The 261,897-nt window shown below is 43.6% G+C and overlaps 5 protein-coding genes and 1 long non-coding RNA gene across 22 annotated transcripts; 4 read left to right on the forward strand and 2 right to left on the reverse strand.

Annotated features, from left to right (window-relative positions):
* Positions 1 to 12,543: 12,543 nt before the first annotated feature.
* Positions 12,544 to 137,780, reverse strand: CYFIP2 (cytoplasmic FMR1 interacting protein 2). 10 transcript variants are annotated; one of them, XM_023617328.2, is made up of 33 exons: positions 137,636 to 137,703; positions 137,222 to 137,388; positions 117,651 to 117,790; positions 116,061 to 116,150; positions 112,125 to 112,202; positions 110,495 to 110,596; positions 106,838 to 107,019; positions 104,958 to 105,054; positions 103,479 to 103,607; positions 100,742 to 100,846; positions 98,521 to 98,612; positions 96,604 to 96,721; positions 94,059 to 94,178; positions 93,407 to 93,532; positions 86,012 to 86,178; positions 85,103 to 85,250; positions 82,803 to 82,877; positions 81,716 to 81,869; positions 80,584 to 80,740; positions 79,932 to 80,028; positions 77,023 to 77,099; positions 74,058 to 74,166; positions 72,065 to 72,184; positions 66,737 to 66,936; positions 64,963 to 65,050; positions 49,935 to 50,078; positions 48,093 to 48,183; positions 46,821 to 46,951; positions 23,656 to 23,728; positions 23,097 to 23,191; positions 19,394 to 19,632; positions 17,697 to 17,844; positions 12,544 to 15,419 (listed from the first exon to the last, which is right to left on the reverse strand). In XM_023617328.2, the coding sequence occupies exons 3-33, from the start codon at positions 117,765 to 117,767 to the stop codon at positions 15,252 to 15,254; spliced, it is 3,837 nt and encodes a 1,278-aa protein (XP_023473096.1). In that variant the 5' UTR covers positions 117,768 to 117,790; positions 137,222 to 137,388; positions 137,636 to 137,703; the 3' UTR covers positions 12,544 to 15,251. The 10 variants fall into 10 exon arrangements, with proteins under 10 accessions (XP_023473096.1, XP_023473097.1, XP_023473099.1 ...); XM_023617329.2 differs by lacking the exon at positions 137,222 to 137,388 and having other exon boundaries at positions 137,636 to 137,780; XM_023617331.2 differs by lacking the exon at positions 137,222 to 137,388 and having other exon boundaries at positions 98,521 to 98,609; positions 137,636 to 137,773.
* FNDC9 (fibronectin type III domain containing 9) lies at positions 60,051 to 64,834 on the forward strand. The gene is made up of 2 exons (XM_014730549.3): positions 60,051 to 60,347; positions 62,359 to 64,834. The coding sequence occupies exon 2, from the start codon at positions 62,366 to 62,368 to the stop codon at positions 63,038 to 63,040; it is 675 nt and encodes a 224-aa protein (XP_014586035.1). The 5' UTR covers positions 60,051 to 60,347; positions 62,359 to 62,365; the 3' UTR covers positions 63,041 to 64,834.
* LOC138917446 (uncharacterized) lies at positions 136,520 to 152,104 on the forward strand. Of its 3 annotated transcripts, none has more exons than XR_011425480.1 (3): positions 136,520 to 136,654; positions 136,810 to 136,870; positions 151,978 to 152,104. It is a non-coding gene; the product is annotated as an uncharacterized lncRNA (long non-coding RNA). The 3 variants fall into 3 exon arrangements; XR_011425479.1 differs by lacking the exon at positions 151,978 to 152,104 and adding an exon at positions 138,384 to 144,822; XR_011425481.1 differs by lacking the exon at positions 151,978 to 152,104 and adding an exon at positions 138,351 to 138,483.
* Positions 145,539 to 213,088, reverse strand: ITK (IL2 inducible T cell kinase). 2 transcript variants are annotated; one of them, NM_001433492.1, is made up of 17 exons: positions 212,672 to 212,924; positions 190,631 to 190,735; positions 188,777 to 188,858; positions 186,872 to 187,000; positions 183,708 to 183,748; positions 179,558 to 179,709; positions 175,726 to 175,791; positions 171,864 to 171,918; positions 162,191 to 162,273; positions 160,176 to 160,309; positions 159,714 to 159,788; positions 157,606 to 157,777; positions 157,000 to 157,216; positions 155,679 to 155,743; positions 155,470 to 155,588; positions 152,538 to 152,695; positions 145,539 to 149,350 (listed from the first exon to the last, which is right to left on the reverse strand). In NM_001433492.1, exons 1-17 carry the CDS (start codon positions 212,807 to 212,809, stop codon positions 149,279 to 149,281), a joined length of 1,863 nt encoding a protein of 620 aa, NP_001420421.1. In that variant the 5' UTR covers positions 212,810 to 212,924; the 3' UTR covers positions 145,539 to 149,278. The 2 variants fall into 2 exon arrangements, with proteins under 2 accessions (NP_001420421.1, XP_014586036.1); XM_014730550.3 differs by having other exon boundaries at positions 146,713 to 149,350; positions 157,024 to 157,216; positions 212,672 to 213,088.
* Positions 213,089 to 224,937: 11,849 nt separating this feature from the next.
* Positions 224,938 to 227,719, forward strand: GARIN3 (golgi associated RAB2B interactor family member 3). The gene is made up of 2 exons (XM_001500948.6): positions 224,938 to 225,654; positions 226,457 to 227,719. Exons 1-2 carry the CDS (start codon positions 225,034 to 225,036, stop codon positions 227,609 to 227,611), a joined length of 1,776 nt encoding a protein of 591 aa, XP_001500998.3. The 5' UTR covers positions 224,938 to 225,033; the 3' UTR covers positions 227,612 to 227,719.
* A 15,439-nt stretch (positions 227,720 to 243,158) lies between these two features.
* MED7 (mediator complex subunit 7) lies at positions 243,159 to 248,860 on the forward strand. 5 transcript variants are annotated; one of them, XM_003362780.5, is made up of 2 exons: positions 243,159 to 243,295; positions 247,754 to 248,860. In XM_003362780.5, exons 1-2 carry the CDS (start codon positions 243,211 to 243,213, stop codon positions 248,470 to 248,472), a joined length of 804 nt encoding a protein of 267 aa, XP_003362828.2. In that variant the 5' UTR covers positions 243,159 to 243,210; the 3' UTR covers positions 248,473 to 248,860. The 5 variants fall into 5 exon arrangements, with proteins under 5 accessions (XP_003362828.2, XP_005599316.1, XP_023473104.1 ...); XM_005599259.4 differs by having other exon boundaries at positions 243,282 to 243,494; XM_023617336.2 differs by lacking the exon at positions 243,159 to 243,295 and adding an exon at positions 243,304 to 243,475.
* Positions 248,861 to 261,897: the final 13,037 nt, after the last annotated feature.

The following is a 261,897-nucleotide window of genomic DNA, read 5'->3' on the forward strand; positions in this document are numbered from 1 at the left end:
TTGCATAGTAGCATATTAAAGGCACCCAGTAGTCCTGTTGTAAAAATCCTGCTTAATTTAGTTAAACCTGGAGACTTCCAGACCTCATTCATCATGGAATCTCTCCCCACTCCCACCCCTGGCCACACACACAATGCTATTAACATCCTGTTCTAAAGAACAGGCTTGAGAGAGAAGCTGACTCTTGTCCATTTATGCAGATAATGCAACTAAGGGCCAGAGAGCTTCCGTGGGTTGTCCAAGGTCATACAGCTACCCGGTGGTAGCTTCTTTTGTAAATGAAGCCTTGTTCTCAAACTCACTACTGAGCTGCAGGGTAGAGAAGAGGTTAAGGGCAGGACCCTGGAGTTGGACAGGCTGGGCTTGTATCCTGCTTCCACCATTCTCTAGCCGCGTGCCCTTGAGCAGGTTACTTAATCTCCCTGGGCCTCGATTTCCTCATCAGTTATATGGGGACAATATGGCATACACCTCATCAGGCTAACTTGGGGGTTCCGTGAGTTAATATATGAAAAGTGTTTGGAACAGGAGCTGGAATGAAGTAAGAAGTTAGTTATCACTGTCTCTGCTGGAGTTTGCATAAAATGAAGCTCACCAGAGGGACGGTGGCACTGCAGGCGAGGTCTGCTACTTTGGAGTCTGTGGCCAGCCAGGCCTTGCCAGAGGGAGGCTGGCCATTGGCTGGTGCCTCTGGGGAGCCCCTTCTCCAGCCGAAGCTCCCAGGAGTAGGGTGCTCCTACCCACCTCCCCCTGGGGCCAGGCCTCTAGGTGCTGCCAGACCAGACAGTTTCCACGAGTCTGCCTCCTCTCCCTGTCTCTTCTCCAAGCTCCGGGAATCCTCACTGCAGTGGTCAGTTTGTGAGGCCAGACAGGTCCAGGAGCTGCGGTAAGCAGGAAGCCCTGTACAAGAGGCATGGGCTTTGGAGCCAGATGGCCCTGACACCAAACCCAGGCTCTGAGACTTCCCACTTGGGTGATTTCAGCCAAATCACTTAACTTCTCTGATTCTCAGTTCCTGCACTTCTAACATGGGGATAATAATGGCACCTACTTTCTAAGTTTGCTGTGAGGTACCAAGCAATAACAACCAATGTTTAGAAGGTGCTTACAACATGTCAGGCAGTGTTCTAGCAACCAGGGGTAGCTAATGTCATACGGATAAGACCCTGCTCTCATGGAGGTTACATTTTAGAAGCTTACGTTCTTATGCTACAAATAAGCAAATAAATAAAAAATAAATCAGAACATAAATAATAGATATAAAGAAAATAAAAAAGGATAAAGGGCAGAGAATGACTGATAAAATGGTCTGGGAAGGCCTCACTGAGGTGGTGATATTTAAACTGAGATCTGATTAACAAGGAGTGAACCATGGGAAAATCTGGGGGAAGAGCCTTCCAGACAAAGGGAACCACCAGTGCAAAGGCCCTGAGGTGTGAGCAAGCCTGGTTTGTTTGAGGGACAGAAGGAAGGGCCTTTTGACCAGGAAGGGGAGAGTGGTACAAGATAAAATCCTCCACTCCTAATATACACCCAAGAGAAGTGAGAATATGCATCCATACAAAAACTTGTACACAAATGTTCACAGCAGCATTATTCACAATAGCCCCAAAGTGGAAATACCCTAAATGTCCATCAGCTGATAAACGGATAAGGAAAGTGTAGTGCATCCATTCAATGGAATATTATTTGGTTGTAAAGAGGAATGAGGTCCTGATGCATGCTGCAACATGCACGAACTTTGAAAATCTTATGCTGAGAGGAAAAGGTCAGACACAAAAGGCCATGCATTATATGATCATATTTACATGAAAGGGGCAAAATAGGTAAATTCATAGAGACAAAAAGTAGATGAATGACTTCCAGGGGCTAGGAGGAGGGGGAAATGGGAAGGGATTGCTAATGGGCATGCGGTTTCTTTTCAGGATGATGAAAATGTCTGGCATTAGGTAGTGCCAACTGGTGCACAACTTTGAGAATATACAAAAAACCCACTGAGCTGTACACTTGAGAAGGATAAGCTCTATAGTAAGTGTATTGTATCTCAATTTTTTAAAAAATCAGAGAGCTAGGCAGGAGCCAGCTTAGAAGCTATGCTGAAGAGTTTAGGGTTGGTACTACTGTTACACCCATTTCTACAGAGGACGGTCGTAGCACACAGAGAGAGTAAGCAACTGGCCTGGGGCCACACAGCTACAAAGCGGCTGAGCTGGGATTCACCTAGGTTGTCTGGTTCAGAGCCCATTCTTTCACGCAAAGCTTTTAGATAGCACAGGGCCTGGTATATATCCAACCAGCACTCAATATACACAAGACACGAATACATTTTGGGGGTGAGGTTTCAGTTTCTGGATTCCCACCCCGTGGGGCTTTCACTCCCATTGCTAGCCTCCAATCTCTGAGCTGCCTTCCTCCCATCTGCCAAGAAGAGAGATGGAAGATGAGGCGCCTAGCCCTGCTCGCTTGGAAAGAGCCATTGCAGCTGGCGCCCTGGCCTCCTTGCTGCTGGTTAACTTTCTGCCAACATAGCCACACTGGAAATTCTGGTTTGCCAGCCGGGCCTGGATGAGAAGCGCCAAAGGAATCCAGAGCGTGGGTTAAGGTTTCTTCCCAGCTTGTCAGGTGGGGCAGGGGGCTAAGGAGGACCTCCGCCCCGATGGGGATGGGGACGCGGGGGAGGGGGCGCGGGCAGAGCCGCCCGCCTCGGGATTGGCTGCAGACCAAGGCGCTGGGCCAATAGAAAGACACACCTTTTTTTCAGTAGAGCTAAAGATCAACTAGTGATAATTATCTGCACTTTACTCCGCAAAGAAAAATGCAGTTGTTTATTTTACAGCCGGTCTGATAAAGATGTTTGTGCCTCTCCATCTCGCATCCCGCGTTCCCTGAAAGCCTGGTCTGCACAGAGTGGTCCGACCTTTAGTCAAATCCCAGCAGAACTACGAGTGAGTGTCCTTATTTTAGGAAAGCGCCTCACTGATAATTTTTAGAGGTCCCACCTCCCTTTAAGAATCTGATAAAAATTGTAAATGCTTTCCCCAGAAAGATGCACACACTTCCCTGCACACACCACTTTGCACTGAATTTCTGGGGTGTTTTGCTTAGTAAGCCTTGGTTTTTGGATAAAGAAAAAAATCCTAAAGTTTGCATGTACATTTCATAAAGAATAGTGCACAAATCTTGAAATGCTCAGCGTGATCAATGGATTTTTACGTATGTATACACCCTTGTAACTGCCATCCAGATAAGAGAGAGAACATTTCCAGCCCTCACGATGACAGAAGGAAATTTTTTTTTTTTTTAATAGAACCACTCTGAGCATTTTGATGTTTGGTGTCAGTTTCTTTCCCTTATGTGGTTGCTTTTTTAAATTTAATTTTTATTTATTTTCTTTTCTCCCCAAAGCCCCCCAGTACATAGTTGTATATTCTTCGTTGTGGGTCCTTCCAGTTGTGGCATGTGGGACGCCGTCTCAGCATGGTCTGATGAGCAGTGCCATGCCCGCACCCAGGATTCGCACCCAGGATTCGAACAGACGAAACACTGGGCCGCCTGCAGCGGAGCGCGCAAACTTAACCACTCGGCCACGGGGCCAGCCCCTGACCCAAGGAAATTTTGACAACACTTTTCTGAAGCCTTCATAACATCTACTCCTAACCCAGACAGAGATAATTGCTCTCCATATTAGCACCACCCCATACACACAAGACTGTTACACTCATTACTTTGTATGGGAGCTATTTATTTAGGTGACTACCTCTCCCACCACACTGGGGTGCTTTGGAAGCCCAATCTTGCCATATGAATCCTGGCGTCCCTAGTGCTGATGACACCAGGCACCAAGACACTCAAAATGTACGTGTTGATCTAACTGAAGTCCCTCCTCTGGAATTCTTATGGCCTGCTCTGATTCAGTCGATCTTATTGATGATAACAACCACAAGGCAGTGAGTGCTAAGCCCTGTGCGGGAGTAACCTGTCAACTTTAACTCTCACATCGACCCTAGGCGGTAAGTGGTATTATCACCATTTCACACTGAGGTTTACTGAGGTTAAGGGTCTTGCCCAAGACCACAAAGCTGTCAGTGGTAGCCCTGGGATGCAAACCCAGGCCTGTGTGACACCAAAGCTGCACAGTGGTGTACGAACTGTCTTCTTTTCTTAGCTCCTCTTGCAGTAGGGGGATGAGGGCAGGGGGAGTGGGGGCAGGAGGGGGCTGAGGCTGAAGTTACAGGAAGAGGAGACTGGTCCTCTCCCTCATGCAGCCAGATCCTAGCTTCCTGCAGATGACCGCAGAGCTGTGACCCCACCCCCACTCCTTTTTTGGTCAAAGTGCTGAATTTCAGTTGGAACATATATTCTTTAAATGATAAAAGTCATACACACTTTTAGTTTAAAAAAAATAAATTGCAGTTCAGAAGAGTATAAAATGAAGGCTAAAAGTCCCCTGGCTCCCCTCCAATCAAGACACAGGCATTGCCACTAACAGATTCTTTCGTCTCCATCCAAATATTACACGCATAGACCCAAAAGCGTGTATCCTTTTAAAAAATGGGATCACATTATACTGATTGTATTTCAATCTGTTTTTCTCATTTTAGAATGTATCTTGCAGACTTTTTAATGTTAGTATTTATGAATATACTTTATTTTTCAAATACTGCATCTTTTTAGAATATTCTAATGTATGAATATTCTATCGCTTATTTAATTACATTTCTACTGATTATCAATAGGACAGCTTGTTTCAGGTTTCATTATTATAAACTCTGCTGTAACGGACGTTCTTGAACATACATCTTTATACATGCGTACAGTTATACCTATAGGAGAAATTCCGAAAATGGATTTGCTGAGTTAAAGGGTATGATTATTCAAAATGTTGATTCCTCCCAAAGGGCTTGTGGTAGGCTGAATATCATCCCCTCCCCCAAGTACCCACATCCTAGTCCCTGCTTCTGAATTTGTTACCTTACACCATAAAAAGGACTTTGCAGAGGTGATTAAGTTAAGAATCTTGAGGTGGGGGGATTAGCTTGGATTACCTAGGTGGGTCTGACCTGATCACTAGGGTCCTTATAAGAGGCTGCAGGAGGTCAGAGTCAGAGAAGGCCCTGCGAGCATGAAGCAAGATTAAAGAGATGGGGCCCTGGGCTACAGCCTCCAGAAGCTGCAAGAGGCCAGGAGGACATTGTTCCCTGGAGCCTCAAGAAGGAACCAGCTCTGCTGACATCTTGATTCTTGGTTTTGGCCTAGTGACTAAGTCAGAAGACTTCCATGTGCTGATGTCCATAATTGTAAGATAATAAATTTATGTTGCTTTAAGCCCTTAAATTGGTGGTAATTTGTTAAAGCAGCAATAGAAGCCTGATATAGGGCTGCATCCTCTCTCATGTGCACCGAGAGAGGAGGAGGGTGTTTGATTCCCCAAATCTTTTCAAATACTGGAAATAGGCTCTAAACTTTGCCAGTTTAGAGCACAAGTTGTTAACCTGTTTGGATCCCATTGAGAATCTGAGGCAATCTATGAACCACTGTCTCTAAAGGAGAAAAGAATGCACATATATGTGTGTCTGCTGTTTTCAGAGAGACCATGGACCCCAGAAGCTTGTCCCTGGACCTCTTAAGGTTCAAGCTGTCCTTTTAGGACCTCAGACTCCCCTTCCCTTGCCAGCTCCTCCAAGGCAGGCTGAGATTCACATCCATCGTCTCAGTTTGGGAAATCTCAGACTGTTGGGGCAGGAAGAGTCCTTAGAGGTCACCTGGGATACCATGCTCATTTTAAAGATGCAGAAATTGAGGCCCAAGGTAGAAAAAGACTAGTCCTGGGCCTCAGGACTCGTGGTCCTGTGTATTCTTTGTCTGCACATGCTCTGTCTGTGGGGGAGGAGGAGGAATGGGGAAGCATTCCTGGGTGAAGCCGGGGCTTGGAAACAACTTGGCAGCCAAGACCAGCTTTCTTAACTGATCAACCCCAGGAGGGAAAGGCCTCCCATGGCCTGGCTTTGCCCACTGCTGGGGTGGGGAATGGGTACAAAGACCCAGCACGGACCCCTAGCCTCAGGCTCCAGGTCCTTCGAATGATTTCTGGGTTCCTCTTGGGAGCTAAAGAGCCTGCCAAGGAGGGGCTGGGATGGGGAAATAGGCCCTGCCTTCTCCCCTCCAGTGCATTTTCTCCCCTCTGGTTTTTAGGAACAACCCAATCTAACCTCCTGGCTTCCCGGGTTCTGTGACAGTCGTCTCCAACTGGTTTCTTCTTCCTCATCCAGGCTTTTTGGTTTTTGAATCTGTTGGAAGATAGCTTTGGACTGAATGGGGAGTGAGGATGACGAAATCTCCCAAGATGTACTTCGACCTTCCCTGTGGAGTCCTGAGTGGAAACCCAGGTGGGAGAGAAGGAAATGGCACCTGGCTGCAGAGGGAAACAATGAGGGACTCTGGCTGGCTGAACCCTCTTCTCTGAATCCGTCCCAGTTACTGAGCACCAACAACATGCCAGGCGCTGTGCTTAGGTGATTTTGTGCATGCTCTCATTCAGTCCTTGCAACAGCTGCAGAGTAGGTATTATCACTGTTACTATTCTTTTTTTTGGTGAGGAAGATTGGCCCTGAGCTAACATCTGTTGCCAATCTTCCTCTTTTTACTTGAGGAAGATTGTCGCTGAGCTAACATTCATGCCAATCTTCCTCTGTTGTGTATGTGGGATACTGCCACAGCATGGCTTGATGAGCAGTATGTAGGTTCGTGCCCGGAATCCAAACCTGCAAACCCCAGGCTGCCAAAGCAGAGCACAGGAACTTAACCACTACACCATCGGGCCAGCCCCTCACTTTTGCTATTCTTATCCATAAGAAACCTGATGTTCAGAGATTAAGAATTTACTAATTCCTGGCAGAGCTGGGTTTTCAACCCTGCTTTTAACCAGTTACTCTCTTTCACCCCCATTCTTGGCTGAGAAGGGTCCCAAAAGAGAGAAAATTCACAGCACCACAAACTCCTCCCAGTAGGCTCTGCCTCCACGCTATCCCCCCCAAATCATGCCCGTCCCTTACTCTGTTCCTTTATGGGGCTTGTCCCTGTCCTTCCTGCCTCCATCCCACCTCCACAGTCTTCCCAACCCCGTGTATAGTACAACCGTAAAGCTTGACGCCAGACAATTAGTCCTTTATTCTCTTCTCTTTCATGACAGCTGCTGCTGTAAGGCAGGCTAACTTGTTGACACCAATTACATGGCCAGCTTTTTTGAGGGGGTAGGGGATTGATTCGTTCAGCAGACATAGATGGAACACTTTCGGTGTGTCACCTGCTGTGAGAGGCACAGGCACTATGATGGGGAGCAAGACAGATGCAATCCCTGTACTCACGGACTGTATCCATTCAATGGTCACGCAATAAACATTGAATTATAACTCTGATACATGGCAAGAAGGTCAAGCACAGAATGCACGGAGAGTATTTTACGGAGCAATTGGGACCTAGGCTTCTGGGAGGAAGAGGCCTTTCAAGTGAGACTTGAAGGATGATGGAAGGCCTTAGTCTATGAAGACAGGGAGGTGAGTGGGGTTGGGGGGGCGAATGTTCCTGGCAGGTGTGAGCCTCTGGCGGTGCAAGGGGGAGCCTGGGGCCCCAGGATGAACTGAAATAAGCCAGTGGTATGGTTAACTTCTATTGTTTTCTGAGTCTGGGTCCTTAAGTATAAAAAGGGAATGCTGATGGTGGTGGAGTAAATTAAATGAGAATATGCGGTAGGCGTGGATGGGCTGACCCCAGGCTGCCCTGCTGAGAGTCAGCCCCTTGACCAATGCGGTCACGCATGAGCCCAGTGAGCTTTCTCCAGCTCAGGGCTGGGATCCTTGCCAAGAAGTGTTTAAGAAAAGCCCCAATCAGGCGCTCTTTGATTTCCCCTGTTCTTGTTGGTCTGAAACTCCAGAAGGCAGAAATCCCTGGGTTTTCTTCTGACTAATGAAGGTGGAGCTTAGGGGCCGCATATTTTTAGCTCTGATAGCATCTCACAGCATATTTTCCCAGGGAAACCCTCCTCTTTCCCCATTCTGCCGGAAGCTCCGGGCTAGCCAGACGGTGCAGCATCTGGGAATGGCGGGAATAGGCTGAGAAGGAGCTCAGACTGAGGAAATCAGAGTAAATCAAACCAGATGGGGAAGTGGGGGCTGGCTTTGGGGCTGGTTACTCTGCTTCTCGCCTAGAGGGAAGCAAACGCATCTTTGTCCCTTTCCCACCTCCAGCTTTATGCTTATTAGGGAAACTGAAGGCAGGATCAGAGCCAGCCCCCTCCCACCATCTGCAGGGTCTGGGACAAAAGTACCACATACCATATGCCTCTAAATAATTAAAAGTTCTAAATCACGCTACTAAACTGTTACAAAATGTGCTCTGTCTTCCTGACAACAAAATGTATCTTTATAACACAAAATAAGGCATACGTAAAGTCATGGGTTTTATATGACTGAAAGTTGGCAAAAATACCAAAGATCACTCAATTATCATTGCATATTTCTAGGTGTTCTGTTGTTGGGCCAGTGATGTTCAGACTGGATAAAATAAAGACATATGTAATTCATAAGTTAATATGTATTTATACCACAAATTTTACTTTCTTGACTTCATTTTAGCAACATTATGCTTCATAATCAAGACCTCCCCTGGCTTTATTGAGATACAATTGACAAATAAAAATTGTATATATTTAAGGTGTACAAAATGATGTTTTGATAGATGTATACATTGTGAAATGATCGCTACAATCAATTTAAGTAACACATCCATCAACTCACATGGTTACTGGGTTTTTTTGGTGTTGCAAGAACACTTAAGATCTGCTATGATCAAGATTTTATTTTATTATTTTTAAATTTTTTTAAATTTATTTTTTTATTTTTCGAGGAAGATGAGCCCTGAGCTAACATTTGCCAATCCTCCTCTTTTTTCTGAGGAAGACTGGCCCTGAGCTAACATCCAAGCCCATCTTCCTCTACTTTATATGTGGGATGCCTACCACAGCATGGCTTGCCACGAGGTGCCATGTCCGCACCCGGGATCCGAACCCGTGAACCCTGGGCCGCTGAAGCGGAACATGCACACTTAACCACTGAGCCTCCGGGCCAGCCCCTGATCAAGATTTTTATATAATTTGTGTTCTGTTGTCAGTAATGCCAAATTAGACAACCTTTCTTGAGTCATTGTAACTCTTAGTTTTTTTTTCATTAATTTCAATTTGAAGAAATTCTGCTAAGGGGTAGAATCTGAAACTATCAATAAGATTTTTAAAGCAACACTTAAATTCAGAAATGAACCATGTTACATTCAACCACTGTACTGGGGTCACATACAATTATTGTTATTACAGAAAATATTACAAATATTCATTTTATTATATAAATCATTTATATAAATATCCCTTATATGACAATTTTCACTGTCTCATAAAGCAGTATCTAGAGCATATGGTATTTCTTATTCTTTCAAATTCTTCAATTCTGGGATTTATAAGGAAACCTCCCTAAAAGCAGTATGTGGCTCAATTTGTTCTGAACTCCTCTAATCAAGATTTTACTTTGACCTATAATGGCCAAAAAGTAGTTTGTAAACATGTTACTTTGGAATTATTTGTATGTGACTCTTCTCCTCCTTAGTCATGTAAAATATTTTTGTTTTACTGTTTCAATTTCTTTATATTTTATTGGAAGTTCATTTTGTTGTATATTTCACATGCATTTTCATTTAGGAAAGTCAGTTTCTCTAAAATTTGTAAAAAAATATGTAAAAATTTGTAAAAATATATTTAATTATTCTTAAAATAAATTAGACAAACTTAAATGCCTTTGTTTGTAATGTGAATAGTAAACACTAGTTCCTACCAAATAGCTATAGTTAGTGTAAATTCAAAATTAATTTTATTTTCCCTCAGGACCACAACTCACTTTATTCGAGGATCTTCTGTGATTTTATTTAACTCTTTTAGTGCATCTTTTACTTTGTCTAAATTAAATCTAATTACTTTAACAGCATTTTGTCAGCAACTCCGCTGAGCGTCAGAAAGTGGTTATAATGTGAAATCTGATATGCATTCCATCAAATGCTCTTTGAACAGCTCCATATTACACATAATCTTTTATGTTCCAAAAATGGTGACATCATTAGAGACACTCTTGTAACCACATCTTCTAGTAACAAATTCAAGCTATATGCTGTACATGGCACAAAAAAGTCCTCCTGGAATTTTGGCTAAAAGTGCCATTATCATAGGCTTGCCCTTTTTCTCTTACCTACATCTTCCAAGCAGGGTTCATCCCAGGGATCAGTGGCAGCATCCACAAACCTTTATTGCACTTGGACTCTCCATCTGTGAGAGCTGTGCCTCAGTATCTTCATCTGCAAAATGGGGGTAAATAACAGCACCTACCTCCTACATGCTGCTGTGAAGCTTAAATGAATGAAGCATTTGAAGCACTTTTTCTGATGCCTGGCATGGAGAAAGCTCAGTAAATGCTAGTGATTATTACGATCACCATAGTCTCCTTCACACTCTAGTTCACTGCATGCATTTTTTACCCCTCCCATGATTTCATGAGTTCCTTTAGGTCTGTGCCATGACTAATTTTTAATCTTATATAGAATCTTGCAAGCGTGAAAATATTCAGTATTCAAGAAGTATTTCTCAAAGCAATGGCACCCCAGGGTCCCCAGAGACAGCATCTTTCTCAAATGTATCCTTCCTCTTCCCCAGTGTTATGGGCTGAATTGTGTTCCCCCCATTTCCAAATTCAGAAATTAAAGTCCTAAACCCCAGTACCTCAGAATGGACTGTATTTGGAGATAGAGGCTTTAACGAGGTAATTTAGGTAAAAAGAGGTCATATGAATGGGTCTTAATCCAACATGACTCAACTCTTTATAAGAGAAGATTAGGACACTGTCACACCCAGAAGACCAGGTGAAGACACAGGGAGGAGACAGCCATCTATCAGACAAGGAGAGAGGCCTGAGAAGAAACCAACCCTGCTGACACCTTGATCTTGGACTTCTAGCCTCCAGAATTGTTGAGACAATAAATTTCTGGTGTTTTAATCCACCTAGTCTGTAGTATTTCATTATGGCAGCCCTAGCAAACGAATACGCTCCCCTACCCTATTCTCTCCCATCATGAAAATGCTTCTCCTTTCCATCTGAAATCCTTCAGTACTTTGCCAGGTCCCTGCTTCCCTAACTGTGCCCAGGTGTCATGACTGCCTGCACGTCCAGTGGTCTTTCTGTAGGAATTTTTTTATTATCTTAAAATGGACTTCCATGTCCTTAGCCTAGTGCTTTTCAAAGCACATTCCAGGAGAGGGTCATTAGTGTTGCAGAGAAAGTGGTTTCTGAGGTCATGGCCACTAGGAGATGTGGTGTTATTCCAGGCTGATTAGGTTCCGCAGGGCTCCTCAAAGCCGCAGATCTCCAAGAGGGGAAAGCGCATGGTGTGTTCCCCAAATTTATTTGAGCACTGAGCATCTCTCAGGATTAACAGTCCTCCAACTACATTAGGTCAAATATATGACCTCTAATGATGAGAATCTTTGGAGGTGGTAACACGTGGCTGGAAAGATTTTGAGTTTGTAAAGCAGTCAGGCCCCTCGAAGAAAACGACTGAGAAATTACCTAGAATCAGGATATAAGGGCTGGAAGGGAGCTCGGATTACTTTGTCCAACTTGAAGATGAGGAAGCCGAGGGCCTGAGAGATGAGAGGGCTGCCCAGGCCACAGCAGTGGGGGAGTCACTAATGGCCTAGACTATCTCTGTGGATGGTCTTCAGGAAAGCTGATGCTGTGTGAAACGAGGCTCCAAGCACTGGAGCTGGTTTTAAACACACCCTTCTGGGTTCTTCTAGTGTCATCCTTTCTGACAAGGAACCGTCAGCCTGGGAACTCCCCAGCCACCATGCTGGGCCTCTCGGATACCAGGCTCCGCTCAATCTTATTGACCCAAAGACTGAAAAGTCCAGTGACCAAGTCCCTAAGTCTAGTTTTGGGGTCTAGGCTGGCTGATCAGTTCACTATAGTGTGAAAGCAACAGGCCAGGCTTTGGAACTGGGTTCAAATCCCAGCTGTCACCTACTAACTGTGAAAACAAACACACGGTACAGCCTCTCGTCAAAGTGAGGATATAACACATACAGTGACTGCGGTTGATGCAAAGGAATGGGTGAATAGGGTTTAGCATGTCTGCACACATCAGGCTTCATTAAATACTAGTTCCTATTCTTCCTCTTAAAACTGGAGACCTAGGGTGTTGAGTTACTCAGCGAGACTGTGAAATCCCTAAGCGCAGGAAGCATCTCCTAAATCTTGCCCAGTGCACATCAATTTGTAAAGAGGCAATTCCCTCAGTGAGAAAGCAAAACAAACCATTCATCTGGGATGCACTGATCTGCTCTATCTCCATCTCCTCCCATTCTCTTTCAGATTGTTTCCTTAGTCATTAGTCTTAACGTGGCCCACAGATCAGCTAGGACTGGAATACGACCGAGAATCAAGACCAAGACGCTGGTTTCACTAGTTTGGAAGCAGTTTTAATGGAGATGGAAATGTTTATCAACTCAACACAGGTACCCCAAAATACAAAGCAAAATATCATCTTCAGCTGCATAGCAAATACGATTTAAGAATTTAACATCATTATTTGATCACAAGCGTAAATATAAGTCACCATAAATAAATGTAAATTCATTGTACAAAAATCCCCAACTCTTAATACAAATATGGTACATTTGACAGTTTCTGAAACAGATTTTTTTTTTTTAACTTTTTAAAACCTAAGATTTTTTTTCCTGGTTCTTAAGACACACAAAAAATCAAAACTGGGGCAGTAATACCAAGAAGGAAAGAATATTAAATGTAGTCGGGGTTCCTAAATAAATGCTGCTGGCGAGTCAGGGAAATGAAACGTCTCCCTCCAGAAGGTGAAGACCTCAATTTATTGGGATTAAGCTTCTTGAGGATAATGGGATTCTACCCAGACGTCAAACTCAAGGTTTTGAATGCAGGGCGGGAGGGTGGGTTGTTCTTGAAATAGCAATCTCATCAAATGGATGATGCAAATCTCCACAAAAGCAATGGTCAAGGATTTGGAATGAACTCTAGGACTGAAGAGCTGGTCATCTATCTGAAAGAGCTACTGTTCCCAGACAGGACTGAAGATTTAGAAGGCTCTGGAGCTGAGAGGTTTTATGCGGGTTTTGAAGGCATTTTCTACTGTGCACTTCTATCATGTGCTGTAACTCTCCCTTTGGCCTTTGGGACACATCTATGGTCATCAACAGGGAAAAGATAAGAAGTCAGAATAGGAAGTGGCAGCTCCAGACAGGAGGATCTGCCAGCTTCCACTCCGAACCACTTTCCTTCCCTACAAATATTTTCTTTCATGGCTCAGAGGGAGCTCAAAGCCCAAGGTTAGCAGTGGAGAGAACCTCTATAGCTGTGGTCCTCAGACGTCCACGTGGAACAGAATAACTCTGATAGCTTGTGGAAAGTGATTTCCTGCCCCTACTCCAAGAGACGCACAATCAGTGAGTTTGAGGTGGGGCACGAGAATCTGCCTCAGATGTGCTAATCTCAGGAAGTCCTGATGTTGGTGGCCTTTGGACCACACTTGGTGATCCCCCTCTCTCTCCTCCCTGTTGTGCATGAATACATTACACAAATCTCTTACTACGGACACTTCCATGCTCTTTCCATGGGGTTAAAACGGGCCATCTGGTTAATAGCAACCATTTCCGTTCATCTTCCCTGAGGGAGGGGACCATTACTGCTCTATTTTCTTTTCCTCCCTTGGCTGGGGAGAAATATCAAATGTCTCATTTTATATGTTCTCACAAGCTCAGGGTCACAGACTCCCTTTGAAGATGAGATGCTCTGTAATAAGACATTCACTTCCCAAAGGCTTCCGTCCTAAGCTTAGTGGGAGATTCTGCAAGGAATTCTGGTTCAGTCTGGGAAATGGAAGTAGACTGTCCCTGTGAGATATGCTGCATACCTCAAAATCTAAGTTAAGGAACATTAAGGAAATTGAGAGCAAAAGATAAAACGTCCTCAGAATCTTTTAGGACAATGAAAGTCCTGATTCACTAAAACAGGACTCCTCTTTGGGGGAGTATCTTAGTATTAAGAACTCACTGACAAATATTATTTATACCCCTTACCTCTTTGATCCCAAGATATTTCTGGCTTCTACTAAAATAACTCCTTAATATTTTCTTTCTCATGGGAGTTTTCCTTGATGAGAGAGTCTGGGCAAAGAGGTGGTCCCTAATTTGGTCGCCAGCTAATGCTGTGGGCAACACATGCCTGACTTGTTCAATGCTGCATCCCCAGTGTCCATCACCCTATGTGGCTTGGTGCTCACTAAGTATTTGCTTAATGAATAAAGGACCATCGCACCATCAAGCTGATAAGACGGCTGAAGAGCTTTCTCTTTGGGGCCATGGAATTCCTGGCTGTGTTCATAAATACTGCTTCAACAGCAGGCCTGACCATCTTCCTACCCCAATTTCACTCGGTGAGATACAGTTGTGAATGCCTTTCGAAGTTCTCTAGGAGTGCCCTGTGGTTTTTGGGACTCTATGGAAGGCCAGAACCAACACATCTACCACGGCACCAATACCAGGAACCTCATTCTCTGTACACTATGGCTCAGTGTCTGGTCCAGGAGTACTCTTGGCAGTAGAATCTCTGGTATCCAGAGCAGGAGGAGATGCCACCTGGGGAACTGGAGGGAGGGAGCCACAGGAGGTGAAGAAGCCAGAAAGTGGACACATGCCCATCAGGCCAAGCTGACATTTTATGGCATGGCCACACCCTTTTCATGATCTCTGAGACTTCAGTCCTGGGGTTACATGTGGGCACCGGGCAGGAGGTCACATCTTGGGAAACAACCATGGATGTGGGGTGGGGCCATGAGATGAAGAAAGGGTGAAACTAGGGCTCTTAACACAGCTGAGGAAAAAAAGAAGAAAAAAGCACATACTGCCATTTCTTTTCTTTTTTTTTCATTTACACTATGGAAAAACCACCATGGAGATGTCATGGGAGAGCATGCACAGGCCCAGCCCTTGGGTGTAGATGTGTTTGGGGAGGTTCTTGTTTGCTTCTAGGTCCATCCCACACGCTGTCCAGTCGGACCCTGTTGCAGGCTGGCCGTGGCCTTCTCTCTCCTGCTTCTTCTCCCTCTCCAGGTTGAGGGTCTGCAGGACTTTCCGCCTAGCAGGTGGTGGCCAAGGACTGGTGGATGGGGGGCTGGAAGCAGCGCACATGCTCCACGGTGGAACTGTCTGTCTCCACGGACTTCATGTACTTATTCAGGATGGCAAAAACCTCATTGTTCAAAATCTGGTACTTCCTAATTCTGTCTGCCATCTTCTTCAGGGGCTGTAGCAGGACAGGGAGGAGCAGGTTAGGAGTGGGAGGAGGGGATAGAGAAATAAATCAAGAGCAAGAGAAGAATTCAGTGAGGGTGTGGTCCAGGGTGCTGATGCTTCAGTGATCATGTCACTCTCCTGCTTAAAGGCCTTCTATGGGTTCTCAGAGGTCAGCAATCAAATGTTAACTTGGTGATAAAACTCTTTGAGTTTGCAAACTTACTACAAAGCTACAGGAATCAAAACAGTGTGCTAGTGGCATGAAGACGGACATATAGACAATGGAATAGACAGCCCAGAAATAAACTCTTCCATATACGGTCAAATGATTTTTGACAAGGGTGCCTAGAACATTCAATGGAGAAAGGATGGTCTTTTCAACAAATGGTGCTGGGAAAACTGGATATCCATATGCAAAAGAATGAAGTTAGATCCTTATGTTACATCATATACAAAAAACTAGCTCAAAATAGTTTGGAGACCTAAACATAAGAGCTACAACTATAAAATTCTTAGAAGAAAACATCGAGGAAAAGGTTTATGATATTGAATTTGGCAATGACTTCTTGGATATGACACCAAAAGCACAGGTAATAAAAGAAAAAATAAATTGGACTACATCAAAATTAAAAACCTGTCTGCATCAAAGGACATCATCAACAGAGTGAAAGGACAAACCATGGAATGGGAGAAAATATTTACAAATCATACAACTGATAAGAGATTAATATCCAGAATATATAAAGAATTCCTACAATTCAACAACAACAAAAAACAAACAATCCAATTAAAAAGTCAGCAAAAGACTTGAATAGACATTTCTCCAAAGAAGATAAACAAACAGCCAGTAAGCACATAAAAAGATGCTAACATCACTAATCACTAAGGAAATGCAAATCAAAACCACAATGAGATACCACTTAACACCCATTAGGATAGCTATTATCAAAAAAACCCAGAAAATAATACATTCTGGGAAGGATATGGAGAAATTGGAACTCTTGTGCATTGCTGGTAGGAATGTAAAATGGTGCAGCCACTATGGAAAACAGTAGGTTGGTTCCTCAAAAATGAATAGAATTACCAAATAATCCAGCAATTCCAACTTCTAGGTATACACCCAAAAGAAATGAAAGCAGTGACTCGAACGGGTATTTGTACACTCATGATTATAGTAACATTATTCACAAGAGCCAAAAAGTGGAAGCAACTCAAGTGTTCATTAACGAATGAAGGGATAAACAGAGTGTAATATATCTACAATGGAATATTATTCAGCCTTGAGCAGGAAGGAAATTCTTACACATGCTACAACATGGTGAACCTTGAACACATTATGCTAAGTGAAATATGCCAGTCACAAAAAGACAATTATTATAGGATTCCACTTATCTGAAGTACATAGAGTAGTCAAATTCATAGAGACAGAAAGTAGAAGGGTGGTTACCGAAGGCTGGGAGGAGGGAATAATGGGGAGCTGTTTAACGGGTACAGAGTTTCAGACGTGGAAGATGCAGAAGTACTGGAGAAGGATGTTTGTGATGGCTGCACAACAATGTGAGTGCACCTAGCGACGCTGAACTGTATCCTTAAAATTGGTTAAAATGGCAAATTTTGTTATATATATTCCACCATAACGGAAAAAAAATCCTTTATGAGGTGGCTTCTGCCTCTTCCTCCTCTCAGCTGGTCCCGGAGACTCACCCTTTGTTCCAGCCATACATCTTCACGCCTCTGTGCCTTTGTTCTGGCTGTTCCTTTTGTCTGGAACATTCTCCCAACCTTCACCCCATATTCTGCCTGGCTATTTGCTCCTGGTCATTCTGGACTTAGCCCTGGCATCACCGCTACAGGAAGCCTTTCCTGGCCAACCTTCCCGGAGGCCTCAGCCAGGTTCAGACAGCCCTCTTGATGCTCCCACAGCAGCCCTGCTTACCCCATGACAGTGCTTCTCCCATCCTGGCGCCTGCACAACTTTCGCACTGAGTGAAAGTTTGTGCAGATGAGGAAGCAGCATCAGCAGACTGTGACTGGCACTGGGAGGGTGTATTTCAGGTCTGGAGCCCAGCCCTGCCCTGCAGGTGACCTGATTCATCCCAGTGGGTTATGAGCAAGTGACTCATGGCTTCCTATGAGAAGGTCCCCCTAGGAGAAGGCTGCTGAGTGTCATTGGACCTACCTGCAGTGTGGGGTGTTGGCCTCCATAAGCAGCTCACCCTCCTTTTCAGGTGAACGCCTGCTTTCAGGCCTGGCCCCATCTCCCAGGCCCCAGCCACGAGCTGCTTACCACATTCTTAATGATTTCATCCTTCCCGTCCTGCCTCTGTACTTTTAGCAGGTGGTAACAGAAGTCAAACAGGTCGAAGCGACGCTGCTGGCCCAGCAGGACGATGATGGAGCAGCCAGCCCAGTTCAAGCCATCACCGAAACACTGCCTGGGAGTGGGGAGAAGAAGCAGCTGGAGTGAGAGGCAGGGGAGGGAGGGAGCAGGGGCCCTCATCTTGGACCAGGAGTACAGCGAGTGAGCAGGGCCCATCTCTGGGCCAAGTCTCTTAATCCGTAAAATGGATACAAATGAAGCTGCAAGTGTGGATTCACTTGTTCCAGGGACTGTGGTTATATGATAAGCCCTTCTAACTGCAAAGGGGTGTCAGCCTGTCACCCCACTGATGTAAGAAAAACTACTTTTGAAGACAAATTTGCAAGGAAAAAATCCAACCAGCCCTTCAGATTTATGTGGCTGATTATTTTGGGCAAATCAAAGGAGAATCTGTCTTGGCTCCATAATGGAGCCAGAGGGACACCTGTGAGGGGAAGGGCCATTTCAAACCAGGAGACCAACTGGCCAGCGCACGCTGAGAGGACAGGGACGGGGCCTGGTGGGCGCAGGAGCCGATGCTGCTGGCGTGAGGGGTCTGTGAGTCTTCTTGGGCCTGGTAAAGCTCAGCCTGCAGGCCCCCAACCCTCACCAGCAATTTGGGAGGCTGTGGACTCATCTCTCGGCTGTTTCTTTCTCCTGAAGCAGCAGCCACAGCCTAGACTGGGCAGAGTTTCTGGCTTCCCCATTACTGGGGCTGAAAGGGCGGCCCCAGCAGCTGCTCTGGACACAGCCTCCCATCCCAGTCCCAGCGCCTTCCCTCCAAGAAGCCTTCTCTGGCCCTCATGTGCTTCCTCTCTAGAGCTCTGGGCTCCTGGAGGGCAGGCCGTGTGTGCCCCCTTTACCACTCTGTTCTTGAGGCGTAGCTGGGTGAGCGAAGGAAGAACTGGGCTCTGTGTCTGTCTTCTCTGGGGACAGGACTGGGTTACTCTTAAAGGCCTCCTGTTTATCAGGAGGAGAGGCCTCACGAGCCAGGCCACCATGGGCAAGTTAGGGCCTGACCTCCGCCAGGGAAGCCTTTATTGTTCTATGAAGCCTGGAGTCTTGTGGGGGGTGAGGTGGACAGTGAGGTTCCTACTGACAAACCCTCACCAGAGCTCCCTCCTGCCCTCTTAACCTGCTCAGCTTCCAGTCTCAGAAAGAGAGGCCCTGATGCACACACTCACAGGCACATGCTCCATCTCTGCCTCCAACGACTTGTTGCTTTTCCTGGAATGTCCCCTTCTCCCCTCTAGGATCTGAATTCCAGGCAATGTTCAAGCTCAATTCTAGTCTGTGAATTAAATTCCTTTAACCCACTCATCTCTCTTCTTGGGCATCGGTCGCCCTTCCTGCCCTTCCTGCAAAGCAGCCTCAAAGGGTGCACCTTACATCTGTTTTTTGTCTCCCCCTGGCCCCGTAAACCCCACAAAGTCAGAAACCGTCTACTTTTGCTCAGCATTGGTGCATGTCCAGCACCCAGCAGTGACCGACACGCAGTACATGCTCAATAAACAGTAGTTGGGCAGCCCACCCCGTCCACCTCTCTGGCTGAGCTCTGGTGGCCTGATGCCTCTTGGGGGAGAAGCAGGTTGAGGGGTGACCTTGCCTTCCCTGGGGGTACTCACTCAGCTGTGAACTCGTTGGTCCCCACGGGGATGCAGTAGACGAACTGCATGGCACTCCAGAGCCGGTGGAACTCCACGCACTCGTCAACGTGCATGACGCCGTTGGTGGGCGGTGGGCCCCGCCAGATGGGGTCCTGCAGGTAGCTCCGGATGCGGGTCAGGATGACCTCGAACATGGACAGGCCGCAGCATAGCCGCTCCTTGGTCAGCAGGTCACCCTCTCGAGCGATGGCGATTTGCTGGGAACGGAAGGGTGCGTAAACCTTCTATCCTCATCTCAGACCCCGTCTTCTACCCCTCACCAGAGATTCCTGAACCCTGGAGCTGGCTGCACCTGGAGTCCGTTCACCAGGACTGATGTCTGCCCAGAGCAGGGCGCTAACTTTACAAACCTGAGTGCAGCAGCAGTGAAGTCTTGTGCTAAGTAAAACCTAATGGGAAGTAAATACCATTCATGGAGGAATAGTTTAAAAAAATTTCAATCTATGCATGTAACGAAATACTAGAGGCCACTGAAAAGACTGAGATAGACTACTGCCAGGATTATTACTACTGTACTATTATTACTGCCCTAGCTCATACTCACTGAGTGTGTGTAATACACTAGGCTCTGTTCTCAGTACTCGATAAAAGTATTGACTCCATTTATTCCTCACATCAACCCCATGAAGTAGGGGTCATTATCATCCCCATTTTACAGATGAAGAAATTAAGGTTCAGAGGCAGCCAGCGGGTGGTAAAGCTGGGATTTGAATCCTGTTAGTCTAGATCTGTTGGCTAAACTGTTAAGCGAATAGAGTAAGCTGCAGAAAAGGATGTATACTGCAACCCTGTTAAAAGATATCAACAACACAGAATCCCACAAACAGACACACAAAACTGTCCATGGGGTGTGTGTGTAAACCATTTTAGAAGGACTAACAGCAGCTGTGGGAGCAGACGGGCTTGGAGAATCAGGTGGGACGCTCACCTTGTACTTTAAATACTTCTGTACAGTTGAATGTGCAACAGTGAGTGTATGTCACTCTTTCCAAATTTGCCATTGACTTACAGACTTATTTCCCTCCAATTAGAAGTCCTCTGACCTTTGTAAACGATCTCCACTAATAATTTACACTGGCTTCTCAACCGGCTTCTGGTTACTGCATCTCTAATAATCAGCTGGCTGGACGAGCACATCAGAACACATTACTGTCTGCCTTGTGAAGAAAAATGTCTAGGAGCAGAGGGCTCCAAAGCTATCTGCCACGTAAGATAGAGAGATAGACAGTCAAATCTAAGGTCAAAGTAAGGTCTCCAAATCTAAGGACAAAGCTAATGAGAGTTGCTTTCTGAGAATGGGAGGTCCCAAGGCACTCATGGGGTCAGCAGCCCAGACGGAGGTCTCCCAAGGGAGCTAATTTACAGAGCGACTTCTCCTCTATGAATTGTCTCTGTCCTTCTTCTCTGAGTTAACAAGGGAACAGAAAAAGCATCTGCGAAAATCAATTTCTGCCTGGAGGACTCGGATACAGGGAGTACCCTTTGGAGAAGGCTGGTATCTGGATACTCCTTCTTTATATAATTCCGTGTGTTTTCTGGAAGTCTTGTACTTATTTGTTCATCTTAACGACCATGTAAGGTACCCCAACTAAGGATGCAAAACAGTGATTAGCCCATTTTATAGATGAGAGAACTGAGATTGAGACATGAATTGTCTAGCACTAGATTATGTGACAATTCAGGGGTGAAGGGGGAACAAGGACCCCTGCCAGAATGTTCTTTCCATGACAGCACTGGAAAACAAAATTGGCCACCTCAATCTGTCCCAGAAACAAATGCAAACAATGCAATACTGCGAACGCCTCCTGGCTTTCAATGTGCAGCAGACTCACGCTGTCACTGACTGAGATGTTACGTTAGTCCACTGAACCCCAGCTAGCTTAGAAACCAATAATTTGTTAACTTTTCTTTGGTCTCTGGGACATCTACGTTTTAGACTAGTATTCCTTGAGGGCTGGGAGATTTACAAAAGTGGCATTTCCTCTCCGGCAGAATGTCTAGGCTTTTGTTTGTTAAATACTCAGCACTTGATAAATTGAGATTTCTATCAGTTCCAAGGAAAAATGGGGTTCACCAGAACAGGGGAGGAATTCAGTGTTCTAACTGGAAACACATGCCAAACCCTGGGTGCGAGAGGCCAGATTCTTGCAGGATGACACCAACCGTGGAGCAGACACATTTATATGTTGCTGGCTTGGGGGATTTCTCCCTAAAAGGAAATCTTTAGAGGACCTCCTCTGTTCAGCCCCTGAAGACCAAAAAAGAAAATGTGTGCACTCCACAGCATCTGAATTCTGTCTGCGGTGACTCAAAGAACCCAAATGCCACTCAACGTCTAGTCATCGTTTTCAGTAGGAAGTGGGTGGCACGCAGGGGGTCTGCTAGGGTTGGTCATCCGCTTGACACCTCGCAGATCGCGTTCTGCAATGTGCTCCAAATACTTGCCACGTTTTCCCAGAGAAGAGGCTGCCTTCTGCCCTCTGCTGAGGATGTGAGTCCTCAGACTCATACGCTTTTGTGATAACAGGAGAGAGGACGGCTGGAATGCAAGTCCAAGAATGGATTTGAATGCTAAACCTCTTATTTGGGGAACAAAACAAACCAGCTTGGCTTGTTTCACCACAGTGCCCTGTTTCTCTTCTTCCTGAATCCTTCCCCCGGTGCCCCCAAAATGTCAGCTTGCTTAAAGCAACTTACAGGAGAACCACATTCTTTTTGTTGTCTCTCTTTCTACCCATTTCTCTTCTTTCCTGACTCCCTGCAGAGTCTCTGAGTTCTCTGAAGACAGGGGTCCTGTCTTACTCATCTCCACGTTCACAGCGACTGGCACAGGTTTGTAAAAATTAGCTTTAATTACAGAATTAACACATGAGCTCATTCACCTTTGAAAACATTAAACATTACAGATAAAGCTGAAGTCTCCTTTGATCCCCCCAACTCTGTCTCTTTCATCTCTCTTCAGAGGTCGCCACCATTATGAATGAGGCGTGTATGATTTTCTAGGAAAAGTTTTACTTATGTGGTTTTGTTGCGTGTGTTTTAAAAAAATAAAAATGGCACCATCCTCTATGAATTGGAGGGCAACTTGCTTTATTTACCTACCCACGTGTTATGATTTATCCACAGGGATGCATCAAGATCTAATTTTTCCTTTTCATTATTATATGGCGAGTACTTAGCATTTAGATGACTTTACCACATTTTATTTAGTCGATCCTTTACTGGTTGACATTTAGGTCGTTTCCAGTTTTTGCTTTAACAAACAATGCTACAGTAAACATCTTGTCTTCCTGTAAGTGTTTTTCTAGCAAAGATATCCAGAAGTGAACTGCTGGCTCACAGGATGTGGAGTTGTAATTCTGAGAGATAACTTAGCGGAATTCTTGATACCTAACAGGGAAATAATAGATACTTGTCTGACTTCCTCCTTTCGTGGCAAGAAGGATGATACAGTGGGTAGAAGAAACAACTCAGGCCTGAGAGTCAGCAAATCTCATTCTAGACCTGCCCCTGCCACTGACAGACTTTGTGGTGTCAGACATTCTTTGTCTACCTCTCCCTGGGCCTCAGTTTCCCCACCTGTAAAATGAGGGTGTTGGACCAAATGCTCTCCCTCTGAAGTTCCCTTTGGCTCTCAGAGTCCACAGTAGAAGGATCCTACCTGAGGGGTCCCCAGCCGCTCGATCAGAGGGACCAGGTGAAGCGGGGCGTACTTGGCTTCCAGGCGTTTCATCCGGACCTCCAGACGCTCCCCCTCTGCAAAAGTAGTAGGAGGCAGAAAATGAGATTCAGGTCACACCAGGGCAGCTGCGGGAGGAAACGCTCTCAGAGGACCTGGTGATGGATTATTCTAAAACTTGGAGGAAGTGTGTAGAACCTTCTCTTGGAGCTGGCAAGTGTGATCAAGACTCACTTCAAGGAAAAAATGTTCTATTATCTCTGTCCAACAATGGAATCATCTACCTCATGGGGTGGTGAGTTCCCCATCACTCAAAGGACTTAAACCAAGGCTAGACAGAAACAAACTAGGGATGTTCTAGAAGGAGCAAGGAACAAGGCTGGGAGTATCATTTCCAATTCTACCATTCTCTGACTATTCAATGGCTGCCCAAAGTTTTAACCTTCCCCCTTTTTGACTGGAGATCTGAGTTTACCGGGACTAAGTGAGCATGAGGTTCAAACTCAAGTTGGCTACTGAGCTGCTGTTAGCGCTTTCTTACCTTTGATGTAGACTCGAGGCAGGATGTTCTGGAAGGGTGCAGCATGGAGCAAATCACAGACTTCCTCCTGAGACTGCAAACAGAGATGGGGGGAAACAAAGAGAAAATCAATTTCATTTTAAACCAGGAAGAATTTTCATTCCTAAAAACTTGAGCACTGGAATCAGCCAGACCTGGGTTCAAATCCTGGCTCTTTCACTCACTGGCTGAAGGATCTTAGGCAAGTTGCTTAACCTCTCTGAGTCTATTTATTTATGTGCAAAATGAGGATGAGAATAGTACCTATTTTAATGGGTTGTTGTGAGGATTAAGTGAGAGAATGCCTAGCCTCCTAGGGTAGTCCCTGGCACATAATGAGTATAATACATTTTCATTATAATCTTACAAGAAATTTGTTGAAGAATTCAAATGAGTGGCAGTGGGATCAAAGAGAGATGATGGGCCCCAGACTGTGTTTATCTGGTTGACTGTGAGGCCTGTGGGTTCAAAGCAGGTAGCTGGGCCAATCCTCCAGCCCACTAATCCGGGATGATTCTGTGAAAAGGCTCATGTCTAGTTGGTTTTCTCCACACAAGACTCCAACTAGTGAGAGAATAGGGACTAAAACCCAGGACAGACAGGTTTTGATGGTGACTTGTCATGCATAAAAGCAAGCTTAAAAGCAAACATAGATCACAAGGTTGGAGGGAAAAGTCTGGGGGAGGACAGGCCTAGAGGCTATGGTCTAATGGGCTTAGTGCCCCAGGACCAGCTCATGATCACTGGATTTCAGAATAGAGGGTTAGGGACAGGGACCCAGAGAAGCCACCCTCTACTGGGTTTCGGTTTTTCTTCTTTAAATTGTTGGGATTTGTATTAGGTAAGATCCAGGCTTCATTCAACTCTGACACTCTTGGATCCTAAGCATCTGAGAAAAATCAGGATTGTGAGTGTCCTTGGCTTTCTTTACCCAGGCATGGGTGGAACATGGATCATCCTAGAAATCTATAGGCCAGCTGCTCAAGAAGGGAACCCCCAACCTCCTTTCTGTAGTAAAGATCAGTCCTTGAAGTGAGGACAGCAGAGGGAGGACAAGCGAACTCTTCAGAGGGACCTGCCTAATCTGACTGACTGTAATTCTCAGTCTCTTAGCTAGAGGGGAAATTTTCCCTTTCTTAATTAAGCTGTTTCTCTCCTAACCAGTGAATCAAATAACCTGTTGCTCATTGCTCTAAGTTAGATCCTTTGACGCATCACATGACTTGAGGACTTGGCTTATTAATCATTCAGGCTATTCTTTATTAATATGGTGAGTTCTACTGATTGAGTTTTGAATGTTGAACCAGGCTTGCATTCTTCGGATAAACCTCACTTGGTTGTGAGGTGTTATCCTTTTTAAGTACCGCTGGATTTTATTTGCCATTTTTTTGTTGTTGTTGAGGATTTTTACTCTATCTTCATTAGAGACATTGATTTGCAGTTTACAAATGTTTTTGGTTTTGGTATTAACATAATGCTGACCTCATAAAATAAGCTGGGAAGAGTTTCCCTCTTTCCTATTTTCTGAAGAGATTGTGCAGAATTGGCATTATTTCTTCCTTAAAGGTTTGGTAGAATTCACAAGTGAAATCATCTGCCTCTAGAATTTTCTTTGTGGGAAGTTTTTTTTCCTTAACTAGGTATAAAATTTCTTTAGTACCATTAGGTACTAATGGTACTGAATTAGGACCATTCAGGTCATTGATTCTTTTCCTGAGTGAGTTTTGAGGGTTTGTGTGTCTCAAGGACTTGGCTCCTTTCATCCAATTTATGGGCAGAGTTGTCTGTCGTACATCTTTATTATCCTTTTGATGCCTGTGGGATCTATAGTGATGTCCCTATTTCATTCCTGATATTGGTAATTTGTGTCTTCTCTTTTTGTTCTTGGTCAGTCTGGCTAGAGGTTTATCAATTTTGCTGATTTTTTCCAAAGAACTAGCTTTTAGTTTCATTCATATTTCTCTGTAGTTTTTCTGTTTTCAATGTTACTGATTTCTGTTCTTATCTTTATTATGTCCTTCCTTCTGCCTGCTTTGTGTGTAATTTACTTTTCTTTCTCTAGATTCTTATGGTAGAAGCCAAGATTACTGATTTAACATCTTATTCTTTTCTTAATCTAACATTCAGGCTATTCTTTGATACCTCCAGTAGTCAAGAGCTCAGCACAGAACTGGAGGCAGCGCAATCCATTTTTGAACAATGATAATGGTTAGAAAGTTTGATTTTGTATTACACCAAGGCTGCCTCCCAGTAGTTTCCTTTCATGATCTTTATTCTGCTCCAGAGCATCAATGAATGTGTTTCTCTAGCCAGTATCTTCAGGCACTCCTCTCTCCTCCTTTCAGCGATGAGCTCCTTACAAGAGTTTTCTACATCTTTCTCCATTTCCCAGTCTTTACTTCTCTCCACAGCAAACAGAAATACCATTCTAGCTATATTGCATCATGGCAACGGCAATGGCCAACATTACCAAGGACTGCTCTGTCACCAAGTTCAATGGACACCTTCCAGTCCTCATCTTATTATGGCATCTCTACTCTATTAGGCACTGTCCTTCCTCAGCTACTATGACAATGAGTTCTGCTGTTTTCCATCATTTTAGTTTCTCCTTTTTAGACTCTTCAGCAGGTTTGACTTCTAACTAGCCCTTAAATGTTGGTTTTCACCAAGGTCTCACTTTGTTTCCTTTTTCTCCTCACTTTATTCTACCTGGTTTGTCTTACCTGCTCCCAAGACTACAAGCATTGCCTTTGATTCATCAACTTTGTATTTCCAGCCAGACTTCTCTCAAGCTCCAGACTTGGACATCCACCTCCTTGCTAGATTATCTCCACTTGGATATTCCACAGCTCGACATTTCTAAAGCTGACCTTCTTCCCTTCTCACCTGTGGTTCCTTTGCTCAGAGAATGGCACAATCACCTCCTCATCTGCCCAAGCCTAAAACCTGGGGCTCATTTTCTCTCTCTTCTTCACTTCCCATGACCAATTAGTCCTCATGTCTCTTGATTCTCTCCACCTTGACCACAATGCTATGATGTTCTTAGGGGTAGGGACGCCTTCTCTATTTTTGCCTCTTAGTCCCAGTGCCTAGAATATAATAGTTTCTCAATAATTACTTATTAAATGAACAACTATTTGTTATCCCATATGTTTCTTAGATGAATAAATGAATTTATTTATCCACATGACTATCCTCCAAGTATGAGAATGCTATTACATCCATTCATCCAACAAATATTTATTGAGCACCAGGCCCTGCTCTAGGCTTTGCAGATATGATGTTGAACAAGTTAGACTAGATCTTTGCACTCATGGAATTTACATTCTAGTTGACAGAGACAAACAAAAACATGTAAACAAATCAGAAAATTTCAGATTGTGATAAAACACAACAGACAAGCTAGAGAGTGACTGGGAGTGGGGAAAGCTCTACTTGAGACAGTGGTTAGGGAAAATATTTTTGAGGGGGAGATTCTTGCGCAGAGAATGGAATGAAGTGAGGGAGCCAGCCATGTAGACATGAGGTAAGAGCATTCCAGTGCACAAACTCTGGGTGGACAGTAAACTGAACTATAACGATGCAGGGAGTCATAGCACAGTCTGAAGCCCCAACGGCAGGGAGGGACTAGATCAGAGGGGGCCTCACAGGCACGGGATGAAGTCTGGCTTTTCTTTTGAGTTAATGAGGAACTACAGAAGCATCCCACGCAGAGGATTGGTACACAAGGCTCCACTGCCAAGTTTTCTTATCTTTCCTTCAAAAATTCAGTTGCTCCTAGAAATGTCTTCTTACTAGAAAAGTTGACCATTGCATGAACTATCAACTTTCTATTTTGTTAATGTGAGTAAAATCGATCTTGGGAGCCACTTAGGGGACGGAGGAAGGGGATGAAGGCTCCAGTCCTCTCCAAGGAGAGCAATGCTGCTGCTTTATTCATTTTACGCGATGAGCTTCCACTTCAGATTTCTTTGGGGGAGACAAGAGTGGTCCATTTATCCCCCTCTGCACTGCCCCCTCCACCCTCTTACCGCAGTTTTGCAAACTGCAGGACCAGAGGCTCGGGTGGGGGTGGGGCGGGGGAGGGGTGTCTCTTCCTGTTGGCATGCTTCCTATGTGTTCCCTACCTTGTAATGCCACTTGTTGATGAAGGTGAGGAAAGAGAGAAGAACGTGGTTTCCCAATAGAGGTGGGACAGCATTTGCCTGGAAGGTCTCAGAGGATGAACTATGTGGCCATTTGCATAATGAGGTGGCTGTACACTCTGCAACACCTTTTGTGGAAGGTATTCGTTTGGCATTCGTTAGTTAGATGAGGCCATTGTGACTGACAAAAATGTCCAGTTTGGAGCACACAAAGGCTTCTGTTGGGGATCCACATAAGCTTCCATTGTGGGCACCCATGCCAATAGCTGACCTCCCTCTTGTCTAATCTCTATCTTAAAGGATCCACACTTGGCCTTCCACTCTGCCCAGGAACCTATCTAGCCGTGAAGTGCACTGAGAGTAGGTTTGTCCCCTACTTGCCCCCTGGCTCTTTCTGCTCTAGCCGGGGCAGCTTTTTGTTGTTTGAATGCACCATCTGTGCACACATCACAGAATTTCTGCCTTCTCTCTGGAATGCTCTCTAACCTCTTTCCTCTACCCGCTTTGCTTAGCAAATGTCCACTCTTCCTTCAGATCTTAATTCAAAGCATCATTCCTTCCAGGAAGACTTCCTGGACTCCTGTACAACCTCCCTGCATGTGCAGGTTCCTTTGCTATGTGTCCACAAAGAACCAAATTCTTTTCCTTTTCAGTAGTTGAACTCAATCTGTATTATACATGCCTACGTGTCACTATCTGATTAACATCTACCTCCCCCTACTGGAATGTAACCTTCACGAAGGTAGGGACAGTGTCCATTTTTTACCATATTTTATTCCCAATAGTCAGTACAGTGCCTGACAGAGTAGATGCTCGGTAAGTATGTGGAATAAAAGTTGAATGCCTGTGGTGTGAAGGGAATCGAGACTTAGAACAGAATCTCTCCTATTTTGGGTTTTCTTACAGAAGCCTAGGTGTTTCCCCTTATCATTAAGGGAAGTATTTTCTCTTCAATGTTATTGATCGCTCTGTATGAACAGTGTGAAGTATTTTAAAGAAATGCCCCATGTAGTAAGACTTTCAGGTGTTTTTAATTTTCTATCCCTCTCTCTCTTCCTTCGTTTTTCACTAGTATGTATTTACTAAATTTTCTACATTGAACATATATTTAAAAAAATTGAAAAAAACTCTGAAAGTAACCAACTCTTTATTTTAAAATAAGGAGCTTTTGGGGTCTAGATGCTGGAATCAGAGGGAAGGAAATAAAATCCATTTGATCCAGCAAGAGTTGCATAGGTTTAATAATGTAAATGGTAGTTGTTTTTGTTTTCCGTTTTTTAGGCTACACTTAAGGAGAAATCAAAGATGCGGAACAAAATACAAATCTTACAAAAATTACAGCTGTGACGATATAAAAGTGAAAGTGTAGCTGACAGGAAGCAGGAGGTGTTAAATGTCAGGAGGGGAAGTCAGGAGTGTTAATTTCCTCCTCTTCCATGGAAAGGAGTCAAGATACTAAATAATGTTACCAAACAAACTAACAGAGGTGTAAGTGTATTATCTATGATCACATGAGAAAACAACAGAAGTAAAAAGTAACATAATCCAATACTGAGAGGAAGAGAGGGGAGAGATGTAAATGAGCTAAAATCTCATCTTTCCAACTAGGGAGTCAGTAAGTATTGTCTACAGTTGCTAATTGAGGAATAGTTTAGCCTCATATTATTAAGCATTATGGTGGTAACAAGTGGAAGAACCAAAAACAGAAATCATTAAAACAGGCTGCCTTGGGGATTGGAATGCAGGTGGGGAGAGGTGCAGTGGAGCCAAGAATGATGTTTTTCATCATAAGCTCATCTGATTATTTGATTTGTTAGCAAGTGCAATTAAGATCAGTTTAACGGAACAAAATGAAGAGGTTGGAATAAATGGTCTCGAAGGATCCTTCTGTAGAACTGAGAGTCTGTCACAACATAATCGCCCTGTCCTTCAGGGATGGAGGGGAATGAACGTTTACTGAGCACTAACTATGTGCCAGGCGCTTTTTACCCATTGTCGGCTTTGTGCTTCAGAGCATCCTGTGAGGCAGGTAGCTCTCACGACCCCAACCCAATGGCAAGGCTGTTGAGATGCTCAGGAAGGTGCAGTTTCCTCATCAGGTCTACCCAGCAATAAGGAAGCAGATGGGCTGATATGGAGACCCGGGGCCACCTCACTTCCACACCCACTGCATTTCCATGGCAGCCCATGCAGTCCAAGCTTTGGAAAGCTTGAAATATTTTTCCCTGTCATTATACATACACGTTATGAAAAAAAGGGTAAAATTATCACAAACAGAAACAGGAGAAAATTACTTAAAATCTTACCACCTAAGAAACTTTTTACCCTCACTCATATCTGATAGGATCACATCATTTGTTGCTTTGTTTACTGGGTTTCTAGTCATAGCTACTAACATTCTTTACACACAAAAAATTGTGACATATATATGCAGTCTGAAGAAGAATGAAGAGTCTTCATCTTCTAGCGGAAGAAACAGGAAATTACTGAAACCTCTGTTCCCCAACCCCCAGAGGTGACTTCTATCTTGAATTTGTGTAAAGAATTTCTTTGCAGACAACAAAGTTTTGAAGATCTGCCATTGTGACTCCACGGTAAATAACCAGACCACTCACGTGGTCACTTTATACCTACAAATTCCTTCTTTCTTGATCCTCCAACCAAAGTTCTCTGTTCATTCTTATCCATCCCTCAAAGACAAATTCAAGTTTCACCTTCTAGGATTCTTTCAAGCCCCTCCAGTCTACAGGTTTTCTTTTTAAAAACTGATCAGAGCCCTTATTCATTCAGGGCGCCCACCAACCTGTCTGCAGGTTGAGCTGTTTAATCTCGCCCCAGCCCAGGGTCCTGAAGTCTGTGCTTCTGATGGAGAATCAGAGCAGTGCTTCATATGTCATGCAAACACTGATTGAGAGAGAGTCTTCTCGGAGAGACCGGCCATACTCAGGCCCTGCATTTAGTCTGATATGAGAGGCCAACAAGAAGAATATGGAGAATCCAGGTATAACATTATCTGGAGATCAAACAAGGACATGCCAAATTTTGAACACTTTCATTCTGACTAAGCTATAGCCTGAACAGAAATTAAGTCATTTATTCATTCAACAAACAATAAGCATCTATTACACACAAGTCTCCTGCAAGGTGCTAGGGATAAAACAGTAAGTGAGGGAGACCTGATGCACGGTCCTTACCAAGATGATGAGGAAAACAAATAAACGGGCACTTCTAGTCAATACTACAATTGGGGTATGCATGGGGGCTATGGGAATACACAAGAGGGGCAACCAGCCCAGGGTTCTGGGGAGAATGATAGGGAAGGCTTTCTGGGGAAGGAAATGCTCGGCTCAGACCTGAACCCGGAGTGAGTGTTGGACAAGCGAGGGGGAACAGCATGTGCAAAGGCCCCAAAGCAAGAGGGACCACGATGGGTGAGGGACCGACAGCAGCTATCAGTGCTGGGGGAAGGTGACATGAGATAAGGAAGGAGGGATAAGCAGGAGGCAGATGAGCAAGGATCTTGTAAACCTCGCTTAGGCACTTGGATGCTATCTTGATGGTTCCATCAAAGAAACGGCATGATCAGTCCTGCAGTTTCACCTTCTGGTTTCAGGTGAGAGAGAAAGGATGGCAGGGCATGAAAGGGGTGTTGGGATGGCCCAAGCAAGAGATAGTAGGGCCCAGAGTAGTGGCAAAGGAGATGGAGAGTGGGGAGCAGAAATCGGAGACCCAATAACAGACTGGCTGTGAGGGCAGAGAAAAGGGAATGACGTCCATGCTCATTCACGGGCTCAGAGGACAGAGCGAGCATGCAGGCAGGAGGAAGCTGAGATCAGGTCTGGGCAAGGAGAACTTCTGATGTCTGTAGACATCCAAGAGAGGTTTAAAAGGCAACTATATATAAGGTCTGGGGCCCCACAGAGCCTGGGGAGTGGACCCCAACTTGGGAATCATCAGCAGGAGGATGGAAACTGACTCCAGGGGGAGGAAATACACAAGTGCCAGGCTAGGTGTGGGTGGGCACTTATCAAGGTGGCCTGACCCTTCCAGATATTTCAATTCCTCTGACTCTATGAGACCAAAGAGAAGGTGCAAAGTGCCACATGAGATCAAGAGGAGACTGATAAATTCTGGGCACTTCCATGTCTACCAACACACAACCTGAACAGGATGCCAGGCCTCTTTTCGAGCTAAGTGTGGAGAGGAATGCTACTCCTGTGCATTCGGTGCTACCTCCTCCTTCCTTCCTTTAGTTCACCAAACATCTACTGAGTGCTTGCTCTGTGAGCTGACAGACACGCCCAAGACACAGAGACAAGGACGGTGTGCTCCACCTGCCGCAAAGGGGCCTGGATGCTGCAGGAAACACAATGATAGGTAAGACAGGAAAAACTAGATTGTAATGAAGTGACATTACAGTGGGGGAAGACAGCCAAGGACACCTGTGACTGGGAAATAGAACAGACTCGCTAGGTGCAAGAGAAGTTGGCAAAAAAGGGCTCTGGGGATGCGGAGTTGGGAGAAGCACCACCAAGGTCCTTGCAGAGAACAGGCATCTGATAAAGTGTGTGCTGCGTAAGAGAAGTGAGGGAATGAGGGAAGGATGGCTCTGAGATGGGCCTGAGAGGATGGGCAGGGTTTTGAAGAGCAGGAAAGGTACAACTGCAAATAGATGGGAGATAAGATCAAAGTCAAGGTGGCTGCTATGAAGAGAGCAGGAAGTCACTGGCTCAGCTTGTGAGGGAGGGGTGGCTGGTGGTGCAGGAGGCAGGCAGGAGCCAGGCTCTCAGGCCTTATGGGATGAAGCCAAGCCCCCTTGCTGTGGCGGAGGAGGAAAGGGGACTCCTGGTACCTGAGGGACTACCTATTAAGCTCCGAGGACTTTCTATTCATTACCCCATTTAATACAAGGATTCTAGGAAGTAGATCCTTAAGCCCAGCCTTTTTGGGGTACGGAAAATAAGGCTCAGAGATTTAATCACTTTCCCAGAGTCTCAGAGTGATCAAGTACAGAGGCAAGACTGGAACCCGGGGTTTCCAAATCCAAAGATACGCCCTTTCCGTTAGAGTGCCTGGAATCAACCTGACATCAGGCCGAGACAACCCAATGTGACCCACCCTTGCCTTCTCCTCTGCGCCTCGATACCATTTTGGTCCTGTTCTGTGTAACGCTCTCTAGACTCAGTGACACGATGTCTTTAATGTAAGGCACGGTGCATTCCTTGGGAATACGCATAGTATAAGTAAATACTGCGATACTTCTTACTAATTGAAGAAATGGGTGAAAAACTGGAGCTGAGGTCTCTCAGGATTTTCTTGCTGACCTAGGCCTGGCATGACCTGTAAGTGGGCCACGGGGCCTAAAGGACAATCATCTTTTCCAAATCCGGCCCTACCCTGCTCTTTCATTCTGCTCCACTTGCTGAGTTTTACAGCCTGGATGTAGCATTGATCTTTCCTGAGAGGGACAAAGGCATGAGGATTCCCCTGGGCATGTAGCAAGTCTCAATTTGGGACTGCTGATTTTAAAACTCTACGTAGCCAATTAGAACCTGTGGGGTGGTAAATGTCCTCACCATCTGAGTTTCCCTTACTTATTAGGCCCACCGGGCCCTGTCCCCTAGAATACATCTCCCTCAGAATCATTAGATTACACACCCAAAATGCTGGGTGTTGGGAGGGAAAGGCTGGGCCTGCAATGTGGCCAATACAACAGCAAAGGCCCCAGGGAGCTCTGTTCACGGCAAATCACTGGAATGCGAAATCAGCAAATTCATGGTCTGGAACAAAAAATGGAATTAAGTCTGAGTTTTAATTGGAACAAAGATCCAGGGTCTTCCTTCCATCAGGCTGCTTTGAAATGGAAACAGCTGACTGGTTCATAACATCGTTAGTGTCCTATGCCTTGCTATATGGCCTTGTTATGCTGGACTGTGCATCTGACCAAGAGCAAGTGGATATTTCAGTTGCCTCCCAGATACCAAAGCAGGACAAAGTCCAGTGCTAGACTGTTAGGGCAATCGGGCAGTGTCCAGGGGTCTCAGACCACTCTGCTTTCACTGGGAGATAAGGATACCAACTCGTCAGGGTTTGTGTTTATTTTGGGGGAGGAGGATTGATTTCCAACAGAGATGACAAAAAAGTATCACCCAGGGCTGCTGTGCATGGCTTCTGCAGACGGCGTACTGCCCAAGGGCATCCCATCCTACAGGGAGCCAAACGTATAGATGTGAGAGATGGCTTGTTTATAATGTAATCATTTTCTGGCAGTTGTATTTTGTTCTTTAAAAATCAATATATGATGATAATATTTCAAAAGCAGGAGGTGAACCATCTTGAGGAAGGATACCTGTTATGACTGGCCTGAAGGCAACATATGTGCTAGTGTTGGCCCTGGGGTCATCTCATGTACCAACCATGATTATGAGGCAGTGGTTGCTTTTGGAGAGAAGTCTGGCACCACATTTGGGCTCAGCAGGATCAATTATTAATGTCTGCCTTGGCCTAGAAAAGGGGAAGTGGCACTAAAGCTACAAATTTTTTATCCTTGATTTCCAAGACCATCAACAACAACAACATTTTAGTTACTTTACATGTATTATTTGACTTGACATTCGTCATTTTCTTCTGGAAATGCACCCAATACTTAATTCACTTTCTGGGCAAAGGCTATCCTTTGAAAAACTGTTAATTTAGTAGATATGGGTTCTTTTTTCCAGCGTTATTGAGATATAATTGACGTATAATATTGTGTAAGTTTAAGATGTACAATGTGATGATTTGATACACATATATGTTGAGAAATGATTACCACAATACGACTAGTTAATACACTCTTCCCCTCACACAATTACCACTTTGTTGTTGTGGTGGTGGTGAGAACATTTAGGATCTACTCTCTTCGCAGCTTTTAAGTATACAATATAGTCTTGTTACCTAGAGGCACATTAGAGTACATTAGATCCAGGAAACAGGTTTTTATAATTGCTACTCTAGCCCTGTTCTTTTTGTTAGCTAAGGATTTATATTTATTTTTGAAAAAATAGAAAATATAAATTTTTTTTTAAAAAGGAAAAAATTTATAATTCCATCACCTAGGGGCCATCACTGATAACCTTTCAGGTTTATCCTGCTGCATTCTTCCTTGCAAAGAACACTGAAGCATCTATTTTAAAATAAGGATGGGATATAATTTACCTACTCCTCTGTAATCTATTTTTATCACTTCGTGTATACTACGAACATCTCATCACGTGCGGTGCAGAGTTTCTACTTTAATGTTTTTCTTTGGTCTGTTTTTGGTTGTTTTTGGCCTGGAGGAGTCTTTTCGGCCCCTACACCCTTTCCTGAGTGACCATCCTACCGCTCAAAATGATTTGATAAATGAATATCCACTAAAGTACATGCTCTCACAGCATTCTCTTTCTCCCAACCCATCTCAGCAGGCTTTGCATTTTAGTGGGGCTTTTAAAGATCAGATAACATTTCAAATCAATGGAGTGAGTCTTTAAGTGGAGAATTTCAGACACCGTGAGAGAAAGTAGCAGGGAGGCATATGTTTCGGGGGAGGTCCTCTTGGTGCCCCTTGAATTATAATACCAAGGAGGTAAATGTAACAAGCTTAGGGTAGAAGCCAAACACAGCTTGGGCCTGCTGCAGATCTTTAGCGTGCCTCAGTTTCTCGACCTGTAACCTGACCTTCAGTCTGCTGTGTGGTTGGGCTGCACAGCCAGGGAGAGGGTGGTAATAAGAGACGGGGCTGGAGGAGAAGGCATGCCTGAATTCGCCGGGCCTTGCGGGTCAAAGTTGGGAGTTAGAACATTAAGTACAATGAGAAGCCACCTGTCAGCTTTAAGCGGGAGAGTAACATGATCTGATTTATAATTGTATGAAGATCCTTTCGCTGCTATATTGAAAAATCAGCTGTCATTTTATCCACTAATGCTTTACTTATTAGCAAATTCCACCTTTAGCAAGAAGGGAAAGGCAGTAACCCTCAAAGATGCTGGGCTTGAGACAATCCTCTTAAATTGAGCACAGGAAGAAGGCATTATTGGTTCTTTTTTTCTCTAGAAGACCCTGAAACAGAGGTAAAGTCTGCCGACCCTGGCCCACGGGAAGAGGGCAGCCGACAGCGGTGTCTGGTGTTCTCTCAGGACCACTCGCAAATCCCGCGTGGCCCCCTTCTAATTTGGACTGGCCGGCTTCCCTAGCTTCATCTGCGTTCCACGATCCTGAACTGATATTGCCTGCTGGTACATCAAAGAGATGGGCAGCATGAGAGTTGAGGCTGAGTCTGGCGCTAGCAGATGCCTCTATAAATTTAAAAAATGAGGTCAAAAGTAGCTCCTGGGCATATGTTACCAAGAATAAATCTCACCAACTAACAGAAGTAGCTGGAAAAAACCAAAAACTCTCCTAACTTTTCTTCCTCCTTATACATCGTGACCTTGTCTGCTCAGTGATCCTTTTTCTTCTTAACTTTCCAGGTTCCATGATGAAGTTTCCTTTTTCCCCTTCAAATTTACGTTAAGAAAAATATTAAACATATAAAGTATTTGAAAGAACAGTGAACATCTTTATACTCTTGATTTAGAGTCACAGTGAACACCTGCCATATCTGCTTTGACTCTTTCTGTTTTACTGAATCATGTGAAAATAAGTTGAAGTCACTGCATTTCTTCAGCCTTAAACACTTCCACATGCAACTCCTAAGAACAAAGACATCCTCCTATGTCACCTCAGTATTGTGATCACCTACATTTCTTAACATTATATGATATACAGTCATTCTTCAAACGTTTCTTGTAAACATGTTTTTTGGGAACCAGGATCCAACCATAATGAGTTTTCTCCAGTACGAATATGAAGCTATTGCTCTATAAAAGGACCTCAGTGATTCCCGTTTGCGAACTGCCGTGTGCTTCTGCAGAGGGTCTCCCGAGGAGGAGCTGATGAGTGACGACTGCTAATTGGTGACTTGTGCACTCACCAGGTGCCACACTAATGCTTATCATTCCTATTGCTTAGGGCAAGCGCCAAGGTATTATGGTTATGGGAGAAGTAATCATTAGATGATTAATAAGAACCAAGAGCTTCTGTAAAATTGCTCTTCGTCAAATAGCAAGCAAAAGCAAAGAGGTTTTTGGCATCAGGATGCAAAAAAATTTCATTGTAAGGAAGCTACATCGGAATTCTACCAGGGATGAGTATTTTATTTTGGCATCGCTTTCAGTCTTAAAATGTTTCTTTCATATTATTCTTAATTTAAAACTGATGGACCATGAGGGATTCCCATCAAATAGCACAAAACCTCAAGAGTTCCCAACTCACTTAGTCTAGGAGGCTAACTGGGGACTTGATTTCTCCAGGCTAAAGGATACCACAAAGATTCAGGATACAAATTTAAAAAACAGGGTCCACGTGATCCTACGCATGTCAGATTCATGGAGAACAGCATTAGACTACCTTTAGGCTCTGCTCCTAGATGAAAAACTATGCACTATTTTCAGCTGATTTCCTAAAAGGAATCATCAAACCAATCTCAAAGCAACATTTTCTTAAATAATATTTTGTGCTGGGTTTTGAAGCAACAAAATATAAATAATGTTAATACTACTGCAGTATCTCTGTCAAGTGAATGCAGAGAAATGAGCGGAAAACCTGAGGTTGAGCACCCACAGGAATCCCCATTCCAGTTTTCCAGCGGGAGGGGCCTCGGGGGACAGGGCCTAACCATGGAGCCCAGCGTTGCCAACCTTTCCTTATATGGATGCACACCACTTGTTAGTGTAAGTGTTTCCTGCATGCTGATGCTAAGCCCCAAGGATACAGGGCCTGGGGAGCAGGCACGAAATTAGGCTTCCCACATCCACCATGACCTTTCTTTGTACAGAAAGTATGAGCTGCAGCTTCCAGCCCCTCATTTGGGACTCCAGGTGCAGCAGAAAGCTCAGCTGAGCTATGCTCCATCTGCTCCTGCTCTGTGGGCCCCTCACTTCCAGGAGCTCTCTGTAGCCCTGGCAAATAAATCAGTAATTTAATCTTATCTCATTCTCTGAGCGTGTGGTCTTTCCCACCAATCTGTGCCTCACTGGAATAATGCTACACATGACTATGTCTCACCTCCACCCCTTCCCCCACCCCTCGAATTGTCCAGGGGAAAAAGAATTGTTATTCTGGATCAGAACCATGTCTGGTCAACTGGGAGAGATCCACAGCCAAGAAACTTGCCTAGAAAGTAGCTCTGCCTTTCCCTCCAAATGCATGTCAATGTCTTCCGAGGGTGGCATGTCCCAAAGGGTGGGAACTGGGGGTACAGGGAAATGATATTTAATGACAGTGAGTCATACTGTGAGACAGTTATTTCCTCTTCCGTTTCCTATCCATCTTTCTGACAACTTTAATGAGCAAGTCTCCATACGGAACCAGCACGAGTTAACACCTCTCTAACATTTGCTAATCCCCATTTTTAACAGAGAGAGGAAGCAGGCCTCAGCTGCAGAGGGCTGGGCAGGCAACAGCTGGAATCCTACGACTTTGCTTCATTTTGATTGAATTTATTATTCTGGTTGCTGTCTAGTGGTAGTAAGAGAGAATTTTTTAAGAGAAGTGATATAAAGTTTCCCCTTAAAATAAGTTTAAGTTAAAAAAGTAAGTTAATAAAAATATTATGTAAATAAACAGGACCAGTGGTCTGCAGATATGGCAAGAATTGTGACAAGGACACATCAATGACTAACCTTGGAAACACTAGTTCAAGAAGAGACAATCAGTGATTCTCCAACCTGGCTGCACATTAGAATCAAGTGTGGAGGTTTTAAAAAGCCTGGGCCCACTTATAAAGATTTTGTTTTCTGGGGCTGGCCTGGTGGCACAGTGGTTAAGTTTGCACATTATGCTTCAGCGGCCCGGGGTTTGCTGGTTTGGATCCTGGGTGTGGACTTATGCACTACTTGTCAGGCCATGCTGTGGCAGGCATCCCACATATAAAGTAGAGGAAGATGGGCACAGATGTTAGCTCAGGGCCAGTCTTCCTCAGCAAAAATGAGGAGGATTGGTGGCAGATGTTAGCTCAGAGCTAATCTTTCTCAAAAAAAAAAATAGATTTTGTTTTCCTTGGAGTGGAATGGGGCTCAGACAACAGGGTATTTTAGGAGCTTTCTGTGTGATTTTAATGAGCAGCCGCAGCTGAGACCCCCGACACTCCCTCCCAAGTGTTTGGAGATGTCCACTGGACAGTAACACTCAGTAAAGCAAACAAGGCATTCTACCCATTGGGATTCCTCACAGGAAAGTCATCAACACAGAATTGAATCACCAAGCTCTTATCTCTTGGCGATTATTGGCAAGGCTAATGAAATGAGCATGGCACATTTCAAGGACTGAGGTAGCTTTGGACAAAGGTGATTCTGTCTCAAACTGAACGGCAGTATCTTGAAGATTTTAGAGGATAACCAGGTACACTTCTATTCATCATCTACGACTGAGCTGAAACGCTCCTCCCTCATTCATTTAGGCCATAGATAATGAGCCCTGTGTTAGGTGTGGAGGATACAAAAATGACCCCCACCCAGGAAATCTTTCCACCATCTTCTCCTCTCTGTTCCCACAGATCAATTCTTGTTTTAGGCCATTTTTCATTCTGTTGTTGTGGACCTAGGCCGGTGGTCTCCATTTTTTTGTTTTTGTTTTTTTTGCAGGGAAAGATTCACCCTGAGCTAACATCTGTTGCCCATCTTCCTCTTTTTTTTTTTTTTCTCCCCAAAGCCCTAGTACACGGTTGTATATTCTAGTTGTAAGTCCTTCTAGTTCTTTTTGTGAGCCGCTGCCACAGTGTGGCAACTGACAGACGGGTGGCGTGGTTCCATGACCGGGAAACTCACCCGGGCCGCCGAAGCAGTGGGTGCTGAACTTTAACCACTAGGCCACCAGGGCTGGCTCTCTCCAAACTTTTCTGACCATATACTTTCATCAGTAAAATTCTGAGCAAACATCTCAACTGACAAGTATTTATTTTATCAATTCTGAACAGCTGTCATTTTCAAAGTGTGTTAATATAAACAGGAGGCTTAATTTCTTTCTTATTCTTTTTAGTAAATAAATAGTTAAAAGCTCTGAGATTATCCTGCCCACCCCCTGGAGGGTTAACTCTCTATGCTGAAGACTGAGGGTGTAGACGGTGAATGACGCCATCAGGGAAGGGACTGTGATCAACGATCTGTGAGCCCTGGAGTCTCACACACTGCCTGGCCCATGGGGGCTCTCGGTCATGTCTGCAGAGGCCACAGCTCATACCTGTCTGACCATCTTTGCCAGGTACCTGACATGCTGACAGGCCTAGCACGTTTGTTTTGCAGATTAGGACATGTCTGAAAGGAGGTAAAAATAATTAAAAACTGTAAAGTCACAGAAAGGAAAGATATTACTGGGAGTCAAGATGCCTCCTTTCCACAAAGCCTGGCTCATTTTCTATCAAGGACACCACGGGGCTCTGGGTCTGGGCTGAGAAAATGCTCATATGCAAAGGTGGAAGGGCGCTGCTCAAGGAGCCTGGGTGCAGGGACAGAATGCGCGTCCTGGGGACATGCAGGAGTCTTTTCTAGGGTGAGGGGCAAAATAACCCTGCATCTGGTAGAGGTGGCAACACGGAGGGAGGGTCTGAGATGGTGGTGGAGGCTGGGCTCTTGCTTTTTACTTCCCAAGCATCAGGATTGTTTACATTTGTTATGTGAGTATTTCTTCTTAAAGGAAAAAAGCAATAAATTCAAACAACAATTTAGAGTGTAAAGTAAAAAGTGGAAGACCCCTGTCTCCTGCCCCTGTTCATACCCCATGGAGGTAACCGCTCCTCTCAGTTTGGTGAATATTACTTTTATAACTAAACAAATAAACTAAAGCAAATATACACATGAGAAAAATTAATATTAATACGCTGGAACATAAAAACATCTGGAAGGATATCCTGTGGAATGTGAACAGTGGTTATCTTAGTGTAGCATTGTGGCTTTTGTTTTCTTTCTGTTTTTCTGGGTTTCAAGCAATGAATTTATTTCAGATATGCAATAAGAAAAGCAAAAATAAAGAAAAGGGACTATAAAGAGGAAGCAGGACATAGAGGTGGTCACATGCGGAGCTGGAACTAATACAAAAACCAACATGGCAATGTGCAGAGCTCAGGGAGCAGCTCTCTGTCACTGAGGATGCTGACCATAAGGACCTTTGGTCCTCGCCCCAACTCCCGCACTAGCTGTAACCCTGGGAAGGTCATCTCTTTTCTGGGGCCTCAGTTTCCTAGCTGCAAAATGGGCAACTGCACTAGATCAGTGGTTCTCAACAGGGGGAGGTTCTGTCCTCCGGAGGAATATTAGGCAATATCTGGAGACACTTTTGGTTGTCACAACTGGGGAGGGTGCTACCAGCACCTGGTGGGTAGAGCCCAGAGATGCTGCTCAGCATCCTACAAAGCACAAGACAGCTCCAACAAGAAAGGGTTATCTGGCCCAAAATGTCAGTGCCCTGGATGGCCTCTGACAGCTTTCCCAGATCTGACAGCATTTGATTCTGTGAGTTAGGATTCAGACTCTCCTCGCCTCCTGTAAGAGAAGTAATGCTCTCATGATTGACCAGAGTGTGACCGTGGCCCACTCAACTATAAGGAGGGGAGAAGAACCAAACAACAGGGCCAAAGGCAGAGAACACTCAAGGCCTCGGCGGGAGGCCCTGCAGTAAAACGCAGACAGAAGGGCAGCCTCCTTCCCCGGGGCTCGGGCCCTCCCTTGCTCACATGAATAAATAGCGCCCTCCTCTGGTGAGTGGTGGCATAACAAACAATGGACTGATGGCCCGAAAACCACACAAAATTTGAAGAAAAACTTGCTGACTGTGGAGTATTTCCCTGACGACCACCTTATGATTTCTCAGGGTAGGAGACAGTGGAGGAAACACTAGTCGCCAAGAGCAGAATTCCTTTAAAAACATACCAGACTTCTAAATACATACTTAACAAATGTTGATTCATTTCAGATTAGACCCAACAAATATTTAAGAGCCTGCCATGACCAGACACTGTGTGGTTGCTTGATAAACACCAGATCACTGCAGAGAGGGGTGAAGGTGGTCTTCTCAGGCAGTGGTGCTGGGACAACTTGCAAAGAAAGAAAACTGGGTTTCTACCTCCCACCAAACACAAACATCAATTCCAGGGGAATAAAGGTCTGTTAAGTCTTGAAAGGCTAAACTCTAAAACTTTCAGAGATAAAATATCTTCCTGACTTTAGAGTAGCGAAGATTTTTTAAATAAGTCAAAAAAGCACCAACCATACAGGGAAAAAAATGATAAATACACTAAGCCTTAGGAACTTCTGTTCATCAAAAGACAGGCCACAGATATACATCTGCAATACATGCTCCATAATATATCAATAATGCCTACAAATCCATAAGAAAAAGATAACTCAGTTAAAAAACAGGCAAAATATTGAAGAGCATTTCACAAATGAGGCTGACAAAATAGCAATGCCATATGGAAAAAGGTCCAGCATCATCAGTCACCAGGGAAATCAAAGCCATAAGGAGATATCACCACACATCCCCCAGAATAACTATGACTGAAAAGATGGACAAATCCAAGTGTTCATGAGGATGCGAAGACATTAACTCCATACTTTGCTGAATGGGAGAATAAACGGGTACAACTGCTTTGTAAAATTGTTTGGCAGTATCTACTGAAGGTAAATATATGTCTACACATTGACCCAGCCATTCCACGATGAGGTAAATTTACCTAATAAAAATGAGTGCATATATCTACCAAAAGAAATGTACAAGGATAGTCACGACATCTTTATTCCTAACAGCGGCACTCTGTAAACAACCCAAATGTCCATCCACGTAAAACAGACGATTCGATTAGTCTATGCAGTGAGAATCCTGCATATTCCATATATTACTGTATATATGCTAGACCTTAATTAAAAACACGAAGCAACCCAACAACCCGCTCCTAGGTATATGGGTTTCTGTACTAATACTGCACCCTGAATTCTGAGAAACATTTATAAGCACCTAACTTAAAGAAAAAAATATACTTTTGCCCAAGTAATCAACCTTTTCAATTTATATTCCCTCCACTTACAAGTTAATGACATATTAATAATCCCTGTTAAAAACAAAAAGGCAAGCCACAGAATGAGAGAAGGTATTCATAGCATATACATCTCTGTGGAACCCACAACCAGAAAGAACCCTGCAAATCTATTAGAAAAAGATGACATAGGAGAAAAATGGGCAAAAGACTTCTCACTTTGTACTTTTCGGTATCCTTACAGTTTTTCTAAAGCTATTATACACTACTTCTATTTTTTAAATTCATTTTTAGTTCAATAATAATATAGTTATGCACTGCATAACGACATTTCGATCAATGACAGATGACATATATGACAATGGTCCCATAAGATTAGTATCATACAGCCTATGTGTGTAGGAGGCGATACCATCTAGGTTTGTGTACGTGCACTCTATGATGTTCGTATAATGAAGAAATTGCCTAACGATGCATTTCTCAGAACGCATTCCCATCATTAAGGGACATGTGACCTCACGTGAATATACTTTCCTTTTAAAATATCAGACATTCCAGACAAAGCGAAAGTCCCTGTGGACCTCTAATCCTAGTTCCCTCCCTGAACCTGGAGACAACGACTGAATTATTTGGTACGTTTTTCTCTAAAATTTTTTTCAATGCAGTGTTTGTTTTTTTTAAAGATTGGCACCTGAGCTAACAACTGTTGCCAATCTTCTTTCTTTTTTTTCTGCTTTTTCTCCCCAAATCCCTCCAGTACATAGTTGTATATTTTACTTATGGATCCTTCTAGTTGTGGCATGTGCGATACCCCCTCAACATGGCCTGATGAGCGCTGCCTTGTCCGCAGCCAGGATCTAAACCGGTGAAACCCTGGGCCGTGGAAGCGGAGAGTGTGAACTTAACCACTAGGCCACGGGGCTGGCCCCAAATGCAGGGTTATTTTGTGAGTTTTATTTTTTATTTGTTTATTTTACATGTATGGCATCACAATGTGTATCTAGTCCTAGGACTTGCTTTTTTTCACTCAACATTACGTCTTTCACTATTTTCTATGTTAGTATGTGCAAAGCTCCTCTAGTACCTTATTCTTTTTAACTGCTTCCGAGTCCTCCTATAAGAATGGATGTTCCAGTTGAAATAGCCCTTTCCCTATGGATGGCCATTAATGCTTACTTCTTTCCTTATTTCCTCCGCCCTCCCCTCCCTTTCCTCCTTGCTTTCTTTTTTTTCCTATTAGTACTCCTCTTTAATGAGAACGATTGTTATGTCATTTAAATATTTATTTTATTTCAGCTTCATAAACCAAAAGGCTCCAGAAAGCTCACGCCTCATTCTAAACTCAGAAAGCATCATCTTAGCCTGGGGATTAGCCCCACTTGTCTAAGCAGAAAGCATAGCACACAGCTTTGGGGAGCCCTGATCCTTGCTATGTGTCTTACCCTCTGCCCAGGGCTGGGATCAGTACTGGAAACCTATGCTGTCATTCTTCCCCCTCTGCTGCTGATGTGCTGTGTGACCCCAAGAGTTGCTCCTCTCTCTGGTTCTCTATTTCCTCACTTACGAATGCAGGAGGTTGGAACACATATACTGTTGGGGTCTCCCTCCCTCAGCTCTGAAGGTCTTTGATCCTGAGTATCCTGTTGTCCTCAGTGATATATGCAAGCGAACACCCAGGCAGGGATGCTTGGGAAAAATTTCTCCTTTCCTGTGGCCCCATCAATAATCTGCCTCTTGGGGTCTGCACAGGTGACACTGTCCCAGCTCCTCTTGAGAGGAGGTGCTAACAGAAGACACGTCAGCACTGAGGCCTCATGGCCGTCCTCTCCCACCTCCACCCTTCTGGAGCCCCTGAAGCTTCTCTTCATCTTCCTGAGGCCTGGAGCAGAGCAACGTTTCTTCCTTATCCCTGTGACTTCTGAAGGCTCAGTTGCCATAGCAACCCAGACCCACTGAACCATGTTAAAAACCTGTCACCATAAAGCGGAACACTAAGCTGTCTCGAGAGTCCATTTGAAGGGGAACAGAAAGGCAATTACTCCTTACAAAGGATGAGTAAAACAGTGCGCATTTCAGAGGCTCTGGTGGGAAGGGTCTGCGAGAGCACTGGGTACACATCCCTTGTTGCAGAGATGGGGACCCCGAAGCATGGAGTGAACAGCTCACTGCAGATCACAGACAATGAGAGGCAAGAATCTTCTGGGGCTCTTATTCTGAGCTCTTGCTATTATCACTTCCTTCCCACCTCTCTCTACTTTTGTTCCATCTCCTTCCTAATTCCTTTCTTTTCCCTTCCCTCTCCACGTGCTTCCTGCCTCCAAGATGATCCCTGGACTGGACAAGTGCACACAGCCTCGGCCTTCATTAACCGTCCAGTTGATTCTTCTCCCAATGGCAAAAAGGGCCTTTAAAAAGAGTAAATCAGACGCCTTCTCCCATCTTCTCCCCGCCATCTCACAGTGCTTCAATGGCTTCCTGCAGTGGCTCACAAGCCCCGGCGCTGCGGCCACCTGCCTCTCCCTCCTCAGTCCTACCTCGTCCCTTTGCCTCTTCACTCCAGCTCACTGTGTGGTTCTTTCTGTTTCTACGACATCAAGCTCCATCCTCTCCAAAGACAGCACATCCCTCCTGGCACCCATCCCTCCCCATCCTATTTCCCTGTTTATTCCTCCATAGCAAGGACCAGCAGCTGAATTCGCAGTCTTTGGTTGTACACTTCTTCAGTCGTCTCCCTCTCCGGAATAAAAATGGTAAGAATGTGTCTCTCTTATTCACAGCCATTTGCCCACAACCTAGAACTGCGCCAGGTAACGAGCGGGTTCTCAACGCCCTCTTGCTGAATGAGCATATGGAGAGACCAATGCGGGAATGGATGCCAGAAGACAGTCCCGCTGCGCCTGAGGATTCGGCCTCCCCAGGGCAAGATCTCTCTCTATTTCCTGCCACCGCTCAGGCTGTACCAGTTACCCCATGCCTGTAGGACTGGGCCCACCTGAGGACACCACACATGGAGAAGAGCAGAGACAAACTGAGCACACTGGGAAGAATGTGGAGGACGCAGTCTCTGTGCATAAACCGTGAGCGCTGGCGGATACAGGCGAACAGTCAGGTCGGAAAAAGTGTGCTAGTTCTGTGTGGTCCTGAGAGGTGGAAGCACAGGGAGGCACGCTTTTGCTCATTATGATAACTACGACCAATTGTTTAGTTCTCACTGCGTGCACTTTACGTGTGTGACCTCCTTTCAGCCTTTAAACTACCCCGAAGGGCAGAATCAGTCTCCCATCACAACAAATGAAGATGGCACTACACCCTCTTCCCTCAGCCTGGAACAGCTGTCCTGCTTCCTCACCAGGCGGATTCCTGGTCATTCTCCAGGTCACCTCCCTCACCCCCAAGACCGTGTCAGGTTCTTGGTTTTATGCTCCTGCTGGACCCTGCACTGGTCCCTCATAGCACTTGCTGTGAGTGTAGACACATCATTTCTTTGCAAATACTTGTTCAGTGCAGGTCTCTCCTCTATTGTACAGGACATGAGGCAGGGACTGGCCACTGCTATGTCTATATCCCCCAGCACAGTGCCTGGCCTAGGGCAGCCAAGGAGGAGTTATTTGTTTAATGAGTGGATAGAAAACGAAGACTCTGATGGGTCACCAAGATCCTACAGCCAGTGAAGGTGGAGCTGGGATGGGAACCCAGGTCTGTCTCACTCCAGGGTCTGTGTTCCTCCCAGTGTTCGAAAGGTTGGAGCTGTCTGAAGATGGAACGGAGAAGTATTACGTGCCCCACACTGGAAGAACATGAATCTGCCTTGCAGGGCCTCCGGGCCAGGGTGCGCTAGAGGGGCCTCAAGTATCTGGTTGGGGTGTGGGTCCCTTCCAGCCTGGAGACACGCCAATCCCTTTGGGTTCAGAACTCACCAGAGCTTGCTCTATAAGCAGGCAGAACAGGATGGCATTGCCCACCTCCCTCAGGCTCTGGAACACGTCTGTTTTGAGCTCTGCGTACTCAATGATGTCCTTCAGCTGGTGGTGGAAGAACTCCAGGATCCCTGGAAGATGAAGGGGGTGGTCAGCGGGAAGCGGACACAGCTCAGCCAGGTTTATGGGGAGTGCCAAATGAGGAGCAGCCCCGGACCTGACGCTGGGGTTGCAAAGGCCAAACCATACACCCCTCTACATGTGGACTCAGGGGTGAGACTTCTCTCAGGGCTCAGTATGCAGAAAGCTCAGGAGGCTGGCTCAAATATTTTTTGCAACAAACCAAAACACACACACATACACACACACACACACACACACACAAACAGCAGCCCTGAATCTTTCCTAGTCCCTCTAAAAAGTCGCCTTAACTCCTAATAATAACAGGAATTAATATTTGTTTATAGGTGTTAGATACTGTGCTAAGCACTTTATCAGCACTATCTAACACTCATAACAATACCATGAACTAGCCACTATTACCCCTGTTTTCAGATGAGGCTCAGAGAGGGCAAGTGGCATGCCCATAGTCACACAGCTAGTAAGTGGGGCAGCCAGGACTGAAAACCGAGCTTTTGACCCCAGCCCTTTCCTATTCTGAATCACACTGACTTAGCATCTGACATTGTGGTTTTACAAAAAAACCACCAGGTACCAAACTCATAGACTCCATCTTTCCCCATTCCCCAGGCTCCAAATTCAGCCTCTGCTCCATTCACTATCAGGGAAAGAAAGAATTATTTCTCTGCCCAGAAGCTGCGTGGCAAAAACTCCTGTTTCCTGACTCACCTTAGAAATGTCACTTTGTACCACCACCTGGGCACCTGCCTCCTCCTAACTGGGCAAACGGAGGAAGAAATCCTGGAGATGCTGAGCTAATGAAGACTTTTACAAGTAAACTTCTATTCATTATTTAAATGCTCTCCCATTTGCTATCTTCCTCCAGTCTCCAGCAGTCCTGTGAGGCAGGCCCAGCAGGCATCACTTACCATCACTTACACTGATGGAAGATTATTGCCTAGAGGGACTAGAAATGGCTCAAGGCTACCCAGCCAGGGGCAGAGGTAGGATGCAGAGCCAGTGCTCTGCCAGCTCCCTGATGTTAGAGAAGCAGACACTCCAAGTCAGATGGCCGGAGGCCCCTTCCCACCGTGGGATGGGTTTGGATGATTTTCCCTGCACCACCCCCGCCCCTGCTTCCCCATCACCCACCTGGGGAGCCGTACTCGTGCCGGGGCAAGCGGCATATCTTGGGCATCACCTCGATCAGCGTTTTCACGTACTGGAGAATGGTGCCCTGGAGCTGACAAAACGAGAGCACACGAGGAGTGAAATAATCCTCCACCGCTGCATTTGTGCATCTCCAGACTGAATGTGGGCTACTGGGGTGGAGGGGGTTCTGTTGGGACCTGCGGGAAGTGCTATGGACTGAATGTTTGTGTCCTCCTAAATTCGTATGTTGTAACCCTCATCCCCAATGTGATGGTATTAGGAGGTAGTTAGGTCAGGAGTGCGGAGCCCTCCTGATGGGCTTAGTACCCTGCCATGTGAGGACACAGTGAGAAGGCAGCCTGAACCAGGAGGAGCGTCCCCACCAGAACCTGCCCATGGTTGCACCCTGCCTTTGGACTTGCAGCCTCCAGAACTGTGAGAAATAAACATCTGTTGTTTAAGCCCCCAGCAAGCTGCCCAAGACAGTAAGGTACCGCTCCCTGGAAGGAGGGAGCAGTTTCTCCCCTAAAGGTGAGGGACAGCCCACTGCCCTTTATAAGGGAAAATGGGCCTTTCTAAGACAGAAAAGAGCACTCTCTCATTACTCCCTTGGGCTTATGGACTTCAAGGAGGGCAATTTCTAGGCATGGGGTCCTTCCTGGGGTTGGGGTACTTACATAAGATCCAGATAAAGCACTAAAATGACATGGGGCCAGGGAGCTGTGGAGACTGAGATGCATTATCTAATTTAAGCATGGACAATACATGGCATATTCATCCCTCCTGTGTCCAAGGCAGACATCTTTAATCAATTACCACATTTTCCTGTTTAACTCTGGATTTAGCTTCACAATCCATAACAACCGTTGGTTCCACACAGTTGCTACCAGATGACTGGAGTTAGCAGGTCAATCCTGTTTGCTAATCCTGACATGGTTATACATTACTTTGTTTATTTCTCTTTTGTCATCTCAAATTTTCAGGGAAATCTTGTTTAAATGTTTCAGCCTTTCTTCAACAGTGTTCTGGGAAATTAAACGAAGGTTCAGATGACTATACTTGGGGTGGGTACAGAATGTTGGCAAAGGGATAGAGAATTCCCTTGAGGCCAGTGCAGTATTGGTAGCAGCATTTAGCAAGAAATCTGGGGAAGAAGTGTGGTGATTGATTAGAGATGTCTGCCATGGGCATGGGAGGGAGGAATGACAGCCCATGTGTCATGGATTTGCCATGATCAAGTCAGATAACAAAGCAGAGGAGGGGAACATGAGCAGTCATTAGTAGGTCTTAAATGTCAAAATCAAGATTGCTGAGTTCAGTTATCAAATACAAGGAGTGGGCTCAGGCTGGGAAACTGAGAGGGAAAGTCATGGGTCAGAATGTCCACAGAAACGTTACAGACAACAGGCAAGAGGAACAGAGGGATAAAGGCAAAGGATTCCCTGGGTGAGGCCTACAGACAGACCCAAGGTGCCTGTAATTGGATTTTATAGGCCAGGCGAAAAGTAAAAGCAGGGGCTGGCCCTGTGGTGTAGTGGTTAAATCTGGCACACTCTGCTTTGGTGGCCCAGGGTTCATGGGTTCAGGTCTCAGGTGTGGACCCACACTACTCATCAGCCATGCTGTAGTGACGACCCACATACAAAATAGAGGAAGACTGGCACAGATGTTAGCTCAGGGCTAATCTTCCTCAAGCAAAAAAAGAAGAAGATTGGCAACAGATGTGAGCTCAGAGCAAATCTTCCTCACCAAAAAAAAAACCAAAAAAAAAAGTGAAAGCAGATCTTGTTCCTATCAACCCCACCTGGGCGCATCCCAGGCCTCACTGAGGCCCCTTCTTACCAAGCTCTTGACGATCTTCAGCAGTTCTTCCATGACCACAGCGATGCCCTGGTAACCCAGGAGCCTGCAGATGGTCTTGAAATGAGGAGGCCCCACGAAGTTTCTGTAGGAGCTGTAGATGTGGCTGTAGGCAATGTTGAGAGGCTGGAAAACAGAGATTGTGGTAAAGTAAGAGACTGAGTACCAAATGGATGCTGGGGGGAGTCCTGGTGGGAGATATTTCTCTGACAGAAGGGATGGAAACCTGATGTCACCTGCACTCTCTTACTGGGGACCCCTGTGAATATGGTTGCAAGATGCTAGCCATGGAGAGAGGTGTGGTCAGTGACCACAGAATGGAGCAATGGTCGCCAGATGGAGCAGTGATTCTGTGGCACAAGAGGACAAAAGACCTCCAGGAGAATATCTTTTTTACAGAGATTCCTGCCACCCACCACTGTCACTCCACAAACCAGGACTTTCACAAATTGAGCCACGGGGTGGGGGTAAAACAGATGATTTTCTTTCTCTAGAGGCATTTTTGGTAGTAGGAACTGGCTGGAAGAACATGTGAAAACTCAGAAGCTGATTCAACGTTGTCTTCTTTCTACTTTTAGATTTCTCCATCTATAACAGGGTGGGGTCTTGGGACCGAACAGGGCTGGGTGTCAGAAGACCTCTGCTGCGGGCATGGGAAATCACTTAGGTTTTCTGAGCCCCCATTTCTTCATCAATGAAATGAGCGGGATGGACTAAATCAGTGGTTTCATAACTTTCCAAGTAGTGGTCCAAAGGAAAGATGTCATGGAAACTAGTATGTGAAACAGACAAAAGCAGAGCTGTTCTGTGTGGGTGCTGGTTGGGGGCTCAGAGACCTGGCCACTGACTGGCGACCTCCATTGTCCCCTGAACCCCATGAGATACCTTCACTGAATTAGCAGAACCTCTTTAAGATCTCTTTCTGTCCGAGAACATATAACCAAAATATAGAGCCCTAAATTGGTCTCATCTGGTTGATGAGACTATAAAATTATCATTGACTTTGTCTTTGAAATGCTGCCACTTATGGAGCACCTTGTGCCAGGCTTTGTGAAGCCCTCCCTGTGTATTCTCATTTAATCCACACAACAAACATACGGACACAGACAATTCTTAGCCCCATTTCACAGATGAGGAAACTGAGGGTCAAGGTGGTAAGTGGCTTGATCAGGGTCACACAGTTCATAGGTAACTGATCTGAACCCAGGTAGGTCTGATTCCAACGCCTGTGTTTTTAACCTCTACCTAAAACGGCAGATTTTGGAAGGTGAATTCTTATCTGAAGAACTGGACAGAGTTTACATAAGGTTTCATTTCCAAACTTAGTTCTGAGTGTAGTTTTCCTACCTGGAATTGGAAAAATCTTGTAAACGGAACATGCAAATATGGGAAGACCACATCTGATCTTGCATTAGCTGAAATTCTCTACTTGTTGGCTAACTAGAAATTCTACATGAATTGAATAGGAACTGTAATGATGATTTCCAAGGACTGAAGGCTTCTCAACTACCTTTGGAGCCATCGAGGGAAGATTAAATTATGTTCAGACCAGGTTTTGCATTAAGTATGTTCTACCAAATACAAATGATTCTAAACTTTACAAAACAAGCATCACCATTATAGTCCCCTCTAGTAACAAGGATCCATGAAGAACACAAGTAGAGTCCTCACTAATAACACGGATTCGTGAGGAATCAGAACACCCACCCCTCCAGCAGGTTGAATATAGCCGGTTTGGTAAGCTAATGCCTGCATATGGGAGGCCTGGAACGTGAGAAAGTGCAGCGTCCGCATGCAACGCTGATGGGCTGTCACAGTAGACTCTGCCTGAACCCGGGGGAGGGATATCTTAATGCAGTTACTAGAGAATTCTCAATGTTATGGGGGAGGAATTGTTTCTGTAAGGAGGGGAACATAACTCACTTAAAACCATGATGTTCACTGAAGTCAATGTTCACCAAATCCTGGAAGTACAGGAATGGTTGAGTTTGATTTAGCCAACCGTGGGGCCAGGCCACGCCACACAATCGACTGTGTGTGGAGCAAACCATTTTCGTGTCTCTGTAACAGGCCACCCTGTCAAACAGGCTGGGACTAGGGTGAGGTGAGCGAGGTGACAAGAGCACAAAATGATAGGAGGCGTCACTCTCCTATAAGAGAGCATCTGAGTTCTGGCCCTGTAATCAAAGTCCTAATCTGTTTGCAGGGAGGAGTATACAGCAAACACCAAACAAGCCATAGCTTACCTCTGCTTGGGGAAGGAGACTGACTAGAAAGGGGCCTGGGAGGACTTTCTGGGTGACGGAAATGCCCTACATGTTGATTGGGCTGACTACACCGATGCATACATTTGCCAAAACTCAGGAAACTATATGGACACTTAGGATTTTGTATACGTTACAAACTGAATGGTTGTATCCCCCCAAATTCAAATGTTGAAATCCTAACCCCTACTGTGATGGCAGAAGGAGGTGGGACCTCTGGGAGGTAATTAAGTCATGAGGGTGGATTCCTCACGAATGAGATTAGCGTCCTTGTAAGAAGACAAATGAGAGCTGGCTCCCTCCTTCTCTGCTCTCCATCATGTAGGATATAAGAAGCAGCCTACGTGCAAACCAGGAAGTGGGCCCTCACCAGACATGTGATCTGCTGACACCATGATCTCGGACTTCCCAGCTTCTAGGTGATAAAAACGTTGGTGAAGCCACCCAGTCTACAGTATTCCTGTTACAGCAGCCTGAACTGATTAAGACACTGTATTTTAGTGTATATGATTATAGCTCAATAAAAAAGTAAATTAAAAAAAACCCCACTGGGCTATATCATAACCTAATTTACTTCCCAACATTTGTTTACAAAGATTAAAAACAAAACCATGATTTGAACTTTCTCCCAAAGATGGCTGCAGCTCAAGCCTATACAGGCACGAGGGAATGGTGACCTGATGTGCTCACGGCCATGAGGGGCACTGACAAGGCTCATGAACTGCCAGGACTACCTTCTCATTCTTCTTCTCTCCTTTCAAATATCCTATAAAAGGAATTACTGAGCAGCAGGGAGCTTTCAAAAGGATATCCCTGAAGGGAACATAAAGCAATCAGCTTCTTTTTTTCCTGTCTGATTCTCTGGGTTTTTTTTTTTTGGTGGGAAGATTGGCCCTGAGCTAACATCTGTGCCACTCTTCCTCTACTTTGTATGTGGAATGCTGCCGCAGCATGGCTTGATGAGCAGTGTGTAGGTCTGTGCGCAGGATCTGAACCCATGCCTGGGCTGCACTTAACCACTACACCACTGGGCTGGTCCCTGACTTTGCTGATTTCTTTTCTTGCTTTATCTGAGTCTACAGGACAGGCTCTGGGGTGGGTGGACCTAGGTTCAAATCCCAGGTCCATAAATTTACTAGCTAGATGATCTACAGCAAATTACTTAAACTCTCTAAGCCTTGGTTTTCCCGAAGTAAAGATAGTAATACCAACTCCCATAGGGTTGTTGGAGGTTTAAATGAGACAACATATATAAAGCACTGGGCATGGTACCTGGCATCCTGGAAGCACTCACTGCAACGACAGCCATTAATATTACTTCGTTTGATGATTCGGTAAATAAAGACTAAGAAAACACAGCTTCCTGGTCAAATTTCTTCCAGTAGCTTGGGCTACAGTCATGAGTCTCTGAATGTGGAGAGGGGAGTACATACATAGGGTACAATTTTATCCCACATGGGGATGTGACCAAGGTCACAGCTGGGACCAGGAGATGGCATGCACCCAAAATGCAGATTTTGCTCAATAGTGACAATATTATAACAATGAGGGCTGTCCAAGAACAGACTGTGCTGGGTAGAGGCCCTCACCACTGCAAGTGTCCGTGTGGAGGCTGAGAAACACTGCACAGAGTTGAGAGAAAGGAACCCTGCCTGGGGCTCAGGGTTGGAAGAGATGCCCTTAACCTCCCTTCAGAAGCTCAAGCTGCAATGCCATCTGCCTGGATGCTCATCCTTCTTAGCAGTGTTCTTAACTCTCACTCCCACCCAAAGAGCTTCTAGTCCCAAGATTCCCTTAGCACTTCCAAGCAAGCACAAATAAAAATGTATTCCAGTGGATGGAAACTGCTCAGCAGCCCTCCCCAGTTCTAGGTAGAGGAGGTGAATAATTTTGGAATTGTTTTACCATGCTTGTTAAGGGGGTTTCAAAAAATCCCCCTTACAGACCTGCTCAGTGCACACAGGGGCCCTCTTGTTGACGTCCCCTCATTGGTCTTGGATTCTGGTCTAGGCCAGAAGTTTAGGCCTTAGTTGATGGCCCAAGCTCAGGAAGGACCAGCATGAAATGAGCAGAATTCAAAATTGTCCTAAGTCAACAAACTCCCCTCACTCCCCTCCCACCCCCAAGATACACCACACCCATGCAAGAGGAAACGCACACGCATGCTGGAAAGAACACGCACACGCACCCCCGGAGGGCACCCATCTGACCTGCTGGCTCTGGAGGAGGCTGGGCCCTATTGAGAAAATGTGGGAATATGGGAGCCTGGGCATTTTCTGAGGTTTGGCAAAGAAAAACAGGAAGGCAACAGGACTTGAGACACTGGAAACTTGCTACAAATCTCTTACACTGAACCAGTCCTACTAACTGAGTCAGGTTACAACTCTGGGCCTGCCTTTAGAAACTAATTATGCATCTTTTTTACGATGGCTCACTTAAAATCGAGCTTGTTTCAATCTACACTGCACAAAGCAGATAACTTTATGAGAGCTGAAGAAATAAACGATCTTGATTCAGGAATTAGAGCCATATTAACGTGAGACACAGATGTGCATTTTTTTAGAAAAAGGCAAAACTATTTTAAGGAGAGAACAAATAGAGTGAGTTTGATCTGGCAGATCCTGGGCACTGTATCTGTATATAGACTTTAAAAAAAATTGTGGTGAAATATCTGTAGCATAAAAGCTACGATTTTAACCACTTTTAAGTGTTGTACATGGACTTTTAGTCAGAAGGCCTCCATCTCTCACCAGATGGTAAACAAGGCCAGCCACGTCAAACAATGCGGCCTATTTATTTAGCAAACGGAATTTGCAAGCAATTTGCATCTCTGCTTTCTGGAATCACAATTGCTGTTTTCACAGATCCCAAGGGGAATTAAAACTGTTTATAATTTCCTGTTTTAGTCACAATTTCTCTAATGTTCTTTGAGCAATTTGAACACCATCAGCACATAAACACAGCTCCCTAATTCAGGTTGGAGAGCTGCGGGCCAACTCTCTGAAACCACTGCAGGTAAATAAAGACTCAGGTAAATGAATAAAACAGCAAGACCGTCCTTGTTGGGAAAGATCACAGGGTATGATGGGTTAAAGCACTGATAACTCCTGAGCGACAGGTTCAAATCCATCGCTAGGGTGTGGGTAAAACTACTCATGTGTCTGTCTGTCCCTTACTGACATCTGCTGATCTAGAGGGCTGGGTCTCCAATATGTGGGTTTCCTTCTTGGCCTGCTCAGCTCAGAGGCTGAAAGATCCAAGGGAGTTGCTGTAGAGACCTCAAGAAATGATGCTCTTCTCTTTCTTGTCTCACTAACAAAGTCCTTGGAGAAGGCAAGACGGAGAACAGGAACTGAGCCTTTCCTGTTCAGAGACACCACATCAACCCTATAATACTTAGAGATGCCCAAATTTTTGGAGGAAACCAATGCTATCACTTTGTAAATAATCTGTACCATATGATCATATGTAAGTGTATAATGTTTCTCTGTTTATGAATGTTTTTACATAATTCCTTCATAACTTGCCCAGGTATATTTGTTCTCTGTGGCTATTACAAATTTCCACAAACCTGGTGGCTTAAAACAATAGAAATTTATTCTTGCATAGTTCTGGAAGCCATAATCCAAAGTCAGTATCACTGGGCCAAAATTAAAGCATCAGCAGGGCCACACTCCCTCCAGATGCTCTAGGGGACAACCCATCCCTTGCCTCTTCCAGCTCCTGGTGGCTGCCAGCATTCCTGGACTTGTGGCTGCATCACTCCAATCTTCAGATCTCTCTGCTGAGATCTGGCCTTCTCCTCTGTATGCATGTCACCTCCCTCTGCCTCCCTCTCATCAGGACACTTGTGATGGCATTTAGGACCCATCCTGATAATCCAGGATAATCTGCCCATCTCAAGATCCTTTACCTAATCACATTTGCAAAGCCCTTTTTCCAAATAAGGTAATATTTGCAGGTTCCAGGATTAGGACCTGCTGTCTTGGGGGCCGTTATCAGCCTACTAGACCAGGGAAGGCAGGCACAATGATCCCCATTTAGCAGAGGAGGAATCGAAAGCCCAAATGAAGTGAGAGACTTGCCTGAAATACAAGATGATAGTCTGCCTTATGTACCCACTGCCAAATGACCGAAATTCTTCTAGACTGGTGGGTAAGTAACGTTGGGTAGCCTGGGAGTGGGACCACGCAGACATGGGGGGGGGGTGGCACTGCTAGTGCTGAGACAGACTCCCTTGGTCAGGCTACGTGGGAAGTGCTGGCACCCAGGAATGGCCCCAGCTGTGACGTACCCAGCTTGCTGCAGCAAAGCACTGGGTCCTCGGTCCCATGGACCATGACCTAATGGGGAAGGCACTGCCAGAGTAGGATAAATTTCTAAGGTCAAATCCTGACTCACAGGGGCATCACTTAGCAAGTGACGACCACACCAAACACAAGATCACACCAACAATTTCCAAAGACCGAAACATTAATGGGAAATTATTAGCATAATTTAAGGGATGATTTGTGCCACAATCTCTATCACTCGGAAGGCAGTTTTATGATAGACTCTATATAATTTATTTAGAGAATATTTTTAAAGTTTTGACTCATATGCAAATTTTGAATCCTGAAGCAGTTGCTAAAGGTTTTTTAGATTCAATGTCACCCCTAACCCTGAGTGACAGAGCTCTTAGGCAGGGGTACTTGGACTCCAGACTCCAGAGGAGGAAACACTTGCTGGCCATATTTTTCCAAATGTATTTGATGTTTTCTCTGTCGGCTACATTCAGGTGGCTCGATGCTCTCTCTGAGGTATTTAAGTTCCTTGCCTGTTCCCATCATTCTAGAATCCACTAAACAGCAAAGTCCTGTCTCTACCTCTCCGGAGAAGGTAACATAAGGCAAAGAGCTCTCGTTGACCATTGTTGACTGCAGAACGGCACGAGCAGAGCAGCAGCGCATCCGAGAGGCCAGCTGGAAGCTCGGGCTCTGGACCAACAGACCTCGGCTTGGAGCCCTGCTCTGCCACAACCTCGCTCTGTGCTCACGGTCAAGTTAATGAACCCCTCTGAGCCTCGGTTTCTCCCTTTGTACAATGGTGATAAGAGGGCCTACCTCAAAGAGTTCCCCATGGGTAAAACGAGAAAACATATGTAAAATGCACCAAAAAGTTCTTAGTGGTTATTTCTGAGCTGTACAAGTTTTACTGTCATCTTTGAACTTTTCTATATTCCTTAATTTATGTACAATAAGCATATATGTTTTTTTAAAAAACAAAGCTGTTTTAAGAATAAAAATAAAGGGAAGCAAGTACCATCCAGGGTGCCAACCTTGCCCATTACAGCCTCTGGATGAAGCTACAACCAACTCAGGAAACGGCTCTGAGCCACTGACCTTCTGTTCTTAGTAATAACAGCTGCTTCTCCTAAGCCCAGCACTGCACAGAGATGGGCTCATCTCTCTGCTGCAACAACGCTGTAAGGCAGGTATTATTGATATTCCCATTTTACAGAAGAGTTAATCAAGGCACAGAAGAGTCAGGGAATTTGTCCAAGGCCACACAGGCAGGATGTGAACCCAGTCTGGGGGTATCAGGACCTGCACTCTGAACCACTACCTTCCTCTGGGTGCCCTGACATCATTCCTTCACTGCCACCTGCAGGAAGGACTCAGGGACCCCGCTCTTGGCTGATGTCCTCTGGCAGTAATTTATCACTGGTGTAAACCAACCAGGCACCTCCTGGCCAGACAGCTGAAGAGGCTACAACTTGGATCCCACAGAAGGGTCCTTCCTGATTGAGGACAAAGAGTGGGCTGGGCTGGGGTGCCATCTCCTGAGCAAGTGTCCCCAGGGGATCAGTCTCATTCACCAAGGGCTGCACTGGCTCCTCTGGGTGCTGCTGGTGAATGGTGACAGCCCAGAGGAGCAGGACAAGCCCTGGACTCGGAGTCAGGGACTCGGTTTCCACTCCTGACTCTGCCACTAATCAGGTGCGCAGCCTGAGGAACGCCATCTCTTCTCCTGGAATCTGTGAGACAAGAGAAGTTCTAGGCCTCGTGTTCTCTGAGCGTCTCGACTTCTCAAATAAAAAGCTCAGTGTCAAAATGGCATCCAGGAGGATTAAAAATAAATTCCCACTTTCGGTGGCAAAGGCTTCAGTTCTGTCTCGTCACTCCACAGGCCCCTAACTCTGGTATTTTTATTCCCCTCAAAATAACCTTTTCAAAAGGCACCTGTAAACTGCTGCCCTGGCCTTTCTGTGGGGAGGACGCTTTTACGCTCTGCAGGCAGTCATCATCAGCACGTATTCCAGCAGATCACAGACAGGCCCCTGGAAAGGCCAAACGCCGCAGGAAAGCCACGGAACAAGTGTCTAATCGAGGACGACGGACATCCCGAGACTCCAAGGCGCACAGAGAGCCCTGGCCCGGGGAGGGTCTCTGGCTCACCAGGCAACGCCCCATAACTTTCTGATTATCACAGGGAGATTTTCCTAGGTTCACGTGGATACTCTGACCAAGAACCAAGAAGAAAAAGGCTGACTTTTTAAAACACATCATTTGTGTAAAATAATTCAGGTCTAAATCGATCCGACCGAGGGGCGCCGTAACAAATGACCACAAACTTGGTGGCTGAACTTTATTCTCTATTTCAGACACGCTCTGGAGTCTCCCCAACGGAACGGTGGCAACATGTTATTTTAAGGCTGAGGGGAACAGGAAGGGGTGGAATTTCAGAGGGAGATAAACCTTTATGGGAAATGGAAACAGGCGAGGAAGCAAAGTCAGGATTCTTGAAAGAAAAGGAACTTTGGGGATCATCCAACCCAGGAACAGTAAACAGTTTCCATTTCTGGTGTCAACTCCAACTGATTGAGTGGTTAAGCAGCTTCTTGGGATGCCTGTGTTGAGAAGGACTCTGAGGCTGTGTTTCTGAGCCCAGCTGGAAGGACTGCTGTATTAGTTTCCTAGGGCTGCAGAACAAGTTACCACAAATGTGGTGACTTAAAACAAGAGACATTTATCTCACAGTTGTGGAGCCCAGAAGCCTGAAATCAAGGTGCTAGCAAGGCCACACTCCCTCTGCAGGCTCTAGGGGAGCATCCTTCCTTGCATCCTCCAGCTCCTGGTGGCTCCTGGCATTCCTTGGCTTATGGCAGCAGCACTCTAGTCTCTTTCTTTGTCTTCACATGGCTTCTTCCCTTTGTATCCCTCTGTGTGCAAATCTCCCTCTCCTTCCTCTTATAAGGACACCAGTCACTGGATTTAGGGCTTCTCCTAAATCCAGGATGATATCATTTCGAGATCCTTAACTAATTAAATCCAAAAAGAGTCTATTTCCAAATAAGGTCACATTCTGAGGTTCTGGGTGGACCTGAATTTTGGGGGGACACTCAAACCCCCATGGCACAAGTGCCATGATAGTTTAGCAAGCCTGACACGGGTTCAGGACTAGGCAGAAGTAGTATTCAAATTTTCTATCTGCCATCCTGATCTCGCCCAAACCCACAGATTTAGAGATGATGGAATTGAGGTTCAGAAAATAAAGAGTCTTGACTAGTGCCACGGGAGACAAGAATAAAGAAAAAAGAGGACCTAAGGGTGGGTAGGAGGCAAGGCAGAATTTGGGGGGGGAGCGGGTAGGAGGGGATGAGGATGATATTACTGTTTTAGTTGTGGGATAACTGAGAAGGGCATCTTTGCATTTGAAACCATTGTCCAAAGAGGGTCTAGAGGGGGCAAAAAGAAAAAGATAACTAGCCAATTAGAGAGAAAATTTAGGAGCCTTGGAAGAATTAGCACTATTCTGAGGATGAGTTTGCAGGAGACTGTTTGCCTTTTTTCAGCCAAAGGGATGAGAGCTCCTCTCACTGGGCAAAAGCCTTTCCAGACTGGTCCCTGACAGCATCGTGCGTACAGATGCATGCTGGTTGCCATGGTGAATGATGCTGATCTGAAGAAATGAATAATGTGAGCGTTGGGGGCGACAGTGGGATTACTCAGACAGTGGCGAGAGAGACACCAAGGAGAGCCCAGAGCACAGGAGGGGAGAAGGCACCATTCTGACAGCTTTGGTCCACTCTGCCTCTGAGAGCTGCGCTCTATCCAGATCCATCATTAACCAGATCCACTACAAGCATCAGGTAAGGGACACAAATGGCTCTTCTTGGAAATGGAAATGGCTTTTCCTTTCACACTCTGCTTGGAGGAGGGCCAGGCAATGGTAATATGAATAGCTAAAAACTGGGGAAATTTAGAAACAGAAGCAGAGGAAGAAAAATAAGGGAAACTGACTTGGTCCTAAAAGCTGAGGATGCTGCTAGCATCTTCACAGAAAGCTCTTAAAAATGTCTGCTGTAGGGAACTCAGTGTGCAAAGACAGTGGCAGATACGAGGCAAATAGGAGAACTGATTCATGACAAGAAATGGGATTCCTGATCACTCCGGATGGAAGGGGTTTACAAAGGCCGTTGCTTCTGTATCATAAGTAAATGAATTAAGATCTTTTTTCATTGTAGTCGGAAGCATATTTATAGGGATGTGTGGGGTGCTGGGGTGGAGCGGAGGGAGTGTATGAGAAGGGGCACAAATACTCTGTCTCCTTTGCAATGACCTTGCCTGGAGGGATCTGAGCACATCTGTCTCGTCCCTTTCATTACCTATTTCTCAGGGAAGAAATTTCCAGCCAAACAGAAAGGAACTATTCCCATTCCTGAGCATCTCAGTTCACTGTCATCCTTAGAGAAGAAAAACAAGGATCGGAAAATCACTCAGTGCTGTGCGTCTTTCTGCAGCTCCACTACTCTAGGAATACGCGCACGAAAACAGAAGGTTGGAGGGAGGCAGGAAGGAGAGAGAACAGCTCATAACAGAAATCAGTTTGGCGTAATATCCAATTCAGGTTAAAGTCGGATCGACTGTTTTTTTACTATGTCACCACAATCTACAATAAAACCTGTATTTCGTGTGAGAGAGGAGGGGCAGAGAACAGAGCTGCGTGAGACCTGTACGTGAGCAGACACAGGTTGAATACGGCTGTGCCTGAATTTTAGCTCAGGGGAAATTCAGTGGAGGGGAACTGTATCTCTCAAAGGGAATTAAAGAGAAACTAAGAAGCTTAAAGATGGTGCTCTCTTACCAAAGCGAGAGGGCTGGCCATCTGAAGAGGGCTCATTTGATTTGTCTGGAAAAACAGCAAGTGGGTCTTAGCACCAGCACCTCGTTTTGCGATAACATTGTATTGCTAAACCCAGCAGCCCTGCATGTGGAAATCTGGCGGTAAAGTAGCTTTGAGTCTTGTACTTATTAACTGAGTGACCTCAGATTGCTCATCTGTAAAAGGGGGATCTAGCTCGGAGGGTGCAATGAAAAATAAATGAAATTTATTATTGTATGCCAAGCAACTAGCATGACCTGTTACGCAGCAACCACTAGCTAACTGTTGGAGGTTATCAGCATTATTAACGCTCATAGTACAGTAGTACTAAATAGCAGTTATGCTTGTATCGGGAGCTGATTATCTTGACCTAGGAAACTAATTTCCTGGGTTCCTCTGGTTTTGAACAAACAAACTGTGAGCAGAGGCTTTGGGGAGAAATCAGTTACCAATGAGTGACAAAGCAAATTTCCTCCTGCCATGAGCAACAGAACTGGGAGGCTAAAAAAGCAGTGGGCAGAATGTTCTAGATGACTGACCTCACAGCACTTGGAGAAGCCAGAGGTCCAGAAAGGAAATTTTAGGTGAAACAATTGCCTGACTTGGAGGTCACAGACCTGTGGTAACTAACATGGGGACTCTGAGTTTGTACTGATTTCTCCTTTTATTGCCTTTCTTCTTCTCTTTTTCCAGGGCTGGGAACAATGTTGTATTTAAAGGATCTGAGTCAGGGCAGCATGAGGCTAGGGGATGTGGGTGCATCTTTTTCAGCCTGAAGGTCTCCAGCTTTGGTATGAGACAACCCTGATTTGAACTTTTGTTCTGCCATTTCTTAGCTATGCCTAGCTAAGTAATGTCACCTCTTGACTCCCATTTCTTTGTAAAATGAGGTAATATCAGTGCTCATCTTGAATGCTCAATAAATGGCAGCGATGATTATCATAAATAAGTACTTAAATAAGGGGATAAGTTACTCTTCACTTTGATTCTGATTTCAGAATCAGGATGAACATCGAGGTTGGGAACGTTTCTTATACGGGAGCCATCATTTCCTGGTCGTCCTCGGAGCCCTGCCTGGAGGACTATTACCATATTATGTATAGGCCCAATTGGAACAGCATCTTCTCTGGCTATCTTCGCTACAGCTTCCACCACGAGGAGAAGGTGCCTCGATCTATCAGCTCCGTGGTGCTGGAACACCTCGCCCCTTCCACTCTCTACTTCCTGTGCATCAGCTGTAAGAAGGCTGCATTCCCCTACAGGCACTACTGCACCATGTTCCACACCCTGGATAAGAGTCCACTGGCTGCTGGAAGCTCCCTGGTGGACCCCCAAATCTCCCTTTGGGTCTTGATGGCCATTCTGCTGGCCTGCTTCACAGCCGTCTTAGCCTTCATCTGCCTCCAGTTCTGGTGCATCCGTTGCCATGAGCCTCGATGGTCTTACAGAGCTGGTCACATGGAGGAAGCCAATGGGTTGGTGAGATGGCCAGAAGAGGCCCCAGCTCTCGGTCAGAGGGAGGAAGACCTGCAGGGGCTCCCCCTGGTGGAAATGCCACGCAAGAACTCCAGAGCTGGAGCAGAACCGGAAGCCGAAGCTGACCAGGAAGCCCCGGATGTGGGTGCCTTACAGAGAGAGGGTGGTGACCAACCCGCCCTACTGCCTCATTTTGGGGAGTAAGAAGTAGAGAGGAGGCAGCCTGCATCATACAGCCTAAAGTCGCATCCCTCCCGCCACTGCCCCCCTAAGCAGTAGGTCTTCTGGCTACAGACTACTCATTCGTCTTCCCTCAACGTCAGTGTTCCAGTGAATCACCTGGGTTGGATGACTGCTCTATCACAAAGCTTCTCAAGCTGGAAAACATACACCCCCATGTGCTGAGGGAGTAATGTGGCACCTCTTAGGCAAGTCCATTTTAGGGGGAGCCAGTTAGGAATTAAAAACATTATCTTAATACTAAAACAAACATGAATATATCATGATGTAGAAAGTGAGATGTGCATGGCTTAAATAAAACACCATACTTCAAGGAAATTTTTGAGTTGAAGAACGGGCTCTTTGAGTTATGCTTTCAGTCATACTGGGGGGAGTTATTCTAGAAAGCTGTGAGGAGACTTGTTCGTGAGTGTTTTCCAACTTTCAGGCCATCACGTACCACCTTGTACCCCACCTTCATTTTTTTTTAAACCATAGACTACCTTTACTATTACGAACAATAGTTCTTTAAATTCACTTATTTTTAAAACTTCAAACTTTATTTTAAGAGATAGCCCTGTATTACTCTAAAAGTGAAAAACTAGCAGCCCACTGCTATAAATAGAAGGGAAGAGACATAAGAATAAATATAATGAAAACATAATATTAAATTTGACAGATGCTATTGCCTACTAAAGACTGAGCTTAAGGCCTGCTCTTTTATCTTCGATTAAAAGGGAGATTAGATTAGCAAACATTGGAAAGGTAGTAAGGAAACAATAGCACCAGCTTAAGTCTTTCTCCTGTGAGAAAGTCCATGAACGATCTAAAATGCTATCTGTAAGAGTCCCTTGATTTGAGAAAGCTGCTTTGACCAGATTGGTTGTTCTGAAGAAGATACCCACACTCTCCCAGCATCAGTCCAAGACCCTCTGAGCTCTACCTTAGGCCAAGCGGTGGGAACTTGTCTTGCTTCATCACACTTCCAAATCTAGGGCTCCTCGACCTAGACGAGTACTTTGTCTACCAACGTTATATTTATCCGGCCAGCTCCTCTTCTAAGTCCCTCTGTGCTTACTTTTCGCAAATGGGGTAAAAGGTGGCCATTTTTATTCCATCACAAAGAAAAATGTTGGCTTTTTTTGTTGTTGTTGACAACAGTGGCATTCTTTAGTCGGCCTGTACCAACCCCCAGGGTAGAAAATGAATCTCCTACATATGTCATCGTGTTGGTGAGACTTTGTGAACCTTGCTCCCCTGTCCCTACCATGGATGTGGAAATGGAACTTGAGGAGGGCAGGGATGATGTCTGTTTTAGTCTCTGATATATCCCCAGCATGTAGAGGACTAGAGTAGGTGCTTAATGCCTGGGAATGGCAAAGGATAGAAGAAGGCACCATTTGAGAGGTTTAGTTTGTGTTAAGATGTGTACATATCAGCAAAGCAGCAAAGAGATGGGAGAAGACCTGTCTCTTTGCTCTAGCTCCAGCCATCTGGGATTTCCTTCAAAGCTCCACCTCCTCAACCACTTCCTGTCTGCAAATCCCTTATATTTATGGAGCACAACATCCCAGAATCACAGGACAATACTGCAATCAATCAGCTGAGAAACAGGAGGAGATGGGACACCAAGACGAGAAGCCCCACACACCCATTTCCCTGCTCACCTCAGTGAAGTCCTCCCCAGACAGCCCTGCCCAGCATCCAGCCCCACCAGGTCTGTGTTAACCCGCATCCTTGCCAATTGTGAACAAATAAAGATGAATATCCTCGCAGTCATTTCCGCCTGGGTCTCACTACTGCCTCTTTATCCCCACACCTTCCTGCTTTTCTGACTCACGAACAACTCTGCTATTTGCTTTTGCTCACTAGCCCTCTTAGAAGTAGGACCGGGCAAGACTACTCACCTTGGACCCATAGAGGTAATAAGGCTGGACGTTGGCAGGTTTATCTCTTTGTGGCTCTTGGGTAAAAGGAATGGCAGTTCGGACAAAACTAGTAGAAGAAAAGAGATGGGAGGGGAGTTAACCAGGTCCTAACATTATTCTTCACAGGACATGATATAGTGGGAGCCCTTCTTGACCAGGTGTGACCTCACTATTTCTTAGGTGGTTGCCTATAAAGGTAATAAAGTCCTCTGACATCCTCCTGTTCAACTACTGTTTCCCTTCCATAGATGGGAAACCTGTAGTCCAGATTCACAGGCTCGATGCTGGGCTTGCGGCTGCTCAGAAGGACAGCAGGCAAGAAAGCGAGAATGGGCTGGGCCTGAAAACGGCCTTCTCCAGAGCTCCGTCCCTCCACCCCCAGGGTGGTTTCTCAAAAGCAGGGTTCTGCAAACTCTTTCCGTATAGGCCCAGATAGCAAATATTTTCAGCTTTGCAAGCCAGATGGTCTCTGTTACAATTACTCAGCTCTGCTGGTAGTGTGAAAGCACCCATAAACGGGAGTAAATGAATGAGCATGGCTGAGTTCCAATAAAACTTTATGAATTTCAAACAATTTCTGCTTGTCACCCAATTATAATTCTTTGGATTCTCCCCTATTTAAAACGTCAATACCATTCTTAGCTCATGGGCTGTACAAAAACATTTGCCAACTAGATGTGGTGCGTGGGCTGTAGTTTGCAGAATTCTGCTTGAGAGGATTAAAAGTCCCAAATCTTAAGAGAAGGAGAAGTCTGTCTTGCTGAGTGTGTGGATTTATGCACATTTGTAGATTCCTCCCAGACCCTTCCATTCATTCGATGCATAGTGGCCAGGAGCCAGGCCCTGAGGATCCTGAGAAGATGTGTAAATATACATTTTTGCACATCCTTATGTACTTGTTTTGTACGTGAATATGTCTCACCCCTTCCATCAGGTTTTGAACCTCTTTGGGGATAAGAGATTAGGTGTGGTCTCTATCTTGGTGGCTGGCCTGGCGCCATGTGCCCCTTGCAGGAGACACATTCCATTTTGCCACGCATGTGTGTGCTCTGCAAATGTATGCCTGTTTTGCACACATGCGTTCACATATGTGGACCTCCTCATAAAAGTACCATCTGATCATGTCGCTCCTCCTCCTCAAACTCTGCCAAAGTTCATAAACGCTCCATCCTATGTGGCCTATGGACTCATGCATGGTCTAGTTCCTGCTTCCTCCTGTGTCCGGCCTTATCTTTCATGGCACCGTTCCCCATCCCAGCTCCACCCTCACCAGCCTCTCAGTTCCTTAGAAACTTTGGCTGGAAGATTCTTCTCCTGCCTTTTGCCTTATTTATGCCTATTCTTCCTTCGCATCCCAACTCTACCATTATATCCTCAGAGGAGGAAGCTTCCTTTGAGGTTTGCATCACTTCCTGGACGGGATCAAGTGGTGCCGTTCTCTCTCTCAGGTTGTGGGCTCTCCTCCATCTCCAGGTTGGCTGTTTATAGCAGTACATTTATCATACAATTGTTTGATCACCTGCACCCTCCTCTAGCCTGAAGGCTCCGAGAACCAGGAAGGAGTCTGCTTGTTCACTGTGGCATCCTTGCTTCCAACACAGAGCCTGTGCCCAGGAGGGGCTCCACAAGGTGCCTCTTGCAGGAGTAAACTGACAACCTGCACTGGGCCTAGTGTGGAGGGGGCAGCTGGCTGCTCCCTCGCCCCACCCCATCCCACTTCGCCCCAGCCCCCTTTGCACAGGGATTTCCTTACCGGTTGGTGGACCCATTGTAGCAGTAGTTAGGGAGGAAGTCGAAGTTCAGCTCCCAGAAGACGTGCAGGGTGATGCGTCCGTAGGGGGCAGACACGTTGTGATTGGCCTCCCGGAACATGGCATCGAAGCTGTCCAGGGTCATGTGCTTACACAGCAGCCGGTGTGTGAGCCGGTTGATCTCCAGCAACCACTCCAGCTCCTGCCCGGAGAGAGAACCCGTGGCTACTGAGGATGTTCACACAGACCTTGCACTCATGCATCACTTTGTCTTACAGATTCCTCTCATGCAGGCAAGAGCCCCTCAGACAACCTCCTGACTGCTGACACGAGGACTAGGACCCTTGTGGTGGCATGTGACAACACTCCCTTCTTTTGAGGAGTGGAAGGAACTGCCAGCCTATGCTGAGGGAGGCTGCAAGCCTGTCCCGGGAAGGGGACCAGAGACCATGTGCGAATCCCCTGTCTATCCCCCTTTGGGTAGAAAGCACGCCTACTTGCTTTCCAGATTCCATATTGCTGAGGAAACAGCTGGTCCCTCAGTGTCTCCTGTAAAGTAAAAGAGAGCTGTGACTGGCTGTCACCAGAGGCCCTATCTCCGCCCTGCAGATGTAACCTTAAGAGCTACCAACTACTAAGTACTTGCTATTAGGTCAGACCACATGAAACTGCTGTTTTTTTAGGTCAAACACTATAGAATATTAGTAATTTCATATGGTTCAATCTAATATGTACGAAGGAGTATTCTAAGCACTTTATATGGATTAACTCATTTAATGCTCAAGAAAATCCCTATGAAGTCAGTATTACGACTGTCTTTATGCATACAGAAACCGAGGCTTTGAGAAGTTAAGTAACTTGGCTTCAAATCCAGGAAGTCGGGCTCCACAATCCACATTTTTCACCACTGTATACTATAGAAACTTAAAAAAGAGCTGGAAGCAGTACACCCCCTCCTTTGGAATCCTCCTGTGTCCCTCAGTCACAGTGGGTTGGTCACACGTGTTGGCAAAGGTGCGGCTGGAAGCCGTGGACCATGGCCCTGTGTGAGCTGTGGGCCCTGAGCATTTGGAATCCCATCTTCATGCAAAGAACGGGAGCTGGGTGGTTATACCCGGACACAGCAGGTCACTGCATTGGGTGGGAAGGAAAAGGAGAGTGAAACCCTTTGGGCTTGCTTTAGAATCTTGTTGCACTGCTATCAAAAAGAATCAAAGGACAGTCTTGTGCAGAGAAGACATACCTCTACGTGACACTCTAGGACACTCCTACATGGTTTTGGTTAAGCTGTCTTTTGAGATGCCCCTGTTTCATAGAGAGAAAAACTGAGGCTTGGCAGGTTAAGTAACTTGCCCAAGGTCACATAGTGAATATAGAATAGGGCTTAGGATGCGAGCCCCGGTCTTCTGATTCCAAATCACGTTTGGCCCCTGTGACACAGAAAGGGCAGTTTCCCAGAGCACGGCCAGGACATGAGATGGCCAGAGGGCCAGCTTTAACAGCTGGGGTATGGAGCTCAGCTGTCTACAGTCACAGGAAGCAGCCCCACACCAGGGATTCAACTTTATTCTCATCAGCCCCAAGGCCCCCCTAACCCTGGCTGGGGTCCAGTGTGTGGTCAGGAGAAGGCCCCAGACCATTCTTCTAATCTTGGAGCTTTGCCTCTCTGAAACTCAGATTCTATGGCTCTAAACTGGAGATAGAGAATTAGATCAAAGGTTGCACACTTAAATAGCTGCAGGGGCCAGAAAGGTCAGGTACAGAGATAAGCTGGGGCAGGCGTGAGACCTGGGGCTGGGCTGTCTGTGGCAAACTGGAGAGCCCCTGCCCAGACCAAGGCAGAGCTGGTACTTGACTGCATCTGAGGGTTGCCACTCGAAATGGGGCTTAGTGATGGCAGATCCTGCAATCTTCCAAAAGAAGGTCAAAATCTGGATTTCAATTCTGGAATGGCACACTGAGGTACCCTGTTACCAGGAAGATGAGTGTAGATGAGAAACCGAGGGATGGTTTCTGTTCTAATACTCAGCGATTTTAACAGTCTCACAAACGCGTGCCAGTGTTCACAAGGAAGATGAAGGAGAGTCCTCAGCTCTGCAGATGCAGGGCTGCTGGAAAGGAAGGTCCACGTCTTGCACCTTGCAACAGCACAGGGGTTTTTGTTATGTTAATCCAAACTGTGCCTTTGCATCAGCATGTTCTTCTGGCCTGTAAATCAGGAGAGGGCCCTTGCCTACTGGCCGCAGGGCTCAGTGATGCAGGGCACAGAAGGTTTAAACGGCCTCGGGAGTGTTCAGGTGCCTTCTGAGAGGATATCAGCTTTCGATAGTGAAGCCAGTTTACTGAGGGGCAACAAAGAAGCAGAACTGGGGAAACAAAACACCCCCATGGGCAAACTTCTGTTAAGTAGTGGAAAGAGCTATGCAATGGGAACCAGGAACCGGATTGTCAGATTGTTAATCTGCTCTGAGACCCCAGGCAGGTGAGGAGAGCAGGCTGAGTCTCAAACTCAGGCACAGCAAGGGCTGGTAGGTCATACATATGAATGAAGTGCACCAGTGGGGCTTGCAGCAAACCGAAGACAGCACAGCCCAGCTGACAGAAACGACTAGTCATTTCTAGGCAATTGTTGCCATCTGGGAAGGCTGGTCTGCAGTTTTATTCGAATCCTTCCAAATGTTAAATGTTGGCTCAAAGTTTCAAATATGCTCTGCAGCCTAAACAAAACACAGCCTGCAGGCTGCCGGCTGTTGTCAGCATCAGCTCTCCTGGAGACTATCTGCTCAGCTGTGCAGGATGAGGGCGACTGATGGAAGAAATGTCTGTAACCCTTCAGCTTGGCCTCAAGCCGCCTCCCCATCTCAGATAAGAGTTTCTAAGGTGGAGGGAAGGGCTGAGGGGAGCACATTCTGCGGTTTGTTTCTCAGAAGAGGGGGGCCTCCTGACCCCACCAGAGAGCGTGTCCCTGGGGGCCCCTCTTCATGGGCTTCAGGGGAAGCGGCTACTCTCCCAGGGTCTGTTGCCCTCACCTGATAAACATGCGCTTTTGTGCTTGTTTTGATTTTGTTCCCAGCCAGAAGAACATTCAGTGCCTTTCAAGGGGTGGGAACAGGCCACGGACACACAGACACACCCCAAACCAGTGTTTCCATAAGAGATATTCATTTATTACTGGAAGACCAGAAGATACAGATGAAAACAAAAATCCCACCACTTGGAGATAATCACTGCTAACATTTTGGCATAAACAAAGAAAAATCTATTTCTTAAAATAGGTCTCCCAGAATGTGTGCTATGTTATAGTCTCTCAAAGGAAGTGACCTAGGACTGAGGTGGGCAGTGGGTCAAGTCCTCTTACAAAACGCTGAAAATTTCCCGAGAACGTTTCATTGCAGCCCAAGATTTCTATGTTCCTCTCACCTTTTTTTTCATAAGCTACTAAGTGCAAGGAACTATGCAAAGCTCTTTCGAGGCAGTCTCTCCTTTCATCCTTATAACAATGCCATGAGGTGGATTCTAATAGTTCCTCCATTGTGTAGATGGGGACACAGGTTTGTAGATGATAAGTAACTTGCCCAAGATCGCCTAGCTAGTCAGCGGCAGGGCCAGGACTGGGACCCCAGGTCTTTCTGACTCTAGAGGCCTAGTTCTTAGTCCGCCATTTTTTTTTTTTTTTAAACCACTTTGTACAAAAAAAAAAAAAATTATTTTGAAGTAATTTGAAACGTACAGAAAAAAAGTTGTGAAAACAGCAGAGTTCCTGCATATCCTTGACCTGGTTTCTCCAATGGTAACACGTTACATAACCATTGTATAATTATCAAAAGTGGGAAATTAACACTGGTACAATTCTATCAACTAAATGATAGACCGTGTTCAGAGGTCCCCAGTTTTTCCATGAAGGTCCATTTTTCTGTTCTAGGACTCAATCCAGAATCCCATGTTGCGATTAGTCGTCATGTTGCCTCAGTCTTTTCCAATCTCTAACCGTTTCCAGTCTGCCTTCGTCTTCTATGATCTGGATGCTTTTAAAAGTACCATTCACTTTTTTTTTTGAATGCCCATTCAATTTGGGGTTATCTGGTACTTTCTCCTGCTTAGATTGAGATGATATCTTTTGGCAAGAATACTACAGAAGAATACATACCAGGGGATGTGTGAATAAATCTTATTACTGGTGATATCAACCTTTGAGGCTTGGTTAAGATGGTGTCCGGCAGTTTCTCCATTGTAAAGTTATTATTCTTCCCTTTGGAGTTAATAAATATCTTGAAGGAGACACTTTGAGATTATGCACGTATCCTGTTTCTTCTCAAAGTTCTTTTCATTTTTGAGTAATTTTTTTATTGTGGTAAAATATAAATAACAAATTTTACCATTTTAACCATTTTTAAATGTATGGTTCTGTGCCATTAATCATCTTTACATTGTTGTGCAACCATCACCACCATCCAGCTCCAGAACTTAATCTTCCTCAACTCAAACTCTGTACCCATTAAACACCAAGTCCCTATTCCCCGGCCACCACCATTCCACTTTCTGTCTCTATGAATTTCACTGCTCTAGGAACCTCATTAATAAGAGGAATCATAAAATATTCTTCTCAAAGTTCTGCCCACTAATTTTAGTATCCATTGCTGGATCTTGCCCACAACAACTGGAGATTTTCTATTTTTCTCATTCCTTCTACTTATCTGCTTTTGAAAGCATTAAAATTTTCCTTTGATTCACATAAAGACTGATCAATCAGGCTTATTCTAACTCTTGGAGAGAGAGAATTAGTGGACAGTACTTCAAATTGCTGTTTAAAAGGAGAAGAGAGCAGGCCTGTTCCATGCTTGTGCATTAGGACTAAGCACGTAAATTTGCAGGTCCCAGTGCAAAATGAAAATGTGGGACCATTGTTTAAAAATTATTCAGAATTTCAAGATGGCGGCAGCAGAGCATTAAACCAAGCACAGAGTCCTTCTGGGCCCTGTACTACTGCACACTCATGAAGCTGACCCCGTTGTGCATCCTTTCCTAGCTCCTTAGTACCATCCCCCTTCTTACTCGGATCTGAAGACTCCTAAGGGCAAGCAGCTGGGCCCTAGGGTTGGCCATCTCTAAAGATTTCAAGATTCCCCTCCACTCCCACACTCCAGCCAATCAGGAGGGTAAGATTACCCTCATACATTTCAAGTCTTTTTTTTTTCCTGCTCCATTCAGATGGGAAAGAGATTCACTGCTTCTCTTTAACTAGCTCAATACTAGACTAACAACGGCCCCCAACTAGGCTTCTCGTCTGAGGAATCCCAGAACAGAACTCCCACCAGCCCCCAGTCTCTTACCACGATGGAGGTCAGGTCCTCACTCTCAAAGCGGCTGATGGCCTGGTCCAAGGATTTATACATGGCGGCAGAGATGCGCTGGGTAATGAGTCTGTTCAAGTCAATAGATCTACCTAACAGCTGGATGGGAAAGAGAGAGAGAAAAGTTACTTAAGATTCGCACAGGCACATGACAACTACATGCAATGCACTAACAGGAAATTGGATTAAAAGTATAAAGGACATTACTGGACAAATGGGGACTCTATGTAGAAAACAGTATTGTTAAATTTCCCGAATATGATAATTCTATTTTGATTCCGAGAGAATGTCCTTGTCCTTAAGAGACGTGCGCTGAGGGATTCAGGGCTGAGTGTCATGATGCCTGCAACTTACCCTCAAATGGCTAAGAGAAAAGGTATGTATATATTTTAATATATTAAATAATATATTAATTTAATATATTATTATATTTATAGGTAAATATATTTTTATAAGCTATTTATATATACTATGAATATATATTTACAGTACATTTACTGTATTTGTGAGAGAGAAAAAACACATACATAAGAAAGAGAAAGTGAAGCAAATGTGGTAGAACATTAATAATCATGAATCTGGCTATAGAGTATACACGTGTTCATCTTGTTATTCCTTCAACTTTGCTGTAGGTTTGAAATACAGAAAGTTGAGGAAAAGTACGATTCATTCAGACTGCAGGAAGAGGCTAGGATGGGCTCCGGTACCCTGTGCTATACCAACATCCTAAATTTACCCCCGATGTTTCTTCCTGCATAGGTCCTGTGCCCCAATTCACCATCACCAGGAATAGCAGCCCCTCAGCAAGGACCTACTGTGTGCCTTTATGGGGATGAGTTTAAAAGCATGAGGATGCATGGCTGGTTATAGGATGGAAAATATAGCTTATGATAATTCCCACTGGGGTACACGTGGGCACTGTTGCAGATGCTATGTAGATAGCAATAAATATTAATTGAGTACCTGCTGTGTACAGTGCACTTGGCTAGGCGCCCAAGGATTATTCTTAACTATTTTATTTTTTCCAACTTCCCTTTTGGGAGAGAATTTCCACCAACAGACTAGGGCTCCTTAGCCATCTCTTTACGTGCAGACATAAAGCCCTCAGTATTTAATGTCCTGTGACTAATTCTGGCAGCATTGGGAACTGATAACTGTAATCTTCTGAGATGCTGGAGGAAAGGCATTGAGCCCCCGCTGTTGGCTGAGGTGACAATGTTCTTTTTTCTTCTATGAGTATCCATTTCCCTGGGGTTTCTCATAGCAATGGGAATGTCCAGGGCTTCCAGGTAAATCCTTTGCTCCTCACCCAGGGCATCTTCTCAGCCTCAGCCCTACCCCTCTTCACTGGAGTTTTCTCCACAAACACCACGGACCACACAATAAACACACAGAAGCCACAGTGTACTGGCCATTTTGCCACTGTGTGGCTGATGGTACAGCCTAGGAGTGGAGTGCAAAGTCTGCGGGAGCATCTCTTGTTTTGTCTGGCCGGCTCACATTCCTATTTTGAAGCAGGATGTGTTTCTGAGCTCCTGGCAGCATTTCCTCTACATCTGAGGTCAAATGTTAACAGAAACCAACTCCACAAACACAAACCGTCATTTCTACCCTGGGTTTAGCCTGATATGCTTCCCTTCAAAGGCCCCACAGCCGCCTTCACTCAGGCCAGCATTCGTGCTGTTCAGAGATGGAGTCACCCAGCCCCAACTGAAGGAAGGGGCCTGCAGCTTATGCTGCAAAGGCAAAGGCCTGGGTGGCCACCACTACTCCCAGAGGTGAGCGGCAGATGGGCTGAGAAGCCTAGAACTTGAACCAAAGGAAGCCCAATGCCTTTTTACTTTTTGTAACATTCTGAGGCTGCGTTCCACCTGTGCTCAGAAGTCCACATGGGGCAATACACAGGGCAGACAGTAGGCAGTCCTGATCTCAGAGCTCCATTCCCCCTCCACTGGGGCTCCTGTCATCGTACCTGCACGTGTCTCTGCTTCAGTAGCGTTTCATAGCGGTTGGACGGTGGGTACGGAATGATGACTCCATAATTCTTACATTCGGCCCTAAAACGTTTATCCAACAGGACACTGAAAGGGATAAAACTTACATAAGGCCAGTAAACATGACAACGAATGGTTTTCAATCACCCAGTCGCATCTATTTCAGACCATAGGATCTACTCATGAAGCGCTATCTTATATATTTTAAATATAATTTTTTTTCTGCTCTAGAGCAAAGTTCTCCAAATTTTTTTTTCAGCCAAAGCAGCTCAGTATGTGAAACAGAATTTCTAAGTTAAAGACAAGCAACACAGAAGTTGAGCCGCTTTCCCCTTTTATTCATTTACCAAAAAAGCAATTGAGTGCACACTTGGTCAATCCTAGGAAACACTCTAGGTACTGGGGATACAAAGTTTCTGTCCTCATGGAGCTTTGGGGCCAGTGAAGAGAGACCGATACTAAGCAACTAAGCAGAGGAATAAAATGATTTCAGACAATGGTAAACATCTGCATAGTATTTGCTATTTACCAGGCGTACACATGCACACACACACAGTCATTTTTTTTATCTCATAACAACCCTAGAACTTAGATGTGCTATTATTATCTTTCATACAGAGGCATGGATTGAAGAGTAATAAGTGTTCTGAAAATAATAAAAGAGGATCACTTGGGGCTAGGACGTCAAGGAAAGCCTCTCTAAAGAGGTTTTGTTGGACAGAGACCTAAATGCTAAAAATGGAAAGATCTTGGGAAAGATTCTTTCAGGCACAATAAGCTTGATTAGATGTTAGATGTTTTCTAGACGTAATTGGAAGCCATTAAAAGGTTTTAAGCAGGAAAGTGATGATCTAAATCTACGATGTCCAGTATAGATAGCAGCCACCAGCCACATGAGCCTACTGAGCACCCAAAACATGGCGGGTCCAAGTTGAGATGTGTTATAAGTATAAAATGTACACTAGGTTTCAAAGACTTAGGAAAAAACCAATGAAAACTAGCTCCTTAGTAATTTTTAAATTGATTACATGTTGAAACTACAGTATTTTAGATAGACTGGACTACATAAAACATATTAAAATTAATTTCACCTGTTTATTTTTCCTTTTTTAAATATGGCTACTAAAAATCTTAAAATTACATTTGTGGCTCACGTTTGCAGTTGCATCATATTTCTAATGGACAGCACTGATCTAGATCATTCTTTCCCTCCTGTGCTTTCTCTGACTCTCCCAACCTCTCTCAACCTCCCCCAATTTCCAATACTTTTGAAAACCACAGATCTTATAGGGAGGGGTAAAGATGAAGGATCCCATTTCTGATAAGGATATTTTATAAACTAAATATAGAGAGGACCCAGGGCTTGATGAGTCTCAGCAGGTTTATACAGACAATGGATCTGCATATTTGAAAAGAGAACTGTCTTAGAGAAGCTGGAAGCCCAGCTCACTGGTATAACCACATCCAGTTCAATCCACAGACACTTATCAAGCGACTGCTTTGTGAAAGGCTGTGTTCTCTTAGCTTTCCCTGAAATTCTAAGCTTTCTATGCTTTCTATACTTGCCATCATTAAGAGCCATTCACCTCATTTAATACACATTCTGTGATAACAGAAACTTGTGCATTCCGCACATTGACTCCTGCCTGAACTATGTCAGAGCCTCTCTAGCTGTTGAAAGCAAAATGATGCAAATCCTTTCTGCAGAAGGAAAAATAATTTATTAAGGTAAGTAACTATCCTTGAAATTATTGGTTTGTACATGTGGATTTCCAATAAGAGGGGAAACACCTATATATATATATATTTTGAGGTTTTTCTTCCTGTTAAAGGTTCTTAAAACCCAGAAATTCACAGGGGTCTAAATCAATACATATCAGCAATACCAACGAGATCTAAAACTTGACACATTTCTTAGCCAGACTTCCTCACCGGCCTCCTATCTGGCCTTCACACACCACTCCTGCTCACCTCCAATCTATTCCCCACGTTTTTACGTTTTTAAAAGAAAAACTTTTAAAAATAAAAATCAAATTGTGTCCCTGCTGCCTTCTGAAATCTTTCCGTGGTGTTCCATTCCGCCCAGGGTAAGTGCCGACCAGGCCTGCACGATCTGGGCCCTGCCCTCCTCTCCAGCTTCACCATGCAGCCCGCCCCCTCCTGTGTCTGTGTACATGTACTAACTCACGTTAATCCTCTCCACAGCCCTACGAGGTAGGCATGCTACTGTTATTATACTTCGGCCAAAGGAACTTTGCACAAGTAGTTCCTTTTGCCTGCTGTTTCCTGTCCCACCCTTCACCTAGTTTTACTTAACTCCTATCGACTTCAGATATGAACTCAACTGCTACTTTCTCAGGATACTTTTCTGTTCCTCACCCCAAAGACTGGTTCAGGTTTAACTATCATACATCCCCATATTCACATGAACTTTTCCTTCTTCAGGAGCATGTCACCTCCCTGGTCACTGTGCATTCAATAGTTTTTTTTTTTAAAGATTTTATTTTTCCTTTTTCTCCCAAATCCTCCCGGTACATAGTTGTGTATTTTTTTTAGTTGTGGGTCCTTCCAGCTGCAGCACGTGGGACGCCGCCCTGGCATGGCCCGACGAGCAGCGCCACGTCCGCACCTAGACTTGAACCGGGGAAACCCTGGGCCACCAAAGCAGAGCGGGCAAACCCAACTACTCGGCCACGGGGCCGGCCCCCATTCAGTAGTTTTTATTGATGTCTCTCTTCCCATCTAGGCTGCAGGCTCCATGAAGTCCAGCACCATAGCTGCTTATTTTCCTTTCTCATATATTCTAGCACCCACTCCAGGCCCATGGAATTGCTCAGATTTCCTTAGGTGCTAAAGAAGAAGGGAGGTTTTGCAACAGAAAACCTTGTCTTCCAGGTGGCGATCTTAGGAAAGTTTGCGGCTCATAGCTCTGGGCTCTCATACCTGCCGGCCATGGCTTTGTAGTAAGCGAAGATCTGGTCCGCCAGCTTGTAGACAAACTGATCAAAGCACAGGTTCACCTGGAGAAGAGGAAGCAGGAAATGTCAAGAATGTCTGTCTAGCTTATCACAGAAACTTAGGCAACTGAAGAAGGCAGGATTGCCCAGAGCGTGTTGTAGGGCAAGACGTAAAGGAAAAGAAGAAGCTTCTGTGGCCAAGTAAGTTTGGGAAGTCTAGTCCTTGCTCTCGAGGTCCTCAGTTAGACATAGATAAGATAAAATTCAAAAAGCTACTCAGGAACCACCCTCCCCAGTGGTCCCCTCCTCACTGTTACAAGGTGCCTGCCCAGGGGGAAGCCAACAGATAATCTTCGTACCCTGTAATGACTCACATCAGCCTCCCCACATCTCTCCTGATAGACTTTCTGGTCTTTTCACTTCATTTTACTTTGCTTTGCAAATGAAGAAGTTGATGGTCATTAGAAATTTAATCTTTGGTTTTGAAGGAACAAGCCACCATCTTGCCATTTGGGTGGCAGATTGTGATGTTCAGGTGAGAAGAAAGTTCACATCAGAAACAGAGAATCAAAGCCAAACGCTGCAGCGATGGCAAGAGCAGGAAATGGGCGAGGGCCAGACTTTAAAGACGGGGCTGTGGCCTCAGCAGGGCGTAACTCCAAAGGAAACATTCGCATTTAGGTATTAATCTTGGTTCTTTTCTCACCACATTTGCAGCTCCATAAGGTGAAGTCTTTATTCAAAGAGCTTTCATATCTTTTATGTTACACCCCAGACTGTTATTCTGAACATAAAACCACAGTGCTGTGTGCAGTGCTGTCCTCACATGCAGGTAACCAAGGCCTCTGCCCTGGACTTTAAACTTCAGGGGTCCCCTCCAGGTAAGAACCTGCAGGGTCCAGGTAGCGATGCCCACTCATACCCTACACTCCCCTTCTAGAACCAGCTTTGAGAATGTTTGCCCAAATGGCTGAAGGTCCTTCCAGGCCTCGTGTGTTCTTCTCCCTGGGTTCACCCCTCATGGTGGACTGTACTGCAGGTCTGTGTGCCCTTGCCCCCAGGTTGGCCTGGGGGCCGCTGTTTGTGGGCTGGGGTGTAGACAAAGCTTGGGTCTCCACACACATGCACACCAGGCCCTTCATGGTGCAGAGGGGAGTTGGGGAATGGCAAGAGAAAGGGGCAGGCCACCAGCTGGGGGTCTCAAGTTGTACTTTTGCTCCATGCTCCCCAATGTTACTCAGGGCCTAGCTGTGTGCTTTCTTTTATTTTAAAAATCTCACTTTGACAGATGATACACTAGATTTCTTGTTTTCAATCTACTGGAGAACATGACCAGCTAAAATCCTGTCAGAAAATGGACTTGTCAGAGCAAAGATGCAACCAATTAGCCTGTCTCCTGGAATCTCGCTTCCAAGTTTGCGTAGTACTCAGGAGACAGGTTTGCATTGGGGTCCATCAAGGTTTTCAACTCCTGTAGAAATCAGAGGGTTTAGGAAAAAAGCAGCATCTACACTAGCTTTCCTTTGAAATATACAAACTTTCAACCTAATTTGGTGGTCATGCTTATCCCAAAACATTCGTGTCTTTCCTTTATAAATAAAAATGCCTTATGTTTTGTATGACAGTTTTACCTAACGGGTCTTACTCTGTGTTTATATACAACCTCATGCAGTTAAGTAGAGCAGAGACTATCATTCCAATTTCTAGAAGACAAAATGGAGACATTTCGGTAGTCACGAGTGCTTCTGGTCCTTGCGCGTAGTAGGACCACACTCCCTTGCTCCTCTTTGAAGGGAGGCACAGCCACGTGACTTGCTTAGACCAGTGACATGTTTCACTTCCAGGCGGAAGCTTTAAGTACCAGAGTGTGATTCATCCTAACGCTTCTCCTTGCCATGGCAACTATTGCATGTTCCAGATGGGTCCCAGATCGAAGGCCACATGGAACAGAGACCCCAGCCAACCCACAAGGGAGAAATGAATCTTTTGTTTCAAGCTATTAAGAATTTTGGGTTGTCTGTGACTGCACCATAACCTAGCTTATCCTGACCATTACAAAAATAAAGCTGTTGAGTGACTATTAAGTAGCTTAATAGGTGAGAGGATGGCTGCTTCAGTCCTACCAGCAGTAGAACGTGACTCTGTAAGCTGTATGACCTTGGGGTAATGACACTTGCCCACTTTAAGTCTCAAATTTATTATCTGTAAAATACATAGTAGCCCACACTTCTTTAAATTGTTATAAACATTATTTCAAAGGTGTCTCTATATAGTGCTTAGCACTGTGACTGGCGAATGATAAATATGTAACAGTTGATAGGCAGTATTACTTTGCTGTTATTAGCCAAGTAACTGAACCATAAAAAATCCATTAGAAAATTAATTTTACCCACATGGTCCTATCATTTGCCATTCCTTAATATATTTGAAAAAGAAAGACCATCATCCCAATCTAGATCCTTTTTGATGATCACAATGTTTACAAAAATCACTCTCCAGAACAAGTCATTGATGCCCCATGCTGTGGTCTGGATGTTTGTGTCCCCCTAAAGGTGAGGGTAAGGAGGTGGGGCCTTTGGGAGGTAATTAGGTCACGAAGGTTGAGGCCTCAGAGAGCTCCCTCACCCCCTTCTGCCATGTGAGGACACAATGAGAAGCCTGCGACCAGAAGAGGGCTCTCACCTGACCATACCGGCACCCTGATCTCAGATTTCCAGCCTCCAGAACTGTGAGAAATAAAATTCTGTTGTTTATAACCCACTCATTCTGTGACATTTTATGAGAGCAGCCCAAACGGACGAAGACAACCCCACTTTGTGCCAACAGCTAAAGATGTGAAAAGTCCAGACTCTCGGAACAAGGTCACGGGAACAAAAGGACAAGCTCTCCACTTGCCTCGGCTTCGATCTCATCGTACAGGAACTGCTTTTTGAACTTGGTCAGAGCATAGTAGGCGCTGTCGTTGTACAGATCCAAAGGGTACAGGACGTACCTGGGGAGGGAAGAACAATGGCCAGCAGCTTACGAATGATCTCTCTTACAGAAGGCAGATTTATACTTGCTCGGGAAATGGAAAGGGTTGGGGGAAAGATGAACAAGTTCAGAGTTGGAAAAAGAGAACCTTTCAGCTCTCCACGATGCTTCCAGCCTCCATTAATCATTAGGAAGGACTTACTTTACAGCCTGCCCACAGCAATCGAAAGTCCATGATGCTAATAAATCCAAGGCCTGAAAACTTAGTCTGGACTAGAAGAAATCGGGTGGTAATTGAGGATACTAGCTTCCTGATCCCCAGAGATAATCATTTTCCAAGCACAGCTATTAAGAGACAGAAAAGTATAGAAAGAGGGCAGTTGGGCTGGTAGACTTCTGAACTTGTCTGTAAGGCTGAGTCAGGTCTGGTGTGACCTGATCTTGGCCCTGAGCTCTCTCCCTGGTGGGGCACACTGCCTCATCTGGAAAATTCTGGGACGAACAGAGCTTGCTGGCAAACCACTCTCCACCTGCACCCTGGGAACCTCGTTGCTGGCCCAATCCTGCCTCTTACTCCATCATGGAAGGTTCTTTGGTTTCCAGGATATGGTCTGTTAGAATCCAGGGCATGGACATCTCAATGGGAAACTGGATTCGCCGACCCATGGTTAACTCCAGGAAGAATTCTCGGAACCAGAGCTGGGAGAGGTCGCAACACTGCTGCAGGGCTTCTGGAAGAATGATGGAAAGAGCCTTGGGTTACACATAGGAAGCACCAAAAGATCTTCATTATTGTTTTTATTAACTTTTATTGTTCTTCTTATTGCTGTGCCAGGCACACAGAAGGCACCCATAAACACGACTTGATCAGTAAATCCTGCTCTCTGGTACTGGAAGGCCAGCTTAACGTCTGTTTAGAAGACAGCATTCGTTAAGCTTCAGAGACAGCGGCACCGTGTGGGCAAAGGGGGCAGTGATGTTTTAGAGCTTTAGATGCCTGTACAATTTCCACCATCCCCCAACAAAGCCATCCTGAAAACACACAATCTAAGAGTAAAAGTGTGCTTTATACAAACGTAGTGTCAAGACAGGTCCCCGGGTGCCAGCTTTTAACTGGACTGCAGCTCCTTGACCCCCGTATGTGGAATTCTGGATCCCTTACTGCTCAGAGGTCTCGGAGGCCCTTCTAAGGCTGTGCTCCACGGAGACATTGGGACTGTCTGAGATCCTCTTTTCAATACCACTCCCTGGATGCTGCTCTCCCTCTACCCTGCCCTGCCCCACCTTGGCATGCATCCTCTCAGCGGAGAGGAGGAGTGGAGGACACAGGGTCAGGGTACAGCCTGGGAGCCTCCTTTGCTAGGAGTAACAAGCACGGATTGGCTCAGAGCTGCTGCTTAGAAGCAAAGACTGATCCAGTGCTGGCTGTGTCTGCATGTGTATTCCTGGTTCTCATCTCGCTCTACTAAGGACCTCACGACAAATTACCAGACAGATATTCCCTGCTAAGTCAGAATAGTTGGACTGAGCCTGGCCTTTCCGAGCTCCCAGAGTCCACTGGAAAGTGTGTACTTTTTCCCTGGTGGCAAAATGTGGCCCTTTGGGTCCATGATCACATCTCTTTGCAACTTCTGGCCTGCCAGCCCTACTTGCTATGGGCCCTGGGACCCCCGTGCTCTCCCCACTGCCCAGACACGGCGGCTCACCACTGATGTTGAGCAGGTGCGTGAAGAAGAATGACTGCTTGTGGAAGTCCTCTATGGCGAGGACAATGGGTCCGTCCAGGCTGCTCCTCAGAGTCTTCTTGGAGCCACTTTTGTCTGCGATGAGTGACTCAAGCATGGTCCGCACCATGTACAGCTTGAAAAAGAAAGTAAGATGGGAAGGTCAGGGGCTGGACTTCCGTCCTGGGGAGGGGCTGCTTTGTGTTGTATTTATAGTTTTCTTTTTTTCCTGCAAATATCTGCTCTTAAAAAGCATTGTCTTAAAGAAGCATCAGTTTAGGGTTGGAGAAGTGACTTTGGAACACGTAAACCTTCAAGAGGAAGACTGGCCAGCCCAGGAAGGAAATTCTTCCCAGGCCCAGGAGCATCCTTGGGTAGGTGGACCTGGTAATATCAGCTAGTTCAAGGCCCAGGTTCCTGCCTGCGCTGCTCGGCCAAGGGCGTGGGCATCAGAGGAAAACCTCATTCCACGTCACTCTGGAGTCACTCCCCATCTTACTGGACAGCCACAGTGGCTCCATGAGTGGAGCACTGGACTGAGAGTCAAAACACTGGGGTTTCAAGGTCAGGCACTACTGCTGACTTGCTGTGTGACCTTGGGCAACAAAGTCCCACTCTGGGCCTCAGTTTTCTTATCTGCTAACATGAGAGGATTGTACAAGATGCTTTCTCAAACAAGTCCCTTTCAGCTCTAATATTCTGAGGAACTGTGAAATGGGGTATGATCAGAACGAGCCCCCCCAACCACCTCAAGTTTCTGACCCTCAGCATTTCGAATCCATTACCGAGGGATGGCGCCCTCTGGTGGCGCCAGCTGCACAGCACAACCTGCTGAAATCCTGGTCGGAAAGCGGGTGAGATTGGTACTTACACAGGAGGCCTACTAGACAATTAACTCCTGCTTACAGAGGGCCTTAAGTGCAAAGGGCGCAAGTGCTAATCTAGATCTTTCCACATCATTTGTCTTTGAATCTTAGGGCTGGAAAGGGCCTTGAGGAGCCAGGCTAGTCCATTCCTGCTGCCTCCTGGAGAAGTGCACCCAAACCAACCCAGCCAGGCGGTGTTATACCAGGGATCGGCAGCCTCTTCGGCCCTGTGTGCCACCAGTGGGGTGAAACAAAGCCCGCGGGGACCACTGGCAGGCCTAAGACATAGATAGGAGAGAGGAGGAGGGAATGGGAGGGCAGGAGAGACAGGGAAGAGGGAGAGAGAGGAGAGAGAGAGAGAGAGAGAAAAGCGAGAGGTATTGTATACGGTGGGAAAGCCGCGGCGACTGCTAGGGGCCACTTGCCGACCACCTCTGAGATGCTCCAACCTCCCTCTGCCACCACGTCCATCCTCGCTGCCTCGGATCTCCTCTAGGACCTTACCCACCACGCACCTGGCACCGGGCTGGGCAGTGCGGCCACAGGAAGCACTGGCGCCTCGCCCCTCCCACCGCACTTCCATTCAAGGTAAAAGACCTACTGTGGCTGCTGGTTTATTCGACAGGCCACCCTCTGCAACCCCATGGATGGGCGTGGCTGGTTGTCCCTAAGAATCGAGAAGCACTGTTCTAGTGATGGCCTTTGGATTCCTCAAAGAAAGGATTCTTCAAGTCCAAGCCGCGCGGGTGTTGACTGATTTGTATCAAATTCTACCTATTTGAAAATGTGTTTCGTCCATAAGGGGGGAGCTCTTTTCTCACCTACTTTTGTGGAACAGAGCATTTAATTCACCAGAACAGTCAACATGCCGGCTGTGCTAGATGCCCATGTCTACTGTGTGCCGAAGGCTCTCACAGAGCCTGGGGGGGAGTCAGGAGACCTGGTTCTTGTCTCACCTCCACCTGTGACTCACCTTGTGGCTTGGCCAAGTCACTTCCCCTCTCTGGACCTCAGTTTCCCCATCTGTAAAATAGGGGGAGGGCTGGGACTAGTTTGTTTCTAAGGGCTCTTCCAGCTCTGACCGTCTAGGAGTCTATTCAAGGCAGGTCTGTGTCACCTGACACCACGCGGTGGTGATGGGGGCCGGGATTAAGCGGGGGTCACGCTCCCCTCTCATTTGCGTAAACGCTCCTTCCTCTCCTCTCCTCTCTCTCTGTCATTCTCTCTTCCTGTGCGTCCCCCTCCCTATCCTCCTTCTTTCCAGCTTCTCTTTGCCTTGTCTGTCTCTTCCTCTCTCAGGTCTCAGCACTTACAGAAACACCGGAAAGCCCTGCTCAGCCCCCCGGGGAAGGTCTTCAGAACCGTTTGTAGAAGCTTCCTCGGGATGTCCCACAACCAGCAGGCCAGATTAGTGCAACTGGCCCTCGGGCTGTGAAGCCAAGAGAAGTTACAATGAGGCTGCTGAGACCCCATCTCGCCCCTGTCCCTCCTGCCCGCCCCCTGCCCAGACACAGACACACACACAGGGAGGGGGGTCAGGGGGTGGGCCTCAGATGGCTCATCTCAGAGACTCATGGGCTCAGGATTTCAGAGCTGAGAAAGGCTTAGAGGTCATGGGAAGAGAGAGCTCCCAGCCTGGAGCTTCTGAGGCCTGCAAGACCTTTAAAAGCTGCAATAGGTGGATACACTTTTCCCCAATACCTCAAAAAGCCTACCAGAAGGTATTTATCCTTAAGCAGGTGGCAATGGTCTAACTAAGATGCCCAGATTCTGTACTTTGTTTTCCTGTAATTTTATCACTGCTTTGGATAAGCCACAGGCAACCTCTTGCTGTTCAGAAGCTCCAGTTGGCAACTCTGAATATCTGTGATTCTCCACTTTCTCTAAGGGATCAAGGGCTTTTGAACCTTGTGCTTTTGGAGGGCTATACAGAATAATAAAAGGGGTGTTTTGTCAGTAACATGATCTCATCCAAAGTTTTCATTTTATGGAGAAGAGATAATGAGAGCTCAGAGAGGTCAAGGCACTTGCCCAAGATCACACAGCAGGTCAGAGGCAAGACTTGTGAATTCCCAAGCTAGGATATCACTGCAGGGGAAGGGGCCAAGGTTCATTAAAGAGGGACACGATAGATGCATATAGATTCCACTTTAAACTTTTCCTACGCTTTGGAACCTGTAATTTGCCAGGCTAGGAGATAGCCAGTCCTAATATTACCCCCATTTGCCAGATTAGATAACTGAGGCACAAAGAGATTGTGTAACATGCCCAAGGTCACACAGGTATCTAGGACTAGAATCCAGGTCTCCTGAATCTTAAGCCAGCAGTCCACCCCCCCAATACAAAAATAAGATGGCAGAATAAGACTAGAGCAGCTGCTTGACCCTGCCCCTCCTGCCTGAGGACCCCCATCCCTATGGTCCCACGGCCCAGCCAGGATGACCTACCATGGCCTGGCCGGCCGCTGAGTCAACTGAGCCGGCCTGTGCCTGGAGCCACTTACCTGTGTGCTGGAGGGCCCCACAGCACGCCGGGGCACCTTGATGTCAAAGCCACCTTTGGGATCCTTCTCCCCTCTCAAGCACGGGTCATTGGGGGGCTCTCGGCCCCCCTCCCAGTCACAGATGGTTTTCCGAATTGCCTGCAGGACACTGGAGAAGGAGGAACGGAGACAGGCCAGGTTTCACCATAGGAAGGAAGCATTCCCAGCCTGTTTCTAGAGGCCATGGGTCCCAGGACCACGTGCCTTAGAATTCCTGGGGTGCTTGGGAAACATGCTCCTTCCTGGGCCCCACCCCAGAGACGCTGGTTTAACAGATTTAAGGTGCGGTCCAGACACCTGCCTTTCACAAGTGCCCTGGGTAATTCTGACACCCAGTGGCTGCCTGAGAACACAGCTCTGAGCCCGCGAAGTGGGAGGAAACTTGAGCGAGGCAGGCTGGCTAGTTTTCTTCTTGGTTATAGGAGAGTCTCATTAGTCAAATCAGATCTCTGTATATTTCAAGTTTTATTAACAGCTCATATTTGTTACATACTTACTCCATGCTGCTGTGTGCTTGGGTCTACACAGAGATTATCCCATTTCATCATCCCAACAGCTTATGAAGTAGCTACCATTCTCATCCACATTTTACAAATGAGGGGAACTGAGCTTCAGAGAGGGTAACTTGACTAAGTTCACATAGCTGATGGATGATGGATAGGGGCTTCAAACCCAGAGACTGAAGCTTAATTCATCCCAAATGTCCCATCTCCTAAAAAGGTCTCCTAGAACTTGCTGGAAGTTGCTGGAAGGGTCTGTGTGTGTTCAGAGGCTTCCAGGAAAGCTGGCTGTGCCAGGGACTTCCTCTGTGGCCTTTACCTAGCACCCTGATTTTTGACGCACCCCTGATAAAGGCCATCCAAGACCCACCTGATGAGGACGTTCTTTTTCTTTCGCACTGCCTGCCTCAGGGGCTCGCGCAGGGTCACCTGGGCAAAGTCCTGCAGAGCCGCGTAGATGGTGTTCCTGATGGCCTGGTTGAAGACACTCTCCATCCTGCCCATGAGCACCTGCAGGCCTTTGATCATGGCGATCACCTGGCCAGGCACAGATCAAGGTCAGACCTACAGCCTCGGCACAGCTGTCTGTCTAGTACCCTTCACCACGCTGCAGGGAGGGTTCTGGGTGGGACGTCCAGAAGCACAAGGCCAGCCAGCGCTCCCCAAAGGGCTGGTTCATGGCTAAGTTCAGGCAAGAAACATGTGCCAGATGGAAATCAATGCACTGCTTCCTTCATCAAGAAAGCCCTCCTCCAAAGCAACGATGTCAGCTGAACTGAACAGAGTGCCTCAGGACGCGGCTGATTTTCATCCCGGCACCAGCACCCTATCTTGTTGCTGACTGTGGCAAGTGGCAGCCAGTCCATGGACCATGTTTTGAGTATCACTCTGACTTCTGGAGGGCTCTCCACCTACCACGCACCCAGAGACCATATCAAATGCAGCTTTTTTTTACCATAACATTTTTGAAAGAATTTTTACAATCTTTGCTTTCAAAATAACTTGGCCAGTTGCTACTTGAGTCCATAAAGTAGGATTTCTGTAGAAGTCTTGTGGGGAAGCCTCCGTCCTTCTCTTTGCCTCCTCCCTGGCCCCTTAACTCACTTATCCGTCTGCAGAGGTGGGGAGACGGGGGTCTGTGATGAGTACAGCCCGACCTTGGCGCTCTCTCTTGGGATCTGCCTGCCTGCAGGGTGTGTGCCCTCTCCTCTGGGTTCCAGCCTGCTCTTGCAGTAATCAGCCCCTCCCCAACCGAGGAAGGGAGGCACATATTTATGCAGCTGTTTTGCCTGCTTCCCAGTGGGAAAGTCTAATGGGATAAGGGAGGAATAGAAAGTCTGGTGTGGCCTTGGGTGCAAGCCACATTCTCCTGTCTAGCTTTACCAGCAACAAACTTGATCCTTTGACCCCTCATCAGCCTCAAGTGCTAACTTCTAGATTGGTTCGGAATTCAGAGAGGAAAATGTGCCAAATCAGCCTCCTGACAACTGCCTTACTTATCATACCCATCGTGACATGTTTCACTTCCTCCTTCTGCACCAGACTGTAAGTATTGCAGGGGCAAGGCCTGGCTGTGCTGTGCACGTCCCGGCCACACTGTGCATGCCCTGGTCACACTGTGCATGTCCTGGCCTGGCTGCGCTGTGCACGCCCCATCCCCAGGGCCTGGGCCCATGGTGGGCCGTCAAGAAAATTTTGTTGAAAAGGAATGAATGAATGAGCTTTGATGCTAAGCCTTTTTCTTCCTCTAAACCTTAAAGGAAGAAAAAGAACATCTGAGGTAGGGGAAATGGTGAGAACAGAGTTCAGGAGGTGAGGATTTTCACTGGAACCAACAGTGTAACAGTTTTGCTGAAGAAAACCTTTATTGTAGAGAAGTTACAGCAAAGACGCTTTAAAAGAACTTTAGGCCATAAAAGAATCTGGGCTCCTGGCTAGTGATGTAAAAAGGAAATATTGGGACAAAGGAAGGACTAATTAATAAAGAAGTTTCAGAATAAATCCAAACACAGAAGAGTGTACAGATCTGTTAGACCTAATGGAAAACCTTCGCAAATTTGGACTAAGCAGGTTCTTAGCTAGAACACAAAAACTACAAACCATAAAATAACATAAGTCGGACTTTATCAAAATTAAAAACAATTGCTCTTTAAAAGGCATCCCTAAGAAAATGAAAAGGCAAGGTCACCAATTAGAAAAAATATTTGCAACATACACATGACTAAGGACTTGTATCTAGAATATATAAAGAATTTTCACAATTCAATAAGAAGACAGAAACCCAATTTAAAGAGTGGGCAAAAGATTTCAACAAACACTTCACAAAGGAAGATATATGAGTGGCCAATAAGCACACGAAAAGATGCTCAATATCATTAGTCTTCAGGGAATGCAAATTGAAATCTCAATGAGATTTCACTAAACACCCATTAGAATGGTTAAAACTAATAAGATTGACAATATCAAGGACCGTGAGAGTATGCAGCAGCAGAACTCTTAAATATAATTGGTGGGTATATAAAATGGTACACCCACTTTGAAAAACTGTTTGGTAGTTTCTCAATAAGTTAAACATACACCTTCCATATGACCATTCCAAGAGAAATAAAAACCTATGTGCACACCAAGACTTATACTCAAATATTTAAAGTAACTTTATTCATATTGGCCAAAAACTGGAAATGGCCCAATGTTCATCAACAATTGAGTGGATTAACTAATTGTAGTATATCCACATGATGGAATTATACTCAGCAATAAAAAGGAACAAACATTGATATTCAAAACAAGGTGGATGACACTCAAATTATGCTGAGTAAAAGAAGCCAAACATAACTCATAAAATTCTAGAAAATGCAAACAAATCCAGGATGACAAAAACAGTGATTGTCTGGGGCAAAGGATGGAGGGAAGGATAGACTGCAAATGGCACAAAAAGTCTTTAGGAAAACGGAAATGTCATATATGGTGTTTGTGGTTTCACAGGAGAGTATACAACTATCAAAACTCTTTGAATCATACAATTTAAACAGATGCAGTTTATTGAAGATAAATTATACCTTAATAAACCTGATTCCAAAAAACTATAATATCCTCATGGAGATATCACATTCATGATACAAGAGCAGGGTGCTATAAAAAAGGAACATTCAGAGAACAAGATGGAGCTTTTAGACATTAAAAATATGATAGGCAAAATAAATACTATAGAGTTAAAGTTGAATTTAACAGAATATCTCACAAAGCAGAACAAAAATAAGTGACGTACGATAAGAGAGGAAAGATAAGAAAATTAGACACTAAAGCCTGGGTGCCCAACATCTGACAAACAGAAAACCCAGAAAGACACAAGAGAAAATAGAGAGGAGGAAATTATCAAAATTAAAATACAAGGAAATTTCCCAGACCTAAAGAACACGTATTCCACATTGAAATGGCCTATTTAGTATCTAAAACAATGACACAAAAGGCCCTCATCATAATGTCTCACAGTGAAACTTCAGAAACACAAGGATAAAGAGATGAGATGATAAAATTCTAGAGAGGAAAAAGAATAAAGTTGGAGGACTCACATTTCCCGATTTCAAAACTTACTACAAAGCTACAGTAATCAAAATGGTGTGGTACTGGCACACAGATAGATATACAGACAAACCACCCAAGTGAAAAAATGGGCAAGGAATTTGAATAGATGTTTCTCCAAAGAAGATATGCAGATGGCCAATAAGTACATAAAAAGATGCTCAATATCATTAGCTACTAGGAACATACAAATCAAAACCACAAGGAGAAACCGCTTCACATCCACCAAGATGGTGAAAGTTAAAAAGACAATAACAAATGATGGTGAGGGTGAAGAAATCACAACCCTCACACACTGCGGGTGGAACTGTAAAATGGTGCAGCTGCTTCGGAAAAAAATCGGCAGATCCTCAAATTTTTAAACATACAGTTACTGCATGACCCAGAAATTCCACTCCTAGGTATATATCCAAGAGAATTGCAAACATATTTCTACACAAAAACTTGTACATGAGTGTACATATCAGCATTATTCATAACAGCCAAAAAAGCTGAAAGAACCCAAATGTTCATCAGTTTATGAATATACAAACAAATGTGATACGGCCATACAATGGAGGAGGATTCCACCATACAGGAATGGAGTACTGATAAATATGCTACAACATGGATGAACTCTGAAAACATCATGCCAAGTGAAAGAAGTCGGTCACAAAGGATCACATATTATACCATTCCATTTATATAAAATCTCCAGAATATGCAAATCTATGGTGACAGAAAGTAGACTAGTGGTTGCCAGAGGCCGGAGGGATGGGGAAAGGGAGGTATGGGTTTCTTTTGGGGGTGATAAAAATGTCATAAAACTAGACAGTGGTAATGGTTTCACAACTCTGAATATATTAAAAATGACCAAATTGTATACTCAAAAGGGTGGATTTTTTTTTTAAAGATTGGCACTTGAGGTAACAACTGTTGCCAATCTTCTTTTTTTTTCCCTGCTTTTTTCTCCTCAAATTGCCCCAGCACATAGTTGTATATTTTAGTTGTGGGTCCTTCTAGCTGTGGCATGTGGGATGCCACCTCACCGTGGCCTGATGAGCAGTGCCATGTCCGTGGCCAGGAGCCAAACCAGCGAAACCCTGGGCCGCCGAAGCAGAGCGGGTGAACTTAACGACTTGGCCATGGGGCCGGCCCCAAAAGGGTGGATTTTATGGTCTGTGAATTATATCTTAATAATGCTATTATTAAAAAAATTCTATAGAGGAAAAAATAACAGGGAATCAGGGATTAGAACAGAATCTAGCTTTTCAACAACACTGAAAACTAGAAGACAATGGAAGAAAATCTTCAAAATTCTGAAAAAAACACTTTATAATTTAGAATTCTATACCTATATCTATAAGTGAGGGTAGAAGTGAAACATTTTCAGACATTCAAGATCTCAAAAACTTTCTCTCCCATAATTCCTTCCTGAGACAGCTCTTGGAGGATTTCCTCCACCAACATAAAGAAAGAGGCAGCCCTGGGATCAACAGAGAGAGAAAGGGAATCCCCAGGACAAGGATGAGGACACATCTCAGAGTTGTGGCCCGGCAGCAGGTCTAGAGACAAACCAGCTGGGATTGGAAAGAAGAAAAATGGGCTTCAGCAGCAAGGGCTTCAAGAAAAAATAATAGGATTCATAAAATAATGATTGTGATTGACTATTTTGTAAGAAACTTCACATTTTGTTGCTATGTTTGAGGTTTCCTTTTTGATAGGTTCATAGAAAACTAAATAAACAAAAAATAAGGCATTGTAAATTCTAGGAAAAACCAAAGTTGTATGAGAAATGCGCTGACATTAGACCATGTGACTCAGTGATGAACCACAGTTTCTTGATTATAATAATATAGAGTAGTTATTAATTTAAGCAAAAATTAATTAAACCAATAAACTAAATTCCCACTTTGGGAAGATGGGAAATGGGAACCGGGTGTGCTGGGAGGTGGAGATGAGAGAGCTGAATCGTTATCTCCCACAGTAGGAAATCAACAGAAAATGCCATAAATAGAAAAACCAAGAAACGGCCTCCTAAGCCTGTCACTTAGAAATAGCGAGATAAAAACCAGAAGAAATAGCTTAATGAGGTGAAAGACGTTTCTTATTTTGGGATTCAGGGAGGAGTGTGGTGGCACAGGTTACTACTCTTGCCTTGTTTTATTGTTGTTAAATGCCATGTAGAACTACTTTTCTTAAATTTTTTTTGCATATTTTACTAACAAAATAAAAATTATAAAACCTCTCAAAGTACAGTAAAGTAAGGACTAGAATAAAATGCAGCAAAATGTTACTGGTGGTTGTCTTCAGATGATTTTATGAGGCTGTGGGAAGGTGAGGGTAGCAGGGGGTTGGGAGGAGTGTTTTCTAAATTACTTCCTGTGCATATGTATCCCTTTTATTAAAGAAAGAACAGTGTACACACTTTTACCAAGTTGCATGTCCCCTCTGACTGTAAGTGTCACTTTAAATAGGTTTGAGAAGGATTTTCTCTCCTAGTGATGACGATGGGGATACTGTCTTCCTGGCTGACTATCAGCAATGGAAATGCCAGGTCACTGGACCACGCAGTGCGATGCCAAGTATGATTACAAATTGTCTCCTGCCTGAATTACACCCCTGAGCCTCAGTCCTTTAAAGTGCAGCTTGGAGATCTGCTAAAGAACATCTCTAACCCATTACATGTGTCTGACCCTTCACAGCTTTCACAGCTCATCTGCATCATTATCTCTGACAATTATTGCTTGATTCTCAACAATAACTCTGGGATGAAAGTGGGTAGAGATTATCAGCTCCATTTTACAGATAAGGAAGCTGAGACTGAGAGAGATGAGGTGACTTTAGGGCCCAGGGTAGGATGCAGGTCTCTGACTTCTAGGCTTCAGATGGTCATGAAAGAGGTAGCTGTCACTCACAACCTAGTGTGAAGGAATTTTTTCCCCCAAATAGAAATATCTTTTTGAAATTGAACAAACAAAAAAACAAATGAGAAGGTTATAAAGCAGGAAGTTAAGAGTCTTCTCTCTAGAAATTACTCCCGTTAATGGGTTGGTAAAAATGAAAATAAATACTTAAGTTCTTCAGATTTGAGCAAATATGTAAAAGTACATTAATTTCAGTGTAAACGGGATCACTTTACATGCCGTTCTTTATTTTTTTATTTCATTTTATTTTTTGGTGAGGAAGATTCGCCCTAACATCTGTTGCCAATCTTCCTCTTTTGCTTGAGGAAGATTGGCTGAGATAACATTCGTGCCAATTTCTATTTTGTATGTGGGATGCCTCCACAGCATGGCTGATGAGTGGAGCAGGTCTGCACCCAGGATCTAAACCTCTGAACTTGGGCCATGGAAGCAGAGTGCGCAGAAATTTAACCACTCAGCCACGGGGCCAGCCCCCTACATGCTGTTCTTTAACCTGTTTTTTTTAACTTAACAATATACTGTGCATATCTTTCCATGCAGCTACATCCATTTCAGAGGCTGCAGAGCATCAACAAATGACATAGCTGTACTGGGATTTATTTTACCTGGTGCCATATTAAAGAACATGTCAGTTGTTTCACACATTTTGGTGAAAACATATAAACAACACTGTGATAAATATCCCTGTACATACATCTCGGTACAGTTGGCTTATTTTCCTCGGATATATTCCCAGAACTTCTGAGTCAAAGGGAATGCACGATAAAAAAAATAGAATACATATGATCAGATTGCCCTCACAGAAAGCCTGTAAAATGCAGACTGGCCACCCAAAGTATCTGAGAAGGGCTATTTCCCACACTTCAACCAGCCAAAGGCACCACCGACCTTCTAAATCTTTACCATCCTGCCTGGTAAACACCACCTCTCCTTTTAGGTTTTATTCGTAGTTCTTTGAGCACTCAGCACTTTGCACACTTTTCTTATCTCTTTAGCCTTTTGTTTTTCTCTGCTTCTTCAGTTGGTTTCCTTTTGCTCATTTTTCTAACGGAGTGACCCCTTTCCCTCAGATTTTTAAGAACAGAATGAGTTTCTAATCATTTCTGACTAGTAACTTTTGACAGAGACGAATTCGGCGGGAGGACGGTGGACAGGGCAGTCCACGCACGCGAGGAGGACCAAGGCTGCCGTCTGGCTCAACCACTCCTGGAACCACCACAACCGACAGTGAGCAGCCGCCGCTGGGGGCGGAGAAGACCCAGGGAGTCAGCACCCACCTCGACAAAGGCAAACTTCTCCTCGCTGGTGTAGTTGTAGCGCGTGGCTCGCTCGTACTCCTCTGCCGTGCCGGGGCAGTCCTTGTTGCAGAACTTGTCGGTGGGGTGAACCAGCTTCCAGGAGTACTGGGGAGAGTGGAAACAACCCAAATGCCCATCAGCAGATGAACAGATGCACAAAATGTGGTGTGCTCATGAGTGGAATATTATTCAGCCATAACAGGGAATGAAGCCCTGATTGGTATTACAACACAGATGGATCTTGAACACATACGAAGTGAAAGAAGCCAGACACGAAAGATCATATATTCCATGATTTACTTACAGGAAACATCCAAATAGGGAAACCTATAGGGACAGGAAGTAGATTGCTTAGGACTAGGGGGATAGGGAGTGGGAGAGGATCATACGGGGTTTCTCTTAGAGGTGACGAAAATGTTCTAAATTTGACTATGCTTGCACACCTCTGTGGATATACCAAAAACCAACAAATCGACATTTTAAATGGATGAATAGTATGGTATGTGAATCATATCTTAATACAGCTGTTAAAAAAAAAGTCCTGGGAGAGGCAGAGGCAGACAGATTCCAAGTGAACAGAGGTGAGTCCGGGGCGGGGGTGGGTGGGAGGCCCTCGGTCCAGGACACCTACCACCTCCATGACGTGGGCGCTCCACTTGGATAAAAGCTGCAGGCCCCGCAGGGCCAGGTCGAAGAGCTCGCGGTACTCCTCGTCCGACTTCTGGCTGTCCAGCCCGGAGCCTGTCACCACCTGGGGAACATCGGCTGTCACCCTCACTGTCTATGTGCCTGGCACTTTCATCCATTATTCCACTGATTCTCCCAAGAGCACTACGAGGCAGGTGCTATTGCTACACCCCCTTGACAGGTGAACTGAGGCTCAGACGGGTGCCTTCCTGAAGGCCACGTGGCTTGTCAATGGTTGAGGGTGCAAAGTGAGGTGGCGTGATGCCAGAGCCCCACTCACAGCCACCCCAGGATATCGCAGAGCAGCAGCTCTCCATATTTTCCGACTGCAATTTATAGTAGGAAGTAAATTTTATACAGTGACTCAGGAACATGTACCTACCCAGAGATATTAAATATAGACATGAAACATTTTTCCAGAAGCAATTTTACTCTTAATACATGGGATTTCCTCTGATTTTCTATTTTACTTCGTACAACAATGCTAATCACAAACCACTAAACTGATTTCACAACTCACTAACTAGACATGACTCACTGATTGAAAAGCACTGGTGAAGACAAACATCTATTTCAATGTGTAATATTCCACAGTGAAATATAATACGTATGTATGCATGGGCATATGCACGAACACACGTGTATATATGTGTGTATGTACACACACACATACATAGAGAGCCAGTCCTCACTATTTGTGGATTCCGTATTTGTGAATCTGCCTACTCCACTAAAATTTATTCATACCCTCAACATCACCACTCACAGCACTTTCTCGGTCATGTGCAGACGTGCACAGAGCTGCAAAAAAAAGAGCTGGTCACGTTCCCAGCTGAGGTTGAACAAAGCAATGCTGATTTCTTGTTTAAGCTCTGAACTGTAAACAAGTGTCCTTTTTGTGGTCTATTTAGTGCCACATTTTCCACATTTTGTACTTTTTACTGATGATTTCACTATTTAAAATGGCCCCAGTGCAGTGCTGAAGTTTGGCCTGGCATTCCTAACAGTAAGAGGGTTATGAAGTGCCTTATGCAGAAAATCGGTTTTAGATCAGCTTTGTCAGACATGAGTTATAGTGCCATTGGCTGTGAGTCAATGTTAATGAATCAACAATATGTATTACATAAGGTGTCTTTAAACAGAAAAGCACATGAAACAAGGTTACGTATTGATTGGTTGATGAAAATGTTGTAACCAGAGGCTCACAAGAACCTAATCCTGCATTTCCTCTAGGGAGAATGGTTCAGTATTTGCTAATTCAGAGTTTATGCCCACTTTATAGAACACAATTGCAGCAAATAACAAGAATCGTCTGTATACACACATGTATAAAGTGTATAATTTAAAAAATAACTTTGAGCCAGATTCATTCTTAGACCACACCAAAACTTGACAAGGAATGAAGGAGGCCCCTGCATTTAAATTATTCCCATAGCTTTAGCTCAATTGATTGGCACATATGGTTATGAAAGCCAAAGGTCTGGGCTTGATCCTGGTCCATGTCCACCAGGAGCCCTCCCAAGAACGTGGGTCACTGGTCCAACAAGCACACCACCTGCATTTGTCTGACTGTCTTCATTTCAAACATGTTGCCTGTTGATCAAAGATCTTTTCTGAGTTAGGATTTGGAAAACCGGACCACTCTGGCCACCAGCCACATGGTGGAACCAGTGAGCACACATGGGATAGTGAGTCACCCAGGACTGCCAGGGGATGAAGGCATTCAAATCAGGGGACCTGTGTTTGTTAAATCAACATGTATAGTTATTGGAAGGGTTTATGTGGGAACAGATCCAGAAGGCTATATAAACCCAAGTATTAATCATAGTTGGTTCCGGGTGGTAGGATTTCACGTGACTGATTTTCCCACCTTTTGCATATCTGTATTTTTTCTGAGGTTTGCGCATTGATCATGTCTCTGTACTCAGAAAAAGAAAATTTCAATGCTAGTAAAAATGCAATTAGTGGGATTACAGCAGATTTTTATGGCCTTCTTTTGCTCTTAATTGTTATTTTCTGGCTTATTACAACGATCATTTATTACTGTGTAGTTTTAAAATACTTAGATGGTGCCATGAGCATGAGTGTCGAGAGCTGTTTCTCTTGCCATCCAGAGTGGAGATGGTTGGATCATAAAGAGATAGAACAACGACTGGGCCATTGCTATCTGCTGGGCACAAGGCATGCTCCATGAATCATGGGTTTAATCCTCTCAATGAACCTTTCAGGATACTGTTATTACTCGCATTTTACAGATGAGGAAACTGATGCATAGAGATATTGAATAACTTGTGAAGGTCAGCAGAAGAACCAGAATGAAACCCAGTTCTGTCTGACTGTAAAATCCGTGCTCTTGGCCATTCTGCCCTCCTGCCTCTGACGGACATCCTCTCACTCCTGCTCTCCATTATCCCCTGTGAACATTTCCTTCTTGACTTCTCACCCTGGGCCCATGCAGGGCTCCACCCTGGCAGCCAGAGCGAGCTCACCTCACTGTTGCTGTAGCGAGCAAGTTCGGAGATGAAGCGGATGTGGTCATCCCGGATCTGAACCATCTGCTCGCAGATGTTGTACTGGGGGCTGATGCTGCTCTGGGTGCACGTCCACCTGGGCAGAAAATCATGAGGTCGGATGGGTCCTGGCCTTAGGTGCCTGGGCGGGACAGGCTCTTTCTACTCACTAGTTGCTCCTGGTGCGCAGCCAATGGGGAAAGCTTCCCTGGGTGGAACCAAGAGGCGTTCCAGCCACAGCAAGAGAGCCTGCTAGATCCCATGCCGTGGGGACTGCAGGCTGAATGGAATAGCCCTTCTTCCTTCCCTGAGACCCAACCCCAGGCTCTTCTAGCTATCCTGTGGCCACGGTACTTACCAGTTATATGAGCGAGGAGGGACTTGCAGCCTCTCTAGGGCTACAAAAGGCTGGAATCCAAGCAAACAAAAATCAAGGTGGGCGACCTCCCACAACCTATCTACTGACTCTGACAGCACTGATAGCCTGTGGTTGAAGCTGGCTTCGGAGGGGGCCTTTGGGGAAAAACCTAAAGGGACTGTGCCTGTTTTTCCACAGTGACCTGGCAACATGGAAGCACTCCATGTGGAGGGATGCCATGATCATTCTGAGAGGCACTGCTGGAACGTGTGCTCACACTCTCTCTCTCTGTACTCCTCCTCTTCCTCCTTCCTCTCCAATTCTTTTTTGAAAGATACCATTGGGAAAACCAATGGAAATGAATGAATGAAAACCTTCACTCTCCTTCCCCAAGAGAAAAAAGACAGTACCCTTCACCCGCTTCCACCATCCCATGCCGGGTGACCCAGGAGACAGACTAAAAGCATGGGCACCAAACGAGGCAGATAAACGTTTTGGAAAGAATTTAATATTTCAAAAGAAGCCCCCAAATGGCCCTCATTAGGCTACACAGAGGGTGACGGACTTCGTCACACTTACACTTTGGTGTTACTCTGAGTTACTTGTGTGGGATGGGGACATGCTCACTGGAACCTCTGACCCCCGACCCTGGCCACATCACTATTCCCAACCAACATCAGGTGGTTGAGAATTGATGCAGGAAACATGAGCAGATGAGTTCAGCATTCTCGACTCCATGCTTTTCCCAGAAAACCTCCGCCCACTCTTGCAGTGGGCAGGTTTTAAAGAGACTAAACCACCTTTCCTTGGTGAAGGTCATTCACAGGTGCTCGAAGCTGGTGGAGTTCAAGGACACTCCATTTACGTATTTTTAAGGTGGTAACACCCTCAGCCCTGACTAAAGGACAGTCGGCCCCTCTGTACAGAAAGGCCAGAGTCACTCGGCTTTGGGAAGAGATGCAGGCAGAAGCAGCCTCCTTAACACCTCAAAGGTCAAAGGGATGGTCAAGGCTATAGCAGGATGTCCCCCAACTTCCCTGAGGCACTGACACACCAGATCTTAGCACAGATTACCTAGGACGGTGGTTTGTAAGATGACCTAAGGTGAGGCCATCAACCCACTTCACAGGTGGAACTGCAGGAACCACTCAGTGACATACTTACTGGCTGGACACAAAACCTGAGGGGAGGATCAGGGTGCCGAAGAGCGATGAAGCTGCCCTGCTCCACCTGACCTCGAGGGCCAGCCATTCCTCCCCCTTCTCGAGCAGAGGAGGACTCCAGCTGGCCACGGTGGGGCGTGGCTCCACGCTGGGACAGGAGGGGCGGGTGGCTGCGCTCTGAGCCCTTTTGAACCCCGGCAGCAAAGGGCGGATACAACCGGGCTCAGAGTGCCCTCCATGGCCCCCCTGCAGAGTTCCGATGGGATCCACTTGTCCAGGGCTCTGGGGAGGGAGGAGGGGCTGAAGTGGCCCCTCGCCCCCTGCCCGGGCTGGGCATCCTCACAGGAGCCGAGAGACATTACGGCAGGCACTCACTTGGACTTGTTCTCTTCATAGTGAGCACTGGTCTTAATGTATCTGGCCAGCTCTATCTGCATGTCGCCGAAAAGGGGCACCACCTGCAGCTGCTGCAAAGGAAGCAAACACAGGCGTGAGACGCTGAGGGAGGGAGGGGCCGGGGCTGCCTTGCACCAGGCCAGGCTGGCTTCCATGTGCCTCTGGGCCAATCCCTAGTTTCTGCTTCCCATGATGCTACCGTGGGACCCTGGGACCAAAAAGAGCCCCAGTCAGTGTACAGGTCCTCCCCCGCCTCCAACCAACCCTATGTTCTAGCAACTGAGCCCAGAGGGGCAAAGTGACTTGTCTAAGGTCACCCAGCGGGCAGAACAGATGAAGGATGAGGACCAGATGGCCTGCTCCTCAGGCAGGGTCCTTTCTGCTCCAATTTTCCTCTGGTTAGAGGACTCTTGCTGCTTCAAACATCGGACTAGGAGTGAGTACCCGGATGCGGATGGCAGGGTGTGGCCTTCCTGAGAAACTCCACAGTGTGAAGTAATTGGAGCCATATCACCTAACACGAGAGGGCAGACGACTCTCATCGGAAGGCCAGGTCAAGTGGAGGGGAGGCCGGGATTACCGTCTGCTGCTGATGCACTAGGCACTGTGCCAAGCGCTTCAAAACCAGGATTTTTAGGGTAGTGAAACTGTTCTGTACGATAGCATCAGGGTGGATACATGTTCTGCAGTTGTCAAAACACAAAGAATGTACACCAAGAGGGACCCTAATGTAAACTACAGACTTCGGGTGGTTATGATGTTATCAATGTGGGGTCCTCGATTTAACAATGTACCACTCCACTGGGGGATTTTAATAATGGGAGGGGCTGTGCATGAGGAGGGGCAGGGGGTATACGGGGAATCGCTGTACTTTCTGCTCGATTTCACTATGAACCTAAAACAGTTCTAAAAAACACTGCATTAAACAAAACAAGAAACAGTCCATACAATAACCCTGTGAGGTCAGTACTATTATGATCCCCATTTCACAGATGAACAAACTGAAGCTTAGGCAGCTTAAGGGATTTTTTCCTACAAAGTCAGAACAGTCAAGGAGCCAGCATTACAACCCAGGGCTCTGACTCACCTACGGAATCCTACCGAATCCTCCAGGGAACCCTACGAAGGAGACACTCTTAGCATTCATATTTTTTCAGGCTGGGGAACTCAGTTTCAGAGAGGTTTTGTAACTTTCTCAAAGTTATCCAGCTATTAAGAGGCAGAGCCAGCCTAAAACCCAGCCCGTGTGAGCGAGGTGGAGTTCCCCCACCCCACCACCATCTCATCCGCGCTGACTTCGGGCAGAGGCAGGTTTTCTAAGGGTCTCGTGAGACAAGCCCTGTTTTCATTCCGGGCAGCTCCAGAGATAAGTGAAAGTTCTAGCCTCGAAAAGAAACCAAGCTAAGCCACAGGATGCCTTCTGGTGACTTATTTCCCCTCGCTCTCGAATAGTCGGGGGACCCTGGCCCAGCCTGTATCCCCTCTACACCACACCGCCGAGGGGTTCTGCTCTGCATGGTAGGCCTGGCTTTTCCATGTCTGACCTGAGGCTCCACTCCCTGCCTGAAGTGCCCAACGCTGGAACAAACTGACAACATGGAATTCAATTGCAAATAGGAAATCCCTTTGCGAAAACCTCAAAGGCTTAATCTATCCATGAGGTTTTATTTTTAAAGACTCGGGGCCAGAAGATCCCATCTCTGAGGCACTGGAATGGACAGAGCGTGTGATGGACGCTGATAAGGCATTCGGCCCAGAGGCAGGGGCAGCAGAGGGGGCCTCAGCTTTTCGCAAATGTGAATCCATTTAAAATCCAGTCTTTAACTCCTGCTTCTGTGACTTCTGATTTATATTAAAAATTAAAGCAGGCGCTGTCTTCTGGGATGCACTCCTTTCTTTAGAAGGCAAGGGATTTCAGGAATGGGAAAAAGCACTATGGGAAGAATCGTAAGGCCTCCTGGCTGAATTCCAGCTGAATCCTGAGGCTGGGAAGTGTCTGACTTTCGGAATCAGCCTTCTATCGTGTAGATTCCCCTGCTGAGGGCAGCTGGAGGCCCTGTCATTCTTTCTCCTCCTCCTCTCCTGGTCTTTAGAGCTACAGTGCAATCAACAGGCCCCACTGCTTGCTGGCTAATTTCATTCCTTTCCCCAGAGAGACCACCCCCGGGCGCCCTGCCTGGTCCCAGCTTCAGGCGCTGACCTTAAAGAACTTATCAATTTTGCTGAGGTTGATTCTCTTCTTGGCATCCAGTTTGTAAATGTTACTGACATTTCCATCCATCAGGTAGAGACCAAAACCCATTACCTGGAGCGAGAAGGGGCAAGCACAGAAGAAAGTCACATCCACTGGAAAAGTTACAAAATCAAAAACAGTAGGTCTGTGCATGTGGACATGCACACACCTTGTAGAGAGACATTCTTTCTTTCTTTCTTTTTGTGAGGAAGATTGGCCTTGAGCTAACATCTGTTGCCAATCTTCCTTTTTGCTTGAGGAAGATTGTCACTGAGCTAACATCTGTGCCAATCCTCCTCTATTTTACATGGGATGCCACCACAGTGTGGTTTGATGAGCAGGGCTAGGTCCGCACCCAGGATTCGAACCTGTGAACCCTGAGCTGCTGAAGCAAGGTGTGCAAACCTAACCGCTACACCACCAGGCCAGCCCCAAGACAGACGCATTCTGTTATAAAAACCCACGCATCTTCAAATAAAGGACACATAGGTCTCCTTTCAACAAGAAATTTGATTTCTGTTAAGAAATGCAGACAGCCCTTTAGTAAATTGTGACAGTGGCCACTACTTGAGTCCTTACTATGGGCCAGAGTCTGTGCTTAGGGCTTTTAACAGGCATTGTCCTTAATTCTCACAACAATCGTCAAGTTCTACACAATAACCTTATTCTATAGATGAAGAATTGGAGACGCAGAGAGGTTAGGCAGCATGCGAAGGTCACACAGCTAGTAATTTGCAGAGACGGATCTGAACCCGGACCCAAATGACAACAATGTTTATGAACTCAAGAGGCTTCTTGAGACAAACGAATGAATCTTGCTCATTGTTGCATCCCTGGGGTCTAGCAGTCACAGGCACTTGACGAAAACCTGCTAAATGTTGAATGAATGTGAAACATTCATCTCTTTCCCCAAGGAAACTATAAGAATGTAAAGATTCCTAAGGAGCCATTGGTGACTTCATTAAAAAAAGTAACAGTTTTACCTGACAATGCTCTACAAGCAGGCTGATAGGCCAACACTTGATATTCCAGCCCATTAACAGTTTTCTGAATGCTGGCTTGTTTTGCTCTTTCTGTCAAATGTACATACAGCAAGCCTGAAGGGGGTCTGAATAACCAGGCTACAAGCAGCTTCTCTTGGCTCACAGGTGCTGTGTGACTGTGGGTAAGTCACATAAGGGAGGGGATGAGAGGACTCTTAAGGTGGCTTCCCCCTTAGCTGCATTTTGTGGTTCTGCCAGAATTTTCCACTACGGGTGAATGGCGCCGCCTGGTGGCACCAGAGTTCACTAACACAAACTGCAGAGACCCGTGAAAAGCAAAACTGTTGGCGACCAGACTGAGAGAAGGAAGAAGGCTGGGAAGCTGAGATGTGGAAGGATTAAAGGCAGGTGAGAGAAAATGAGGGCCTGAGAATTTGATGGCAGCATCTAAGAGCGCTTAGTGGACTAGAATTAGCAACCTAGTTTGTAGAAGCAGCAGGTCTGAGCAGAGCTGCCATAACTGCCCAGGATAGCACTCGGCAAGAGGGGCCACCGGACTGTGGGCGACTTCTCTGGATCTCTGACTGTGCAGAGGAAGCCAGAGCGAACAAGCCACAAAGCCGTCCTGTCCTGCAAACTTCTCGAGGTGCTATGGAAACCGTGACGAAGGGAACACCAACAGGGCTGGATTCTTAGAACAGCAAGAGTGACATGGAGGAGGAGGAAAAAGTGAACTACCAGGAGGACCTTGAAAGGTGAGGTTCTGGGGAAGAAAGAATCACAAGGGGCTAGGCAGCGTGTATAACGAACATGGAGAGGCTGCTTGTTTCCATGCTATTGCTTTCAGAGAAATCAGAAACAGCCTCAGCAGCTAACAATAGAAGAACAGCTACAGAAATGAAAGCTCATCCCTAGGACATTACTTACTGGCTGCATAATATTCCAAATACATTTACTAAATGGGATAAAAATTACAAACACACATAATCTATGTATATTGCATATGTTGAAAATATACAAGCTTAGAAAAATTAGAAGGAAATACGTCAACATGCTAAAAGTGTTATCTCTGGATGGAGAGATTGTGAGAGATTAAAATTTTTTGTGCCCTTCTGTATATTCCAAATTTTCTACAATAATAAATAATAATTTATATTAATAATTACAAGTTAATAACAAAATATTAATATACTATATGACAGTATATAATAAAAATATAATATATTAATGATAATATTAATAATAATAACTATTACCTGATAATTTAAAAATGAAACTTGTAAACTAATGAAACAAATGTGACCATTTTGGCAAAACAGAGCAAAAGCTGGAAGATTTTACCTTCCCTCTGAGTTGGCAATTTCCCCTCCAGGAACTCTGACCTGACAAGCGTATGTTCACAAAGACTGTGCTACAAGAGTGTTCAACGCAGTTTAGCAAACAAATATCCAATGACAGGGGATTTGTTCAATAACAATGTCCCCAGACAATGGAATCCTCGGCAGCCATTAAAAGTTACATTGCAGAAATATCCTTAATGACATACGGAAGGGTGCATATGACACATTAAAGGAAAAAAATCAGGTTACAAAACTATGTGCAGTAAGATCTGTATCAGTGTTTAAGTAAGAAAAAATAAATACTACATTTTAAAAAGGATTTTAAATAAGAAGGAAGTCAGAGGGCAAACCCAGGTCCTGGGTGTGTGACGGCGGGCGTACCTTGAGGAGCATGTGCTTCTCACTGGGGGTCAGGTACATCTTGTTCTCGTAGTAATCCACGCAGATGTTGACGATGTCGGCCAGCAGCTCCTCATAGCCCGGGATCACTTCCAGTTGCTGATGGAGACACTGAACAGCAGCACCCCGCTCTGTTAGCCCCCTCCTGCATCCTCCTCACCCACACCAACGCAACACAGAAGGCCCACTGCTGGGCGGCGGTGGCAGCGCATGGCCCATTGACTGCCCCAGGTCGGGGGACCCTGCATCCTCTCCTAATGTCCCCACAGTGGTTGGTCACAGCTCCTGCACATCTGCATGGCATGGAACTCTCTCCACTTGGGGCCCTCCATTTTATTTGCTGACACTTCTGATGGTTAGTAAGTACTTTCTTGGGCTGAGCTGAAAAGCAGTTCAGCTTTACAGAAATAGGCCTGTAGTAATCTTGGCTTAGTTTTGAGGGTGCGGACTTAGCCATGAGGTCTCCTCAGACAATGGTGAGAAGATCCAGCCCAGTGGAGGAGAGCTGGGCTGGCAGGTGTCCCCCTCCTGGCAGGACACAGCAGTACAGAAACATTTCCCACAAGAGAAGGGTCTGAGGTCTCCACCTCAGGCCCTTTCTCTCCAAAGGGACAAACGGAGCCCATGCAGGGTATCCAGTGGAAGACACTAGCAAGGAGGTCTCCACAGGCAACATGAGGCTGTGTGCCCAGGAAAGCAACCTGGCGCCTCAACACTGAGCAGCCTTCTGCACGTAACCAAGAGCAGGAGGGACCCCGTGAAGCCAGCAGCATCCCTGAGAGAGATCTGGGCCTGAAAACCCTTTGAAGACGGAGGGCCCTCTCAGTTTTGGCCTGGGTTCTGCTGACATTCTTGCTGGTGCCTGTTTAGGTTGAACTGCCGGATGAGCAAGACAGGTCATGGTTACGTCAGGCAGAGCGTGGGAGCCACAGCTGAGTGGGGGTGCCTTCGCAAAGCAGTGGCAGTCATAATAGCTACATCTTCTTATGTCCTAACCATTTGTCAGGCTCTGCATGCTAAGAGCTTTTATTTATAGTATCTCCTTTATTTCTCACAACAGTCCTGTGAGCTGGATTCTCATTAATATTCTCAAAATAATGGCCCCATATTACTGATGAGGAAACTGAGGCTTAGACCTTGCCTGAGGTCTCACAGTGGATCAGTGGGGGTTGTAGGATTAGAAATCAAGACCATCTAACTCCAGAACCCATGCTCTCTCCAGCTCCACTGACGCAGGGCCAGAACACTGGCTGGGAAGGCTTTCAGAGAACAAAATCCGGAAAGGGTGAAAGGGAAGTCTGTGGTTGGAGGAGAGACTTAAGTCTACAGCTTAAGTGTCCAGTAGGGTGGTGGGGACAGAAGATCTGGACTGAGCTCCTCTGCTCATGGTCCACCCAGCCTTTAGGCCCCTGCCTGTGATCCTGGATGCCAGGCCAGGACTAACAAGGAGTCTGCCATCACCTGGGTGATCCTGTTGTGGTTGGCCAGGAACATGGAAAGGTTCTGTGACTCCTGGATAGACTGGGGGTCCGCCATCTTCCTCAGGAACTGTGCCGCCCTGAAATACAGGTGTTGTAGAGAAGATGCTCAAGCACAGCCAGCCTAAACCAGGCCTCGTGGGCTCCCACTCCCACCTAACCCAGAGTTACGCTGTCCCCCGGGGGTTAACGAGCGCTGAATATCACAGGTGACTCTGACGTCAAAGGAGAGTGTTCTGGGGTCACATCCTTCAGAGCTGTTTACACCCTTCTGATAAGGGTACTTGAAATAAAGAGGCAAGAACGCACTGAAGCTCCAACTCAGAAAGTGTAAGGGCAGCTAGCATCCCAGCAATCATCCTTGTGCCTCACAGTGACCTCCAGTGACACTGCACGGTGGTCACAGAGAAGACTCGCAGGCAGGATGTTCTGTTTTGTTGAGCATTCTGTTATTTACAGGAAAATCTCAAAGTCTCTAAAGCAAAGCATTGTATGGAAAACAGAAGTCCACCGCACTTAACAGGATAACAGGTGAAAGGATGATGGGTGTCAGGAACTCGCAGGACTTAAAGGGAGAAAAACACAGTGCCCTGGACTTTTCGAGCCTAAGCTGTTGTTGGTGCAGCTGGTGTCATGACAGACTGTGAAACACAGACAAGACACCTGCCCTGCTCATGACCCTAGCCGGTCCACAGGGCATGTCCGTTGGGACCACAATGGGAGGAGTTGACCAAAATGGGGAAAGACTAGGGCAAGATGTAGTACGAGCTATCTATGAAATCTTGGTGGAGGCTGCCATTTCTGGGTCAGACTTGAGATGGCACTCTGGCTGCTGGGCATCCCTAGGCTTCACAGTTCACTCAGGAGGATAAAATTTTGCAAATCAGTCTGTTGTCTGCTTTCTCCAGTTACTTGGGAGCCCCTGGAGGATGTGGTTCAAGGAGGAGGGGCCCTCTTCATCAGTGACACCAAAAAGTCCTTCCCACGAGATATGTCCAGACGCTTCAGAGCTCATCTGAGCTCAACAAGATAAAGGATATCTGTTGCTTTTGACTGCCCTCCCCCCAGTTTAGGTGGCTGTATCATAATTTCTGGAGAGGAATGACCTCCTCCCCCACTCTCAGTCCTTCTTTTTTGTGAGCTGACACTGACCCCAAGGGTGAGCACCTGGGGGTGCTCCAATCAGAACACCCCAATCCCCAAAGTGACTGAGGGAAGGGTTAACACTGAGCAGAGCTGGAGCAATGACAACCCTCCTTGGGACTTTTGCAAAAGTATTTGCAAGGAGGAGCATCCTTTCCTTCCTTTCAAGCTGGGCTTGCTACACTGGCCGGAGGGAAGCTCAAAGCTGCTGGGGGCCACCCCAGGGCACGAGCGTGCCTGAGAATGAGGCTGATACTGAGGAAAGTCGAGCTGAGTGACACAGGGAACCAGGCCAACGACATCTGAGGACCTGGATCCAGGTACACCGGGGCTTCTCAGTTCTGGGAGCCAATCCAGTTCCTTCTTTTACATAAGCAGTTGGAATTGGCTTTCTGATTCTTGCAGGAAATGAGTAATGTGACCATTTTATGATTATCTTACTGGTCCCGTATTGAATGGGGCAACAGAGAATGTGCTGCTCCATGGGTGGGGGAAATGAGGATTCCATGTTGAGACAGAAAACCCTGCAAAGACCCCATTCTCCAAAGGTTCAGCTCTGCATCTTATTCCTCAAACCGCGAAAACAGATTCAGGCCCAACCGCGCCGTGTTCGAGGAATGGCCAGTTGGTGCCGGCGAAGGCACCCATTGGAAGGGCTCCATCCTCTTCCTTCCCTGGGCTGGCTACGCAGGAGGAGGGGCGTGGCGAGGGGGCCCTGACCTCTTGTAGGCAGAGTGGTCGTTCTTGACGCTGCACTTCATATTCTTCAGCTCGTCCAAGACAGCGAACATGTTGATGAACTTGCCCAGGGTCAGGAGGTAGGCCTCGGAGACAAAGTCCTTCCTCCGCTCGGCGTGGCACAGCCGCTTCACCTCGCTGCAGAACCGCTCGATGGCTTTGCGCTGCAGGCAGAGGGGCGGTGAGTAAGGACAGGGTAGGCTGGTGGGCAGCTCCCTGCACTACATGCTGGGGAGCAGGGTCAAGGCTCCCTGGGCCCTAGGGGAAGCCTGGGCATTCAGAGAGAGGCAGATCTGCCAGGAGGTCTTTCTCAGAGGAGGCCCTACATCCAAACCTGATTTCTAGAGGGAAGCCTGGCACCTGCCCCCAAATGAATCAAACGGACTCACTCATTCACTGCAACTCTGCTGAGCAGCCTATGTCTTAGGCATGTTTGTATCCCAGTGCCTAGGACAATATCAGGCACTGGAAAATAAGGGGGTAGAGATGGAGAGTGAAAGAGACATTCAGAGGAACAGGCTCATTCATCCAATAAATAGTATCTACTAAGCACCTATGACGTGCCAGGCACTGTTCTAGGCATTGGGGTAAAGCAGGGAACAAAATGGAAAAAAAAAATCTCAACTCTAAGGAGCTTATACTCTAGTGAGGGAAGACAGAAAACAAAATAAACAAATTCTCTATGTTAGATTATGATATGTGCTCTGGAGAACAGTAAAGCGGGGGATGGCGGGGAGAGGGAGGGCGGGAGGAGCTGTACATTTTAGTAGGAAGAAGATCAGAGAAGAAATCACCAAGAAGTGACCTTTAGGAAAAGAGTTTGAAAGAGGAGAAGAGAGAGAGGGGATAACTGAGGGAAGTGTATTCCAGGCAGTGTGAAGGGCCAGTGCACAGGCCCTGAGGTAGGAAAGTGACTGAAATGGAATGAGCATAAGGAAGGAACCAGAAACAGGGTCAGAGGGAGGCTGGGGCCACTGGCTCTTGCAGGCCATTGTGAGGGCTTGGGCTTCAACAACTAAGCAAGTAGAGGGGATGTGGGAGGGTTCTGAAATAGGATAAGGTGGTCTGAATTATATTTTAAAAGGGTCACAGTGGCTGCTGTGGTGAGAAGAGACTACAGAGAGCAAAGATGGAAGCGGAGAGAACAGCTGAGACCATTACTGCACTTAAAGGTAGAGTTGCCACATGACCCAGAAATTCCACTCCTGGGCATCCTCCCAAAAGAAATGAAAACCTATGTCCACATAAAAACTTATACGTAAATGTTCATAGCAGCACCGTTCATAGTAGGCCCAAAGTGGAAACAACCCAAATGTCCATCAACTGATGAATGAATACATAAAATGTGGTGTATTTGTACAATGGAATAGCAGTCATCCACAAAAACAAATGAAATATTGATACATACTCCAAAACACATGAACCTTGAAAACATGATGCTAAGTGAAAGAGGCCAGGCACAAAAGGCCACATGTTGTATGATTCCATTTATATGAAGTGCCCAGAATAGACAAATCCATAAAGACAGAAAGTAGATTCGTGGTTACGTAGGCTGCGGGGGAGAGGAAAGATGGAGCTATAATGGGGTGACAGATAAAGGGTACAGGCCTTCTTTTCTTCGGTGATGAAGATGTTCTAAAATTGGTTGTAGTGATAGATGCACAATTCTGTGAACTTACTAAAAACTACTGAATTGTACACTTTAAATAGGTGAATTGCATGGTATATGAATTATATCTCAATAAACGTGTTACCAAAAAAAAAGCAGTTGAACGACAACAATAAAATGAGGCTACTGCAATAATCCAGAGAAAGGAGGAAGAGGAGGAGGAAGAGGAGCGAGGGGGAGAGAGAGAAATGACTCCTTACGTATGTGATCTCTCCAGGGGCCTGGGATACGCTACCAGCCAGACATTTCTCTCCTTCAAAGACCAGACCAAGCCACACTTTCTCCTTCCAGAGTCTAAGTCCAATAAAACTTTCTGAGATGATAGAAATGTTCCATATCTGCACTGCCCAATACAATAGTTACTCAACTACTGAGTGGCTTCTGAGCGCCTGAAATGGCTGGTACAACTGACAAACTGAATTTTAAATTTCATTTCATCTTAATTAATGTAAACAGCCACGTGTGGCTAATGGCTACTGTATTGGACAGTGTAGTTCCAGATTATTCCAGATCCTCCCTTCTGTAAACATCTCTTGTCAGGAGGCCCTCAGTTTAGCACTTAGTTTCTAGATAGTTTTTCTTTCTTGGACCTGCCGTCCCAAAGAGACTGGAGGCTCCCTGAAGGCAGGTCCAGGAGGCTAATAACAGCAGCTGTGGTTTGTTAAACTGATGTAACAAGGGCTGTACTGGGCCCGTGACCTCATTTATCCTCACCACAAACTGGTGAACTAGGCATTATTTCCAAGGTGCGAAAACTGAAGGTGTCAGAGATGGTAACTCACAGGCACACAGTCAGAATGTGGCCGACCTTTGGGTTCCTCTGCCTCCGCAGCCAGCGTTCCTGCCCTGGGCTGCATGCATAGCACCTTCCCCAGACATTCCCATCTCCTGCCCCCAGGAGGCCAGCACCGAGCTGGGAACAGGGCGGACATCCGACCAGTGTTTGCAAGCCTACTTACGAAGCTCAGCTCTTCACTGGAGCATGCGGAGGGCAGGTATGTGGCATGACTCCCACCCCAGGGTGCAGACTGGTTTTAGAATGTTCAACCTGAACTCCTGAACAGCTTCCAACATAACCATAATAATCAACCTGTTTGCCTTATTTGTCCTCTGTCACTTCTGTTTAACTAGCTTGCCCTCTTACCTTTCATTCATGGAAGCCCTTGGCTCTCTTTTCTCTTGTCCTCCTTTAAATGATCACTCTCCCTGGCTTGCCAGCTGGTCTCCCTGCTGGCACTCTTCTCCCCTCCCACCTTCCATACCTGTACTGCCCCCATTTCCCATTTGCCACACAGTGGCCAGAACGTTGTTGTAAAGCCTCAAATCAGATCATGTCACTAGAAACCTCCAGCGGCTTCTATGGTGCTTGAATAAAATCCACATATTCTCTTCATGGCTTACAGTGCCCTATATGATCCGGTCCCTGTCTACCTCCCCGACCTCACCTGGTGTCACACCCGCTTCTCACTCTGCAGCCTCCTTGGTTTCATCCTATTTCTTAAACACGTCAAGTCCTTCAGGCCTCAGGGCCTTTGCCTTTGCAGTTCCTTCTGCCTGAAACCCTCTTCCTCCAGGTCATCAGACACCAGCCTCTTTCTCACCATATGGATCTCAGTTCAAATGCCACCTTCTGAGAGGCCATCCCTAAAGCTACACCCACGTCACAGACACCTTCTATCCCAGAGTTTTTCAAAATTTTACTCACAGCACTTAGTATGCCCTGAAAAGTGTTGTGTACTGTTTATTGTCAGTCTCTCTTCCCACCCAAAACACACTCATATGCTCACTAGGATGTAAATTACATGGAGAGAGGGGGCTTGTCTGTCGTGCTCACCCACGGGTGTGTCGGGGGCTCCCAAAGTATTTGCTGAATGAATAAATAATATGGCACAAAAATCCAGACCCCGGTGTCTAGAAGAGCAGGGGGCCTTCTCAAGTCTCCTGATCCAGATCCACCTCTGAACCCTCACCTGAAAGTACATGAACTTCATGAGCTTGGTCACCTCTGGCTCCAGCACCTCCACTGTCTTCTCATAGATCTCCACTCGGTTGGGCTGCTCGTTGCATTTCACCTGCGGGGAGAGGGGGTTTCATACATTCTGGTTTGCCCAGGCAGTCCTGGTTCACCCCTATTGTCTTACTAATAGAGCCCTTTCTCACTCTTGAATGCACCTCATCTAGGATGATAAAAGATATGGTCACCCTAGCAAGAGGAGACTGGGATAGCCCTGTCTGACAGGTCTGACTGGGGGCAGAACTGCTTCCCAGACATTGGCTGCAGGAAAGAAACCAGCAGGTCCCAAGAAGAGAACCCTCCTCCCCTTCCATCTCTTCTGTGCCCTCACCATGAGCTGTACACACATCCACACTGATCTGCAAGGTCTCCCTCCTTTGGACTTTTCCCCACTCCTACTCCAGTGCAGCCCCACTGGATGCTAAACAGAGAAAAACACTCTGTCCATTGCTCCAGATGCACCTGGGGCAAAGCCCCCTGGCCATATTTGGGCCCATCAAGAAACCCATTTTCTCTGCCCAGTGGTTTTCAACACATCAGAATCACGTGGCAGATGTGTTCACAGCATGCACACCCAAGACTGCCAATAGCTCGGCCCAAACTGAAGAGTGAGCCAAGGGTGACACAAGGACGTTCTTCACACTGTTGTTTAGAAATTCTTAAAATGGTAGCAACGAGCTAAATATCCATCCATTGATGATTAAACGGATAAAATATGATGCATTCATGCAATATCATTATGTAACTGATAGAAGGAAGGAGACAGATCTAGGTGAACTGGCATGGAAAGACGGCTACCATTAACGGACAGTTGCAGGACAGTAAGTGTAATTTAATCCCATTTTTGTTAAACAAAAGTGTGTGTGTTTGTGTGTCCGTATATAATACAGGCATAGAAAATCCGAAACAGTGCAAACCAAACAGTTAATAAGTGATTAACTCTGGGGGCTGGGATTGGAGGAAGGGAGAGGAATAGCTGCTGCTTACTTTACACACCTGTGGTTTGTTGATTGTTACAATGGGACCCACAAATTATATGATGATGATAATATAATATAATATAATATAATATCCATGTGTATCAACATGAAAAAAGTCAGTAACAAAGAATTACGAGGAAAAAAGTAACTGGTAGAATAATATAAACAAGAAACAACACACGTTTGTAAATGATAATAATTTACAAAATAATATTCACAGGAATATTCATGATATTAAATGAAAAAGATCCAGATGAATATGCAGCGAAGTGTCCACAGTGACTACGCTTTGGTGGGAGGTGAGTTTGGGTGGTGGGCTGAGGAGGTGTGGATATCTTTTTACTTTATACCTTCCTGCCATGGTTTGGGTGCTGTACAGTTAGCATATACCACTTTTGAAATGAAATATATTGAACAAATTTTTTTTTAAGTTGTTGTCAGTTTTATGGGAAGCTCTCTGAATGTCTTCAGCGTGTCCCCTTGGATAAGAGACCCTGCCTCACTCCCTGCCACCTAGAGGAGACCAGCAATCTGGAGGGGGGTGTGGTGGAGGGTGGTAGCACTCTCTGGAGGGGCAGGAGACCCACTCGGCAAGGACGGTCTCACCTGGGGGATGGCCCTGGAACAGCTACGCCAGGTGTACAGCATGACGGCATACTCGTGCCCTTCCTCCAGCATTTCATTCTGAAAAGCAAAACACTCTCAGCAGGGAGAAACTTTGCTGGTGCCACAAGGCTTCTCAACAGCCGCCCCAAATCCTTACTACTCACAGTGTGGTCTGTGGACCAGCAGCATCGACATCACCTGGAGGCTTATGAGAAACGCAGAATCTCAGGCCCCTCCCTGGGCCTATGGAATCAGAATCTGCATTTCAATACAATTCCCCCCTGACTCATACTCCCAGGTGCATAATACATTTAAGAGGCTCTGGCCTAATTATCCTCAACAGACACCTAAGGGCTCTACAAGCAGGCCACATTTTTGAAAAATGGATGGCCACCTTAGAAAGAAGAAGGCAGATCTATTTGTTCCAACAGCAAAAGTTCTCCCAGATATACTGATAGCAAGAAAATAAGCAAGTAGCAAAACAGCATATATAGCAGAGAGGTTAAAAAAAACAAACAAAAAGTAATAATTATGAGAGCATATTATTGAGTATTGAAAAATATTTTGGTGGAATATATACCAAGCTATGAATAGCAAGCTCTCCATGGGGCTGGATAAATAGAGGCTTTCACTTTTCATACCATACAATACTATAATGTTTGCACTTTTCTAAGAACCTATCTTACTATTTCATAAGCAGAAAAATGATTGAGATCAATTTTTAAAAATAATATAGAGCAGATGTAAAACCCACAACGGCATGAAAAATAAATCTGAAAACTACAGTGATGACTCACCTCACCTAGTAAGCGCTACTGTGGAAAGAGCCCTAAAAACTCAGGGTCCAAATATGTGGGCTCATATCCCAGCTTCATCATTTAGCCCTTTGGCCTTCAGGAAGTCACTTAACCTAAAATTCTCCATTTGGTCATCTGTGTAATGACGATGACAATAACAACCTCAGAGAATTTTATGAGAATTAAATGGAATATACATACACATGCACGCACACTAGGTAATCTGCAAAGGGAGTTAAGAGTATTATTACCAAGAAAGACAGGCTGGCAGTTTCTCAAAAAGTTAAATGCAGAGTTACCATATGAGCCAGCAATTCCACTCCTAGGTATAAACTCAAGAGAAATGAAAACATACGTGCACACAGAAACGTGCACACTTGCTCATAGCATTATTATTCAAATAGCCAAAAAGTGGAAACAACTCAAATGTGCATCAACCAATGAATGGTAAATAAAATGTGGTGTATCCATACAGTGGAATAGTATTCATCTATAAAAAGGAATGAAGTAGTGACACATGCTACAACATGGATGAACTCTGAAAACGTGCTAAGTGAAAGAAGTCAGACAAAAAAGGCCAACATTGTATGATTGACTTAGATGAAATGTTCAGAACATATAAATCCATAGAAACAGAAAGTAGATCAGGGTTTGCCAGGAGATGGGTGCAGAGAGGAACTGGGAGTGACTGCTAAGGGGTTTGGGGTTCCTTTTTGTAGTGATAGAAATTAGTGGTGATGGTTGTATAACATTGTGAATATATTAAAACAGAGTGAATTGTACACTTTAAATGCTGAATTTTATGTTATACGACGTATATCTCACCAACTACAAGAAAAAAGAGTATTACTAGACCGTCTCTTTTATAAATCTTTCTATCGATACAAAAATGAACATTGACTGATTTATCTTTTATTCCACATATCATACCTATTTCATAATGTCGTCCTAGCACATGATCAGATTCAGTTTGGAGTTTATTATTTTTTATAGTTTTGTTTTCAACAGCAAATGTCACACTTTCAAAATGATGAGTCACACTTTCAATTCTTAATTTAGAGGACTTTTTAAATCAGTAACATGTTGTCCTTGAGACCAGAGAGAACCAAGATCAAGCCTGTGGGTCTCCTGCTGCCATTGCTTCAGAGCACGTGCCAAAAAAGGGAAGTGACAGTAACACAGGGAACAGGTGTCTACTTATTAGCACCAAACTGCCCACCAGTAGGTGTATTCCAACTCACTCATTCAATGAAGGTTTTACTGAGCACTCACGGGTCCCAGGCTCTGTGCTACATGCTAGGAATAGGGTGGTGAACAGGAATGATGTGGCCTCTGCCCTATGGACAGTTAGGTGACCATCAACCAGTTTGTTGCATAAGTACGCCTGGAACATAGAGGTCAGGACAGTGGGTGGAAAGAGCCTCTGTAGGGCCGCCAGAGACTGAGTGCTGTTCCTGACTCTGCTTGGGCTCCACTTTTACCTTGAAAATGTCATGGTTTTTCTCATTTCGAGGTAAAGAGGCTCTTTTTATCACTGGTTCTCAACACTGGCTGCACAACAGTCACCTGGGGAACTTTGGAAACTCCTCATGCTCAGGCTGTGCCCCACCGGACGTCAATCATTATCCCTGCGGGAGAGGTCCAGGCATCTCCATGTGATTCTGATGCACAGCCTAGGTTGACAGCTGCAGGACTAAGGATCTCCAAGGTCCTTTATATTTATAAGAGTCTGTAAGTCCATGACTTAAACCCAATGCGAATTCAGCTCTAATTTCAGGGCTGGTAGTGACAGATTGTATCCCTCAGCACTTACTTTGGACACTCAGCTCCCATCTCACTTTCAGCAAAGAACCCTTGACCGTTTGCCGTAGCTGGTCAATTATGTGGTTTACACACTTTCTCCTCCTTGTCTGGCTATGCTGCCCTTTGAGAGATTCACCTTGCCCAAGTACGGGCAGGAAGAAATACAAGATGAGCATCTAATAAGCCACTTTGCTGCTGATCAGCTCCTCTAGAGAAAGACTGAGCAAGGTACAAGGTGGAAATTGTTGATTGAAGTGACATTTTGGCATCATCCACGAATGTCAACAGTACACCCTATTCTTGATCCCATCCAAAACCATGTCAACACTACCCCTGTGTTGGCAGAATAAAGATGTCCATATCCCAATCCCCAGGACCTGTGAATATAATATCTTACATGGCAAAAGAGACTTTGCGGATGTAATTAAGTCAGGAACCTTGAGGTGGGGAGGCTATCCTGGATTATCTGGTGGACCCAATGTAATGACAAGGGTCCTAATAAGTGAAAGAGGGAGGCAGGAGGGTCAGAGAAGGAGATGTGAGGATGGAAGCAGAGATTGGAGTGATGTGATTGCTGGCTGGAAGGGGGGCTAAGCCAAAGAATGTGGGCAGCCCCTAGAAGCTGGAAAAAGCAAAGAAACATTCTCCTCTGGAGCCTCCAGAAGGAATGTAGCCCTGTGGACACCTTGATTTTAAGCCTGGAAGACCCATGTCAGTCCTCTGACCGAAAGAACTGTAAGCAGATCAATTTGTGTTGTCTTAGGCGCTAAGTTTGTGATAATCTCTTACAGCAGCAATAAGAAACTAATACAATCCATCTCTGAAATAGCCCCTTCTTCTGACTTCCCTACTGCTGCCCCTGACCTGGTAAATCTAGGAAACGGCAGTCAGTGTAGGTCCCGCTCCCTCAGCTCCAGCATCCAGCTGATTGCTAAGCCAGGCAGAGCTAACCTCCAGGGTCTCTCATATTCATAATCTCTTAGCCATCCGCCACGCCAATGCCTCTAATATCTCCAGTGTAGATAACGTTAATGATCTCAACCAATTTATTCACCTCACTCACTCCTCCTTACAACTAATTCTACACATAACTAACAAATGAAACTTACTACCCAAGCAGAGTTCTTTTCATATTTCTCCCATGCACGGAACAGTATGCCCTGAGGCACTGAGAAGGGATGGGGCAGGGTATGAGAATGGGCTTAAGGAGACAGCTCTGACTGAGGTAGGGGCTTCCTGGAATAGGAGAGCACATGCCCCTGGTATGAGAAGCTGCCCACAGCCCCTCCTGCCCTGGCAGGGAGCGCATCTGTCCATGAGGGTCACAGAGACTTACCATGCTGGAGTGGACCGTAGCCTGCTCAATGTACCTTGCAATGCCTGTGACAAATGCATTCCTGTCCTCGAAGTTTGTGTCAAAGTTAGCCTGTGGGAATGAGAGGACAGGAACTCTTGGTTGTTGGAAAACAGGTTCAAAGTGGCTGGGTATCCAGGCAACAACAGCTGCCAACAAATGCCACAAGTTCTCTATGGAAACCTATCTCCACATCACGCTCTCATCTTCCCCCCAAGAAAGCCCACTCTGAATCACGCTGGGCAGGAGCTGGCTATAGACAGGGCCCGAATCTGCTTCCCACCGGTGGTTAATCAGGTTCATGCAGCGAGCCTCAGAAGTAAATGCTGACACTATAGAAGCCCAAATAGCTGTGAAAAGTTAAGATGTGTATTGCCTTCATCCAGCAGTTGCAAAAACACTCACCTGAGGGTGCAGACACACATATACAAGGATAATAACTGCAGCATTTTTTTGTGATAGAAAAAACTGGGAACCATCCAAATTCCCACTAACAGTGAAAGGCTAAATAAATAACAGTATATCCATACAATGGACTCATAAGCACTATGTGGTAGTTAAAAATAATGTGACAGCATTGTAGAGTTATCATGGAAAAATATCCATAACAAATTTTAAGTTAAAAAAAAACCAAATCATAGAGTAATATATACAGTATATATAGTATGATTCCCTTTTGGTAAAAAAAAAAAAATATGGTAAAAAGATGTGTATGTATATATATAGGTGTAGTTACAGGGAAATTTTTATGTTAAACTTTTCTGTATTGCTTGTAATAAAAGATATCTACATAATTTAAATACTTAATCTGGGTTAAAAAATGTGAATAAACCAAGTATATGAGTTGAAACTTCAGGCATATGCTTAATAAATCTAACCATTGAATGAAATTAAAAACATATTATCTATTTATATTTAGTCTCATTTAGCAGTCCAAGAACTTTCAAAAGGTCAAATACAGCTAAAAATCTCAAATTAACTTATTCTTTCCTAGCATGGCATAGGCGCCCGGCACACCCAGACAAGGGGCTATTTGCAAGGTGGACTCCAGCTGCACCGATGTCCTTCCTACCAGGACCTGGTGGGATCACAGTTTGAGCAAACCGATTGTGGTTTATCACAAGCTCTCCTCTCTCAGCAAAAGCAAACAACTGGGACGGCTTCCCCGAGCCATCAGCTGCTGTGGGGAGTTACAGAGCTCTTCACACATACATGAAGGAGAAGTAATTACCCAGGCAGGCTCTAGGGGTTTCTAAATTGCAATATTTATTTCATGAGGTCAGAGCTGCCCAAACCTTGGTTGGTGCCGCAGCAAGAACAGCTGGGAAGGTATTTGGGGTCAGAGCAGATCAACAAGCCTTCCCTGGGGAAGAGAAAGAGCCCTGGTGTCCATCTACTAGCTAATCTATTCCTCACTCTCAGCTCCACCAGTGCACAGGGACTCCATCAGCTCACGACCTCTCACCTTCTAGATGCACACCTCCCACGTCCCTCCGCCTTCAAGGCAAACCCTCCTAGGGGGTCCCCAGAGCTCCTGAACCCCCTCATGCCCAGTACTCTGGGAGAATTTACCTGGTACATGATGGAGGAAGGTGGGGGCTCGATGCATGGCTGCTGGTCAGGGAGGGGCAGCTCTTCCAGCAGGTCCACGTTGGACAGGGCATCTTCCAGGGTGACGTGGGTGGTCATGGCTGCGGTTTCTGTATTTTGCACTGAGGGAAAGGAAGAGAAGGACAATGGAGAGTTCCAGGGACCTGACCATTTCTCTCAACCTCACCCTGTCCAGCCTCCTTCCGAAAAATAAAAGGAGTTCATATGCATTGAGACCACTTCCACTTGCTTCTTCACGTGGTGCCCTCAACCTGCACCTGATAGCTGAGGATCTCTTTACAGTTTACAAAGTACTTTTTTATGTCTATTGTCTCGACTGAGCCTCACCACAACCCTCTGATCAACACAGCAGATGGTGTTATATCCACATAACTGATGAAGAAACAAGGCTCAGAGAAATTATGTGACACCCATGCAACCACAGTGACCAAGCGCAAAGGACTTCAAATAATGCCTGAAGCTCGGACATGGGCAATGGTCAGCCCCCAATTTTTGTTCTGCATGAGGATACTTATCAGTTCCACTCAAATTATTGTACTGCACAAATATCCATGATTGGGGCAGCCAAGATTATCAACTTGAAAGCAGAGCCTAGGTTTTACAAGCTAATTAAACTGCGACCAAAAGAATTCAGACTCCAGCAAATTTAATCTTATTTGCAAAGATGGAAAAGTCTCTGTCTTCCTTGGCCTGGATATGTTTTGTGAGATGCACCAAACAAATCAGCCCTAAAAGGACATTTTTGTGTCTCAGATGCTGGCAGAGTGCAGTGGCTTTCATGAGAACTTTGCCAGGTAGTGAAGCTGAAGAGGATTTGATCAGCACACTCAGCCAACTTAAGCTAATTGCTATTTTAAGAACTCAGCACCTAGCAAACAGAATTACTTTTTTTTTTTCTGCTGAGGAAGATTTGTCCTGAGCTAACATCCATGCCAATCTTCCTCTATTTTTTACGTGGGCTCCCAGCATAGCATGGCCACTAACAGAACAGTGCAGATCCATGACCAGGAACCAAACTCAGGCCACCGAAGCAGAGTGCACCAAACTTAACCACTAGGCGACCAGAGCTGGCCCCAGAATACTCCTTTTTTAAGCATACATGAAACATTGATAAAAACATTATAATTTAGGCCACAAAATAGGTTCTCACAAGTTTCCCCAAATATGACCTCCCAGAAGTCACATTCACTGAATACAGTGTAATAAAATTAGAAATCAATAATGCAAATTATAGCAAAAAAACCTCATACCTATGAAAACTTACAAAAACACACTTCAAGGTTATTCACAAGGAGGAATTCAAATATAAATTATAAAATATTTAGAACTGAAAGAGAGAGAGCATGAATAAACATGTTAAATGCATGTAGTAGAAAATAAGAAAGCGGAACTAAGTGAACCGAATTTTCCACTCAAAAATCTAAAGAGAGCCAGTCCTGATGGCCTAGAGGTTAAAGCTCGGAGCTCACTGCTTCAGTGGCCCTGGTTTGCTTCCCAATTGTGGAGTCACATCACCAGTCCATCAGCTGCCATGCTGTGGTGGTGGCTCACACAGAAGAACTAGAACGACCTACAACTAGCACATACAACTATGTACTGGGGGGCTTTGGGAAGAAAAAAAAAAAGATTTTAGTTCAGGGTGAATCTTTCCCTGAAAGAAAAAATTTAAAGAAAGAATAAAAATCAGGGGCCGGCCCTGTGGCCAAGTGGTTAAATTCGCGCACTCTGCTTAGGTGGCCCAGGGTTTTGCCAGTTTGGATCCTGGGTGCAGACATGGCACTGCTCGTCAGGCCACGCTGAGGTGGTGGCCCACATAGCACAACCAGCGGCACTCACAACTAGAATATACAACTATGTACTGGGGGGCTTTGGGGAGAAGGAAAAAAAAAAAAGAAGATTGGCAACAGTTATTAGCTCAAATGCCAATCTTAAAAAAAAAAAAAAAGAATAAAAATCAACCCAAAGAAATGAGAACGCAGGGATTGATAACTACAGAAGCAGAAAGAAATGAAGCAAAAAACAAACAGCAGACTAGATGAGCAAAAATCTAAAAACTGAGTTTTACAAGAAGATTAATAATAAGCTAACCCTTCAGCACATTTGAATGAGGGCAACACCGAGAAGGCCCACTGAGCTCCTCAGAGAGCCCGCCCTCCCCACACCCAGTCCCAGGGAGGGGTGAGACCAGCTTAAGGGCTGGAGTCAAGGAATGTCAGAGAATTTGCCTTGCTCCTTAGGAAATGTGGCATCAGAGACCAGGGCAGAAAAGGACCTCCGACACGAGAACTGGGTCCGGGGCTGCGAAGGGCTGAAAGACCTGCAGTGCACCCACCGCGTGCTGTCCCCGAACTGGCGTCTCCTTCAGGCCCACGGGTGGGAGGGCAGCCGGGGCTGAGCTTCACACTGCGCCTCACACTTCACTAGTCAGCTCACTCCCTGTCACGCACCATGGCAATGGCAACGGCCACATCCAATGAGGGCACGGGGAGCTCCGAAGTGACATCCCCCTCCGCCCTCTGCAGGCACCTGGCCTCAGGGGGTGGTTTCAGGCCCTCTCCACACCTATGCTTCTTCCTCTTCTCTCTACTCTCCTCTGAATTCTAAGTGTGGCATTCAGTGCTACAGCAAAACCATTTGCCAATCCATGGAAAAGACTGTCTTGTTTTCTATTAAGTCTGTTTTGCAGGAGGGGTTAATGACTTTACACAGCATAACAATCTATAAGCTCCAAAGCCCTAACAATTCTCTTAATTCAAATGTAATAATAATAATAAAACTAACATTTTCTAGCCCTTACTCTGTGTCAGACACTCTGTCAAGTACTTGACTTTTCTTTTTGGTGAGGAAGATCGGCCCCGTGCTAACATCAATATCCATTGCCAATCTTCCTCTTTTTGCCGAGGATGATTAGCCCTGAGCTAACACCTGTACCCATCTTCCACTATTTTGTATATGGGATGCCGCCAGCATGGGTTGATGAGCGATGCACAGGTCCACACTTGGGATCCAAACTTGCAAACCCTGGGCTGCCGAAGTGGAATGAATGAACTTAACCACTAAGCCCCCAGGCCGGCCCCAGTACTCAACTATTTTGATCTTGCGTCAACCTAATGAAAGGCAGTATGACAACAGTCCTCCCTCAGTATTGGTAGGGGATGCAGATACCAAAATCCTGTGATGCTCAAGTCGCTTATATAAAACGGCACAGTATTTGCATATAACCTACACACATACTCCTGTATGCTTTAAATCATCTCTAGATTACTTACAATACCTATTACAACGTAAATACTATGTAAATAGTAGTTATACTGTATTGCTTAGGGAATAATGACAAGAAAACAAAAGTCTGTACAGTTTCAATACAGATGGAACTATTGTAGTCCTTTCAATCTACGGCTGGTTGAATCTGTGGATGTGGAACCTGTGGATACGGAGAGCTGACCGTTTTCCCACTTTACAGATGAGCAAACAGAAGCTCAGAATTTGAGTAATTTCACAAGGTCAAGTGCTGGCAGGTGGTGGAGCTGGGGTTAGAACTAGGTTTGTCCTCTAAGATTAAAGGCCTAGAAGCAGCTGACTACCGGGGGGGATGTGGCAAAGGGATCCAGGAAAGCAACATGAGGTAGTTTCTGCTCCCAAAAGATGGGGCAATGTGAGCACCAATTACAACTCAATGCACTTGAAACAGTATCAAATATGTGTAAATCCACGAGATCATAAAGACACAATAAAAACATGGTCTTTATCACTTTGTTACTATTGCAGGATGCCTGTGAACCAACTTTTATGTTGAAAATCAGTAAATAAAAGGAAAGCAAACATTTAACCTGTTTTTCCTATACAAACTGTAGTGCTGGATAACCAAACTGCAGAAGACAGGGACGGTTCTTTCTATAAAAATATTTTTTTCTACCAGAAATAGACAGAATTAAAACATTCCTATTTTCCAATCCCTAATGAAAAAATAGATGTAGGCACTGATCATCAATGGCTGCTAACATTGATACCCGCTCAACACAAGGTTGACATAAGAGAAGCCATATTGTAGAAAGGAAAAACATATTGTAACTTTAAATGACCTCTGACTAACTAGCCCAGACATGTTCTATAGATTTTGTGCCCCCTCCCAGCTGCTTTAAGATGATAACTTTTGTTATTTCGAGTTCCTTAGGAATATGATGATCCCCAGGCAGAGAGCCCATGCTGATAGCCATCATCAATGACAACTGAAAGATCAGGGTATAAGGCCCGTTGCTCCATTCTCTGATGCATATCCAGTATAACAAACGACTCTCAGGAACTGGGACCAGATGTCTGCCCCAACCAGAGGCCAGCCACCTCCCCCACCTGGAGACCAGCCCCGTACATAACTGGCCTGTTAGGCTTTGTTCTGAGAGACGGTTCTTTTGGACATGAGTCGGCCATCTTCCCTCTTGCTAGCAAGCTGTAATAAAGTCCTTTCTTTCCTACCACCTTGCCTCCTGACTATTGGCATGTCTTGTGGTGGGCAGACAAGCCCACTTGGGCGGTAACAACATCACTAAATGAAAGACAATGAGACATTATGTGTCTCCCAATGGAAAAACACACCATCACCTTATGAAGAATGCCGGACCCAAAACAAAACACTCGAATCTAATTGAGCCTTTGATACAGGAAATACAGAGGACAGAAGAACGTGTTAAAATACACCACAGTGATGGAATCAGTAAAATACCATCCATGGGAAACTGCTGGACAAACGACTTAGTGCCTTCCACAAATAAACTGCAAGGGAAAAAAAGAGAGAAGAGGGGAAGCTACAGACTCTAAGAGACAAACTATTGTAATGTGTCAACCTTATTTGGATCCTATTTCAACAAACCACCACAAAAATAACATTATAACCCTTACAAGAAAATTGGAAAATTTGATGCTGACAGGATATTTGATAATATTAAGGAAAAGGTGTGATAATGATATCGAGGTTATGTTTTAAAAAGAGTCCTGATCTTCTAGAAATACCTACTAAAATACGGAGAAGATGATACAGGGGTTTCCTTCCACATAATACTGGATGGGAGAAGAGTGAGAAATAGAACAAAGTCAGCCACGAGTTAAGAATTGTTAACGCTGTGTGATGCTTACGTAAGAATTTATTACATTTTTTTCTATCTAATTTTATATATGTTTGAAATTTTCCATGAAACCCCCAGCTCAGTATACACACTCCCAGGTCTAGTCTGTCTTCCCTCACTCCTACTTGACATGGCCTTTCCCTTCTCCATTCTCCTGTAACCTGGGTTTCTTCTGGGCTTCGCAGACTTCAACGTACTCATTTACCAGAATAACCCTTAAGGTTCTCCCCTTTTCCATAACAATACTCCTGTACTTCCTCCAGAGAATCAATACGTAAATAGCTAAAAGCTAGTAAATTAGGAGTGTTTATTTTCGTTAATGCAACCTTTCCATTCTCCTTGTAAATACAGCTTCTCTAATGGATTTCTGTGTTTGTAGATCATTCACTGCCTAAGGGAGAAGGAAATCAGGCATTTTTAACTCAAGTGCTGGAAGTCACTGCCAACTCCACATCAATCAGAAAGAAAAAAACGTTCTGGAAATTTTAACAGAGGTGTACATGAAAATAAGTCCTTTTCTGGCCCGAATGTCCTGCCTGTTATGCAATCTTCTAAATGAGAAGAATTCTTTATATTCAGTCTATGAGCACGTGGCCATTCTGTCACTTTGGAAGAGAAATCAATGAAATATTTAAAAATTAACAGTCTTCTGGGAGCGTCATTTACCAGACCCAGCTGCAGCCTCTCAATGTGGGACATTCAAGGCATATTTAAATTCAGTGTCTTTATAACAAACTCAAACTCAGTGGCCTGATTTCACCGAGAAGTAATAACACTGGGCTCACAGGCAATTTGTGTGCATGTGTGTCGGGGGGGCACAAATGCAGGATGGGTGCCAGGAGCACCTGGATTTGGGAATGCAGGTTCTGACTACCCATACTCTAAAGCCTGCTACTCTGTAATCAAAGGATTTGCACTGTCATTTTCTATCTGACTTTCTAGAAGGAAGATAAATAAAAGTAAGATAGTTTTAGTGAAGTAGAATGCTAGGCTAAGTATAGAGGTTAAGCTTGAGCTAGGTGTTCAGATCCATCAGCTCCCACTTACTGCCACTCATCAGCATATTACTTAACCTCTCGGAGCCTCAGTTTCCTTATATAATTAATGACAGTCCCTGTCCTCAGTGATTTATTTTGAGGATAATATAACATTAAGGCATACAGACTGCTTAGCCCAGCAGGAGGCATGGAGTAAGCACTTGAGAAATGTTAGCTAGTCAGGTGGGCTCTTTTTAACAGAGCGAATGGATGAATTAAACATTGCAATAGGGGCCGGCCCGGTGGCTCAGCGGTTAAATGCGCAATTCCGCTTTGGTGGCCTGGGGTTCTCCAGTTCAGATCCCGTGTGCAGATGTGGCACTGCTGGGCAAGCCATGCTGTGGTAGGCGTCCCACATACAAAGTGGAGGAAGATGGGCACAGATGTTAGCTCAGGGCCAGTCTTCCTCAGCAAAAAGAGGAGGATTGGCAGCAGATGTTAGCTCAGGGAAAATCTTCCTCAAAAAAAAAAAAAACAAAAACAAAAAACATTGCAACAATTCTCCTAGACAAAAGAAAGGCATTATAATTATTACACTAATATCTCAACTCTATTGACCTTTCATACTGTTTCCTCAATCACAACTACCCTGCAAGGTTGAGAAGACAGGTGTTATTTTTACTGCTGAGGGCATGATGTTAACTGAGAAGTGAAACTTTCATTCAAGGTCACATGGTCAGCTAGCACTGAGTTGCGGCAGAAAGAGGGTATCGTGACTCTCAGTTCCATGCGCTTTCTTCCAGAGCACAGCTCCCTTTGTACCTTTCTGAAAGGTACCAAGCTCTTTTTATTACTTTTTTTTCCTCCAGTTTGGCTGCCTTTCCTTTCTCCAGAAGAACAAGACTCTGCCAAGCTAGAAAGATTAGGTAACTGTCATCTTTGGGTTTCCTGAACATCAAGAGGCCAGGAAATAATTTCCCTGTCTGTAAATCTCTCCAGCTAAAAAGCAACTAAAATAAATAAACCAAAACAAATTCAAAAATTAATAAATATATGTACATTTATATGTAAATAAAATATTATATAAGTAAATACATAAATTAATAAATTTGAAAATATATAAAAGGGGGGCTTAGACCATCTCCCTTAAAAACATTTTTGAGCAGCATTTGACTGAGCAAGGAAAATCCAAAGAAGGAATTTGGAAGGTAGCCCGCTTTTCCATCACAGGTGTAAGCTGAGTGTGTTTGGAGACTGTGTGGGGACCAAAGTGTGCAGTGACAGGATGTGGCTCCCCAGTGGTCCCCCCACCGCTGAGACCCTTTCGCATGTCAGAGCCAGCTGCTTCACCGGCATGGGGGCTAAGCAGGGACACAGTCCCTTGTGCACATCTTACAAGACTTACACAGAGTGCACCAAATAGACCATGTAGCTTATCCTGCACAGGGTGGGAGTGGAGAGTTTCACAGGAACATTCCACTTATCCGGTGGTCAGACCCTATGGCTCCAAACCCCACAGTAGCCACCTGGAGCCACCTTTAGAGTATTACCTGTACCAATCTGTAAAATAAAGCACAGGCTAGAAGCAGACTGGATGCTGACAGCAGCAAGCCTCACAGTGGTGCTTGGAGAGGAGAGACAGAGCTGCACAAGATGGGGAGAGGAACCAGAGAGTCTGGGCCACAGAGTACAGGAGCAAGACCTCTACGCATTTCAATAGCCTGTACAAGTGTCACCGATATCGTACACAACAGAACTCAACAAATACTGCATACATTGCCAGAATGATGCTAGAGCTCGGAGAGACCCAGGAAATGGTTACCTCCTTAAGAAGCCTTTCTGACTCCCCCACTCCCTGCCTGAATCCACTTTCTCATTTGGTCCTCAATGAACCCAGTATGTGCCTTCTCTCATGGCATCTATAATGCTTTATTACACAATTTACCACGTTTTCTCTCCTGCCCTAAACAATAAACTCCTTGAGGGCAGGAACTGTGTCTAATTCACACCCAGCTCCTAGCACAGTGCTGAGCACACAACTTGTAGCCAAATAAAGATTGGTTCAATGAGTGGATGACCAACGAGCCCAAGACATCAAGAGAGGCACTGTTATGTCCAAGACACCATGTTTTTAAAAGCAGGGGAGGAGGAGAAGGAATGTAAATAGCAAGAAAGCCATTTATAAAGTTTCAAAAGAACTCCATCAAACTGGTTCGAATATATACGTTAGAGCACTTTACGTGAAAAGCTTCAATATTCTGTAAGCAGTTATCTATGAAATAAGATCCCTGTCCTCTATCTGCACACCGTGATTTCACTCATCCTTCAAGGTCTCTGCCCTCTGTGACGTGAATGCTCCTTCCTTGGAACTCCCAGGGCTTATGAGCAGCGCTGGTGAGGACGTGAACCATCCTCACACATTGTTGGTAGGAATGGAAAACAGTGCAGCAACTTTAGAAAACAGTTGGGCAGTTTCTCAAATTTTAAAATGCAGAGTTCCCAGATGACCTCACAATTCCACTGCTAGATATACTAGCAGCACCTCTCTTCTGACACTTTCTGGCTCAGAAGGGTCCTGAGGAGTGCTACTTCCTCTCCCCAGGCCAGGGCAAACGTTGCTTACTGATACTGTCTCTCTCTCTCAGTAAGTCCACAGGCAGCCCCAGAATCCTTCTCATGACACACAGCATTCCAGGCAGCCACTGGCAATCGATCTGAGTTTAAGCATGAAATAAAACATATATGCCCTCCCTAGAGTAGAATGACGCATGCATGTGTAAGTTCCTTGAGGTCAGAGACCATTTCTCACCTGTCACTGAAAACCTCGGAGACCTTAGCAGGTGCCGAGGATAGATGAGGCATTGAGGAGGTATTGGATGAAAGAACGCAGGAACACACCTGAATCCCCTAACAACATAGGAGGAATGAGATGACGTGAGGTTGGCCAAGACTTCATTTCTAGTTTTCCCATTCCGTCTTTTTCACTTTTAATCATACAGACAATTTAAATCAACATGGAATACACAGTCATATCCATAAACTGCTTGTACAATTATTTACTTGATATTTTTTAAGAGACTTTTTGTTTTTACTGTATAAATACAGTTTAGAAGGAAGCTTTATATTACAATCACTAGTAGAGAACCAGTATTGCTTGTCATAGAGGGAAACTATTAAAAATAAAAATGGGGGCCGGCCTGGTGGTACAGCAGATAAGTTCACATGTTCTGCTTTGGTGGCCCGGGGTTCACCAGTTCGGATCCTGGGTGCGGACATGGCACTGCTTGGCAAGCCATGCTGTGGTAGGCGTCCCACATATAAAGTAGAGGAAGATGAGCAGGGCCAGTCTTCCTCAGCAAAAAGAGGAGGATTGGTAGCAGAAGTTAGCTCAGGGCTAATCTTCCTCCAAATAAATAAACAAATAAATAAAAATAAAAACAACGAAAAACACAGGTCTGGGTGTCATCTGAAAATCACCGCACGTCCACCAGTGATATGTTCATGAGAGGCAGTTCAGTGTGGTAGTGAACTCGAGTTAGAATCCTCACTCTGCCACTACCTGGCTGTGTGACCTTGGGAAGATGACATAATGTTTCTGAATCTCACTTTCCTCCTCGTTGTTATGAGGAATAATTACAGTTCCTACCTCACAGGCTTTGGAAACTAAATGAGTTCATCCATGTAAATGGTGTCAGAAGAGAGGTGCTTGGGTAGGTAAAAAGTACTCAATAAAATTTAGTTCCCCAACAAAACCAAATTCAGCAACATACAAAAACATACATATATCATCACCAAATTAGATTTATCCCATGAATGTAACATTGGTTTAACGTGAACATCTGAAAATCAATTAATGTGACACGCCACGTCAATGAAATAAAGGGTAAAACCCACAGAATCCTCTCAATATATGCAGAAAAAGCATCGGACAAAATCTCGCACTCCTCCATGATAAAAACACTCAGCAAACTAGAACTAGAAAGGAACTTGCTCAACCCATACAGAGGAGCTACAAAACAACCCACAGCCAACATCAGACTTAATGGCGAAAGACTGAATGCTTTTCCCCCTAAGATTAGGACGAAGACAACCAGGTCTGCTCCCTATTCAACATTGTACAGCAGGTTCTAGCCAAGGAAATCAGGCAAGAAAACAAAATAAATGGTATCTATATTAGAAAGGAAGAAATAAAACTATCTCCTTTTGCAGATAACATGATCTTCTATGTAGAAAATCCTAAAAAAATCCACTGAAAAATTATTAGAAGAAACAAACATGTTTGGGGAGGTTGCAGGATACAAGATTAACATGCAAAAACCAATTGTGTCTCTATATGTTAGCAATGTGCAATCAAAAACGAAATTAGGAGAAAAAATTCTATTTATAATAGTATCAAAAATAATACAATACTTAGGAATAAATTTAGCAAAAGAAGCTCAAAATGTATACTCTGAAAACTATAAAACTTTGTTGAAAAAAGTAAAGACGATGCAAATAAATGAAAAGATATCCCATTTTCATGGATTGAAAGACTTAATTTGTTAAGATGGCAATACTCCCCAAACTGATATAGATCCAAGACAATCCCTATCAAAATCCTCAATTGACAAGCTGATCCTAAACTTTATAGAGAAATTCAAGGGACCCACCCAGAATGGCCAAAACAATCCTGAAAAAGAACAAAACTGGAGGTTGCATACTTCCCAATTTCAAAACATACTACAGAGCCAGCCCGGATGGCCTAGTGGTTAAAGTTTGGCAGGCTCCTCTTCGGCAGCCAGGGTTCAGTTCCCGGGTGTGGAACCACACCACTCGTCTGTCAGTAGCCATGCTGTGGCAGTGGCTCACATAGAAAAACTAGAAGGACTTACAACTAGAATATACAACTATGTACTGGGGCTTTGGGAAGGAAAAGAAAAAAGAGGAAGATTGGCAACAGATGTTAGCTCAGGGCAAATCTTTCCCAGCAAAAAAAAAAAAAAAAAAAAAACTTACTACAAAGCTACAGTAATCAAAACTGTGTGGTGCTGGAATAAGGATAAACATACAGATCAATGGAACAGAACTGCGCATCCAGAAATAAACCCTCACATTTATAGTCAACTGATTTTCAACAAGAGTACCAAGACAATTCAATGCAAAAAGAATATTCTTTCAACAAACGGTGCTGGGACAACTGGATATCCACATGCAAAAGAATGAAGTCGAACCTCTACCTCACACCATATATCAAATTAACTGAAAATGGATCAAAGACCCAAATGTAACAGCTAAAACCATAAAACTCTTAGAAGAAAATATAGGAATAAACCTTTGAGGTTGGAATATACAATGATGCCAAAAGCACAGCAATGAAATAAAAAATAGATAAACCAGACAGCATCAAAATTAAATTAAAAACTTCAAAGGACATCATCAAGAAAGTTAAAAGACAATCCACAGAATGGGAGAAAATATTTGTAAATCATATATCTGCTAAGTATGTAGGATATACAAAGAACTGTTAAAATTCAGTAATAAAAAGACAACCCACTTTTAAAAACAGGCAAAGGATCTGAACAGAATTTTCTCCAAAGAAGATCTACATTGGCCAGTAAGCACATAAAAAGATGATAATATCCTTAGGCATTAGGGAAACGCAAATCAAAATCACAGTGAGATATCACTTCACATCCATTAGAATGGCTGCAATCAAAAAGACTGATTATAACAGGCGTCAGTGAAGACGTGAAATTGGAACCCCCATACACTGCTGGTAGGAATGCAAAATGGTGCAGCAACTTTGGGAAACAGTTTAGCAGTTCCTCAAATTTCTAAACACAGTTACCAGATGACCTAGCAATTCCACTCCTAGGTATATTCCCAAGAGAAATGAAAATATACATCCACACAAAAACTGGTAGGTGAATGTTCCCAGCAGCATTATTTGTGATACCCAAAAAGTAGAAACAACTCAAATATCCATCAACTGATGAATGGATAAATCAAATACGGCATATCCATACAATGGAATATTACTCAGCCATAAAAAGGAATGAAGTATGGATACATGCTACAACATAGATGAACTTTGAAAATATTATGCTAAATGAGAGAAGCATAACATGCTTTTTAATGAAATGTCCAGAATAGGAAAATCTACAGAGATATAACATAGATTAATGGTGGCCTGGGCTAGAGGTGAGATTTGGGGGGAAACAGATGGTACTGCTAAAGGGCACGAGGTTTCTTTCTGGAGTAACAAAAATGTTAGAAAATCGATCATGATAATGGTTGCACAACTCTGTGAATATACTAAAAATTAATGAAATGTAGGCTTTAAACCAAAAAGATGTTAGTATTTGTATGACTACTTTGGGGAAACCTTGGCTATAACCTAAGCAGCAGTGGTACAAAGAGAGACAGAGCTGGAACAGGAGTTTGGGGTGTGTGGGAACTATGATGCTGCCTCTACAAACAGAGTCTGTGTTGAATAAAAATCAACAGAGAACAGACAGTAGGAGAGGAAAAAGAGAGCAATGGACACACCCACACTACCCCATGGAGCAGACCCCTAGACTGCAGGGTGAACTGGACCACCTTGGGGCAGGGCCAAAAGTGGGCACCACCTCCCGTCTTGTTTTTGTTACACCACCATCTGTCAGGTCCTGGGGCTGCCCCTCCCAGGAGGAGAGACTCCTCAGATGACAACAACCTCTGGGTGGGGCCATGGGCTTTGAGGTTTAGAACAGCCCAACATGGGTCTCCTGCTCTCCTCCTACCTGAGCTCTCTTTCTATTGTGAGGAAACGGAGGCTGAGAGACAAGAAGGACTTGTGCAAGGTCACTTGGCTAGTTAGGGGCAGACCTGGGGCTAACACCACAACTTCCTTATAAGACAAGGGGACCCAATACATAACAGACACGACAGAGCTGTAAAAGAAAAAGAAGAATATTAAATAGAAAGACAGAAAGAGAAAAGATGAAAGAATTAATTCTAATTCTGTGATAAAAACAAAAATCTACGTAAGAAAGGAATTACAATCAAAGGACATTACTTGGTTCTCTCTTGATCATCATTTATACATCTTAATAATATAGATGCTTTAAAGATGACTCAGGTTAAAACAGAGCTCTCACTGTATTGGGAGATGGGGGCAGGGAAGGGAGGGGGATGGTGTCAGAAAACGAAATCTTCATCCATCACAGCAGGAAGTAAACAGACAAGGTGTAGAACAGATAAATCAAAAAACAGCAGCGTAAGCATATCATTTAGAGATCCGGAGGCAACTACTGGAAGAAAGGGCGAGTTTAAGCAGCAGCCGTTGGGGAGAGATGTGCACTGGATGACTGTTTTTCATTTTGAGTCTTTCAGCATGTTCTTGCATCGCTTTGACCAAAAATTTAAAATTTCCTTTAAAAGACAACAACCCAAGGCCTCCCTACTAGCATTCAGCCATCTGGCCGGTCCACAGCACTGTCTCCAGGCAGTCTTTGCTATGTAAGTGCCTCGCTGCGGCTCTTCTGGGACCAGAGGCCCCATCACCTGCAGCTTCTCCTGGCACAGGGGACCTGAGGTCAGAGCAGAGAAGTCCAAGTCAGCCTTGACATGGGCCCATGGAGAAGGCCTATCCTCCTCTTTGTTTACTGCAAGAAAAGATCCTGGTGGGGCTGAAGGGTTTGCCACTCCATTTGCCGTTGCACTCAGCTGCTTCCTGTGTTGTCAGGGGTGAGGGGGCCTTTCTGTTGATAACCCAACCAGGCAGATGCCAGCCTCTCCGGAGGGGAGGTCATGCTGCCTGAGGCGACTCACCGATTTCCTCCCCTGGGGCCTGTGACAGGCCACCACATGAAGGGCACCGACGTGACTTGGATCTGGGGAGAGGAGCTGCCTCTCAGAGGCACCTGGTAAAACCCAGAAAGGGAAGCCACTGCACCTGCTGTGGAAACAGGAGATTTCACGTTTGGCCACCAGATCGGAGCACACAGACCTCAGCTTCATCGACGTGAAACTGCAACCTGAACGTGGCTCAGTCTGAAAACAGACTTAGGCCCCCAACTCACATTTTCACTCACTCTAAAAGGGCAATTTCCCTATCTGTAAAATATGGAGGTTGGCCCGGCAGTGGTTCTCAAAACCTCCACTGTGATGTCAAAACCTCCACTGAGAAGGTTGCTGCAACAACTGTACTAATAACGGTTTAAGTAGTGAGGCTTGCAAATGAGGTGTTTTTATTATATGTGAAGGAGGGTTCATGACATCACTGCTTGCATGTTCCGCTCTTTTGGGAGAAAACAGGGTAGAACTGGGGAGGGCATTGGCTGTTAGGTGTGATGCATTGAGCATCATTAGTACTAAAAAAAAACCAAAACCAAAAACAACCAGTTAGGAATCACTGGACTTGAGCCTCGCTCAGGGCCCTTCCAACTCAAAAGCAAATGACTATGACTATAGATGAGACACTGCAGACAAAGGGCTTCCCTCAAGACCACACTTCCCAACATGGCTATCCATTCTTGCCAGGGTGTTTAGGGGGCCATAAACCTGTCCATGGACATTCTTGCCTTGTGCCTTTGCTCAAACTCTCTCCCTCCACTCCTTAGTGGACTGTCCTCTCTGGTTCTCAAATCCTACCCTTGACCATTGTCAAGGCCCAATTCAAGATAGATCTCCTCCATGAAGGTCTAACCAGCTGAACTCCACCACAACCTTCTTTTCTCTGAATTCTTAGAGCACTCACAGCCTAGAGTCCATAATTTCCTACTGCATTATAAACTGATTCATATTTCACTAATTCTTTTGTTTTTAAAGGTTTTATTTTTTTCCTTTTTCTCCCCAAAGCCCCCAGGTACATAGTTGTATATTCTTCATTGTGGGTCCCTCTAGTTGTGGCATGTGGGACACCGCCTCAGCGTGGTTCGATGAGCAGTGCCATGTCCACGCCCAGGATCCGAACCAACGAAACATTGGGCTGCCTGCAGCAGAGTGCACAAACTTAACCACTCGGCCATGGGGCCGGCCCCTCACTAATTCTTTGAATCATGAAAATGACTGGGAGAATCATCTTTTTGGGGGGTTTGACCAATAGCAACTAGCACAGAACTGGGCACATACTAGGCATTACTTGCTTAATTAATACTTCATGAACAATCTGTTGAATGCACGAGCCAATGGCCAAAATTCATGACTTCCAGTTAAAAATAATAATGATACAAAATTTAAAACATCACAGTTGTCTAAGGAACCATATCTAACCCACCTTACTACTATAAGAATCTAAGGAGCATTTTTTTAGAAAATTCTTGTCATACAGTTTCCACCTTAAACCATAAAAAGCAGAACCTCATTCCTCTTTCCCATATGAAGATACAGGAGACTTGGAGGTTGATGGCTCACCTCGAGTCTTGAATTCTTGCCTCATCATTTATATCTTGACAAAATCAGTCTTAAGTCATCACATTTGAAAAGTATAAATCGAAAATAGTTCTCAGGTGTCCCTTCACTTAACACTGAGTTATTGAGTGTCTTCTATAAGGGTCAGCCCTGCAGGTTCCCTCTGATCCTAGCTGGGCCTTCACTGAAGTTAGACAATCCTCTCATTCATCCCCAATTGATTTCTTATTCCACCCACAGAGGCAGCTGTTCCAAACCTCTGGAAGTTGCCTGAACTTTCCTAACCCATCCACCACCTTTCCTTTCTGCAGAGGACCTCATCTCCTGCCTTATTTAAAAGACAGAGACCACACAACGTGGCTATACTAAACACCCCTCCATTCCACGAAGAGATTACAATCTGAGCACCACTGCTCTGTGATGACCTAAAGATGACGTAAACACAAAACCAAAAGGCCTACAGATGAAGTCATCACTGGGTCTTTCTCGGGCATCTCTCCAGAAGGTCATGTTTACTTTTTGCTCTCCTTGCACTGTTTCTGCTTTGTCGTAAGTCTATCAAAATGCCACTCAGCCAGAATGACTTCTGCAAGAAATTCGGCCTGAACCCAAGCTCTGCCTTCCAAAACAACTTCTTTCAAGAATTTGCGCCCAATTTGTTTTCTCCTCTGTTGTCAAGGGTCCAAGAGGGTACAGCCTAAATGGTAGTCCTCTGAGGCACATCACACACAGCCCTTGGCATAACGGCCTTGGCTAGGAAGCCGATATCCAAACTCTTTGCATCCTGGGAGGCGTCCCACACCCACTGACTGAATTCTGAAGTGTCTTTGTACAGACAAGGGGCCTTGACAGAATCTGTGAATCATAAAGTGTCTTCAGTTTCCTGTTGGCTCCATGGTACAGAGAGGCCAAAGATTTGTCTTCTTAAATTGACACACAATATATAATTAATAAATTGTTCCTTTAGGAGCGGAGAGCAGTCATCCAAAAGAGCCACACACTCCTCCTCTCCTCTATTTCCAGGGCCCTTTCTTCTCAGACTGGGATTTAGACATTATCTCACCCGCAGGCTCCTGTGGGGGCAGGCAGGTAACAAGAGGGCAGGCAGGCTGCTTTCTGTGGCCTGGTTTTTAAAGTCAGAGAGGCAGTGGCTGATTTAAAGGCACACAGCAAGTCAGGGACGCATCCTGTGTCCTCAGGCCACTGTACTGCTCTGTCTGCCTGGGAAAACAAAGCGTGCCCTCAAAGCTTTTGGTTGGTTGCAAAATACTGAATGCAAGCAGAGGAAGAGGTCCTTCCTGACCTCGGTGTGTTGAAATGTGAGAACCACCTCAGGGCTTCTGCTCTGCATATTCCCTCCCCCTTCTCTCTGCCCGCTCAAGTTACACCCACCATCAGGGTGCCACTCCAGAGCACTGCCTACCGGACGCCCTTACTGACACCATGTCTCACCGCTCCTTCGGTTGCCTTCTGCAGGTAAACCTGGGGCTGAGTTTCTTGGTCACAGAGACCAACTCCCCTGGGAAAAACAAAATCCAGGGAGGCTCTGGAGGTCGAGGGGTTGGTAAGAGCTGTGGGTTGACTACACACGTGAGCCACATTCTTAATGATTACATAATTAATACATCATAACAATAAATATATAAATATAATAGTACTTACTACTTTCATGCATCCCCCATTTAATAAGAGCACCCCATGAAATACTAGCTGCTTCCCCACCACTGCTGGCCTGCCACTCACCGCCAAGAAGGCAGCAGCGTGCTCCACTCCCCTGCCCCACCTCTACTACTAATGCAGGGTCCATCCTCTGGATCCTAAACATAGCTTTGTTCCTCAAAACAACAGGACCAAAGGTCTTTTACAAAGACCCCAATGAGGTGACTGATGTCTGGTTTCGTCAACTACAAGTGAATAATTAATACATGCCAGTAAAGAAATAGACTCATTGTTATGGTGGCCACATGGAGGCTACAAAAGGCCATTTTGTGACGCTCTTGGTGGAACCCTGGGGCTGACAGCGGCCCAAAGAAACAGCTCTGAGAGTGTGGGCCGATCCTCAAACGTGGAGACTGGAGCTCTCACTGTTTTCCAGGAGCGTTGTCCCCAATATTAATTAGCTTGTGGCTTATTCATGACCTAATTCAGCTTGCTGGTCAATGACAGCAGTGGAGGCTCAGCGAAATGCACACAAGAAGGCGTGATTTATCAGAGGGGACATAGAGTGTTCTCCTGGGGCCCTTTCCCAGTTTTTAAATTCATGCCTATTTCCTTCTCTGGGCCAGCCTCTGATCCCATCTGAGTAAAGCTCTCCACTCTTACTGGGTTTAAGACCCCACTCTTGGCCCAATGCCTAAAGCAAGTTTTTCCTTTCCCATTTCCAGCAGGGACTGAACAAGGCGGGCTTGGGTGCCTATAAAACCGGTCAGAACTGGCCGGGAAATATAATAAAGAAGCTTAGTGAGCAGAGAGCGAATGCCTCCAGCCAGAGGCTCAGTGTGCAGAACTAGCCAGAAGCACTGGCTTTGTAAGCAACAACACACTCTCCTTGTGGCCTAGTAACTGTCTTGGTAGACGGCAGCCAGCGCCATCCCGTAGCTCTATATCCACAGGAAAGTTTCACCTCCCCCAAGTGGACACTGGTGCTCAATAAATGCCTGCTAGCGACAGTAACCCCTGACCAGTTACACAAACACACACTCCCACATATTTCTGCCCTCAGGGCCAAAGCTGCCCTTACAGCAATCAGAGCTGAGAGCTGCTAGATATTTTCATTTCAGAGTGCTGTTCCCCAAAATTGCTACCTAGCTCCCTACTCCCACTTCCAGCCCACTGCCTGAAATTCCACCAGGAGAGACGTCAAAAATTTTGACTTAAAGCTTTGTTTCCCATTAACATGCCTCCCAGCCTATTTCCCTTCTGGTCAAATGACTTCTGAAGCACCTGCTCTGTACTGAATAGGAAATCTTTGTGTATTTAGCTCTTGAGGATATACACTTTCACTGGCTCTTTTCTTGAAAACAACTTCTGACACAGGAGAATGGGGGCAGCACAGGGCACTGTATGGCAATGGAGCTGGGAGGCCTCAGGGACAGTCACAGAGAAGATCTGATGGTGGAGAAAACAACCTTCAAGGCACTCACAATCCTGCCCAGGGACATGGACCTAGATTTTTGTCCTCCAACATCTGCGATCTCCAGGGTTGCCAGCATGGCTTCCAACAGGGGCTGTGCCCAAGAGTAAGAGAAGAGCCCTCACCCTAAAGGGGACACAGGCTGGAGGTGGAAAGGGGGAGCATGGGAACCAGCACTGTCACGTGATTTGCCCCTCAGGCCCGCAGGACTGCCCCAGTCTCCCTGCCTATGCCATGAGGGCACAGGCACCCACCAGCTGGCAGGAAAAGATCATTGCCCTCTTCTTGGCCTGGCTAGAAGGGGAGCTGACGGCCCATCAGCCCTTGGGTTTCTGCTGTGCTGGGGAAACTAGGCAAGCACAGGTCAGATTCCTTGGTCCGGGGAGGGCACCTGGGCAGTCCTAGTGACCTTCCCTGCCAGGTTCTCCCTACAGAGAACAATGCTCCTGATGGAACATGCTTCCCGCCCCCACCTTCACCCCAAAACAGAGAGCACCCCCTTCTCTTCCTTTTCACAGAGGCGGTGTGGACCCACCGAGGGGGAGGGCTATCCTGGAAAACAGAAGCCACAACAGACAGGTAGGCATCTTCCCCATTCTTCAGAGCTCAAGAAAACCCAACCTTTTCCCCAGCAGTCAGCCCACTCGTCCCCTTCCCCCCACCTCCTTCCCCACCCTCAGCCAGCCGGAGAGAGAGAGCGATGCTAGTCTAGGCCAGAAGGCTTCAAAGCGGGTCAGAAGTGCCTCCTGTCTCATTAAAGCCCCCACACCCAAACACCGCCGCTTCGCCCCTCGCCCCACCCATCGCACGTTCCCCGCAGGGCGCTGTGTGCCCCAGGCGGCTGCCAGGCGGGTCCAGGCGGCTCTCGCTGGCCCTGGGGGAGGCGATGGTGGCCGCGGCGCAAAGGCGGCGGCCGGCGCTCTGCAGTACCTGGGCGCGGGGATGTCGCCGCCGCCGAGCTCGCGGCCGCTGCAGGTGTCTCCGGTGCTCGGGATTAGCGCCGCTTCCTCTAGGGCCGGCGGCTCCGGCCCAGGCCGCGCACCTGCTGATGCCGCCGCCGACGACCCGCCCGAGCCCCGCTGTGTGTCCGCGCCTTCCTGCAGGGGGTCCGTGCCGCGGGGCCCGGGGTGAGCGGGAGGGGGAAGGGGCCCGCGTAGGGCCTGGGGTGCCGTCTCCGGGGGCTTCCGGGGACCCCAGGCCGCGCTAGCCCGGGCTCCACGCCGAGCGCCCCCAACGGGCTGGGAGAAGGTGCGCTGGCCCCTCGCGCATCCTCATGGCCACATCGCTGTCCCCAGCAGCATCCCAGTCCCTGCGCCGCCCCGGAGGCCTGCGAGCGCCGCTTACCTGGGTGTGCGGCAGGTCCAGGGGAGGGGCCCAAGGCTACGGCAGGGCACCGCGCCCGGGCACAGGATGCTCTGCCCGGCTCCGCTCAGCCGGCCGCCGCGCTCGGCCCCGCCCTCGGCCCCGCCCCTCCGCTCGCCGTGGCTCCGCCTCCCCGCCGGTGCCCGGCCCCTTCGCTGCGCGGCGGCCGCACAAAGAGCAGGAAATGGCTGCGGCGAGGGGCTCCCGGCTCGCCCCTCTCTGCGGCCCGCGCATCCCCGACCTACACCCCGGGCTCCCGCTCCCGGACAGCCAACTCCCCTGCTCTGGAGGGGAGGACTTGCGCCCAGACTCCCGTGCCTGGGAGCCACACCTGCAGCCGTGGGAGGACGGAAGCTTGGGGATCCATTTGGATCTCATTGATCTCACATTATTTGCAAGCGCTCATTTCGCTACCGAATATTTATTGAGCAGCTATTTTGTTCCAAGTACCGTGCCAGGAGCTGGATGTGCACTGGTGTACAAAAGACAGGGTCCCTGCCCTTTTGAAACTTGTTTATCAAAGAGGGCATACATTAAACCAGCAAAGGTCCCAGTTACGGCTGGGAAAAGTCCTGTGAAGGAAGGAACCGGGTGAAGTGCTAGAAAATAAGTCTAGGGGTGGGAAGAGGGGCCTCCGCCAATCGAGTCTGGTCTCTAATGCTGCTCCTCTGCTCAAGAACAACTCAATCCCTTTCAGTTCGAATCCCCGAAGCTGCCATCTCTTAAACAGGGACCTGCCTCAACTTCATTCAGGACGAACTGCCTAACGGACGAAAAGGAAAATATATCGTGACGGGAAGGATTTCCTGGCCAAGCAGAGAAGGACCTGAGAGGATAGGCATCTTTCTCTTCAAGGCTTACCTGCCATTTAGGGCTCTCCGAAAACGGGTCTCACTGAGATGCAGCCGCTGAAGTCGGAGCACACCAAATCCCAACCTTGGGATCCTTTAGCAAATCGCTTCACCATTCTATTCCTGGTAGGCCCTCATATCTATAATGTGGGGAATAATAGTTGCCCTTCCGACTTCATAGGGTAAATAATTTGAAGCAGTTGAGACATTTTAAGATGTATATAGATATGAGGAATAAAGTCCTGCTACAAGGGAACCTTTCTGAAGTGTTTCCATGAGACTCACAAATTTACATAATATAAAATGTATCATTGCAACCATTTTTAAGTGTATAGTTCAGAGGCATTAAATACATTCATAATGTTGTGCAGCCGTTGCCACCATCCATCTCCAGAGCTCTTTTTATCTTGTAAAACTGAACTCTATACCCATTGAACGCTAACTCCCCAACCTCCCTCCCCGAGCACCTGGCTACCACCATTCTGTTTTCTGTCTCCGATTTTGACTAAGTATCTCATATAAGTGGAATCGCAGAGTATTTGTCTTTTTGAAACCGCTTATTTCACTTAGTACAATGTCCTTAAGTTTCATCCATATTGTAGCATATGTCAAAATTTCCTTCCTTTTTAAGGCTGAATAATATTCCACTGCACATTTATGCACATTTTGCTTATCTGTCGTTTCTTTGATAGACACTTGGATTGCCTCCGTGTTTTAGCTATTGTGAATAATGCTAGAGCTCACAAATCTGTATTTAATCACTCAGCTATTCCTATCAGGGCCTATTTATAGAGGAGCCACATTACTCATGTCTCAGCAAAGAACTTGTGAAAAATCTTTGCCCTCACTGATCTCGTGACACTTCCCAGGCACTCAGAATTCAAGATCCTTTGTGGTTTGGTGTTAGTTACATCACCCGCTCTAATTTAAATTGCTGTTTCAGAAAGTATGACTTAGATATATCATAATATAGAGATATATATAGATATATATATGGACACACACATGCATTTCTGTCCCTGATACCATGTGAGAAAGCTGTGGGGGTGTTTGTGGAGGATGGCTTTAAAAACAGAATTGAGGTTTCTCTCTTCCTTTCTTTTTTAAATTTTCCATTTTCCACTGTGATCCTTAGGATTTTTAAGTGTCAGTGATTACAAATATGTAACAATGAGAGATTGGATTTTCATTCTAAAGGGCATACCATTTTGGATATTGTAGATTTCTGGAAGACATATTTGTCCCTGTTGTTCCTTCCCGGTCTTTTCACTTTTCAGGAACAAGTTATTTAAAAACAAAAAAGATGATGACATATATATTTAGATAGAGCTTAGGCAAAAATAATTCCCTGACCCCTGAATTCTATTGGCTTATAAGGGGAGCAACGTGGTCTGGTTGAAACCACTGTGTTGGAAACCCTGAGGCTTGCCTTTTGCTCCTAGTTATGCAACTAAGCGATCTTAGGCAAGTCACTTCACCTCTGTTTCCCCATCTGTTTGGTGAAGTAGGTTGGATGCACTCCAGGGTCCCTGTGCATGTGGAAAATCGCCTGAAGTAAAGCAAAGGACAGGCCCCTGCCATACGGAAAGCACTTCCCGAGCTCCCCACAGCTCTCACCATGGAGTCCCAACTCCTTATCACGGCCTACAGGGTTTTCGTGATCTGGCGGCTACCTCTCCTGTCTCTTCTGCTGTGAACAAGCTTGCTATGCTTCAGCTAACAGGAACCTTTTAGTTCCCCAAATTTGCTGTCTTCTCTCTTGCGTTTGGCCTTTGCACAAGTTGGGCATTTTGCTTGGAATTTGTCTGTCCTCGTGTCCCTCCCCTTCCACCCTTTCTCTAGTTTGCTGCCTGACTTCTATTCATCCTTCTTGTATCCACTTAGATGTCTCTTCCTCCATGATCCCTCCACATCTGGGTTAGGTTAGGGTTAGTCGCCTATGCTCCCCTAGCCCCTGGGCTTTCTCTATCATACCGCGTGTTATGCTGTGTTGTAATTGGTTATATACTTGCTTGCATACCACCATGAGAGCATAAAAATCTAAGAAAGCAGGGATGTCTCTGTCTTGTTCCCCGTTGTATCCTCAGAGACTAGTACCAAATAGAAGTTCAGTAAAAAATGTGTTGAATGAATAATCAAAAATGAAATCTTAGGGGCCATTCCGGTGGCGCAGCAGTTAAGTGAGCACTTTCCACTTCCGTGGTCCGGGGTTCGCCAGTTTGGATCCCAGGTGTGGACATCGCACAGCTTGGCAAGTCATGCTGTGGTAGGTGACCCACATATAGAGGAAGATGGGCATGGATGTTAGCTCAGGGCCAGTCTTCCTCAGCAAAAAGAGGAGGATTGGCAGCAGATGTTAGCTCAGGGCTAATCTTCCTCAAAAAAAAAAAAATAGAAAGAAATCTTAGCTTGTGCGTTTCCAGGGAAATTTGTTGCTGTCTGTCTACTGCCTTCAGATTTCCTTCATGTCCAACCCCAGGCTGCACCATCAGCAATAAGAGGATTGAAGCTAGAGGTGAGAATTGCTTTGCCTGTTGCAAAGCTGTGGCCCATGCAATGTGGGTTCCATGTTTGACAATATTGCCTTGTTTTTAGAAAAGCCTCAAGTCGCTTAGGACGTCTAGGTCTCTATTTAAAATCCATCGGCAAACCCTGCTTCAATAGAAACCAACAGTGGAGGATCTAGAATGGGCATGAGAATTGGTTCTGGAGAGAGAAAACACAAATACTAATATTAATAATAATGGCTAACATTTACCAAGTGCATTATCTCATTTAACATTCACAATTATCCTGTGAGGAAAATATAATTGTTAGCCCCATTTTGCAATTGAGGAAACTAAGGCAGGCTAAATAACTTGCCCAAGTGCAACCAAAACTTATGCTTTTAACCAAAATCACACACAGCCTCATTTCCCCCCCTCCCAAACGGAATCCACGTATTCATTAAAACACCACCTTATTCTAAAAGCATATTTATGCAAGTTACATGGATGCATTACATTAAAAAAATTTTGAATTAGGAATAAATTTTTTAAAAGAAAGGAGGAAAAGGGTATGAGTTGGAAAGAAAAATTTTTTAAAAATCCCTCTGTGCTGTGGGTTCCCTACAATAGGCTCACACATTTGGTTTGTGTAGTTAACATTTGTGTAGTTAGCAGGAAAAGAGAAACTTGATGGTCAGTTACCCAATTTATTATTGCTTAGATAAAACCTGACCATTACTCAAAATTGCCTCATTTTATAGGTGAAACAACTGAGGCCAAAAAAGAAGGGTTGCCCAAGGTGACTGAAGCCAGACCGAGGACTTTCCATAGGAAACTGGGTTGCTTATTTCCTTCTTTGAATCTGAAATAATTTGTTAAAGCATATATTTCTAAACTAACATTTATTGGATGTTTATTTGGGACCAGCCTCTATGCTAAGCACTTTATGTGGATGGCTCCTTTAATCCTCACAAAATCCTAAGAAGTAGCCCTCTTATTTTATAGGTAAAATATTGTGGATTTTGGGGCCTGGCCCAGCGGCATAGTGGTTAAATTCATGCTCTCCACTTCGGCAGCCTGGGGTTTGCTGGTTCGGATCCCAGGCATGGACCTACACACAGCTCATCAAGCCATGCTGTGGCAGCGGCCTGCATATAAAGTAGAGGAAGATGGGCACAGATGGTATTAGCTCAGGGCTAACCTTCCTCAAAAAAAAAAAAAATTGAAGACTTTTTGTGGCTGAAACACTGCAGCTCTATCCTGGGCCATTTGGAAACCCATTCCTTCCCTTCTCTGCTGTCTTTCCCTCACTTTGCTCATTTCCCACAACTTCTGGAGAGCTGGCCTCCCTTGAAGGTCAGATCTTTTACACACAGCTTGATGGCAAGTAACATTTCATCTTTATTTAAACAAATATTATTTACGAGAATTCTGAAAAAGAACTGGTAAAGAGGGTCTGAGCATATTCTGAACTGGATTGGGAATCAACAACATAGCCGAGGTGAGTGCTGCTGTATTCTCAGAGGCTAGCATGAGTGGGCCTATAATGCGCCCCATGGAACAGCTGGGAGCATGGAATTCGGGAACAGACAGGTCTGGCTTCAAGCCCCCATTCTGCCATTACTAATTGTGGGACCGTGAATGATTTCTCTAATTTACTGAGCCCTGCACTGCTCATCTGTAAAAGTAAGATGATCATAATTGTACCTATCCCTTGGGTTCCTGGGAGGATTAAATGAAAGGGTAAATGCAACACACTAAGCTGAGTCTGGTACATTGTTAAGTGTGCAAAAATGGGATCGTTTATTATTATTATTATTGTTGTTATTATTAACATGGCTTGAATTTTGATGTGATCTCTAGGAAGAAGGTATGAGCCTTAGAGTAAGATCTGAGTTCTAATCTCACTTGTGTTACGTAGCTCTAGAACGTCAGGCATGCTCTCTGTGCATCACTTCCCTTTTCTTCAAGTGAGACCTCCGGCCCCAATGTCCATCCCAAAGCTACTGTAGAAATCCAACGTCATCTTGGATGGGAAAGTACTTTGAGATACAAAACAGAAAAACAAGTGAATGTATAGCTTTTCTCAGCTTATGGACACTTGTACTTACAATCAGTTTGAGAAAATGAAAAGGGACAAGAAATTCCTTAGTAGCTCTAGACAGGTGTAGAGCAATTAGGTGGAGGTGAACCTAGAAGGTGAGGAATCAGAATCCACTTGACTCTTTCAACTAATTCCCCTATGAATGTGGTCAGTGCCTGCTGGCTTTGAGCCTCAAGGCTCCCAGTCCTAACATAAAAATAATGCAATGGAAGTAGGTGGAATAAGATGTGTTTTTATGCATGCCCGTTTCTCTGCCTGAAATGTCTTTCCAGACCTTCTCCTTCTTGGGAACTCCTATTTACCTTTCAAGACACAGGTCAAACGTCACTTCCTCTGTGAAGCCCTCCTTGATCCCTTGTGTATTTTCACCTCTTTCTCTGTGCTCTCACTGTATTGTGACCACCGCTCCATCAGATAACCTACACCATTCTTTTGTAATCACAGTTGATTCTCATTATTTGGTGGTTATGTTTTATAAAGTCACCATGAACACAGAATTAGTGAATGCTGAACCACTGCTCCCAGGGGAGATACAGGGTTAGGTTCCTGTGAGCCTCTGGTCACAAAATTTTCATCAACGATCAGTACATAACCTTGTTTTATGCACATTTCTGTTCAAAGACACCTTATTTAATATATATCGTTAACTCCGTAACATTGAACTCACAGTCAACAGCACTATGACTTGTGCCTGAGTGAAACTTATCTAACACACATATTTTCCTCGTAAGGCACATCACAGCCTGCTTGCACTTAGGAACACTAGACAGCACTTCAGCACTATGCTTGAGGGCCATTTTAAATAGCAAAATGACCAGTGAAAAGTACACAAGTGCAAAAGATGTGGCACTAAATACACCATGAAAAGGACACTTGTTTACAGTATGAGAGCTGAAGCAAGAAGGCAGACCATCGCCTTGTTCAACCTTAACTGAGAATGTGTGTGTAGAATGACTCAAATTTTTCACTGCTCTGGGCCTGAACATATCATGAAATGACTGGGAAAGGGCTGCAAATCTTGATTTGGTGGTTACAAATAAATTTGAGTGAGTAGACAAAATTTGCAAATGTGGAATCTGCAAGAATGAGGATAAGCTGTATTTGTTTATGTGTTGGACTTTTTTACTACTTGAGAGTGTCTTACAGGAAGGGTTGATGTCTGTGCTGGACATCTTCTCTTTGCTCTTCCAGATCCACTCCACTCTTCTCACCCTGCTCTCTGGCCCTGGAGACTGACCTCTGTGGACTACCCTACTAGGGCTTCCTTGTTCTCTGGCCAACAAGAAGCCCCAGCAGTTGATGGGGGGACGGGAAGAGAGTGTGGTCAGCATATTTATTCCTCTGGTTTCCTTCTTGTGATGCTGCCTTGGGCTCCCTCTGTCCCTCACTAAAGGTCCTCTCCTCTCAAGTCAACCTTCTCCAGGTGACTTTCTGCTTCCACATTCAAAATGACCCCTCCCTGTCCTCATCTTTTCAGGACTGTGGGTGGTAACTGCGCCTTGGCTGTTATTTTCCTCTGTACTACCTCCTGTGGCTCTCCTAAACCTGATGCACACTGTTTTAAACAGTCCTTTTGTAAATAAGCCCTCCTTGAATTATCCTAATTTGAGTGTGATGTGTTTGGTCCCTAACTGCCAAGGTATCTTCTTCATCTATGTACCTAACACAGTGTCAAGCAATGGCAGGCAAATGGTAACTATTCATAAAATAAATAAGTCATCTCTGAAACTCCTTCTAACAGTATTTCTATGATTCTGTTATCTCACAAGCCAACTACACATCATGCCTTGGGGAGAATCTCAAAGTCATTGAAGACACACTCATACACATAAACGTGCACACACATGCACCCACACTGATACACACATGCACTCAAACATACACACACATTGCTGTTGCCAAGGGGTGGCTTTGGGGAGAGGGCTTTAGTGCACCAAATTTCCGGTACCTGCCTCAAAGCCACGGCAAATAAATATATAGTCTACGTAAAAACATGTGCCTTCTGTGCGAATGCAGCTTGACCTCCAACCCTCTCTGATCAGATCGCCTTTCTGAGCCCCTCTAACCAGGAAATGCGCAGCTCCCTCTGCACATGCTGACACACAGACACACTGCCCACCTTGCCGAAAGGGGTATGTTCTGTCTCTTCCTCAGAGTGGTGGACTTGTGTATTGGGAGATTCCAGGGAGAGTAGGGTCTGCAGGATGAATCCTCTAAAAAGCGAAGCTGTTCATCCAGTCCATTTTAGAAGTTTCCTATCTGGATCATTTGTCAGTGGGAGTAAAGCCCAGAGGTGAGTCCCACAAAGGACCATGTGGAAGCCACAAGCTTTCTTACCAGTACCTAGTGGTCCTCTGGTGCATGAACAGGCTCCTACCGTGGACGCGGGCATTGATAAACTGAAAGGTACAGGGAGAACTCAACACGCCGAAACTGTAATAATCCTTTTATTTCACCAGGATTTTAAGAGGGAAGGGAACAGCTATTCATTGCTGTCCAACTGTGACTGAAGAACTCAGAATTACAATTTCCACGTCACCCACACAGCAGATGACAGTGAATGAATATGAACAATAATTTGGTACTAGGAGCAAAGCAAAAATCATCTCCAAATTGGTTTCTCTTCCCCCAGCTTCATCTCTCTCAAATCCACTCACCACACTGCAGCCAGAGTATATTTTTAAACGCACATTTGACCTTCTCCCCTTGCTCAATGACATCTTTTCTGTCTATAGGTACAGTTCAAACTTTTTTTGTCTTTTAAAACATTATCCTTGCCTGGATTTATAGCCTCAGTTTCAATTTGCCTAGTCCTATCATCCTCACTCTTGTCCAGACCACACACACACACACACGCGCGCGCGCGCGCGCACGCACGCACCCCTTGTGCTGTAGCAATGGCAAACTGATAATTGCTTCCCAATACATTGTTTCCTTTCTCCCTCTACCTGGAAAGTATTTCTCTTATTTCTGTCCACTTGCTTAGCAAAAATAAATAAATAAATCCAAACATAATTCATCTTCAAAACTGAGTCAGACATTGTTTTCCACGGCAGTGCTTCCCAAACTTTAATATGCATATGATCACCTGTGGATCTTGTTAAAAGGCAGATTCTCATTCAGTGGGTCTCAGGGTGAAGCCAGAGAATATGCATTTGTCACAAGCTGGTCATACTGCTGTTGCTGGACCATGGACCACACTATGAGTAGCAAGGTTCTAGGAAGTTTCCCCTGACGGTACCTTTCCCCTGATGGTAACTTTCCCCTGATGGTACCCTTCCCCTGACAGATTCCATCACTTTTTTCTGAGCTCTTCTCTTCTTTGACCATACTTCTGTTGTTGCTCTAATTGCTCTAAGAATCCTTGTTTATATGTCTGCCTTCCCAACCATACCTGGAGATTCTTGAAAAAGCCCTTTTCATCTTTGTTTTTGCAGCACTCAGCCCAGCGGATCATAGAAAAGTCAGAAGCATTTGATGTTTACTTGTTGAACAAATGTTGTCGAAGGATATATAGTCTTCACTTGTCTGTGGAACAGGAAACCATGTAACCATTTTTACTTAAGGAAAATTTTTGGTTGTTTGACATTTGGATAAATATGGAACCCAGGCCATATATAGCATTTTTATGAAAATATACAGCTTTATTTGCTACACCCAACCTTTAACTTCGTGTGCTTTACAAAGGGTAAAGGATATTGGTAACATTTTTAATGTGAACACTAGCAATGACTGTACACTAATAAATATTCAATCTATCCAAATATAAATACATAGTCTCAAAAGGTACAAAATGCAAAATCTATAAAACCCAAATAGAACCAAAACCTTGTATAAGGGAATTCCCTGTGACCACATGGCACCATTTTCATGTGAGAGGAAAAAAAAACAGGCAGGAAGCCCATTTTGCAGGATATGACACTGGGAGGTTAACTATCCTCACATGTTGGGTTATGGCCCCAACAAATCTGAGCTTGAACGAGATAATATCATGTAAGGGGAATTTTCTAAACCAGACCATAGAAATCAGTCAATTCCCATGTTTTCCTTCCAGGCTGGATGTTCCAGAAATTATCTCTAATTAAGGGTTCCAAAAGAGAATGTACAAAATGTGTGAAAGTAAATAACGATGATTTTGGATAAGTTGAATAAAATCATCTTCTGGATGTTAGAGTTTTATCTTGAGGCTCCCAGTTTCACAATAATCATAGTTAAAAGTTATACATCTGAATCTCCAGCCCGTCAAAATGTCACATGATTTAGAGAGAGCCAATTGCATCACCATCCAGTAATTCCTCTAAAAGTTTTACCTGAATACTGTGGGAAAATTAAATCTCTCTTACATCAGGGAATACCCTTGCCCACAAAGTGTTCAAGAAGACTGCAGCCAACTCAAAGTTGGAATGATAATTAAAGGAAGCATTTATATGCTGCAGAAGAATCTTTTAAAGCTGCTTTGAAGCTCACCTATAAATGGCTTCATGCAACATGACTCTCATGGGTTGGGTGAATCAAAGGCTTGATTAACTGAGTAACTCCAAAGTCATTAACTCTGACCAAGGTGAGAATACCGACGAAGAAAAAGAAGATGCTATTCAAGTTGGAGGGCCACACCCCCAACCATAGGTGTCTACGCAGGAGTGACATTACTCGCTGCTGATGCTATGTTGAAGTCTTTACTGGCTTTCTGTCTTTTCCCTCTGCTGTATTTATCTCCTCTGCAATTCCTTTCATTCCCAGTAGGAGACAGTGTTGAGTAGGAATAAAGAAACTGCATTGGAGTCAAACAGATGTGAGCTGGAATCCTGGCTCTACATTGCCCTGCTCTGCCACTTCTGGCAGGTGTCCTGGCTTTTTAAAGCCTCAGTTCCATCATTCGTAAAATGGAAATAATACTACTATCTCATGGGGTTGATGTGAACTCAGGGTGAACTGAGATTCTACAGGTAAGCCTTGTAGCTCAGTACATATTCACTTTGCATATTTAAGCGCTCAGCCAACAGTAGGCATCTTTGTGTACCTTGGAAGCACGCAACTCAGTGCCTGACTCAGTTTCCATCCAGATAGTTTGAGCAAGAACAGACCCCTTGTTCTTCTCCTAGAATTGTGGGAGGCTTCAAAGCCTCAACCTTGAAGTTGCAAAACTCTTGAGCTTAAAAAGCTTCAATTTCTCTGCAAGGCCACACTGCCCAACATAATGCTGCCCTCTGCTGATGAGGGTGGAATAGTGCAGAGAGGGGACTGATTCCTGGAGGCCACAAAAACCAAGAACGGAGTCCTTAGTCAGTCAGTGTTCAGAAGTAATCATTCCTCCCAGGATGCCTGCAGAGGCCTTCAGTGCAGAAGGGGAGGCATAGTCACCTGCCTGGCTCGGTACTAACGGTGAGCATCAGAGTGGTGACAATGTAAGGCCTTTCTTTGTACCAGTAGGTACCCCACCATCAGATGCCCTCTTCTTGCCCAGGTACCACATACCCAGAGCTCCAACCATGGGCTTAGAATTGTTCATCCCAGTTCATTATGCTCCCTTCAAGGAGAGAGGTGGCAGTGCACTCTACGAGTAAAACCTCAGAAAGCTGCTTCTCAGAATATCCGGCCTCTGGTGTGAGCCGTTGTCCCATCATCCTCTATGGCAGGAAGCTGTGGCTGACAGCATCTCAGTGGCAGAGCTCACTCCTTCTGACCTTAATTAGCTCACCAGTTCTCCTCGAAAAAAAGTCATGCTCCTCATTCCTCTTCCCCCGTATCCTGGGGTTCCGTATTGTCAGGCTAAGTAAAATGTCCTTTGACCATAAACTTTAGATCCATGTTTAAAGTACCAATAAAAATAATAATCGGGGGTCAAACCCCCGTCTCTCCTTTTCGCTAAGAAGAAGTGCAAGAAGTGTTGCCTGAAAGCTGTCAGATAGAGGTTTGTGCACCACAAGAGATAAGAGGCTGAAGGGAGGGTAGAGACATCGCCGCTGGTCTGGCCCCACTCCCAGTTCAGCGGCTGAACCTCCTGCCTGTGGCCCGGTGCCAGCCTCTGTCAGGGTGCTGCCTCCATGGCAGCTCAGGGACTGGGGTGATAGGCCAGCTGTCTCTGGGGAGTCCTGGGCTGGTGGCAGCCATTAATGCTCTATGGAAGGAGGGCCTCCCTCCCCCACGCAGGATCTGCAGCCCATGGCTTGCCATTGAGTTTCTGCTAAAGTCCTGATTCTGCAATTTCAGACAGTTGACTCAAGAGTCTGGAGAAGGGTGGTCGGTCTTCTGGTTTCTAGAGAAGAAAAGAACTCTGTGAGTTCCTTGTACTTGTATGCCACAGCTAAATCCAAAGCAAGCCAGAATTCAATAGCAATAGCCCCTGCTGATTTTTAAATATGCTTCCATATATATTGTATTTGAGGCCATTATGTCTTGTTGTTGGCAGCAGCTTTTCTGGAATCAGATGGCCTGCTTTTGAATCTCAGCTTTACCACTCATTAGCTATGTGACCTTGAGCAGGTTATTTAACCTCTTTGAACCTCAGTTTGCCATCTGTAAAATGCAGATAATAATAGTATCTACATCATAAGATTGTTGTGAGAATTGAATAAAATCATGTATAAAAATGCATCATAAAATAAGTGCTATATAACACCAAAAAAAGAAAATATTTAGGTATAAATCTAGGAAATTATACACAGGATCTATATTAGGGAAAATATAAAATTCTAATGAAAGAAATCAAGAAGATCTATATAAATGGAGAAATATTCTACATTTGTGGATAGAAAGACTCTGTATTGTTAAGATATCAATTATTTCCAACCTGATCTATAGACTCAACACAATCATGATAAAAATCCCAGCAAGTTATTTTGTAGACATTAACGTACTGACTCTAAACTATATATGGAAAGGCAAAAGACTCAGAATAGGCAACACAATACTGAAGAACAAAGTCAGAAAGCTGACACTGCCTATAAAGCTGTTTATAAAGCTATAAAGCTGTATATAAAGCTTGATTACTATAAAGCTACAGTAATCAAGACAGTGTGGTATTGGTGAAAGAACAGACAAATAAATCAATGGAACAGAATAGAGCCCGTAAATAAACCCATATAAGTAAAGTCAGCTGATCTTTGACAAAGGAGCAAAATCAATAGAGAAAGGGTAGTCTTTTCAACAAATGGTGCCGGAACAATTGGACATCTATATGCAAAACAATGACTCTAGACACAGACCTTAAACCCTTCACAAAAATTAAATCAAAATGGATCATAGACCTAAATGTAAAATGCAAACTATAAGACTTCTAGAAGATAGCATAGGGGAAAATCTGGGTGACCCTGGGTTTGGCAATGAGTTTTTAGATACAACACTGAAAGCGCAATTCATGAAAGAAAAAATTGATATTGAATTTCGTCAAAACTGAAAACTTCTGCTCTGCAAAGACATTGTTAAGAAAATGAAATGACAAGCCATAGGCTGGGAGAAAATATTTTCAAAACACATAAGTGATAAAGGACTTATATCCAAAATATACAAGACCTCTTAAAACTCAACAGCAAGAAAACAAATAAACCAATTAAATAAACCTAATTAAGGCCAAAGATCTGATCAGACACCTGATTAAAGAAGATATACAAATGGCAAATAAGCAGGAGAAAAGGTGCTCAACATCATATGTCTTTAGGGAGTTGCAAATTAAAATTAAAACAGCAATGAGATACCACTACACGCCTGTTAGAATGGCTAAAATCTGAAACACTGACACCACCAAATGCTGGTGAGGATGCAGAGCAACAGGAACTCTCATTGCTGATGGGAATACAAAATGGTACAGCCGCTTCAGAAGACAATCTCGCAGCTTCTTACAAAGCTAAACACAGTGTTACCATCTGATCCAGTAATCACACTTAAGTATTTACCCAATTGAGCAGAAAATTTACATCCATACAAAAACCTGCACACAAATGTTTATAGCAGCTTTATTCATAATTGCCAAAAACTGCAAGCAACCAAGATGTCCTTCAGTAGGTGAATGAATAAACAAACTGTGGTATATCCATACAATAGAATATTATTCGGTGATAAAAAGAAATGGGATATAAAGCCATGAAAAGACATGGAGGGATCCTAAATGCATAGTGCTAAGTGAAAGGAGCTAATCTGAAAAGGCTACTCACTGTATGATTCCAGCAATATGACATTCTGGAAAGGGCAAAACTTGGGCCATAAAAAGATCAAGTTTCCAGGGGTTTGGAGAGAAGGAGGAAAGGATAATTAGGTGAAGCATGGTGGATTTTAGGGCAGTGAAACTCTTCTGTATGATACAATAATGGTAGATACATGATATCATACGTTTGTTAAGACTCATAGAACTATACAACGCAGGAAGTGAACCTTAATGTAAACTATAGACATGAGTTAATAACAATGTATCCATAGTGGTTGACAATTGGAGTAAATATCTCACACTAATGCAAAATGTTATTAGTAGGGGAGGAGGGTATATTGGAACTCTCTGTACCATTTGCTCAATTTTTCTGTAAATCTAAAATTTCTAAACAATAAAGTCTATTATTTCAAAAAACAAAAAAAGTTAAAAAAGAAAAATGTGCTAAATAAATGTCAGCTATCATTATTATTACTATTGGATTTAATTCTTGCGAAGAGGATTGGATTTGTTTTGTGCCTTTACATCTTTATTGTTTGTTTTTCTGTGTCTGATTATAAAAGATCTATGAACTTACAGATAAGCATTATTTAATTCCCTTACCAGTAAGAGAAAAGAGGTTCAGAAAATTGTGCAAGGTCAATGACTAAAATGGCAAAGTTGAGACAAAACCCAAGCATCCTGTATTTTTTCAATTCCACCATGTTACCCCTCAATGATCTGAATTTGTATTGTTATTTCAGGAACTTCTGACTTTCATTGAAATTTACAATGTTCTGACTCACCAAAGGACATCTAAGACCTGTGCTGTTGTGACTCAAGGCACAGCCTGTAATCCAAACATGGGATAACTGAGACGTCTGGGGTGGGGGTACAGACTCATTGGCTCCCCATTCTGAATTGTTGCATGAATAAAATGAACTTTAATTAAATCATTTTCGTATTTTCACAGTCTAAGTGAACTTTATGAACGTTTAATGGTTCTTTGATGATACAGATTTTTTTTCCTCAGAAAATTAACATCTTGACGTATAGATAGATAAAACACACCCCCTCTTCCTCTCTGACAGTATGCTTATGGTTTTTGACATTATGTAGCAAATCAAATAATATTTAAGGTCACTGCCAGCTCTTTTCAGGATGGGGGACCTCTCTAGTTAATAGATGCTCAAAGTCACCTTCCTGCTTATCTATTTTAGTCATCCCTGCTGTCTCGTCCTCTAAGAGAGTTCCTTTCTCTAGGAAAGAGGGCAGACCCTGAAGTCATAGATTATAACTCGGGGAAACCACTTCCTATACTGACCTCTTTCCAGCAATGATTCATGATTTGGTAGATATGTGAGGAGGCTAATCGGGGTTTGTATAACCGAAATCCGGTAGTGATGTCTTCCACCACCTCTGAGTTGCTTCTGTTTTCATACGGGATTTTGCCTTCACTGAAGACTTCCCACATCAGCACACCTACAAGAAATGGTGAGTACAGCACAGCTTATGATAAAGTTCAAAAATAGCAAATAAACAAACTTATGTCTAGAAATCACAGATTCCTTGGCATTAGGATTCAAGTCCCTACCCCCAGGAAGTACAGTATCAGGACACCTGTGGCTTGTTACGCTTGTCCTATTTCTAAAGAAGTGAGATTTCCCAACCTTCCCAGTGGTGAAGAACTTTCAGGCTCAGCCCTTTGTTATACCTAACTCAAATGTTACTACGAAAAGTTGCACAGGACGTGAACTCTAATGTCTACACATGATGTAAATGAATGGAGTGGATGAGGTGGGCTGTAATAGGGACTAGTGAGGACTGTGGAAAACTGGAGGTCAAAAGTTCTGTCTTGAGGGGACAGCTGTGATTTGGCTCCAGCCAATGTATGGCACATGAGAATGAGGGCTCAGGATTGCCACATTTTCTGATTTTTAGAAAGAAGTCATAAATTGAGAGTTTTAAAATATACACTCAATTTGATTTTTAAAAATACTATTTAGACCAAGCAAACACGTCTTCAGGTTGTCCATTTTTGACCTCTGATTTAATCTCTTCCTCTTCCGCCCTCATAGAAATGTCACACCCGGCTTTGTTGTGTGCTGATATATTAATAGGATGTCAGAGTGGGAACAGAGCTTGCAGATCACCTAACCTAGTGGTTTTCAAAGCATATTTCAGAGAACCTTAGGGCAGAGATTCCAAAAGGATGAGCCCTACACATCTGAGTAAAAATCACCTCAGAAGTTTGTTCAAATGGCAGATCCTAGGCTCCAGCCCCGACCTCGGGATCAGAATTTCTGCTCAAACCTGGTTTGAAAACAATTGCCTTAATACAAACCTTGTAATGCATTGATGAGAAACTGAGTCAGGCCAAAAGAGGTTACTTCACTTGCTTAAAGTAGCTCAGCTAATTAGGGCAAAAACCTTAAAATGCATGACCAAGTCCAGTGGCCTTGAGGCAGGCGCCGATCTCTCGGACCATTGGACTTTCTATTTCTCCGGTTGCCACACCAGATTTCTCACCCTTTCTTCATGGAACCCTTTCTACTATGCTTCCATCAGTCAATCTTATCTCTGGATTCTTCAAATGATACATCCTAGGCAGGGGCAGACTTTAGCCCAACCCTCTAATTGTAGGATGCTGCGGAAAATTCCCAGGTTGACAACCTGTGGCAGAATAAACCACATTCAGAGTCAGCAGGTGAATGTGCCAGAGTGGCCACGGCTGCAAACGTCTCTTTACGGGCTGGGTTCCAGGTGCCCAGCTGCATCACCTGCAGGGCTGCACATCAGCCCTACCCTTCCTGGTCATGCGCACTGGGGAAAGGAGAAGCTTCGGAGAACGCTTCAGTGCACTTAGATTTCTTCCAAGTTCACTCCGTAACTTAAATTTGGCTAACAAAGTCATAGGTGGGCCTGTATAACGGGGGAGCTGTTTCAAGGAACAGTTCAGAAGCACTCATGATTAGCAAACCACTTGGTTATTGGAAATGGATATTCTAAAATGCTGGAGAAGACTTTAAAATCAGTCCTGCTCCTAAGAGACTTAGCTTCTCCCTGGTTTCTACTACTAGTCAATATACTTGGCAAATCTTCCTTCAGACAGAATAGCCAAACCAAACTCCAACCCATTCCTGTCCAAAGCATCATCCTTCTTGTAATCCAAATCAAAGAGGGAGGTAGTGCACACAAACTATGGCTCAGGATGACATGACAAATCCAGCAAGAATATTTAGTACTAGCTGCCACACCAGCATCATTCTGTCTTTCATTTGTGCCCATTTTCATTTCTAATTAGAATTAGAAATTCTAATTCCTTATCACGGCCTGTGGACTTCACTGCCTCCTGTTCTCCCACTAAATCACTCTCCTTCTTTTTCTTTGGACACACCAAGCTTTGAACTTGCAGGTTCCTCTGTCAGGGACACTGTTCCTTGGATCTTTGAATGGGGACAGTTCCTTCTCCAGCTGAACACAGATCCAGGCCCAATGGGAGCCACAAGGCAGGATTCTCTTGTATGGAGCCCACGGTTGCTTTTGGGTGCAATCGGCAAAGGGGAAAAAGGTCATTCATCATTCAGGTCTCTGCTCAAGAGTCACTTCCTCAGAGAGACCTTCCCAGATCATGCTGTTTAAAATAGACCCACCTTCCATCCTAGTCACTCTGTATCCCATTACTGTTTTGTTATATTCATAGCACTTACTTATCACCACCTGACGTTATCATATACACATATCAGTTAGGTTGTTTGCATGATTGTTGTCTGTCTCTCCTCCTCCCTAAAATTTAGCTCCAAGAGAATAGGAGTCTTTTCTATCCTATGCACCACTGCGTTATAAGCACCTAGATTAGCCACTGGCATGTAGTAGATGCTCAATAAATTGTTGTTGAATGAATGAGAAAAACATTTATTGAGGGTTAAGTGTGGGAATATTGGAAAAAACGTGGTCTCTTTCCTCAAGGAACTCATATTCCAATCTCCTGACTCCTCTAACTTTCGATCTCACAGCAGCTGTCACCATAATCCTTTTTCCACTTTTATTTTTACCCCCTATTTCAAAGATCTCCAGGAACAAATACAACAATGAGTCCCCTTCACACTTTTCAGGGCTGCTCTTACACACAGAGTCTCAGTGTCATGCCCTTATCATCCAGTGTTCAGGGCAAGTAGGGTTGCCTGAATCCAACAAATAAAAAGGCGGGCCCACAGTCCCAGATCACGTGGGTGTGGTGCCAGAATGACACTCACCAAATGACCACACATCTGACTTGCTGCTATAGCGATTGAAAGAGAAGACTTCCGGGGATGCCCACTTCACCGGGAATTTGGTGCCTGTGGAACAGGTGTATTGATCATCAAGGACGAACCTGGGGAGAGAGCGGGGGGAGAACATCAGCATGTTCTGGAGGCCTGAGTCCCATTCCTGACACTTTGCTGGCACCACATTCCCCTATTACCTTGTCATCCCAAAGTCGGACACCTTGATGACTTGGTTTTCTCCCACTAAACAATTCCGGGCAGCCTGGAGAGGAGACAGGCGAACAACAGGGAAAAGATAACTGTGGGCGGAGAATCAGAAATTAAGGAGTCTCCTATAATCACGTGCTTTGCTTTTCAATGTGCTTCGTACAAGGGCATGGGGAGCTTTACAGCTGCTATTTAAGCTGCACTAGCACCTGTTGGAAGCCAGAAAGCTGAATGTGTAAGATCCTTTATCAGGATGAGTGAGTTTGGTCTTTTATCTTCATTCCTGGGACCCTAATTAGAAGAGAAATTCATGGTGTTGTCTAACCAACGACATGCTCGAAAGCATCCTGATGTGATAGGATATGTTAACTTTAGAGATGATGTGAAGAAGCCGTCGCCCATTTGACTAAAACAAGAATGTTTTGAGATTGCTAATCCTCTTAAAACTATTCTTTGATTGGGCCAGCCAGGTGGCTCAGCAGTTAAGTGTGCACATTCTGCTTCTCGGCGGGCCGGGGTTCGCCAGTTCAGATCCCGGGTGCGGACATGGCACCGCTTGGCAAGCCATGCTGTGGTAGGTGTCCCACATATAAAGTAGAGGAAGATGGGCACGGATGTTAGCTCAGGGCCAGTCTTCCTCAGCAAAAAGAGGAGGATTGGCAGCAGATGTTAGCTCAGGGCTAATCTTCCTCAAAAAACAAAACAAACAAACAAACAAACAAACCAAAAAAACACAAACTACTCCTCGATAGCGAGAGTATCTGGTCCCCAGTTAATATCACAGAATGTTGCATCGGAAGAACCCTTGGTAACAAAAGACTGCAGAGCGTCTCAAATTTTAATGTGCCCACAACCACATGGGGGACATTTAAAAATGAATATTTCTGCGCCCCAATCCCCAGAGATTCTAGGATGGTTTTAGGACCATCCCAATGTGAATCTGGTAGATCCCTGGATAACATTTTGAGAAAAATTGTCCATTTCCCTCATTTTACCAGGAGGAAACTGAGGCACAAAGAGGTTAAGAAGGAGAGGCTGTTAGCTTCATTTTGGAAGAATGTACACCGAAACTCAGAAAGCGAAAGTTAGAGGCAGGGCTGAGGTTAGAGCCGAGATCTGAGTCCTCATGAAGCACTTTCCCACTAGGACATCCCGGAGTGGGTGGAGGAAGGAAGACATTGAGATGGGAAGGGCGACGGCCTGTGACTTATTATTATTGATTAATGCATTCCTAGCCTTGGTAGCTCTACATTTCAGTGGGTCATGCCCCTTCATCCTGGACCTGTCGCTGTTTGCCCCTCTCCCTCTTACCAGGTCTCTGTGGATGACGCACACCTTTTCCAGGTAGGCCATGCCCTCACACACATCAAGGCACATGCCCAGCAGGGTCTCTGCAGCAAAGAGCCCCCGCTGGTTGCGCAGGTAATCCGACAGGCAGCCGTGTTCCATGAACTCAAACACCAGGCAGATAGGGGCCTGCTCCAGGCACACCCCATAGAGCTGGACCAGTTTGGGGTGAGAGAGTTTCCTGGAGGAAAAAGGCAAGGGGTGAGGTGGCCTAAACTCAGCCTCCCAAAAATGCACCCCCTGCCCAAAACAAAAACGTGCCATTTGAGCCTAGACCTAAAGTATGGCAGGGAGTCACTTGCTGTGTATGAGGACAGATGGAGGCCAGTATGGCTGTCATGTCATGGACCTGAGGAGAAATGGGCAGGAGATGAGTTTGGGGAGTGGGCAGGGCCAGACCGTGGTGAGTCTTACAGACCATGGTGAGGAGTTTGATTTTATTCTCTGTGCCATAGGAAACCAACACTGGATTTGAGCAGGTACAATGTGGCATCAGAGCGGTATTTAAAGAACACAGCACAGAACATCCTCCCCAAGGCATCTTCACGCATCCTTGTTTTGACCACTCACATCATGACTTCAGCCTCCTCTATGAAATCCTCCTCCGACATAGCCCCTTCCTGAATGGTTTTGATGGCAACCTTGTCCTTGTTGAGCCAGTAGCCGAGGTGCACCAGCCCAAACTGCCCGCTGCCAATCTCCTGCACAAAAGTGAGCTCCGAGGGATCGATCACCCATTTGCCTGGAAGAGAGAGAGGGATTTGCACGGTTGCTAAGCAGTAGATATGAGGTAGAGGGCAGCGAGGAGACTGTGTGGCCTTATGTAGAATGTTAGCCTATTGTTACTATCACCCAAAGATGGCAAATGGTATAAGCCCAAGACTTAGAACTGCCATAGATAGATACAATTATTCTTTTTGTCCAAATAATAACATAGGATATGCATTTAAAACGGTGAAAAATGTATGTGGCAGAGATTACGTGGAAAGAGGAAGTAGGATGGCATTACTCAAGATATTATAGAAAGTAAATGAAAGGGTTCTTGTAAGGTCTCAACCATTTTCTACACCTGATTGAAAAATTTTTATTGTCATTTGCCATATGGAGCAAATTTCATTTGAGCTGGTGATTCATTCATTCGTTTATCCATCAAGAGCATCCACTAGGTACGCAGCACTCTCCTAAGCCTCAGCAGGGGTTGGGGGTGAGGAGGTGGATTCCAGAGGACTGGTGCAGAGGTACAAAGCAGCACTGTGCCTGGCACATGGTGGGCTCTCAGTAAATGTTCAGTAAACAAATAAGAGGATCTGAGTCTCAGTTTCCGTGTTGACAGAATGAGTGGATTCACAGTGATCACTGAGATCCCATCCAGCGTGGCCACGTTAGCCTCCTACACATATTAGAATAACTTTATCTTCATAAGGAGGCTGAAGAGGCACTTTCTTTTCCTGACACTGGGTCTGGTACCATAAACAGCTAGATTTCTACCTCTTTGAGGCAGAGACTCAACAGAAAACAGTGCTGAGTACCTATTCTGTGCCAGATATGGTGCTGATTGGGGATGGAGAGCCCACGACAGTGTTTCTCAAAGTACTACTACCCTCTCACCACCTGTGTCAAAATCACCTAGGGTGCTTGTTTAAAATGCAGACTCCGGGACCCCACTATCAAGTTTTGTGTTTTGGTACGTGTTGGGGAGGGTCCGAAAGTCAACATATTTTTTGCTTTTACGAGGAAGATTGGCCCTGAGCTAACATCTGTTGCCAAACCTCCTGTTTTTGCTTGAGGAAGATTGTCAATGAGCGTAAATCTGTGCCAATCTTCTTTTATTTTATGTGGGATGCCACGACAGTGTGGCTTGACAAGTGGTGCTAGGTCCACGCCCAGGATTTGAACCTGTGAACCCTGGGCTGCTAAAGCAGAGCGTGTGCACCTAACCACTATGCCACTGGGCTGGCCCCTGTGAGCCAACATTTTTAATAAGCATTCCAGATGGCTTTAATCCACACTAAAGTTTGAGAACCACCAGTCTAGGAGATGTAAATTTATACCAGCCTTCTTAACCAGCACAATTTGGACCAAGGGATGCAAACTCAAATGCCTTCAGGCTCCAGGCAGATAGTCACAAGTAGGTGAAGCAGTTCCTTAAGACAAGAGGAATAGTAAGGACTGTGGCGCTGGAGATGCATGCCCTGCCTAAAGGTATCAAAAAATTTTAACACTGTGCTATGCAGACAAACACTTCTGGATGCTGCCAGCATATAGCCCTTGCAACGAACCCATTCCTAACGAAATAGATAATACAGAAGTTCTAGAAGATAGGTAGGAACACAATTCTAAGGCATTGTTTTCTAATATTTTTTCCTAATAGCACTTATTAGAGTGCAGTGTACAAAGTAGGTGCTCAATAAACGCTTTATTGACGAACTCTTACCTAAAACCAATGGACAATGATCTGGCCTAGATGAATTGTTGAGTCTCTGCTCATATATACACTTGTCTTACTCACACACATCATAAATGTTCATTTGTGCACACCTTCTCCAGATATACAGTGAACCCGATTTTAAGTCTGGGGAAGAGTTAGACTCATGGAAGGTCCATTCAAAATTTGCCCCAGACCTTTAGGGACATGAGTTGTAGTGCAAATGCACAACCTTCCAGAAGGCTCTGCTCACCGTATCGCAGCCCTGCCGTGACTGGGGCTTTCTGCCTCCAGGAGCAAACTGGATACCGGAGTCTCGTGACCAGGCCTGGGTGGATTAAAAAGTGAAAGTCAGTGGTTAGAGCTTTACTGTAGCAACCGTCTAAGTTAAATCAGTGGGGAAAAATATAATCTGATGTAAAAGCTCCTTTTATTCTGGAAAACAAATCCCAAAGCCCCATCACAAATATTACACCCACCCTGAGAAGAGTCATGAACACATGTAGGGAGGGGGTGAAATCTCATGGTTTTGATAGCAGAATTTGCTACTGGAAAATATGTAATATAATCAAAGATGGGCATCCTTTTCTATTTGTTTATTTAGTTGTTATTTATGGTCAGCTTGTCTGAGATGAAGAAACCTGGCTGGGTGTTCGTCATTTTTCTCCAGGACTCCCTGCGAGGGTCCCCCTCTGGCCTGGTCCTTAGCACTCACCTCCTCCATTGTGTTGGTGATAATTGATGAGGAGAGGGATGGAGTCAAACACATACTTTTCAGCCACATAATATCGCTTGGGGTTCTCATTCGTTTCTTTGATGTGATAGTGCTTGATACAGGGGTTGTTCTCACTTAAACAAACGAAACATAAATGCCGTGATTATGAAGAAGCAATATTTAGACACAAAAATGTTGACTGGCATCAGATTCCTATTAGCTTTGATTTTTACCCCCTCACAAGGATGGCTGATGCATTTCAACTTGTGTGTCAGTCTCGACATGTTGGCCCTGGGTGCTGTGTTAAGAAGGACTCTGAGGCTGCATGTGGACCCAGTTAGAATCAGTGCTGTGATGGATTGGTGATGTTCCTTCCACAATCACAAAATGGGGCATGGTCATGTATGTGCTGCATGTTTGCCTTCCCTGCTCTAAGGATTTAATTAATTGTCAGCATATGTTAAGGAAGCATCTTGGGCCCCTTCATACCTATTTGACTTTGTGCAGCAAAGAGTTAACACAGCAGCCATGACTGCTTCCTTAGAAAGGTCTGGTTGCAAGGGTGGCCCTTGGCTGGCATCTGAGAACTTGGATTTCAGGCGGGCTCTCACCATTCTCTAACTGATAAGGGTGGCCCCTGTGCCGAAATTGTTTGTATCAACAATGGGGTTTATGCTCAATGTCTGCTTTTCATCTGAGAGTCTGGACTTTTGCTATCTGCCAGGCAGAGGGTCCCTACGTGCCCAGCCCCAGTGAAATCCTTGGGCCCTGAGGCTCTCATGGGCTTCCCTGGTGGACACCATTGCACCCCTGTTGTCACAACCTGTTGCTGGAGGAATTTGGCGTGTCCCGTGTGACTCTCCTGGGAGAGGACTCTTGGAAGCTTGCGTTTGGTTTCCTCTGGATTTTGCCTCCTGTGCCTTTGTCCTTTGCTGATTTTGCCTTTCGAGGCAATAAAGCTTAACCTGAGCACAACTAAACGCTGAGTACTGTGAGCCTTCCTGGTGAATCACCAAACTTACAGGTGGCCTTGGGGACCCCCGACATGGACTTTCTTTCTCATTCCTTCTCCATTGTACCTTATGGAGTTGCAGGTCACTCTCACCACTGTCCCCTGGCCATGGCAGCGGTGAGGCCCCTCTGTGACGTGCACTGTGCTCTTTCCCACCCCTGGACAGCCCCGTTCCTCCTGTCTAAACCCTGCTCCTGCTCTGATTCTTGCTCATGTCCTCTTTGCTCAAACAAGTAATCCCTGAGGACAGCTTAATTATTATTTTTCTCTCTTCTCTTAATTCTTACTGGACTTTGGTCATTGCCAAACTGCTTAGTTCTTACTATTTTTCTGATTAGAAGAGAATTTGAGACTTGGAGAGGCTCTTAGACACCCTTTTACAGAAGGAAACAGAGGTCAGGAGTGGGGCAGACCAGCAGTAAGGGTCTTGCAGTTGCCGGCTGGAGCATGAGTGTGGCTTGACTGCTTGAGCTCCATTCCTCAGGGAGGGCCCGTCAACTATTTGAGCCTCAGTCTCCTCCACGTGAAATGAGCACAGTAACTCCTGCTTTCGGGGCCTATTAGGATTGGAAGTGGTCTGTAAAATTCTGGCACACACAGAGTAAGGACTTAATAAGTGGTAGGTAGATTTAGTAACAGAGCCAGAACTAGAACTCATATCTTCTCCTTTCCAGTCGGAAGTATCTTTTCTCTTATTCTATGTATTAAATTATAAACTCATCAAATACAGGTGCAGGTATTTTATTTCTTTAGAACTCTGTACTCAGGGATGCTAATGGGGAAGAGAACCTGGCATCTGGCCCCAGCTCTGTCACTTTCCTGTTAAATGACTTCAGTTCTGTTCTTAATCTCCCTGGTCTTGGTTTTCTCAGGAGGATCAGGGAAAATGTACCCTTTCTAGTGACCCCTCTATTTCTTGTACTCTCTGACGTTGCTGAGCATGCCCCCTTTCTCATCCACCTCAGGACTGTCTCTCTCTGCTTTGCTGACCTTAGCACCATACCTTACGATGGCCTTGGTAAAAACAGACACGGTGTATGTTCCTGGAGTCCTGGAGTCTCGTACCATGAAGGCTCCTTCTTTGCCCTGGAATGGTTAGAAAGAATGGAAGGTTAGTGATCCCAGGGAATCAAGCTCACATATCAAGCTCCACTTCCCTGCCTATGAAAAGAGGAAATACTGTAGGCTAGCCTGGCATAAAGCAGACTTCCAGCAATAATGGCTACCATTTAATTTCTCATTCAACAGATATTTCTTGAGCTCCTACCACGGGTCAGCAACTATTCTAGTGCTGATGTAAGCAGTGAATGAAGATAAATAGACAAGTTCTGCCTTCTTGGAGCTTACAACGTACCAGACTCATTACAGATATTATCCATCCCTAACCACAACACTGCAGTCTAGATGTTATCTTCCTCAACTCACCAATGAGGGTACAGATTGCCAGAGAGCTTAAGTGATTGTCTCACGATCCACAACTAGTAAGTGGCAGACCTGGGATTCGAACCTTGAATGCGGCATGTGAGCAAAGCCCATGCTCATTCTCCTATTCCATGACGCCTCCACTCAACAAATGTCAGAAACCACTTCTCCATTCCCCCAACCGGGAACAACACTTTCTGTCCTGGAAGCTTTGTCAGTTCCTGAATGGGAATATTTTCTTAGGCCCATTCCAGAGGGCTGACTTTGCTGCAGGGCCAAAGAAGAAAGATCAAGAAGCTCCTGGTTGTATGAGGGAGGTGGGGAGAAGGGAGTGTCCTGAGAATGTACCCTTCACCCCTCTGACAATTTTGTCAGCTCTGGTGAAATGAGCACAAGCAAATGGATACACCAGTTTATTCATTACTGGTGGGAATTTTTAAATCTTAACTCTTTTTTCAGTACTTCATATCTAACACTCTGTTCCTACCCAGCTGTGAATCTGTGCTGGTGGGTAACATTTGCAAAACCTATTATTATGATACTTAACTTAGATGTAGTGAGGGCCATGAGTGAAGGCCAGAGATAGACACGAGCCTCGTGTGGAGGGCATATATTTATAGTATATGGAGAAAGCATATACAAGTTAAAAAACAACGTGAGCCCCTCCATCCCCCAAACCCAAAGGTAGGCTGTCTACATATAACAATAAACACACAGAAGGCCATGCTAATCGTCTGAATCCTAGCATCTCAGGGTTAGAAAGAACCTTGTAATGGTTATCCAGCCCAAGGTTACCCCAACCTCAGCAATATTAACATTTTTGGGCCCAGTGATTCTTTGTTGTAGGGGCTGTCCTGTGCATTATAGGATGTTTAGCAGCATTCTTGGTCTCTATTTACTGGATACCAGACATTGTCAAGTGTTCCCTGGGGGACAAAATCACCCCTGTTTGAGAACCAGTGATTTGGTCAAACTCCATAAACCCCTGTGTCCCACACTTTGTTGATTATCACAATCACAGGCACAAAACTAGACAAAATAAAACAACCAACAGCTGACCGTGTTCCACCCGATACCTACACACTCAGAATCCCCAGGATCGGGAGTCTGGTGCCTGAACTTTTTAAAAACTTGCCATGCGATTCTTCTAGACATCCGGGTTTGGTTCTCACTGACTCGACCACACGAGCAGCTTTTACTTATAACAGTCCTGACAAGTAGTCTCTTGTCTCTCAAAACTGTATTAAAAGTTAGAAATCTCATCCTCACACAGAGACATCACCTGCTTCCTCTGACTTAGCCCTAAATCGGCAGGGGTGGGGGACGATTGGCCCTTACGTCATTGTGCATTCTTGTCAAACCCATAGTTTACCACACAAACTTTGTGAAACTCCCCAAACTCTTTGTACCTCCGCTGGGAGTTTCAAGAGTGTGTTTTGAAATTTGAGGGGGGTGGAGGGTGGGAGAATTGCATGAAGGTGGTCAAAAGGTACAGGATCCCAGTCATAGATAAGTTCTGGGGGTATGCAGTACACCATGGCGAGTATAGTTAACAATTCTGTATTGCACCTTTGAAAGTTGCTAAGAGAGTAGATCTTAAAAGTTCTCGTCACAAGAAAAAAGTTTGTAACTATGTGAGGTGATGAATGTTAGTTAAACTCATTGTGTTAATCATCTCACAAGATGTACACGTATCAAATCATTATGTGGTACACCTTAAACTTATTCAATGTTATATGGCAATTATATCTCAATAAAACTGGGAAAAAGAAAGAAATTTGACGCTGAAACCTGAATCTTCAGGTCTCTGCTGTTCCCCTGTGGCCTGCCTTTCCCAAGGCTGTGGGCTTGGCCTGCCCTGGCTCAAGGTGGGGGCAAGAATTGAGGAAAATGCAGGAAGCTACTACATTCCATTTTGTAAGATGTCCTGAAACAGACCTAGCATTCTGTCTCTGTACACACAGAGTTTACTTTAATGACTTTGTATTTCATGAATTTTTGTTAAATTCAAGAAAATGACTTATAGATCTTTCTGGAATAATAGTGCGATCTTGTACCCACATCTCTACAATGCCCTCTGTGCAGAATCTTGGACATGGGGAGGACAGAGGTGATCTAACCAGATGCTTATTTCCCTTTTCTCAGATCTGAATGTAAGCTGTCCATCCAATGAAATATTAAAGACCCTTTATCTTATGTTTACATATCACCCTTTAAAAAAACTTGATTTTCCAAAAATTAGATTTTTCTCCCCCGTTTGGGTTAGTAATTTATTTAATTTCTGAGGTAAAGGTCTGTGTGACATCAAAAATCCAGATTAGTTCATTAGATTTTAAAATAGCTTTTGAGGCATAATTTACATACCACAAAATTTTCCCATTTTAAGTGTACAAAGTTGTGAAACCAACACCGCAATCTAATTTTAGAACATTTCCATCACTCCCAAAAGACACCTATCTCATCTGTACCCCTGCCATGCTAATAGGCTTTCTGTTTCTATAGATTTTTCTATTCTAGACATTTCGTATAAGCAAAATTCTACAATATGTAGTCTTTTGTGACTGGTTTCTCTGACACTGCGTAATGTTTTCAAGGTTCATCTAAGTTACAGCATGTGTCAGTACTTCATTCTTTTTTATGGCTCAATACTATTCCGTTGTACAGATATATCACATTTGTTTACCCATTCATCAGTGGATGGACGTTTGGGTGTTTCCACCTTTTGGCTGCTGTGAACAGAGAATTGGTGTCTGGATTCTTTTGCTAAACATCATGTTTGTGATATTCATCCATGTACTACATGTAGCATAACTTGTTTTCAAAGTTTTTCCCCTTTTACCAAATATTGAAGCTTTTGCCCCTGCCTTGTTGAAATGTGATGGGTTAAACTCCAGGCATGGACAAACAAAACTTCAGCAGAAGCAGACTTTATCCACACACGTAACTTACTCTAAAGGGTAAGAAACATAGACCAAAAAGACCAGAAATTTATCAACTGTGAACAGGGGAGTGTAAATATCCCTTCTATTTAATTAAGAATGTTTTGTTTGCACTCCCACCAGCAGCGTAGGGGAGTTTCCTTATCTCCACATCCTTTCCAACACTTGTGATTTCTTGTCTTTTTAATAACATGGAGATTTCTTGGAAAATTAAAAATAGAAATACCATATGATCCCGCTATTCCAATTCTGGGTATTTATCCAAAGAACATGAAAGCACTAATTCGAAAAGATATATACACCCCTATGTTCATAGCAGCATTATTCACAATAGCCAAGACTTGGAAGCAACTCAAGTGCTCATCAATGCATGAATGGATAAAGAAGATGTGGGGTATATATATACAATGGAATACTACTCAGCCATAAAAAAGAGAAAGTCATGCCATTTGCAACAACATGGATGGACCTTGAGGGTATTACGCTAAGTGAAATAAGTCAGACAGAGAAAGACAAATACCATATGATTTCACTTATCTGTGGAAGACAAACAGACACCTGGATAAGGAGAACAGATTGTTGGTTAACAGAGGGGCAGTGGCTGGGGGAAGGTCAAAAGGGGTAAAGGGGCACATATGTATGATGACGGATAAAAGCTAGCCTATTGGTCGTGAACACGATGCAGTCTATACAGAAGCTGAAATACAATAACGTAGACCTGAAATTTACACAATGTTATAAACCAATGTGACTTCAAAAAATTGATTTTTAAAATATTGTTGTTGTTATTCTTTCAAAGAAGCCATTATTTTCTTTTTTGAAAAATATTTGTAATCAGAGCAAAGCCCAACTGTTAACAAGAATAATTATCGATAGACATCAGAAAAGAGAGCGGTCCTGTTTGCAGTCAACTCTGCCGATCGTGGGAGGCTCAGAGCTCCTCCTCCATTGCAGTGGCTCTAGGTGCCATTCAGCGATGGGGACAGGAAACTCTGGTTTGGGGCTGAGGCAGCCTACAGTTCTGAGGAAAATGAGGCATCCAGCATGCACCTTACCACCCACTTCCTGCAAAGGGCTCACAGGAAGTCACAGCCACCAAGAACATTGGAGCCTAAAGGGTCTTTGCTCATATCACAACCCAGCAAGGGGGTACTGACCTGTGCAATGCAGCCAGAGGGGGCCCTTGCTCCCTTGGGACATATTCAAAGTCTCAGTCTACCTTTTGCTACTCTATCTAGAAAAATAAAGAAGCAACTAGAGGGGTCGCTGGGTGGTGTACTGGTTAAATTCGTGCATTCTGCTTCTGCTGCCTGGGGTTTGTGGCTTCAGATCCCAGGCATGGACCTACATACTACTCATCAAGCCACTCTGTGGTGGTGTCCCACATACAAAATAGAGGAAAATTGGCACAGATAATTAGCTCAGGGCCAATCTTCCTCAAGCAAAAAGAGGAGGATTGCCTACACGTGTTAGCTCAGGGCCAATCTTCCTCACCAAAAAAAAAAGAAGAAGAAGAAGCAACAATAGAAAAAAATCATGCCAAGGAGGTGAAATATATGGATGGGAGAATAGAACTTAACTCATATGTTCCCTTATTTACTGTGTGTGTGCATGTGTATATGTGTGAAGAAACACCCCAGGTCTGGTCCAGACTATGCCGCTGATTCATGCTCTGAACTTGGCTCCAGTTTACTCCCCTGTAACACAAAGGGATGGATCATATGTTCTTTAAAGAGAATTCTAACTCTAACCGTCTATAATTCTGTGAATTCCAGATGTTTCCTGGTTAAATGTATGAGCTTCAGTTTCCTCACCTGTGAAACGATGTTTGTAAGGTTGTCAGGAGAATTAAAGTGCGTAAAACAGTTCCTGGAATATGATACCAGAACAAGGGCTATTAGAGCTATTGTCAGCTATTATTATCACACACTATGGTATACCATCTGCTGAGGTATTGATCACGTTACTTCATCTGCCTTCATCTGAGGTATGTTGACCATGTTAGGAGTATATGTCTTTCTTTCTGTCCACATGATTTGAAGGTCATCTTACAGAAGACAATCTCAAAGTAGTTGAGTTAACAGTAGTTGCAATAACAGGAGTGATTGCAAAAAAGACTGACCGGTAATTCATAACCTTGTCACCCTGCATCATGCTTTAAGTGTCTCTGACGCATAGTCACTCTTCACTCTGGATGTTGTTCTTTTCTTCTCTTGAAACAAACCCATTATTAAGTCAATATTGCATCTGTAACTAATGGCGTCTTAGAATCATGGAAATATGATAAACCAATGTCTCCAATCAGGTTCCTACTTGAAATTCAGGTCACTCAGTGTATGCAATGCTGTAAGATATGGAGTACCTGCTTGCAAGGAATTTACCCTCTACCTAAACGGGTTAAGATAGAAGATAAACTGCTGAGGTCCAAGGCAGAGTGAGAACAGTGCTATTGAAAATGTAATGACATTGCACCATAAGTGCTCAAAGGTGGGGAAAAACACATTCCATGGCTAGGGAGAGGGAAAGCATGAGAGCCTTCCTGGAGGAGGTGTTACATGAAGAATCAGTAGGATGTAGTAGGAGATGCTTTTCCAACGTTCTCAAACTTGGGTAAGCCCCAGAATCACCTGGGTACTATCTCCAGAGGTTCTGACTGGTGAGGGCTGGAGTCCTGGAATTCGTATTTTTAAAAAGCTCCCCCAATGATGTTCATGACCAGCCAGGCTCTGTTTGAGGTTAGCTCTTAGTTTAAATGCATTTATTAAGCATTTGATGTATTCTTTCATTTAACAAATATTTATTGAGCAACTGCTTTGTCACAGATGCAGTTCTGGCTCCCCAGGTAACAAGATAAAGGGTTTATATTCTAGTGGAGAACTATGTAGGGGCAGACTATTGGGAGCTTTAGTTAATAAAAATGAAAGAATCCATTTTTCACTAATAAAAATGAATCAATCCTTCTCTTAAGGGTCCTAAATTTGTTAGATAAGGAGACAATAAATACACCCGTGAAACAATTGGGCTATTGTTTTAAACAGCACACACTACAGGGACCCACTGAAGTTTCCCCTTTTAGTACCTAACGAGGCAAAGAGGACTTGGGAAAGTAGTGCAGAATATTAGTAAGGAGGAATGTTTCATCTGCGCCAGCAAGCAAAATGTCTTCAAGTGTCTCTCCGAAGGACTGCTGTAAATTGGGAGTCACCTTTAGCTAGTCATTACTGTGGGCTGTTTTGAGTGTTCCACAGGCAACACTTTATGAACCAATGTGTGATTGAAAATAACAGAACTGCGCTTGTTTCAACTCATTATAATTCAGGTTTTTAATTAATTTCACACTCCTCAATTAGTTCTTATTAGTCAAGCTTTACTATGTCATCCAATGACATAGGTTGGGGGAACCAGGAGCCAAGCTGGCTGCATATGCATCACAAGTTTGACTTGAAAAATACAGATTCCCAGGAACTAACCCTAGAAAGTCTGATTCTGTAGGTCTGGGGTGGGGCCTGGGAATCTGTGTTTTTGAAAGTTTCCTACTGATTCTAATGTGTGGTTTATTGGGAACTGCAGGAAATGATTAAGCGCTGAGTTGATGGGGAACCAAGGAAAAACCAGAGTCCGGTAATGACTCAGCTCCACTCTTCTTTCTCCATGAAATCTTTCTAACTCCTCTAGAGTCTTCTCTGAGCTCCAAAACCAGCGAAAGACTGCCTCATATCCTCTAGCCTGTTCTTCAGAGTTTGTCTTGTTTCCCAACAGATTCTAAAGCTCATGAAGGTTAAAGATCCTTTTTTTTTTTCTGAGGAAGATTCGCCCTGAGGTAACATCTGTGCCAATCTTCCCCTATTTTGTACTTGGGTCACCACCACAGCAGGACTGCTGAGGAGTGGTGTAGGCCTGCGCCTGGGAACTGAACCTGGGCCCCTAAAACAGAGTGCACTGAACTTAACCCCTAGGCCATGGGGCCAGCCCCAAAGATCCTGTCTTAAGCACCCCTAAGTGCTTGGTCCCATGCTCAGCAAAATGGTAAGTAAGGTATGTGGGTTTATACTGAGAAATTCTAATGAAGGAAATGGTGTAGACATACCATAATTGAAATGGGTGCTAATTGAGACGGCCAACATAATATACACTGCCTGTTACACATCCCTCGCTGGGAAATGCACAAAGTCTATTGAGGAATCCATAAACAACTGAATTTGCTCTCTTTGATGAGAACAAGCTGCCCGAGGGCAGAGCATCTCACCTTGTCCTTTTTGCTAGCTGCCTGCTAATCAGCAACTTACCCAAAGGAGAAAAACAAAGTTCACTGCTCCCAAATGTGACTGTGGGTTTTCCTTCTCCCCTCTGCTTTTCCTCTTACGGAAATTATATTTTTGTCTTTGATAGAATGAATCAATCTATTACCAGCTTCCTTTACACGAAAGTAAATAGCAGGTTAATAATTAACTCCATGCCTTTTAAATTATTCTTTAACAATATTTATCATCCCTCCACCTTCCCATCATAGCCTTTCTTTCCCTTCCTGACATCTTTCCAGGTCCCCTTCTCTAAGGCTCACTCCTAACCACTATCCAAAAGAATGGATGGTTTGGGTGACCAACTGTCCCAGTTTGCCCAGGACCAAGGTGGGGAGGTGCCTTTTGGGACACAGGACTCTCACTTTTAAAACCAAGACAGTCCCAGGCAAACCAGGATGAGTTGGTCACTCCAGCTTCATTCCATGAAGGAGAGATTTGCAGTTTCATTTAAGATTCTTAAAGATAAGAAATACCTTCAAACCGTAACTAGAAAATGGCATATGGGGAAACGGCAGGAATACGGTTGGCATTTTGGCACAGGGAGACTAAGGCTTCTATCAACTCATGCCTGTGGGTTACTGGTCTCACAGGTAGGGTCAGTGCCGGGCATTGGTCATTAACATCGTCTGAATATTAAACTCCCCTGGAGAGATTTTTCTCTACATTGCTAACGCCTGGAAACTACAAACTAGAGATTCTGATTTAATTAATCTGGGTGAAGCCAGGTATTGGAATTTTTAAAAATGTTTCCCAGGTGATTCAAATATGCAGCCAGGCCTAAGAACCACTGCTCTAGACATATGTGCTGATAAATAATTGATTGCTCTGTGGAAGGCTTTCTCTTGATACTTCCATGCATTTGGTTTCTCTGCCAGAGCCATAAGTGCAATTTTCAACGCTACTCAAAGTGTGGTGTGTGGATGGGCGCCAGTCAGCAAATCATTACTGATCTACCAACAGACAAAAGGAGAAATTGAGAGTAAGCATTTAGAAACCTTTTATGGCAATCAGAGTCAAGTTATGTTTAATGAATCTAATAATAATAATAATAATAAATTGGACTTGCATTTTTTATGTCTTTGCTTCTCTTTTAGTTTTTCCTACTAATTCATTTTTATTGTATTTTGCAAAATGTAAATCCCTGACAAATTGGAAATTAAAAACAAACCACAAAAAGTGATCCATCATCACAGATATTTTGAGAGGCACTGCCCTAGGATAACAAATGATCTTCCAGTCCAGGAAGAGAGGGTTCATCGTGGGCACCAATCAATAGGTGGCAGCTGCCTGAAACACTGTGTTGAAAAGAACCCCAAGGCCATCAATTATGATGAACGGTGTCAGCTGTAAGACCAGAAGCAGAGGGTGGCAATGTGACTACTGGGTAATTGTCATCCCTGATTGAGTCCGATGCTCATCTTGTACTCATTGAGAAACTGAGGCCCAGAGGAAGAAGAGATGTCCCCAAAGACACACACTGAGTTGGTGACAGATCAGGAACCAGGACCCAGTACTTTGCCCACCACACCATGCTTTCTCTCTTCTCATCCCCCTCTCCCTTAATCCTGATGTCCCTGGGTAAGATCAGTCCTGCTCCTCACGCTGCATGGATCTTGAGAACTGTTGCTTGAAAAGTAAGTTAAAACAAGTGCTGTACTTCCCCTGCACCCACAGGCTAACCAGGCAGAATCTGAGTCACAGCCCCGCCTGACCTTGCCAGAGAAATAGGCAGAGAAGACTGGCCCCGATGGATCCCCGGGGTCAGCCATCACAGCTGGAAAGAATACCGCGCCTGTGGTGACGATTGCATGTCAACACCAAGGCCTTTGACCCTCCCTAGGCTTGTGCTGTTGTATGTGAGTCCTGTAAATCACAAAATATTTTTACACGACACAAAAACCACTGTTAACCCAATATATCAACTCATCGCATTGGCATATACCACAGCATGGCTGAAAGAAAGAGCACAATTCGTTTTATTTTAAAAGTCAAAAGGCAGGTTAGAGAGACTTACTGTGTCCAAAAGAAGTTTTTCAGCTTTGTCTCGGCTGATACTCTTATTGTACCACCTGAAAGCAAGAAAAAGTTGTATGTCAATGACATTTTAAAACTTTTTAATATTTTATTATTTTTTTATAAAAAAAGAAAATCTAAAAATTTCTTTTTATGAGAAAATCTGAGATCCAACGTGGTGAAGAAACTTGCCCATGGTCATATTTTATTATTTTATTATTCACCTATAAAAGATAACTAATGCCAGAAAATTGTTTGGTCATTTTCTGTTTCTACCAGTGCTTTCAAACTCAAAAATGAAGCCAGGAACCATTTCCAGGTAATAAAATGTTTAATTGGAAGGGGATAAATGAATCAGAATTGATAAAATATTGATAATTGTCAAAGCTAACTTCTGGATAAGTGGAGGTTCATTTATATTCTTCTCTCTACTTTTGCGCATGTTAGAAATCTTCCACAATAAAATTCTAGGAAACATTTATCTTCTGCTCCATTTCATAAGTCAGTGGGTGGTTTTAAGTAGAATGATGTTAGGGCAGCTATAAAAACTTAGTACAAATTTGAATATATAGAAAATATCCTTCAAAAACAATTGCAATATTTTCCTCTTTGACTGGTTTTCAAGATCTTCTGCAAAGCAGTTACATTATTTTTATAATTTTGGTGTCTGGTGAAAAAAACAACTAAAAAGTGGTAAAGAAGAACATGAGTGATTTTTAGAGATAAAGTGTTTGGACGTTATTGTTAACACCGGAGTCACAGCCTACCTCCCTGGCCACTTAGTACATAAGAGGAGATAGAACCAACCTCAGCTAACAATCAGTTTTGGAAACTAATAAACCCAGGAGGAGAGAAGTTCTGGGTGGGGAATGAATACCGCTTATGCAACTTGTTTGGCTAGGTGAGAGTGGCCATGAATAAAGGAATTAGTGGATCCATCTGAGCTTTTGAATATCATACAATTGAATGGTACTTTACACCTCAATGGGCTCTTAGAGCTTATCTAGTTGAGGGCTGGCAAATATGCTCTATTTCATGTGCAAACTCTGATCAATTAATAGTGCTTGCCTAGAGCTGTGCGTCTGGGCTCAGCGGGTGTGTCCCTATCTAAGAGTGATGTGTGCCCTGAGTCCAGGCAGGGGGAGGGAACGTCAGCAAGAGTGCCATAATTTGCTTCCTTCATCTTGTCTGACCCTTCATTTTAAGGAAAAGGGATCTGAGATCCAACCTGGTGAGAAAACTTGCCCAAAGTCATGCCCCTAAACTAAGACAGGAGACCTGAAGCCAATCAATGGCTGTGGGTTTACCAGCCTGTGATCACATTTTTGAGTTCTTATTGCAGATATCAGCTGAAACTAGACAATATTAAGTTCAAGGATAAAAAATTATATTGCGTATTTTTTATATACCTAGATAAATACTATCTGGACATTTGTGAGCCATTTTATTTTCTAGCCAAGAGACTATATCTGAAAAATGCAAACTGACAGTGCACAGAAGAAACAGGGCTCACAGACTGTTTTATTTGTGTAGTATAGTGTTTTACTTTAAAAATGACTTAAAATACCTTCAGAAAGGAAATATACTTTTTCATTTTTTGGCCCCAGGCTCCACCATTCCCTATTGCTTTATACTCTGTTGGAATTTTGAGTTTGCCCCCTCTATCGTAAATGAAGAGATTCTGATTAAAAGCGAAAACAAACAAACAATACTTCCTAGCCTAGGGATCCTTTGAAATAAATGCTTATTTTTCCTGAAGGCATTGACTGTAAAATAAAATTATTTTATTTTATTTAAGCCTATCTCATATCTGTTTCATTGCAGTTCAATTGTTCTTGGAACTGATGACTCTTCTGTTAGCTGAGGGAGGGACTACTCTCACATATTTGATCAAAACAAGTCTCAGGTTGAGAGACTTTTCAGAAAATGATAGCTCTTCACTACAGAATCTATGAGAATTTCAGCAACAAAGAACTTGACTGAATTTGAACTAGTAAGAACCCAAACGAATAAATAGAAGTCTTCATTACCTAGTATTCTTCAGCGCTGGTATCTTATATATTCACATAAACATTTTTTATTTTTAAAGAATTTCAAATTTACAGAAAAGTTATAAGATATTATAAAAGAACTTCCACATACACTTGACCTAGTTGAACCAATTGCTGACATTTTACACATTTGCTTTACCATTCCCTCTAGATAGATAAATATATTTTTTTCTGAGCCATTGACAATAGATGTTTACTCCTAAGTACTTCAGTATGTATTTCTTAGAAATAGAATATACACTTACATAACCATAGTACAATTACCGAAATCAGGAAATTTAACATCGATACAATACTATTATCTAATTTCAGCCTTTATTCAAATTTCATCAGTTGTCCCAATAATGTGTTTTGTATTTTTTTTTTTGTGGTTCAAGACCCAATCCAGGATTACTAGTGCATTTAGTTACCACATCTCTTCAGTTTCCTTTAATATGGACCAATTTCTCAGCTTTTCTTATCTTTCAGGATATTAACAATTTTGAAGAGCGTAGGCTACTCATTTTGTTGACTATCCCTCAGTTTGGATTTGTCTATTATTTCCTCATGACTAAGTTGAGGTTATGCATGTTTGGGCCGGAATATCACAGGGGAGGTGTTGTATCCTCATCAGTGCATCCCATCGAGAGACACATGTCTGTTTGCCCATTATTGATCACTTAGTTAGGATGGGGTCTACCAGATATTTCCACTTTGTTATTAAGAAGTGATTTGTGAGAAGATGCTTTGAGACTATGTAAATATCAGACCGTCACCCTCTGGTTATGACATTTACTGAAGATTCTTGCCTGAATCTGTTGATACTTTAAGTTACAAAATGGTGATTTTTAAACTTTATCATTCCTTCTACCTTCATTAGTTGACACTGTACTATAAGAAAGAGCTCTCTCTTCTTGTTTGTTTGTTTGTTTACTTATCTAGTGAGGTATTTCTTATGGATTCTTATTTTATTCAATGGATTGTATTCCATTACTGTCATTATTCATTTTGATACTCATTGTCCCAGATTTGAGCAGAAGGAGCATTTTTAAGCTGACTTCTGTGCTCATTTGACATGCCACATCATTTAAAAATTTGGGGAAGGGTACTTCTTTACTTTTTGGTGCAAGAAGACAAGATGTTCCAAGTTCACCTTACTCTTACCCTGTCCCAACTCTGGATCCCCAAGCCATTTCTCCGAGAAGTCTTGGTTCTTTTTAGTGGGAAGTGTTATTTAGAAACCGAGATCTGGGTGTGCACATTGCTACTGTGGTGTTATTGCTTCTGAGTCTTTCACCAGCTGAGCTAGGAAACACATGTACATGGTGAGTACTTGGTGCACTACAATTGGATCTTATTAAACATTAGGTAGTTCTGTAAAAAGTATATCCATGTGAACTCTTATAGCTTGAAATAAATAACACAAGCTAAGCAGATATTTAATATCTATTTGTCTGTTACTTTGTTATTGGGAGTATTGCAATGAACCAAGTTTTAAATCAGTTTATATTTGATCCAGTGTTCATAGTGTTTTTTTCCTTCTCAAGTAAGACCAGTATTTCTGGGATTCCCAGAAGAACTTTTTTCCTCTTACTACTATCTGTGCAGGCATCTGAGAGTCATCCCTCTGATAAAAGGGGAGGTGAGCACACCCTCTCCCTTTTCTTATTTAAAGTGCTCCTTTACTGTTTATTTAGGGACCAGAGTATAGGGGAGAAGAAATTGAGTCAAGAAGAGAAAATGCCTGGTAATTTGATAATCAACCAATGATTCCCTCCTAATCTAAGGAGGACTCCTTAGTAACATTTTTGGAAGACAAATAAAATATCTTACTCATAGGTTTCCAGGTTATTTGGCGACTTTTCCACCAGATAACTGCTTGGTACATATCCTTCATGCCTGTTAAAAGGGAAATTAGTGTTTAGACTGATATAGAACCAGTTTTCACATCTCCATATTTTAGGTTTAATCCACTAAAGTCATTTGAAGATGGGAGAGTATTGGGCATTCTGAATAAGAGATTTTAAAGTTTTAGAATAAAAGAATTGCTAAAAATAACAACCTGCTATCTGTTAAAGACTATAGATTTCACACTTAAAATATAAACCATAATAAATAAGAAGTGGCTATTTCACTTAAAAAGCTATGCTTGCTATTCTCCTCATCGTGAAATTTCCTCTACCGGAAAAAAAGATTAACGTTCAGTCTCTATTTTCTATAACGAAACATATTTTTTTGTGTGTGATAATCATTATTTTTTCCACTTTAGTGCTACCATTTTATAGTCAGGAAACCAAAATAATTAAAATATAAAAATTTGCTTTCCAACCACAGGTCCCAAAAGATGCTGCCAGTCAGCATTGTAAGCTTGTAATTCAAAGCCTCCCTGATATTTTTTTGTTGATTGAACTCCTTTGGACATAAATGGTAAAACATGAGAACAAAAGATAAAGTCATGCTGGATTTGGGGATGAGAGTTTCTTTTGAGCAGGAATAAATAATTGCGCATAAACAAAGACATATGGATAAAGAGACTAACAAGAACATCAAAATACTTTACATTTGTGTGTAGCTTTGTACTTTTCAAAGCACTTTCACATTCATTATCACATTTGATACTGCAAGGTGCGAATAGTGCCCCTTCCAGTCTCCTGGCCTCAGGCTCCGCACCTGTAGAATGAGGGACCTAAACTAGATTTCACATAAAATCCCTCCAGACTCTACTAATCTATAAAAAGATGCCTGAGAATTCTTGCTCTTTACCTCACAAAGTGTTTTAACAATTTTTGCATAACAAGGCCATTTTTCAATCCAGTGGTTATGTTTAATGGGGAATTTGTAATCTATTTCACAGAATTGCTTTGAGGAGTGAAGAAATAAAAACTGGAGAATCCAAATATGGGATGATGCTCTCATATCTTGTGCCCTTGGCTGACATGGCTAGTCAGGTATGGCGTGCTCTCTTCAAAGAGTTGGCCATTCAGCCTCAGAATCATCCTTGACGTGGTGCTCAAGGCAGTCAGTGCCAATTGATGGGTGTTGACTTGTTCTGAAATTTGCTATTTCTTTTATATCTCTCTTTTGGAATTCCTTTTAATTACGTCGTTTTTCCCACACCATATGTTTACAATTGTATTAATAGGTCAAATACTATTTTTGCTTTTGAATAGAATAACTGCATTTTAAAATGCCAACCAAAGCTGGGTTATGTCCGCAAATAATAATTCTCTTCACTTGTATGTGGATACAGAATTTGCAAAGCCCTTTCACTTTCATCATCTTATAGATTTTTCTCCACACTGTGAGATAGGCAAAGCTGATATTAGCATCTGCATTTTACAGGTAAGGAAATGGATTAACAGAGGTTAAGTGACTTTTCCAAAGTGATGCACAACAAGAGCAGCCGATACTAAAATGCAAGTCTTCTGTCTCTCCATCTTGAGTACTTTGCTCTATACCGCACTATTTCAAAGCAAACTGGGGAAATTCCCATGGTGCTGACTGGCTTCTGGGGTGTCCTCTTCTATGCCCTTTGAAGTGCAGAGTTGAACGTTTCCACAGGCCACTGAACAAAGGGCAAACCATCATTTGGGGAAGTGAGACCTAGGAGAAGAAATTTCCTGGCACATTAGGTGTGCTAAATACATGTTAGTTGATTGAGGGGATGAATTTCTGTGTAAGTTCCTCTGGTGTTTGTAGAGCCAGGTGGTTTTGAATGTATTTCTGATAAGGGCCTCCCCATTACTGGCAAAGAGAAGGTGATGTGACTGGCCTTGTTTGCTTCCACGAATCAACCAGAGAGGGAGGGTCCAGATGAGGGGCTCTGGGGCCTGTTCTCATCGAGCAAGCAATACTGTCCCCCAGACGACTGTTCTTGACCTAATCATATTTTACAGTCCTCCCTCCCTCACCCTGCAGGGGTGCTGAGAAAGCTACGTAAAGAGAAGATGCCTGGAAAATATAAACTTTGGTGTAGGTAAAGAGTAAAGTCTTAACCTTAAAGATCTATGTGTATCTCTTTTTTTAATCATCAGATTGGCTTTTTTTTTTTTAAAGCTTAATGATACCCAGTGCTGACACTCTCATACTCTGTTGGTGGGAATGTAAATTTGGCAACCTTTTTGAGGGAGTTATCTACCAAAATTAAGATGTCACGTACTATATAGTTAGAAATGTGAGACATATAGATATATAATGTTATATTATTATATGTAACTTTTTATCAAAAATACGTATACTTAAAAAAATTATATATATTTTTCAAAAGATTGCCAAGATGCATGAGCATGAGCAAAACAAGATCTTCTTTGCAGCCTTGTTCAAAATAAAGAAAACAACTTCGAAACTAAGTGTCCCGCCATAAAAGATTATTAAATACTTATAATAAAGCATACATTCAAAAACTACGCAATTATTTAAAAAATGAGATAGATTTGTATGTGCTGATATAAAAAGATCTCCAAGATATACTATTAAAGGTTAAAAGCAAAGTGACAAGCAGAATGGACCCCTTCAGTGCAAACAAAAACCTGATGCATTTGTTTATGCATAACTTTTTTGTCTAGGATACACAAGAAAACGTTAATAATGATTACTTTCGGAATTGATGTGGGCGCAAATGGAGGGTGGCTTATTTTTCATGTATATTTCTTTCTACTGTTAGTTTTTTTAAAAATAAAACATTGACATAGGCTATTCAGATGTTGCAATAATGGAGTGTTTTCTTTTTCTTTTCTGTATTTTTAAATTCATAATAATCTCATACTTTAAAAATGTTTAAACACTTAATATTAATATACAAGGACATTAATTGCAGTTAATATTTGCAAAATATTGGAAATAGCCTAAGTGTCTAACAAGGGAATTTGCTAAATTATGGTACATTTTTGTATTGGATTTGTGCAATCCTTGAAATCATATTCTGGAGAACATTCGAGGGCATGGGGAAATACCTCTGATATATTCAAAAGAAAAAATAAAGCCTTATAAAGCAGTGTGAATCTGATGCCTTTAAGCTAAGTACTAGTATCTAAGTCACACATCCCAGAGCATGCTGAAGGTTATTAACATTTTGTTGTATTTCAGATCAGAGAAGGGCTCACAAGATTTTTTCTTTCAAAAGTCCCATAGTGGTCAATTGGTATTTGTGCATCTTTATTTTCTCCATGAATCATTTGGATGGCTAGTTCAAGATTATTGGTGTAATTAAATCTTTAGTATCTTCTTTCTGATGCTTCTTGATGTAACTGCTGTATCCACCATCTCTACATCCCTTTTCTTTCCACCCAAACTAAGCCCTTCACAATGGGATGTACCTTCAGTCTGACTTAAACACTCAAGAACAATAGGACTTTGTGGAACAAGTTGCCAATCTCAAAACTGTGGATGTCAGTGGAAAGACCCAGGACATTTTTAGATGAGTTTTGGGGCCGGGGTGCTTGATAGGGTATAGGGAGCAACACAGCAAGTGGCTGCCTCCTAGTCACTTCTAAGAAGTGGGAAGATGTGCCTCTGCTACTTCTTTCCTCCTCTTCCTTCTGCCTCTGCTCCCCTCTCCTAACTCAGTGCAGTAGTCACGCTGAGAGAGGCAGGACCAATCATCCCAGTATTTTCTTGTTCCTACCTCACCTCAAATGCTGAAATACCAATCACAAAGATTCCTTACCCATTCCTATCTTGAACTCTCCACCAGTGAATCTCGGAACTGTCCAGCAGGTAGTACTCATCATTGCGTTGGAGAGTGAGTTCCTGCGGACCGTTTGCTTGGTAGTCATACAAGGCAATGACCAGGGTTTCTTCAGGTTCCTGAAGTGGTCGCTAGAGGAGGGAGACAGTAAAATTAAGAAAAGATATAGGAAGGACATAAACTGAAGAATACAGTCAGCAAGTTCCTGAGCCATAAGCTGCTCCTAGATCTATGCCAGGTCAACACACCAGTGCCTACAATCCATTGGGGTATTTGCTGAGACCATTTGCCGCCTTCTAGTTGACTTTCTGTATGAGTTATGATTATGGTGCTGACTATGACACAAAGACATCCAATACCTGGAATTCATTGCCCCTCTCATCCTACGTGGTAAATTCTGACCACAGTGAATTCCAAGCAGCCATATTCTTTCACTAAAGTCTGCTGGTTTCTCTACTCGCACCATGTCACACATTGCACCTTCTCTGCCAAATGCATCACATTCCTGGTGAAGGTGATGCAATCATCACTAGATTATTCAGTCCATGCTTTTCTGATTTGATTTGTGGGTTTGTCCAGATCCACAAAATCGTAGACTATCAAAGCTAGAATGCCTTTGAGAGCTCCTTTAATCTACTCATTTGTTTCGAACGGGGAAAATGAGGCCAGGATGGTGAAATGGATGTGGCCAAATTTCACACTGGAATTGATCTTACTGCTTTCTCCACTATAGCGCATGGTCTCCTTTCTTCCTCTTTAGGCTCCTTTGCTTATGCCTCTACTTTGCAGTACCTTTCTTAAGATGAGATGCTGAGGACGCAAAGAAGGGACTGTAAGGCAAATGGTCTTAAGACTTCAGGACAGGCACACCTGCTGCAGCTTGGCAGATTTTGTGAGGGAGTAAATATGGGAAGAGATTGAGATTATTCGCTAGAACGAGATTTGGTGTCAAAAGTCAAAAGTTTTCTGAGTACACTGAAGCATTTGGCAGCATAAAAATACTAGAGTTAAAAAAAAAGGCTGTCACAAAGATGCAGTATGTCATCCCAGCTGAGCCCAGATTAGAATTTGAAGTCTGGATATCTGTAGAGCTTGTGAGGTGGTATATTGGGTAATACTGGGTCTATGGGCCTGAGGCTTCCACCCTAAGAGCTAATGGAAGAAGGAGTTTGTTCAAGGGCACCTGAAGATAAACGAGGGATATGGCATGGTGTTCATCTTGCTATAGGTCCAACTAACTGATGAATCCCCATGAAGAGAAAGTCAGCGCAGGGTTCACAAACCATGGTAGTATCTTTCCAGAGGGGGCATTTTGGAATCTACAGGGGTATTTTGAGTGTTACAAAGATTGAGGTATGCTACTAGCATTTAGTGGGAGAGGATGAAGACTGCAAAACTCTCTGCAGTATCCCACATCCTGTACAGATTCTGAATGTTCTGTTAGACATTCATGTGGTGAGAAATCTGCTTACAATAATAATTTACAGTAATACTCTGAGCCTAGAGGCTACCTCCACCCCATACAAAGTACTTGGTTTCCTAGGAATGGAACCACCTTTTCCACTGAAGGAAGATTTACACTTGGTTTAGTTCAGAACTTTACCAGGAGTTGTTCACCATTTTGGAAAATCATATCACAGATGGTAACAAATTCCTGTACCAGTTGCATCTGAGATGCCAGATCCCATGGGATTCCAGCTACAGGTGCAAGCAGTGGACTATTTCGTTCTGTCTTCCAGTGTAGCCATGCTACAATATTTATATAGAGGAACATATTATTTTGTGTAAATTATTCTTCTTTCCTTTTAAGTACTACGGTTAGAAAATTTATTGATTCTTTTAAAAAGTATGTGTTGATCTTTTTAAAAGTAAGTTGCATTATCTATGAATTTATTTTCATGATAACAAAAGGGGCTTTACAAGATATGTGCCATAAAAAGGGAGTATGAGGTCTGATAGGGTTGGGAACCACTAGATTAGAGAGAGAAAATGAAGGGGTGGCATTTGGAGGAACTGAGACTCTGTGCTCCAGAAAGGTTGTTGGGGGCCCAGGAGAGAAGCTAAGTTATGGAGGAGATAAACGGCCCATATCCTGGCCACTCTGCTTTAGGCCTCATAACAGCCCTGGTTCCCAAGAGCTCACCTGACCCTGGCTGAGAAAGGCCCTCCCAGAGAGCCCAGGTAGCAGTGGCAGGGAGAAAGGACACAGGCAGACACATTGCTGAGTGGCACCTCAGGAAGCCCTTCTGGGTTGACAAGGAGGGCCCTTGAAGGAAGGGCTGAGTTCCTGTGTATGCAGGGTGGCCAAGATTTGCTGAAATTTGGGCTTTAGTGTGAAATGTGCCCTCGTTTTCACCCACAGGCTAGAGAGACCTGGGATTGTCAGTTACTCTGATCATGGATATTCTTCATCCTGACCAAAAATAGCCACTCTCAACCCTCTGGAGGACTGACCCTATTCCACAGTTTCTCGTACAGAACATCAGGCCTGTTAGTTCAGATTGCATGAAAAATATAGCTTCTCTAGATGTCAACTCAAGATGCTGTCACTCACTAGAGGACAGAGTGTGAAGATGAAGGGCGAAATGAATTCAAGTGGCTCAAGGTAAGAAAGACATTGCAATGGATTTAGACATGTGGTTGAAACTGGAACAATGACTCCCAAAACCCTGTGGTCAGTGTGCTACAATGGTATCAACGCTGCTTCTCTAAAAAGTCTGAAAAGCCAAATGGCAGAGTCCAAGGAGAGATGCAAGAGAGATGGATGGATGGTCAGTGTTTTCTGGCTTTCACCTTTATGATAGTGAAAATAAGATATGAGCAAACCAGCTCAAGGTGCAGACGTATGGGTTTAGGTGGGACTGTGGGGGACCATCTGTAAGCCAGGGCAGCAGGATTCCGAACCACATCTTCAAGGACGATGATGAAATATTCTTTAGAAGATCAATGAAAGAAAAGGGAAAAGAGTTCATTTTCTGCTAGAGTTTAAATATACTTCTTTCTTGTCATTAGGGAGTGGGCTGAAGACAGATCTAAAAACCAGCCCGTGGTTTTGAATGATTTAGAACTTCTCGTATGGGGAGACTGACAGTTTTTGAAATGTCACCATATTGGTTGGAGAGAGATAAAAAGCAGAACTCATTCTTCAGGAAGAAGTATGAGGAAGCAGAATCAGTAGGTTCTGGAATAAAGAGAAAGCTCTCAAATATGGATATTGGTGTTAATATGACCATAAGGTGAGGCCTGATCTTTCTCCTATCTATTGTTTTTTGTCTTCTTAACAGAATGGCTTCCCCAGATTTGGCTCTATGCTGCCTAGATCTTGTAAATCAGTATACTAGACCAGTTGTCAAATTTGAGTGTGCCTCAAAATCACCTGGAGGTTTATTAAAATGCAGATTGCTGGACCTCTCTCCAAGAGTTTTGGATGTAGAGGTCTGAGGTGGGGGCTGATAACCTGCATTGGAGTTCTAACATGCTCACAGGTGTTGCTGATGCTGCTGGTCTATGGACCACACTCTGAGAACTGCCACTGGAGTTAAATACCACCACACTAAGACCTCTGCAGCCACCTAGCTTGACTACTAAGTGGCTGAATGGCCCTGGGAAAGCCTCAAAACCTCTCATGGGACTTGATTTCCCAAGCTTTAAAATGAGAACACAACTATAACTCCATTAAGTGGCTAGAACTGATAGCAAGTTTTGAAGTAGTGAAAGTATGACAGTGCTTTGAAAAATATAAAGTACTATCAAATGTATACTTCCAAAGTGCTTGTATGTCAAGGTGTAGAGTAAATCCACCATTTTATACAGATGTCGGCTGTTATTATACCCCAAAGTTGTTAGATGGCTGGATGCACAGTTTGATACCAGTAAGTATTTATGGAGTGAATAAACTAAGGTGAAGATTTAGCAGCTGATTGGTCCTTTTACATGGACAGACCCTTGAGAAATTTCAGGCCCAAGAAACCTGATTCAGTTGAGTTCAGCTGAATCATGACAGTCTGCTGTATTTGCCCAGCGTTTGAGAAATCTGGGCAGAAGGGGAAAATGCAAGCGGGCAGAAGCGAGTCAGGCAGCCTGCAGAGCTGTGGGCCCACCTGCGCCCAGGGCTTGAGCTCTCACTCACCCTGTTGTCTTCAGGAGTAGGAGGAAGAGGCTTCTTTGAAGCTGAAATGAGAAAAACAGAAAAAGAAAATGAGCCTGAAACTGCATGTGCCCAACAGACAATGAGCAGCCAGGGAGCTTTTCAGAGAAAAGGGGCCCCAAGGAGAACAGCAGAAAGAGATGATGAGACGTGGAGAAAGGAAAATTAGGCTTTTCAGAATCAGTATTTTATCTCTGTATGCCTGCTGGGTCCCGATTTCATCTTCTAGGAGACGTTAGAAACTTCTAGAAGTCAATATTCTGGGTCCCTCTTTCTGTATTCCCAGGAAAAGCCTAATCCAAAAGTTGCCGACAGAGGGGTTAGGCTGCGTTCTCTCCTGCAGGCATGAAGACTTCCATGAAGGCACCTACCACCTGCTAAACCCAGGAGTGGGAATTGGTGACTCAGGGGGACTCTGACTCACTGGCTTCCTGAGGCTGTTGTGTGCTTGAGGAGGTGGTGGATGAGATGAGAGGTCATCATGCTGCTTTTCGAGAGGACTGGAATCCACTTTTAGTTACCTTAAGGCCACTGAATATTTGTTCTTGCTGCCTCCTCCAAACAGCACATTGTAATGCCTTTCTCTCTCTCTTTCTGTGTCTCCTTGTCTCCCTCTCTATCTCTCCTCTCTCTCTTCCTCTTTCCTCCTTTGTCCTCTCTTTCTCTCCCTTTCCCTCTCTCCTTCCTTTCATGTCTTCATCTCTGTCTCTATTTCTTCTTTAAGGCACTGGAAAGGTCAGGCCTGGAATCAATGGACCAAAGTTGTGTGCCTGGGAGTGTGTGTGGCATGGAAGGCAGCACTTACTCTTCCACTCAATTCAAAGACTTCTTTAACAATTAGAGGTAAGAAGTGAATGGGTTCCATAAAATGGTGGTGAGCTCCTCATCTCTGCAGGAGGTTGACTTGAAGTTGGACACCCTGAGCTGGGGGTATGGTAAGAGGAGATTCACTCATTGGCACTAGAGCCTAGCCCCTGTGCTAACTCCTTCAGGAAGGACAGGGTGGGGTGTTGACTTAGGTATGAAACTGACAGAGAAGGATGACAGACATCATAGGAAGCATGGTTCCTATTCAGCATTCAACTTGGAACCAGGAGACTGGTGTTCTAACCCCAGCTCCACCACATACGAGCTGTGTGGTCCTGGGCCTCTTCCAGCCCTGAACATACTATGACGGGTCTCTCTTTATCCTTCCTCTGGTCCTGCTCTTCCCTTCCTTCCTCTCCCTCTGTGTGAAGTTGGTATGTGGTGACATCAGGGCCTGTTCTGGTTGCAGAAATGAGTGCTGCTGTGGGTTGGGTATGGCAGAGTATTTTTACTTAACCACGTCTGCTGCTTCCCAGACACACAAACACATGTACTGCTATGTCTTAGCTTCAGATTCTTCTGTCCACAAATAAGAAAGACTAGTAGACACAGTTGCCATTTATTGAGAGCTCAGTAAGTGGAAGCTGCTGTACTAAGAGTTTTCCACAACCCCATTGTTGCAACACAAAATCAGGACCATTAGCAGAGCAACTGGACAGGATCAGGCCCTGGGTTCACGTGGGGAGGAGCTCAGCATGACCAGCCCTCCCCAATTCTTGTTCTGATGAGTCATTCAGATGCTCCTCACACCTCAGTCATGTGTCTACGACTCAGTGGAGGGAAATACCGTGTACCCTGAAGAGGAACAGCTGTGACAAGCATGGTGAAAACTGCAAAATGGAAACAGATTCAACGAATTTGAGAATTGGAAGGGGGCTTAGACATTATTTCATCTTAGACCCCCTAAAACTTCCCCTACCATTTTAGAGATGAGGACATGCCATCCTGTTATTGTGGTAGATTCCATCCATATTAAACCTTCCATTTCTTTTTCATTAGACACTAGCCTTGGTGAATATGGTCAAGAGGGCTGATGCAGAAGATCACTGGCTTCTAAAACTAAGTAAATATTATTCTTCTGGGCCAAGGGACTGATAACCTTGAACTTTCTCTCCCAAGGTGGAGGGTGAGAAGCAGTGGTTTTTAAAGTGGTACTCAGAGGGGCTGTGACTCAGGAAGCCGCGGAAAACCCAGCCATGTGTTACATGTAGCACATCCGCCTTGGGTCGTCAATCTGAGGTATCAGGTTTTAGTGCAAAAAAGAAACTGACAGATGAGAAAAGTAACTAGGGTAAGAGGTTGAGAGGAGAGGGAAGTAAAGCAACATAAGCCACATGATCCATCATTCCTATTCAATGACAGCTTTGCAGAGCACTTCCTAGCTGTGTGACCTGGAGCATACTGAACTGCTCAAGGCCTTCTGTTTCCTCAACATCACACCATCTACCTCAGATGGTTGTGAGGAATGGGAGCATAACCCACATGTAAGTACATTAGAGTGGAGTTCTACTTCACTGGGGGTTCAAGTCCCAAGGTCATCGCACAAGATCAAGTCCAGTTGCACTCCAATCCCCAGGACCTGGGCCATTGACCTCAAAGGCCAAGAAACAATGTCTTTTGCATTTAGGCTGCAGCCTCCTTTTCTCTGAGGTTGTGGTGGTCAAGGGCAAGTTTGAAGGGGAGGAGGAGAGAAGCCACAGAGTAAAACAAGCAGTGTTTTTGGGTTTTACCTTCTTCTTCCTCCTAATGTACAGAGTTGAATTTGTGTAATCAAACACATGTGTGATGTGATGCCACAGGAATAAATAATATTATATACCTCCTAAGGCTGTCTCTACAATTTAAGATTTGAGTAGACCATGCCATTCAAATTTCCTAACTTGCAAATTATAGCAGTGCTTCTTAAACTTTATTCTGTCCACAAATCTTCTAGCGATCCTGTTAAAATACAAGTTCTGATCCAGTAGACCTGGGATAGAGCCAGAGAATTTGCATTTCTAGCTAGAAGCTAGATTTCTAGCTCCCAGGTGATGTTGATGCCGTTGGTTCAAGGACCACATTTTAAGTAGCAAGGAGCTATAAAGATACCTGCTTTGAGGTGAAAAAACCTCAACAGACTGGTGGTAGAGGTAGATGATTCCTCTTAGAAAATTCAGAAAATGTAGAATTTTGCAATCAATCTCTGATACCGCTGAGGATGGGAAGCTGAGAGCTTTTACTTCCTACTAGTGGGGGGACAGTCCTCTTACAAACAAGAAAGGGAATTCCCAGTCTCTTACCATTCTTGGTTGGATCGTATTGGGCACAGCCCACTGCAAGCTTCTCCAGCTGAGCGCAGCACCTCCACTTCCCATCCATCCAGAAATTAGGATGATACTTGGGCACCAAACTGTTATTATTCCTTGTTTCTGAAAGGGGTTGGCAAACCATTAAAAGAGTTATTTCCAGGTCAGTCTATCAGGGACCACCAGCTTTATAACTCCTTGAGAGGGGACCCTGCCGTGTGGGGTTGAATGAATATTACCCAGACTAAGTCAGAAAAATGGCCTTTTCTATGGGCATATACATTTATGGAGTAGTGTGTGTTAGATTTAGGCGTCAGCAGATGTGGGTTCTTATCTGGCTCTGTCTTGGGTTAGTTGTGTGTTCTTCAGTTGGGCAAAACCCTCATCTGAGCCTCAATTTCCCCACTGTGCAAAGAGGTCGTTAGACTGGATCAGTGGGCCCCACAAAAGTGCCTTAGGGGTAATGGGAAGACTGAGTAGGTGGGATTCCCACCCCTCCAACTCTCCCCACTTCACAGCTATTTTGCATTTATCCCTTCTAGATTTGTGACTTTAAAGTAAAATTTTGGTAGGCAAAATCTTTTTGCTGAAAAAAAAGTATAAAAAGCAGAGAACTAGACAGATCAATTCTAACGCTCCTTCTAGCTTTAGCATTCTATGAGTAAAGCCCCTTCACAGAGGGAGAAGGGCCAATGAACACAGTTGGGCCCTTTGATGATTTTTCACTTCAGTGTTTATTCTGTGCCCCGGGACTGCTATACTTGAGAGCACTTTCCAGTTTACCCAGCACTTGCCTGTCATATTCCATTTGAGACTCACAACAACCTTGGAAGAAGATAACACTGGTGTTTTTACTCTCATTTCAGATAGAGGCACTGTGGCTCCCAAGATTTCAAATGGCTTGCTTAGCCTTAGTCCTCATGGCTAGAGACAGATTAACATCTGCACCCAGTTCTCCTGCAAATCCAGGGCTTCAGGCTCAATAACAATAATAGTAATCCTGATTGAGCACTTTCTTCGGGTATTCTTTGAAATGTTTGACATGTCCTAATCATTTAATGCTCACAATAACCCTATGACTGACTATCAGTCAGAATTTATAGCTGAGGAAATGGAGACACTGGAAGGTCAAGGCATTTGCCCAAGGTCACACACTATTAATTGGCAGAGCTGGGATTTTCGCCTTAGCCTGGCTTCACGTTTCACCAACCCACACACTGTGCTGGTTCTAATTATGCCGTCAGGAAGGGGAGCCTTAAGAAATACCCTCACTGATGGTCTGAAAATCTTTAAAGCTAGCTAACATTATTGGGTTCCAGCTAGGGGCTGGGCTAGATCCGAGGGCTTCACCCCCAGCCGTTCCAGAGGCAGGCACTATTATTATTATTCCCTCCTCCTCCCCTTTTTTAATAGATGGGGAAACCGAAGCACAGGGCAGTTAAGGAGTTGCCCAATCACATATGGCTAGTAAGTGACAGAGCCGGGATTTAAACCCAGGTCATCTAACTCAAGGGCTGACACTCTTATTCTGCACACTCTGCCAGGAGTCAGCCAACTTGTTCATAAAGGGCCAGATGGTAAATATTTTAGGTTTTGCTCACCAGCAGGCAAAATAGATATATGATGTAGGCGCTTATATAACCCTTTAAAATGGAACCATTTAAAAATATAAGAACCATCCTTAGCTCAGAGCCTTACAAAAACAGGTGGCAGGCTGGGTTTGGCTGACCCTGCACTGTGCTGGTTGTTTCCTCTTGGGCCCGGGGAAAATAGTTGGAACCTTCCACCAACACCAAAAGGGAAAGATGTTTAACCATCAGCTGCCCTTTATTCTACTGTGGAACCCAAGCCTACTGGAGGATCAAGGGGTCTCAGGGACTCAATCGCACAGGAGATTACCTTCTTTAAGGGCCAGCACCCAGCGCTGCCGGCTCTCTCGGTCTGGAGCGAATACATACAGGAGGTAGTTGTCATGTACAACCTGCAGACACACACAGAGTCCAAGGTGAGCCGGGAGATGGATGATGGACAGCAGGCACATCTGGCTCACTGGGACGAGGCAGGGTCTCAGAGGTTCATGGTCAAAAGGGCAAACATTTGGGTGAGTAGGGGACCAGTGTCCCTTTCATCCAGATGTTTGGGTGCTGTGCAGACACAGGGTGAATTTCTACAGCTTAGGCTACTTGTCTCAGATTCCGTGTCACCAGTAAGCCATCATTAAATTGAAACAGCTGGAGAGAGTTCTCCACTTGACTAGACAGCACATTTATTTCTCATATTTTTCAGTGATTAAAAAAATCTTTCTGGAATGTGAAAGAGAAAGATATTAGATGACAAATATATCATCGAGATTTTTGAAACTTCTTATTTGAAATAATGTAAGACACTCAAAAAGTCCAAAAATAGTACAGAGTTCCTGTGTATATTTCACCCACCTTTCTTCACTGATAACATCTCATGTAACCATAGTACATTTTCAAAACCAGGAAATTGGCTTGGTCTAATAATATTACCTAACTACAGATCTTCTTTGAATTTCACCACTTTTTTCATGCACTCATTTAGAATTGGAATTTTAATGATGGGAAAATACATGTTATTCCCTTTGCTTTCAGTACCAAAAATTCCAACTCATAGAGATCACCTTTCTAGTAGGAAGAAAGTCCTTTTCTATGCCACACTAAAAGTGAAATATTTTCCCCTCAGATTAGCAAACGAAAATGGTACCCTAGAGGCCAGCCCTGTGGCTGAGTGGTTAAGTTCTCACGCTCCGCTTGGGGCGCCTGGGGTTTTGTTGGTTCGGATCCCGGGCACAGACGTGGCACCGCTTGTCAGGCCACCTGAGGTAGCGTCCCACATGCCACAACTAGAAGGACCCACAACTAAAATATACAGCTATGTACTGGGGGGGTTTGGGGAGAAAAAAGCAGAAAGAAAAAAAAAAGATTGGCAACAGTTGTTAGCTCAGGGCCAATCTTTAAAAAAAAAAAAAAAAAAAAAGAAGAGTGTCACCATAGGATATGCAAGGGAATATCCACTCCTTCAGAGCCACAGATGCCAAGAGTGGTAGCAAGATTGAGACAATGTCATGACCTAAAGACTAAAGATACCCTCCACCAGCTCTGTCAAATAGAACTTCCTGCAGTGATGGAAATGTTGTATAATCTGTGCTGTCCAATATGGTAGCCACCTGTGGCTACTGAACATATGAAATGTTCATTCATTCAGTGTGGCTCAGTGTGACTCAGGAGCTGAGTTTTTAACATTGTTTTGCTTATGTTAATTTACATTTAAATTTAAACAGTAGAGGCTACTGTATCAGACTGCACAACTCAAAACAGTTCTCAGATTGTAAAATCTGAGTCTTTTTACCCCAGAAACTTGAAGTAATTTCTAACCAAGGATTATAATCTGTTGCCCCAAACCATAAGTAAACTGTACTTAAAGAACATTAAGCTTGGGCCCTTGGTAGTTTTTTTCCTCCCCCAAGAGCAATTAGGATCTTGAGGTAGGGAAAACATAAGGGAAAGGGGAAGGAGGAATGACAATTTTTTCGGGATTTTGTGCTTAATCTTTGTTGAATGAAAAAATGAATGTCGTTGATTGAAAGAATACAGCAGCTTTCTCATGGGATTGGCCAAGTTCTAACTGTAATCCAAAGTCACCCATTTTTGCTCTTCTCTTACAATGACTGAGGATTTCAATCACTGTCCAGGGAACGGGAACCAGTCCCCTCAGGCCTGACGGACTTACCTGAAATGGGTATTTATAGTGGCACGGGATGCTAATGTCACTTTTCACAATCTCCACACATTTGATTCGGGAGAGTTCAATGGAGCCCTTCAATGTGCGCTTCTTCTGTGGGGAGAAAAACCACACCCCATTTAAAGAAGAGAGAAGACAATATTTTTGTCTAGGTTGCTTCTAGAAATCCATTACTAGATAAGATCCCTTAGCTTTGTAAACCAACCCCCAAATATCCAGAAGCTACTTCTTGACCCTCAGTGTCCGAGAAGGACACTCTGAGAAGACTCCTAGGAGAAACATGCTCTTTGTATCATCTTCTTCGTGGCCACACATTGAGCCATGGCATCTTATATCCCAGTGACCTTGTGACAAATAGCAGCATGTGCAAAACTTGTAGCTGGGATGAGAAGTGCAATCGATGGGAAACCAACCACACGTGTGCCAGTTTTCTCTGTTTTGTGCCTATCCATGGCCTTATTAGCATAGTAATTGAGCTCAGGCCTGACCTGGATGGTAACCTATACCTTTGGTGGCACCTTCTTCTCTACATTTGGGTTCTCCATGTTCCTTATGGTTATCCACTGTCCCACCGTGACACCTTGTAGGACATTCCTGACTCTGCCTATAACCGTCCCTTCTCCACATCCCCAGTAAATCTTATCAGCCCCATGTCTCATTCCCTTGCATGTTTGTTAGATGTATTTCCTTGATAGCTAATTCACGTGATGGTCTTTGTGATTTATAATGATGCTACATGTTATCCATTTCTAAGGGTTCTTGTCCTTGAGAGTGAATTCCAGGGAATGTTACCCAAGGGGACTATCAGGGGCTCCAAGGAAGGCTAATTAGGGAAAAGCTTTTGGAAAGCAGAAGCCTTTCACAGGTGCCTAGAATTAGGCTTCCAATGAGAATAGAGGGTTTAATTCAGCTATGGAACCAGGGGCAAAACACTTCATTACGCCTTATCCCTTAGAAAGAGGTAGCAAATGGTGGGGAATTGGGCACAATGTTGGAAAGGTCTAGGTTCAAAGTTGGGCTCTAGTCTAACTAGCTCTGTGACCTTGGGCAATTCATCTAATCTTCCTGAACTTTGATCTCCAATCTGATAAATGAGGATAATAATGCCTACCTTTCAAAGGTTGATTGGAGAATAAAATGGGAATATGTAAAAAAAATTACCTGGCTTATAACAGGTGCTCTCAACAAAGGGTATCCTCCCAATTAAAGAGGTTAAGGAAGTCCTAACTGTGGCAAGAGAGTTGTGATACATGAGTGCACTTAGTTGGTATTCAGGAAGCCAAGATGTCATCAAATTCTCCAGAAGTGAGCTCAGTCTTTACTTTCTATTTTTTCATACCCAGCCTGGTTTCTGGCCTTTGCTGTCATAGCTGAGGCACAGAACTCAGATGAAAAAAGTCAAGATGTGAGAAGGACCCCCTGTCAAATAAAGAGAAACTTTGTGTTCTTTTTAAAAATTTTCTTTCTAAAAACGACTTTATTCTCTCTTTTTTTTTTTTTTTTTTTTAGGAAGATTAGCCCTGAGCTGACATCTGCCGCCAATCCTCCTCTTTTTGCTGAGGAAGACTGGCCCCTGAGCTAACATCCGTGACCATCTTCTTCTACTTTATATGTGGGACGCCTGCCACAGCATGGCCTGATAAGTGGTGTGTAGGTCCGTACCCGGGATCTGAACCGGCAAATCCCAGGCTGATGAAGCAGAATGTGTGAACTTAACTGCTGCACCACCAAGCCATCCGCACAACTTTATTCATTTTTGAAAGTAAAAAATCTGTCCATGTTCCTTGTCACAAATCAAACAATATGGCGATGTATGAAGAAAATATTTATAGTGTCTCATTATCCTACTCTTCTCCACAACTCTTAGGTAGCCAAGGTTAACCATCTGGAATGCATTTGTCTTTTCCACACACATTTATAGGATATATATACAACAAAAATGAGCATCTGCTCCGCAGAGTGGTCCACAACTTGCTTTTGTAATCTAACGATGGAGTAAGAGGTCCAGTCTTCCCTTAAAAACCTCTGAAAACATGTGCCCTTTGGACTCAAACTATCTTCTCATTTAGAGTCTCCCACAGCTGGAATACACGCCCTGATCCTGCCCATAATCATAGTCTTTGGAACGGTTAGTCTGTTTTTCAAAAACACAAGAGCACAAGAGAGCTGCCTTTCAGCAACCATCTGCTGCTGCGGGTAAACAGGCAGTCTGAGCTTTGAGGTTATCTTGTTTTCCAACCTCTGTTGGGTTATTTCCTTAGTAGTGTACACAGCAAAATGCAACAAAAGGCTCATGGCAGTAACATGAGAACTCCGTCTGCAGACATTTTTGTCCTTGGAACTCACTAAGTCCTGCACTCCCGGAGAGTAGAGACCAGGACATCAGTCACCGTATCCCCAAGGCCTATCTCAGTGGCTGGCCCACAAGAGGTGCTTACTTAGGATGATATGAATGAAAGGCACCAAGTTGGAACACTGTTTGAACAATCTCAATCAGATTTAAGGCTAATACATTGAACCATTCAGGAAAATATTTATTGAGGGCCAGCTGTAGCTGTCTCAGCTGTGTGAAGCAGGAAATAGAGAGCTGAACACAAAAGACTTTCTCATGGAGCTCACGGTCTCTTTGGAAGGCAGACACTATAAAAAAGTGCTCTAAAGAGATTAGAACACGTTAATGTGATCAACTTGTGGTCAGAGCAGGCCTCCCTGGAGAGAGGGCATCTGAGAAGAGATCAGAAAGTTGAAAAAAGAGCCAGACATGAGAAGCTCTGGGGGAATGAGAATCCTAGGTGGAGCGACTAGCAAGAGCAAATGCCCTGGGGTAGAAGTGTTCTGGATAAGTATCGCCTGTTAATAGCCTGAGATCATCATAATCAGGGTAGAGAGTAGAGGTAAATATTTACTGGAGTTGTGAATACGGATACAGATTCTACGTGAGGTTCTAAAGGTGCGCTGCCCAATACAAACATATATGTAATTTAAAATTTTCTAGTAGCCACATTAAAAACAGCAAAAAGAAACAAATAAAATTAATTTTAAGAATGTATTTTGTTTAACCCAATATATCCAAACTGTTATCATTTCCACATGTAATCAACATGAAAAATTGAGATAAATTACTTTTTTGTACTGTCTTTGGAATCATGCATTTTACAACACATCTCAATTTGGACTTGCCACATTTCAGGAGTTCAGTAGCTACACATGGCTGGTGGCTACCTTAATGGACAGTGTGGCTTCAAGAGTTCCAAGAAAGATTTCTCCTCTAAACTCAGATGATGGCTTTTGATTTCTTAATACTCGGTGGGCTCAAACATGGATTTTTTTTTTTTTTTTAAACAGAATGATGCTATAGGTACAGAATGGTTGTCAGCTTTTTTGTTTTTTGAAGATTGTCATCTGAGCTAACAACTGTTGTCAATCTTCTTTTTATTCTTCTCCCCAAAGCCCCCCAGTACATAGTTATATATTCTAGTTGTGAGTGTCTCTGGTCATGCTATGTGAGACGTCGCCTCAGCATGGCCTGATGAGCGGTGCTAGGTCCACGCCCAGGATCTGAACCCGCGAAACCCTGAGCCGACGAACCGGAGCACGCGAACTTAACCACCCAGCCACCAGGCTGGCCCCCTCAAACATGGATTTTAAGAGACATTTGTGCCTTAACAGTCTGCTGTTAGGTCTGCTCTTCTATTGGAATAGATTTCATTTTCCACTGTCAAAACTCACTCTCATCACCAAATGAGTGTTCGGGTTCCCGCACAGTCCATCCTGCATGGTCAGTCCCTCCAAAGGCCCTGAGATGCATTCTCCTCAGATCTCATAAGATCTGACACGTTGTGAACAACAGGGCCAGCTGTGCATTCCTCTAGCTGGGCACCGGGGAGCAGCGGGTCAGCAAGCTAAACACGGCTCTCTCTCTGGGAAATGGTGATTGCCTGTAATCATCCCAAATAAATGTGCTATTTCTGAAAAATGCCAGGGTAAGCCTTCCAAGGAAACCACACAAGAACCACCAGAGAAAGAGAGCCACCAAGTAAAGCCTGCCCTCATCCTTCCTTGTTATTCCATCTGCATCGCTCCGGGTGAAATGAAAGTCACAGGACTATTCTTGGCCATGTCCCTTTTCTTGGCCATGTTCAAAGCTGTCCTCATTTTCCAAAGCTTCACCCCAGACATCTGATGTGTGTCAAACATGATCCAACAAGAAGCTGACGCCCACGTATTTGGACAAAGGCAAGCTTACGCAAGCGGCTTTTATATCTCCTTTCTTTTTATGTTAATATATTGTATGAGACAGAATTTTGGATTGTGAGTTTCAAAGAGAGAGACAGGAATAAACAAAATAAAAGATAATAATGTTTTTGAGCACATCCTATATTTCAGGCACTCAACGAGCTATCTCATTTAATCATGATCCCCTAAAGTATTATTCCCCATTTTATAGGTGAGAAAATTGAGGTTCAGAGGAGCCAAGTCTCTTAATGAGTGGAAGAGCAGTGTACAGCTCAACTCTGTGACTCCAGAACCTGAACGCTTAACGACTGTGCTTCACGGCTTTGCATTTGCCCCAATTTTCCACAGAAGACTTTCATTTCCCAAACCCAACACCGAGCCATCAGTTGCATGACTGATTTTTCCAAGTCATGACCCAGCAGAGATTTGTTTCTGTCCAATTTGGTCATGGGATGCTTATGCTAAATTTGAAAAGGAGAGCACGTTCCCTGGTTCCTCAGAATAACGGCTCCTTTTTCGTCCTATAACATTGCCTCCTTGACTGCTCGGCCAATATATCAGTGAGAAGCTATGTGTATGATCCCCATGAGAGAAGACAGCTCCACCCCTCTGAAGAACAGCAGAATTTCAGCTTTCTGTTCTGGGGAGGCAGAACGCGACAGAAACGAGCTTCCAGGTCGGGCAGATCTGCATTCGTCTGACCAGCTCTGAAAGCTGAGGCCAGTGTCTCAGCTTCTTGGTTGCCTTGTTTTTCTAAAAGTGGGACTGGTAATAGTCCCTGAATCATCAGTTTAATTTAGAGGACTTGAAAGAACTACATAAACCTACTAGCAAAACAAAATCATTCAAATGATAAACAAATCACACAAGTGTTATTTCTTTGCCTTTCTTTCTCCAAATGCTGCCTGCAAAATAAGACCTTGTTCTCTTGTCTTGATGTGTCCACATTTTCTGTGGGGATTTTCTTTCGGGCAAATATGTAACCAGGAATAACCTTTTGGGAAGACGACGTTAATTTTTAACTGGTGATACGGGTGATTTTGACATTTCGGAGTCATTTGTTTACTTTGTCAATTATTTGTAAAATCAGGGGAAAACCACGAAAGGGGCTGATTTCCTGGTCTCCCTAATTTGTCACATTTGCTCTCACTTCGTCAAATGTGAGGGTTTATCTTTCTGCTTCCCCTCCCCCCTGTCCTGTCAAAACCTTCCCCCAAAATGTCATTCACCAAAGGTTTCACTTACTGATAGCTTAAAGCTTGGCTGTTTCAAAGTAGTTAGGATTAGGAAAGATATTAGAGACTCAAGCCAAGAGGGAGCTTTGATAATGGAATTTTAGGCGTCAGCTGAGAGAGTATTTTTCAAAGGGAACCACCTAGGGGAGTAATGCCTTTAAGACTTTCCTGGATCACACTGCCAAAGTGGCCACAGGCTGCCTTTATCAGAGCCTCTTTAAGATGAGAAAATCTCTCTGATGATTCTTTTAACAAGGCATTTCAAGTATTTTGCTCATTGCCTCTTCTGGGGTATAGTAGAGCCATTGTACCGATCTAAAAATTGTCCAATGACACATTGAAATTAAAACTGAGATTATATGAGATGAAACTTAAGTGACAGATTTGGGGTTTTTCCCCCTCCCCCTAGCAAGGTGCAGAATATCAGTTCTAAAATTGGTTTTAGGGTTCTTCCTGGATTCTAGTTTCATCCCCTGTGCAAAACATGCTGGAAGTTACCCACGAATTCCCTCCCAGGCTCCTAACTCAGTTTTCTGTCTCATAATAAAGGGATCCCTTGTGCTGCAGGGGAGAAAAATGCAGACTTGGGACTGGGAAAAGCCCTGGTTTGAATCCCTAGGGTGACAGGCCACACTGGGCAAGTCGTCTCAGTGCTCTGAGCTCAGTGCTCTTAGCTCTTCTTAATCTCGCAGCTCTTCAGTAGTAACGGGGATGCTGACAGCTGCTGCTCAGGGTTATTATGACCTGAGCTCCAGGAAGGCACCTAGCACATTGCTTGATACCCAATAAAGAAGGGACCATTATTGTCTCTATGGGAAAAAGTAGCATCTTCTAACACACCAGTGCGATTTGTAATTGGCTATTGCTGGTTCCTCCCCTCCCCCAGCCCTTCTTTACCTGGACGTACTTTCACTAAACTTTGAGGTTCTGGGAAGATCTGGAGCTAAGGTAGCAGACTTTGAGGCTCCCAGAACGACTTAAAATCAGGAAACTATGATGCATCCCACACCTGTCTTCTTTTCTTTCCTCTTTTCCACAAGACCTCTTAGTTAGAGTGAAACCAGAGTTGACTGGCTTTCCTTACCTCAGAGTTTTCACACTGCGGTTTACGATGGGGCTGGTCGTGCTGTGGGGAAAACACTTCGTGTTCTTTCAGCCTGCCATTTTGTCAATAGTAGTACCCTGACTACCCGACAGAAAAAAGAGAAGATTTTACAAAAAAAGAAGAAAGAGAAAGAAAAGAAAAGAAAAAGAGCTATACTCTCATACGGTTTTCACAGGGCAATTTGGGATCCTGTCTTAAAATTACAAACGTATTTTCACAAGAAATTATGAAGAACAGATACTCTTGGGAGTGGTTCTGGGGTTTGGGAGTGGGAAATAGGAAGAAAGGTTCTCTTTTCACCTCATATCCTTTAAAACTGTTTCACTGTCTTACCATGAACATGCATTTCTTTTACTGTATTTAAAAACAGTTTACTAAAAATAGATGAATACATTTCCCTTATAGGATTTATCCTATGGAAACATTTGTTCAAAAAGTATAAAGATGTAGGAAAAAGGATGTTCATACTGGCATTATTTATTTACTAAAAATCCTAGGGAAATCTAAATATCCATCAATAATGGATAAATGGTTAATTTAGTTAAGGTTCATCTATTCTGTGACTACTCTGTAGCCATTAACAGAGTAAAGTCAGTCTATATGGAGGGACAAAAAGGTATATATATATATAATGTAAAAAGCAGGTTTAGAGCAATAGATGGAGCATTGTCTCAATTTTGGAAAAAGAGAGAATAAAATACATAATAGTGCATGCAATATTCAAGGAAGTGGTACAAGAGGGAACACTGCTACACTGACTCTTCCTTGCGGATGACCCTATGGCAGACTTTCACAGTGTAAATTATATATTTCTATAACTTTGGAAGTTTTTAGAGTGAGCATGTAAACTTACTAAGCAGAAAAATGGAAATAATATTTTAAAGCAGTCAGAAATTTTGGGAACACCACACTGTAATACAGCTTTGGCAGACGACTGTGGGAGAGGGCCAAGGGATACACAGCAAACGCTGGCTGTGTAAACGATGCAGCTCCTTGCCCTCGTAACCTCATACCTTATTAGCAATAAGTGGCAGCCAGGCAGCACTTGTCTCCTGCACGGAGGTTCAATGTTGTGACAGCTCCTCTCAGGTTCTTCCTGAGTGATAGCCATTTTCTTCATAGATGCTAATAAAGCAACTCAGTGTGCTTTTATATGGGTATATTTACCTTCGAAGTGCAGCAATAATTTAGGAATAATTTCCAAGCCTCATTCATGTTAAATAAAGGTATTAGTGATCCTAGCCTGAAAAAAAGCATGTTTGGTTAAATTTGCTTACAAAAGTGGGCAGAGAGAAAAGGAAACTAAGAGTAGGAACTAACTGCTATATGCCGGTACGAAGCAGATCCCCAAGGTGCCTTACACATTGTGTCTTTCAGTGTTTTTGGTCGGTGAAGCTTTTTCAAAGCCCTCTTTCTTTCTGGAATAGGGCATATGAGATTTTTAATGAGTTTGAAAGAATATATTTTTGTATCTCCCTTTCAAGCACTGAAGAGCCAGTAGCCAAAACATGTAAATTAATAACACTTGATTGCATTTCAGGAGGTAATTCCTTGTACGGAGGTGATGGTCAATTAATACTTGTAATTGGTTGATTGACGGAACAGCAGGTTAGAACAAGTGTGCAGCAGAAAGTGATATTTGGGGATCCTGTGACAAAACTCTTAATAAAAATGATTTGAATAAGATTTCCAGAATGATTGGCAGGTGGATAAAAATCTCTCGACAATTGAAAAGTTAGTTAAAACTAGTCTGCACAAAAGGTTTAGCTAACAGATAAAAAGCTATGAAAAGAAGCTCAAACTCACTACAATAACAGAAATGCAACTGAATTATTGAGATACCATTTTTTAAAACCTATGAGACTTGCAAAGATCAAAACGTGATAACGACATTGGCAAGGTTTTGAGAAAAGGAGCATGTCACACATGGCCCTGGGGAATGTTTATTGCTACAAATTATGTGGAGAATAACTTGGTTGTGTTCAACGAAATAGCAGATGCAAATATCCTTTGACACAGCAATTTCACTTCTTGAAATGTTTTCTATAAACCAGGACTTCAACCTTGGCACTATTACATTTTGGGCTGGATAATTCTTTGTTGTGGGCTTGTCCTGTGCATCTTAATAGGCTTAGCAACATCTCTGGCTCTACCCACAAATACCAGTAGCACCCTCCTCCCCAGTTATAACAACGAAACTTTTCTCCAGACATTGCCAGTGATGGGCAGAATCGCCCCTGGTTGAGAACCCCTGTTACAGACATGCTTGTACATGTAAACAGCGACAAACCCACAAGGTTATTCACTCTCTGTTATTTGTAATGACAGAAAAATTTGGAAAGAGACTAATCGTCCATCAAGATAAAATTTTTATCCATACAACGAAATATTATGCAACCATACAAAAAGAATGAAGAAACTCCTTGTGTATACATGTATACGTAACATGTATACATGTTATGGATTTGATCTCCAAGAAGTATTGCTAACCAATCAAAAGAAAGGTTAAGAAATGTGTGTTGTGTATGCTGCCATTGTATAAAAAGGAAGGAAAGAAGAACGTTTATTTGCATTTGTGTATACATGCATAAAGTATCATGGGAAGAACTGTTAAGAAAATTATATTGGTTCCTTTCAGGCAAGGAAGTGGTGTGGCTTAGAACAAGGGTGGGAGATTGGCCACTGCAGAACATTTTCTAACTGTTTTTAAAAAAATTATGTGAATGTATAATATATTCAAGAATTTTTTTTTGAGGAAGATCAGTCCAGAGCTAACATCTGCTACCAATCCTCCTCTTTCTGCTGAGGAAGACTGGCTCTGAGCTAACATCTGTGCCCATCGTCCTCTACTTTATATGTGGGATGCCTGCCACAGCATGGCTTGACAAGTGGTGCATAGGTCCGCACCCAGGTTATGAACCGGCAAACCCTGGGCCACCGAAGCGGAACATGCAAACTGAACCACTGAGCCACTGGGCTGGCCTCTATATATTCAAGAATTGTTTAAAAAATTAATCTACATTTTGCAGAAGATTGCCTAACAAAAGTAGCTATTAATAAACAGAACTGCAGTCCCACAGGCACAGAGGCATAGGGGCAAGAGGTCATTCTACCAATAGTTAGTTCTGTTTTGTGAACCAATTATATCAATTTGCAACACAGATGAAAGCAAAGTAAATTTTGCGCTAACCTAATGTCATTGAGATTTACAACGTACTTTTTTAGAATTATGACAGCTTTTTCTTGAAGTCAGAGAAATTTTGAGGTCAGGCATTTTGGGGCAGCAGGCTCACTTGCCCCTGAGTCAGACTGTCTGGGTAGAGCGTGGGGGCCCAAGAAGACCTCTTTTGCATGTCTCTTCTGTGCTTACCTCTCTAGGTGCCCTGGTCTCTGTGGATGCCCCTCTGTGTCTCTAAATGTCCGGTGAAGGTTATTATATTTCACTTTCTGAACTATTTAAAAACAAATAATCATGAATGATGATGTATGTTGCTATCCTGTGGATTCAGTGTTTCAGGCTTCAGTTTGCAACCCACACATGCAATTTCCACCATAATCTACTTCCATCAAATGGCATTATGTCCTTAATATTATTCTTTAAATTGATTTACCTTTTCATTTAAACAAATTTATTTTAAAAGGAAGTTTTAGATCACCACCATAAGTTTAAAAACACTCTTTTGCTCTTTCTGGTGAGGAGATTGGCCCCAAGCTAACATTTGTTACCAATCTTCCTCTTTTTGCTTGAGGAAGATTGTTGCTGAGCTAACATCTGTGCCAATATGTGGGATGCCACCACAGCATGGCTTGATGAGCATTGTGTTGGACCACACCCGGGATGTGAACCCATGAACCCCAGGCTGCCAAAGGGGAGCACATGAACTTAATCATGACATGACTGGGCTGGCTCCTAAAAACTCTTTTTTGTTTTTATTTATTTTTTTGGTGAGGAATACTGGCCCTTGAGGAAGATTGTTGCTGAGCTAACATCCATGCCAATCTTCCTCTATTTAGTATGTGGGATGCCACCACAGCGTGATGCTGAGCAGTGTGTAGGTCCATGCCCAGGATCCAAACCTGCTAACCCTAGGCTGCCAAAGCAGAGTGTGTGAACTTAACTACTATGCCATTGGGCTGGCCCCACACTCTTTTAAAACATTAATTGTAATAAACACATAACTATTAAATTAAAAACGTATCAAAATTAAAAACGTATAAAAATATGTACCATCTTGTCTGTGCCTAGTGGTACCCCATTTTGGGAAACAATTGAATCACTGTACATAAAACTGGCCATAGTATGGATTAAGAGAAAGGGCCAGGTTTGGTGTTAGTACTCTCAATCTCACTTTCTGGGCCCCTGGTCCTGGCTGATATCCCTTACATGGTGGTCTTCCCTGTATTACCACTCTGGATATAGGATTCCCAGAATGTTATTCCCAGAAGGTGCCCAGTGAGGGGTAGCTCTTATTATGATTACCTAGTCTGATAAACCAAGTAGAGCTGAGGCTTATACAGCATCTTTTCTTGGCAGAGGTTTCCCCAGGATCAGACGCTCAGCTTTACAAGTTCAGGAGCTCATTTTTGTTGGCCTACAGAGTCCAGGTGGACAGAAGTACACTATGCAAAGTCACAGGGGACTGGTGAATTCCCAGACTCTCAGTAAGAAACAACGGCCAAGATGCTTGTGTCAGTTCTTCAGAGAATTCTCACAGTAAATTCTTCTTGGGCAAGCAAAGAGATACAAGAAAAGGACACCCTAATGAGTGTGGGATCAAAGTATGCCCCAAGGCAATCACTACATCCCAAGGCAAGGTGTTGTTTTTACACTTACTATCCTGTTGTGACTTTGGGCACATTGCTTAACTTCTGTGTCTCAGTCGCTTCCTCTCTAAAACAGAACTTGACTTTTATCTTCTTCAAAGAATTGTGAGGATTACACAAGAAAATCCATAGGAATATGTTCAGTCCTCTCCCTGTGATGATGCTAGTTATTGTTAATGATGTTGTTTGTGCTGCCATCCAGGGGTCCTGTGCTGGTCCCCACTCAGGACCTCCATCAGTTGGAAACTCGTCAACGAATCCTTGCCCCAACTTTCCCTTATCAGCCAACACAGTTTCTATTATAAGACTTAGACCCAAACAAGTTAGATCTGAAAATACCCATTGAAGAACATTTAATCCAACTTTTAATATTTGTCCCAGATGTGTGACCTGGGAAAAGATACTCAGCTTCTCTAAGCTTCTGCTTTCTCATTGATAAAACAGGACTAATGATAGAACCTCACACATGTGGTTATTGTGAACATTTATGACATGCTACATGAAAAGCACTTAACCTGGTGCGCTGAAGCACAGCAAGAACTCTTTAAAGATTTTATTTTTCCTTTTCCTCCCCAAAGCCCCCAGTACATAGTTGTACATTTTTAGTTGTGGGTCCTTCTAGTTCTGGCATGTGGGATGCCGCCTCAGCATGGCCTGACGAGCAGTGCCATGTCTGCGCCCAGGATCTGAACCAGAGAAACCCTGGGCCACGGGCTCCTATTATCTTATGTTGGTTACATTTGAAATGACTGCCTTCCTTCTTAAGTTGTATTCTTGATGTCATGCTTGGATTTTGACAATATGCATGTCTTATTAGTCACATAGGTATTAATTACCTCTTAGATGTATTACTTCCTTGAAAGCCTTCCATGTTTTGCTGATCTCCATATCTATTTGTGAATTCCTGATATCATTGGCAGAGAGATACCATGACATAGTTTGCACTTTTTTGAGCTGGATGGCTCTTTAGAGATCATTCAATCCAACTTTTTGTGTTAGAGATGAAACCTCCAGGTGAAATGCTTTTCTAAATTGGCTTTTGTCTTTTCATGTCTACAATTACATTTATACCCTGGGGAGACTGAGGTTGTAGAATTGGAAGGCACCTTGGTGATCACTGCAGATCAAGGGACAGGCCAAGAGGGTAGGGTTCTGGGCAGCCTCTATGTTCTCCCTTCAACCAGAGCACTTCTATCTGCTTTATGTGTGGCGATGGTGATGACTCATATAATTTTGTACTACAAGAGTGTTCTATGCTTTAGAAAGGTAGAAAACCACTGATCCAGTCCAATCCGTTGATATTATGGATGAGAAATCTAAGTCCAACATAGAATAAGACACTGACCAAGGTCACGTAGGTTAATTAGTGCCAGGTCTCCATTCTATTAAGTGGCCGTGTTGTTGTTTCCTCTCCTCATCCCACTTTTATAGAATTACAGAATTACAGTCTTTCTGAGACTTTCCATCTTTAAGGCCCCACCTAAAGTGAGAACTGACCTCTATGGAACAATCAAAATGGTTTATGTGATACCTGCCCTGTATTTCATTTGCTTCTTGATAAGGACACTTGACGATCTAACCCAAAAGCTCATTCATGTGAACCTTTCAGACCCCCTAAGATGATCAAATAGGGGGGCTGATATTTTGCATGGTAGAAGGCTCTTTGGCAGCCATTAATCCTACTATGTAGGCGGTGGCTGGGTTCATCTATGTATTTATATAAGGCTGACTTTAATCAAATCATCTTACCCATGTATAAAATATTATATATTTTCCCTCTCTCTCACCATGACATTCAGAGCCTATAAAAATAGTTTACTTTAAAATCATCACAACAATGAGATTCTTTCGTTTTTATTAGTTCCTTGTTAGAAACATAATCTCTAATGGTTCTGGTAACTTTTTGTGGCCCTGTGCATTTCTTCAGCCTCTTAGGAAGATGATACAGCAACAAATGATAGAGGCCATAGCGTGCTCTTATCCTAGGACGCAATTATCCCATGTGTGGTACTCTATCCTAAGGAGCTGATTTAAAATGGAGACAGTCTTGTGTTAGGTGTACTATTGTTTTTCAGTGTTTTCATTATACCTAAAACCACCTGAATGTCGAAGAATAGATAACAGATAAGTTCATCAATTTGTTCCAGTACATAAAATAGATGAGTATGTCTCTGAAAGGAACCATCTCAACCATTAAAAAAATCATATGTATGAGAAAATGATTACTTTGGAGGCCATGTAGATATATGGAAATTCATCTACAAAAGAATAAATGAAAAAAGTAGAATAGAAAATTGTCATGCATTGTGATTATAACGACGTGAAATTTACGTCTGCATGAGAGAAAAGATCACTCTCGCAGAGACACTAAATTGATGTCTTTAGACAAAAGAGTAACGACGAACATTTTGGGTGCAATTGTTTCATTGATTTTTTTAACAGTATGGGGATGTGAAGATTTGTTGCTGTCTCTTGAGATTCATCAAAGTGGATTTAACCTGATTCTAACTTGTTTTCAGTCTTTGCTGCTAAAAGCTGCCTGAGCTCAGTGTTGGGCCGGAGGCAGGGTATACACCAGGCATTTTTCCACCAAAACGTGGAGTAGGATGATTCTGGACAAAGTATCCCTGGAAGAGGGGTGCCATACGATGTCAGCAAGAACCCCTCTCTTGAACTCTGTATGTCCAAGTCTCTGTCCTTCACACAGGCCAAACCTTTTCCTACCTCAGGGTCTTGACTTTTGCGGTTCCCTCTGCTTGAAATGCCCTTCCCATTTCTTCACTTGCTTGGCTCTTTCTCATCCTTCAAGCCTCAGCCTAGATGTTAGTTCCTTCTCTTCACACCCTTCTTCCCAACTCAGCCCTAGCTACTGCTTAGTCTTTCCACAGAGCCTACTACAGTTTATATCTGCCCCACGCATTTGTATCCTCCACTAACACGTAAGCTTATGAAGACAGACACCTTGTCTCTATCATTTTCCACTGTATTCCTACCATGTAGCACAGAGCCTGGCACATACTAGGTGCTCAAGAAATGTTTGCTGAACAAATGAATAGGTCTAAATATACCAATATAGAAACATTTCCTCGATACAGTGTTAGGTTAAAAAAATAATAAAAAAAAGCTTTGGCAAAAAGATATGCAGTTTTGGGGGGGGGGGTTAAGTCATACATTTGATTTTTCTTATAACAAGAAGATATAGTTTCTGTGACTTTGGAAATATTTAAAAAGGAAATGTAATGAGAAGCCTACTTATAAATAACCTTAGCTTAACGGGAATTATATGGCAACATAAGTCTTTGGACCAAGTTCTTATTCTATTAAAATATTGACAACTTTTACTAAAATTTCAAGGAACTGAGCAGACATTTGATCTAAAATGGAAATTTTATATGCTTGGGAAACCATTTCAGAGTTTGATTTCCTTCTCTGGATCACTTTAAGTGAGGCCCCCGGTGTCATGATGGTGAACCCAGACTGACCTCTGGATGAAAATTAGGTCCTGGAAGATCTCCTCTTTCCAATAGGACTAAAAAACTCATGGAATGGAAGGAATTGTTACTAGTTGGTTAAGGAAATTGGGGCCGGGGTGAGGATTTTCTATTTGGCCCATGAAAATTTGAGAAGAGCTTTAGAATAGTTTACTGTGAGGTGCGTTTCTGAGTTTGACGTGAAGATGTCTTGTTTCACATGAATCTCATAGTTTATGAAACTGAGCTCTTCTGCTTTCCAGTTAAGCCTTTGTTCCAGGTTGAATCAGAAACTAAATCCTCACATTCATAGTTTTGCTCTGTGGCCTATTTTTACTGTGGAAACTGATTAATGGATTCACCAGTCCCTGAGCAATAGGTACCAAATCTAATTTTAGTATTTGCCTCTAAAACAAAAATTCTCTATCCAATGGCTTTCTCCATAAAATATCAATGTCACATCACACAGGCAAAAATCAATTTATGAAGAAACTCCATTAAGGCAGACATGGAAACAGAACATTTTTGGCCTTGAATGGCCTACATTGCATCCTTACTTTTCTTTTCCAGGCTAGACAAGGCCCACATTTTTAGCTCCCAAATGCTCTTCTGAATTCAATTTGAGTTATGTGAACTTCACTCATTCACTGGGTACTTAATGACCACCTGCTATGTGCCTCACACTGTTCTAGATGTTGGTGATACAGTGATGAGGAAGGCAGCCAAGACCCCTGCTCTCATGGAACTGATCTCCCAGTGGATGTACAGACAAGGAAGCATGCTAATAAACCCAATAAACAAGTGCAGATACTGATGTATTGAAGTATCTATATGCCAAAAAAAAAAAAAAAAAAGAGGATCCTGGAAAATATTTGAAGAGATGAGAAATAAAAAAGAAACAATCCTGCAAAAATCTAGGGTATTCCAGACAGTGGGAACAACTAATGCAAAGACCCTACACTTTCAGGACCCTGAGCGTGATCACTCCCTTAAGTATGCATCTCACTTGCCTCACCCTAGTCCTGACCTTGTGCAAAGGCCCCAGGGAGAGCAGGAGCTTGGGGTGTTCAAGGTTCAGAAAGAAGGCAGATGTGCTAGAAGCCTGATGGATAAAGGGAGCGTGGTGAGAAATGAGATTGGAAATGCAAGTGTGAACCACTGAATGAAGAGTCTTGTAAGCCCATAGTTGAGAATTTATTTAAATACTCTTCTAAACAGCCACAGATGGCTTTAAAGTAGGGGGTAATATCTGACTTATCATTTTAAAAGTTCATTCAAGCTGTTGTGTAGATAACAGATCATATGGAGCCTCAAGCATCAGTGGGAGCCTAGCTAGAAGGCAGTTCAGTCCCGTAGGAATGAAGTGCACAGAGATCAAGACTGATGAAAGTCTCAAGCAAAAATGCTCAGGTAGCTTTAAGAATATTATCTACAAAGGGTTTAGCTCTTAAAGGGAAGGAAGGAAGGGTAAGGCAGAGTGGAGGAAAAAAGAGAACAGAGTTACATGGTTCTCCTAAAAAAACTGGGGTGGGGGGAGGGTGCTGGGGGGCTGGTCCACCACTTGGTTCCTATATGTGCCTCTCTGGCCCAACTCTTAAAATTCCAACCACCTGAATCCTCCTTTTCCTTGTTCAAGGCTAGGATGAACTGATGCCTCCAGGAAGTCTTATTTACTTACTCGCACACCCAGGAATCTCCTGTTTGAAGTCCCATATCACTTGCTTTGTTCTCTACTCTTTTGACATTGAGCCTTGTTCTGTTAGGGGTTCATTTGTGCAACTTCAACCTCTCCAACTGTACCTATACCTCATTTCTTTCCTCTTTCCCCTTCTTCTCTCTCGCGTTTTCTTCCTTCCACGAATAATGAATAAGAATGTGCCGGGCACTGTCCTAGACATTGGTGATGCCATCTTTAGCAAGCTAGGTGCCAGCCCTCAGAAAACTTACAGTCTTATGGAGGGTGGGGTGGAGAATTACATCATTACAATAATCATATTAATAAATGGGTAATTACAAATTTGGCATGTGCTCTGAAGAAAGGGTACATGTTGCTATGACAGAGTATAACAAGAGGAGATGATCTAGTCTAGGGAAATCAAGGAAGGCTTCCCCAAGTAAGTGATATTTAAAATGGAGGCCTTAAAGTTGAAGAAAACCTTGTGTGATTGGAGCCCAGAGAGATGGAAGAAAAAGGGACGTGAGCTGAGATGGAGGAGACCATGTGATAGATTCTGGTGTCCACCCTCAGGGCAAAGGGAGAACTGCTGAAGGGACGTGTCAGCTCCCGATGAAGGTCGTCAGGACAAGATCACAGTCACCATGTGACAAGCTCACATTGGCTGCTATGTGGGGAATGGAGCGGTGGTGGACTAGGGTAGAGTGGGTGCAGGGAGACCATTAGGAATGGTGAGAGCTGCTGGCAGCTTTCATGAGGAAGGTGACTGTAGGAAATGGAGAGAAGTGGACAGATTCTAGAGGAACTTTAGGAGGCAAAGTTGCCAAGGCTCTCATTTCTTTTTGGGCACATAGTGGGGCTCCCCGACGTGAATGAAGACAAAGATCTCTCCTGGAGTGGACGTGGAAATGATAGACTCATAACATACTTCATTGTGGAAGACCCAGGTGGCATGAGATGCTGGTTTTCAGGACCACCTTTTACAGGAGGACTTTAGAGTAAGTAGGCATTGCACACTTTGCTACAACCCAGAAGAGTCTCCAATTACCTATGAGTAACAACTGCCAATAGTAATAAGCACCATTTAGTAGGGAAGCTGTGTAGGCTCTGGAGACATATGGGAGTTATATAAACTCTCCCCATGCAAGTTGTTTAAATTCTCTTTGCCTCAGTTACCTGCTCTGTAGATTAGGGTAATAATAGTCCCTAATTTACAGGGTGGTTGTAAGGATTAGATGAAATAATCCACATATAGCACAGTGACTGAAACACAGTAAGTGCTTAGGAAATATTGGTTACTATTATTATTAGGATAATAGTGACATCCATCTCATTAAAAGGACACAAGATCAAGAAACAAAGTTTAATCATTGTAAAAAATGTAAATAGCTTTATAGAGCTATTATTTATAGAGGTTCACATAGCATTAAGCGACTCATGCAAAGCCACACAGATCTTAAGGAATGGAGCTAGTTTTTGACCCAGATCTGTCTGATACCAAAAGCTGTGTTTTTGACCACTATGCAATGATGCTTCCAAAAGCCAGGAAAGGGGACCATCTCCTCACCTGCCGTCTTTAATTTAGGAAGGATGCATGCTGCAAGAGACTGTAGGCTAAAGGGAAGAGTCCATGATGAGTGGAGACCCTCAACTGGACACTGACTAGAATGATGATCTTGACTGTTTATCCTGCCCCACGTAAATGGTAATGGCTCCCACACCATGGTGGGCACAGAAAACTTGATTCCCAACGTGTCAAATCATGAAAATAGGGAAACCTTTCCAGTTCTCCCAAGGGCCTTTCAGAAGATAGAGATGGTACTATTAGGGCCAAGCTTATAACATTCTTTTCTCATGAAGTACGCAACATTGCTTGAGGTAGGTAGTATTGGGGTTCTTACTTTACAAAGAGGAAACAGAAGCTTAAAGAGGTTCAGTATCTTGCCTGAGGTCCTATATCTAGAAAGTGACAGAGGCAGCATTTGAATCCAGCTCTAGTTGGCTACGCTGGCCTCACCAATTTGTGATGCTTGTCTCCATCTATGCTGCCCCTTCTGTCCCCTCCCTACTCAACCAGCCCAAGGCCCTCCATTTCTCTCTTTCCCCCTACTGAAAAGGATCTGATATCCATCACGTGCAACTAAGCACGTTGCTTAGTCGGCAACTATCTCTCCAGAGATAATTTGTACTTAAGCTGCCAGTGGTGTGCTGGAGTCAGTTTGTACTGGCCCATGAGAACTGATTCTAAAATTTTCAGGAATTTTGTGAGCAGTACGTATCATGTTGGTAGTTTGAACTTGGCTATCATGGGAATATTTACACCAGAGAAATTGGCAAACACTGAGAATCAGGGTTCCCCAACACTCTCTACTGCCACTACACTACAATGGTTGTTAAACATGTACCAGCACGCTACCGGGCCCTAATCTCTCACTGTTTTTTGTTAAAGAATGCCAGGCATCAGGGACCACTTTGTAAAGAAATTGGCAGGCACAAGGGAGCATCTGAAATCATGCCTGCGTGTGAGCCACCACATGCTAGCTCTATGCTTCTTTCTGGCCCACTGGTCCAGAGGGATGAAGGAGCTGCCTGGCCCCCCTGAAAACACTGGCATATCCCAGTAGAGGAAATAGGCATCTGACATAGAATTAAATCCATGTTAAAATGAGAGGCTCAGTCAGGATGATAATGACAATAGGCATGGATATCTAAAGTCAGAAAAAACATACTTAATTTGCAGATCTACAAAGTTTGTTCCTGAATAGGTAAAAGAATTATTTTTCATATGCTGTCATAAATTTACAGAATTTTAGAGCTGCAAGGAACATAAGTTTGCAAATGAGGAAAAAGAAGAAGAAGCTGAGACCCCCAAGAGGGGCAAAGGATGGCCCAGCATCAGACACTTCATGATGCTTGTATATCTCTCCCCACAGACTTGTATTTAGCCACAGAATAGAAGGAACCAGGACCCTGATGTTTGCCTGACTTTGAAGAATCCTTTAATGTTTCCCTTCATTTGAAATTAAATGTGCTATGCCACCCTGTTAGCTCCTTCAGAGATATTATAGTGATACAAATAAGAGCTAAATTTGACTAGTTGATAGGACTCATGCTAAGTACTTTATATATTAAGTTGAACTACACGAAATTGGCAATATCTGGCCTTTTTTGATCTACCAAATGGTAAATTCAAATAGTTCAGTCTAAATACATTCTGTTAAGCTTTACCATCTTCCCACAAAGTGAGTACTATTATTATATCCATTGTACAGATGGGAAAGCTGAGGCTTTAATTTCGAAATAAAAAGTTTATTCCCACAAGTGTAATGCTATTCTTATTTACGGGCGGTGCACAAGGCACTCATGTGCAAATTGATGGCCCTAAACAATGGAACATACATAGGACATAAACCATGATAACTCACATATCTTACCCTTCTCAATGACCTCAGATAAACTTTTAACAAATAAATTTCTATAATATCTAAAGTAATGACTTAAAATGTTATTTGTGAATATAAGCTATGGGCATTAGAAAACGGGAAATTCGATGTTTGAATATCATATATCCGCTATATCCCACATGGAAATCTTAAAAACTATAGCTCAGGGCTCCCCAGAATAAATTAATTGTCCTGGAATTTTTCGTAACATTCAAATGAAGAAGCAAAGTGATTTCACAACATTGTCTACATGCAAATTATAACCAACAAAATTCTGAATCAAGACTATTTGGTTGTGTGATTATTTGCAGATAAGATGGTACTGAATTCACAACCAAACAGTTCCCCAACAGCAATGCTGCTCAGGAATGATCAGTACTAACTAAATGAGATGATGCTGTGTTGGGTCAGGAAAACAAGTCGGTGAAAACTGTAAGATGGGCTTTGAAAAAAAAATATTTAAAGGAAAATGATTATTCTTTCAATGTGAAACGAACTTCTAATATCTCATTCATAAAAAGAAAAAAATGGACTGATGTCATGTGGATTATCGGCTCTATGTGATGAATACTCTAAGTTCAGAATGTGACCTCTGGCCCTCTATTAATTTAGTCAACAAATACTTATGGGGCACTGAACAGAGAGGCCTTTCCCATGGGTAATTCCATATGCTTTCTGATTGATTGGTTGATTGTTCTTGGTAAGAGGCTGCTGAAGTCTCTTTTCACCTCTAAGCACGTCTTTTCACCTCTAAAGAACAGGCAGTACTATTTCACTTGCAACTTAAAAAACCAGGCATCCATAGAGTTCACAGCCAGCCTGGTTTCACTCAGGACTCCATTCCACTGAACAGTTCAAAGCCTGGCTCTCTAAAGAGTGTCTACAAAATCACACCCACACCCACTAAGTCAGATCCCAACAAGGAATTGAGTGCCTTTGTCTCTAAGTGATCATCTAGCACCTAATGTTATTTCCCCTTCAGTAAAATACAGGTGAAAACTCTTGCCCTTCTACCCTACTGACAGAAAAACAATACAATGATACACTATGAAGTCATTGTGCTTTGAATAATTGCGAGAAGGGCTAAACAAGTGCTATTTTATAGAAACAAAAGAGTTTTAAAGAAGAAATAAGTATTGTAGGTGGTATTTTCAGTCCTTTCATTTTATAAAGAAAGAAACTGACACAGAAGGTAGAAACATTTGCCCAGGATAACTCACCTAGAGAGAAAACGAGTTGGTCTCTGACCCCTTGCTCAGTGCTTTTTGTACCAAACTACATTGTCATGATTATTCATGTTGCTCTTATTCTTACTGATGTTATGGAACATAAGAATATATTTAGTTACATAAAAAAAACTGACCTAGCTTAGCAGCTGTAATCATCTGGATAAGAACCAGGTCTGTACTGCATAACACTTTGTACGTGGTAACTCTAGTCTCCTGGGAAGTTCTCCAAGGGATGAAGAGGTTTACCATCGCGCCTTGCAAATTTTAGACAATTAAATGCCCAGGGAATATTATTCTAAGTTATTAAGTGAGCGGTGACCATTGAGACAAATAGAATTTAATTCGTAAAAATGTTGACTCTGGACCCATCACTGAACCATTGTAAGTACCAGTTTCATCCACTATAAATTAAGCAAACTGGGCTAGATCGTCCCTTAGCTCCCAGTGAATGCTAATATTTTATTAATCTATGTTCCATAAAACGCAGTATATTTCGAATGAAATTCAAATCCTATCCAATCATAACATTTGCCACATGAAATATTATAATTCAAAATTAAACTTTCGGGGGAGGGGAAGCTAATAAATATTAAACTTACTCTTTTACAGATTTTAGAACTGAAATCACCTAATACAACCACCTCATCTCTTGACTTTTTTGCACATTTCTCTTCTGATTACTCTTACTGTACTTTTTAGGTGTTATAACAAGCATGCACGTGTTCCCTGTGTTCTTATTTTATTCTATGGATTCAGCGCAGTCTAAATATAAAATATTGTTTAAAAAAAAGAGAAACAAAGTGCTCACATACCCCATGACGATCCTCAAAGTACGCCAGGCTGGTTTTGGTTAAAACAAAGAAACGGACTTTAAAGTTCGAGGGAGAAGTTCTTCTCTTTTGTTGGGATTTCTTAATTAGCTGTTCTTCCAGGAGGATAAAGTTGTTCATGATCCAATTCTTGAAAAGTGATGCGCCCAGGGCATCACCCCTTAGCACAACCAGAGGAAACAGCTTCGGAACAAGGAATGCGATGGGGAGGCAGTTGATCTTCAGAGCGTTGTTCAAAGGCAACTTGCCTCCAACGTTATCTTTCTATCAATGTTCAGTCAACATTGCGGAGCCTCTGCTCTGATGTCAAAGGCCATAACCACATCCTTTCGAAATTCACAAAGCCAAGAGGCCTATGTAAAAAATACACATACCCTTTGCTGTATGGTTTGAAAATGAAGAAATGAAAACCCTTAAACTCAAAATGATATGAAGGATTGGAGTTTAATCTTTGTAGTTCCTGGTTTAGCCCATCCAACAGTTAAGGCATGTAGCACAAAGGGTGGGAACATGGGCCCATGGAGCCCATGAGCACCGCTTGTGTATTAGTTTTCTGTTGCGGCAGTAATAAATTATCACAAACTTAGTGGCTCACAAATTTTTTTCTCTCACCGTTCTCTAGTTCAGAGGTCCAAAATGGGTCTCATTGGGCTAAAACCAAGATGTGAGAAGGGTTACGTTCCTTTCTGGAAGATCTCTAGGGCGGAATGTGTTTCCTTGCCGTTTCCAGCTTCTAGGACAACCCGCATTCCTTGACTAGTGGCCCTCTTCCTCCATCTTCAAAGCCAACAACAGCAGGTCAAGTTCTCTCATCCATACAACTGTAACCTCTGCTTCTGCTTCCCCCTTACATATTTAAGGGTACCCTTGAGATTACCCTGAACCTGCTTAGATTATCTAAAATTATCCCCATATTTTAAGGTCATCTTATTAGCAAACGTAATTCCATCTTCTACCTTACTTTCCTTTTGTCATGTAACCTAACATATCCACAATCCAGGAATCAGGACACGGATACCTTTGGGCAGCCATTATTCTATCTGCCACAGTTTGAATTCTGGCTCCACCACCTAACTAGCTGGGAGACTGTAGCCAAATTACTCAAGAGCTCCGAGCCTCAGTTTTCATCTGTGAAAAGGAATAACAGTGCCCCTACACAAGGCACTATAGGGCTGCTCTCTGGCTTCCTTCCAGTCTCATCTCATTCCTTGTTCATGCCTTCTCATGTACTCACTCCAGCCTTCATGGCCGTTCTTCACACCGCTTTGAACATCTGCTTACTTTGCCTGAAAATATCTTCTCTCCCCTACTTTGCCTGGTTAACTCTAAATTATAAATTCCTTATGACCGTTGTAATTGTACATTTTGGAGGGTGATTTTTGGATTAATGTTTGTCTCCCTCACTGGTCTCAAAGCTCCATGATAGTGAGGACTGTGTGTGGTTTTGCTCACCATTATATACTCAGCCACCATCACGGTGCTGGCACATAAAAGGGATGTTTAAGAAAAATGTATTGAATGAATAAAGACCAAACTGGATCAGACAATTAAAAGAGACAATGACCATAAAACACTTAAGAGAAATATATTGAAGGTTTTTATTTTTTTATTTTTATTTTTTGAGGAAGGTTAGCCCTAAGCTAACATCTGCCGCCAATCCTCCTCTTTTTGCGGAGGAAGGCTGGCCCTGAGCTAACATCTGTGCCCATCTTCCTCTACTTTTTATGTGGGACGCCTACACAGCATGGCTTGACAAGCAGTGCGTAGGTCCACACTCAGGATCCGAACCAGTAAACTCTGGGCTGCTGAAGCAGGACATGGGAATTTAACCACTGAGCCACCAGGCCAGCCTCTGAAGTTTTTTATTTTTTAAAATTTAAATGAAAGCTCATAGAAGTTTCTCTGCGCTGCAGAGAGATGATTGCTTTTCTATCCCAAAACTTAGTGGAAGAGTAGAAAATAAATTCTTTACAATGGCACAACAAACAAAGCATGTATGGGCTCTGAAGACAGACGACCTTATGTGGAAATCACATCTCTGTCACTTACTAAGCTGTTTCTCTTTGAGTAAACTACTTATCCTCGCTGATCCTTAGTCTCCTTGTGTGAGTCCTTTTGAGGGCCGAATCCCATAAACTCTGTGAGTGGTGGGTGCGAGTCATGTATCTTGCCCTAGAATTAGTGCTTAGTTGAAGTGAGTCCTATTTCTAGCATGAAGTAAATAGCCAAGAAGTCTCGGTGTAAGCAGAGATGGCATATACTGGTCAGGGACAAAGAATGAAATAAAACAACCATTATTGCTAAAGAAGAGTTCAATTATCTAAAATTTATTTTTTTAGTGCAAATTACCAGACTACAGTTTAAATTCATTTCATATATTAGATGTCCTGGCATAATCAAGACACTCGGGAGGGTGGGGGAGGGGATAGTTTAAATGATTCCCCCTCCCACATTCGTAGGTTTTAAGGCATATATGTGGAAATACACCGCCCAAAAGATGGAGTATTTTTTTTCCTCTTGAATATGGGCTTGAGACAGGGATTGCTGTTTTCGCCAAATATCTACTCTCCCCTTCTTCTTGGGTAACTGACTTCCTGAAGGTTATCTCGGCATCTGGCCAGCTAGAATAAACACTACATTTTTCAATCATGTGACTGTTTTTTAGCCAATGGAACATAGCAGAAGTCATGCGCACAACTTCCAGGACATGTTCTTAATGGTAGTCATACTCTTTTCCTTCTCTTTTTCTTCCTTCCTACTGACTAGAATGTGGATATGATGGTTGGAGCTGGAGCAGCTTTCTTATATCATGAGGTGAAAATTGCATCTTGGGGACAGTGGAGGGTAAGATAGAAAAATTCAGGGGCCCTGAAGACTTTGGATCCTTCGTGCCAGCCTGAAATCACATTTTTCTTTTTTAACATAAAGAGAAATAAAATTTTGTTTTCTAAGCCCGTTATTTTGAAGTTCTATCATGAAGAACAAATGAAATTCTAACTAATACAGTGCTATATTCCAAACTAGATTGTAAACTCCTTTGAGAAGGGTAGATTTATTCTCAAACTGTTTTCATTGGGAAAGCTAAATACTATTAGTAGCTGTTGTAATAGGAGCCTTTCACTTGCGAAGTCGCCATGGAGTACAATCATAAGTAATTTTATTCTCCCTCCATAGAGCCTTCAAACCCACTCACTGTGCTTGGTCTTTGTTCCCACCTAAGTGTAACTTTAAGAGGCCCAATATTTCCCCATCACTTCCAGGAAAACATACATAAAAATAAATAATTCCTTTGTTTTGGTTTCTGAAAGTCCAACTCACGGGAGCTAAATTCAACAAGCTCTCACTTTCCAAAGATGGAACAATTTGGGCATTAAAATGAACCATAACTGCAATTGATTGAAGAACAATTGAAATGTTAAAATCATGAGTTCATAAGATAGTTGAAAAAAAATCCCAACCCATTGGTTACTTTCAGAGGATGCCAGAAAACCAATTTATTGTTCTGAAAACTAGAAAACAAAGGAAAAGAATAAAATATATTTCCTGTTTTTTCCTTAAGAACTATACCTCCATTTAATAATCAAATATTTAATGAGGGAAAGTCCTTCTTTAGAGAAAAATTCCAATGAATAAATGAAGGAGTAATAGAAATCACCTTTTTGCAATCCTAATGACATAATTGATCTAGGCAATGATCATCAACGGCTGCTAAAGTAACTATGTGAAAAGCCAATAAGAAAATTTATGATTTATACATTAGACTGACAACACTGTATCACACTGATCAATCTTAACATCACAAAAAGAGAAACAACTAGACATGACATGTCTCCTGATGCAATGTAATCGGAAGTACACAAAACCACCTAAGCAGAACTCTTGCCAAAAAAAAAAAAAATCAAATATTAATCTCATCAAACCTCTAGATGTAAATCCGAGTTTGCAGGAAACAAGAGAGATAAAGGAACACGACGAATGACACCATGGAGATGCAATTAGATAACTCCAGAAAACAGAAAATGCTAAAGACAAATGATCCTGTGTCTGCAACAAATGAGTCAGAAGGAGAAGCAATAGATTAAGAGAGTCTTTAAGGGACATATTGAGCATGTGGTGATTTTTGGATTTAGATGCAAACAAGTTAATTGTATAAAGACATTATGACACAATTGGGAAATCAGAACACTGACTGCATATTTGATGATTAAATTATTACTGATTTTTAAAGGTGTGATAATGGCACAGTTCTTATGTTAATAGTGTCCTTATTATGCACAGAAACTTACTGAAATAATTATTGTTAAAATAATAATGTGCTCAAGATTTGCTTTGTTATAATCCAGGGGAAGGGGAGAAATAGGTAGGGGAAGAGATGAAAAATCTTTGTCCATGAGTTTGTCCGTGAGCTGAAGCTGGGTGATAGGTAGGTGAAGGTTCTTTATTCTATTATCCTTACATTGCTGTATGTTTGAAAATTTCCATAATGGAAAGTTAAGAAAAGATAAAGACTGGTCCAGATTAGTGTAATAATCAAAACTCCAAACATACATTAATGAATGCTTTTTTTCTCAACCTAAGCATAGGTCTTCTTCAGGCTTCGATGCATGTTGCCTTTTCCACTACGTCCTAACTCCTCCTCCTTCCCTACACACTAGCCTGGCTCCTGATCCACCCTTTCAGCCTCAGGTCTCGGGGAAGAAAGGAAAAAGGCACAGCATTCAATGAGACTACAGCTGTAAGCTTGGGTTGATGCCCTCTGCATGTGGTGAATACACGCTCATTACTTTTTCTTTCACGGGAAGGTTTTGTCATGGTCATTATTTTCAGAGGGCTCTGACAGCAGTTCTCTTGGTGAAGGAGATGCCACTCTGACTGGCCAATGAGCCCAGCCCTCAGCTCTTGGGCTTCTGCTGGTCCACCTACCACGTGCCTTCTACTCCTCCAACTCTGATGGGGTCCCTTTGCCCATCTTGGTTGTCGTTGGGTGAATTTTCCTTGAAGATGAACTGCACGTCACTTATTCCTTCCCATGGCTCCAGTGGAAGACTCAGGCATCCTTGCCCTGCCATTGACGGATGTACCACTTGCCCCAAGTGCAGCATCTTCTCCCTCTGACACCAAATAAGCAGCTCGTCCCTAAGCTTTCACCATTACATTTCTCTAAATGGGATTTAGACACCAGTCCTTGTCTCCTAAACTCTCTAAGGCTTATGTCAAGCTCACGGAGGAGCCCCTTAAAGTCCCTGTCCCTTGGCTTCTGGCGGATGCAAGCACCCCCTCTCCTTCTGCCTGGGTGGGTTGTGAGAGGAAATGCATAGCACACCCAAATCTCTCTCTTGATTTTTCAAGTCTTGTTTTCTAAAGGCTAGAGGTGGGCGAACACTATTACCGGCAGAACCTGTTTTGCTTCTTCTTGCGTCAAGCATAGAAGATATAGTCCTCTATTTTAAGATAGGAAAGTACTTGATTCCTTTAATTATATTATTGTAGGTCTTTGTGGCGTCAACTGAAACTAAGTTGGAAAAGCCTCATTTAACATCTTATAGCAAAGAAAAAACCTATTCAACCTGGCACTACTGGATCCAGGTGCTTAAACAATGACATCAGAAATTTTGATTTTCATTTCTTAGTTTCGTATTGGTTTCACTCCTGGGCAGGCTTTCTTCCATAACAGCAAAATGGCTGCCAGGAGTTATAAGTTGACATTTTACTAGTGAAACTGGATTCTTTTTCCTGACAGTTCCAGCGAAAGTCTCAAAACTGTGAATCATTGGCCTGGCTTGGGTGACATGGTCCCACGTAGCTCAATCATTACGGCCACGGCAATGGAATATTCTGTTGTCTATTTCGAGGCTGCGTCCACTCCTGGATTTGGGGGTGGGACAGAGTCAGCCCTAGCCAACCACATGGGCTGAGAGTAGGGAGAGGTGGTCCTCCAAAGGAACCCCAGGGTATTGCCACTAGAGATGGTCGAATGGATGCCAACACATCAATAAATGATCTCACCCTTTCACTGACCTAAAGCCCATCTTCGTTGCTTTATCATTTGAGGCCCTACAATTCCAGTCCTCTTCTCTGCTCCAGGGAATAGCCATTTAGATAAGTGAAGATGCTTCTTATATAACTCCAGAGCCCTCTTGTGTGCAGGCCAAAGAGATCCTTTAACTGTCCTCTTAGGACGTGGCTTTGAAGCCCTTTAATTTCCCTGTGGTTCTCACCCAAGCTTGATCGTTTATTTGTATCTGTTTAAGAGCAATACCCAGAATCTTTTGGTGATTATGTAGTCTCTTTCTTCCGAAAAAGTAAAAAAAAATCCTTATTCCTTCTAGAGCTATCAATCCTAGAGAAAAAAAATAGCATGAGCACGTAGAGATATATGCACAAAATGTTCAATGCAGTGTCGTTTGTAATGGAAATGATCTATGTGTGCATCACATGTGTTGGTTAAATAATCTATGGTGCATTCATTCAATGGAACACTACAAGATCATGAAAATGAATAAAGTATATCCGTAATGTATTACCCTAAAAAATTACAAGATACATTGTTAAGATAGAAAAGGTGCAGACCAATACTCATGGCATAATCCTATTTTTACACCAAAGCCTTTTTTGTTTGTATTCAGGTATATGTGTATGCATAGGGCAACGTCAGGAAGTTTACATATCAAACTCCCAATAAATGGAGATGGAAATGTAGAGAGATGTTTCACTTTTTAACTTATATAATTTAAAAAGACAATATTGTGGGAGAATTTTTTATCTTCCAATTTAAAATAAAAGAAAAATATGTTTTTTGCAGAAATCCTTGGATTGATTAGTAGAAGACTGATAACTGAGGTGGCCAGGAAGCTTAGGGCTAATTTTTTGAAATACATATATACTTCTGGCTATGAAAGTAAAATATACTCTCTTCCTGGAAAAAGACCCTCAAACAGAAAAAAGTAGCAATCACTTCTGGTCTTATCCCTCAGAGAAAATCAATGTCAACGTTTATTGTACGTTCTTCTAGTATTTTCTCAGAGTCAAATTCAATATTTAATTGCAATAATCATCTTATCCCATTTCCTGGGTCGTTTATCTCTCTCTACCTACATACAGTTTTTGATTTTTATTTTTAATGTTAACTCTTTTATTACTTGTGCGTGTATTTAATTGCAAGCTTCTTTGGTATAACATGAAAGAAATACGCACATAGACTGAGATGGGACATTTCATGGCTTATAAACTTAGCAACATTGGAAGCCGAGAGAGGGAAACAATTATAAGTGATGAGCAGGACAGAATTTGGTCTCAGAGTGACGCTAAATATGGCTGAGCAGGACAGAAACAAGAAGGGAACAGATAGTGTAGGAGGGGAAGAGATGACGCTAGCTGGATCACAATGTTGAGAAATAAAATTATTTACATCACCTGTCTGGCTGCTTTTATGTATACCAGCTCATTTTCTTTTCAAACCCAAGGTAGAGGCAAACTGCTTTGCATACCGGCCCTCAGGGGAAGAGTCTAGGAGGCTGTGGTCTTTTTTGATAGCAGAAGGTAAGGCAGAAATCAGGTTGGCTTCCTGAAGTCCTAGGTACCTAGGCTAACCGCAGCTCATCCCACGCCGCCTCGGCTTAGCAGCATCGACATAAAAGTACTGTGGATTATATTTTAGGCTGGGGGATTTACCCGGCAGACACATCTTGTGTACAGTATGGAAATCTCCCCACCCTCACATCCTGCCTAGCTCACAGTGCCTTCTCAGGTGGCATACTCGTTGAAAAGGCTATGTAGCTGCCTGCTTGTCTTGTTTTTCAAAATAATAGATGAGGAACAAAAGTTATTGACTTGAAACTTCTTCCCATGATAATCATGCAGATTTCAACCACCCATAATTTTGTATGTCTATATATTCTCCGTACATCGTGTACAGTGTTTTGTGCTTTCACTCTTCACATCTCGTCAATCTTACACCAATTTAAAACGCACAGAAAACCATCTTTAGAATTGTGGTTTCGGCAGTTTTTCTTCTTACACAACATTGTTGGTTTTAAATATTGTGATGAGAATTATTAGATCTGCCATTCATTCAACTCATTCACTATGACTCTATCACGGATTTAATTGTCCTCCTGTTTTGTTCTCTGTTTCTTCAGTGTGTGTTTCTGTTGGATGGTAAGCTTTCTGAGCTTAGAATGATGGTTTATACATGCTCTACTATATTCCCTGTTCAGTAAAATTATCCAAAACTTGTGAATAAAAAAATTGTAAAGCAGGAAACATGTACTTTCAATGTCATATTAAAACATTATTTAACATGACTGCCTGAGGATTATTTAATTATCTAAGAGAAGGAAGTAAGACAATGTGGTTGGATCAATAAGTCAAGAATGAAGTATTGCTATTTATAATTTTTAACAGCTTTATTGAGATACATTTCACATACCATGAAATTCATCCACTGTAAGTGCACAGTTCAGTAGCTTTTAGTATATTCACAGACTAGTGTAACTGTCACAACGTAATTTTAGAACCTTTTCAACACCCCAAGAAGGCTATTATTGATTAAAGTCTCAGACTCTGTGAAGTTCTATAATAACTTACAGATTTTCGTTTAGAAGAGATGCAAATGATTTCTATCGAGTAGAAAAGATAACCCCAAAGGATATGATTTTATGGCCCTGTAGAAACTTAACCAGTTTGTATCTAACCTGGCATTATTAGCCCACATTCTGTCTCCACTGCCAATGTTTACTCCTCTAATTCACCTTTGAACCAGCTTTACCATCCTGCTGACTCCCTCACTGATGACTTAATTAAATCTTTGAAATGTTTTCATTCCATATTTGTATGAGAGTCATGTTTAAAAATTTTTGAAACGTATTTTGACAACCTAAGTCCTCTTAGCATAATGATAGTCACACAGTGGGCAATCAATAAATACATCTTGACTTACTGATCTCTGTTTTTTTGATAGGGAAGGTGTCAGACTTTTAAACTTTGGGGGTAAAGACTAAATTTTCAAAAGATCTTAAAGAAAACTCAGAAAATGCATTTTGAATGATATTTTGTATTTTGCTTCTCAAATTCTGAAATTTTGGGGCAGAGGAAGTTAAATTTGAATTAAGCTATTTATTTACTTCTTTTCTAGATCAAGACTTGAATTAATGAATATTCTAACAATATAATTTTACTGGCACGACATGATAAATATGTAGACTTCAACCATCCATAATTTTGTATGTCTATATATTCTCAGTACATCATGTACAGTGTTTTGTGTTTTCACTCTTCACATCTCTTCAATCTTACACCAATTTAAAATGCACAGAAAACCATTTTTAGAATTGTGGTTTCGGCAGTTTTTCTTCTTACAAAACATTGTTGGTTTTAACTTTTGTGATAAGAGTTATTAGGTCCGCCATTCATTCAACTCACTTACTATGACTCTATCATGGATTTAATTGTCCTCCTGTTTTGTTCTCTGTTTCTTCATGTCATGGCACGACATTATATAAATCTATAAACTTAAAATATTATTTATTTTTGGGTAAGTAGTATATACAATGGAAAAATATCTTGAGGGTATATAAGAGAATGCCCTGGAAAACTAAGTCTCCAGCCCACCGTTTCCCTTAGCCAACAAGCTGCTCCTCTTACCAGTTTTCTCTGCATCCTCTCACACGTACACACATACACACATTTTAAAATCTTTTATTCAAAAATATATGGCATACCATATGTGCTGTTTTGCAACTTGCTTTTTTAAATTACTAATATTTATTGAAAATTGTTCAACATCAGCATACATAATAATTGCCTCAATCAAAACATGTCTAGTAGCTGATCTCTTCTCACTGCTTTCACCACTACCACATGTCTTACCCATCATCATCTCTACAGGAGTCACCCAGTCTCCACTTCAGACCCCCTGCACCTGTACAATCTCTTTTCAACATGGCGGCCAGAATGATCCTCTCTCTCTATAGTTCAGATCACCTCCCATTTAGAGCAAAGCCAATGAGCTTGCAATGCCCTACAAGGTCCATCCCATATGATCTGCTCCCCGCCCCTCACCACAATTGCCTCTTGGCTTCATCTCCAACCACTCTCCCTCACTCCACTCTTGTCACTGTAGCCCCACTGGTGTTCCTCTAACACATCAGGCATGCTCCTACCTCAGGATCTTGGCCTTTGCCATTCCCTCTGACTGTGCGGCTACTGTCCCAGACACCCGTGTGGCTTTCTCCCTGACTTTTTTAGGTCTTTGCTCAGAGTCACTTCTTGTTGAGCCTTTTTTGACCACTGCCTCCAGCTCCCTACCCCTTGCCCCCACTCCCATCCCACTTGCTTACCTAGTCTTTTCTTTATAGTGCTTATCAGCATTGGGCATACCATATATCTTACTCATTTATTGTATACATGAAGCTCCATGAGAGTGAGGATATTTGTTTTGTCCACTGCTGTATTCCTAGCACCTAGAACAGAACCTACTACAAAGTAGGCACTTAATAATATTAATTAAATGAATGGATGAATTTATGCTGCATAGTGCTTGTGCATTTGTGTTCTGTTTGTGTGACCAAGTCTAACGTAGTTTAACCATTGCCACATTTGGGGACTTCCATATGCTTTTGGTCTCTTGTGACCTTGATGAAGTTGATTAACTTCTCTGAGCTTTGATTTCCTCCCCTATAAAACAGCAATGGTAGTTGTACCTACATTTTATAGGGCTCTTGTGAGGATTAAATTTTTTAAAAACCGTAAAGTGGTTAGCACCATGCCTGGCTTGTAGTAAGTTCTGAATAATACGATTATGATTTCTCTCATTATTAATCATTCATCAGAAATGAACTTGAGAGAAGAATATGGTTGAGTATAATACAGAAAAAACTTACTTCTTATTTTTAAACCTAATAGTGTTAACTTTTAGTAATTATCTCCATATAGAATACAAGCCACTTTGTTCTATTTTGGAGAAATCATTTTACATCTCTAGAAAAACATTTTAGCTCTTCAGAGCTAGAGAACTTTATCTTCACACTTCCATTTTATAGCTGGTCCCCAAAATAGTACTTGCTCATTAAATTTTGTTGACTAAATGAATAGAAGAATGGATTTCAGTGGGCACAAGCAAGTTCATATTAATTGAAAAGCTGCCATGTGCAGGTACTGCAGTAGGCACTGGGGATAGAAAAAAGAACATTATGGGGGTTGAAGTTAATTTCAAGACCTTCACATAGTAATCGTTGAGTTTGGGGGATATATTTTTATTTCAGAAGTTGTTTTCTAACTGGGGGAGGGGGAATTTGGATTCATCACCTTGTAACAAAGAAAGAAAACTCCAGAAAGAGGTCTTTGCCATATCTCTCTGAAGAGCTTTTCAAAGAAACGAAACATCAATGGTTTCTCAGGTAGACATCAAGAGCAAAGCAGCAGGCATACCAGTGTGGGAAATCCTATGGTGATTCAAGACCTCTACGAATTCCTGTGGTTCCCAGTAAGTCCCCACGTGTACTGCTAACTGCAAATGATTCCATATTTGGTGCAGAATGAGAGCGAAATGGTGAGCCATGCAGCTTGAGACAGAGAAAAAGCCCTTACCTGAGTCACGAGACCTGGAATTGAATTCAGCTGTGCATTCGGACCCCGAGCAAGATCATCCTGAGCCTCAATTCCTTGCCATAAAATTACAGTTTTAAACATTAGCTTCCATCAAATGATAAAATGGGTGAGAAAATCGTCCACACCCTGGAAATCACTGTGCAAATGGGACTCTGTTTCTTATAGGTAGCAGAAGCCCCTTTGGACCATTCATTCAACAACTTTTTCTGAGTTCTGGCCAGCACCAGGCTATGCACTGTGAACATGGACAACAGCAACCCCGAGAGGATCCTTCCCCTTATCAAGCACACAATCCACTTCCAGGATTTTATCCCTAGGAAATAATTCAACTGATGCAGAAGCATGTTTGCAGGAAGATGATCATTGCAGGGATACCAACAACAAGGAAACTGGAAACAATCCTGATATTTACAAAAGTGGAACGTTTTCATATATTTTGCATCCCAACATTGTGATTAGAAAGAATATCCAGTCTACCCACGCCTACACCCTGGCAGGGTCAGCCTGTCCCCTGTGGAGCTGGTGGTTTGTTTGAAGGGAGGCTGGTGACCCTGCCCCAGGGGGTGGCTGCTTAGAGGGACAAAGGGATGTGTGATGGTGACAGGTCACAAAGGACAGCGGAGGATAAATGTGGTGGTCTGAGGAGATGTAAGCAGAGCCCTGCAGGGAGATGGACAGTTGCCTTCACTCCAGCTCTCTCTCAGGGACTTAATTTGTGCCTGGCGGAGCTGTCTGAAATGAAGAGAACTATGAGCAGTGAATGTTTGTTACCTTATTACACAGCCCAAAGTTACCGTTCAATGGGCGTGTTCAACACCTCCATGGGAGATCTGCAGCGACAACTGAACAAGGGAGGAGAGTATGATATTTTCAAGTACGCACCAATGTTTGAGAGTGATTTTATCCAGATCAGCAAAAAAGGAGAGGTGATTGATGTACACAACCGTGTCCGAATGGTGACTGTGGGCATTGCATCCACCAGCCCCGTCCTTCCATTACCTGACGTCATGCTGCTGGCCCGACCAACTAAAGTCTGTGAGGAGCATGCCAGACCCGCCCGGCCCACCAGGAGGAGAGGTCACAAGGCCACAAAGACCCTAGAGCTCACCAGGCTGCTTCCCTTGAAGTTTGTCAAGATCTCCATCCATGATCGTGAGAAACAGCAGCTGCGCCTAAAGCTTGCCACTGGCCGTACTTTTTATCTGCAGCTGTGTCCCTCTTCAGATGCACGAGAAGACCTCTTCTGCTATTGGGAAAAACTTGTCTACCTCCTGAGACCACCAGTGGAGAGTTTCAGCAGTACGCCGACACTCCAAACTACAGATGCAGTGACCACAGATGATGACAAATGCCTAGTGGTAAGCATCTACAGAGACTCAAGAAAATGAGGCAGGGTGCTTTGGGAGGGCAGCTCTAAGCTGGTCCCACAAAGCCTTTGGTGCTCTCTGAGGCTCACCTGGGAAATGTACTCCATTTTCTAAAAAGCTCAGGGCCAAATGAGCCACCACTACAGGACTCACCACTCTGGGGAGGTTCCTAGTGCTTCTCTAAATTGCCCCACAAGGCCAAACTTCAGAGACCTTAGGTATCAGCTGCTCTGGTCTCATACCCAGGGTTGTAATCCCTTCTACAGCATCCTGATTGCCCAGTCTCTTCTTAAACACTTGCCCCAACCTGGGTAGTCTCCTCAGTTGTGAAACATCATTAACAATTAAGAATTCCTTCTTTCATTCTGTCTCCCTGTGACTACCATGTGCTGATTAAAATTGATACAACCTGCATGTGTGTCTGCACATGCACAATTTGTTTTAGCAGCCACCAAAATGTGAAATGTGTAGATCCTGTGACCTAGCAATCCCACTTCTAGGAATCTGTCCTGCAGACAGATAAGCACAAATGTGTAAAATAAAGGTGTATGAGGATAGGGAATTGCATCAGCACTTTTCCTAGCACTGGGATTGTTCAAGCAAAACTGAGTGACCCTTTGACAGGGTGCTCTAGATAGGATCTTGCATCCAATGGGAGATTAGACTTGATTTCAAAGGCTCTTCTAATTATAAGCCCTTGATTTGCCCAGCATCAGGATGAGAGAGGAGCAGACAGTTCTGGTCTCACTTTCTGTCATCTCTATTTTACCTGCCTCTCCTCCCCTTGGCACAGACCACAGAGCACCACGGAGAAGGAGACCAGGATGAGTTTAGACTTCACAAGCTTCGTGACGTGTCTGGAGCCAGCTCTTCTGCTTATGTTGGAGGAGAGGGAATCCCTCATGCCCCTCAAAGAATGACCAGGTCACCTATAGACATGAAAACTCCAGGGACGGCCAAAGGGGCAGCCACAAGCGTGGCAATAGCAGGGACAGCAACAAGCCCTGCAGCAGGCGCTGTGAGCCTAGCAGCAACCAAGAGTGGAGGTACAGGCCAGGTAAACACGGCCCTGGCAGGAGCCGCCACCAAGGGTCCAGGAGAAAGTGGATCTAGCAAGGCCATTGCAGGTGCTGCCAACATATCTTCAGAGAGTACGAATGTGGTCTTGGTGGGTGCTGCAAGTACATCTTCGCTAGGTACTTCCACTGGAACGACGGGGGCTGCCAGTGTCTCCCCAGAGAGCAGCACAAGTATAGTGTTTGCAGGTGCGCTGATGACCAACAAGCCTGCTGCAGAAAGAGCTGAAGGCCCCGCAATAGCACCCCTCGTGTCAACCTTGCAGAGTGAAGGCTATATGAGTGAACGGGATGGAAGCCAGAAGGTCTCCCAGCCCAACACTGAAGTCCGGAAGGAAAGAAGGGAGAGAAGAGAAAAGAAGGACAGAACTACCACTAGGAAAACTTCCCGTCACCACAGGACAGGTGAAAGTCACCACAGGACAGGAGGGGACAAGTCGACCAAGAAATCATCCTCCCACCGTTCCTTATCTAGCCATGGAAAAGCAAGAGATGACAAAAAAGAAAGAGGACAGAGCAACAAAAGGGGCAGAGGACGCAGCTCTCACAAGAGTGCCAGTCACGGCTCCACTGCAAAGGAGTCAAGGAGAGCTCACAAATTGGGGAAGAGCAGATCTGCAACCAGTTCAGGAACTGTAAGTAAGCAATCCAGTAGGATTGGCTCTTTCTTCAGGAGCTTCAGAGTCATTCCTGGTTCAAAAGCAGTGGTCACAAAACGCGATACAGAGGTAGACATTGTGGCTAAGACAGTAGAGAAGTGCAACATAGAGGCCAAATTGGAGAAAACCCCGGATGGCAAGGATGTGGAGATCTGCGGTACCATGACATCTGAGACGATGGAGACAATAATCATTGAAGCCAAATCCGTTTAAATAGGAGTCAGGGCAGGAAGCTGCAATGGAGAGCGGCCTCAGGGAATATCCCTAGAGAGTCAATTCCAGCTTTCTTTAATAAAGGAAATCGTACAACTCTAAAAGAAATGCTATCTTCTGTTTGAATTTCTATGCCCCCTAGTCTGGTAGTGACCTCACAGTGGCTTCTGTGATGTGAACTGTGCTGCAGCCTGAGACCCCAGCCTCCCATCAAGCAGAACCCCACCTCGCATCCATGCCCTGCAGAGCCAATGAGCGCACTACCTTGCCTCAACCCCTTGCTGCCTTTGGTTTCCCCAAGACTATGGCTGCAAGTCACAGACTATGAGCTGGCAAGCATCACCACTACCATGTCCCCATGCCCTTCTTCCTCTCCACCCTGCAGGTCCCTGAATATCGACATTCAGTCCAATCTTTACACAGGGAAGACAGAACTCATGTCTCCTCAGGAAATAATCAGGGGAGGAAAGGCGGGGTGCAATAGCATTTGTATGCAACCAGAATACTGAAGGTTCTAGATCAGGAATTGGAGTCTGAGGGCCAAATCTTGCCAACTGCCTGGTTTTGTAAATAAAGTTTTATTGGAACATAGACAAGAGCCATTCATTTACATATCATCTATGGCTACTTTCACATTAAAAAGACAGATTTGAGTAGTTGCAACAGAAATTATACGGTCTGAAAAGTCTAAAATATTTATTATCTGGCACTTCACAGAAAAGGTTTGCCCACCCTGGATCTAATCTTAACAATTCTCCTTCCCCCTGGGTATATACTCTGGAGAAACTCTCACATGTGCTTGCCAGGAAACAACTAGCAGAACGTTTATGGGAAATTGATTTGTAATAGCAAAACTCTGGAAACAGCCCAAATACTCATTGAACAGAATCAATAAATTGTAGTATATGCCTACCGTGCATATTATGCAGCAGTGAAAACGAACAGTAGCCATACATGTTGCCCTGGGTGACTCTTACGTAATGGTGAATAGAAAAGCAAATCAGAAAAATACGTACGATACACTTCCACTTGTAGAACAGTTCAAAAACAAGATCAAACAGTATGTTTGGGGGTACATATTTGCTAAAAGTGTAGAGAAGAACAAGGAAATGAGAAACACGAAATTGTATATAGATATCTATAGAGTACAAAAGAGGGAGGGGTGATCTGGGAGGTACACACAAAGAGCTTCAACAGAGTGGGGAGTGTTCTATTAAGCAAAGGGGTGAGTCCATGGTAATTTATTATTGTATCTTTTTTATTTTAACCTCTCCGAAATCAGGCTGGTTTTCAAATTGCTGTCAGCCAGGTGGCAGTCACTGCCTTAGAAACAGCCAGTTTATCTCACTTATGTTTTCCTTTTAATATATGCACAAGAGAGATAGATGACAAAATATCTGTCTTAAAGCTATCTTTCAACAAATATAAAATAAAAATTCTAAGTGACAAATACTCACAATCTAGGGACATGGAAAAGCTTTAAATATATTGTTAAGAGATAATACAATAATCCAAAATGCTGTGTACTAATGAACTATGTAAATTATGTATGCATGGGGAAAGTAATTCCAAAAATAAAAAATCATACTACACTAGAAATGAGATTATAAACTGTAAAAATTGTAAAAAAAGAAAGTATGTTGTCTTTTCAATTTAAAAAAAGTTGTAAATAAATTTCACGAGTTTATGAAAATCATTAAATTGTTAACTGCAGATGACAAAAGTTGGATTTACGAAAAATGATTCTGAGAACCACGTGTGTTTATATGACCCTGGGGGTCATCTGCCCAGCCTTGCAATTCTTTGCTCATTCTCCTCTGTGTGAATAGTGTCTACCAGGATGGAATTTGGGTTTCCAGTAAAATGAAGGGACTTTCTCCACAGAGCAAGTGTGTGTGGTAGAGGGGAGGAGGTGAGAAACAAGGCACTCCGGGAGGACTAGTGGTTTGGGAGTATCAGGGGAGGCCCTTCTTGGTTGCTCTGGTGAGTGGTTGGAAAATCCCACCTTGTGATTTCTGATATACAAAGACCAATAGATACTGGGGATCAAGGTGTCCTTGGAGTTGACTCTTGAAGCAGTGGGCACAGGTAGAAGGAGAGAAAGAGACATATTCTCAAAGAGCTTAGAGGGGCTTTGGGGAAGCTTTCTGGGAATGCGAGAGGTTTTAGGGTAGAGGAGAGAGACAGAGGTGAACTCTTTCCAAAGCCTTTCATTCAGAGCCCCAAATTTACACTATGCCAGAGGCTGAATTATCCTCGCTACATATGGCTTGAACTCATGAATCTGTAGCCCCTGGCTTTATCGTTCGTCCTTCTCTGAGCTTTGCTTTGTACACTCCCACTCCCATACCCCAAAGGGCTTCTTTAACAGGAACCTAGTTTGTCCACCATGCAGGGTGTTAGCTCAGCAGACCCACAATTTATACAAACGCCACTGAAGTAAAGTGGAGGTGGGGACTTGCCCACCACAACGTGCTCTGCCAGGCACTTTCTCTGCATTTCCTTTTCTATCTGACAGTTCATCAAGAGATGTATGCATATAAATACCTATGTATTTCAAAGCAACAGCTCTCTTCCTCTGGAGGGAGATATCAATTGGGGTATACCCTATCAGATACCCTATCAGATAAAGGCCAATATTTTTGACAGCAATATTCATCACCATGGTAGCAATTTTGCTGCTGCATAAACAAAGACATAATGGATGGTTGATTAACCAGTGTCCCAAACTTAAAGTTTGGCACACATACACACATATATACAAAAGATGAGAAAGGGATCTTTTGCCGAAAGCAAAATAAGGTCATTCAGGGAGCTGCTGTGATGGAGTGGAGTCTTTCAGATAGAAGAAAGATGTGCTATGGTGGGAAGAAGTAAGGTGCCTCAAAATATCGAAGGCAGTATCATGACTGGCAGGGTAAGAGTGATGAGGGAGACGCTGGAGAATGCAGCAGGGGACAGGCCAAAAAAGGCTTTGAGGTTCATGTAAAGGATTTTGAATTCTGACCTTAAGGTAACAGGATGCCACTGAGATGTTTTAAATAGAGGAGTGGCTTGATCAAATTTGTACTTTGTAAACGGCACCGTGGTGGCTGTGAAGAGAAATATTTGGGGAGGGATTGTTAATATGTGACCTTATGTCATGTCCTGTCTTTTGCCACAGGATCTATAAAATGAGGAGATTGGAGGGGATGTTTTGAAAGACACTTTTCCTTTTGAAATATCCATATGGGTTGGACAGTTCTTCAAGGAGGGACTTGTGGCCCCAGCTGCAGGGAGTGCTGCCCATGGACAGCCTTCAGCTGGTAGTGAGTTTGGAAATTGCCTCGGCTTCAGAGAACTCCCTCACTGAAGGTAACGCTCTTCCCAGACCGCACAACAAGAACTGACTGATGTGGAGAGTGAAGGTCTGGCCATCTTAACCCAAGGCAGACCAACTCTGAAGGGCCACTCTAGTTTGAGAGCTCCCCACAGAGCCTGCATCACAGCTTGACTTCTCCCTCTGTGCACCCCTGCTTCCAGCACTTCCCTTCCACAGGTGCTACTCCTAAGGGTACTTCCTAATAAACATCCTTCTCACAAAAATCCATCTCAAAATCTGCTTCTTGGAGAACACGATCTGTGACACTGTGCTCCTGTAATGTGCTGTGGTCTCCTCCTCTGACTCCACTAACCTTGTGAAGAGAGTTGGTGATGGGCAGGAAAGGAATAATGCATTGTATATGGTTTTGAATTTAGATAATTTAAAAATAAAGTACGTTTCTTTATTGCAAAATTGGGTCTATTTTAGAAAGTTTAGAGCGTGTAGATATAATAAAGAAGGAAACAAACATCCCATTGATTGCCTTGCTAATTCACTGTTTACTCAAAAATGGACTGATTAGACTTATGCTTCCAGAAAGATGGAGTACACATATTTTTCCCTATTCCTCTCATTTGTACAACTAAAGACCTAGGACATTGTATATAAGACAAGCATTAGAAGACTCTGAAAGGTGGAGGGAAGACACACCAGCCAGGAAATGAGGAACAACATGGTGGTGAGTTCCTTGGATTTCCTTTTTGCCTCATACATCCCAGACTTGGAGCTGAAGAAGCTGGCATTCCTGAAAATAAGTCCCAACAAAAACCTCTCTCTAGCCAAAGAACCAGGAAAGGAACAGCCAAGACAGACAGAAACCTTTTAGACAATGACTGCTCTAATTCAGCCAAAGATCACATGCCCCCCATTCCCCACCATGCAAGCAAAGGCCAAGTGGGCACTCTGGACTAACATCCTCGTGAACCTGTAGCAAGACCTCCAATACTCCCCCTGGGTGGTGTCATAGAATGAAAGGAAGGGAGCTAGGGCTTTTATCCAGCTAGCTGGTAGTAAAGCCCCTCTCCACTCTTCCCTCTGTCATTGGAGACCATGTAGGGAGTCGAAAATCTCACCCCTGCCTAGAAGTAATGAGAAGCCCCCACCTCTGGGATGTGTGATCTGAGGCCAAGCGGACACCTGACGTCGACAGCAGTAATAAGATGATACCCACTCCCCATTTCTCTGCTGGAGTAGTGTCAGAGGAAGCCTGTGAAAAGAAGTTTAAATAAGAGCTAGAGTCTCTTCAGATGATACAAAAATGTTCAGGCTTCAACCAAAAAATCATTTGTCATACCAAGAAACAGGAAGATCTCAAACTGAATGAAAAAAGACAATCAGTAGATGGCAACACCGAGATGGCAGATGTTAGAACTAATGACAAAGATTTTAAAACATCCATGAAAAAGCAATTAGAAATATGCTTGAAACAAATGAAAAAATAGAAAGCCTCAGCAAAGAAATAGAAGAGAAAAAGAATAACCAAATGGAAATTTTAGAAATGAAAATACAATAACTGGAAAAAAAAAAAAAAGCTCAGTGATTGGGCTCAACAGCAAAATAGAGGAGTAAGAAGAAAGAATCAGTGAACTGAAAGATAGAACAATAGAAACTACCCAGTATGAACATCACAGAGAAAATAGACTGGACAAAAAATGAACAGTGCACCAGGGACCTGTGGGACCAGAACAAAATATCTATTATTCCTGTCATTGAAGTCCTAGAAGAAGAGGCAAAAGGGTGGGCTGAAGAAATATTAGAAGAAATAATGACTGAGAACTTCCACAATTTGGCAAAAGACATAAACCTACAGATTCAAAAAGCTCAGTGAATCCCAAACAGAAAAAATCCAAAGAAATCCACACCAAGACAAACCACAATTAAACTTCTGGAAAAAAAGAAAGAAATCTTGAAAGAAGCCAGAGGAAAATGGTGCCTTACCTATAGGAGAAAGCAATTTGAATCACCGCAGATTTCTCATCAGAAACCAAGGAGGACAAAAGGAAGTAGCACGATGTTTTTCAAGTGCTGAAAGAAAAGAATAGAAAACTCAAAATCCTGTGCCCAGTGAAAATATCCTTCAGTAAAGAGCATCCACAAAAACCTCCAGTAAACGTTATATGTAGTGGTAAAAGATTGAATGCTTCCTTCCCAAGATCAGGAACAAGACAAGGATGTTCACTTTCACCACTCTTATTTAACATAGTGCTGGATGTTTTAGGCAGTACAATAGGCAATAAAATTAAATAAAAGGCATACAGATCAGAAAGGAAGAAATAAAACTGTCCTTATTTGCGGATAACATGACTATCTATGTAGAAAATCCCAAACAATCTACACAAACGTTCCTAGAACTAATAAGTGCAGCAAGTTTGCAGAATACAAAATCAATTGCATTTCTATATATTAGCAATGAACTTGTGTACACCAAAATTAAAAATACAATACCATTTACAATAGCTCAAAAAATAAATATTTATGTGTAAATCTAAAAACACTTGTACACAACTTGTATGCTGAAAACTACACAATGCTGAGGGAAGAAATCAAAGACCCAAGTAAATGGAGAAACATATCAGGTTCATGGATTAGAAGTGTCCACATAGTAAAAATATCAGTTTTCTCCAAATTGATATACAGATTTAATACACTGCTTATCAAAATCCCAGCAAGATATTTTGTATATATAGACAAGATTATTCTAAAACTTACATGAAAAGGGAAGGAAACTAGAATAGCTAAAATAATTATGAAAGAGAAGAATAAAGTGGGAGGAATCAATCTACCTAATTTCAAGACTTATTACGTAGCTACAGTAATCAAGACTCTGATATGGGTGGAGCGATAAGACACACAGATAAATGGAACACAATAGAGAACCCAGAAATAGGCTATACAAATATTCCCAACAGATTTTTTTATTTTTTAAAGATTGGCTCTGAGCTAACATCCATTGCCAATCTTACTCTTTTTTTCTTCTCCCCAAACACCCCCCGGACATAGTTGTATATTTTAGTTGTAAGTCCTTCTAGTTCTGCTCTGTGGGATGCTGCCTCAGCATGGCCTGATGAGCGGTGCTAGGTCTACACCCAGGATCTGAACTGATGAAACCCTGGGCCGCTGAAGTGGAGCATGCAAACTTAACCACTGGGCCATGGGGCCAGCCCCCAACAGATTTTTGACGAATATTCAAGAGCAATTTAAAGGAAGAAAGATAACCTTTTCAACATATAGTGCTTGAGTATAATAATAATCATAATAATATAGTAATAATAAATAATAGTAAATAGTAAAAAACAAAATAAATAAAATAGTAAATAAACCTTGACCTAATTTCTCTTTATCAGAAAAAAGAACTCAAAATAGATCACAAACTTCAGTAAAATGTAAAACTATAAAACTTTTAGGAAAAAAAACATAGCAGATAATCTTTGGGATCTAGGGCCAGGCAAAGAGTTCTTAGTCTTAACACCAAAAGCATAACCAACATAAGGAAAAATTGATAAATTTGATTTCATCAAAATTAAAACCTTTCACTCTTTCAATGATCCTGGTAAGACAATGAAAAGACAAGCTACAAACTGGGAGAAAATATTTGTAAAAGATATATATGACAGCAGATTGTTATCTAAAACATACAAAAACTCTTAAAATTCAACAATAAGAAAGCAAACAACTCTATTAAGAATGGACCAAAGACTTTAACAGACACCTCACCAAAGAAGATATACAGATGGCAAATAAACATATGAAAAAATGCTCCACATCATATGTCATCAGGGAATTGCAAAGTAAAACAACAGTGAGATACCATTACACACTTATTAGAAGGGCCAAAATCCAGAACGGTGACAACACCAAATGCTGGTGAGGATGTGGAGCAAGAGGAACTCTCATTCATTGCTGGTGGGAACGTACAATGGTACAGCCACTTTGGAAGACAGTTGGGTGGTTTCTTACAAAAGTAAACATACTCTTACCACAAGATACAGAAATCGCACTCCTTGGTGTTTACCCAAAGGAGTTGATAACTTAGGTCCACACAAATCTGCACATGATGTATGTAGCAGCTTTATTCATAATTGCCCAAACTTGAAAGCAGCCCAGATGTTCTTCAGTAGGTAAATGGATAAATAAACTGCAGTACATTCACACAATGGAATATTATTCAGGAATAAAAGGAAATGAGCTATCAAAACAAGGAGGACACACAAATGCATATTACTGAGTGAAAGAAGCCAATCTTTAAAGGCTACATGCTGTATGATTCCAACCGTATGACACTCTGGAAAAGGCAAAACTATGAAGACAGGGAAAAGTTCAGTGGTTGTCAGGGGTTCAGGGGGAGGTAGAGATGGACAGGTGGAACACAGAGGATGTCTAGGGCAGTAAGACTATTGCGTATGATACTATAATGGTGGATACATGTCATTATATATTTGTCAAACCCCACAGAATGTATAACACCAAGAGTGAACCCCAACATAAACTATGGACTTTGTGTAATGATGACATGTCAATGTTGGTTCATCAATTGTAACAAATGTACCACTTTGGTGGGGAATGTTGATGCTGGGGGAGACTCTGAGTATGTAGTGGTTGGAGGTATTCAGGAACTCTTGGCACTTTCCACTCAATTTTGCTGTGAACCTAAATGCTCCAAAAAATAAATTCTATTTAAAAATTCTACTTAACTTTTTGGTTGTGGAATTCCAAAGCTTTCCCCCAAACCCCTGGGAAGAAAAGCTTTTTTTCCTATTAGACATGACTTTTCAAATGCTCTTTGAAATGTGTGCAATTTCTAGGTCTAATTTGTATTTATAATCAACAATACAAACAGAGAGAGTTACTAATAGAACAAGTCAATGTCAAAGCTTAAGGAAACTTAGAGACCCTAAGATTCAGTGGTTTCCAAACTTTTGGTACAGTTTGACCTTTAAAAAAATTTTTATAAGAAATCTTAAATGGACCCTAGTGAACAAAGAGATGAAGGTGGAAGTGTTCTGGTTGAAAGTGGGGACAGGGCGAGCAGCCTGAAGTCCCACCAGTTTGGCTCCCCTTTGCCTTAGTGGACACCGGGAAAGCATTTCCCTGACTTAGAGGCTACTGATTTCTCCTGAGATTCTCATTTTACTGAGAGAAGATATGGCTTGCTCAAGGTTACCCATTGGGCTGGTTGAACTCCAGTCTATTGACTCTTAGGCCAGAGCTTTCTCCACTCTCTTCCACTCTGATTGAAAAGGAAGGTTCCTTAGCCCAGGATAACAGATGCTTGAGGACAAATTGGGCCTCAGGTGTCGAGAGGTGGAAGAGGATAATAAGGAAACAAAGAAAGTAGATTCAGAAGGAAGATAGCCAAATCCTGTGCAAGTCACAAAGACCAGAGTGTGTATTGGGGAAAGGAGGCTGTAGGGGTCTGAACTCATAAAATCTGTCTCTGTCCTTTGGAGGTCCAAAGTTCTAAGAAAAGTTCATTTTGGACCTGAAGCAGATGGAACCGTGGATAAAGACTTTCTCAGACAACTGCAGAGAAGCAGTTTCTAGGCTTGCATTGAGTTGGACCACTGTTTTACAGCCCCTAAGACAGTAGCTGGCATTTAGTAGATGACCAATAAATAATGGATGAATGAACAAACTTATTTTTTTATTTTTTATTTCTTGTGAGGATGCTTTGCCCTGAGCTAACATCCGTTGCCAATATTCCTCTTTTTTTTTTTTTTTTGTTTGAGGAAGATTAGCTCTGAGCTAACATCTGTGCCAATCTTCCTCTATTTTGTATGTGGGATGCCTCCACGGCATAGCTGAGGAGTGGAGTAGGTCCACACCCAGGATCTGAACCCACGAACCTGGGCCACCAAAATGGAGGATGCGGAACTTTAACCACTTGGCAACCAGGCTGGCCTCAGATGAATGAACAAATTTATTAGAAAATGAAAATGTCATTAAACTCTAAACTGCTGTCTAAGAGTGTATTGCCACCCATGCCTTCAGGAAAATAATTCTAGTCTTTGAATGATAGAGTTCCATGGAAGGATCTCTCCTCTTTAAAGGGTGGTATGTGAACTACTGATCCTGTCTTTATTTAAAATTGTAATATTTTGCCCATTATGGATTTTTGCCTTAATTTTTATCTCTAAAATATTGCATTAAAATATTATTTATCTTGCCTACTGAGTTTTGCTCTCTCTCCTTAATTTTGCAGCTGAGGCAAGTGCCTTGTATGCCTTGCCCTAGTCTCAGTTCTGAGGTGAAGTGATACTGAAGGCAGGCAGCTCATATTTGTACTCACTTGCCATTCGGGAAACATGGAGTTTTTCTTCTTTCTCTTGCTTTTGTTCAATATCCATCTTTCAAAAAATACCAGCACTGGCTATGTGTGAGGCAATGCTGGGAGCTGTCAGAGCTGATGCCCAGACAAGTCAGGAACTTAGCTATAGCCACAGAAGTACAGCAGGTGCATAATTACACCTTACGGTAGAGAAGTGCTGTAAGTACAGAAAAGAGGCTATGAGTGGGTATGGAGGTAATATTTATTTTGGTGAACTTGGAGAAAACTTTTGCAGAAGGTCACATTTGAGATGAACCCTTAAGAAGGATCTTAAATGGGTTGGATATAGTCCAGATCCTTTTGGGAATGCATAGGAAATAAATCAAGCAACCAATAAGACGGGTTGATTTGGGATGATTCAAAAACAGGTATGACAATATCATGGATACTATTACACTGGTGAAATTCCACATAATAATGTAAATGTGGACTTTAACCACAGTAACAGCTACAATAAAAAATTCAGTAGGGATTACCTGATTTTTGTAGGATTTTAAATCCATTTTAAGTTTTTCAGCCTGCAGGAGATAAAAGATTTTGTCCTCCAGTGGGATCTCATGTGTGAGACACAAATCTTTGTTTAAATGAAAGTGTAAACTGGGATAGTTCCCAAATGCCAGGGTTACTGCTGCCCCCTGCTGCTAAAGACAGGTGTGGCAGCCGAAGCAAACTGGGCATCCTGCCCCACATCTGCTCACACAGGTCTGGGTGTTGCGATTGTTGTTAGTGATAAGGTCATTAGCACCCATTAGACAACAACAAGAGCGAAAATGGTGATCAGCAATTGAAACTATACAGTAGACTAAAGGGAACAATGCATTAGCAATGACTCATCCAAAGTGCGTTGTTTAAACACTATATATGAGCTGACAAAAATCATACGATAGGAAGAAGCAGTGGCTGGAGATGAAAAACTTAATCTGCTAGCTTTCATTTCTTCTGCCTGGGCTGATTAACAAGTAAAGATACAAGGTAATTGACTAATAAGACTTCAGAGATTATTATTTATGAACCTGTCTACCAATGACAGAGGTAGCAAGACCAAAAAATCAAAATCAGGGTAAATGGCACTGGAACAATTGGGCTCCCACACGCAAAAAAACAAAAAACCCCCAAGTAATATCAACTCATCTCACACCACATATAAAAATTAACTCAAAAAGGATGTTAGACCTAAATGTAAAACTCAAAATTATAAAACTTCTAGAAGAAAACACAGGGGAAAACTGTGACCTTGGGTTAGGCAAGGATTTCTCAGATAGAACACAAAAAGTATGAACCATAAAAGAAAACAATTGGGGCTGGCCCCGTGGCCAAGTGGTTAAGTTCGCGCACTCCGCTGCAGGCGGCCCAGTGTTTCGTCAGTTTGAATCCTGGGTGCGGACATGGCACTGCTCATCAAACTACGCTGAGGCAGCGTCCCACATGCCACAACTAGAAGGACCCACAACGAAGAATATACAACTATGTACCGGGGGACTTTGGGGAGAAAAAGGAAAAAAATAAAATCTTTAAAAAAAAAAAAAAAGAAAACAATTGATAAATAGGACCTCGTCGAAACTAAAAACCTCTGCTCTTTGAAAGACACTGTTAAGAAAATGAAAAGATTAGCCACAGACTGGGAGAAAATATTAACAAAACACATATCTGATAAGGGACTTGTATCCAGAGTGTTGTTTGTGTGTGTGTGTGTGTGTTGGTGTGTGTGTGCATGCTCTTACAACTCAATAGTCAAGCAAATAAGCCAATTAAAAAATGGGCAAAAAATCTGGACAGTTCACCAAAGAAAAGATACACGTGGCAAATACGTATATAAAAGATACTCAACACATTTGGGCCAGCCAGGTGGCATAGTGGTTAAGTTCGCACACTCCACCCTCACAGTCCAGGGTTCGCAGGTTCTGATCCTTAGTGCGGACCTAGCACCACTTGTCAAGCCATGCTGTGGGAGCACCCCACATAAAATAGAGGAAGATTGGGACAGATGTTAGCTCAGCGAAAATCTTCTTCCAGCAAAAAGAGGAAGATTGGCAACAGATATTAGCTCAGGGCCAATCTTCCTGACACACACAAGATGCTCAACACTAGGGAAATCAAATTAAAACTACCACATAGCTATTAGAATCACAAAAAGTAATAATAAAAAGGAAAATACCAAGTGCAGGAGAGGATGCAGAGCAACTGCAACTCTTATCGTTTGCTGGTAGAAATGAAAAATGATACAGCTTATTCAGAAAACTGCTTGACATCTTCTTATATAGTTAAACACAACTATTATAAGGCCCAGCAATTCTGTTCTTATGTATTTATTCAAAAGAAATGAAAACATATGTCCATACAAAGACATCTATATGAAATTTATAAGACTGAAAATAACCCAAATGTCCATCAGTTAGTGAATGAATAAATGAATTATGGTACATCCACACAATGGAATATTCCTTACCTATAAAAAAGAAGAAACTATTGATACATGCAACAACACTCATGGCCCTCAGAAGTTTTACGCTAAGTAAAAGAAGCCAGACACAAAAGTCTACATGCTGTATTATTCCATTTATATGACATTCTGGAAAAGGCAAAACCATATGAACAGAAATCAGATCAGTAGGGGCTGGGGGTGATGAGAAGGGATTGACTGCAAGGGGGGAACAAAAGAAATTGCTTGGGGTGATGGAAATATTCTGTATCTTAATTCTGGTCGTGGTGGTTATATGACAGTACATATTCATCAAAACTCATCGAACTGTACAACTAAAGTTAATTTTACTCTAGGTAAATTATAGCTCAATAAACCTAAGCTTACAAAACCAACAGGGTGGAGAAAAAGTGTGACTATTTCTGCTTGTCACTTAGGGTGAAATGATAAATAATGATGTTCTTTATAATGTGCCAAGCTCCTAACAGGCAAGATGCCGGTTACCACGTACCCCTGCCTGTTTCTGCCCCTCACCTCCTCTCAATCTCCCTTTGCTCATTAGCTGTAGAACTCACAGGCTCCCTTTCTGTCTCTCTAACTCAGGAAGATCATGGCAGTCTCAGGCTCTTTGCACTTGCTGTATCCCAGATCTCTGCACAGTTGACTCCTCGTCACTTATGTCTTGGCTCCAAGGTCACCTAGTAGAGGCTACCCTGATCACCCTCCATAAAGTAGCTACCCCCCAACTCACATAGCTATCACATTATTTTATTTTTTCCCCCACAGTCCTCATCATTATCTTAAATTGTGTTTGTTTGCATGTGTGTGTCTGTGTCTCTCCATTAGAATGCAAGCCTTTTGTTCGTCTTTTTTACCTTCTAGAACAGTAGATGCCCAATAAAGATTTGTTGAATGGATGTATTCCTCACTAAGCTATAGAGAGCATCTTTAAGGAATAAACTTTCCATTCAGATTCTGGAAATGTAGCCACCTAAATAATGTTTATTGCATGTTATATTTTCACTAGCCTCTCTCATGATATAAATTTCATACCATTATTCATTTGTAGTTTATTGTAAAGAACACTAGACTGAGAGTCCAGAGTGCTAGTTCTATCCTTGATCCTTCCACTAACGGTAAGACCTCGCACCTTTGGGTCAAGTAATTCCATTTCTAGAAATTTATCTCAAGAAAAAATATTGGACACACGTGGAAACACATATGCACCGGGATGCTCATTTGGCGTATTAACAACAGGGAAAATTGGAGGAAGATAATTTCACACAGTGGGGCTTTGGCTAAATAGACTGTAGTTTATACATCAATGTCACACTGTGAATTTATTTGAAAATGATGATTATATTCATTGAGTATTTGCCAATTTCAGGCACTGTTCTAGGTGCTGAGAATGCAGCAGTGAGTGAAAAAAAAGCCTCCCACTCATGAACCTTGTATTTTGATGAGGAAGAAAGACAATAAAAAAATAAATCTACTACATAATATGATATCAGATGATAAGTTCTATGGAGGAAGGATAACGCACAGTAAGGGGGTTGGGGCATCCCCCACGAGAATGATTGGGGACATGCTATTTTTACAGAGAGTGACCAGGGAAGGCTTCTCTGAGAAGGTCACATTTGTCCAGAGACCTAAATAAAGTGAGGAAGTGATGCATGTGAATTTGTGTGGAAAGGGAGTTCCAGGCAAATGCAATGGCCCTTAGCAATCTTGAGGGAAAGAAATAATGCCTGTGGCTGGAGAAGAGTGAGCATGGAAAAGAATGGTAGGAAATAGTATTGGAGAAGTAGCCAAGGACCGGATTTTGTAGCGCTTTATGTAGGCCATGGTGAGGACATAGATTTTATCATAAATGTGATAAAAAACCTTGGCAAATTTTGAATAGAGAAGTCAGTGTCTCATATTTTAAGACAGTGTGATAAACAGGCTAAAGGAGGACAGAAGTGGAAGCAAGGAAACCAGCTAGGAGGTATTTCAGAAGTCCGGGGAGATAATGGTGGCATGGACTAGGACTGTAGCAGTGGGGATGGTGAAAATGTTATATTTGGGACTTTTCCTTTTTGTAGATAGAACTAATATAAAAGGCCGGTATAGTATACTCCTATGCTTCGATGGAGTGTAAGGAGAAAGAAGAGTAAAAGTCGAATCTTTAGATGTGAGCCTTTGCAATGCCGTGAAGTGCACTTGAGTAACGATGTGCAATACTGTTGGGAAAAGGGGTCTGAGTGCAAAGGAGAGGGTGTTGCCAAGGTCTGGAATCACCTGGACATTATTACCTGGATGAGTCCTGGGCAACTCGAACGATCAAATGTGCCAAATGTTGCTGAGAATGGAGTAAAAGGAAGACTGAGAATGACCATTGGAAGTCAGGGGTGTAGGTCACAGTGGGCTCAGTAGCAGGGAGAAAAGCCTGATTGGGATATGCTCAAAAGTGAATGGATTTCTTCAGCAAATAAACTGATGTGGGGGGAAAATTGAGATGAGGGAAGAAACCTATCGATTAACAGGTAATTAAAAGACATCAGCCAGTCACAAATGGGTATGCTTCACTGGATCCTGAGACAACTGGTATCCAAATATTGACTTGATTTTGGTGATATTAAATAATTATTAATTTACTTTTAAATGAGACAATAGTTCTGTGGTTATGTGAAAAAAATAAGTCCTTATTTTTTAGAGATGCATGCTAAATGAAATGCAGATAATTGTTCAAGTCGGGTGATGAGTACACTGTTCTACTTTTGTGTATGTTTGGAACTCTCCATAATAAGTTTTTTAAAGACGAAGTCAAAGAATTTTATTTTAAAGAGGTAAAGTTGAGAGCTTTTATCAAAATAACCACCTTACTTTTTAGGTGCAACATGCTCTTCTAAGATTCCCACGAATTTAGAGATTTGTGACACTTCTTATGAAAGTAACATCCAAAAGAAAATTTTAAGTCTGATTTTTTAAAAAAAAAATTGTTAATTTATTGCTTGGAAATATAATAGACATCGCTGGATTCCTAAATGAAAATAAAAGTAAATGGATGATGAGGAAATGGAAATGGAGAATACATTATTGACTCCCAATCATGTTCACAAATATTTCCACACTAAAAAATATATAAATAGTATATAGAGTCCAATCTCATTTCTTTAAATGTTATTTTTGACAGTGGGGTTAGAGTCGACAGAATTTTTAAAAATATCCGCTTACCTGTATTTTCTAACTTATGTAAGGCACATGGATGGATGCCTTGTTTAATTTTAAGCGTTAAAAAACAAAGGAAAAGAAAAAAAAAAAAGAACGAGACACCACCGGCTGCTTTTAGTGATACAAAATACAAAGACTCTCCCGCCAACTCCCAAACCTCCGCCGAATTCCGGAGACAAGAAGAGAGATATGCGCAGGCGCAATAGCGAGCCATCGGTCTGAGGCGGGACTAGAACCTCGGTTAAAGGACAGCTCTCTCAGCCAATCCAGGGGCAGTGTCAATGGCTTCTTCCTGGAGGAGGAGGCCGGAAGTCGGGTTTCGGCTGCGGTGGCGGAGGCGCTTGCCAGTGTCAACCCGCTGCGGAGGTGAGTGGGCGGCGACGGCGAGTGGGCGGCGACGGCTCGGGGCTCCGTTCTCCCTGCGTTTCTGCCTCCGGACCCCGCGGCCTCCTCAGGGCGGGCTGGGAACGCGGGAGGCCTGGCGCGGCGTGCCCTCGGCCGCCTTCCTCGGAGAGCGCGGCTTTCCAGCCGCTCGTGGAGCCCCCGGTGGGCAGGCAGGCAGCAGGTGCCCTCAGCGCGGCGGGTTCGGGCTTCCTCCGGGTGGGGAGGCCGAGCCCGACCGGAGCTTGGTAGACCTGCGTTCGCGTCCCGCGCCGCTGGTTTGCTAAGCTGTGTGGCCCTGGCGAGTCATTGGCCTCTCTGCCCTTTGTAAGATGAGAATGACCCTTCCTCCCCAGGGAGCCATCCTGAAGTAGGCTAGTTACCGGGGCCGGGGGAGGAGGTGGAGCTCCAGCCTGACGGCAGGCTCATCTGGAGAGCTTCCAGCGGGCCCGTTCACAGTAGACAAAATGAATCGAATGTCTGGGGGTGGGACCGTGGTGTACCTTTCTTCTTTTGGGTAAGCCCCCTGGATTGGAACAAACACTAGAAAGTGGGTCTTGATTCTGATAAACCGGCCATGCTGGTTTTGCTAAACATCTCCATCACCTTTGATAAGTTCAGTCCAGAGACGTGATAGAGAAGTAAACATAATTCTGTAATATGTCAGGTTCTTTTTGTGCGCTTGGAGGCTTCATAGTTTACCGGTTTAAAGGAGCTTGTACTTTGCAGCCCAAAGGACCAAGGGTAAAAATTCCTGCTGTGCCGCTTACTGGCCTTTTGATCTGGGCAAATGCTTGCCCTCCCCTTGAGATTTGGGAGCCTCATCGCTAAAATGAAATTGATAATAGTACTTAACTCATAGGATTGTTAGGAAGGTTAACTAAGCGAGGATGTAAAACAATGGTAAAACAATGGTATTTGTCACGTTCTTGGCCTTTGGAAAATGGCAACTTAAATAGATGGTGCTGGGAAGCACAAAACAGTGGAGGGAAACCTGGGCTGGCTAAAATTTATTTTGAAGTACCAGTTCAATGCTGATTCTCTGATTTTTGGTAATTATGTGGTTATAAGAGAACATTATTGTTTTGGGGATACACACTGAAGTATTTAGGGGTAAAAGAATGAGAGACCAGTAAGGCAAATGAAGGAAAATATTAACATTTGGAGAATCTGAGTGAAGAATATGGAATTTGCTTTGTACTATTCATACAATTCTTCTGTAAATCTGAATTTATGTTAAAAAGTTGATTATAACTATTTGCAACTGTAAGTGTATTGTAAATAAATGAAACAGTACGCAGCGTTTATAACCCCCCACCCCATGCATTTTCAGCCCTTTTTCCTTAATGGCTCTATTGTATTATAGAGACAGATTTTATGCAGCCCTCATATTGATGAAATCATGAGTTATTTCTGACTTTTCCTGCTCTTTCAAGCAGTCCTGCATTAAACATCCTTATACACATTTTTGTGTACTTGTACCAATATTTCTACAGGATAAATTTCTAGAAATAGAATTGTTGGTTCAAAGAATATCAGCATTTAAAATTTTGATACTGCCAAGTTAAATTCCAAATATGTATCTGTTTCCTTTCCTGTCAGTTGTGTATGAGAATTCCTCTTTAGCTGGTACTGATCTGCCACCTAAGAGGATTATGCGGAGGTGGTGATGGTGGCTTCTGTGAGAGCTGAGGAGAATGGATGCTCCACCACAGAAGGCTTCCCTGCGAGGCCAGAATAGCCAAGAGCCTGCTTCTAAGACTGGAATGACCACCCTGCAGAAACTGAGAGGGAGTGTGTGACCTCTGGTGGAGTCTAGGGTCTGCCACATAGAAGGCATGTTAATATTTGTTGAATGATGGAATATTTGAAATCTCGGTAGTCTGATAGATGAAAAGTACTCTTTTTTTTTTTTGAGGAAGATTAGCCCTGAGCTAACATCTGCTGCCAATCCTCCTCTCTTTGCTGAGGAAGAGTGGCCCTGAGCTAACATCCGTGCCCATCTTGCTCTACTTTATATGTGGGACGCCTGCCCCATACCGCTTGATAAGCGGTGGGTAGGTCCACACCTGGGATCCGAACCAGCAAACCCCAGGCCACTGAAGCGGAACGTGCAGACTTAACTGTTGTGCCACTGGGCTGGCCCCGAAAAGTATTCTTTTTAAAATTTACGTTTAAAAGGGTGTTAGTCTGAATATTTCCCTGCCTTTATTCAGCATTTGTTTTTACCTCATCATCTTTTGTCTAGTTTTCTATTTTTTTGAAAACTCATTCAGTGAACCTTTATTGAGGATCTAGCACCTTCTAGGCATTGTTGAGCTGCTGGAGTTAGAGTTCTGAACAAGACAGGCAATCCTGGAGTCAGTGCTTTCCTTCTAGTGGAGATGGAGTTGGAAAATATGTTTTTAAAAAATCAAATTAAAATTTTTAGTATTTGCCCTTTATTAGCTCACAGGCATTTTTCTCCCAGAAAGATGGATTGTCTTTTAATTTTGCTTGTCATATTTTCCTGTATGGAACTTTTAGATTTATTTTTGATAGATATGTTGGTTTTTTGCCTTGTAGTTACTTATTTCTTGTCTGTTTTCCTTGATAGATTGTAAGCCATATTAGGATGGAGACACTGTTTCTTGTTTATCGTTGAAAGATAGTGTAGTGTTTGAGATCTTTAGGCTCTAAATCCTTCTACTATTTACTCTGTAACTTTACACAAGTGGCTTAACCTTTCTGAGCCACAGTTGTCTTATCTCTAAAATGGAAAGAGCACCTTTCTTTTCTCAGATTACTCACAGCCATGAGAAGAGCATTTAGAACAGCGTCTGGCACATAGTATGCACACAAATATTGTCTATCATCATGGTCATCGTTGCTGGATACTCATTGTCATATATTAGACAATAAATATTTGAAGGAGTGAATATGTATTGAGGGTGTTTGTACCTGCTTCCAAATTCCCGTTGATTAGAGCCCTCTTGAAATGGATAGCGCTGCTCAACAAATGTTTAGGAAGCCCTTTTGTGCAACGTTGTGGCTGCAGTGAGAACTATAATAAGAGTCCTTCCTCTCATGGAGTTTATGGCCTGGATGGGGAGACAAATGAGATACTGGTACAGAGAGAAAAGAGAAAGCAGCATCTACTTTTGATAGAGAAGTTGTGTCTTTAGAGGTGACATTTTAAGCTAGTGCCTGAAGCAGGCAGAAAAGGATATGAAAGACCCAAAGGCAGAAGACGTTGGTATAAAGAATTGTGAAGAATGCTAGATTGAGGGGCCAGCCCCATGGCATAGTGGTTAAAGTTCAGCGCACTCCACTTTGGCCGCCCAGGTTTGCAGGTTTGGATCCTGGGTGTGGACCTATACCACTCATTAAGCCATGCTGACATGGTAACCAACATACAAAATAGAGGAGGATTGGCAAGGATCCTAGCTCAGAGCCAATCTGTCTCACCAAAAAAAAAAAAAAGCTATGGAATTGACTGAGATCTTCCAAGGGAGACTATAAAGTAGAGGTCTAAAACTAGTGGCCAGCAGACCACAAAGATCGTTGTGGCTAAGTTCTTTTTGACTCCACAGTACTTGACAATTTCTGGAATTAATTACCCGTGTTTAAATATTGAGAGATTTCACCTAAAAATCTGGATTTTGGCCCTCTCTTGAAAAATTAAGGAACTGAGGAACAATAAATCTTCATTTCCACGTGAAGGCTAATGGCTGGAGTTGTTGAGATCTGGCCAGCCTGTGCTTGTTAGTTCACCCTAATCCCTGCCCCAGAGCACTTCAGTCGTTATGTTGCCTGCCTTTCCCTTTGATATTTGAGTTTGTGATTCCCTACTTTAGAGAGAGAAGAGGGCCCAGGGAGCGTTCTGCAGCACCCCGCTGTTAACATTTGGGTAGAGAAGGAGAGGCAGTAAAGGACACTGAGATGGAGTGGCCATAAATGCAGGCTCACGGAAGGTGAAGGAGGGGGGAGTGTGTTGGGAAGGAAGAAAGTACTGCTGAGAGATTGAGATTAGAAAAATATCCATTGGATTTGGTGGTATGGTGACTGTTGATAACCTTGATGAGCAGTTTTTGTGGAGGTAGGAGGTTGAAGCCAGATTGGATAGGGACAAAAATGAATATGCAGAAGGTTAGTAAAGCAGCAAATTGCGGGTTGGTAATTCACGATGCCACTGCCACTGCCTCATTGACTCCCAGCAGCATCTCATGCAACACTGTGGCTTGGTGGAAACTCAGGGCTGCCCGGTCCGGCGAAATACATGGATGATTGAGGATGTAACGTGAATCAGAAGAGGGTGGCAGCCTTTCCCTGTTGTAAATATTAGTTTTAGAAACTAAGGAGATCATTTTGTCTCGGACCCCAGACTGCTGGGGGAAGAAAAGTCAGCCAGTGTGACTGGTTTGTTTTGTAGCTCTACTCTAAATCTTTGGTCTATTTTTATAGGTTCTGGATCTTCCACAATGGGTGAGCCACAGCAAGTAAGTGCTCTTCCGCCACCTCCAATGCAGTACATCAAGGAGTACACGGATGAAAATATTCAGGAAGGCCTAGCTCCCAAGCCTCCACCTCCAATAAAAGACAGCTATATGATGTTTGGCAACCAGTTCCAATGTGATGATCTCATCATCCGCCCTTTAGAAAGTCAGGGCATCGAACGGCTTCATCCTATGCAGTTTGATCACAAGAAAGAACTGAGGAAACTCAATATGTCTATCCTTATCAATTTCTTAGACCTCTTAGATATCTTGATAAGGAGCCCTGGGAGTATAAAACGAGAAGAGAAGCTAGAAGATCTTAAGCTGCTTTTTGTACATGTTCATCATCTCATAAATGAATACCGACCCCACCAAGCAAGAGAGACCTTGAGAGTCATGATGGAGGTGCAGAAACGTCAACGCCTTGAAACAGCTGAGAGATTTCAGAAGCATCTGGAACGAGTCATTGAGATGATTCAGAGTTGCTTGGCTTCTTTGCCTGATGATTTGCCCCGTTCAGAAGGAGGGATCAGAGTGAAAACTGAACCGATGGATGCTGACGATAGCAACAATTGTTCTGGACAGAATGAACGACAAAGAGAAAATTCAGGTCATAGGAGAGACCAGATTATAGAGAAAGATGCTGCCTTGTGTGTCCTAATTGATGAAATGAATGAAAGACCATGAAGGGTGTTTCTTTTTCTTCTTGCTTTTCTTTTTTCTTTCCAGTAAATAGCAGCGTATATTAGTTAATTTGCTCTTGGAGAGTCTTAAAAGAGATAGAACTAGAGGTTATGTAAACGGCTTGACTCTCCAACTTTATCAATGATGAGATGTCAGGCAGTAATTTCAGTTTATGGCAAGCATAGGCAAATGAGTGTGCCTATATTAAGAGTAATCACCTTAAAAAGGAAGATGTTTGCTGCTTTTCTGTTGAATCTGCTTGTTTTTGGAGTTTCAGTAAACATTGGAGATATCCTCAGTAATAGCAAGCCTTCATCCTTGTAAAGTAGATTTGTCATTTGCTTTAAGAATGATGGATAAATAAAGGATATCAAGCTGTATAAGTGTGAAATTATGAAGTCTTTAGATTTATTTCACTTAAAAATTTACTTAATCTCTGAAGTAGTGTAACATGTTAAAAGAGAGGAACCCCATAGTTATAAAACAGCGATTTTATTTTGTCTTCTTTTGTGTGTGTGTGGAGAAGATTGGCCCTGAGCTAACATCTGTTGCCAGTCTTCCTCTTTCTGCTTGAGGAAGATTGTCCTTGAGCTAACAATCTGTGCCAATCTTCCTCTATTTTGCATGTGGGACGCCACCACAGCATGGCTTGATGAGCGGTGTGTAGGTCCACACAAGATATGCAAACCCACAAACCCTGGGCTGCTGAAGCAGGGCACACAAACTTAACTACTATGCCATTGAGTCAGTGCCGTATTTTAACTCTTGACTGCTCCTGTAAATACACTATCTCAGCCTCTTGTTCCTATCCTGGCTGGATCCCATAACTTTTTTCTAGTCACTCAGATAGTAAGTCCTTTGATCACTTTTAGTTACAAACATTTAGTAATTAAAATGTCTATGTAATTAGCTATACATTTCCTTTAAAGCTAAACTCAGGCTTGCTCAAGGCTGCAAGCCTGCAGTGGGAAGGGCATTTGGTGGCAGACTGTGAGATGTGCTCTGGAGATTCTTGCTGCCCTGAGATATGGCTGTCCTGCCAGGGACTACATTTCCCAACTCTCCTTGCATCTGTCTAAGGCCATGTGACTAAGTTCCTAGCCATGGAATGTGGGTGGAAAAATCCAGGCCTGCGTCAAGAATATCTTGCATGATCCTCCATTCTCTTCTCATTTGGTTGCATGGCCGCACCCAGGATCACTTTGGAAGCCACTTGAAGATGGTAGAGGTTCAGTTTGGGTCCTTGAATGACTGAGGACTAGGCCCTCCTTTCATTAACTCCACCCCCAGCCTACCCCAGCTGGTTCAAGTTTATATGAGCAAGAAGTCAACTTGTCTTGAGTGCTGAGGTTTTGTTCTGCACTTTCTTTTCTGCCCTCCAGCCTCTCCTCCACCAACGTCTTGGTGTAGAGTCTGCCTGATGTCTGAGATTCACTGCTGGCCTTTCCTTAATGTAGGCCAGTGGTTCTCAAAGTGTAGTCCTGGGCCAGCAGCATTAGCATCTTTGGGGCACTTAGAAATGTAAATTCTCAGGCTTCATCTCAGACCGACTAATCAAACTCTAGGGGTGGGGCCCAACAAACATGGTTTAAGAAGCCCTCAGGGGATTCGGATGCATGCTTGAGGTTAAGAATCACTGATGAAGGTCATGCCTTTTCGCAGATGTCCACTTGTGAGTCTTCCCTCGTCCTGGTTTCCAGTATACCACCCTTCAGGGATTTGCACTGTGAACGTTTCCAGCTCTAGAGCTGGCGAAGGCCAATTTAAAGTGGCCACAGGCCAATTCTAAATGGGAAACACTCATGTGTTTCTTTTCTTTAAGAATCGGGAGTGTAGGCTGTTCCCAAGTAAACACCTCTCTATTAGAGAGGCAGCTAGCTGGCCAGTCGTCTTTTTTTCTGGTATGTGTTCGGTATAGATCTTTGGGCTCCAGAGGCTCCAGAAGACACAGTCCTGGCTCTCTTAAGTTTAAATTGAAGGGAGAGGAGAGCCCCCTCATCCGCTCTTGGGATGGGTTAGACATTGCATAACACTTGAGCAACTCTGCAAAGAGATCTCCGTTTTCACCTACTCTTTTTATAATCTTGAGGGTTTTGGGCTTAGAGGTACAAAACCAATTTTTGGCTTCTTTGCAAATTCTTACGTGGAAGTAACTAATTGAATCACATTGTAATGTCATTGCAAGTCATGTCATTTGTTTATGAATTTGTGGATGTGTGTGTGTTGGTGGGGAGGAGGATTAAGGGATTAAAATTCTTAGAGGAATCTTAAATTCTAATTTTGGGAGTATCTGATCTTGCGGTTCTGTGGGTGGGAGCTGACATAAAAAACTTTTTAAAAAAGATTTCTGATGTGAACTACTATTACAATGGGATGAAGGAGCTTCAGGGTTCTGATAGTTGTTACAAGTTTAAAAGTTTCTGTGCAGCTGGCCCTGTGGCTGAGTGGTTAAGTTCACGTACTCTGCTCCTGCTGCCCAGGGTTTGCTGGTTTGGATCCTGGGCATGGACCTACGCACTGCTCATCAAGCCATGCTGAGGTGGTGTCCCACATAGAAGAGCTAGAATGACTTACAACTAGGATATACAACTATGTACTGGGGCTTTGGGGAGAAAAAAAAGGAGGAAGATTGGCAACAGATGTTGGCTTAGGGCCAGTCTTCTTCCCCAAAAAGAAAAGGTTGCCTTAAAAAAAAAGTTTATAGAAAGTCTTTCAATCTTGTGAGGAGTAAAATACACCTCTGCACTCCTGATTATAATGAATATTCCTGATAGATTGAGGCCTCAAAGTGAAATATTTGGAACAATAGCCTGAGTATCTCTTGAAATTACCAGTGCCCAGGCCCCAGACCAAAGAGATTCTGATTTCATTGTTCTGGAGTAGGGCGTTGGCATTAGTTTTAAGAAATCTGTAGGGGCTGGCCCTGTGGCATAGTGGTTGGGTTTGGTGTGCTCTGCCTTGGGGGCCTGAGTTCATGGGTTCGGATCTGGGTGTGGACCCATGCTACTTGTCAGCCATGCTGTTTCAGTGACCCACCTACCTACAAAAAGTAGAAGAAGATTGCCACAGATGTTGGCTCAGGGAGACTCTTCCTCAAGCAGAAAAAGGAGAAGATTGGCACAGAGATGTTAGCTCAGGGCAAATCTTCCTCAGCAAAAAAAAAAAAAAAAAAATCTGTAGATGATTTTACTGTGCAGTGAATTAAAGGAGTATTGCATTAATACTTTCTGCTTGAACTAGTTTAAGCAAAAAGATGAATTTATTGAAAGGATACTGTGCTGTCACATGATTGAAGGATAAGTGGAACCTCCACGCTATGAAGAGGACTAGGAGGGACTCTAGAGCAAATGGGACTCAAACTCCGGACCCCCTCTTGTCTCTCCTGTCTGGCCTCTGTTAGCTTCATTCCCTTTACAAACCAAATGCGTTCATGGTATGGGTGGAGAACATGGCTGCTAACAGTTCCCAAGTGTTCAGTTTTTCTGCACCACTGCCTGGGAGTTGCCCCCCCCCCCAAAAAAAGGAAGACTAATTAGCTAGCCTGGGAGGAGGGATTAGGGGTGGCATTCCTGATTGCACCTGGGCCACTCAGGGGGGGCCTGTAAGAGTTGGACAGTCCTGAAAAGGTCCATGCATGGGAGGAGGTAGGCCGCCTGTCAGGGGAAAGGAGTTGCTGAGCTGACCATACTGTGGATGTCCACCACAAATTAAGGACATAAATGAACTTTTGATATAACTAGCAAAAATAAACAGGTGTGCCAATTTATATTCCTTTTATCTGTGTGAGAGTGGTCACCCCACCACCGTTCATTCATTTATTCTTTGTATTCAGTTAGTGAAGATTGTGGTCCTCTCTATGCCTGACACTGGTTTAGTTGCTGGGGGTCTGGAGAGTGGGGAGGAAAATGAAAGATAAGAAAACAAATGAGTTAATTTTTGAAGACGTAAGTTCATGCATGTAACCATGCAGCCATTACAACACTCTGAAGAATCTGGATCCAATTATAGCTCTTGCTACCTCAAAATGCCTTGTCCACATGATCTTTTCAATTTAGGTTGATGTGTTCACATTTAAGGGCTTTGGAAGGCAGCTTCAACTGTGCTGCGCTGTATTTCAGAGAAGAGGCTGTACTAGGCCCCAAGGTCACTGGAAACAGCAAGTGCAAGCGTCTCCTGAGGAAATAAAAATCGGCATGATTTGAGTGAGAAAGGCGATTATGTTGGAGCCAGAGAAGCCGATGGAAGGCAGATTACGGGATATTGAAGGTGAAGGGAAGGAGTTGGAGATCGACAGCAAACATGTTTAGGGCTCTGTTGGCACTATTCTAATCTCTACATACATCGGGTCATTTTATCCTCACAACAACCCGATGAAATCAGTCTGATTTTGACACCCACATGACAGATGAGGAAGCAGAGGCTCAGAGAGATTATGTAATTTACCTAAAGCCACCAAGCTAGTGGGTGGCAGAGCCAGGATTGAAACATTCTAGTCTCAAAGCCTAAGCATTCAACCTCCATACTTGACCACCTCTCTACTGCGTCATGTAGTTGAGAAGTCATAGGTAATAAATAGTGGGCCGAGAGTGGAATCCAATATTTTGACCCTGAAGTCCACACTCAAACACTACATGATACTGGACTGAGGCGGGAGCGGATTTGTAGATGGGACTTAGGCGTTCCCTTTGAACACGTGAAGGCATTTATGCCTCAGACTTCTGTGGCTGTCTTGAGATACTGTGCCTATAGCGCTAATCTTCCTAAAAACCCCTCTTGGTAGGTATTATTCCCACTTTACGAAACTGAGGACCAGTTTTGTAGTTTGCCTAGGTGGCATATTCAGATTAGAATCTAGGTCAGGAGTTGACGAACTTTTTCTATAAAGAGCCAGTTGGTAAGTGTTTCAGGCAGTGAAGACCATGAGGTTTCTGTTGCAACCACTCAACTACCGTGGTGCAAAAGCAGCCATAGACGATATGTGAAGAAAAGAGCGCGACTGTTCCAGTGCAACTTGTATGTGGACGCTGAAACTTGAACTTAAATAATTTCCACATTATGAAATATTATTCTTTTGATTTTTTCCAACCATTTAGACACCTAAACTAAATCTTAGGTTGTGGACTGTACAAAAAAACAGGCAGCCGACTGGATTTGGCCAGCAGGATATGATTGATCTAGGTGTTTGGGTTCTAAAGCCTGGAGTGTTTTCACAAAACCACTAATAACCACAGAAATGAACATTACAGGATTGTTCTAAGGCCTAAAGGAGATTATGGCTACAAACACTTAGAACAATCTCTAGTACTTAGTAAACTATCAAAGGTCAACTAGTATCCTTCCTGCTAAGTCTTTTTGTCCTGCGTTTGGCATTTAGAATCAGATTGAAGAGCTGGTTTCAGACTTCAATGTGATGAGGCTAACAGTAGGTGGCACTCTTACCCCAAGTTTAGGAGCTGCATCCCCGTGGCAGAGGAGGGGAGTAGGAAGGAGAAACTCAGAGGTGCTGCTGATGATGTTGAGCTTTTTATTCAACAAGTGAGATTTGCTGCCTGTGCCTGTCTTTGGTCTACAAAATCTTTTCTCGTGGAGAGAACAGGGTGTGAATTTTTCAAAATAATCAGTGTTATGTTGTGAATAAGAGTCTTTTGATCAGAACCTTTCTGCCAGGGCTGCCTGGACAAGACCTGGGGAAGACCCAGGCATTATTGGTTAATACTGAGTGGATGATGACAGTAAGATGCTTCTCACATTTGCTTAACACATATGACCAAGTTCTAAGAAGCTGCTGGTTCCCTGCCCCCAACTCTAGGTTTGGAATATGGGAAGACAGTCAAAGGATGGGAGTTGGGTGGGGACATGTTACATTGTACTAGAACTACAAGGAAAGATGCCCTTTGGCTCTTTATTGATTTTCACAATCATTCATTCATTCAACAAACATGAGGATCTACTATGAATACCATGAAACCAGTAAGAGCCATTAAGAAGAAGAATACTGGGGCCGGCCTGGTGGCATAGCGGTTAAGTTCACACACTGTGCTTCAGAGACCTGGGGTTCGCTGGTTCGGATCCCGGGCATGGAGCTGCACACTGCTTGTCAAGCCATGCTATGGCAGGTGTCCCACATATAAAATAGAGGAAGATAGGCATGGATGTTAGCTCAGGGACAGTCTTCCTCAGCAAAAAGAGGAGAATTGGCAGTGGATGTTAGCTCAGGGGTGATCTTAAAAAAAAAAAAAAAAAGCAAAAAAAAAGGAATGAGAATACTGACATGGAAAGATATTTTAGATACGATAAAAGTAAGTTTCTGGGTATAGTCTGAACCCATATTTGTATCTATCATGTATCTATCTAGCCATCTATCTATCTATCAATGCATAGTCAAATTGGAAAAATATGTAAAAACTATTTTATAGATGAGGAAATTGAAACTCAAGAATGTAACTTTCCACACACCAAGGACACTTCAGCTAGGAAACGGCACAATTAAAACTTAGGTTTAAAAGAAAAGGAAAGAGAAAGAAAAAGATCACAGCACGGTAGAATTCGGGCTCCACCCTTTACTAGCTGTGTAGCCTTAGTTGAAACTCAATTTCCTTACTTATGATAATTATAGTACCCATATCGTAGGGTAGGTACCATCTAATATTGAGAACGAAAGAGAAGATACTAGTTCTTTCCGAAACTTGTTTGTCCCCAAGCAACATACTCAGTTGGGTCTCAGGCGTGCTAATCATCCGTGCAGAAGCATCTGAGCTGGAAGGGCCGAGTGGGTCCTGAGCCTGGGGCTCGGAAACACTGCTGCTCACAGGGGAGAGTGATAAAGAAGAGAGGAGGAAGGCACAAATGACCAACAGCAGAAAGGAAAAAGGGACAGGACTACAGATTTTATAGACAGAAATAATGAAAATGTTATAGATTACCAATAAATTTGAAAATTTAGACAAAGTGGACAAATTCTTATAAAATTACCAATATTGGTTTAAGGCTATGAAGCTGGAATAACTTTTTAATGATTAAAAAAAAATGACCAGTGGTCAAAATCTTCTCACAAAGAAAACTTCAAGTTCAAACAGCTTTGCTGGCTAGTTCTACCAAACACTGCCAGAAAAAAAATTATATTATACAGACTCTTTCAGAGAATAGAAAAAGAGGGGATATTTCCCAACTCTTTATGAGACTAGCGTAAACAAAATATTAACACATTGAGCCTAGTAATATGTAAAAATAAAAGGTAATGTGTCATGGCCAATCTGTGTTTATTTTAGGAATAAGAATAGAAAATTAGTTAATGTAGTCTGTCACAATAATAGATTAAAGGAGAAAAATCATTTGATCATCTCAACAGATGCACAAAAGGCATTTTATAAACTGTAGCATCCATTTATGAAAATGAAAAAGAAAACAAACCGTTTAGAACATTTAGGAATAGAAGAGAACTCCTTTAATCTAATAATCCATAAAACCTATAGCATGTATTATATTTAAGGTGGAAAGCTGAAACCTTTCCTTTAAGAGCTGGAATGAGACAAGGATGCCTGCTATCAAAACGTCTATTAAATATGTGCTAGATTTCCTAACCAGCATGGTAAGAAAAAAAGGTAAGATTGAAGAGGAAGAAACTAAACTGTCATTATTTGCAGAAAATATGATTATCTACATAGAAAATTCAATATAACTCCAGATAACTTATTAATAACAGGTTTTACTGGTTGGAGGAAAAAAATCAACGTTCAAAAATAAAGTGCTTTTCAGAATACCAGCCACAAGCAGAAAGTAAAAATTTAAAAATAAGATACCATGTAAAATAGCATCAGTAATATGAAGTACCCAGGAAAAAACTCAAGGAGTAAGTTGAAGACCTCTGTGGAGAAACTTTTGAAATTTTATTGAGAGGTATTAAAGAAAATCTAAATATGAGGAGAGATAAAACATGCTTATGGATTAGAATACTCAATAATATAAAGAGATCAAATTTATTCCACATTGATCTTTGGATTCACTGCAAGCCAATCAAATTCCCACCAGTTTTTTTTTTAATTTGATAAGGTGATTCTAAAATTTATAGGAGGTATAAAGGACCTAGATAGCCAAGATGCCCTTGATAAAAGGACTAAGTGTCGGTGGGGGGGTGGGTGTGTGGGTTAGCCTAGTGGTGTAGTGGTTAAGTTTGCCCACTCTGCTTCAGCAGCCTGGGGTTTGTGGGTTTTGATCCTAGGCGCAGACCTACACACTGCTCATCAAGCCATGCTGTGGTGGCTTCCCACATACAAAATGAAGGAAGATCAGCACAGATGCTAGCTCAGTGACAGTCTTCCTCAAGCAAAAAGAGGAAGATTGGCAACAGATGTTAGCTCAGGGCCAGTCTTCCTCACACACACACACAAAAAAGGACTAAGGGGAGGATTTTCCCTATGTGCTATCAACATCTCCCATAAAGCTGCAGTAACTAAAACAATGTATTATATTGACAGAAGGATAGGCAAATATCTCTCTATATATTGGTACAGAGTAGAAAATCAAGAAACAGATCCCAGCCTATATTATTTTCGAAATATAGCAGAGATGGCATTACAAAGTAGTGGGAAAATGCAGGAATTTTCAATAAATGGGGCTGGGGCAAAACATACCAGTATAAATTCTTGGAGGATTAAAGGTCTGACAGTGAAAGACAGAACTATAAAGCTTTTAAAGCTAATGCGGGTGAATATTTTCATAACCTCTCAGTAAGAGAAGAATCCTTAAATAAAATACAAAAGTACTACCTACAAGAAAAGGCTAGTAAATTTTACTATGTTAGAATTAAGAAACTGTGTTCAAGAAAATACACCATAAATAAGTGAAAAGCCACAAAGTGGGAGAATATATTTACAACAGATGAAACCAGCAGAAGACTAGTATCCAGAGTATATAAATTATTCATATAAATCAATAAGAAAAAGTTGAGAAACTCAACAGAAAAATGGGCAGAAGACTTGAAGAAGCATTTGTTTCCCTACCCTTCCCCAAATCCAAATGGTTCATAAACAAAAAAAAGGTGTTTATTAACCTTGTTAGTAGAGAGAGAAATGCAAAGTGAAGCCACGGTGAGATGCCATCGTATACTTACCCATTTGGCAAAAATAAAAAAAAATTCTGGAAATACCAAGTGTTGATGAGGATGTGGAATAAGAGAAATTCCTATACAGAAGGTGAAACGTTCCTCTAAAATAGAATAAACACATAATTGGAGGCATATCCATTCCCAGGGAAACTATTCAGTAATAAAAGCAAACAAACTACAAGGATATACAAAAGTATGAATGGATCTCACAAATACGCTGCTGAGCGAAAGAAACAAAACATGAAAACCTACAGACGATGTGATTTCATTCATATGATGTTCAAAAACAAGCAAAACTATACATATAATTTGGGAATATGTACATAGGTGGTGAAACTATAAAAAAGACAAACAACTGTTGCAAAATTTAGAATAGTGATTACCTGTAGGAGGGGGAGCCTTTGTGATCAGGAAGGGACACATGGGCTTGGAGTCGGGGTGGAGGGATTTTAGGAGACTGGCAATGTTTTATCTTTTGTTTTGGGGTCCAGGGTACTTGAGTGTTTGTTTTGTAAGTATTAGTAAACTATACATTTGAGTTTATGCAACATTCTGTACATTCGTTATATTTTCCAATAAACAATGGTTTAACCTCACAGCCACAAGGTCATATCATCATACACCCATCATATTGGAAAAAATTAAAAAGTCTGACAGTGTTAATATTGCAAAGACATGGAACATCATAAGAGTTCTCACAGCCAGTGAGAATGTAAGCTGGAATAAGCACTTTGGAAAACTGCTCAACCTTCTCTTATAAAGTGGATGCCTATGAGAAGAGAAAAATGAGAATGTGGGTCAGGGACAAAGGGGGAGAATAGTAAAATGAAAAAAAAAAACTGAGAGAGACCTCACCAGGACAGATGAGGAGTATGTCCCTTGAACTGAGGAGTATGATTAGCTTCACCCTCTCAACCTGGAATAAAAGATGAATAACAAACCAAAAAAAAGAAGAGGTGCCACCACGGAGAACATGCTCAGGATGAGTGATCATTCACACAGGTCCGCCAGGGGCATGGCTTCTGTAGGAGGGAGAGGGGCCTGCATTTTCAAGATGAGACAGCACATAGGAGTTCCTGCGGTGACTCATACGCAGTTCAACAGTTTCCTCGCTGGTAGACCCCTTCTCAGTTGCATCACTGGAAGCCCTGCTGAGTTACTAAGGCTAAATGATTTCACACCCCTCCCCATTTCCTCGACTCTGAAGAGGTTTGATTAAGTGGGCAGGGGCACATTAACTTCCCTTAGAAGTTACTTGCTGCATAAATATTGCAGTATCTCAAAATGCAGACTTGTCTTCGCTGGGCCACTGTTTTCTGTGGTGTGGGGCAAAGAGCACTGGAGAGGGTTCTGAGCTGCCTCTTGCACTGATTTGAGTGTGACCTCAAGCTTAATCTCCCTGGCATTCATCCATAGTTACTAAATATAAAAACTCTCTATAGACATGAGAGCTCCTTATCATCTTCCCAGGGTTGTGAAGTGTCCTTGCAAGTTAAAAAGTACTGTATTAGTAAAAGGTCATTTTTGTAAGAAAAAGGACCATACATGTTTGGAGGGGCAGGTTTTCTCTCCCCATCTCCCTGCCCCATCCCTTTCTGGGAGGGGTCTGTAGTGAACATTTGCTTTTGCTGCCCAGCATCCATTTCTCCTCCTGGAGTGCACTGAATATTTTCTTTAGGGGAACAACCCTTCTCTCACTTTCAGAACATGAGGTTTGAGGACGTGACCCAGGCATAACCCAATTAATCCTTTTTGACCCCGTGGACACAGATTGTTCGGGAATGAGACTATGTCCCAATTTGGACCTTTGAAGAATGTAAATCTGCCTGTGTGGGAGCAGCCAAGAGATGCTCTTTGTATATAGATTGGTGCTCTGCAGCTACAGGAGAGGGACACCACATAGAATCTGAGGAAGGAGCCAACACTGGAGAGCCAGAAACTAGGTCCCTGCTCACCTCACTGGGGCCATTGAACCAAGTCTTGACTGAAGCTGGGCTTTTCAATAATGTCAGTCATAAATTCACTTTATGGTTTAAGCTACTTTGAGTTGAGTTTTCTGTCATCTGCAGCATAAATAAACTAAGGGTCTTTGGTGAGAGGAGAAGTATTTGTGGGCATAAGAACACACCAGGATCATTCTATGAGCGGTGGTCAATAGCAAGGGGGAAATTTATTTGTCTTGGAAATGACCCTGAAAGACCTGGAGTTCCCTCCTGGGATGCCCAGGATCTCAGTGGTCTGAAGTAGCCCTCTCAGTGCTGGGACCTGGTGGGGAGGACAATGTCAAACACAACTTCATGTAAATGAGAGCACTGAGCCACAAAAATAAATGTAAAATAAAAATAAAAAGACTTCTATCTGAGGTGGAGTCTATGAATGGACAGGTGATTTAATGGAGAGTGTAAAGAAGTGTTTTGTAACTTCTCCTGGATCCCCCTGTGTTTATGATATTCACAACTGTCCACGAGTGAGACTTTCTTTCTGGTGATATACCCTCAAGATGTCCTGCCTTTACATTTTCGCATGTATATAAAGGTATGCAGAAAAATATCTGAAAGGAGACCCATTGTGTTGATAGTGGGTATTTCATGGTACTAGGAATATGGCCTTTATTTTTATGCTTATTTTATTTTTCAGAGTTTTCTGCAGAGAATATGACTTATATAATAAAAAAAGGATTTTCAAGTACTGTACAGACACACAGGTTACAAGCACTCTTAAAGGGAAGTCACATGGCTAGCTGCAACCTGGAAGTCAGAACATCTAGCTCAAAAATGCTTAACTTAACCTCTTACTCTTAATATCCAAACTTGGTGTCTCCCTTTGCAACATTTTGGGACTAATGGTACATGGAACCTCGCTGAGATGTTGTGATTTAAATAAGAGAGGGTTTTTGATTCAAATCAAGGCCATATAGGACTCCATCTTTAGTGGGCATTGTGGTTATCTCCCCAGTATCCATCCCACTGCAGCTCCTCCATTGTGTGGGGTAGATTCTAATTGCACTGAGTTCTTCCAGATGACCCCGTCTATACCACCCGTGTTTTCCTGTCTCCTGACCTGGGTGGAATTCTCTAACTTCCATTTTCTGAATTTTGTCAAGTGGCCCCATAATTATAGCCAACATTTAACAACTACCCCTTAGGAAAATTCGTGATGCAACTTTCTAAGCACAATTTAGAATCTAATTAATTACAATACAAAAGTCTTCTTCAACAAAAACACACTCTGGGCTCCTTTTAAAAAGCAAACTTTCATTGCACATAATTAAAGACTCATAGGCTGGGGCTGGCCCGGTGGCACAGGGGTTAAGTTCGCACGTTCCGCTTTGGTGGCCTGGGGTTCGCCGGTTCGGATCCCAGGTGTGGACATGGCACCGATTGGCAAGCCATGCTGTGGTAGGCGTCCCACATATAAAGTGGAGGAAGGTGGGCACGGATGTTAGCTCAGGGTCAGTCTTCCTCAGCAAAAAGAGGAGGATTGGCAGCAGTTAGCTCAGGGCTAATCTTCCTCAAAAAAAAAAAGAATCATAGGGTGAGCTGGGTCTTTTATGATCATCTTTACAAATAAACTGAGACATGAAGTGTCTATTTCAAGAGGATGATATCTGTTACTGTCACCCAATGTTTTTGTCCAATGGGATCTATGTAGCTTTCATAAAAAATGAGGACATTCTATATGAGCTGAAATGGAGAGATCTTCAGAATAGAATGTTAAGTTAAAAAAGAAAGGTGCAAGCTGATCCCTCTTACCATCTCTAGATGTGGAGGGACCAGACAGTTGTGATGGAATCTGAAGCATGCAGCACCAGCTGTGAAGAATTCTTGCCCAAAAGTCGAACCTGAGTCTAACCAAACCTCACTTATAGGAAGTACAAAGAAAAGAGAAATAATTTAACTGCCGCCACAAGGAAGCAGACACACCCAGAATGTGGAAAATTATACAAAACCGGTTTGTACAACCAGTCCATGGCAGAGGGAAAGGAGGGAAAATTGTCCTAGATTAAAAGAGACTGAGACGTAACAACCCGGTGCGGTGTAGCGAACTTGTTTGGGTCCGGATTTAAACAAAGCTATTGTGAAAGGACATTTTTGAGATAATCAGGGAAATTTGATTATAGACTGAGGAATTAGGTGCTGCTAAAACATCATTATTAATTTTGTCAAGAGTGATAGTGGTATTATGGTTATGTAGCAGAAGGTCCATTTTTTGAAAACAAAATGCAGACTAAAGTCTGTAAGGGTGAAATAACATGATGTCTGGGATTTGTTTTAAAATAAAAGTTTGATATTTTTGGATCTGTGCTTTGGGAACTTGTACTATTC

The sequence above is a fragment of the Equus caballus genome, chromosome 14 (genome assembly GCF_041296265.1).
Source record: "Equus caballus isolate H_3958 breed thoroughbred chromosome 14, TB-T2T, whole genome shotgun sequence".
NCBI classification, from domain to species: Eukaryota; Metazoa; Chordata; class Mammalia; order Perissodactyla; family Equidae; genus Equus; species Equus caballus.

Excerpts from the sequence above, each read along its gene's own strand:
- GARIN3 (XM_001500948.6), top strand. The coding sequence starts at position 225,034 with ATGAAGAGAACTATGAGCAGTGAATGTTTGTTACCTTATTACACAGCC. Across the intron at positions 225,655-226,456 it reads ATGATGACAAATGCCTAGTG|ACCACAGAGCACCACGGAGA; the intron begins GTAAGCATCTAC and ends CCCTTGGCACAG.
- MED7 (XM_003362780.5), top strand. The coding sequence starts at position 243,211 with ATGGCTTCTTCCTGGAGGAGGAGGCCGGAAGTCGGGTTTCGGCTGCGG. Across the intron at positions 243,296-247,753 it reads AGTGTCAACCCGCTGCGGAG|GTTCTGGATCTTCCACAATG; the intron begins GTGAGTGGGCGG and ends CTATTTTTATAG.
- FNDC9 (XM_014730549.3), top strand. The coding sequence starts at position 62,366 with ATGAACATCGAGGTTGGGAACGTTTCTTATACGGGAGCCATCATTTCC.
- CYFIP2 (XM_023617329.2), bottom strand. The coding sequence starts at position 117,767 with ATGACCACCCACGTCACCCTGGAAGATGCCCTGTCCAACGTGGACCTG. Across the intron at positions 116,151-117,650 it reads CTTCCTCCATCATGTACCAG|GCTAACTTTGACACAAACTT; the intron begins GTAAATTCTCCC and ends TCATTCCCACAG. Across the intron at positions 110,597-112,124 it reads GTTCCAGGGCCATCCCCCAG|GTGAAATGCAACGAGCAGCC; the intron begins GTGAGACCGTCC and ends CTCTCCCCGCAG.
- ITK (NM_001433492.1), bottom strand. The coding sequence starts at position 212,809 with ATGAACAACTTTATCCTCCTGGAAGAACAGCTAATTAAGAAATCCCAA. Across the intron at positions 162,274-171,863 it reads AAAAACTTCTTTTGGACACA|GGCAAAGAAGGAGCCTTCAT; the intron begins GTAAGTCTCTCT and ends TAACCATTCCAG. Across the intron at positions 149,351-152,537 it reads TGAATCATTGCTGGAAAGAG|AAACCAGAAGACCGACCACC; the intron begins GTCAGTATAGGA and ends TTTCTTCTCTAG.